This window comes from Oenanthe melanoleuca, chromosome 2, assembly GCF_029582105.1.
Source record: "Oenanthe melanoleuca isolate GR-GAL-2019-014 chromosome 2, OMel1.0, whole genome shotgun sequence".
In the NCBI taxonomy this organism is placed as follows: Eukaryota; Metazoa; Chordata; class Aves; order Passeriformes; family Muscicapidae; genus Oenanthe; species Oenanthe melanoleuca.
The window spans coordinates 11,812,492-12,097,503 of record NC_079335.1 but is presented as its reverse complement, the minus strand read 5'-3'; the positions used below and the strand labels follow the sequence as shown (position 1 = coordinate 12,097,503).

At 42.4% G+C, this 285,012-nt stretch overlaps 11 protein-coding genes and 1 non-coding gene across 28 annotated transcripts; 4 read left to right on the top strand and 8 right to left on the bottom strand.

Annotated features, from left to right (window-relative positions):
* Positions 1-1,090: 1,090 nt before the first annotated feature.
* On the bottom strand, positions 1,091-16,656 carry DERL1 (derlin 1). Its single transcript, XM_056485890.1, has 8 exons — positions 16,314-16,656; positions 14,197-14,308; positions 11,016-11,080; positions 8,478-8,504; positions 6,424-6,519; positions 5,717-5,769; positions 4,431-4,541; positions 1,091-3,363 (listed from the first exon to the last, which is right to left on the bottom strand). Exons 1-8 carry the CDS (start codon positions 16,464-16,466, stop codon positions 3,225-3,227), a joined length of 756 nt encoding a protein of 251 aa, XP_056341865.1. The 5' UTR covers positions 16,467-16,656; the 3' UTR covers positions 1,091-3,224.
* An 81-nt stretch (positions 16,657-16,737) lies between these two features.
* On the top strand, positions 16,738-40,354 carry TBC1D31 (TBC1 domain family member 31). 2 transcript variants are annotated; one of them, XM_056485887.1, is made up of 22 exons: positions 16,738-17,207; positions 19,445-19,591; positions 20,133-20,248; positions 22,103-22,281; positions 24,613-24,764; positions 25,183-25,342; positions 25,579-25,779; positions 26,956-27,132; positions 27,942-28,021; positions 28,124-28,270; positions 28,515-28,648; positions 29,622-29,755; positions 30,329-30,508; positions 31,492-31,724; positions 32,324-32,476; positions 33,639-33,774; positions 34,660-34,752; positions 36,479-36,547; positions 37,441-37,635; positions 38,048-38,198; positions 39,204-39,320; positions 39,988-40,354. In XM_056485887.1, the coding sequence occupies exons 1-22, from the start codon at positions 17,131-17,133 to the stop codon at positions 40,128-40,130; spliced, it is 3,174 nt and encodes a 1,057-aa protein (XP_056341862.1). In that variant the 5' UTR covers positions 16,738-17,130; the 3' UTR covers positions 40,131-40,354. The 2 variants fall into 2 exon arrangements, with proteins under 2 accessions (XP_056341862.1, XP_056341860.1); XM_056485885.1 differs by having other exon boundaries at positions 36,479-36,619.
* A 1,894-nt stretch (positions 40,355-42,248) lies between these two features.
* TRNAM-CAU (transfer RNA methionine (anticodon CAU)) lies at positions 42,249-42,321 on the bottom strand. The gene has a single exon. It is a non-coding gene; the product is annotated as a tRNA-Met (tRNA).
* A 1,850-nt stretch (positions 42,322-44,171) lies between these two features.
* On the top strand, positions 44,172-56,512 carry FAM83A (family with sequence similarity 83 member A). The gene is made up of 5 exons (XM_056484441.1): positions 44,172-44,259; positions 44,345-44,954; positions 47,649-47,816; positions 49,820-49,944; positions 54,564-56,512. Exons 2-5 carry the CDS (start codon positions 44,379-44,381, stop codon positions 55,108-55,110), a joined length of 1,416 nt encoding a protein of 471 aa, XP_056340416.1. The 5' UTR covers positions 44,172-44,259; positions 44,345-44,378; the 3' UTR covers positions 55,111-56,512.
* Positions 56,513-63,599: 7,087 nt separating this feature from the next.
* Positions 63,600-72,142, bottom strand: C2H8orf76 (chromosome 2 C8orf76 homolog). The gene is made up of 6 exons (XM_056483020.1): positions 71,257-72,142; positions 70,702-70,797; positions 68,212-68,355; positions 66,902-67,419; positions 65,063-65,195; positions 63,600-63,942 (listed from the first exon to the last, which is right to left on the bottom strand). The coding sequence occupies exons 1-6, from the start codon at positions 71,368-71,370 to the stop codon at positions 63,736-63,738; spliced, it is 1,212 nt and encodes a 403-aa protein (XP_056338995.1). The 5' UTR covers positions 71,371-72,142; the 3' UTR covers positions 63,600-63,735.
* A 92-nt stretch (positions 72,143-72,234) lies between these two features.
* Positions 72,235-104,890, bottom strand: ZHX1 (zinc fingers and homeoboxes 1). Of its 4 annotated transcripts, none has more exons than XM_056483018.1 (3): positions 85,740-87,708; positions 76,067-76,187; positions 72,235-72,321 (listed from the first exon to the last, which is right to left on the bottom strand). In XM_056483018.1, the coding sequence occupies exons 1-3, from the start codon at positions 87,659-87,661 to the stop codon at positions 72,250-72,252; spliced, it is 2,115 nt and encodes a 704-aa protein (XP_056338993.1). In that variant the 5' UTR covers positions 87,662-87,708; the 3' UTR covers positions 72,235-72,249. The 4 variants fall into 4 exon arrangements, 3 of the variants coding, with proteins under 3 accessions (XP_056338993.1, XP_056338991.1, XP_056338992.1); XM_056483016.1 differs by lacking the exons at positions 72,235-72,321; positions 76,067-76,187 and adding exons at positions 103,876-103,981; positions 104,803-104,890 and having other exon boundaries at positions 84,750-88,148; XR_008839704.1 differs by lacking the exons at positions 72,235-72,321; positions 85,740-87,708 and adding an exon at positions 76,630-80,289 and having other exon boundaries at positions 76,149-76,187.
* A 1,228-nt stretch (positions 104,891-106,118) lies between these two features.
* ATAD2 (ATPase family AAA domain containing 2) lies at positions 106,119-136,087 on the bottom strand. 4 transcript variants are annotated; one of them, XM_056482747.1, is made up of 28 exons: positions 135,506-136,087; positions 131,360-131,499; positions 130,799-130,848; positions 129,705-129,858; positions 128,623-128,719; positions 128,127-128,175; positions 127,683-127,793; positions 127,151-127,229; positions 126,121-126,213; positions 125,114-125,222; positions 124,780-124,895; positions 123,903-124,077; positions 123,183-123,271; positions 122,684-122,843; positions 121,233-121,323; positions 120,595-120,909; positions 119,535-119,640; positions 118,059-118,242; positions 116,386-116,571; positions 114,979-115,114; positions 114,631-114,827; positions 113,242-113,401; positions 112,779-112,901; positions 112,544-112,684; positions 111,067-111,423; positions 110,263-110,387; positions 108,462-108,590; positions 106,119-107,032 (listed from the first exon to the last, which is right to left on the bottom strand). In XM_056482747.1, exons 1-28 carry the CDS (start codon positions 136,085-136,087, stop codon positions 106,994-106,996), a joined length of 4,293 nt encoding a protein of 1,430 aa, XP_056338722.1. In that variant the 3' UTR covers positions 106,119-106,993. The 4 variants fall into 4 exon arrangements, with proteins under 4 accessions (XP_056338722.1, XP_056338723.1, XP_056338725.1 ...); XM_056482748.1 differs by having other exon boundaries at positions 135,563-136,087; XM_056482750.1 differs by lacking the exon at positions 135,506-136,087 and adding an exon at positions 135,186-135,387.
* On the top strand, positions 136,074-159,855 carry NTAQ1 (N-terminal glutamine amidase 1). 5 transcript variants are annotated; one of them, XM_056482759.1, is made up of 6 exons: positions 136,074-136,159; positions 136,343-136,442; positions 137,109-137,159; positions 139,159-139,307; positions 139,633-139,757; positions 159,693-159,855. In XM_056482759.1, the coding sequence occupies exons 1-6, from the start codon at positions 136,086-136,088 to the stop codon at positions 159,770-159,772; spliced, it is 579 nt and encodes a 192-aa protein (XP_056338734.1). In that variant the 5' UTR covers positions 136,074-136,085; the 3' UTR covers positions 159,773-159,855. The 5 variants fall into 5 exon arrangements, with proteins under 5 accessions (XP_056338734.1, XP_056338732.1, XP_056338733.1 ...); XM_056482757.1 differs by lacking the exon at positions 159,693-159,855 and adding an exon at positions 150,614-150,903; XM_056482758.1 differs by lacking the exon at positions 159,693-159,855 and adding an exon at positions 148,437-150,461.
* Positions 159,856-163,472: 3,617 nt separating this feature from the next.
* On the bottom strand, positions 163,473-187,224 carry FBXO32 (F-box protein 32). Its single transcript, XM_056482756.1, has 9 exons — positions 186,859-187,224; positions 183,724-183,836; positions 181,999-182,048; positions 181,241-181,333; positions 174,288-174,381; positions 173,294-173,478; positions 170,213-170,395; positions 169,124-169,267; positions 163,473-168,455 (listed from the first exon to the last, which is right to left on the bottom strand). Exons 1-9 carry the CDS (start codon positions 186,972-186,974, stop codon positions 168,366-168,368), a joined length of 1,068 nt encoding a protein of 355 aa, XP_056338731.1. The 5' UTR covers positions 186,975-187,224; the 3' UTR covers positions 163,473-168,365.
* A 29,231-nt stretch (positions 187,225-216,455) lies between these two features.
* KLHL38 (kelch like family member 38) lies at positions 216,456-223,168 on the bottom strand. 5 transcript variants are annotated; one of them, XM_056482753.1, is made up of 4 exons: positions 222,994-223,168; positions 220,968-222,441; positions 219,520-219,625; positions 216,456-218,125 (listed from the first exon to the last, which is right to left on the bottom strand). In XM_056482753.1, exons 2-4 carry the CDS (start codon positions 222,312-222,314, stop codon positions 217,839-217,841), a joined length of 1,740 nt encoding a protein of 579 aa, XP_056338728.1. In that variant the 5' UTR covers positions 222,315-222,441; positions 222,994-223,168; the 3' UTR covers positions 216,456-217,838. The 5 variants fall into 5 exon arrangements, with proteins under 5 accessions (XP_056338728.1, XP_056338730.1, XP_056338729.1 ...); XM_056482754.1 differs by having other exon boundaries at positions 216,620-218,125; positions 221,337-222,441; XM_056482752.1 differs by having other exon boundaries at positions 216,620-218,125; positions 223,024-223,168.
* A 5,879-nt stretch (positions 223,169-229,047) lies between these two features.
* Positions 229,048-253,011, bottom strand: ANXA13 (annexin A13). 2 transcript variants are annotated; one of them, XM_056485359.1, is made up of 12 exons: positions 252,921-252,987; positions 251,196-251,270; positions 239,970-240,048; positions 237,661-237,755; positions 235,737-235,907; positions 235,101-235,134; positions 234,940-235,019; positions 233,767-233,835; positions 233,468-233,569; positions 231,446-231,521; positions 230,556-230,668; positions 229,048-229,389 (listed from the first exon to the last, which is right to left on the bottom strand). In XM_056485359.1, the coding sequence occupies exons 1-12, from the start codon at positions 252,933-252,935 to the stop codon at positions 229,270-229,272; spliced, it is 1,029 nt and encodes a 342-aa protein (XP_056341334.1). In that variant the 5' UTR covers positions 252,936-252,987; the 3' UTR covers positions 229,048-229,269. The 2 variants fall into 2 exon arrangements, with proteins under 2 accessions (XP_056341334.1, XP_056341335.1); XM_056485360.1 differs by lacking the exon at positions 251,196-251,270 and having other exon boundaries at positions 252,921-253,011.
* A 4,889-nt stretch (positions 253,012-257,900) lies between these two features.
* FAM91A1 (family with sequence similarity 91 member A1) lies at positions 257,901-284,400 on the top strand. The gene is made up of 24 exons (XM_056484370.1): positions 257,901-258,130; positions 259,866-259,950; positions 260,649-260,800; positions 261,609-261,666; positions 263,209-263,276; positions 264,517-264,630; positions 265,658-265,748; positions 268,051-268,113; positions 269,055-269,161; positions 269,905-269,943; positions 270,047-270,159; positions 271,051-271,169; positions 271,588-271,700; positions 271,907-271,993; positions 272,415-272,547; positions 273,200-273,348; positions 273,755-273,889; positions 275,997-276,110; positions 277,008-277,080; positions 278,265-278,414; positions 278,889-278,996; positions 279,256-279,379; positions 280,412-280,481; positions 281,766-284,400. The coding sequence occupies exons 1-24, from the start codon at positions 258,059-258,061 to the stop codon at positions 281,940-281,942; spliced, it is 2,514 nt and encodes an 837-aa protein (XP_056340345.1). The 5' UTR covers positions 257,901-258,058; the 3' UTR covers positions 281,943-284,400.
* Positions 284,401-285,012: the final 612 nt, after the last annotated feature.

The window sequence follows — 285,012 nt, the reverse complement described above, 5'->3', positions numbered from 1 at the left end:
TGACAGATGAAGCATTGGATTTCATGTTCTTGGCTCTTCTGCTGACTCTTTATGCAGCTGGAATAAAATCAAAAGGCAGACACACTCTTCCATTTAGTATGGACCCAGCCTTTCCAGTTCAAGGAGCAGAGCTAATTCATACAGTGCTTTTTGTCCCAAGTCCATGATTTTCTTTGATGCCACAATAGTAACAAGAAAAGTGCAGTCAGATGAACGCTGAGGGCTGGAAGAGTCAGAGGATGCCCAATGTATCCATCTCCAAATCAGTTACAGTAAAGAGCCTCAAAAGGAATTCTGGCAGCTGTGCATTTCAGACCAGACAGAAAGGGTATTGCAGAATTCCAAGCTTACCTCTGGAAAAGTAAGTGATCTGTATCAATCCCACAAAGTTTGAGGGTAAGTAGTAGGATGCTTTCTCCCAGGTGACAAAGGGTTAACAATCAAGTATATAAAAACCAGCTGTAAAATTGTAATAGCCCAGGAAGGACACCATCTGTCAAAACTCATGGTGTAAACAGAGACAAAGAAAATGCCTTTATGATTTTGCAACTGATCAGAGAAGACAAGACTCCCACCCAAAAGCAGGTCATTTTTGTGAGTACTTATATCACCAGCAGGAGATGGTGTCACAGTACAGCTGTCAGACAATACTCACAGACCTGCAGATCACAAGCTTGTCTTAACCTAAAATACGATTTAGCAAAACAAAGACAGTAACAGAGATTAAAATTTTAATTTAAAACTTTGCCAACAAAAATTGATTACAAAAAGGGAAATTATCTGTACAAAATAAGAAAGGAGGTACTCATTTTAACAAGAGACTGCCATTATCAATGTGTGTGGGACGACAAACAGCAGTTCAGGTCAAGTGACAAACAGAGAAACAAACAAACTGAGCTTGTAATATGGAATTCTATTGTGAATTTTCCATAAATAAAGTAAATTGACCTGAAGCAGCCCAGAAGTTAATCAAGGTTTATAAGAAGTCTATTTTCCTTGCAAACCTTTTCCTCTTAATTTAGAGAACATACCAGAAAGCAAGACCCCATGCAATGCAGTGGGCCAGTACAATGCCTTTTGCTGTGCTTTCTCACCCAAGCCTTCCTTTGGGCCTTCTGTGCAGAGATATTCTGCAGTTTGAGTGTGCCAGGGGTTTAACTGAGTCTACTGCATCTTCACTCAAAAGTTGGGTCCTGACTCAAAATGAAGACAAATGCTTTGCAGACTGTGATATTCCTATGACTAAAACCTCTCCTATTAAAATGATTTTTTTTTTATTTTCAGACTGTTCAAGTCCACATCAAATAACAGATGTTGGTAAATGATAACTCTGTATTTACAACACTGCACTCCTCTCTTCTACCTACCATTTTGCACAAAGAAAGAGACAAGAGCATCTTTAAAAATCATCACCAAACAGACAAAAATGGCAGGTGATTTCTAAACTCCACATTCTTGTGAAACTTAAGCACACAGTATGATCATTACCAGTTTTCTACATTTCTCCACAAGCCAAATCAACAAACTGAGTTGAAGTGAAGACATGGAACACACTTTTTTTTTTTAATTTCCAGTCTAACTGCTTATTTTCCACTCAGCTTTGCATCACTTAGTATTTACAAGTTTCTACACCTCCAGAACCCAAGTTTAGTGAAGAAACAAAGTAGTAACAAAATGTATCAGCCCAGATTCACTTCACCTACTTACAGTACCTGAGATGCCTAAGTTTGGGCAGAACAGCTTTCTGTACCCCACCCAGCCAGTAAAACAGACAAATACTAAAGAGCAATTTAGTCAGACTTGAAACTTATCCTAGTAACAATGCTCTTCCTCCTCCAAATATAAAACAAAAAGTGAGCAACTACAGTCTGACTTAGAAGTCTTGGCTACGCTTAGAGTAATTGCGTTCCTAGCTGAAGTGTTGGATTTATGTAAAACCTAAGCCTTACTTGCTCACTAGCAGCTCCCAGCTAGGGAGGTCAGGGACAGCTGTCTTGTACGAATCCTGTGAGACATGCACGAGTCCTCCTTACAGCTGGGAAAACTGAGATAAGTAAAAAGTTTGCTCAAGAGCATGCAGTGAGTCAGTAGCAAGCTGGCATTACAGCTTCCTGGATCTTAGCCACGTGCTTTGCCCATGGGAACCCAGTGCAAGGAAAACTACTGTACAGAATCATTCCCTTTTCCATGTCAAAAATTTTTACCAGAAAGAAGTACAGATACTAATAAATAGTCTATGCAATTTCTTAATTTGTCGATGAAAGAGTCCTGCAGTAACCTGTTATATTGTATCTTCACTCCGCAAAAGATTATTTCCAGCTTTGATTCTTAAACATCTTAAAGCTTTTAAGATAAAGCTGAAGATTCAGTTAAACAATGCTGCAGTCAGTACCCTTAACCACAACGTTACATTTTCTAGTTTAAGCAGTATTTATGCTACCCAGTTTGGCAATAAAAGAGAAACCTTGAAGCCAAGAATTCACAGATCTGGGGGGGGGAAAAATCATGCCAGACTTCAGTTTCACCAGAACAAGCTTTGTAACATGCCATGAAGAGTTCAGATTTCAATTCTGTGAGTATCTGTTATTGCCATTTCAAATGAAAGTTCTCTAATCCTTAGCCTTGCCCAGCCCATGATGTAGCAGGTAGGACAAATGCTGCATGGCAAGAAACAGCTTTGCTCAAAACACAGCTTAATAATGGAAATTAAACATTTGCAATTTGTTTTATGAATGCAGCAGAGAGATACCACTTAAATAATGTTTCCAAAGACCCTGGGACTTAAGCACAGCTATGGAAGAAGTCAGCTTCCTAAACTTGGGGGTTAGTTTGAGACATCTGCCTCATACCAGATTCTTACTTTACTGTGGTCAACAAAGCTTTTAACGTACCAGGAAAGACAGAACACCACTAGCTTGTTCCATCACATTGTGGAACAGGACAGCCAATGGATCCTGTTGTGACAGACAATACTGTATAAAGAAGGCTTATTCTTAATGGCAGAATCACACTGGACACTACTGGCTAACCTGGAGCAAGATCTACATTTTTTCCTTCTGGAGTTTTTAATTTGCTCTTGAACCAGAAACATTCTTTCTTTCTAATCAGTTAAATCCAAGAGTACTACAGAGAGCTCAGTTCTTAAGCACGCTCTGCACCAGGAACGGTCGGTTCTACGTCCAATTGAAACGGAAGAGTTGCTGTTTTCCAAGGGCAGGGATTCTTCACTGGTCCCCTAGCCGGAAACCTTGGCCCCAGTTGTGTCTTCCACCACCCTGCTGATCTTCTGCAGCCCTTCTCATGCTGGCAGGGGGGACACCAAAGCCCGACACACCTCCTCTCCTATTTGGCAGCCAGCGGTAACTAGGACAAACCAGAGGAGGAGGAGTTAGAGGAACAGCTGTACCCTGTGGATAAATGCCAAGGCTGTGCTTTCTGCTTTCCATGCACTTCCTCTAAGCTGATATACTTTGTAATACAAACTGGCTTTTCCCAGTAGAACTTCAGAGAATTCATTCCACAGCTAAGGCCTCAGCACAGTGACAAATGGAAATACTAGGAAACTTCCATCTCTGGGGTGGGTATGGTAACAAGAGAATTGCACAGAACCAACAAGACTGAGGGCAGTTCCAGAGCTGTTACCACCTTGAAAGACATTTTTAAAAACAACTTTGTCTTCTAATCTTTATGGAAAATTAGGTTTACCAGATGGGCTTGCAAGCACAAAAATTAGAATATAAAGCTTCCCTATTCATTAAAACTGGCACAGAAAGTGTAAGTGTAATTCAACACTTTATGCTAAAAAAGGGTTAACTGAGTTGCTAACTGGAGTTTGATAGAGGAGGAATATTTGCAGCCCAAAAGGATGGAGACAAGGGCAACTGAACTACAAACTTTGGCTTCTGATCACAGTATTTCAATGCCAAAACAATGTACATATCTCAGGAAAAAGCACTTCAAAAACCAAGACTTGCAGTCCCACTGAGGGTGACTAGCACAGACTGTGAAGCAGAATCATTTATAGCCCTGAACAAGTCTACAATTGACTGTTATTGTTAAACATTGCTGAACTGGTAGCTACTATAATAATACATGGGGATACAGAAAACAGATCATTTACAGTGTAAAACTTCTTTTATATACCATCTGATAATTGTTAGGGAGTTCTCTTTACTGCAGCTCAATTCAGCAGCAGAACTATGACATTTACTCTCACTCTTAAGAGTGGGTAAAGACATAAGCCATTCCAAGGGGCAGCAAAGAACTCACATGAACTCTCACAGAACTATTTTTATGACTCACCAGCTCAGTCAATATGAGAGTCTGAAGAAGCACAGTATTTTACACTTTACAATTCCATCAAATACATGTCTGACGAACCATATAAAAAATAAGACCAAATAGTGAGGTAAAGAATTAAGTCAGCTTACAGGAACTGAGGCGTGGACAGAAAATTCCTTCCTCCCAAATCCATTGGATATTTAAACATTAAGAAGAAATACAGGTGTCCAACCAAATTTCCTATCAGCTCATTGATGACTCTGTAAAGCAAAAGAAAAAGAATGGTTTCACATACTGTCTTCTCTGAAAATAAATGAGTGACAATGACAATCTTCTGTTCACCTGCCACCAGGCTTTGCCAGGGACGTGACACACAGAAAATTTCCCTTCCCTCAGCATTTTGCAGCCACTTCTTCAGATTGGCCAATCTCCTGTGCTAACACATCAGCAGTCTGTTCCACCCTCCCTTCCAAGCCTTCTCTACATTCTGTATTGAAAACACAACTGAATACTTGTTTACATTGGGGAATTAGACCATATAGCGATTAGTGCCCAAAACAATCACCTGCAGAGCTAGAGAAGTTACTGCTGTTTTCACTGGACAACCTGTCTCCTGCTGTACTGAACTGTTTTGTTCCCAGTTTTGTAAAAGAACTGCCGACTGGAGGCCCTTGAGTATCTTCTGTCATGCATAGAAACAGCAGGTATCTAACTGCAAGTAGTGTTCACAAGTGACAGATGAGTCAGTAGGAGGCACAGGCAGAAAAGGGAATTTGGTTTTGCTGCACTATCTCCTCCTTTTATAACTCAACCACAAACTTGTTATTGTCACTAATTACATTACAGTGGTACCAAGAGGCTCCAATCAATGCAGGTCCCCAGTGAGGGGGCCCACACTGTGCACAGAGAGGATTTCTGCATCAGGGAATTTAGTTAAAAAAAACCGAAAAACAAGGGAGATCAAAAAATTCAACAAGTACTAATATGCCATGCTGTGGGCTTACTGCCATTTTCCCTTGTTTAACAAATTGAAAAAAAAAGATCAGGTTGGACAGGTCTGTGAGGGAAAGAAGTAACAGCACTATCAGAGCCAAGCTCAATTTTTTTCTAAAAGCAGTAATAATGGCTGGTTCCAGCAAATGACATCCTTCTTGAGTGTGTGTTACTTTCTTAGTATGGAGAAGGCCTAATGCATAGAGTTACTAGAAAACACTCCAAACTCTCATTACTCTCCCCTCACCTACATTCTGTTCTCTAGTTCCCACGTGCACATCTCCTCTTTGCTTTTATGTTAAATGACCACCATGTGATACTGAGCAGTGAGTCAGATCATACAGTTTTAAGCTATTTTAATGTTACTCCTAAATTCAGCAGCAAGTTAAGTAGCTGTAAAAGCTTTTATAATTTCAAACTGGCCATATAAGTAAATACATACGATCCACCAATGATGTAGTTGAATCCCAGAATAACCCATGGAAGGTAACAGGCCTGAAAAAGAAAGCAGTGGAGAGAGTAAGTACAAGTTAAGGATGTAAACCTCCTCTCAACTTCCGACTGCACCAATAACCATGATCATGATTTCAATGCTTTAGGCATTATACAGGTCCTGATCTACTAACTTAAGCAGATTCAACCTAAAAAGGTTACTTCAAACTGAACAACCACTAACATTTTTAGACAAAACATACTCATTCAAACATTATAAGCAAAAGTGCCTTTTGCAACCTATGTTCCACAGCAAGTTTGCATCTGGACCAAAACCCTAAAGTTTTTGATTTTGAAGCGGTCTAGAAATGATCAAGAGAGTCTTCTCTAAAAGATCTGACAGAAACAGCCAAGGTGACACAGAACTAAAACCAATTTAAAATACCAACATTTTGTCACTGCATTTAGCTTTTATCCAGGCTAATGTTTATCAGGAATTTTTTCCTTCTTTTCAGAACAATGAATTGTCAGGACGTCTTTGCAGTAGAGACACACTGAGTGATACCACATGGAAGACTATGAACTTTGTCTTTGCTGTATCTCAAGGAGTATTCTATGTGAGAGTACAGGACACCTTTAATAAGAGAAAATATTTACATTTTGCCCCTCACCCACTACACATGGGCAGAAATCTTTCCAATATATTGTCTGACATACCTTAAATCTGGTTCCAAACCAAAATGATACAATCATGTCTCTGTTCAGCTGGGCCCACACATAAAGTACTGACATGATGAGTGGAATCATCAGCAACTACAATATTTAGAAAAGAAAAAGTTACCATTACTTTCACAGAAGCACAAGAAACTCAGGCAGGAGGAGCTGTGTTTCAGAAGTGGTTTGTAAGCATGGCACTTCACTTAGGACTTTACAGATTGCCCCAGAATCTTTTCCAATACATGCCCTGGATCTGTCCAAAAACTACTGGGGAAGTTAAGGAGGAGAAATCTACTTGGTCATTCTTCTTTGCATGACCATGCCAAAGCCAAGGGCTCCAAACTGTGCCAAGTGAAGGAGCAGCTGCAGGGAACTCCTCTGCTTGTACCTACACCTACAGCAGTGAGCCCTGTACCTGTGCCACAATCATTTCAGGGCACTAACCCAAACACTCTCATCTGGGCCAGGCTAACATGCCAGATGAAGTGTTATCCATCCAACTACCACCTGTGTCCCCATCCTCCTGAGAGCACCACAGGGGGAAGGTGCTTCAGTCAATCCCCATTTCAGGGTATCACAGGCAGCCCTGGTAGAGCTTGGAGCTCCACGCCAGGAGCTGAGGTTCCTCCAAGCACTTCTTTACACAGCCTCTGTATTAGCTGATTGGACTATTTCTATTGAAAAAAAAAAAAAAACAAAGGCAAAGCACTGCTTTAGCTATCTGCCCATTTCTGCACCAGCAACATTTCCAAGAACTGGTTGAATGTCATAACCAGCTCCTGTGTTTGGAAAAGAGGTTAAAACCCATCCCCCTCCAGGGGTGCTGCTATTTAACAGTTTCCACATTAAGGCTGGCATCCTGACATCACTCCAGCCTTTCACAGGCCCCACGGTGCACTCTGACTCCCCACACAAGAACCTTAGGGTCTTTATTAAAACCCTTTTTGTTTTACTGAAAAAAAGCAATATCTAGTATCTGAATGCATTTGACTTAGGAATAGAGGTCTAGCTATCCTACTCTATCTTCTGAATTTCAAGAGGCCACTCAAGACAAGTAAAAACCCCCTTATCTTTAAGAAAAAACACACTTTTACATCAAAAATTGATTTTTCTTTAATCAATAATTTGTATACAAATAAAAAGTACCTCTTTAAAAATATACAAATCAACACCATCAGTCTAATATTTGTATAATGTGTGGGTAACTCTAGAGCATGCTTTTCAAAAATTTGTGCTATTTTCCCCACAGGAAAGTGTAAGTATAAAGTTATGGACAGCCCTTAACACAATTCACTCCAGACCAGAGATGCATGATCACTGGTTTTGTCTAACAGAGAGTCAAAGAAGTGATCTAATAAATGTTAAGATAATTCTTTATGGAATACTAGATATTGGTGCAACTTTTAGGTGTTGGAGACAGATGAAGATGAGAATAGCAGAGGCAGACTGAAGACATTAAGTTATCTGACACTCTGTTGTGTCAAAAACACACCTTAGTATTTGGGAAGATAAGAATTATTTCTCTGAAAGCAGTTCTTAAGACCACTATCTTAATCATTCCTGTGAGGATTTTGTACTTCACAGTTCTGGTCTCAAACTGAAACCGTATTTTTCACCAAAAAAAAAAAAACTTATGTTGGCAATTAAAAGGCACCCTGAATTAAATTTGAGAAGATTAAAAACTCAAGAATCATTCTTAAATAAAAAAATAAGAAATCAGATCCACATTCATTAAGAGAAATAGTGCATAGGTGACATCTTGTGTCCATTTTAGTAAAAGTCTGAGCACTTCCTGACTGCATAAAGACACAATTTTTACTTCTTGGCTCCCTAACTAGATTAGGTGTGGCAGTCAGAATCAAGCTTAATGCCTTCAACTGAGGCTAACCCAATCTGAAAAATGAACAATACACACAGATCAGCCCACTTTGATATAATCTGAACAGCCTAGCTTAACTATGTTCTGCAGCTAAGCCAATAATGCTCTCTATAAAGTCATTAAGTAGTCATAACATTTTGTACAATTATTATCTAAGAAACTGCAACACACTTACCTGCATGTCCATTACCAAGCCAGTTATCTGTCATCACACCGTGAAGGAAAATGCAGAAAAGCCTGACAGACTACAACAATAAAAAGTTGCAGACACATGGAACAAACATGCAAAGATCTTTAATATTCAAAATTAATACTACACTGTTTTAGGTTAAAATTTCCAGTGATCTAGAGATGCACAAACTTTGTTTCAATAACTGCTTTTTGTCAGGCTTTCAAGTTCCCACCTCAAGTTATTACCCTGAGGGCTGATGGGTACACTGGCTTTTCCTCCCTGATGACACTGGCTAGCTGCAGACTCAATCAGTCCTTGCATAAGGGCACATTAAAGTTTAACAACTGGATTCTTTCATTAATTTAACACTGATATTTAGGTTTTCTAACTAAAGAAATACCAGATCATTAAAAAATACCAATATATTGTCAATGAGTCATAGAAAAGAAGCAATTTCTGAAAGTGCATCAATGCAGGTTTTTAATACTCTTCTCCCACCTTGGAGCTCAAAGAATCTGTTGTAGTAACTGCTGAGTAGAAATAATCACTGAATGATTTTAGTATGATCAGGATGCTTTTAACAGTTCATAAATACATATAAAATGACACCCAGCATTTCCCCAGATCATGCATCCACATTGGTCCTTACATCACACAGGGAACAAGCAACTAGAAGCTTTTAAATGACCAGTCACAATTACATTAATTAAATGCTCACAGCCAACAGCCTGCAATCATAAAGAAAACCTTCATAACAACACAACTAAATGCACCTGGTTACAGCTGTGGCTCAACAGGACTAGCAGGAATAGCAATTTCCTCCACATAGTGGAAGGCAACTAGAGATAATGCACTGATAAAGCATTTCTACACACCAGCTCTCCTGGCTGAATCTGACTCACACTGATGTCACTGTTCCCTTTTTCCACCTGCTGTGCCATTGCAAACTGATACAAGGAGGCAGCAACAGCACAGACAGAATGGGAGCATCTCCAAGGATGGAGGTTCCACACCCTCTCTTGCCAATCACACCAGTGCTTCACTGCCCTTACAGTGAAAACAGTCCTCCTTACATTTAAATGGAATTTTCTGTGCTTCATTTTGTGGAATTGGGTGTCCAGCTCCAGTCCCCTTAGCACAGAAAAGACATGCACCTTGGAGTGGGACCAGACAGATTACTGGAGGAATGGAACACCTCTCCTTCTAGAGAAAGGCTGAGAGAGTTGGGGGACAAACATTTTAGTAGGGCCTTTTGCAATTGCAAAAGTGGTAACGGTTTAAACTAAAAAAGGATTGATTCAGACTAGGTGTAACAAAGAAATTTTTTATTATGAGGGTGGTGAAACACTGGCACAGGTTACCAGGAGAGATGGTGGATGCTCCACCACTAAAAACATTCAAGGTCAGGTTAAATGGGGTTCTGAACAACCTGATTTAGTTGAAGGTGTCCCTGCTCACTGCAGGGGGGTTGATAACCTTTCAAGGTCCCTTCCAATTCAAACTACCATATGATTCTATGACAATAGAATTGCACAATCCCAGCTCTCACAGCCTCTCACATGACAGATGCTTCAACCCTTTAATCATCTTCAAGACCCTTCACTCTCTCCAGCATGTCCATGTCTCCCTTGGACTTGGGAACCCAGAGCTGGGTGCAGCCCCCTTACATCTCTCAAATGCTGAGCAGAGAGGAGCAATCACCTGCTGGCAATCCTCTGCTTAGGGCAGCCCAGGGGGCTGGTGGCCACTTCAGCCATAATAGCACATTGCTGGTTCATGGTCAACTTTGTGTCCAGCAGGACACCCAGGGCCTTTTCTGGAAGATGCTTGGCTTTGTCAGTCCCTGGACTGACAGCCTAAGGCTGTTCCTGCCAGGAGCAGGACTCTGCACTACCCTTTGCTGAGCTTCATTCCTGGCCAGTTCATTTATCCAGCCTCTAAAGATCCCTCTGAATGGTGGCAAACCACCCGGTATATCAACAACTCCTCCCAGGTTTGCATTCAAGATCTAAAAGAAAATTCAGGTGGTACAGCACAGCTCACAGAAATATTTCCCAGCATTCCCAAACCAACAAGCCCAGTTCTTCAGGAAGTTGTCTCAGTGAAGATATCACAACACAGCTTTCACAGATTCAGATGACTTGTACCCAGCAGGTGAAGTTGTCCATGAATTTCGAATGGCAGTGATCTGCAAGTGGCAGCTTGAACACACTGAATCCAGTGCTAGCCCACACAAGAGCAGCTCAGCAAAGCAACCCAGGCAGCACCAGGGACACTCACCCAGCACAGGCTCAGCTCTGTGTAGGCAGAGCTCAAGTTCTCACACTACACACTGGTGTGAGCACATTATTAAATGTTCTCCCTGCAAGTCACTCACTACCTTTTCAGGAAGCAAAACACACTTAAAAACTCTATCAACTTGCCTGGGAACATTTGCTACATTTTAAAACTGTTCCTTGATAAAACCTGGTCTTTGAACATATTTCAGGAAGAAACAGGAGAAGGAAAATATTTCTCAAAGTTTGATGATGAGAAGGATACAACAATGCAGATCCAGTTAAACAGGAGCATGAACATGTAATCTGCTGGCCTTCCATCAAAAGCCCCTGAAAATAAAAAGAATCATTATGCAAGGCACTGAAATTTTGATTAAATATTAGGACAACTTTCTCAGTCTAAGAAAGCTCAGTTAATAACAGCTGCTTTGCATGCAGTCTGTGGTCTACAAATTTTTTTTAATTTTAAAAAGCCTTAGAATAGCACATCCTACAGACTGAAAAATAAGACATTCAGCCTACTGCACTAGAGCACAAGCAGTCTATACTTATAAAAGAACAACTGACTCTGGAGATAAGTAGTTTTAACTACATAAGGCTTCAAAAATGGAGTTGGACCACACAGTTCATATGAAACTGTGGGTTAGAAGCACAGAATAAGGAAATACACGTGCACAGCAAAAGCAGAAATACCAAGTTTAATGACTCAGTCATGTGAAAACCAGCCCTTAGTTAGGCAAATTGCATCTTCTTTGCATCACCTCATCAGACTCAAGAGATGCAATGGTTTTTATACTCCAGAAAAAAATAGCACACATGAAAAGGAGGGTATGCATGTGCAGCACATTCTGTTTCTTCTAAGCTGTACTGCTTGTCTAATTCACCACTCCAAATATGTGTCAATTTTTTCAGGACACTAGAAACAAAAATAATAGAGTAACATTCCCTACAGGTCATATTAAATGAAATGATCTTCAGATGCTCAGTTGAGTTTGTGACCTGACAGAGACAAGGACTAAAAAGTAACCCCCTAGCAACTCCCTGCAAACATGAAAAGCTGAGGCTCTCACTCTTGCTAAATGGGGCAAAAGGCTGACAGAGACCTCAGCATCTATGCAAGACTCCCATCAACTTTCATATAAACCCAGGCAGGAAGGGAAAGCCTGAAAATATTGCTGAAAAAGATCCAGATCAGTGGGGGTGAAACACAGTGACAGCAGGAATGACAGTAACACACACAGCATATCATGAACAACCTGAATTACATGCTCCTAATAAAATATCAAAATGCCTAGAAGGAATGCCACAGCTTAATGTGAGTACTGCACAGCTTCATGCAAGTATTCTTAAAGGAAGAAAATCTACTTTTAAGCATTAGCTTTTTAGAACAACCTATGTAAAAAAAAAATTATACTAAAATACCAGTTTTATTAAGTTCAGCCATGCAAATTGCACGACAAGAAAAAAAAATGCTTTGAAAAATATATCAGAAAGTTTTAGTTATAAAACTTCAGAAACGGAAGGTTTTTTTCCTACTGTTGCCATACAACAAATAAAAACACATAAAGAAAAGAAGCTGACTAAGGCTGTAGAAATGCCAGCTCAGGAATCCTTCCAAAACAAGAAAAAAATCAAACCTATTATCACTCTTCTAAATTATTTTTCTTCTCATTATCTACAAGATTGCTAGTGAGAATATTAGACAAACCATTTAACTTGACTTTTTGATGAACATCTAAGCAAACTGCCAGAAAGCTCAGCACAGGTATGGGTCCTTCTGTGAGGCCTGGGATATAAACCACTCATCTGGGAAGAGCTGCAGACCCATAATCTCATAATTCATACAGCTGGGTAGTGAACTCTGCATATTCTGCTTACTCTGTTGATATTTGTTATCCTCTCCTCCAACCAAAGGAAAACAAAAACACATCAATCTCCCTTTCCTTTGGAAGTTACAGGTCAGCCTGTTAGTAAAGCACAAGCACAGTACAAAGCCATAGGGATATTCCTGACAGCTAATTTGAAGCTGGCAGGCAGCAGCAGTGTATACTCAAAAACCATGCACAATGCTGAAAATAGAAGTTTCCCTTTCTCAGTTTCACACACAAAAGGAGGCATAGAACAACATAGACTTCCACCTGTAAATATTATCAGCAACTTATACACCTTCCAACTAAAGAAGGATTCAGGCCTTTTTCACAGAAAGAAGGGCCAATCTCATCAAGAACTTCATTTATACCCAGAAAAACAACTGTAATAAAAAAGATGCATAGGTTCAAATAACACAGATGATTCCCAGTTTCAAAATATGGATCTGTTGTACAGCAGAAATTTACTCCCTTTCATGAGACTGATACCACAGCACAGACAAGTTAAGCATTTTATAAGTATATCTACAAGCAGTGAGCTCTTTTAGTTTGCATAATTAACCAGGAACTTTTACTACACCCACCTTTGCCCAGGCAGAACTGCCAGCCCTCTCATGTGCTCATAAACTACTGCAGAAAGGCTCAAAAGGACACAGGAACCATTTCTAGCTATTAAACTAATACTTAACTTTCACTAAGAAAACAACCAAATACAATCTGGCACCACTCCTCCCTTTCACTGCTACTCTTGTTAAGATTTAAATGTGATTCCACAATACTCCCTGGATGGCAGGTCTACCAGGGATCTCTTCTCTCTTGTGGGACTTCCCAAACATCATCTTCCAATGCACTCCCCTTTACACCATCAGTTCTAGGGCTCCATTAGAATTATACTGAAATTCTTGTTCACAAAGGCTTTCAGGAGGAGTCTGGCTTTGCAAATACTTTAATTATTTATGTCAATTGAACCAATTTTTGTCTAGCTTTAATGAACTGGGCAGTGCAAAAGGAAACCAGTTTTGAAGCTACCTTGTACCAACAATCCCTTTTTTTGAAGGAAATTATCTACTATCTGATCTCCTTTTTTCAATTAATTTTTCTCCTTAAGTGAAAATCCTTCTAGTCTCTTAACTTTTCCTCATATCTGTTAGGCAGAGGGGTAGACTTCCTTTGTAGGAGGTATCTCTCAATTCAGCACAGACAACAGAATACCATAAAAAAGCATCCCTATTAAAACAAGAAAAAACTGATGTTATTTTCTCCCAATGGATAAACCCATTATTACAATATGCTCTATCACCCTTCTATGATAAAAAACATCAGATACAAAAAAAAAGAGGTAATCATCATCTTTTAATCTCACTCACTCACTTCCTTAAATCCAGCAACTAAAAGCACCAGGCCCTCCTACTGAAAAAAGTATCATGCTCAGATCCTAAAAGGCCAAATGGAAGGAGCCAGACACAGAAAATCAGTTTTCAGAGCAGTTTTACATTGACCAACATAAGCTGGCACAGAGAAGAGCCATAAGCACCAGGCAGGGTTCACCAGGTGCAGACAATTTAATGGTCAACATACCTGTTTCTAATCGTGATGAATATTGATACAAGAAATATAAATTCACCAAGTAGAGAAATCCTGTTCCAGGTCCCACTGGAAAGAAGAAAGTTGCTGTTATCGGCCGCCAGATCTGTCCAGATCAAAAGAGAAAGATATATTTATAAACCGCAGAATGAACTCACATGCACAGGCTTTTAATTTACATTCATTACTTGATAATGAATGAAAACTTGGAACATCAAGGAGAAGATTAGAAATAGTCCAAGTATTGATTGTTGCTGCTTCAGCAGCTTTTATATTTGTGGCTTTTTTTTCAATCCAGTAAGCAAAGCTATTAAGACTACACCAGAAATAACACACAACTTTCCAATCTGCTTCCCATCACATCTTTGCAGTACTGAATCTTTAATGCAGTGCAAAAGAGACTCACTGGCAAGGATGCTACCCTATTTAAAAGACAGCCATACAAAACCCATTCTTCCCTGTTGAAGAGAGGCCAAGGAACTCACAGCCTTTAGTGTACCATTCCAGACAGCATGTGCTAGTCTGAGCATTTGGGATCTACTCAGGGACAGACTCCCAGCTATGAATACTGGGCATAGCCAACTGCATAGCAGCATACAGCAAAGACAGAAGATGTCTGATCATTCATGAGCTCTTTAACCAGCAACATTTCCAAACTGAGTATTAGGATCCTGAACATCATAGTTCAAGAAGGAATAACAGAACTAGAGGAAAAAGTAGTCATTTATTCAACTAAATGTTGGGAACAATACATGAATCAAGGTACAGAGAGAGCCATGGCTTTAATTTATTTTTTCTTCAGTGAAGATATAATGAGAAATCTAAAAATTGAAATCTCTTCTCTTCGTTTTCACTCCCTCCAATGAGTGCTCTCCCCCCACACTGAACCTGTAACATCACAGTGCAAGGAAAAATATGTCCAGTTTGAGATCACTTCTGATATTGCTACTGCACCCAGAAACACTGCATGTCTGACACCTCAAGGCATTAGTTGTTAATTTACATGGACCATACCTAAGCACAGAAACTGACAATCCCAAACAGAAGATTTTTTCAAATTCTAAACCAGAAGGTGCAAAAAATGCACTTTGTTACAGAATCACAGAATAGGTCATGTTAAAATGGACCACAGTGGGTGATCTGGGCCAAGCTCCCTGCTCAAGCAGTCATTCTAGAGCACATAACACAGGCTTGCACTCAGACAGTTCTTGAATAAGTCCAGTGAGGGAGATTCAACAGCCTCCTTGGTCAGTCTGCTCCAGTGCATGGTCACCAAGTTCAGATAGAACTTCCCATACATCAGTTTCTGCCCTCTGGCATTTATCCATCCTCTATCACCACCCTTCTGATACTGATAGAAACTGATAAGGTCCCCTCTCAGTCGTCTCCTCGAGGCTGAGCAGGGCCAGCTCCCTCGGCCATTCCTCAGTACAGATGCTCCAGTTCCTTGATCACCTTTATTTCTCCCAGCTGTACCCGCCCCAGGAGCTCCATGTCTCTCTTGTAGATCTGCACCAAAATCTCCTGGGCCAGCCGCAGCCTGGGATGTTTGCACACCCTGTAAGCCCAAAGCTACAGCTCCCAAAGTCACGGCCACGCGATGACACAGAGCTGGGCAAGTCATCTGTAGCCACAGCCATAGAGCCCCTTGACACAACAACCAGCGCCCACCAGAGCAACTCCCACAAAAAAATGTAGGAAAAAATACACCAGAATGAGGCACAAGACGAATTACAGCACTGCCAGGGGCAACAGCTCCTTCTGTCAGCCCGGTAGGGACGCGCAGCCCGTCACCGCGGTGTGGGCCCTGGGCCTGCGGGCAGAGCACGGGGTAAACCCGGGCCCAGCCGCAGGCCCTGTACAGGCTGAGCGGGAAGGCGGCTCCACTCCCGCCAGAGGGGCTCTAGGTCACCCCGGGCTCTCTCTCGGTGCGCGGAGCCTCCAGCGAGGCCGCGGAGCCGGGGGAGCGGCCAGCCCTGCGCGCAGCCCCAGCGAGGCCCCGCAGCGCGGCCGAGCACTACAACTCCCAGAAGGCCACGCGCGCAGCGAGTCACAGTGAGCTACTGTGCGGGCGCCGCGGGGCACGCCGGGAGCGGTAGTGCGGCCCATACCTGGAAGCGGTGGATGAAGGCGTCAGGCCAGAGGAAAAGGTTGACGGGGCTGACGAGGCCCAGCTTGCCCACGAGCGGCACCGCGATTGAGCCGGCGAACCAGTAACGCGTGATCAGAGGGATACTTCGGAACCAGTCCCCCAGGTCCGACATGCTGTAGCTGCGCCTGGCCGCCGCCGAGGCTTCGCCACCAACCGGCCCCTGAAGAAGAGACAAGACGAAGGCTCAGCCGCTCCTACCGCCCGGTCACGGAGGGGCCCGAGCCAGACGTGGCGCCACCGAATTCGGCCGAGCCGCCGCCGCTGCTTCCGGCCCCGCCCCGGCGGCCGGCAGTCCCGCCCCGGGGGTGGAGCGGGAGCCGAGCCGCCGCTGGCGGGCGGCGGGGCAGGCGGGTCAGCGTTCCCTTTCCTGAGGGGCGCTTGTAATGCGGCGGCGCAGGAAATAGGAAAGAACTGGCAGCAAGTCCTGCGCCTGCGACAGCCTGCAAAAGCCATATTCTGAGTGACCTGCTGCACTGCGTTATAAACACATTTGCCTGCGAGGACGCGACGTTTTTACTCGTTTTCACTTGGTTGCCCGGCGCTGGCCGCGCTCTGCTCTCGCGACACCCGCGAGGGAAACTACAACTCCCAGCAGCCCGCGAGGCCGCAGTTGGAGCGGTTCCATTCCCCGCTATCTGGGGGGGAGCGCTCGCCCCCTTTCCGGCTCCTCCCCATTGGTGAAGCGGGAGCGGGCTGTACCACACGTGCGGCGCCCCCCGGCGCGGGGCGTGGGCGGAGCGCTGAGGGCAGCGCGGGAGCGGCGGCGCCGGGCGGGGATGGAGCGCTGCGATCTGGGCGAGCGGCGGCGGGGCCGCATCTGGAGCCGCAGGGCGGGGGCGGCCGCACCGCGGGGGTAACGGGGCCGGGCCGGGGGCGGCGGCTGCCCGGGAGCAGCGGGCGGACGGGGAACGGCCGGCCCGGGCCCACCTGAGCCTCTGCAGGGTGGCTGAACGGGCAGCCCGGGTTAGATAACGAAAGGAGCACGTTCCGTTTGAATTGCAGAACCGCTAGGGTTGGAAGGGGCCTCTGGAGATCATCCAGTCCAGCCCCGCTGCCAAGGCAGGGTCACCTAGAGCAGGTTACACAGGAGCGCGTCCCGGTGGGCTTGGAATGTCTCCAGAGGGAGACTCCGCGACCTCCCTGGGCAGCCTGTTTGGTGCTCTGCCATCCTCAACCTGAAGAAGTTCTTTGGTGTTTTAATTCACGGCCATTGCTGCTCGTCCTGTCGCTGGGCACCACCGAAAAGGGTCTGGCACCATCCGCTTTGAGATACTTACATTTATTAATGAAGGCGGAGCAGGTCCCCAAGGATGCTGTGAAACCTCTGTGCTCAGGCTGCTCAGCTTGGCTGGGCATTTAGCCCAGCTTAGTGCTTCCGTTTTAGTTGTATTGAATAAAATGCCGTGGGGGAATTCCAAGAGATCAATCGCACTGTGGTATGCTATGTAAAGACTGCCTGCTCTAAGCTGGAGAGCAGCAGCAAGATGCTGCTTTGGGGGACTCTGGAAGCAGCCCCGTGAACTCCTGTGTTCTGGCAGGGAAACTTTTGAAAGGCAGAGAGTGACGCTGAGAAGGTCTTGGGAGGTGCTGTATCTGCAGTGATAAAAGTACTTATGTTTCAGGTGGTTTTAGAATCGGAAGTCATACTGCATTTGTTAGGGTCTTTAATGTCATAATCCCACACAAGCATCACTGGATTTTGATTACAGTTTAAAATATTTTATCTTTCTAGTTTTATTTTTATGGCCCTTTTATTGAAAAAAAGAATTGGCTTAACAGTGAGGTGCAATTAGTTATACCTCTAGTCTGCACCATGGCTGTGTGACCTGGTGTTCACTCAGACTCTAACATACCCCCACAGCCCCACAAAGGTGCTGGGTAGCATGTTCTGTGTCTTGGAGAGCTATCAGCATCTTGTGTAACCATGGTCACAGCGTTCTGCAAGTGCTCTGCAGTCTTTCAATATCCAGCACAGTTTTGGTGTTTAGTTTACCTGTGAATTTACATCCAAGTGATAATGCAAAATGATTGGCTTGCTTAGTGTTAGGCTATAAATCCAGGAATTGCAGATCTTCCAAATTTCAATGTCCTGCTTCCTGGAAATACCTTCCTCTTACAGCTTATTCTGCACATTTCTGCATCTGGCTCCATTTTATGTGGACAGCACCATACAAGGATAAAGTGAAAAACTGGAAACTTTTGTTCTATAATAGCTCAGATGAATAGTAATAAATAAGGCTTTCTTCATAGAATCATAGAATGGTTTGGAGTGGAAGGGGCCTTAAAGATCATCTAGTTCCAGCCCCTTGCATGGGCCTGGACACCCTCCACTAGACCAGGTTGCTCAGAGCCCCATCCAGCCTTGAGCACTTCCAGGGATGGAGCATCCAGAACTTCTCTAGGGAGCTTGATTGTCCACCAGTAAAGCCTGATTGTCTCACAGTAAAGAATTTTTTCTTAATGTCTAAAGTAAACCTGCTCTCTTTCAGTTTGAAGCCATTCATCCTTGTCCTGTCATTCCAGGCCTTTGTAAAAAGTCTCTCTTGTAGGCTCCTTTCAGGTACTGGAAGGCCACAATTAGGTCACCTCAGAGCCTGCTCTTTTCCAGGTTTAATCCCAATGCTTTTGAAGACTGAAAAGAAGTGATATTAAAACTGATTTTCCCCACATCTAATCAGAGTGGTTTCTTACAGCTTCTCAGTTTTCTAGAATGTTTCTCTGTAGTGGTAATGATGAGCCAGGTTCCTTGCTGAGTGTTGAATTGGGCTTTCAGATACATCAGCATTTATTAGTGTTATTCATTAAGCATGGAAATCAGGTAACCAGGAAGCACACAAAGGATCATGAATGGTGAATTTCCCCCATCTGCTCTACATGTATCCTACCTACCTTGCAACCCAGTGAATTTCTTCCTTTCTAGTATATTATTAATATTAGAAATACATGGATTTCATAGAAGAATTTTCATAGGACATGGAAAATCAGAATTGTAAAATCATAAAATAGAAACATTTTAATCCTATGTCTTGCAGATATAAATGGTAATAAAATGATTCTAAGCATGGTTGTGTTTGCTGGCTTTCTTCACAGAGTTATAGTGAACATCATTCACAGTGTCCAAGGGTACCATTCAAAGACAGTACATTTTCTGAATGTGGCTTTCAACCTTTCTGGGGATTCTCTCCTTGCTGCAGACCGCCAAGGAAATATATATGTTTTTGACTTGAATGGGAACAGGTAAGAATATTTCTGTCAAGACTTTCTAATTGCCTGAGACATCTGTAGCATTCAGGGGTGTGGAACTTGCCTGGACAGGATCCCACAGGTTGGGTTTTAACTAGATTTAAATAGGTAATAGTTTGCTCAGGGCTGAAACTTCAGCCCAGTGTCTAGTATAGGCTCCCTAAATGTTATTTCATTAGTTCAGCTGCTCAAAAAGATCAAAGGCTTGCAACTGTAAACAGAACAGCAATGCCATAGAACTTAAGTGCTACCACCAGAAGTTATTCTTGGGCCAGTATGGATCAATGAATGAGCCATGAATTACAGTAGACTAGACCTAGTGTTTGCAGAAATACATCAACCAGTCTTTTAGCAGTTTACTACTGAGTTTTAAAATATTAGCACTGATTTCTAGGTCTATTATAATTGGATATGATTTGCTTACTCCCTTCTTTGGAGTTTATTTTTTTCTCTCTGAAATCTATTGTAATTATTTCACTTGACATTAAATGAACCAAAGTTTCCTAACACAATCAGAATGTCTGTTTTTCAATAGGTTCAACCTTGTTCAGAGAACAATGCAGGCTTGCACTGCTTTGGCATTTAATCTTCGCAGAAAGACAGAGTTCCTCGTGGCTTTGGCAGATTATTCTGTTAAGTGCTTTGATACAGGTAAGGAGAAGTTTCAAGGCTTATCTGTATTGGTATGAAAACTTACATAATTTCAGTTTTAATCTTAAATGTTTGGATAGTTTGTTTTATGGAAATTATACTATGTATTTCATGCCATCTGTCTGAAAAAGAAAATTTTGGACTCATGTTGGTGTTACTGTCCTTGGGTAAATGAACCTAAATGAACCCTTTGCTTTGCCAAAGTTATTTATTTCCATTGAGTCACACAGGCATGTGTTTAACTGAAGTCCACCACAGGATTGTAGTTAGGTATGTTACCTTTTTTTTTAAGCAGTTTTTAATATGTTTACTTAGAATGAGGTACTCTGTTAAAATAATGCCAAAACCAGTTGACGGTATGTTAATTTGCAACTGCACAAGTTCTTAACTATATTTACAGTAAAATATTTGAACAGAAGGACAATGTACACTAAAAGAAATGTCAATACTTTTGAATATTCAAGGAGTTCTATATTCTTATTCAAAAACAATATTAAAAATTAACGTCACAGCTGTGTGTCTCTTGATTAGAAGCTAAATGGTGAAGGGCAGTGACAATTCATTCTTCATAAATTATTTTTTACCTATCAGAAAATGCAGTTTCAATGTCTCTATTATATCCAAATATTATCTGGATTTAAATATTTTTTTAAAGCTGTAGGAATCACTCATCTGTGGTTTTAGGGTGTGAGTTTGAGATTACCTGTGAAGATTTTAATGTAGCACAAAATAGAGGAAGAGTCAAAGTTCAGGTCTGAAATCCTCTGCACTTTTTCTCTTCTTTCAACAACGGCAAGACCAAACTTAGATGTTTGGATGCACTTAGAGAAATCTTTATTTCTCCAGAGAATGCTGCATGTTTATAAGGTATCAAATATCCAGATATCAAATCATACTGAAGAATGTTCTAAAATATGAATGGTACTCACCTAAGTCAGTTCAGTTCCTTAGGGTATTAGACAATACTTACCTGATGGGCTACATCCCTTTCTTTAGAAGACATACTCTCTAATCCCGTCACTCTCAGGTGATGATAGCTTTAAGCACTCCATTGTCTGTGAGCACAGCAGAAAGTTTGACTGTTAGTCTTTATGAGCTGCTTTACAGCTATTTCCTATCTTTGATGCCATAGCAGTAGCTGGAGCCACCCCATGGGCTGCCAGGCAAACCACCCAGTGTAAACAGTGTAATTGCCATGAGTGCAGTTTGGTTGCTGAGGGAAGATTAGTGGTCATGCAGTCACAAATGGGAGACACTGTAGTCAGAGGAACCATTTCCTTAGAATGCAGTGCACAGCATAAAAATGTTCTAAAAGAATTAATGAGCTGTTGCTTTCTGACTCTTGCCTTTCTATAGTCATAGCCCGTTGTCATTAAACCTTTCTTCTTTGCACCTGTAAATAGTTGTGTAATCATTCACACATTCTGTCCACAAGTAAAAACAAGTGCAGCATTCTGACTAGAACATTCAGATTCAGCTTCTGTGGGTGTTCACATCAGATATTCTATGAGGCATACTGAGCTTAACTGATTACATTGTTCATGACTTTTTAAGATTGATTTTTAGGCTAAATTAAACAAGTCTATGCAAGTTGGCTTTCTGTGCAGAACTGAGCATAACTTATAAAATCTTTTATTTGGAGGTGAGGAGAAGGTTGTGCCTTTCTAAGGTAAAAGTAGCTATGTGAAGACTGATACCTTTGTTTCTTGTGTGCTGGGCTGTGATGGCAAATAGTTCTGTACTAGTTTTGCTTAGACATAATATGCTTTCACAGCATAGTGTTGACAATAAAGACTAAAGTAGTAGTTGTTCCACTTTGAATGACTTTCATATCTTTTTCATCAACTTCTGCAGGAACCCAGGAGCTAGTTAGTTGGATGAGAGGCCATGAATCTTCAGTGTCTTCCATCTCTGTCCATGGCTCGGGCAAGTATGCCATCACTACTTCCACTGATACAGCTCAGCTGTGGGACTTGGACACCTTTCAAAGAATAAGAAAGCTGAATGTTCGTCAGTCTGTGGGTATACAAAAAGTGAGTAAGGAGCAATGGCTAAAGGGTGAACAAGCACACCACAGTAGGTATAACATCACATATTAAAATCACATTACTTGTAAATAGTCTTTAAAATACAGCTGTTTTTTTGTCATCTTTGGGCATCTCAACTGTCATCCTATCACATCACCCAGACCACTGAAATCATGACTCAGTAGTTGCAGAGATCTGCTGGGAACTTTTAAGGAGCCTCCATCTTTAGAGATACTCAAAACTTGCTTAGACATGACCTGGACTAACCCAGTTTAACTTGGAAGTTGGAACCATCTTCTAGATCGACCTTGCATTAGCCTAGGGTGGGCTCAGGGGACCTCTGTAAATTGATTCCAACCTGAATGGTAGTGAGATTTAAGGGTGGTGTTAAAAAAAACTTTTGGTGTCATAATGATAACTTCAGTGACCACTACCTGCCCCATTCATCTTCTTATTTCAAAGCTCTTCTGTCTGTGCATGCAAAGCACTGAATGTGGGAGCAAACGAGGCTGAAACGGAACTCAGCAAAAAGAAATCACTGCTTTTAGCCCAGTGTTTTCTTTGCTGTACAGGGAACAGCATGGGATGAGAAGGATGACATGTTTGTGTCAGGGAGTGGTTTAAGTAAGTCTCCATTAGCATTACACTGTTTTAAACAGGTCTGCCTGCGCCACCAAATGTCACACTTTGGTCTGAGTACTACAGAAAGTCCTGACCCAGTGCCAGAGCATGGCTTGCACACGTGCTGCCCTGCAGTGAATAGTCTGACAAACACCACTTCAAACCAAGGTTCTCGTCAGGCTGGCCACTAAAAAGCCATGCTGCTTTTGCAGAGAGCAAGGCTATTCATTTGAGTGTCCTCACCCAATTCTGGGTCAGGCAGAAATTCTGTCAGCTTAAAATAGTCACCTAGCAATTACTCTGTGAAAGATCATCCATAAATTTTTGCTTGTTTGTTTTATTAAAATTGTTGTGTAGTGCATGTTGCTAAAATAATTATAACATCTTCCCTCCAAAGATGGATGCATTTCTGTACTGGAGACAAGATTTTTCTACTGTTCAGTATATTTCTTTGTGTAGGCTATGTGTAGGGACTTCTTATTGGTAAGTGGCTCTTGGAATTTGGTAGGATCAGGATGTTGCAGTATGGAAACAGCCTTTAAAGGAAATCACTAGTGGTTATTATTAAATTAATAGATCACATTTGGGAATCAAGAGCTTGCTCTCTTGGTTTGGTGACACCATTTCTTACAGGACATTATGCAAGTGATCTAGATTACATTTTCCTGTCTTTAGACTAATGATATTTATTCTCATGCCACAGTCTAAGACATACAGATAATAAGTGCTTTACTGAAGTTCAGATTTATTATTAGACCACAGGCCTGACAGCCAGTGTGCAAAGCTGGATTCTTGCTTGCTCTCTGAGCCAGTGTAGCAGTATCACACCCATTTTTTGTGCTTTTTGATGCCTCTTGGCCCAGTTGCACTCCAACATACACCTTCTATTAGGATGGTGTGGGGCAAAGCTAATTTAAAAAGATGGAGACTGAGGTGCAGAGTGAACAGACAGCAGGTGAGACAAATGAGAATACAAGACATCTACAATATCTGTTTCCAAAGCATCACTGTTATTCAACAGCTACTTGTGACCATCCTGTATTTTTCTATGGCAAAGCAGAAAATGAGCAGCTATTCAGTACTCCAGTTTACCAAAATTCATCTGCTCTCATTTCATTGTCTAATCTTCCTCAGGGTCCCTGAAGGAAGACAGACAGCTCAGTCTATCTGAAGATAAATTACTCTGGTAGCTGGAATGACTCTTTTCCCCACAGGTTACTTTTGCTCCCTCTCAAGTGACTCATTTGGCCTGAATATCCAACTTTCAGTCACTAAGATGAAACCCAGCCCACATATCCATATTTCCAGATTTTCAAGGCCACAAGAGATCATTTTGACCAAAACTACAAACTTTGTAGCACTGACTAATCTCAGCCAGTGATATCCCCAGCGTTTAAATTGCGTCCTCTCTGCACTCATTGGAAACAATAAAGTTTAATAGTCATAAAAACAAGACAGATAAAATTTAACAGTTATTTCAATGAGTTAAACTGGCTTAGCAAGGTACAACACATTTTAACTAGTGCAAGGAAAGCACACCTACTCCTCTCTAGGCTGTCACAGGGGCAGGGACTGGCTCCCTGTGGGATCCAAGCCTTGTACACTTACAGTAAGAGCCACACCTGCCATGTTTTATTTTGCCATGCACTTTGGTTAATTTAAAATATAGTTCCTTGACAACATCCCATTTTTTTTTTCTTTTCCATATTGTTCCAGGTTTTTTTTCTTCCATTGAGTAACACCATTCTCAGCTGTTTCAAAGATAATTCTGTTTTTGCATGGGAATTTGATACTCTTCACTGTAAATACCAGTTGCCAACTCCTGTAGAAGGTTCTGTATTATTTTATAAGGTGTTTGCAGTTACCAGGTAAATTGCTATTTTAAACATTCTAAAGGCAGACTATAAAAATTACGGTTTTAAACAGCTTCTCTTTCTTTATTTGTAATATTTTGTGGAAGTACTGAGCTATATACTATGATAAGTTTTTGATCTCTGCTGTAACTGATACTTTCTGCAAGGATCAGTAGTAGTTTTTATTATAGTCCCATAACAGTTGAAATAAATGAGGTTGATTTTTAGTGACCACTAAAATAAAGTTTAAACTATCCTTCACTAAAGAAAATTTCATTATTTAGGAGCCATTTTGCTCTTTCAGGAGAGTATCACAGGTATAGTGGCTGATTCAAAAGTGAATTTGAGGGCATAGAACAAAATGAACAATCTCTCTTTTTAGCTAACACTTTAAATTTAAATTATGCTGATGGAAGCTTTACCTGTGATCCAGGGATGGTCAGACTTTGGTAGCTGGTGGGAAATCAAACCATCTTCACTTGTGGAGTTTGGAATTAAAGCAGTTGATAAAAATAATCCAGATGCCCGAGGAAGTGCGAGCTGTCCGTCACCTGGAATTCCTTCCTGACAGTTTTGATGGGGGCTCCAATCAGGTCAGTTTTTTCATAAAGCTTAAGATAGGAGTGTTTGGTTACTGGATTCAACACCTCTACTTGGAGGGCTTTTGGGGGGCACTGGGGGTGGAAGGGTATACAATACAAAAGGAAAGTTACTGTGCTGAATCTTTGCTCAGTTGCTCCTTTAGCATAATGGAATGTCGTTGCTGAATTGGGTATTCCATTTTGTTTTACATTGGCAGTATTAATGGATGAATCCTTTTAACTTACAGGTCCTTGGAGTGTTAAGTCAAGATAATATTATGAGATTTATCAATATAGAAACATGCAAACTTCTTTTTGACATTGGGAGTCCTGAAGAGGGAATCAGTACAGCAGCGATTAGCCCAAATGGACGGTATATTGCCTCAGTAATGAAAAATGGAAGCCTGAACTTGTACAGTGTCCAAGCTTTGACTGAAGAAGGAAATAAGGTAGAGTATTTTACATTTCTTGAAATAGCAGTAAGTCCCCTTAAAGATTATATTTATCTGCATATGTTTTGCATCAGCAGTAGTTTGCAGACATGTTGTATTTAACAATTCAAATAAAGAAAAAGTGATTTGTACAGTTTCTTCACAGTTCCTACAGTCTGTCAGGTAATTTGATGTTTTTAAGGTATATATATCACTGTGTTACTGGTGTTGGAAGGGGGAGATGGTATTTCTTTCTATACCAATTTGTGTGTATCAATTTCTTTTTGTAATGGTGTTTTGGAGGAGATAGAAACAGAATAATTGTGCCTCTTCTGTTCCATTTCCTAGAGGAAATGTTTTGCAGCTAATGCTCTCAAACTGTGGGCATGAATGGTATTTCTGTTAGTGTGATTTTGTTCTTCTTACTGTGTTATTGGATACCAGCACCCATCATTTATGGCACAATCATACACTCTTAAATCCTTCCTAAATAACAAACATTCTAAATACCAGTTCTTATTTTATTACATTAATTTATTAATGGGAGTCAGGTTTCTAAATACAGAATTCCATATATCTTTAATCACCATGTCTTTGAAGTAAACAGTAACCAGCTCTGGATAATGATGGAGCTGGAGCTGAGGAAGGATGTGTAAAGATGTCACACACATTCCATTTGCACTTTTGCTGACGGTTTGACATGAACTGGGATATCCACTTTGTCACTTGCTTTCACAATCTCCAGCACTGAATTAATTAATACCTGCCTGACACTGAAGACTAATTAAAGTTTGTAAAGGTCTTCTGTATTCTTTTAACTGGTGCTATAGAAATGCAAAATATTTTAATGACATTGAGAAACACACTAAAGTAAATAACCTGAACAGTACATGATACACATCTATATTATCCCAATTATATTTTTACTGTTTGCTAAGCAAGGAAATAACATGATGTTTGAATTATCTTGGAAGCTACATAAACCTTCTCATAGTTAAAGCAGTTTTATTCATGGACATTCTTTTTCAGGAGTATACAATCTATATCTATTTATTTGCAGTATAACTGTGTTTCTAGTCTTCTTTTTATGGCCATCAAACTCAAAAAATGTGGCATGTAGAGTTAACAACAAATTATATTTCTTTGTAATCTGTCTTACAAGACTTTAACCATGGTATTTGCACTTCATACTAGCCTCCACCATTGATGTTCAAAGCTGTAGAAGATGGGCCCAAGTACACACCAGAGGCAAATAAACTGATCACGAAAGTGACTTCAGGAAGGTCAAAGGGGCCATGGAAATCTAAACAAAGCAAAATTCAAAGCAGATTGCTAAAACTGCAAGAAAATACATCACTTGAAAATAAAGAGGTAGGAAGAAGTCGCAAATATTTTGTCCTTCAGTCCACAGTGTGTATATTTAATTGCCATTTGTTTTAAAAAATAAATTCAGGTACTGATGCACTTGGATATTTGAGCAGAGCAGGGATTAAGGGAATTTTAGTGCCATTTTCTCTCTCTATTTAGCCCATACTCCTACAGTATGTGACACAGCCAGAGCTGCATCCAGTTTGGGATACCTCTGCAGTTGTTCAAGCAACTAGTGACACATTTGGTATTTGCTAGATCTGATCTGCTTCCCTGCAGACAGCAAACTGGAACCTCTAAAATGTCTGCCAAGAATCCATTTCCTTATTTTCTTCATTATTTAGAAGATTAATTGCTGTTACATATATTCCCCTCTGTCATCATAGCACCATTTTCTTTCTCTGTCTTTATCTTGTGCCTTTGATGTATATATATATATTCCTGTTTATGTGTCACCAGATGATATATTTCTTATGTTAGTATGCTTTATGGTTTGCTATATCCATCATTTGATAGTACACAGTTCAGTCAGTTTGGGTCTGATCTACTTCTGACTGAAATTAATGGCAGCTCTTCTTTGAGTTCAGGAGACAATGCTTTGAATTATCTTTTTTTTTTGTTGTAGAAGTTCCTAGGACTATGGAACAGACAGCAATATACGATTTTTTTTTATGTTTTTTTTTTTTGTTTGTTTGTTTTGTTTTGTTTTTTTTTACACTATGTCATAAACTTCAATATTTAGCCACTCTCATCTATTAGAGTGCAAAGAAACAGAAAATGGTTACATTTATTGTTGATCCCCTGTTTTGTAGAACGAATTGCCTGGTGGATTGAACAAGAAACGTCTGCAGGCCTTACTGAAAGGATTTGGAGAATATCCAGCTAAGTACAGGTGTTTTTTGTGTGCATGTTCATGCTTGCACAAAATAAAATTGCTTGTGTTTACTGCCTGTGAAAAAGAATTTCCTTGACTAAGGCTGCATTTTAATTGCAGGATGTTTGTTTGGCGTTCCTTATTACAACTTCCTGAAAACCACTTGGCATTCAGTTGCCTGCTGGATAGGGGAATCCACAGTGCATTCATAAATATTCAGAAAGAGTATCCTATCAAAAGTAGGAAACTGCTGAGAGTTCTACAGAGGTAAAATATGTATTTATTTAAATATTACAAATTTCTTATTTTCATATAGTCATCTGAAATGTAGCTGGAAGCAGCTGTAAGAACAATTCTAAAATGACATAGTAGTGCCCTCATGCAATTTTGTTTTGGTAACTCGTACAATCCTGCATGTCTTGAATTTTTCTATGTTGTGATTTTTAAGTACATACTATATTTTTGTTTGGTTTTGGATCAATGTTTTCTGCACATTTGCCTCTGTGTACAGGACCTTGTCATGTCTAGCTCACTGGTCTGCTATCTTTGCTGAGACACCTTACATGCCTTTGCTAGCATTCCCATTTGTAAAATTATTCCAGAACAACCAGCTGATCTGCTTTGAAGTTGTTGCTACAGTAGTAGGTAAGCAATGATTTTTGAACCTCAAATACGCTGCAACATGTTTAAGCTTTCCAATGCAAAAGAGCTTTTCCTGCTGAAATGAATAAGGTATTTCCCTATTTAGAGGTCACCAAGGTCTTACCAGGAATTAATATGGAGCTTAAAACAAAAACCTCAAAATATGAGATTTCCTTTTGCAGTGTTTCTAACAAAAAGTTAGCAGTATTGAGAGTGTTTGTAAAGTCTGATTGAAATATCTAGCATTTGCAAACCCAAAAAGTATCTAGCATAATTGTATCATAATAATTAAGTCTCTGAGACATGGGATAAGTAGTCACAGCCACCCACCCTACCTGTAACCTGCTCCCAGTCAACAGGGAATGATCTCTTTCAAGGTTTTGCTCTGTTTAGTTGTCCTGAGCATGTGGTAACTCAAAACTAGACATTTGTCTGAACACTGGCTGTGGCTGTCTTCTGAAGAAACATTCTAAATTAAAGTTGTAGTTGTTGCAGCTGCTTCTAAGTCTGCAGAAGATATATGCTGCCAAGCATACATACCCACTTTGCAGCCACATGCTGTTGGTGAATAAGTATCCAAGTCTACAGAAATTATTCTTAGTCCATTAAAAATTACTTGATCCACGCTGTAGCTTTGTGAGACAGAAATACTGGTTGAAGTATTCCCATCTGCCTCCCATGCCTTAGTCCCACAGCTCATAGATTTTTTTTTCACTTTATACTTGAGCCACATTAGTTCTTCAGTGTGGTTCACAATGTACTGACACAAAAACTCATGCCAGTACTGCTGGAGGAGCAGTGTACTGTGGGAATGGTTTAGAAATACTTGGAGAGAGAAGAGATGGGAGTATCTTAAATAGGTTTTGCTGGCTGAAATAACTTAAATATATCAGTTTTATAACCAAACTTCAAGGTTGTCATGAGTCTTTTGCTCTGAATTACAGTGTATTGTGTTCAGCTTCTTGTTCTCTTTCAGTTAATTTTTGTCAGCACTGGTTTGAGTACTTTCCCAATCCTCCAGTTAATGTCCTTAGTATGATGGAAAATATTTTGGGACATCATGACAAAGAACTACTTCAGCATTTAGTAAAATACAATGTCACTTCACAGGTAATATTCCAGAGAGCTTTTGTATACAAAAATGTACTGTAGTAAATAATAGTGTGCTAGCTTTTATTTTGGCATATTTTTAGTTTGGGAGAGTTTTCATTAAATAACAGTGATTTATGTGGGAATGTAAAGAATATACCATTGCTTTCCTGTTGTTTTTCCTTATCCATGATCATATATATGCTACTTTAGTACTTTAGGAGTTCTTGCTTTCAAGTCCACATTGCTTAAAAATCTACTCATCAAATTATAAATGGACCCTTTTTATAATGGACATAAGTGTGATGAATTAATTTTGCAATCCCTGGTTATAATTAGGGATGATTTTAGCTTCACAAATCTAAACAGAACATTTAGACATGCAGTGAAATAAGAAATGTAATCACCTCAGATTAACTTTGAATGTTTAGAGTGGGTGATGAAACTTATCTTGAAATGTTCTGGTTTATTTCCTCTTTCTTTCATAAATGAATAGATTTTTGGTATAAGGCAAGAAAAATCATGTTATTTCTTTAAAAGGGACAGTAAAATTGTACTAATGGATTGTTTTGTCAATTTTCTCAAATAATTTAGGTTTATGCTTGGCCTCTCCTAGAAACACTATTATCTGAGGTTCTAACAAGAGAAGAATGGCTGAAAGTCTTCGACAATATTTTCTCCAACCATCCTTCATATTTTCTAATGGTTGTCGTTGCCTATATTATATGTTCTAGAGCTCCGTTGCTCCACTGTAATCAAGCAGCAGATTTTGAGGTAAACATCTTCATATTTAAGTAAAATCATTGGAAAAGATGTTTAAACATTATATCTGTTGTTAGGTTACAAGGAGATCAATTTCCACGTTAATATCTGGTTCTTGAAAAGTACACAATAAATGAGTAAAACATTGAGCAGTTTCCTGCAGCTTCGTGCAAGGAGAACTTTAAAAGCTTTCATAAGCTTTCTAATCTCACTAAAAGACATTTAAACATTTTCAGTAGTTCATCAAGCACAAAATAATTCTGTCTCTTTTCTGAGGATCTAGTATGGACTTCTGCCTCTAGAGACAATACACAATAATTCTATAATATTGTTTCATTATCCTCTTTTCAGATTTTCAAAATTGGGCAGCAATACTGGATGTTCTCTGAAGCTAAATTAAAATGTTTCCTTATGTTTAATGTTCCATGAGAAGAGGATTCATTTTCTTATGAAAATATCTCTGTAGGCAAACAAAGGGTTCCACCTCTAAAATGTGCTTATGAGCAGTCAGTTTGACTGACATCCATCAGATAATATTATTGCTATGTTTAATAATGACCATTTAGAGATTTTCTTGGTGGATAAGATCTTTGACAGGAAGAATAGTTCTGCAAGAGGAGAAACTTTTGAGCTTCACGGCTGAACACTGAAAGTTGAAGCAGGTTTATCCAGTGGTAGGAGTCACTGTTGGACACTAAATTGACACCCAGCTTCCCAAATCCCTTACACAGCTGCCATTTGAAGAGAAGGAAAAGAACCAAAGCATCCTTTCCCACATTGAAGAAGTTTGGCTCAAGTCACTTGAGCTGATGATGTTTTATGAATAGATGAGGAAAACTTTAAAAACTTTAAAAATTACCTGCTGAAATATAGGTCTTGCTAATTTTCCTGATTATTCCCAAATATGTGTGTTGAAAATAAATATGTATTTATGTAAGAATACATAGAAGTGCATAATCTTGTGTAGAATGTAAATGGCAGCATGTCTCTTACAGTATTTCTTTCATCATCGTAACAATGTGGACATTAATGTTGTGATTAAGGAAGCCTATCATCTTATGGAGGCCACACCACTGGACATCCATCCACAGCTTATGCTTGATGACTTCACACCACTTACAAAAGGACAGTACCCTGTATTTAATAAATATCCCGTGTTCATTGTGGATTATCAAGCTCAGGAGCGGGAGAAGATCAGACAGGATGAAATGGAATACTTGAGAGAGAGGTATTAGTGGAAAATTGAAGACAGGCTGGGAAGGACAGGTGGACATCATTGCCTTTGTATGTTGTAATGTGTATGCTTGAGAAGAGAGAAGAAAATTCAGGAAAAGGACTTTAAATCTGTTGAAGGTTGAGAGTTACTTGGTTTGATACGTTTTTACATTAAATCATTAGTCTTATCTTAAATAAAAAATGTTTGCTAATTAGCAGAAGATATTAGGCCACAGGTCACCAAACTTGGAAGCTCATAGCCAGAGCCTAAACCTCTGCTGACCTTGTGGGGTCCAAGTTTTGAAGGGCCAGGAGTTCTTAGCTTGCTATGGAAATCAGTGGGTACCATGATGCCAAGGCACCCTTAGAAACCAGTTTTTGTTAAGAATGTGAGAAGGAAAGTTCCTGCACTCATCTGTAATGCCCTGTTGTCTCTAACAGTCAATATTATAACTCTTCTCATGTACTTTGTCACTACGAAGGGGATGCCATATTCTTGCATGTCACCTCACTTCAGCAATTCTTTGCTAGCGCTGTCATCAGTTTCAAAGTAATCAAGCAATTTCTTGATATTTGGTTTGAATAATTGACATGTGACCTCCTTCCATGTAGACAATTAGCACATGAATCAGAAGCCAAAGCGCAGGAACAGAAAGCAGAAGATGAAGTCTGGTATCGAAAACAGAAATTACTTCAAGAAGCTAAAGAGCAGAGGCGGAAAATCCTACAGGAAGAAGAAAAGAAGTTGACAGAACAGAGGCAGAGGTATTACAATATAGGAAGCATTAGGGGTCTGACTACTGTAGCCTGCTATTACATTTTTAACCACGAGTAAAGGAGAAATAACCACTAATTTGTATAAGTTGTAATGTAGGATAACTGTGGTCTGGTGGGTCATATTTTGGTGTGGAAATTAAGTGATCTGGGTTGTATTACTACCTCACCTATTGCTCACTGGAGGGAATACAGCAGATTAGAGGTCAAATCACTTCTTATTTTTGTCTCAGCTCCCAGCCATTTGTCTGGTTCCTTTGGATTGGGAAGTCTAACTGTCAATTGCCGTGTGTCTGCACACTGAGACTTCAGACTTGCATTGTGGGCAGACCCACACTGCAGATATGACAGTGGCTTGCAGGATCAGTGACTGTACTCAGTCTTGGATTTCTAGTGGATCTAGAAAAACAACTGCTTTTTGCATTTTGATAAACAGAGTTGCAATAGTAATGAAGCTGCACTGTAAGTTTGTACATTTTGCAGTTGTGAAGGTTTAAGGGAATTTCAACATATCATAGTTTCTTAGATAAACTACAGTTAATCATGGAATTATTTAAGTTGAAAATTACTTTTGAGATCATCAAATCTAATTATTAACCCAGCACTGCCAAGTTCACTGTTAAAGCATGTCCTAACCACCACATTTTTGAACACATCTCCTATACCTCTGTAGCCTACAGTTTTTTTTTAAAGAGGACAGCAAGCCTTTATTTGTAAACTAATCCTTGAGTTTGTGGTTTTGTGCCTTGAAAGAGTTAGATATTTACCAAATAAACTTGGGACTAATTTTGTGCAGCAAGAGGTACCAGGACACTGGAAGTTATTCTGAGGAGTATTTTCCAGTTTCAGATCCTTGGAACATTAAATTAATACTTACTAAAGTAGAGCAAAAACAGAGCACAGGACTGCAAAGCTTAACTGGAGATATTGCCATTAGAAGATGTGTATCTGTGAATTTAATTTTGTCTCATAAATGAAAACTGGACAGTTTGCAGGATTGAAAGCAACCGTCCTAAGCTTTGTTAAGCTGGAGATGAGTTCATAGTAATTAATGGCTAACTGCATTGCATGTTTGTGCTCTTTGGAATTGACCTTTTACATATACAGTATTATTTCTGTTATTTGTTTATTTCTGGTTCTTTTGGCCTTGAAGGCTTGCTATTGTGAAAAGGGAACTGAAAATAAAGGAACTGCAACTTTTAGATGCTTCAAGAAGGCGTTTTCTGAACTACCAGCAAGATCAGCTTCAAATGGAACTGAAACATCTCGATAATGAAATTGCAAGAAAGGTTGAGTACTGCTCAAGCAGTTCTTTTCTATAACGTTTAATAGGGAAAATAAACAAGGAAAAAAATGCATAACTAAAATTTTACTTGATACACTGTGGTTTGTGAGCCCAGAGGTATATTTAGCATGAGGAGACTGCTTTAAGTGGTAAATACATAACTTAACAGTTTTATTTGGCACTTAGTGTGTTCCACTGGCTTGCTTTAACTGCCAAAATTCCTGAGAAAAGCCAGATTCACCTGATTAGTGGCAGTGTTGAAAAATGTAATGAGCTCCTTAAAGGACTCGTGAATTCCCAGCTGTCTGTGGGCTGTATGTCCAGATTGCAATTAACTCTGCCATTGACTGAGAGGCTCCACAGTGGCCTCTGGCCAGGCCTGGCTCTGCTTCCAAATCACCCAGGCACCATGGCATGCAGGTGCTGGGAAGAGAAGCTTTTGCAACTCATGGCACATATTGAGCCTTTGCAGGGCTATTCCTTGTGTCTCAGCAACACACTTTGCAGAGCACAGTGCAGCTGGGTGGTTGTTCCTGCACTCAGGGCACTGTAACACTCCTTAGCTGCAGCTCAGTACATGTTCTGCCAGGTGCAAAGCAGCCACTTCCCCTTCTGCCCCCTGTCTTCCACAGCATTCTGGCTCCAGAGACTCCTTACTCGATTCAGAGCTGCATCTGGCAAGTTTTTAGCATTAGTTCAAAACTCACATTTCCCTAACATAGCTTGGCTGCCTCTTCTCCACCTTGCCCTGTACTTTTGTTATGCAGTATTTTTCATTCTTCATATGACTGAAAGTCAACCAGAACTTAGGGACATTCTTTCTGATAATGATTTTTAAAGCAGAAGAATTTCTTTTACTGTATTTTCATGTGTTTCTCTTCTCCACAAGGCATCTATGAGAGAGCAGGAAACAGCTGCTGCCGTTCAAGATGTAGAACTACGATGGATGGAACTTGAATCACAAAAACAGTTTTTTGAACAGGTAATTATTGAAGAACTATACTAAATACAAATATTTAATGGTTCTTCCTTTGAAGTTCTTGGATTTGACTGTATTCATTCAACCACACCTTGTGAGGAAAAATGGAGGCCTGATTTTTTTCTCTTTTTTATCTTTTTCTCTTTAACTTTTTCAGAATAAATCCTCTGTTGATAAAAACATGAACACAGCTCATTGTTGTCTTGAGGAGTTTTGGGTGAAAATACTCATATCCTCCTCGTTTTATTCTCCTGTGCTGAGGTATCATTTAGTTGCTGCAAGGTTTAGTTGCAGGCTCAGCTGCTTGAGGGAAGTGAGGAATGTATAAATAAGAAGTGTATAACAATGTTCCTCATCCAGAAACTCCCACTTTTTCATCTGTGATATCCAGACATATCTGCATTTTTCTGGAGAGAACAATACAGCAGATTGATGTAGGTGATGAAAAAATGTCTAGTTGCCAACAACATCATTATGGAAAAAGGAGTGGATGGTTCATCAGGAATGTGCAGTTCCTTTCTGAAATGACTGATTTATTCAGAAATCTGGCTATTCAGTAATAAACAGGTTTAATCAGTAATTCTTCTAAAGTAAAAATTTAGTTAGTTATTATAAATAATTATTATCAATTACTGCAAAGCAAGGATGCCAATGGAAGGTTTTAGAAATGTTCATTTTGATTAAAAACACTCAGTTAAGTGTTTAGAAATCAAAGCTACATGTGCCCATCTTGAGATCTGTGTAGATATGTGTAGATCTAGTGGAATAAAGGAGAAGTAGACATCCAGTTCTCTGACCCTCATTTTGAAACGTGTCAGCTTATATTTGGTTTTTTAAAGCTTTTGGTCATAAACTTTTTATAATCCATACTGAGTATGACTGGTCTAAATTTCTGTTAGCATTTAATCATTCAATACACAGCCAACTGTATTGTGGCTACATAATACAAACCAGGCTAAACTCATTTATATTCCAGTACATGTAAAGTCAGCTCTCTAGGGGAACTAAATCTACAGTGATCACCTTCTCTAGGCTAGAAAGGTAGCAATTATTTAACTAGCTGAGGATCTCTGTTTGCCCACAAGAGCCTGTGCAGACAGGCTTTGCCTTCACTGTTCCACTGCCGTCAGCGAGGGTCCCTACTCCAGCTTCAAAGAATGTGCCTCAGTGGCTCAATAGACTCCTACAGGCCTGGGAAGGGGTTACAACTTTTGCAGAAAATTGTGTAGATCCCTGGTGAATGTGAAGAAAAGATGGTAAGCTCAAATGCTATTTGTATTCTGCTGCTGAGTTGTCCTGTTTTGGCAAATCATCTCTGCGTTCAAGATACAGATGTGTTTATTGTAAATCCCAGGGACATGAAACACATAGTTATGAAACATTTTGAGGTTTTGGCTAAAATTTGCCATAAATTGCAGAATATTTTCATGATGAATCTAGTTCGTTTAGGTTGGAATTCTGCTTTTATTTGCCACAGTAATCTGGAGAATGGAATTACATCCCCTGTCATGACTCAGGCCACTGTTATGACTCATGCTTCCTCTAATTCCAAGTGGATAAAACAGCAGGATCTGTGACTTTCTTGGACACTTATGAAATGTAGTGGGATGAGATGTGTGGATATATTCAAATACTAGTTTAATGAAATTTTAATAAATGTTAAGGAGATGGAATTACCAATGTGAGCTGGTAGCTTAGCAACAATAATTTTTGTTTGTGTGCTTGGCAGCATATAATCAAAGACAAAGAGGCAGTTACAAAGGAAATGAAAGAAGAGGTGGAAGCCCATCGAAGAAAGGTGGATCTGGAAGATCAACATGTTCAGAGATTGATAGAAATAGATAGAGAAGAAATACAGAAAGCTCTTACAGTAAGATTATTGAATCTTAACATGTGTTCTGGGGAGTCTATATGCTAACTTATACAAGTAGTACTGGTTAATAGTATTTTTACTGTAATTAACTAGTTCAAGGTAATATGGAAATATTTTCTACAGAAATCTAATTTCTAGATACCTGTAAGATTCTATGTTTAAAGTTTTGAAATTTCCAAAAATCTGACTGAAGTGTCCAAACATCTGTATAATATTGAAATTCTCTGGACCTGCCAGAAATAATAGCTTTTTTTTTTTGTCACTTCTCAAAACTTAGAAAGCATGTAGGACTTAAAAGTGCTTTTCAAAATAAGTCATCCTCCTGGTAAGGAACATGCTTTGTTTGTAACCATAACAAAATAAAAGATAGCCTCAAAGGAGATTTCAGTTAGTAGTACTTGGCAGGAAATTCAGCTGTAGAAGCTGCCTTCTAGATCACAGTAATAAATGTGTGTAGCTTGACATTAGGAATTGCTCAGATTTTCAAGCTCAGAACTTGTAGCCTCACAGTTGGAAAAATAGTTGCAGCTATCCCACTGCCCATATGCTTGGCATCTGCATTTGTATATTGTCTAGAAATAAACATATGGGTCTGAATTTTTGTAAACAGCATTTGATTTTTGGAAGCAGATGGATGTGGGTGAAAGTATTGGCATTCAGGTATCAATCTTATGTCAGCTGCACCTGTTGGTGAGTGGCTCTAGCAGGGACATCTGACAGGGATACAGGAGGACACCTCAGTTTGTCTTGGCTCGTCTGTAGGCAAGGCTGTGCAGTTGGAATAGACTGAATTTCTTGTAAGAAAGGTGTTTTATTAGGTGGCTGAAGAAAATCTAGCCAAAGCTGAGCAGAAGCACATTGACACTGACTGGAAGCTGCAAGCACAGAGGAGACTCAGGCGTGATGACCAGGAGCGGGAGAAGTCCTACAGAGAGATTGTGGAGCTCCTGCATGACAACAGGGTGAAAGAAGCTGAACTGCTGAAGGCCATGAGGGAGACAGAAGAAAAACAGGTATTTCCATAATTTCTTTTTCTAAGTGGGTCTGGCAAAAATGTAGCCATCTTTTGCCTGTAACGGGCAGTGAAGAAAGCTGAAATGTATTAGAGAAATATTTTTTTAGAACTCTTTCTGTTTTGACTGGAAGTTTCTGGAAGCACAAGAGTGAATTGGTAAGGATATTTTAGCCTTAGAAAAGCATATTCCTGTTTCTTAAAGTTCCTCTGATTTTTATTCTCTGACCCAGGACTTTTACCTTTCTCCAGATGTTTGAATGAGACATTTTTCAAAATGAAACCTTCACACAGCTGACTAAAATATTTTGATTTTATGGTGAAGTGTAATCTGTAATAATCCAAATGGTTCTATTTGTTGCTTTTTCCTTGCAACACATCTGTTGAAGACGTTTAATATCTCTGTTGCACAGTGGGAAGATGTTGCACACAATAAAGCTCAACTGGAGGAAGAGCAGAAGGCAGCTGCTGCTGCAGATGGGCAGAGGAAGCAGTTCTTAGATGACAAAATGAATGATGTATTAGAATTGGCTGAGAAGCTGCAAAGGGAAGATGGCTCTTTTGGTGAGCATGTAGATAATACAGTTCTGTGTGGATGTTGGTATGAAGCATTCAATGACCAAATAGAAATGAACTGTCCAATATTGGGGATAAACTTAAGCATAACTCCTTTACCAAGCACTCCAAAAGTGCTTTTTGGCAATATTCTTTCATGAAGCAGATATATCTGTTTTCAAGGCCAGACTGGGAAAGAAGTCTCAGTTTGATACCAATCAAATGCAGCAATATAAATGGCATTTTTGGTAGGAGCACAGGTTTAGCTCATCTTAAAACAATTGTAAAATCGCATCCATTAGAAATTTTCTGTCAAATAACATTGTCCTGTGATGACATACAGTATTATATCAAGAAGTGGCTTTTCCAAGCATTTGTTACAAAAAAAAACAAACCCCAACACATTTATTTACTTCCAGAATTGGCCAGTACATCCTTTTCAAGTGCTGCATTTGTGTGTTTTTGCAGGTATTTCTCCTATCCCCCACCATGCTTCCAAGGCTCACATAAAATTAGTGATTAATATTAGGGTTAGGTGATTAGTATTGCTTTGGGCAAACTTTTTCAGCCTTTGTCCTTATTTACCTAATGTTTTAGTATGGAGTAATTTGCAGCTGTGCATAATTAAAATGGGTGGCTCCTAAAACTACAAGCATGAGTAGCCATATTCCATATGATCCTAGTGGCCTATTTGTCAGAAGATTAATTATATAGGAAGAAACAGCACATGTAATTTCTTAAAGAGCTGTTATTTCTTAAAGGGAATTTTTAGAAATTAATGAAATTACAGAGCTGTAATTCCTTCAAATGAAATGCAGTGATGCATAGCTTCGACCCGAAGAGTAGAAACATTGACCTCTAATTCTGAGCAAATTGTACTTGCCATTAACTGGAGTGGGTGATTGTTCTAGCTTTGCTTCCTGGAGAAAAACTGCTTTACCTCCAGCTAGAAAAATTCACTAGAAACTTCAATATTTTTAATTTACAAGGAACCCTTCTTTCCATTTCCCACAGAGAGACTGCGTGATTTAAAGGCCAGGAGTACAGAGAGAGGGGTAGAAGTCCAGCAGGGACCAAGGTCTGGAAATGTCTGTCTCAATGATTTGTCTACATTACCATCATCACCACACAGTAAGTTTCTAAGTTAGGAGTCTCTCTCACATTTCGTTTCAGAGCGTTGCTGGAACACCTGGCTGTGTGATTGAGTCATTAAGTGTGTAGGTGTTTAGTGGATAGTAAACCAGTTTATTGTTGTGTTCTCTTTCACACTGCAGAAAATGTCTTTACTACCAGGGGTGGCACAGGTAGGAAGTGCCTGAAGTGTGTCACATTATGAGAGTGGTCCTAGTAAACCTCAGCATAGTTTAGTTGTTGACCTGATCATCTTGCTCCTGCTTTTCCTGTCTTCATAGCTGTTTATGATTTGGGAATGTTGAGAGGATGTAGAGCTGTCTTTCAAAATCTGACTGGGAGTTATAGTCAAGAATTAGTCTTATTACCTCTGGTCTGTCTTAGCTACTCTGGCAGTGAGAGCACAGTTTAAATTCCAATGCACCTTATGTACATAAGTCTGCAGGCAATGGGAACCTCTGTACCTGCTGTAGCCCCCGTTAGCATCTGACCTGTAGCCAACAGAGGCACCGCTTTCAAAGAACTTCTCTCAGCAGTCTGAGGGCTGCCTCATATCCAGTGGTACTGAAAACCAGCATTTCTCTGCCAGACATGTCTGTTTTCCAGCAGGTATTTGTGGTGTTCATGGAAAAGCTCTAGTTGCAATGTTAAGTTTCTCACATTTCAGTGTCTTCAGGCAGAAGACGAGCAGAACTGGCACGCCAGGAGCGGGAGCTGATGGCAGAAGTCTGGCAGCTCAGACAAAGGCTCATCTCACAGGCCCAGGCCAGGCACCCTCCAGCTCGTTTCCCAGCTACAACGTCACCTTGAGATGATTTGCTCTAGACCTTAGCTGTACTTTCAAATTATAAATCAGTGAAAAGCTAAATATGTATAGTGTGATTCAGGATGGATCATAGACTGTTTATTAAAGGCTTTTGGAGATTCTTATATATTTTAATATAAGAATGAAATCCTAGGTAGAAAATACATCTTTTGTTTGTAACCTTCTTGTTATTTTTTACTTCTAAAATAAACTTATTTTTTACCATTAAGTTACTGAGTGCACAGTATTGGTATACTTCATTTTTTTCTAGTGGCTGCTCTGACTTGAAGAAATAAACCACTGTTAAAATACTTGTTTTGTCAGTAATGTGTAAGTGGATTCTACAAGTTGCAGCAGGGAAATCTGCAAATAGAGAAAATAATTCTTTCCAGCAAGAGCCAAATATTGAAACAAAGGCCGGGATAGGGTATGGAGCACCTGCTGCTGGAGATGTGTGTAGTTGTTACACGTATTGGCAGGTTTATTTCATAAGTAAGAATGGGAGAGAGGATCTAAACCAATACCTTGCTCTTTGTAGTGCTTATGGTACTGGTGGCTAATGCTTTTGACCCAAGAGTCAAGAATATTATATGGTGTTACAGTAAAAAAGAATAGGGCAAACTAAATTAAAGTGAATCATCCATAATTGCTACACACAGTGCTGATATGGGGCTAGACTTGGCCCTGTGAAAATACAAGTACTGGGATCTTAATTTGTTCTGCCTCCCCTGGGGTTTTGCTGATGCTCTTTGGGGCAGCAGTGTTGGAGCAGGACTGCCTGGTGCTGGCCCTGGGGGCTGAGGCACCGGGCAGACCCAGGATGATCCCTCTAACCAGCAGCTTTTTGTCACCTGGGGCTGGGAACAGCCTCTGCTTCTCCTTAAATTAGTGAAAACCTAAAAGCACAAAGGGACTTAGTTATCCTTGCCTTAGCATCCTCTGCACTTGGAAGTAGAAAAAGCCACATTAGCAGCAACCAGGATCCATGAAGATCTCCTTGCTGCCCTCAGCAGAGTGCGGAGAAGAGGCATCATTCCTTTTCAAGGGCAGAAAAATGCAACAAGCCAGGATCGTCTTGGAGGCAGAGGGAGTAGATGAGAAAAATGGTCTTTTTCTGATGATTTTCCTGGAGTTTACATATTATTATTTCTATATTTAAAAGGAAATAAACCCACTGAGGTTTTGGCCTGCACTGTGGGCTATATGTGTATGTGCTTATGGTTTGTAAAAACGATAAAGCTGTAAATGCGCATAAACTGCATGTTGCTCGCAGGCAGGGCCGCTGTCCCGCCGTGTCCCCACAGCAGCCCCTGGGCACACCCTGACCCCGGCTGTGCCCGCTGCCCTCCGCAGGGCCATGTCCCGGTCCCCACATCCCGGTACGGGCTGTCCGTGCCCCCACATCCCAGTACGGGCTGTCCCGGTCCCCACATCCCGGTACGGGCTGTCCCCATCCCCACATCCCGGTACGGGCTGTCCCGGTCCCCACATCCCGGTACGGGCTGTCCCGGTCCCCACATCCCGGTACGGGCTGTCCCTATCCCCACATCCCAGTACGGGCTGTCCCCATCCCCACATCCCGGTACGGGCTGTCCCTATCCCCACATCCCAGTACGGGCTGTCCGGGTCCCCACAGCCCAGTGCGGGCTGTCCCCATCCCCACATCCCGGTACGGGCTGTCCCGGTCCCCACATCCCGGTACGGGCTGTCCCTATCCCCACACCCCAGTGCGGGCTGTCCCCATCCCCACGTCCCGGTACGGGCTGTCCGGGTCCCCACATCCCGGTACGGGCTGTCCCCATCCCCACACCCCAGTGCGGGCTGTCCCCGTGCCCACATCCCGGTACGGGCTGTCCCGGTCCCCACATCCCGGTACGGGCTGTCCCCATCCCCACATCCCAGTGCGGGCTCGCAGGCAGCCCAGCGGCTGAACACCGCCCGCCAAAAGCTGGAGCAGCTGCATAAGTCATTCGCAGCTCCGGGAGATACAGGGCCTTCACCCGGAGCTGCCGCTTCGGAAATCCCGACAAGCACGACCTGCAAGTCACCGAGCGGCTCAGAGCGCGTCGTGGTGCGAGTTAAAAGAAGGGCAGGCAGCCAAGAGCAAAAGCGCTGCCCGCCTTTGCCCCGTGTGAGGATCGAACTCACGACCTTCAGATTATGAGACTGACGCGCTACCTACTGCGCTAACGAGGCGGCTGGACGGTCGTGCTCCGTGAGGGCACTCGGTGCTGGCGGCGGCCTCGCTCCCCGCCGCGGCCACAGGAGGACACGGCCCGGCCCGGCCCGGCCCCTCCTCTGCCCACAGCGGGCGGGATCCCGTGCTGGCGTGCGGGGGCTGAGTGATCTTGTGGGACCGCAGGGTGACAGCGGGGCTTCGCTGGGGTGACAGTGGGAGGCCCCACAGTATAACCTGTGAGGAGCCCCGCCGTGCCCGTGTGGGGGACCAGGGTGATCCTGAGGGACACCGAGGTGACCCTGAGAGATCCTGGCCGGGGAGGGGAGGGCGTCCCTGGCCCCGATCGGCGTTGGCAGGGCACAGTCCTGCATGTCAGGGTAATTAGATGGCATCATTTTCGGCCTAATTGCGCAGAACAGGTCAGGAGATAATTAGTGACTTTCGGCCGCGTCTGGCAGCTGCGGGCGGATGTTGGGGGCGGAGGGAGGGACGGGTTAGTTTTTAAAATCACCCCAGAAGCTCAGGACGGCCCCGCCACCGCCCCTTCTCGGCCCCACGTGGTCGCTCCGGGAGTAATATCCGAGCCATTTCATACTCTTCTGTGTTTCGTACATATTGATGTGTGATTTCCCCCACCTCTCCCCACCCTACAGGGCACCTGACATAGACCCAGAATCTGTGAAGCTGCCCTGAAAACCTGTCCCTGTGCAGCCCTGAGACCGTGCTCCGAGGCCAGGACGGGGGGACCCTCCGTGGGCACACGGCCTCGCAGCCCTCACAGGAGCGCAGGGCAGCGGGACCCTCCGTGGACACACGGCCTCGCAGCCCTCACAGGAGCGCAGGGCAGCGAGACCCTCCGTGGGCACACGGCCTCGCAGCCCTCACAGGAGCGCAGGGCAGCGAGACCCGCTGTGGGCACACGGCCTCGCAGCCCTCACAGGAGCGCAGGCCGGTGCACCGTCTGGATCCCGCACTCCGCCTGGATCCCGCACTCCCTCCGGAGCCGTGGCACAGGGCAGCACGGACACGGCGCTGCCGCGGCAGGGAAGTGTGTCACACGTGGCGCTGCGCCCAGGCACGCACGCAGGTATGGGCACCCCGGGCAGGCGCTGCCGCCCCGCCTCTCCTCCGTCCGACCGGCCGGCCCGGCTGCCCCCGGGCCCTGCCTGTCACCCCGCTGCAACCCGCGCCCCCATCCGCCTAATGACACAGCAGGCAGCTGCCACGGGGACAACGTGACTCCAGAAGGTGCAGCCTGGGAAAAAAAAAAAAAAAAAAAAGAGCCAACCAAAAAAAAAAAAAAAAAACCAAACAGCCCTAAATGTGCACAATCAAGTGATGAGTGTTTGTATTTCTGATGCTTTGAGGCCAGCTCACAACCCTCCCTCCACGTAATATTCAGGATGTTTGGGAAGGGGTATTTTTCTTTTAATAGGATGGCGTAGTCACAAAGCTTTAAAGAAATAAGTGAGTGAATCGTCTACGGTAATAGCAACATACTCTGGACGGGGCACAGTGACGAAGTTCACATCAATTTTTAAGCCTGCCTGGTAGCATGTAGGTGCAGAACAGAGCCCATGACCCTTTTTGCTGTTTTGAGGCCATGGATATGGCTGGTGTGTCTCTTCCAATTCAACTTCAGAGCTGTTTTTTCTCCCTAACGAACACTATGGGAAGACAGAGAAGCCTCAAGCTGTTTTGAAGATTGTGCAATGATGCTTGGGAGCCTACCTGCTTTTGCTTGAGTGCTTTCCTCACTCATATTTCACAGGATGCGACAGGAAGGGAAATACAATCGAATCCGACGGCCGTGGTAAATTTGACTCGAATTCTTCGTATGCCCTGGGGCTGAGGTGGGTGCCTCTCAGATAAGCAATCTAATCAGCTTTGCATTGGGTCCCATCTGGAAACAGATTGTTGCCGGAGTACAGCACCACCTGAGAAGCAACCTTCAGGTTCGTTTTGAAGATAATTGTATAGACAAATTCAGGGAGTGTGACTTTGCCTGTGGTAATAAGATCTCTTTATTTTTATTCATAGTTAATTCGTTCAGGCGAGGCGATTTCATGCCAGAATGCAGTCCTCAAACAAGAAGGACGATTGCACTGCCTGTGGCACGCATATGCATGGTGCCTGCCCGGCAGATCGGCTACTGCGACAAAGAGCCATGAACCACCCCAGACATATGGGCAAGATAAGGAAGAGGCTGGAGGATATCAAGAACCAGTCCTCGCAGTTGACAAAAGTGGATTTCAGCCACAACGAAAGCATAAGATTGGCCACCGACGCTTTCTTGGATGGTGGGACAGACTCTTACCTCGAAACTCTAAGCAAAGAGGGTGAGGTGGATTTCCTGTCCTCGGTGGAAGCTCAGTACATTAAGGATAACGCCAGGGAGTCTTATTATGCTCAGGAGTCCCCAGGTGCCGACGGGGCAGCCGCGCCAAAGCAGAACGATGCCGGGTCACTCCCTTCAGGGACCTACTTCCCCACCATTTCTGACAGCGGTGAGTCGGCTCTGCTCCACACATGGATTACAGCGGAGAAGCCCTATTTAAAGGAAAAATCCACCGCCACTGTCTATTTCCAAACAGAGAAGAATAGCAACATTAGAGACATCATACGCCGGTACATCCACAAGACCACTCAGGTATGAGGAGAGAATTGCTGTTCCCTCTGCACTCTGTTGTTTCTTGCCTTTACAAGCTAAGGTGAGCATGGTGTTTAACCCAAAGCAGCCCTGTGCATTGCAGAGTAGCTTTGCTCTAGAAATTGGCTGTGAACAGCCTATTGTTGAACACAGGCAGTGCTCTTTATTTTTTTTTTTTTTAACTCACACCATTTTTTTAATGTTGGTAGCTTAAAAGAAGGCATTCCCTCTTCTCTCTTGTAATGTCCCATTCACCCAGCAGATTGAATGTGCTGTAGAAAGGGCATCTTGGCTCTGTCCTTTCTCATGTACCCCCAGCAGGATGCTTTGATCTGTTCAGACCCTTGCACCATTAATGAGAATTAAGCCTGAGTGAGCTCTCAGCCATTAGGAATTGTTCTAGGAGATTTGTGGGAGATGTGGGTGAAGGGGAAGCCAAAGAAAGGCAAGTATGTTTGGCATGTCAGCAAGGAAGGAAGGAAAAGAGGAAGGAAATTATTCAGCAAATAGACCTTTCATCCCTAATATGTTTCCTGTATCAGTTAAAATGTGATGTGGGCTCCATATGGAGACTGCAGCATAACTTGACATGTGGGAAAGATGCAGATGATGCCTCTGACTGCATACAGGTGATGGAGGCCACAGACGTGCCAGCCACAACCCGAAGCCAGGCTGCCTACACTCCGGGAAAACAGGAACTGAGCAGCTGGAGGGGGGACAGAAAACTGGTGTAATGTGTGTTCTAGCAGCTCTCTTGTTTTCCTGGAAAAAAAAAAAAAAGATGATACTTCAGGGCTGTGTCTACCATCATCAATGAGTTTTGCCCTTATATAAATTCAAAAGAGCAGCAGCAGTTTCAGCCAGGAATGGTCAGGAGCCAAGCCAGGATGCTGCCCAGCACAGACTTCCAAGCCCTCTGGAGCTTTGTGATTGCCTGCAAGGGCTGGTGCTGGTCCTGATATCACAGAGTGTAATGGCAGGGGAGGAGGATTCCCATTGGCACCTGCTCTCTTAAAGCCTACGAATGCTTACCACACCAGGGGAATTACAGATCAGTCATTTTAAGTTGGAAGCATAAAAAAGACACAGAAACAAAAGAAGTGCCTCTGGAATAATAAAATAGGCATCAGGCAAAATATCAACCCAGGCCAATTTTCTGCCCCGGGAAGAGAAAACTTGTATGCAAAAAACTGGGAAATGTAATATAAATCCATGGTGTATGTGACCTTCTTAATAATCTAATTTACATTACAAGAGTGTGCTGAAGCAACAGTAACAGTATAAGTTTGTGAACTGCTTTTTGAGCACAGTTTTCTAATGGCACCAGTTATCAATTAGCATCTGATAAGGTCCATCCTGGATAGCTTAGTATTTGATATATGCATTACAAAATTAAATAACAGAATAAAGACTGTGTTTATGGATGGTCTCAAACTAGAAGGGATTGGCAGAGGATACTACAATTTTAAACACATTGGTGGAATTGGTGCAAATCAGAAAATGAAATTTGGGAAAAAGAAATGAGAAGTACTGAAAGTAAGGGAAAAGTCAGGTGCAGAAATATAAATTGGGAACAGGTGGTGAAGATCAGTACCAGAGAGAATGGTCTGGAGCTGAGGCATTAATAGGAAGTGTGGATGTGAGACATTTGACATAATTGTGCTTACCTAGCCATGGCAAAGCTCTTCCTGAAGCAGCAAGCCTTGGCAGCAGGAGGAAGGTGTGGGATCTTCACTGCTCCACGAATTGTTTGGCTGCCTGAAGGACGCTGGCTGTGCAGGATGTGCCTGCTCTTGTAGGATATCCTCATGGAGGCAAGCTTGCTGCTAGGTGTGGGCATAGGCTTTGGAGTAAGATTCAGAGCAAGCTGGAAGCAATTAGTAAGACAGAGATGCTATGAACTTTGTTTTGATTGGAGGTGATATTGCGTGAGCACAGTTCTCAAAGGTTCCTTCTCCATTCAGAAACAAGCACCTCCTGAAGATAAGTCAGGTAATAGCTGAGCTGAACTGACCCCTTCCATGGCAGATGTCAGACAAGACCAGCACTTTCTAGTATGGAACTGGTTTTATATCACATTTACAGTTCCTTTGATCCACATTGGCTGCAGGCTGTGCATTTAAATAGTTGTCAGGGCTTTTATGCCCAGTCAAGAGACTTTTACAGTGTTCTGCCAGTTGTGCATTGGGGAGCATGGATGTGTGGTCAAATTCCAACAGTTAGTTTATAAATCAGTGTTTTAAAAAAGATGGGGCTGTTGGAGTCTGTCACCCCATCAACAACATCAGGGTGAGGCTTTTCAAAGCCAGGGCTTTCCACGTGTAAGTCATAAAAGAGAAAGCATCATCCAGGTTTTCTTGCTGAATGTGTGTGGGTTATGACACTTATCATTCTGTAATAAGTATTTAAATATATTTCCTAGTGCTGAAATCTCACCTACAAATTCATGTGTCATCTTGGGTTATATATTGTGTGTTATATTGGCTTTATATGAGCAATAAAACAATGAGACAATATGTTTAATCAATTTAGTGATTCAGGCACTTACAGGGAGAAAACCAGAAAAAATATCCACATATAACTGAATATTTGTATTTAGTGGAATATTTTTTAAGCTAGTACACTACATCATAGTGTCCTCATAGCAACCTTATGTAAATTGGCTCTGCTAATGCCTGTTCTCTTTTTCTGTAGGTGTTAGCTATCGTGATGGATGTGTTCACAGACACTGAGATTCTCTGTGACCTCCTGGAGGCAGCTAACAAGCGCATGGTCTTTGTCTACCTGCTGCTCGATCATGGCAGTATAGATCTTTTCTCGGAGATGTGTGACAAGCTGCAAATTCCTGAGGATCTCTTCAAGGTACTGTGGCTTTGTGAAGCTCTTAGGCTGAGAGTTGTCTGCCTAACTGCAGGCACTCTGAGCTAGAAGCATAGTTATGCTAGGGTCAATCCACCTTCTAATTAAAAGGGAGCAAGAGATTCCCTGGGGTAGTGTTAGCACCCCCAGTTCCTCTTTGAAGATGCCTACATTTTCTTGTGGATATTATAGAAAGGTAAGGCATTTTCATTAGGTCCCCAGATGAAACTAATCCTGGCCCTCAAGTCTTAAAACAGGACTTAAATTTCCCTAGTAGAGTTATCTAACATAGGCATTAGAGCTGCTTCTGTTTAATAGCTGTGCAGCAGCTGTGGTCTGGCAGCCACAGGGAGAAGGTGCACAAAACTCTTTTGCATGGCCATAGCTTGATTGCACTGGGTGGTTTCTGATAAAATGTGTTAAAGCTCTTTTAAAGATAACACCTCAAGTTTAGGTGGCTGCTAGTTTAATCTGCTCTCATCTCTGTCAGAGGGAACTGGCTTTAAAAGAACCCCTCTAGGGATTATTTCAGTTGTTGCATGAGATGCTGTAGAGCTCCTATGGCATCTCCCTGGGGATGGGGGTTACTGCAGAGGCCACAGACCTCTGGAATGATCGCTGTGGGCACACAGGAGACCTAAGGGCATCTTACATGCACCAGACACCTGGTTTCCAACAGCTGATTCCATCCCAAATATATAAAGCAGCTGAAATTAATAATGCATGTTCATGAATGTTTGCATGCCTGTAAACCCTCATTCCTAAGGAGAACAAGCCTGTGCTATTTATTCTAAGTCTGCTGCTACAGCACGCAGGCTTCCACAATGTTCTAGTCAAATCCTTGGTGTCACTCATTTACTAAGGCCTTGTTTCTGCAGTGTGTGTATGGACAACAGAGCCAGGGCCTGAAAGGCACTTGCTCAGGTACAAGGACAGTGCAGAGCATCCCACAGCCCAAGCTGACCTGCATCTCCCCTCACATGAGTTCCTGCATCTCCCCTCACATGAGTACCTGCACCTGATCCCGAAGGACAGCATTTGTCTGGGCAGCTCCAGCAGAGCAGCCCGTGTGTCCTTGCAGGCCCAGATGGATTGGAGAAGCAGAGGTTTTGCCCTGCTGTGTGATGGCACAGCCAGTGTAAATTGAGATTGTGCCTGGGGTGTCAGTGGAAGGCAGCTGGCTGCTCCCAGCTATGGACACATCCATGCTCCTTTTGGCTGGGGTAAGGTCAGTTACTGTCACACAGCACAGCTCCACGCAGGTTTATATCCCCAGTGAAACAAGTAATCCCTTGGCAAGTGAGAGACTTTGATGCCTCACTTGGGGGGGTGAGGGGTCGGGGCGGGGCAAGAGCTGGGTGTTCCTCCAGTCCAGGGGTTTTCCAGATGCCTTGAGGTCCCTTCTGGGGTGCCAGAACTGATGCCTTGAAAGGCTGACCTGGAACAGACTAGGCACGGCTAAAGGAATAAAATATGTATTTATTGAAAGGATACACTTTGGGCAGTGCAGGAGCCTGGCTGGGGCTACACCCAAGTCCAATCCAAGACAGATCCCAGTCACGAGAGTTTACACTTTTATAAGTTTTGATTCATCTACATATTGGGGTCAATTATCCAAGCACAGCCCCAGGCTATGAAGTATCAGCCCCCTGGCTTGCCCCCTTTACCTCACCATTGTGTTTTTTGGGTGTCCTTCATTCTCTAGCTAGGAAGGGACTGTTTCATCTACCTATCCTATGAAGAGAACTTACTAACACCTAATATGAAATTTCAGAGTTACACACTAAGCAGCAGAGAATCTGAAAAATATAAAAACTAAAACCCAAGGCATCACCTTGACTAGGTTTTCCCTGGACACAAACCTTCAAATATCACATCTGAGAGTCCATGAAGAAATTTGACTTTGGGGCAGTGAAGAGCTAAAGGCAGTGGGGGAAAAGGGCTCTCCCTGTCTGATTTTTAATTAAAAAGACATGTAATTCACTCAATGTTATTTTTATTTACAGAATATTTCAGTCCGCAGTGTTACTGGAGAGGTTTACTGTGCCAAGTCAGGCAGAAAATTTTCAGGACAAATTCAAGAAAAATTTCTTATCTCTGACTGGAGATATGTGCTGTCTGGATCTTACAGGTGAGATAAGCCATTGCACTTCATGTCTAGGTACTCTTTTATGATTTTTAATACTTCTTTTAATACGAAAAAGTGCCGTGAAAATTTTTGTAAGGTAAGAAGCTTTTGTTTAACAAAAAACACCTCATGTTTTCAAATATGTGCCATTTTACAAAAATTGACTTAACTTGCTTGAAAGCTGCTATTAGTTCTTTATGGAGCATGGGTTTTAATTTAAATGTTCAGAAACTAATATAAACAACTTTGCCAGTGCAGCCCTGGGGCAAAACTAGAAATGTGTACAGCTTAATATTATGTTTTCCTCATTGTTTGGGTTCTCAGGTGTTGTGATCATGAGACATGATACATTTCTGTCTCCCTTGGGATCCCTTAATATAGCATATGTCACTCAGCTTATCTGAGGATTTGTTCTTCATATGACAATTTAGTGATTAAAGGTAAAACAGAAATACTTAGGAGACTGTTTTTCCCTGTGTTTCATATAACAAGTTGGCAGTATATTTCTACATAACTACTGTACCTTCATGTTTTCCCTTTTTAAAATTTTTCTTTCTTTCTTTCTTTGTTTTGTTTGTGCTGCTATAATTATTTCAGGTAGTGGATATAGCATCTCAACAAGTGGATTTTTAAGTTAAATCCTAGATCCTCTGGTCAGGGAATTTCAGGAGTCTCTGAGCTTGTGTCAAATAAATGAAGTTCCTGAGCATCATGGCTACGTAGATATGTTTCACAAATAACCAAGTGTATCCTAGAAATTCTGGTACAACCATACAAGAGGTGATTATTTAATTTAAAGGATGTGATTATTTTTCTTAATCCCAGTTTACAGTTTGGAAGCTTAAATGCCTCTGGTCTGATAAAACTGTCACCAGGAAGTTTAGAGAACTATAGTAATGAAGGAAAAAGTGAATTTTTGGGGATGGGCTGCAGGAGCTGAGATGTACACTAACATGGGCACCCACTCTTCATTTCATTTCCAAATGAACCATCAGACAAAACTTAGTGGAGACAAAACACGCAGAGTTGAGGTTTTTTATTGACTGTTTTTTTTTGTTTTCTTGTTATTTTGGGTGCCTTTTCATCCCTTGCCAAAGATGTGTTGAAATCCAAGAGCAGACTTGTATAGAGTAGAAGTGAAGGATGTGGAGGAGAAGGACAGAACAAGATCTATTTTCTTGGACAAAGGAGCTTCCTTTTGGCTTCTCTTTCAATTTCGAAAAACTAAAAACACCTGAAGTCCTGTGCAGTCACTTCTGTCTTTCTCTACCACTGTTGAATAATCTGAAGTACATTGTCAAACTGTGTAATTCCATATTCAGCACACAAACAGAGGGTGGTGAGGAACAAATGTACTTAAAACCACAAAAAAAAATATTTTACTTCAGCACATTCAGCACCAGTTTGCAATTCACATGGGTTATATCTTGCTACCAGTATGTGGCATTTCTTGCTAGCTCTCACTTCATTAATCTGAAAGATTTTTGTTATGCCTAAATCTTATCCATCAACCTCTTCAGGTATAAACTGAATGATGTTGAGTGAAACAGACTCAAACTCATACAACACTAAATTTCACCAAAGTACTGAGCTCTGCATGCTGTTGTAATAGTGGTGGGGGGAACAGGCTGAGGAAATAAAACAGCCTTTCAGGACATACTCTCAATTTTTATTGCCAGTGTCCATGGTGAGGGGTTAGAGTGTAGTATTTCTTTTAGAATGCAGTATTTCTTTTTGCTGTCCCTGTGTCACTCTATCTCATCCTATGGTAACTGTTATTCAATTTTTTTAATGACTTTGAAATTAGTGCATGAACTCAGCATTCTTAAAGAAGGCAAAATGAAAACAGCAGAAAGCACAGACTTTGATCCCAAGGGACAGCTGAGAATCTCCCTGGCTGCCACTCTGAAAGCCACTGGCCTCATCAGAGTCAGCATCCAACAACTAACACGGACATGCTTTGCCAGGAGCATCAGTTCAGGCGGAGCAGGTTTCTCCCACATAGGTTATCCACCAGCAGCAACACTAACATGCAGGGTAACACAAACCTGAGCCCAGCTGAAAACACCAGTCCATCCTTCCTGCCGTTTGAGGTTCCATGTGTGTTGTGCTGCACATTGCTGCAGCACTGCAAACACAGGGATGAGAACATCCCTACTGAACTGCAGCTCCAGCAATGCAGACAGGACACTCATTGTAAAACAAGTCCAGTGCTGAACAGGAGAGGTGGGATTTGATTGAGACAATCATAAATGAGAGGGTCTGTAACAGGACATAGGACAAAGCCCTGGAAAGATGACTGAGAAGTATCTATCTGTGACTGAATTTTTGATAGTGTTGACCCCAAGCCAGGCATCATTTCTTTGTGCTTTCTCTTCTTTTGATGGGCCTCACCCAAAAAACCTGTGAGAAAAATGATCCCTCTGGGCAGGTGGTAACAATAACAGACTTCTCTGTCCCAAAAGAGCACTCAGAATTGTAAACTAAGGAGCAAAACAAGGCCTAAAACCTAAACAGTGCATTTTATCTTAGAATTAAGCCGATGAAAACCTGCTAAGTCTTTTATGCCAAGTTCTGTTTTGTTCTCCAGCAAAGTGCACAGACTTTAAATTGCTGGAACTGACTACATGACAAGTGCACAAACATTTTTCTAAAATCACAAAGGTCTTACCTCATAATTTTGAGCTGACTCATTTGCTATCAGTTCTTGGAGAATCTCTGGGCTATTCATTTGATCTAACTTTCTCTGTTTACAAGGATTACAGGTAAAATCAGTGATCCACAAACTAGTATCTATCTGTCAGGTATTCCAGGAAGATACATGTGGGAGTAAATTATCAGTATTGGGCAGAACAAGTGTTTTCCTCTGATTTTGTTAAGCTTTTAAAAGCCATTTACAAGTGTAATTGATTTTTTTTTCTGTCTAATTTGCTTTTATAAACCAGGTGTATCTCTAGGACATAAACACGATACTTTAGACCTCAGATATCCTGGAAAAATTGTGTGTATTTTTGTATTTGTTCCTGATCTGTTGTCTCTAACAGTTAGATGAAGGACACACAAAGGTTTAGAGAGCACTGCTTAGTGAATAAAGGATAAATAAAGCAATGTTGAGCTGGCACAGCAGATGCTATGATGAGCACACCCAGCAGGGAGTTAGCTTGCTGTGCTCTTTACCTTGGCTCCCAAGGTTTTGTCCATATTTAAAATGATTTGAACACAGTGGATGAGAAGTACCTGTATTCTGGTAACTTACTGTGTGTTTTCATGTCCAATCATAAAATGTACAGTATAAATTGTATGGGTGTCCAGTGGCATTGAATTCCTGATTTCTTCACTCCTCTCCTTACTCTTGAATCAACACTGTATACCTCAAACCCAACCCTCTTCAGGAATGCTCTGGACAAGCAGATGCAAATTGTCTGTCTTGCTGCCTCAGTATCAGCTCAGGCTGTCAGTCCCACTGAGCTTCACAGGAGTTTTATCAAAACATGACAAGATTTTAAGTGCACACACCTACAGCCAAATCTGGCTCTCAGCAGCCCTTGTAAAAATCCAGCGTAGCTAATAAAGTCACGCAGGAATAACCATGGCAGAGTTTGCCAACACAGAATAACCTCAGGGTTAAATCCACCAGTGCTCTGTATCCTCTGCTGCACAGCTCAAGCCCTGGTCAGTTCAGGGAGTAATTACATTTCATTCTCTCAACTACACTCATTTTATTGGTGCTGCTGCTGCTCAGACATGGCAGCCTGCGCAACACAATCAAGCTGGCTTGTGGTTTTGTAAAAGCACAAATTTATGTTTGCTGAGTGGATTAGGGAAGCACATAAAAGAAAAATAATTTAAAAGCTGTGGGTTATCCTAAGGTGTGTCTCTGAACTACCAGAATTAAAACTATTGTGGTGTTTCTCCTTTACTTTATAGCAAAGTATTACATTTATTTTTGGAAATGCTGTAGGAAATATTTGCAATTTCATTTTCTCTGTAGTGAAGAAAACAAGCATTTGTCAGGTGTGGCGGGTTGTTTTGTGGCGTGGGACGTGACAGGAAGATTGGAGTTTTATGTGTTTCTCTTGACCAATGCAGAAAGCTTATGGAAAAATGAAAACAAAGGATGGTTCTTTTTTCCTAGTCTTTTTCATGTCAGCTGGAGTGGCTGAGAGTTACCAAGTGACATGGCATGCTGCAGGGTACAAGGTACAATTCATGTGTGTGCAGGTAAGATGTGGCAAGACCTGAATTTAAGCATTGTGCATGGAAGAGAGGTCCCCAAGAGAGGGGTCTAAACTCCTTTCCATGGAACAGACACTCATACCTTGGGTATTATCTGACATTTATCCCTGCAGTGGATCTGGATCACCACTCCCTTCAGGAGGTTGCATAACTTTGCAAGGTTTCTTGAAGGTTTTAGAGGCAGCTGCAATAACAAGGATTGATCCAAGTCAAAGAGCACTGATGTGAACTGACCTGAAATTCAACTGCGACACCATCTTCATCCTGTGTTTAGACAAGAAGCTTCAGCAGTAAAACACATTTGCCTTTCACATCACCCCTGCGGGGGACCCGCAGTTCCTGATGGCCGGCGTTCACTCTAACCCTTGCCTTGTCTCTCCTTCCAGCTTCACGTGGCTGTGCGGCCAGGTTCACCGCAACCTCCTCTCCAAGTTCACGGGCCAGGTTGTGGAGCTGTTTGACGAGGAGTTCCGGCACCTGTACGCGCTGTCCAAGCCGGTGCGCGGCCCCAAGACGCCGCCGCGCAGCCTCCCGTTCCTGTTCAGCCGCAGCTGGGCGCCCCCGCGCAGCCTCCCCTACAGCGACCAGGGCAGCGCCAACACCCTGTCCGACTCCTTCAGCAGCCTCTCCGCCGGCAGCACGCACCAGAGCAAGCAGACCCCAAGAACTCTCATGTTCAACAGCAACTTCACCCCCCAGTCCCCTCTCCACCGAGTCAACTCCTTCCACAGCTATGTCTCGTTCACCCCCCCACCTGCACAGAAGGCCATACAGCCTAACTACTACCAGCCACACTACATGGCCGAAAACCCCACAGTGCCCTACAACAACATGAACATTTACAGACCCATAAGGCTCAGGCAAGAGGAACCAAACAGGACAGGGTTAAGCTCATCCTGGAGATGCCTCCACAAAGCTAACCTGTTTGCATAATAACCACCTTGTTTGGAAATGCAAGTAAATGTAGTGAGGACCTGTTTAGCAATCGCTTGTGTACTGATGAATATAGAAATTCTGTATAATACAAATGAGGATGATTTCAAGCCTCTTGTTTTGTTGCTTATGGATGCTTCATTTCCCTGATTAAAAAGCCAAGGCTGCTAATGTGTGAACCTCAGGTGCATCAGGATCCCAGGAAAAACACATCTGAATAATGCTGCTCACAGTGCAACACTGCTGCTGCCTATCACCTGCCCCTGGCGGCATATTTATGTACCAGAAGGACAGTAACTGTTTTTCTTATGTCTCAGCAACTGAAAGGGGGTAAGGCACAGTTTACTACTATGCATTTTTTGCACTTGAATAAGGAGACTGAGGGCTGCTATTTCCATGGCAAACAGAGATGATGCTGGCAGCTGTCATCAAACCTTAATCTTGATTTAGGGGGACTGCCTTCAGGCTGGCAGGGAAGCTCAGCTCCTGCCACAGCAGTGTCTCAGAGCTCTCTCTGCTTGAGGTGCACAGCAAGAATGGTTCCCAAGGATTCTTAGAAAGGGGCCTGGTACCCTGGACATGGCTTGAGACGGACAGTTTGGTTATGGAAGACACTTTACATTCACCATATACTTCCACTGGTCAGCAACACAGCTGTGTCCCAGCACACTTGGTTACAAACCTCCAATCCTACCAGCTCCAGGCAATTTTCCTTATGCAGAGCTGCTGTGAAGGTTCAGACTGATAAATGAAGCTGAGTTAAAGAAGCAAAGTCCTACTCATAACACACCAGGACTGAGTTGCAACTCATTTGGATGGACACATGGATCTTGGAAATCCTTTCTGTGGTCACCTGATTGAACATGAAGTTAGAGATGTTGCAAAAGTTCTTCATGGCCTCTAATTTTTAAAGATAAACTGGATGTCTGTAGTGCCCATGGACTAGAGTTACAAAGGGAGTTACAGAGGTTCAGCAGCTTGAGCCAAACCAGAAAAACTTTCTGTAAGTAATCCATGAAAACTAAGGAAGCTTACTAAGTAAACAAAAGTAAGAAAATTCATGAAACAAAGGATTTCCATCCAAAGTTATCAAGATGTCTGACAGCTGTTGATTTTTTTTTTCCACACCTGCTTTGTATCATCTCTCATCTGCCTCCAACAGAAAACAGAACCCTAAACACACTTGCACTTCTGGCCTGTTTTCCCTGACTTCTCACCTGCTCAAAAAGAAATACAATTTAATTATGTAGACTGTGGATTATGATAATTGTATGCAGGTGAAGAAGGTTTCTGGTCCTTGGAAAAGCAATCATTTTGGAAGCATACCTGTAAAGTTTAAAGAACATTGGGAAAGGTACAGGATGGGCACATCCTGCTCTAGCTTCAGTATGGGTGTTTTAACCGATAATACCAAATTTTGGAGTCCATAATAATCATTATTGCATATAATTGTAAATTCTGTACATAGCAACATTTTTTGGATTCCTTGGGGAGAAGGGAAATTTGATTTTCATTCCTATGATAATTCTATTTCATTATCTGAATATAGCAACCATTCAAATAAAAGAGAAGACTTTTTTCTTCATATTCTCTTGCCTTGTATAACTTATTCAATTCTCTTTCAAAAGCTGAATGAGTCCCGTGCAGTCAAAGCCCAGATGAAGAAGAAACATATTTTGTTTCTTCTGAAATCAACAGGAACAGGATTAAGATGTCCTAACAGACTAATTAAGATTTTCCTTCTAAATGGGGTTCATTTCACTGATCCTGGTGTAGCCCAGCTGGGGTGGTACAGAGGGGAATGTGGGGAGAAGATTGTAGACTTTGATTTCCTCAGGCCACATCCTGTGAAGTCCATGAAGGAGCTCTTTTCACCTCTGCGGGGCAAGACAGTTCATGTACAAGAGTTTTGGAGAAGATAGCTAATGAAAAGTAGATAAGGTTCAAGCTAATAATCCAGAAGTTCCACTGTGAGTTAATTTCAGCTGAATCAGGAAAACAGCTTGTGTTGGTTCAGACAGCATTTCAAGTGAATGAAACGTCAGTTTTGATGGAAAACAAGTCAGTTTACAATTTCAGCAGTGAGTTATGCTAAAAATCCTAACAGGCCCCCACAACTTAGTGATAAAGGAGAACATTTATAGGAAGCTGCAGAAACTGCCACGAAGGCTATGGTAGATGCTGACCTGCCCTGTCCATCTGTGGCAAGAAAAGAGCTCAGATAAACTTGGCTACCACACCATGCACCCTCCTCAGGCCTGAGGATGACAGCAAGCTGAGTGCTGCAGGTGAGTCACTTGAGGGAAGGGATGTTGTCCACGGGAACTGGGCAGGCTGGAGGCCCATGGGAACCCCATGAAGTTCAACAAGGTCAAGGGCAAGGTCCTGCAGCTGGGCTGGGGCAATTCACAGTGCCTGTGCAGTGTGGGGGATGAACAGATTGAGAGCAGCCCTGAGGAGAACCTGGGAATACTGGATGGTTTACTGGACATGAGCTGTCACTGGGCCCATGCAGCCCAAACGTGTCCTGGGCTGCATCCAAAGCCCCGTGGGCAGCAGGGCTGGGGGGATTCTGCCCCTCTGCTCTGCTGAGACCCCACCTGCAGTGCTGCCCCCAGCTCTGGGCACACACCCTGCAAAGGCCACTAATGACCCTCCCCAGTGACTCAGGATCTTATCTGGCCTTTGCCAAGGCTTTGTTGGATTCCCCTGCTGCCCTCCTATTTTGTAGGAAGATTATCTAGGTAGGACTCAAAAGCTTAAATAAATGTAACCTATACTAACCTCCAGATTATTTACAGAAGTGGATTTCTAATTAAAAGTGATTTTTTGGGGATGTTTAGACCTTTTTAGAATAGGAGGACCTGTGGAGGACAGGAGGGGCCTCCAACTGGTCACAGCAAAGCCCAGGAAAAGCCTCAGAGCACTCTGGAGGGCAGTTTAGTCCCCATGTGGGCCTCTACAGAGCCTAACAAAAGCCCCAGGGCTTTCTGGAGGGCAACTCTGCCATGTCAGAGCACCACTGGTAATGACAGCGATGAGGACACTCCTGTCAGGGCTGGATCTGTGCATGTCCTCACCATGGGGAGCAGAGAGCAGGCAAGTGCCAACTGCCCAAGGGACTGTTATGCACCAGGAAAGGATGTTTTGCAGGGCATCAGGAACCCACAGCTGTCCTGTTCACACCCTGGAACTAAGCTGGATGAATAGGCTAGGCTTGGCCTGGCTAGGGCTTTCCAGAGTGTCCCCATGGCTCTTACCCAGCCAGAACTAGCCCTGCAGGTCTTCCAGCTGGTGTCCAGTGAGCAAGTGCTGCCCATTAAGTGGTTTGGAATGTGCATCCTGGTGCCCAGACACACAACTCCCACCGGATCCCACCAGCAATTGCTGCTCACACTGGAGGCACCCAGAGGAGCCTGTGCTCAAGGACATTCCCTGTGCTTGCTGCCTGTGAACCTGGGAGCATTTCAGTGATTGTTTCTTCCACAGGCTGCTTCCAGTCACCTGGGACTTCACCTGACTTCCATGACTTCAGATATGGAGAATGGCTTGGCAACTACACCAGCAATTCCCTCAGGACTCTAGGACACATCTCACCAGGTCCCACAGACCTAGGTATGTTCAGGTGCTCTCGACCCTGATCTTCTCTTACAGTAGGAGGGATTTTGCTTCCCCAGTCCCTGCCTTGAGAGCCATCGACTCAAGAGGCATAAGAGAGGTTGCCAGTGAAAACTGAGGAAGAAATTAATTGAATACCTCAGCCTTCTCCATGCCCATTGTTATCAGTTTGCCAGTTCTTCCACAGACTGCTTTTTTTTTTTTTTTTTCCTTTTCTTTGTGAGACAGACAGTTCCCTGGTCACCCTGTTACTCCTCCTAGAAAACAAAGACAGTCTAGGTGTTACTCCTCTCTCAACCACTGCATACCATACTCCTCATTTTCCAGGACCCTCACTAGGCCTGCCAACTCACCTCCATTCCTGGGGAGGTGATATAGCAACAGATCTTGGAAATTATTTCCAGCTTGTCCTGTGATGGACAAGAAGGTGATGAGGAATAGAGAACAGGGATTTGCCGGATGAAGCCGTTCTGCTTTACAATGTATCATATAGGAGGCAGGAAGGCCAACTGACACATACCAAGAGAACCTCCCCAGTGCTCAGAGGGTCTCCCCTCCAGCATGACAGCCACTCATCTTGACACAGAATTACATCCAGCTTGATGGGAGTCCTGAAGTACTGTCAATTTTCTTCCAGTTTTCCAGAATTTCTGTCCCCAGTGAACCCCATTTTATCTTACCTATTGAACCCCCTGATGGCTGATGTGTCAGTACCTTCCCAAGGGAGTGTGGATCCTGCAAGGACAATTGGGTGAACTCACAGTACTGGCTGTGTCATATGCCATCATCACACTCACCAGGTGGGGAGCCCACAGAGTCCCACCTGGGTTCCCAGAGTGCTATCAGAATGGGTTTGCTTGTGTTCTTCATCTAGCTTGTATATCCATACCAGAAAGAAGGCAGTGGCACTACCTAAAACCCGTTTCCTACTGCCAGCAAAAAAGCTCTAAGCTGGGAGCACAAGCAGAACTCCATGTTACAGCCCTTGATTCCTTATTTTTACAATGACTGGCTGCTGATAAAAATAGAGAATAAATAATTTTTTGCTTTCCTTTGTTTCCTTGTGCAGCCTTTACTTTTTCTCTGTTAAACTGCCTTTATTGTGAATGACAGGTCTTTTTTCTATCCATCTTATTTTCTCCCTCCCTGTGGTGTTGGGGGGAGGGGGTTATAGAGTGTCAGGGTGGGCACCTGGCAGCAGGCCAAGGTCAACCCCCCAGCCAGTGACAGGATGACAGGTTTTAAATTGAAAGAGGTTAGATTTAGACTAGATACAAGGAAGAATTTTTTATTATTAAGGCCGTGAAGCACTGGAACAGGTTGCCCAGAGAAGTTAGGGATGCCACATCACTGGCAGTGTTCAAGGTCAGGTTGGATGGGGCTTTGAGCAACCTGGTTGAGTGGAAAGTTCCCTGTCAACCCCCTAGGCAGGAAGGCTGGAACTGGATGACCTTTGAAGCTCCCTTCCAACCCAAATCATTCGATGATTCCATGATGAAAACTGTGTTAACATTACTAATTACAGCATTAATGCATTCCCTCACCTCAGAGCCAGCAGCATTCAAACACTCAACAGCACCACACACAATGGTGGTTGTAGACAGTGATCATTTCAGGAGCATCAGAACCAGCAGCAGAGGGTCCTTCCCAAAGCACCTGTACCACAACAACTGTTAAAATAACAAAATCAAACCTCAGTAATGGTTAATGGATTCTCAATTACAGTTTGCAATACTAAAATTTGCTGTTTAACTCAGAGTGGAGTACTGATGCATGTGCTAATACCAACAATATCATAAAAGCCACATCATGAAGAAATCTATTACAGGCAGATGTAAAATTACACAGAACGTAGAAGCAACAATGAAGCATTCAATGCAAAATGGAAATACAAAGCCCCTCCTGAGACATGATCAGAAACAGAAAACTGGAGTTAGAAGAGGCACAAAAAAGGGAAAGGCAGGCAAAAAAGGAGGAACTGAAGCAGCTGAGATGACAGATAGCCAGGCAAAAATGGGACAAAGAACATTTTAGAGCCCCATTGCAATAAAAGCTGGTTATTTGGAACAGCAACTATGTGACACATTCAGAACTGCATTCATTTTCCTTTATTTGCAGTAGTTAAAACCAGTATTTTTGTTTTATTTTTATATTTTAGAAAATACTGCCTGCTCTTAAGAGCTACCACTTACTTGTCTTTAACTCCTGGAGCCAGTGAGGAGTTAACCTTTGTGTTCCTAGCTTAAGAAACAACATCAAGTCAAACAATCTGCACAGACAACAAAGTTTCCAAATCACCTTGGCTAGCTGCTGTGTATTTTGGACATCTCAGTCACAAAATGACAACGTTTGGCAAGTATTTAATTTGCTGCTAAAACAGTTCCAATGCTATTTGTGAAGCCAAATAATTTGGTGAGTTTCCATTAAATGTCTATACAGACCCAGTCCCACAAAAGCTGTGTTCTGATGTCCTAACAGCTGAGACAAAACAAATTACAGCCTTTTTATGTGGCTACTCACGACCTTCAGTTTAAGAAGAAAGAGGGAGATGTCCATGTTTCATTTTTTTGCTGACATATTTAGCATTAAGCTTTCCACATTTGCTGTCTTTGCTGTAAGATTCTCCTGTTGATGCCAACATTGTAATTAATTTACAACACATTGTGGACGGTCTCTTCTGAAGAATTACAACACCTCTTAGTCTGAGAAGCATCCCCAGCCCTTCAAGCAGGCTTCATGGCCACCTGACTACAGCGCTGCACAAATGCACACAGAAGTTTCCACCTAGCAAAGCGCATGCATGACTAACCAAATCTTCTATGGTACATTATGAGTGCACTAATGCTCACCCAAGGACACTTGCCAAGTCATCATCTTTTGTAACCAGCTGACCAGGATGTGGTTTAATCGCATTAACTCACCAAACTATCAAAAGTAATTTGATGTGGCTGAAGGCAATATTCCATTTTTCTGGAGAAGTTTCAGTCAACTTAGCAGAGGGCTAAACCACACCAAGGGTTCAATCTCTTCATCAGTCACGCAGACGAAGGGATTGAATGCACCCTCAGCAAGTTTGCAGGTGACACCAAGCTGAGTGGAGCAGTTGACACGCCTGGAGGATGGGATGCCATCCAGAAGGACCTGGACAAGCTCAAGAATCTCAGGAAGTTTAACAAGACCAAGTACAAGATGCTGCACCTGGGTCAGGGCAATATCAGTCCAGGCTGGGGTATGAAGAGAATGAGAGCAGCCCTGCTGAGACCTGAGAGTGCTGCTAGATGAGAGGCTGGACATGACCCAGCCATGGCACGTGCAGTCCAAAAAGCCAAACCTGTCCTGGGCTGCATCTAAAGCCCTGTGGGCAGCAGGGTGAGGGAGGGGATTCTGCCTCTCTGCTCTGCTCTGGGGAGACCCCACCTGCAGTGCTGCATCCAGCTGTGGGGTCCCCAGCACAGGAAGGACATGTTGAAATGAGTCCAGAGTAGGCTACAATGATGGTCAGAGGGATGGAGCACCTCTCCTACGAGGAAAGGCTGAGACAAGTGGTCTCTGCAGTCTGGACAAGGCTCTGGGGAGATCTCATTGGGACTGTCTCGTACATAAAGGAAGATACTAGAGAGCTGGACAGGGACTTTTTACAAGGGCCTGTGGTCACAGGGCAAGGGAAAATGGATTCAAACTTAAAGAGGGCAGATTTAGACTAGACCTAAGGAAGAAATTCTTTGCTGTGAGAATGGTGAGACATTAGAACAAAATACCCAGAGAGGTCTAGTGGAAGGTATTCCTGCCTGTGGCAGTGGGGTTGGAACCAGATCATCTTTTAATGTCCATTCCAATCCAAACCATTCTATGACTTGTGATAGGTTCCCTAATCAGCATCTTAAAGCTTCAAAAGTGAAAGCAGCAGATAGAATTAATGGTGAATCATCATTCAATAGTGAATTATTTAAGGTTTTGGCACTCTTAATACTCCAGAAAGAAAACACAGGAACATGTGAAGAAAAGGGGCAGCAAAGTATGTCTAAGAGACTCCTGGTTTTAAACTACATCCATTACAGAACATGTTTCCAGAAGGCTACAGAAAACTTAAGTCTGACATTTTAAGTGAAGACAGGGGAAGAGCACATTGTGTATGTAAACTATTTCAAGTGCAAGAAACTACAGGAGGATCTTTGCCCTCTTCTAGATGCCCAAAGCACAGAGCACCAGTGCTTGAGAAAGCAAAGCAAAGCGTTGTCATTATCAATTGAAAGCACAACAGAAGGAGCTGGATGAGGCAGAAACAACACTGCCAGTTTTCACAGCAGAGATCTTCCTTGCAGGCTTCTACAAAGGATATGATCTGACTAAACATTCTTCAGTACATATAAACAACCTTGTCAGTTTTCTCTTTCTCATCTGAACACAAGACTATAGCTTGTTGATGCCTGCAACAAACACTTGGCTTCAGAATGAGAAAATCTCCCAGTTTTAAGTTAAACATTTATTAGATTACCTTACTGAAAAATATGGAATTATTATTATTGACAATTTCTTAGCATAAGTATATTTGTGATTTCTAGCTATCCATCTCTGAACAGGAAATCACTATAATAAGAATCAAGAAATATTAAATTACTTAAGAAAATGGCTAATTCCATGGCTCTAAATGCAGCAACATCTAATTTGATACCAAGAAACTTTCAAATTGGACATCAGAAGGGAAGTTTCCATCTCACCAGCCCTGCAGGCCTCAATAAAATCACAGGCACTTCAAGCACAAATTGATGAGGATTATGATGGAAAGCTACCTCTGAGTGCTTGATTTTACACTGTGTTCCTTATAATTTTAAATACAAACAAATCAGTGTACAAAGAAAAGGATGCAAAGACAAGAGTTTAAATACAGAGATTTATATCTATTCTTAAAAGAAATACAATAAGAATTCTTAAAAATATAATATGAACTTTATTGCATGTATCATGCTGTAATCATTTGGAGATACAAGAATAAATACAACAAAAAGTCTATATTACTGAAGGTGGGAGATAAATATCGGAAGAAAATTGTCTGTCAAAGCGACATAAGTCATCTTGGAGATTACCAAACCATTTGATTTCAAATTCCATGACTGAAGCAGTTATCAGTGATGACAATGCTGAAGGGCCTATGCATTTTACCTCACCCTGAAACTCCTCTTTTAGTTTTTCTGGTACAAGATCCTTCCCCATAGCCTGCAAAAAGAGTAAGAAAGAAGGGAATCAAGAAAATAACTTGCAGAAAAAAAAAAATTAAACATGGCATTAATAACAGTCTTTACAGGCAAAGCCCTTGTCACATGACCCACACACCATCCTGGAGAAGTTTCCAAGCCATGATGAAGTTGCCTGCCTTGGCATTCTGCATTCAGGGAGAGCTGAGACTAAAGCTCAGTGCTGCACAACCTCTCCAGCTTCTGGCTGCACTTGCACAGGGGGTTTTCAGTCTGAATAGCAGCAGAAATCTCAATGCCAGCTCTGCATTCAGTGCTCACCTTGCATTAGCATCAACACTGAACTCCTGGGGCATGTGCGGGCAAGGGAAGCAAGGAGAGAAGTTTCCTTTCCCAGCCTTTCCCGACCCTGAGGTAGCCTGTCTGCTACTGCCCTCTCATGGACACCATTCCTCCCACTGCCTGCAGCTCAGCAGTGGCTTGGCTGCCACTAATTTAAAACTGTAATGCTGACAGCAAAGTTAGAATCTCTCTGGCTTCATTTTACATATCCTAATATTCATTACAATAAAAGTCACAAACTCTTTAAATAGCACTAAAAATGTTTAATCTCTATGAAGAGATTAAATGCAATATTGCTCTCCTCATATTTTTTTAACTAGAACCCAGTACATTAAGCAAAACAAAGAAATGCAAAAGAAAGTCTCTGGCTTTTTCTGGAAATACGTAATACTTTTTATGCAATTGTTTAATACTGCTGTGGCCATCAAAGTAATCTTCACTTCCATTTCAAACTAGTGACTCACTTTTGGGCATCTAAAACTCCTGAGATAAAATGTGCATCCCAGGAAATGCCCAGTGCTGATGCATCTGCAAATACAAGTCAAGTGAGAAACTTAACAGCGCTGCACATTCCTGAAAGCAGAATCTCAGCAGAGCAGAGATCCACCTGTGTGACACAGGCCAGGGCTCTACAGGCACCTCTGTCAGTTCCAGATTACACCCTGCCAGCAGCCCGCCCCAGCTAATTAATTCCCCGTGCTTCCTGGCACAGTTAATTAGCTCAGGGGAGTGTCATGCTCTGAGGACAGCCAGCCCACACAGAGAACTGAGACCCTGCACACAATGAAGCATCCTCTTACTTTGGTCATCAACAGCATGGAGTTTTCATCGAAACCAAGTAGGGCCACTTTGTCATCAATTTCTTTTTGACCTTTTCTGTTACTCTCTAGCACAAAGGACAACTGTTGTGACTGGGTAAGCTGAAGTAAAAGCCTGGAATGAGAAAGGCAGTTAAAAATTGGCACAGCTGGAAAAAGAGTAAGTCAGCAGACCTAAAAACAACTGAAATGTTTAATACTTTAATAAACACTTTAATTAACTTAGCAGTGTTGTTACTGAAAATGTGTTTAATTCAAACTTTATGCAGAAAGAAAAAAAACTAATTTTTTTATCCCATTTACTGAAGTTAAGTGAAGCTGTTGTTATAATAATAATGTGCATATTTAAGGAAAAGACTCAAGATCTAAGATGAAAACTTTCATTCAAATACTATAGACATCAACATTTATAAATCTGACTTTCTCAGTTAAAACTTCACTGAATTTAGAGATGATTTGTTGGTTCCAAGTAAAAAGGGAAAGTATTTTTAAATTATAAAGTATTTTTGTTTCAAAATTTACATCAACATAGTATTAAAAATAATGAAATTTCAATGAAAATTAAACAAAAAACTCAATTTTTTTTTTCAAATCTATGAGAGTCAATTATTCATGATGCATTACTAAAGAACCTTATTTCCTACAAAAAGCAATCCTAACATCCCTTTTGCAGATGTAACTTATCCTGTACACACATTTATACAACATCTACATCCCACTTAAAATCCAACAGACCTGAAAATATTAGAGAACCTGCATAAGCCTTGGGCAGGGCAGAAGCTTATCTGGGACAAATGTATCTGCAAATGTAAACCACAGTAACACTCTGTGAAACTGTTCAGCCAAGCAAGGAAATGGCACCATTTATAACAGTCTCAGTTCGGAACCATACACACTGAAACAAGCAACACAAATTATTAATATAAATGTACCTTTGATATTCAATATCAGTACTAAATCAATGAACTACTTCAATTAAAGTCTTCATCTCTTAGTCTGAGTACAGTTCAAAGCTACTATTTGGGATTTTTTCATTTCTTAAATCTTGCCCCAGCAGGGCTGTTATGAAGTGTTCTCTGTAAACATTTCTGGACATTCATAAGTTGCCTTTAAAAACATTCAATGACTGACACACTACTTAAAGGCAAGAGGGGGAAAAACTATCCAAGATTATTTTAACAAAACCAGTTCCTAATTATCTCTTTGAAAAAATATGTTTTGGGGATTTTTGCTGTATGCAAGTTTTAGGAAGAGGGAAAAGAAAGGAACATTTTTAATGCAGCCCTGTCAATCAATTGTCATGGAGTTCATTTTCCAGCCTCATCCATTATGCAGATTGGGTTATTATTATAAAATACATTTTCACTCAAGCATGAGGCTTCAAGCAAATAAGACAGGTGGCACTCACAGAAGGAAGACTGGCTATGCCTCCCCTTTGGGGCACTTCTGCTACTGCATCTTTAATACCAGACCAGCAAACAGCAATGGTCTAGCAGGAGCATTTGTTGAAGAACAGACCCTTTTGTATATAATTACTTGAAAAGATTCACATTATAAGCTCATTAAAAAACTCTTTACTTCTCAACTGTGTGTGACACTAGTTTACTCTCCACTCACATTCAGACTCACAGCCACCACACTAAGTAGATTTTGCTCTTTAGATCTGAAGCAACAGTAGGGTGCTTCTAAGTTAGTGTTGCCAACTCTGAAGCAAACATTTAAATTGAAAATGCAAACTGAAAACAACAACTAGGAAAAATATACTTTACATTGTTCTTGACTGAGAGAACTTAACATTATTCTAAGAATACATAGAATTACCTTGCTCTGATAAACGAGGCACATGCTTTTATCCCAACTTTCTTTAACGTGTTCTGCTTCCAGGACTTGGAGTCTGCACATTTCTCTTTGTCCGTCTGTTCCAGTTCTCCTGAAGTGCAGAGGAATTCTTTCACCACTTGGCTGCTGGGACAAGTCACTGCATTCTCCTCCTTTGTTTCTGCAACAAGGCTGAACCAAGGCCCTTCTTTCTGGCCATCTGATCTGTGAGGCTGCAAATTAATCTCTCTGCCAGTCGATGTTTTGAAACTGCTGTTACTTACACAAGCCTCTTCAGACTGATTTAGATTTGCTTCTGGAATGACCAATGGAGACAAATTCTCTAAAAGGCTCATATAAGCTTCAGCAAGTAACTTCCAGAACCAGGGATTGAAAGGATGTAAACAGATCAGTTGCTGCAGACACATAATCTTTTTTTCTACATTTTCCATATCCTGGTAAATGAAATACTGCAGATTGAGAACCGTTGTTAAGTGATCCGTGTTGGTAGCGCTGTTTCTCTAGAAACGAAAGATAACAGATTAAAAACAGGAGTAGAACAGAACCATCCTTCAGAGCCTAAGAAAATGTCTCCCTAAATAATGACATACAAATATCACAAGGTAATTTTTAAACTGTACAAAGTGGTGCTCTTAATTTAAAATGATACAATGGGATACAGATCTTGCACAATCAAGCTGACAGCATTCCCTCTAGCTGCCCTGTCCCAGTCTGAGAGGCAAAAAGATCCTAAATGCTGTCAATTGTTTATCTGCCTTCAGAGTGTTCTACAGCTGCCTTTCTTTGCAGCATAAATACCTTTTATATAAAATAAAAAGCATCAATAATATTCTAGCAGACTTCAGAGCCTCTGGACTTTTTTCTTTATAGGAAAAACTCAATTTGTGGCTAGATACTCTTCTTGGTGGCAGTTTGGCAGCAAGTATATGGAAAAGAAAGGGAGTTTTGAACTGTCACTTGTATAGTGGAAAGATTTAAGCACTCATTTATTCCCTTTCTTATAATTCCTATTACATTGCATTAATTCTGCCTGGCAGAGCATGATATTTAGTCCCTTCCAGGACTACCAGTTTCCCTGCACAGGGAGCTCATTGTGGTACAGGGTGTTCCAGTTTCTAAAGAGTGATTATATCTGCAGTGACAGTTACCCTCTGTTTACCAAATACTCTGAGCACTGAACATCCTGAAGGATTATACACATGAAAAATATTTTTCCAGAAAATGGTCTGTATAAAAGAACTAGCGGCAATGTTTTCATGTTCAAAGCCTAAAAGAAAGACTTCCTTATTTACCATTTTTTCTGCAATATCCAGAGCCTCCCTGTGCCTTCCCAGGCGAGATAAACACCGAGCCTGGCCCTCCTGGACATCACGTCTCATTGCAATGTTGCTGGCAGGTAAGAGTAGCAGGCAGTCTGAGTATTCACACAGGGCTTTCTAGGAGTGTGACAGGAAGAAAAGCCAACGAAATAGGGAGAGATTTGCATTTAAAAGCAAGCCTGACAGCACGTTTTCTTTATGACTACAGTCACAAAGGGAATTCAGAACCCGAAATCCACATTTGCATTTCTCCAGACTCAGCTACTACCTGTGTGAGCAAGAGACAAGCCCCAGTACTACAAAGCCAAGTCTAGATGGTGATGAGCAGCCTCAGTTGTATCTCATGTTTAGGCCCAAGCAGGATTCACCACACATCTGCCCACCTCTCTCCCACCACACTTGATCCAGAAGGGATCATCTATTGACCTGGGTAATATGTGACACAAGGCATCAATGATCTGAGCGCTCACCCTAAATCTGTGAGACCTTGTTTCCATTCTCCTTGGGAAGGTTTGAACCTGCAAGTACCTCACCTCAAATAATCAGAAAGAGAATACCCAAGGAAAGTGAATCTCCATTGTTCCTGCAGGCTGGTTTTAATGTACTTGAAATAAATATTAATTGGGCTAAGGAAAAAGGCAAGAATGAGCAATACTTCTGCAGCTTAATGCTCAGGGCACTCACCAGGACTCCAATTAACATTTAAATACATTAAATTAAGTATTCAGTGAAGCTAGGTCTGGAATTTTGATTTCTCTTCCTTTGTGTAAGTGCTCAGAGAGAAAACTAAAGAACAGTGCTCATTCTCCCATCTCTCAAAATGAGTATTTAATTATTCCTTGCAAACTTTAATGGTTCTAACAGAAAGAGCTTCTAAATACCCTAAATACTTCCTAACAAAATGGCTGAAATATTTTTCTCTCCTGATGCTGAGCTCACATTCATTCCTAAGCAAAAGAGGGAGCTCCCCTCCGCCCAGTGCATGCAGCAGCCACTGGTGAAAATGTATCAGAGGGTTGAGGGCACCTGTTTGCCTTGTAATGTGACAAAGGGACATAACCTGGCAAGGTTCAGGCATTATGAATCCCAAGCAGATTCTACAATCATCTATATCCTAAAAACGTGCACAGTTTAGATCACTGCTGTCCTTGACATTTCCTATTAAATGGCCTATCCTAAAGTAAATCAACTGACAATGAGAAAAGAGATTACTACCCCTATTTACATATTTCCAGTCCCCTTTCTAAAGTCAATGCTTCCAAATCAGTAATTGTATGTGCAATCAAACTCTGGTTCTTGTTCCACCAATGATCTAGGTTAGCAATAAAACTGAAAACATTTCTAACATGAATCACTGCAACAGAAAAGAGTTAGGAAGCAATGGTCTGTTCTATTTAGCAGATATCAGGAGATGTTTTTCTCTCCTGACTGGTAACCACAGCCAGGAGAAATCTGCTTTTCCTGGGGGTCAGCAGCTACATCTGACCACAGCCTGAGGCAGCTCTGCTATCAGCACCCTTTTATGAATCCCTTCAGGGCATCTCAGCTGAGACTAGAAAATATCTGTCAGGTATACACAGGGCTGCAGTGGTGCTGCAATAACATTAGGATCAGTGCCAACTGAAGTACAAAAAGATCTACAAATCCAATGTGCAAGGCAAAAGAAGTAGTCAGAAGTCAGCTGGAGGGCTTTGAAATCAGGAACCTGTAATGCAAAGCATAAGCTGGAAGAAGCTACACCTGAAACAAGGCCTGGAGATGCTGATTTCAACAAGGAAACAAGGTAATAAAAGACTAGATCCTGCAACTAGGACTGCAAAACGCAGGAGAGCATCGCTGATGAGGAGTGCGGCTCAGGACATGCACAGTGAGGAGTGCACACCGCGGGCAGGAGCGGACACGGACAGCATTCACCACGGCAAAGGTACGAGCGGGAGCAGAGGCGGCAGAGACCTGGCACAAGCCACGCAGAGGAGCCTGACAGCCACTGCAGCTTTCATCGGACAGCGGGGGGAGCTCTGAGAAAGGTGACCCGCAGCTGCCTGGTGCCAGCAATCTGACAGCCTTTGAGGGACACGGCATTATCCCCAGGCGCTGAGAAACCCACATGCCGAACTCTGACCATGACTTCCGCGGCCACAGACACCCGCTCTGCTCACGGCCGAACTGCTGCGATGCTCCCGCCTGCCTGGGTCAGTTCCGGGGCAGCGCCGCGTTCCTGCCCGGCTGGCTCCAGGCTGACTCCCGGATGGATCGTGGCAGAACACAGATGTGCACCGCGGTCCGGCCCGGGGCTGCCACGCGTTCAGCACGAACCGGGAGCGGGACTAACCGCGGCACGTGGGCGTGGTACATAACGCCCCAGACCGGCAGGCCGTGGTTCATCGTGTACGTTCACCGTGGAGCACCGGCCCAGTCCGTGTCCCCACAGCTTCCCCGGCCCTGCGAGAGCCCTGCAAATACCTCGAAGTCCCGCTGCCGGAACGCCCAGTCCGCACGGAACTTGCTGCCCGTGACCCCGCCGGCGCCTTCCCCGCCGTCAGCCGCGCTGTGGAACCACTGCGGACACACAGAGCAACACAGAGCTCACACACAGAGCAGACAGAGAGCACACGCAGAGCCGCGACGGGCCGTGGAACCTCTGCGGGCACACAGAGCCCACAGATAGCACACACAGACCCGTGAGGGGCCGCGGAACCACTGTGGGCACACAGAGCTCACACAGAGCTCACACACAGAGCCCACAGAGAGCACACACACAGAGCCGTGACGGGCCGTGGAAACACTGCGGGCACACAGAGCTCACAGAGAGCACACACAGAGCTATGACGGGCCGTGGAACCACTGCGGGGACACAGAGCTCACAGAGAGCCATGACGGGCCACGCTGTGGAACCACTGCGGGGACACGGAGCACACACGGAGCCGTGAGGGGCCGCGAACCCCTGCGGGCACAGAGAGCACACGCAGAGCCGTCCCGTCCCGCCCCGCTCCTCTCCTCACGCCGCCCGCTCCTCACGCCGGGCTCGCAGTGCCTGGCGCCGCTCGCAGCCCCGTCCCCGCGGCGCTCCCGCCGCTCCCGGCTCGGCGCGAACAGGGAATCCTCGAACTCCGGGCCCAGCGCCGGCTCCATCGCCGCCGCTCCCGCCGGCCCCCGCGCGGGGGAGGAGCTCGCTTACCGCTCTCCGAAGGGGAAGTGATCCCGGTAAAGAGCTGAGCTGGGGTCCCGCGCCTTGATACATTAACTGCGTAATTGTAGAGGTGCTCTGTTAGCATCCCGTCCTGGTGACTGTGTATAGGGTGAGTGGAATGTGTTTTGGTAACTTTTCCATTTGGTTTCAGTTCTGTCTCAAAGCAGAAAATGTATAATCTGCTGTAGGCGATCCTGCCTTGGCAGGGGGTTGGACTAGATGATCTCCAGACCCTTCCAACCCTAAAAATTCTGTGATTCTGTAAATTTCCAGGCTTTCCACGACAGGCTTTCCCAGAGGACCCTACACTGTGCTATGGGAAACGGGGACACAATAAAGCGAAGGCTGATCCTAGATGCTTGTATAGATGATTTTAAAGGTTTCCTTCTAGTAGACGTGTGGTTTGCTTTTCTTAGGGTTTTTTTCTTCTTATGTGCTTAAAATATTCTTCTATACCAGCAGAGCCGTGACTGGATGTAGCGCAACCCGGCATAAATGCCAGGGAAGAAACTCAACTTTGGTAGTTGGAATTGATCAGAAAAATAAAAGCAGATTGATGTTTCTTTTGCTTGGAAACTTGCAAACAAGCCCTCCAGCACAGAGGAAACTGTTCATCAATTAAGACTTGAGAGAACCAAGAGTTTGTTTGACATGCTTCAGTCTTTCTGTTAAAAGTATCAAGGTAGGTGAGGACAGTCACTTGTGTATGCACATCAAAACCACCTGGCTTCCTCCTGCCTGCAGACCAGGCAAAGCACACGGGGATCAGCCTCTGGAGGTTGGCACAAGTGTCTGAACAGTTTCAGCACCTGTAGTGCTCCTCACATACACTGGACACACACATTCCCTTTCCCCCTACTCCAGGACTGCAAGTCACACTGCAACACGCTGGTCTGATGAACAAGGCACAAAAATCCAGAAAAGACAAATAAGCACAAATCAAAAAGAAGAAAATCCAAAAAAAGAAACATGAGTAATCAAAGTGAAATGTGGCCACAGCTCAAAGGAAAACACAAAAAACAAGGCATTCCCAGGGGCAAATCCCACAGCAGCTGGTTGGCTGCCAGCTTGGATTGCAGAGTCCTCCAGGGCTGGAGGTTTCGACCATCATTTCTTCTGAGGACACCAACATGGTCTACAAAAGGCTCTGTGTTGCAATGCAGAGAATGCTTTTGTCTGGTAAATCAGTGATAGCAGAGCCATGATTCCTGAGTGCCACACAGGGGGCCTAGCAGCTGACTGTGTGGTTTCAGTTGTAACTCATGGGCAAAGTATTGCCTCTCTTCATTTCTTCTTTGCCTGGCTCTCCGCTGCCCCTGCCTCCCCTCAAGACATTTAAAAAATTTCTCATATATTAGTTACAGAAATGAAAAAATGCAACTTTAAGAATTAATCCCTCTGTCTTGTCAGCACTGGAGGTTTGCTCAATTTCTCCCCCAAGATCCAAGTCATCAGTATAGCTGCCAGAATACAAATTCTCACTGTATTTAAGTAAAGCCGTTTGCCTGAGTTTGCATGGCATAATTTGCCTTGATGCTGTTAGCCTTGGCTTCACAGAGGAGAAAACATCATCCCTGGAAGAGGCAGCTTTGAGGGGGCTCAGAGATGTACGAGCCCTGCAAGAGCCTGTGCTGCTGCAGCTGCTCTGTAGGCAGCTTCAGGGATAAAAAGAAGCTATAGATTAATCTTGCCCTAAAGGCAGCCAAGGTCTTACTCCACTGCCAGCCACCAGCTCGGCACATGAGCACTGGACCAATAAAAATGGGCTCCAGTAAGTTGTGGCCTCCAAGCAAGTTCCTGTGCATCAGCAAAGCCATTGTGGCTGCTCACACGAGCGTGCCTCGTCAGGGCAGCGGTGAGGGGCTGTGACCCAGCTTCACCCTGGCTGAACGGGGACAGGCGAGTGGGGGCTGGCCAGTGTGCTTCCTCTTGCAGTCAGGGGGAGCCCAGAGAAGCCCAGGTTGTGAACACAAATGCAGCAATAGGCAGGGTTTTTCCATGCTGTCCTATTGCCTGAATCTTCTGGCCAGGAGAAGAAAATGCAGCATGGAAGACATTTTTTCTAACAGTTTTCTTCTCCCCATTTCTCTGTGTACTCTGAGGCAAAATTAAGAAGAATCTTCTTCCAGTGTTTCTTTAATTACTGATGTTGTTATTTGTATTGTGATAGCCTCCATGGGTCCTAGCCACAGTCCAGCCACTCTTATGCCAGCACACAGACACACCATAAAGGCTTCAGACACCATCAAGCACACACAGCAGAAACAAGAAACCTCAGCTGGCAATTAGGGCCCTATCTTGGTAGGCCCTACCCACACACATTGGCCAGGAATAATGCAGCTCACATGGCTTTATTAAAATATACTGGAAAGCAGCTGCCTTTGGAAAAAAGCAGAAGAGAGAGTAGTTCTCTCCTCAAAGCAAGAAAGTTGCCTGTAGTGAAGAAGCCAAGTAAGGCCCACAGGCAGCATTCCTCAAAGGACAGGGTGGCTCCTGAATTGTTAAGTGGATTCTTCCAGACATTGAGAAATATTCATACCTTGAGGAAGACTAGTTTTCTTGTTGGATAACATACCCTCTTCCCTAAACACATGAAAAGAGAAGAATAGCTCTTTATTTGCTGACATTGTCTCATTGTGTCCTCGTCCTTGCCTTTTATTTAAAGTTTTTTTACAGCAGAAACCATCTTTCATCTACTTTGCATGGTGTCACACAAAAGGGGATATTGTTCGTGACTACTGGGAGAGTAGGAAAAACATTTCATGGTTTGGGGAAGACAGAGATTATCTCTACTATAAACTGCAAACAAAAAAAAGCTCTGATGAGCTCAGATGAACTCTAGCATAATTTAAAATGATGACAGTAAGTTCTAGTTAGACACAACAAAAATTGAGTGGGGAGGTGAGTGGTGCATTGTGGAAATCAAAGAGAGTGAACTGTTTGTTGTTAATACAAATCAAAAGCTTCTTAGGGGTCCTTAGGACAGAGAGGAGAAGATGCATCCCCAAAAGATGGTTCATTTACCTGCTCTACCTTAAGACAGTGCAACCTTTCAAGCCCCTGGCAAGCCATATTAGCTAGGCCATAATCCATCCCCCTCAGGCCTCACAAAACCCAATAAAGTTGTTATTGCCAAAAGGGTGCACTGCACACAGATGTGTTCAGCTATTAATGGTTTTTGCAACTATTTTCTGTCTAGTAGGATAAATGATGAGCAGAATGAGTACGCCCTTGGGTTTTACCAGAAAGCTGTCAAAAAGAAAAGAGGAAAAAAGCTTTCTGGAAAGATAGAAAGAAGAAAGTGATCAAGTGCTAGAAAGAATCCTAAAGCAGTGATCTTCCCAGGCAAGCTTACACATTTCCAGTACTGACATAATTATGTGTCTAAATTGTTTCACTCAGCCATGTAGTACAAGCACTGAGGTTGTACCTTGATGGTTTACAGAATACAGAAGTCATGGCAAAGGGTGGTAGCTCCAATATACTGCTCTAACTGGAAAAACAACCAACAGAGTCTCAGGTTGGGCATGGTGAGGTTTGTATGCCTCCTTCTACACCCTTTTTTCAGTTTTATCAATTTTTCTGAAAACTCATTAATTTGCCCTGGCCACTGTTGCTTAATTTCTACTTGTGATGAAACCAGGCCACAGAGACCACAGTGGATTCGTTACTTCTCTAGATTAAAACTTTCCTACTGCAGTTTTCAGGACTGGGCAGGACCAAGCAACAGTGGTGGCAACTCCTCTTGGACACCATTTAAGACCTTTTTTATAACAACATTGAATAAACAGAGCTGACTTACTACAATACTGCTGTCTAGCAGGAACAAAGAGAAACAAATAAAAATAATTAGAGAAAAATAAGCTACACTGAAGAAATACACCGAGAGCTTCAGGCCTACCCTCACAACAGTTTTTTTCAGGCCTTGCTCTGTTTTTCCATGTGGAGGCTGTCTCCACATGGGAAACAACTAAACTGTTGATTCTGCAGTGCCTTGTTTCCCATACAGCTTTTGCACTGCTGGAGAGGACTAGTGGAAACTGCTATTAAATTTAGCTTCTATGTCTTCTTATTGCCTTATACAAGTAGCACTGCCTGAAGAAAGTGTGAGTCACAGCAGAGAGAAAGCACTGCTCAATGAACACATGCAAACAAAATGCAGAAATCCAGAATGGACTTTGCCCACAGTTGCTCCCTTCCCCAATAATTGCATGTGAAACACATTTAGAGCAAAGAAAACTGTAAAACATACATCAGTGATGCAGTTTTTAACTTTGTGGTATCTCTAGGAAAAATGATGAGCCCCCTTCCATAACAGCAGATCTGTGAGGTTCCAGTTCTGCATGTTGTGGGTGCCAGGTGTGATACTTGCACAGAAATTCTCACAGCTAGACTTCATCTGGAGGCTCTAGCTAGCTGCTGGAAATGCCAGAACTGAGAGCAGTTATAATTGCAATACTATTTGTACCATCTCTGGTTCAGAACACGTCATTATTACAGGCTATTTTGTGGGCTCTCTTCCTTGTTAGTCCCTTAAGACAGGCTTTACTGAAGTTATGTTTCTTTTTTTTTTTTTTCTTTGGCTCTCATTTAGGAAAACTGAAGTTCACTAAGAGGAGGATTACTGCCAACACTGACCTTTATTTTCACCCAAAGACACAAATCAACTAGGTGTGACACACACTTTCTTTCCCTTTTTCCATCTTTTCTTTCTTCTGCCAAATATTTTAAAGTAACGAAGATCAGCTCAGCACTGAACCTGTAAAGAAGCACACATGGGAGAGAAATTAGTCACAATGCTAGTAGTTCAATATTATAGCAGTAGAAACATATATTCAAATATTTCATTTTACAGTATTTGAAGTGCAACAAGTCATTTAACCACCAAAAATGTTGGAAACCACCATCTATCTGAGATTAGGGACTTCCACCAGCAATATTCTAAAGCAACGCCAAACCCACAAGAAATAATTTATGGAGGTGACTTTCTGGCATACAAAGGAAAAAAAGGCAGTACACAAAGTGGCTTGGTATTTCAAATTTGCAAAAATAATAGTTTACAATATTGTTATGAAAACAAATGCAAGCTAAGAGATGCTGGGAAGAAGGGTCTGGGAAAGGGGAAATAACCCACAAGCCCAGCTGATCTCTGAACTGCAGGATTTTAAAATTGCTGATAACAATGTAAACAAAAAAGGTACCTTTAAAAAACAGTGACTGCATGCATAATCCGGTGCTTCTTGTAACTCCCTCATTACCTGATGGATTCTTGAAAAAGCATTATTTTTTTTTTTCACCCAACCAAGTAAAACTATTTGGCCAAACACCAAGCTGTGTTGACGACTCATGTTCATCTCCAGTCCTGTGCTTAGGTCACCACTTCAGCTAGAGATGTCATTTTTCAGACTAACATTAGCTACAGCACAGGAATGACTCTCTTGCTTAAAACACATTTTTCTTTGCCGGGGATCCATGTGTAAGCACAATGCCAGGTCCTGCAGGAAAATCTCAGACTCAGGTTCCTCCAGTTGCAGCTCAACCGCTGGAATGTATGGGTGTGATGAGTCACACCAAAGCAAGACAGTGGCACTGCCTCTGGCAGGGAGTGGCTGTGAGTGATGGCAGGTTGGGCTCACGGGACAAGGACAGAGCTCAACAGCAGCTCTTTCCTCACACCCTTCTCACCTCAGGGAAACGCACGTGTTAAAGCAGCCTGTCCAACTGACAGGGACTTCAGTAAGGACCCCTGCTCTGCCCACCCCGAATATTTTAAATGCCGTAATAAAAAGCATCTGCCATAATGAGAACAATCACGTGAGCGTCCCTGGGCTGCTGACACGGCAGAGCAGCTCAGCAGAAGCAGCTGCACTGACTCACACGTGAAGCTGACCTCACACTGCCTGTGCCGCCAAGTCCCTTCTCCAAATTCAATGCATCTGAGCAACTGGTGAAATTCCATTTCGTGTAACAGGGAAAATGATATTTGAAAAGATCTGGTTTGTGACATTTTCATACAGACGTGATTCCTGGTTTCTACACCACCTCTTAAAACCACACACACTCAGTAAGGAGACATTTATTCCATTATTTCTGTTTTCAAATTTTTGGTACAAAGTTTATTTTCAGAAGTTCTCACATGATCCTTTCTTCTACCAGCGCCTTTAGGATTTTTCTATCTCTGATTTATTTTCTTTATCTGTTGAAGCAAAAGCAGTAATTGCTACAGAAAGAAATAATGGCAATATTACAAATATTTTACAGCAGCATCCATTAGTTTCTTTGCCTCAAAAAAATAACAAAAATAAATCCAAAGACAAGATCCATACAGCCACAAAGGCTTAGGTTTGTAATATCCAGAAGTATGCTGCGTTCCCATATACGAGTTGTACAAGTCCAGCACAACTTTCCAAGTTTGTGCAGAGCCTGATAAATAAGACACAGAAATATCAGTTACATTATACTGTTTCTAAGAACTTTTACTCTGTAAAATGTTTGGTCACTCAAAGCTATAAGCTTAATCACATATCAAAGAACACAGGCAATAAAGCCCATCTTACTGAAACATATAGTATTAGGCCAAACAAAATATAAGAGGACAAAATCTAGTGGTCACTGAAGCCTCTTCAAAAAAGGTCTCAAACAGAATGTTTCCATCATGTATCAGAATAAAAACGTACTGTATTAAAATCTGATCTTTTTTTTACAAGCTGTCTTTTAATCAGTCTTCTATTTACAGTGCAGAACTGCCAACTGCAGTAGTTTAACTTTGGCACAACACTAAGTTCCAATCCTTTTGAGTATTCAAGTCCTGTGTGTGTCCAAAAATTTTCTTGGTTTCACGAAAGATTAGGCCCATTCACAGTTAACCAGTTATCTTGAAATTTTTCAAGAATTGCTTCCCCTTCACCACACTGGGCAGCTACAAAGGAAAGACATTGTAAGCTATTGCATCATTCAAAAGAAACTCTTCATTCTGAACAGTGACAGTATTGTTGCTTCCTTTAATATCACGTACACCAGACAGATCACACAGACGGCTACATACTGGACACCTTTCTAAAAACCTTGCTGGTCGTTAGTGAATCATCTTCCTCATACTTCAAATACATAACAATGCATTAACTTAATTTCATTTCACATGTCAAACAGGACATTTAAATATATTGCAATATATTATAGAAAATTGCAAAGCGCCATCATTTCTGTAAACGAGACTGACACCTGTTAACTCTCCTGTGCACATGAAGAGCAGTACCTAGTGCCACATTTTCTATACAATATAAAGCCTTCCCAGATAGGGCAACTCATTTTAGTGCATTTCTGTACAGACTGTAAGTACACATGCAGATAGCCAACTATGCCAGGTTGGAAATACTTTTATAAGCTGAAACTGGAAGATGGGAGGAACATTCTGAAATCACAGCAGAGTTCTTGTGGTTAATCCTTTCATAGCATAGATGAGGACTTGACTCTTCTGTCATTCTAGCAGATTCTTTAGGGACATTTTATAATAGGTATCTAGTATTGAGTAAGTATAAGGAAATACTTTTATCAACTGGGACACAAATATTATGTGTCCTAACACATTCTAGGTTATGCACAGTCCAATGTTCACACAGTAACCTTATCTCTAAAATACTTGAGAAAACCCAAAGCATTTTTATGCCACAGTATTATAACCAAGGATCAGTGACTTTATCCACCACTATAGTGCTGCTTTAAAGAAAATAAGGAAAAAAAAAGGCCTCATTTCCCAACAAGCAGTAAGTTGGAAGCAGAGGTCAGTACCATTGCTAACCACAACACAAAGATCAGTCCTGCAATCCAGCCAGATCTCTCCCTGTAATGTCAGATGTCTGCAGTGTCAGCAGCTGCCTGCAAGTCAAGGTAAGTCAGTGGAGCTGGGGTGCAGTTCCTCTGAGCTACTCCAGGCATGCAGGATGAACACGTTTGCTTTCTTTGCTGTGCTGACTACCTACAGTGTCTTGCCCCAGTGCAGACATCAACATGCATCAGACAAATCCCACCTTAATTCATGAAAAGTGCTACAGGATGCTCAGTTATCCCTCTACTTTTTATAACATTGTGTGAATTGGTTTTGTAATGACTGTTCACTGAAAAGGTGCAGATGTTCTTCACCACAAAAAGAGAAAAATCCCCAAGAATTCCATTCATTAAACTTGGAAATACTGGCTATAACCCACCTGTGCTTCAAAATACCCCTTTTTGGAAGTGGGGAAAAATGCAGAAATTTTAGTTACTGTGTGTTAGTAGCCATTAAGGGGATTTTTCACTTTCTGTTGAAATTCTTATTTCAAAATACATTCCTACATAATTTTAATACATCAGCAAACCTCAAGTAACTTAACCTGGTAAGTTTGTGTCATGTTTCTTGGTAAATCTACTTATTCTAGGATTTCACAGGCTGGATGGAGAATAGAGACTGTAACCCAGCACTGTTCAGTGTATGGAACTGAATCCTCTACTAGCTCTTTCCACCTTTAAGTTACACCATCATTCCAGGTATTATAAACAATTCTTAAAAAGTTTTACTGTTCTCTGGTCATTGATACTATCTCTCTATTACTACTGAATGCAAGCAAAATTGTTTTCAAAGAAAAAAATAAATTAAAGAAAATAGCTATATTTCATTGCACTCTACTTTTGTGCCTTCAGGTTAGGGCAGGGATATTTAACACTACAGAAGCTTAAAGATTATCTTCTCTCCTTGGGAGATATGAATATAGACAGGTATTGGACTCAGGTGGAGGACGCAAATCGGTACTACCATATTTACAGAGCAAATACTGACATCCAGCCTGAATACACAGTACTCCATTAAGTGCAAAAGGGAAAACACTCCCCACCTTAAACCACAGCCTGGTTACTCAGCAGCCAGAGATCAGTTGTCAGAGTTACTGCTGTGCTCTCATTTCAGAGGAAAACGGAGGAGGGGAACGTCTGCATCTTTGGGCTTTCTGGCCTGCGGGGACCGTGTGCAGCCATGAATCACTTTGTATGGGATCCAGAAATCCTTTCTTTGCTCTGTAGAGGGGAAGGGAGTGCATCTGCCTGCCTCAACATTTCTTGGACAGCAAAAGAAAATCTGCTTTATTCAAGGTGAGCAAATCATCCATTAGAAAATTATTTCATGTCATGTGTGGACATTGCATGAGTTTCCAATAATCAAAGTTACAGTCAGAAACTTTGAAGTATTAATTATAGTTCATAATGGAATGATAAAGCAGTTTTCAACAGAGTAACAGATAAGGTTAAAAAAGGGCATGGTCTCATTGACTATAGTGTATTAGAGGTAATACAGTAAATTCTAATAATCAGGTATCTTTCCTCTTCTTTGCTTTCAAATGAAGACATTTCTATGTGCTAAAAAGGAGTGACTGTAAAAATGTACTCTTTCTGTCAGAACAGAAGGAGTTAAACTTGTTTTGCTTATCAACGTCTAAAAAACTAAATTCTACAGGGCAGGCAAAAGTCAGAGCCTTCAAGCTTCTGCGTTTTCCCTTCTGTTCACTTCTTACAAGCCAGCACTTTTAGTTCATTCAAACCTCCAGGGGAATATAGGCCTGACTTACTTTTTTCCAACATTAACTTTGGGGTCACTGAGAGGTGATACTGGGAAAACAGCACTGTTTAAGATGGAACTGTGCTCTTTCACTGCACTCAGAAGCGAGGGTGAAACATGCTATGAAGCAGGATGACACTGTGAAGGTGGATGTTGGCCCTGGTTGTAGCACTGCTTTCTGTCTTTTACCTCTTTTCCCTCTCCATTCTGGCACAGGATTATCTGTATTCTCTCTTTAGCTGAATTCCAGAGACAGCACAACTGGCATCATGAGAGCAGGTAGTCCTGGCAGAAACAGCAGATGAAGAGAAATGCACTAGCTTAGCTCTAAAGGAACTGATGCTCACAACTAAATTCTGATGTAGTGGTCCCAGTGAAGACTGAGAAATCAGCCACCCAGAGGTAAGATCTAAGCAAGATCAGAATTTCTTTGTCCCCAATGTCAGTGATAATCACTGAAGCCTGGCTCACAGTGAGCTCAAACATAAGAGGTGAAGCTCCAAAGAAATACTGAAAACATAATACAGGCTCATCTAGACAGTCTTTACCATGCAGGAAAATCAAAAAAGTCATGTGGACACTTACTCCTGGGCAGATGTATTTTCTTTCCCCTTCCTATCCCACTTCCAGTATAACTCAGTCCAAATGGCTTCCAAAACACCTTGCAGGTGTGTGTAAACTTTTAAGAGGGAGCCAGGCTTGCAGGGGTGCACTGCTAATGAGCACAGAGGTGCTCAGAATCATAATAAATTAAGACACTTGCTTATGTGCTTAATTTCAGGGAGTCTCCTGGATGTGACTGGTAGAATGAGAAGGTGCCATATCCTTCCCACCCACCAGGCCATTTCTGTTTCTCTTGGTGATGGTACAGTGTCCACAGCAGCCTAAGGGTGGCTGAGATGAACCTGGGCTAAACCACTGGCACCAGCAGCTCTGAGTTCCCTCCAGCCACAACCACAATCACAGATAAAACTGACCACAGCACTTCCCAATGCTTCCCCTATCAGTTCTGATGCAGGAGGCCTCTGGAAGGAGTCTGCCTCTCTCCCAGTGTGCAGTACAAATACACACATGCTGTAAACATGAAACAAGACTGGTAATTAATGGACTCTCTTCAAAGAAATATCAGTCAGACTATGGGCAATAATGAATGCATACAACTTCTGTCTTCAGGCTGAACTCACAGAGATTTTCCTCAGCCTTGGCACAACTGAAAGGCTTAAAATGTGCATGCAGCCCAACATGCTACATGTAGACTCTGCATCTCCCATTAGCTCATCCACAGCATTTGGTTTGATTTAAATTTTATGTTCTGCAAAGAGATAATTTTCTCATTGGGCTGTAAATACTGGTATAACCAGTGGAATACACTGAACTCTAACATTTACAACAACCAAAAAACTGGCCCAGTATGCATCAGCTACTGTCTCTGACCATTCTACTGAAAGAAGACCTCCAATCCAACTATATTTAGTCTGATAAACAATGTATTTCCTCTTCCTGTGTTTTTCAGACCAGATGTGCTAAGACCTACCATTTTAGTTGAGTGTTATTTAACAGAACACTGTCAAAGTGGAAAATATTCCAGTTTAATCATGTATTTAACTTGGATCTTTGTATTTTCCCCCATTTTTTAAAGAAAGGATTCCTAGCTAACATAAATAAGTCTCTGATAACAAAAATGAAGATATTTATTTGGACAGGCTGCTTGGTTGTTTTGGGTTTTTGGGTTTTTTTAAAGAAAATTAATTCTGGGTCAACTTTAAGGATTAAGGCAACTCCAGACTTTGCTTGCTAGAGGCATATTCCCAAGGATTTGGTTTAGTATTTTTGCAAACTTAAAAATAGCATCTTTTCCTTCTAGCTTTGTTCTTTCCTATGCAGCAAGCACAGATTTTTGACCCTGTATTCCCAACAGAGCTTGAAACTAGCATGAGTCTTGTATCTGCTGGCATCTACAACAGCACACTATTACTGTCATCCATACAATTACCACACAAATGAGAATCCTTCCCAACCCCATGCTGAAAAGGCCAGATCTTGATCTCTCTTGTACCACTGCACATGCAGAGTCATAAACACTCCTGTGATATATGCTGACAACATGGGTTTGCTCCTGCCCCATTCCAAAGTTAAAACTGAGGGATTCTTGGCTATTCCTCTCTAGCAATGCTGGCCACTTGGTGTCTCACCAACTTGAGCCTTGGAAGCCAGGGAATAGTTTCATCATCAAATACATGACATATACCATAAGCTATTGCCTTTTCCTGTCCAATACTCTTAAAACAGTCAGAAGAGCTCACCCAGTAAATGGCTTTCATATGAAACATCCTCCTGCAGCTCAGGGAGCTTATTCAATCTGTGAGCAGAAGGGCAGCTACAGGAGTCCAGAGAGGAAGGTCTGGGAGGTTAACAATATTTTTTTGTCAGACACTATTCCCTTTCTTATTTTAGTGTGTGCTTCACTCACAATCAGATATGAAAGCAAGATCTAGATGGACTCCTCTGCTTCAGAAAATCATGACTAAAAGTGCTTTCTTGGTGTTTTTTTTTTTTTTTGACAGTTATCACAGTCCAGAAGAAAGACTAAAATTCTACAATAGGTTCTTGAAGATGGGGAGACATTAGGTCCCATTTTCTCTGCACTAATCTGTCCTCATTAGTCATCAGATGCAGAAGCCTACAGAGAAGATGCTGACAGATGTGCAAACGGAGATTGCTAGTATCCATTCCATTAGTGCCAATGTAAAAGCAGACAATGCTGGTGACAGCAGCACCAATTCATCACCGTCTTTTGGAATCTAAATATAAAGTAACTTATCCCTAAAAATGCAGGCTGGCAGTAGCAAGAATACAAAGTAGTCTTCCTCAGAGTATCAGTTCTCTAGGATGTCAAACATCTGCCTAAACTAATTTGCGTGAATTTGGCCCACTGTTTTTAAGTTGCTAATTCAAAGTGCACTATGACTTTACGGTATTAAGACCAAATAGCTTTTTTTTTTCTATTTTATATACACTTATTTAAGATGGGAATGTTTTATATCAGATTAAACTACTTCTGGAGTTCAGTTCAGGTAGATCAAACCACCTTCAGAAATAAGTGTGTTCACCAGCAGTTCTAGGAGCAATCAGCACAATGGTGAATTCAATTAGGACGTTTTACAGTTAAACGTGCACACAAATCACTCAACTGGGCTGTCACTGAAGAACAATTCAACACTACTGTGTTTGCAATTACTAAGCATCTAAAAGCCATATAACTTCATTTTGTTAGTGAATTAAACACCATGTCATTGCCACAACTTACTTGAAAACCTTTCTTACTCACCAAACTCTGTATCTGTGTATTCTTACAAACCCCTAAGCAACTCTGAACAACTTTTAGGCAATTTCTGTCTTATGTTAACCTTAAAACTCAGTGTCAGATTTCAAGAAATTATTCTTTTTTTGCTAGAAATATAGATACTCCTTTACTATTTCCAACAAAGGAAAGAATGCACAAGGTAGAAGTGAGTGTTACTATTAACTGCATCAAGTCTGTCAGGCATTTAAATTAGACTGATATGGGATACACTGATTAACTGTAACAAAAAGCATCTTTTAGCATCAGACTCAGTCAGTTAGCTCATAATTATCAACAAGGAACATTTCAGTCCAAGTTCTGTAAACCCAAAACACTCCAAAGATAAACAAAAGGTGCAGGTATCACCTTATTTTCTTAAACCAATTAATCCTCACCCCTAGGTTCATTGGTTCCTTTTGTCACACTTTTCCCCTTCTCTTTTGTTTTCAACACTTTCCTTAAGAAATAAACCCAGGCCTTGAAACCTTTCAGATGAAGTGATGTTTGCAAAAAGACATTGCATGTTTTTGTGTTTTCCTCCTTCACGAGCAGGCAATGTTCTCTTACAGCAACAACAACAAAAAAAGTGTCTGTGTTTTTTTGGAATTAAACAACATAAGGCAATTAAATATTGAGAAGCAGTCACGTGTATGATGAACATGAACCTTCCCATCAGTAGTGTGGAAGAGGAGCTGAACTTGATCTGATTTGTAACCTCCTGTCCCAGGCCAGGCCCGAGGATGTTCATCTCTTGTAGCAACAAAGCAAACAGTTCTTGCCTGCACAGGTAGCATCTTGCCCGTGTACTCTTAGGTGGAAGGAAGATGCTAAGCAGCTGCTTGCTAAACTGAAGGCCATGAAAAATCATTTGGCTCTTCACCATATCATCAAACCTAATTCATAGGTTTTTGGCCCCCGAATTCCAAATTGTGCATCAGTCTGTTTTTGAAAGTTTACGTTTAACATGTCTGGGGGGTTCCCAAGTATCACTATCATCTGTTTCTTCCTCATCCTCCTGATCATCCAGCATTTCTTCTTCCTCCTCATTTTCATCAAACAGCTCTATTCCAAGTTCTAATCTTCTTTGCCTTTCTGCAAACCATTCTCTGACCTGCTCATATCCCATGTGAGATTTGGCTACCAGTTCATCAAGGTCTTGCTCATTAAGAAATTTGTGCTTCATATAATAGTCCTTCAGGATTGCTGTTCCAGTTTTAAATTTTATGACAGACACACCTCTGTCCCAGCAATTTAACCTCTTGCTTCCCCGGGGCCTCCCCCGAGGCCTCCCTCTCCCCCTCCCTTTTGGTCTTCCTCTCCCTCTCCTCCTTGCAAAGCCTTGGCCATTCAGACTGTTTGCATTGGCACTCTGGTAATAGTAATACCATTTCAATCCACCATTTTTCCAGGCATAGCGAGTATCTCCAAACCAGCTCACAATTTCTGATCTTGGAAGCCCAGTTTCCTCTGCCAGCTTGTTGTATTCTTGTGGAGATGGCCACTGAGTACGAACAAAGGAACTTTTGAGCATGTGCAACTGCTCTGGTGATTTTTTGCCTATTTTGCTTGAAGTGGAACACCCTGATTTTGTTCCTGCTGCTCCATCTCCCACAGATGTTTCTCCAGACTCCTCTTTTGAGCTGCCAGCATTGCTTTCATTCATGTCAGCTCCCTCTTCCTTCACGACATTTGATTTCCTTTTTTCTGTAAACCAGGCATCAATCTCTCTCCTGGTCAGTTTTGTTTGGGCTCTTAACCTATTCATCTCTTCCTCAGTAAGGACAGGGTTATTAAGAAAACTTGTTTGGAGGACTTGCAGCTGTTCAGAAGTCTTCTCTTTGAATTTCTGTGGGGTAAAATCAGGAAAAGTACCCCAAGATGACTTGCTTTGTGGAGTGACTCCTGTTGGAGATTCATTCATTTCATCACTTGAATCAATAACAATGGTGGCACATGAATCACTGTTGAGATGAATCCCATGATTATTCTTTGAGTTTCTCTGATTGTAGCGTGTATCACTGAACCACTTTTTGATCTCTCCTTTAGTGAGGCCTGTTATTTTCATAAGTCTAACAATTTCTGAGTCTTGTGGAAACTGGTTTTTAAGGTAGCTGACTTTCAATTCTGCCAGTTGTTCCTTAGTTTTTTTTGCTCGGATGCCAAAAGAGTCAGGATTCAACAGTGTGGATTCATTTTTGATAGGCTGAGGGGCTGGAATGGCAGCTACGTGTTTGGTTTCTGCAATAGGCTGAGCACTGTGAATCTGACTCTTCTGTAACTGTGTTTGGTTTGGGACTCCTGCTACAGTCAAAGCTATTGGGGCTGTTACTGGTAACGTATTTGTACCTGCAACTTGAGTGAGGACAAGTCCTGGCTGACCAACTATTTGGCATGTCTGTAAAATTGAAGGTAAACCATTGCTAGCGGCCGAAATGTGTGCTGGAATAACAGTAATTGTCTGTGGCACAGTATGCACTGTGCCATTAAATTGTTTCCTCCTTGCTTCTTCCACCTCCTCTGGCGTCCAACTCACTCCGTGTTTCAGACGCTGGGCAGAAAACCATATTTTAATCTGTTCTTCTGTGTACTTAGCTTGAGAGGAAAGAACAGTGATTTCTGACATGGTTGGGTATGGGAATTTGTTGTAGGTGTTAAGCAAAAGAGGATTGTTATCCAAAGCACTGTTATAGGCTGGAATGCTATTGACAGGTATTAGTACTTTTGGAATCAGGTTTGAGTTCTGTGGAGCTGTAACAGCTGTTATAACCTGTGCCACCCCTGGCTGAAGCACTGGTGCCGGGGTCACTACTGCACCAGCCACATCTGCTGCACTGCAAACAACTGAGTGGCTTGGTTTTGACTCAGAAACTGCCGGAGGGGGGTTTTCTACTACTTCTTCAGAGTTTGGCTCATTTTCAGTTCCCTTTTCTTCACCAGGAATGTCATCAACTACACTGTGGAAAACAGCAATACGTTTAGCCTCAGTTTTGTTTTTCATCATTTTCATGATAGGAGTTTTGCTAATGGAGATCCCTGATGAGGGGACCTCAGAAGAGTCAGCCTGTCCAGCATTTTCTTCTCTAACAAAACTCCCATCAAAAGTGAGATCATTTACTGTCTGTTCAAAGATTGTCTGGTTATTACGTTTCACCATAGTCAATTTAAAATTCTCCTCTCCAGGGTGGTGCTTCAAATTATGTTCTGAGAGGGCATCATATCTTTTGGTAAGGAAATTACATTCTAAACAAACGTAGGATGAATTTAATACTACGTTGGGGTGTTCTGAATCCACATGAAAAGTAAACATATTGAGATCTGGAGTCTGAAAAGTACAGTATTTACACTCATAACCACCTTCTACTTTACTTGTGTTTTTCTTATTGTCTGAATCCACATATTCATGAACATCCTCATCACTTGTTACACTCTCTGCTGTAGGGTTATCTGCTGGTGTGAGCACAGGTGGTCCTTCCTCCAAGTCTGATACCATTTCTAGATCTGGATCCTGCTCATTGGCTAAGACCATGCAGGGTGTTGTTGATTTTCGTTTACTTGCCATGACTGTTACTGTGAAAATGATAACAACTGGTCAGATATAGACTCAGCTTCAAGCTCTTCTTGATTAATAATTGTAATAATTATAATAATAGTAATGGCTTTCGGTACTTCAAGTCAGTTCTTGTAAAGTCTCAACATTTATCCCATTAGCAGCTTTTCTTTCGTAGTGCAATCAGATTAAAAATAGTTGAGGATGAGATGTTGAGACACACTGTTTTGAAGTCCACATCCACCACCTGCAGTAAAGAAGAGACAGTGGAATTAGTTTAATTTAAATAACTTCTACTTTGCTACATATTATGGTTTAAGGTAATTCAGTCCTTTGGGGTTTAGTGTGCCACTGCTCATCCCCCGAAACCAGCAGACCCATTCCAAGAAAAGACAGTTGAAGCTAAGATAAGAAAGGCAAAATCCAATCCACTTACTACAGGCTGAAATTTGTTCCAGTTCCTGTTAATACAGTGACAGACCTAAACAACAGAATGGTGTAAAACAGGTAACTTCCTGACTGTTTCCCTGGCTTCTGAAGCCGTTTACTTGGCACAGTGCTGATGTCAGTCCTGCCCTTGAACTGCTTTGCCTAAGCTACGACAACTCTCGACTGCTCTGTGAGCTCAAGTCCTTCCTGTCACTAACTTGAGCCCAGTACGACATCTCCACTACTGGCTCTGTCATGTCTTTCACGTAGGAGGCAGGGAAGTGTCCCAGAAAAGGCAGGTTTAGAGTATTTTTCTATTGCATTATACATGCAAGCACAATCATGTGCAAGGCCTTTCTTCCACGTCTGAAAACAGGCAAAACAATGTCTTTTAAGGCACTCTGCCATACAAAAGACAACTGTCCTTTCTTCCTAGCTTCCCAAATGTCATTCTCCAATTGAAGACCAATCTCAAACCAATAAAAGTTGATTGCTAGCATGTGACAATTAACTAAAATCTGTTTTCATGCCTCTGTGCATTAAGAGAGACATGACTGACTGTGTAAACTATAACAGAGAGAAAAAGCATTAAAGACTGATATCCCAAGCAGTTTTTTCTTTAGGCAAAAGACAAAAGTGTTCATCCATAGCTTCCACCCAGTGCCACTCCATAAGTTCTGTTTTTGAAACAGTGTATCTCTGCTTAATAAATATCCTCCTTAGATGTTTTTAACAGTCACCCTCTGCACTACATCTGTGACTACATCCAAAGTGCAGAGCCTCACATCATATGCTTTTTATGCCAAGGATATGGTTACATGGCATTAAGGACACTGAAAATGCTCAATAAATCTTGGGTAATCATCATTCCAGGATGACAATTATTTAATGGTCCTGGAATAGAAAGATATCCTTCTTCCACAAGTTAATAGTGGCAGTCTGTAAAACTGAGCACAGAAGTGCAAAGATATTTATTTTCATGTATGTACAAAGTACCTATTGCAGGCCACCTCATTTCTCCTTGCAGCAGGAGAACCATGAAGCAAAGCTAAATAGATCCATTTGTCTTAGTGTCCTGAGGGACAGGAGGTAAAGCATTATTAACTGTGCTGCTTCTTTGTGGTGCTGGAGGGTTCTTGACAAAAGGGAACACATCTGCCAAGACCATGTTGAGCAATGCTCTGGGGGAAGAGCTGGGTGGTATTACCTAATGTTTCTGCGATTTTGAGTAAAATTTCAGAAATGGCAGAAATGCCTGTTTTAAAAAGCAACTTAACAACTAGTTTTGCTGACTGAAATTGCTTTTGGAGAAGTGATTGGGGTACTCTGCAGTGCCTCAAGCCTAGCACAGCACATAGGATCTGTACACAGGGCAGTCTGAGCGAGCTGAGGTGCCTGCCAAGGGTCCCCTTCTGGCATGGCCCGGAGCGCAAGGGAAAGCAACATTTGATCTGACATGCAGGATTGAAGCATGCTGAAGGCAAGGCCAGAGATAAGGAATAAAATGGGAAACGTGTTCAACAAATCAATAAATGTTCTTTTTCAGTCTCCTCGTGTACCCAATGGTGTTCACAGTGCCTGTAAGCCAGCGGGTCTATGTGCAATTGCAGCACCTGTGAGCTTTTAGCTAAATCTGTATCACATCTCTGCTGTGCTTCAGTTTTGTTTATGGTGCATAGGCAGATTTTTGTGTCCCTCCTCTGTTTACCAAGATGGCAACACGTTTCAGGTCTCTGAAAAAGAAAGCTGCATCTGTGCTCTCCTGACTACACTGTGTAAAATGTTTGTTTTTTAAAAAAAGGATGTTGTGATGTCAAAACCCTGTTTAATTCATGGCTATGAAGAGCTATCACAGCATTTAGCAAAATCTCAAAAAAGTGAGATGCCTGAAATCCGTCCCAGCCTTCTTTCTCTACAGACTTTGTAGAAACCTCTATTCCCCCCTCCCTGGAGCTGATGTGATTATTCCACCTGTAGCACTCTGCTTGACATGTTTTCTCAAATTAGCAGAGGATTATGAAAACTCACAGTTGTGTAGTTTATCCAACCAATTATGCATCATCATTGGAATCTTCATTTCCTCTAAAATACCTCTTCTGTTCTGCTTACAGGAGTGTGTGGGACCTTGCCACTTCAGTAAGGTCTGCAACATTCTGCACCAGTAGGCCAATGACTCCAACAAAAAATTAAGTAACAGCGTGGTTTTGCCACAGCCACCTTTCTAAGAACCTTGTTACAATTGTCAAGGTTCTTACAGACTGTTTTTTAGTTCTTCCTATATTGAGCTGGGAATCACACCTTTAGCTGACCTGAGATTCACTATGTGTTCTCTGCTCAAGCATTTCCCTTGGGTAAGACTGGACAGTCTTGTACCCAGTCTTGTGCTTGCCTGTCTCAAGGCCACTGAGACCTCCCTCATATTTCAAGAATTCATGAAGGTCATCACTAATGGTTCAGAGAATGCTTTTGCTTGTCCCTTACATACCTTAGGGCCAAATATGTGACACAGTATTGTGAAAGATTTTCTCTTTTTATCCCTCCTTGTAAATATTGACATTGCATTGTGCAATCTGCTTTCCAATTAAAGAATCCGGGTGTTTATTTTATGTCAAAAGCAGCATTTTTTAATAAAGGAATCTGAAGAAAACCTTTCAATTAATTACACTGCAACCCCCTTCTGTAATTTTACCTCAGATTTTCAGAGAATTTACATTCCTAGGAAATCAGCCCATGAAACAGATGTTTTTCTAGGAACATAAACCAGCAAGTGCAGGCATATTTTTTGAAAGTCCAGAATCTGATATTTTATTTTTCAGCAGGTGATTTCTCAGGACACTGTTCTTCAGAAACATGAACAGTTAGCAATCCCAATTAATTAATAATTATAATAATATAAATTCATTCTAGAATGAAATTCAACATTTAAAGTTGTCTTTATAGCAGATTTGGATGAAGACTTATATAAATATTTTCTAAATGGAGGCAGAAACCTTCTGCCCATTTGATTACAGTTTGGGAAGGAAAAGACACAGAATTGACCACAGAAGACACACATGCTTGTCTGCTTCCAGAAAAATTTTTTTACTCACTTCCTCCTTCCCTCCCCCAAACAGGAGTAGCTGATGCAGCAAGAAAAAGAAATGAGTTTACAGAAAACATTCACTGTGTGTTCAGGGTGCATGCTTTCTGAAAAGGCATTGCTCCCTGCTTGCTGTATGACATTTCCATCCAGTGTGCAGGAAAAGCATGCCAAAAAAAAAAAAAATCCAACCCCATGTAATGTGATTTTAAGGATATGCAGAGAGTGGCTCAGGAGCAATAGAATCTGCTTCTAACTTTTAAATCCACCTGGATTACAAATTGCCTACGACTTCACACAGAGAATGCTGCCTTCTTCTAACCCATGACAATATGCAATTGTTACTCTTTTGTTTAGCCTCCTTCTACTACCATTTACTCAGAGTAGATGTATCCATGTCAGAAGCTATTCTGCAGAGCTCAGTATAGACTAATACACTCTGATCTGTGCTGCCTCTCAGTGAGAAGGGTGAAGGACTTTGTTGCAATGCCATTTTCTTCAGCTGTTCATTATCTGCAAAGTTCATTACTGCATATGACTCCAAAACAAATCTCTGTTAATCCTGCAATATTCACATTTGATTCCTCTTTTAAAATAAGGTCTGGTACTACTACCTTTAAAATAAGGTACTGGTCCAACATGGGAGTGAAACTTGTCAAACTGAATTCAGCAGAAGCTCTTATGTATTACAAACTTAGGGTCCTTGCTGCATTAGGACTGGTAATGAGGGAGGCAAGAACCAAAAGCTGTAGTGCCCAGGCAGAGCTCCAGGCTGTGCCAAGGCCAGACCCGTGATGGGGCACTGGAAAGCTGACACAAAGCCCAGCAGAGGCTGAAGGGAGCCTGCCACAGGACATGTGACTGGACTTCCTCAGTTACTTCCTCTCAGTGCTAGTTTTAATGGGTAACAAGCATCAAAATAAATGTCAGAATTTCGTGCCAGAAGTGACTGCTAAATGACCTACATTATCTTTCTCTATTGCACAATATACCCCAGGTACCTCTCTGGAGAGCACAGTAACTTGTGCCCCTGCTTTTGATATAGAAAGCCATAACCAGATTTTGTATCTGATCATATAAAGTTAATGACCAAACATCTCCAGTACTTAAAAACCAGGGCTGCACTGACCAAGAGGTACCTTTAGCATGAACGGTGCATGTCTCTGCTCCTCAGTCACACAGGTATTTTCTGTGTGATACAGGCACCCTGGCAGCTACACTCACATAGGCAGATCTTTATATTATTGACTCTCAAGTGTCCAATTCAAACTGTGAGCACTCAGTACTTTTAATGTCAGACATCTCTGCATGACTGTTTTTGAAAGTATCAGACTTGTGTAAATGCGTATCATACCAAAGAAAATGGCAGCAGAGTCGGGATTTTTTTCTTTGCATAGTTACAGCTCTTCTTTTAAATTTTGTTTTAATTGCTGTGCTGTTATATACAAAACAGAAAGGATGAAGAAATAAATTACTGACATGAAGATAAATTTTAATGTGTTCTGCATTGAATAAACATTTAATTTAACCCTCCAAATGTTTCATGTTGGCTTTAAAAAAAGTAGAACACTAAGAAATTATTAATTTTAAAAACTGTTTATCAAAAATGTTTCTCCTTAAAACACCAAAACAAAAGGTTTATTATTTCCTTCTTCAAAATTAAACAATCTGGCATACATATGACTTCACAAAACGCTCCTTTCAACTTCATTCTGCCTTTTTTTCTTCCAGATGAAAAATTTCTAGACATTCATTTTCCCAGGCCCTAGTCCAGTGCTGCAAGTACAAGACCTTCCTTCAACTTCCTGGAGTTCATGTCCCCTGACACCTCTCAGCTTCTCCAGAGAGCCAAGCTGCAGTCCTGCAGATGGTGTCCCCACCAGACAGCCCAGCTCACTGCCAAGTCATCGCTGGTGCCGAGCAGGAACCCCCGCGATTTCGAGGTGACACAGCCCAGCACAGATTGTCTCGCTCTCCTCTCCCCCTCCTCCACTGATTCCAGGGAACTGTATGAGCCCTCGTCACACTGGAAACCAGATTTCACACTGGCTGCTTTCTGCTTTCATTAATACTTGCCTGTCACCACTCTTTCTCAATAGCAAGTAAGAATATTAGTAGCATCTATCCTTAAAAAGTAGGAGTGGGTTTCAGGGCCTGCAGCTCCCAATGCTTTTATACCTTCTGCTAGGCCAGTGGTGTTTGCAGAAGCCCAAGGAGCAGCATCAGGTCAAGGACTACCCTGATGCATGACAATAAAAGAACCTAGACAAACAGAGAATGAAAGTCCATTAAATATAGTGGTTTAAAGCAGTCTGCAGATGTGCATGACAGGCATAGAAGCATGATCAAGAGCAGGTAATAAAACATTCTGCAAATTCTACCCTGGATACAAAAAGGTAGGGATACATTATAACCCATAATTCTGCCTTTTTCTTTTTTTTTAACAGTGGTATGCATTTCTCAGACCTCAATGCCAGATCCTTGCCAAATTTCAAGTTCCTATGTCCGATCCCTGAGGCACAGAACTGCTCAGAAAAAGAAAGATAACAGAGCTTTTACATGGAGATTGCTTCCCTCCTCCTTCTGTTAATTTTACTCTTGAACCAGCTAATGTTCCCCCAAAACTCAATGAACAGAGAGTAAGAGCAGCCTCAAGACAGAAACAATGTGAGAAATTATCATTTCAGCCATCATAAGACTGAAAACAGGGTCTTGGAGTGAACTGACCAGGTGACACTAATACACACTGCTACATGCTCCACACACACACATAGACTTGCATACACCAGAACACAGACCCATAATTTAAGTAACTTGTAAAGGATCCCAAAATACTTGAAACAAATGTATAAACACAGTGTTTGTATGAAACAGTGTTTTATGAACAAGCAAAAACTTGGAGTGCTGGTTGAAAAGCAAAAAAGATCAGTTCTACTGCATGGATCTACATAATTCCACGTAAGGTGAAGACTGTAAGACACATTTTCAAGGTTTCAACTGCTCTTTAGAATCTCCTCTACCACTTGGTCCACTATGAGCTTTTGATCAAATGAACTTCCTCAGGACCTTTCCTGTGTACCTTGGATCCATCTGCTTGCTTCCCATCCCATGTCTTTCTTGAAGCCTTCCCCAGTCTTGCATGTCTGCTTCCACTTTGTGAGAAGGCCAAGGAGTGCAGAGTGCACAAAAAGTCCTTTACGTTCAATGGCATGTGATTAGCATCTCCGCTATGGATGCAAAAAACTTGACTTCAGATCTGGTATTTTATAAGGCTCTTTTTAAGGTGCTCCAGAATGTTTCCAGTGTCATATAACAGCTTTACAATTGTAAACTGAATTGTATAAGAACAGACAAAGAACTGACCTAGTCCCCTACCAGCAGACTCCTCCATAGCACAAAACTGCAGAAGAATTTTATGTTGATGCTTGCAAATACAGTGGATCTTATAGAAGTTCTCTGTGATGCTATCCTTTGACTTGATCCAAACAATGCCGGTCATGGAACAGCATATTCTCAAGTCAAAGTACTTGGTCCAAGTGCAAGTTTTCCCAGTGCAGCACGAAATTACTGCCAGGACCAGGGTGAGACTATCAAGCTCACTCAGGCTTGTCTTTCCTTGCAACACCAACATACTCTATGTCCGCTGAAGATGACTTTAGAGGCATAGTGATGGTGGAGCAACAGCACTTCAGCACTGGTGAGGAACTGTAACCAGTTGTCTGGAGAGTAGAAAAATCTGCTCAGGATTTTTAAGGAATGTCCATCCTTGCACGTTTTAAAAACTTGGTAAGACCCTGAACAGCCCTATCTACCATCACAGGAAACTGCTTTGAGCAGGAGGCTGAACTAGATGATCTTCAAAAGATCCCTTCTATTCTAATGTTTCTCCTCAGGATTTTGAGAAGTTCAAGCATATACCAAAGAAAAAAAGAGGACAGTCCAAGCTGCCTGCATAAACACTCTCTGCAGGTCTCAAATATCTAGTAAAATACCACTGTGTACCAAGTTAACCTTTGTGAAAAGCAAAGCATTTTTATTTGCAACAGTGACGTGACTCCATGCCCCCGCTGAGTACTGTACTGTACTCCTTGGATACTCCTGCTGATTTCTGTGGGAGATAATGTCTTATTCTATGTGTGACAAGACCAATTTCCTCATCCCCCACCCCATGCTCCCATCATTCATCCGCAGAGTGGATAAACATTATTTACTGCCTTTTAGCCCAGTGACAAAAAAGGTAAAAGACAGGGACTGCAGAGGCTTTCAAGTACAACGTGTGGATTGGAAAGATGAATCTGAAGTACGGTCACTGCAGAAGTCTGAGAGATGACTGTGTACTCAAGTTACCATGGGGTAATGAAGAGTCCTGAAGAGTCAGCAGATCAGAACAAGCATCTAGGCCCATGGCACAGGGAACAGGAGGTTTGCAGTTACAGCATTTCACAGGCTCCACAGGTGCTGCTGGACCTGGCGCCCTGCAGTCCCACGCTGCTCCCAGCTCACCTGAACAAAGGCCTTCAATGCAGCAGCAAAGAATCAACAAGTCTTTCACCAGGCTGGTTCCCTGTTCACTGTTTCCCAGGCTAATGCCCTAAACTTTGACTGTGAACCTGACCTCTGTGATTTAAACTGTGCCAGACACGTGACCCCTCTCGTCACTGCTGGGAGCCCTGGAGAGGACAATCCCCAGTTTGGGAGCCACTGGCTGAGGAAAGTGGAGGCTGCACCTTTTGCCCTGCTCTGCTGGAGCTGCCTGTCATGTGAGTCACTGCTGCAGGAGAAACACAAACCTCCCATGTTCAGTCCTGGCAGGGAAGTGAGAGAGTGGATCACCGAAAACAGACTGCCCTCTTTCACTTTGTGTCTCTCAAGTATAATGGTGGAAAATTAGTACAATATTATTTAACTAAAATACTGTACTTTAACGGCTGTGGAGCTGTTTTTTTCTTTTTTTTTTTCTTTTTTTTTTTTTTGCATTAGATTTAAACACCATAAGAAAAATGGATTAGTTCTGTTTTTAAAAATATAGGTAGCTAAAATCTGCATAAATATGCTAGCATCAAAAATCACATTCTCACTGATTTAAATGAGAATGAGCAGTAAAATTTTTAAAGGAATGCTGTATGTGTTGATAAAACACATGTAAGAGGTAACAGAAAAGCCTAAAAAACATTACACAGCACAAACAACATGGCAGTTGGGGGAGGAAGGAAAAGAAGAATCAGTATTATGTTTAAACCACCTATTATTTAGCCTGAAAGTTTTAAACAGAAAGATCTTGTCAATTTACATTAATGTTTCAAGAACACACTGAACACATTTTCTCATAGAAGAAACACCTATCTTACTTACTGACATCAAACCAGACATAATCATTAAGAGCAGCAATTACTGCCGGAAGTTCTTTTCTAATTGTAAACAGCTAAGCTTTTATTATTGGAATAAAACAAAAAAATCAGTAATTTTTTTTAAAAAAAGTCAGTATTGTAACGGATAGTCTTAGTTCATGTCATTACTTTTTTACTTAAAAGTTTTTACTTAAGTTGGAAATTCTCTGTGAAAACATTGAATTATTGGCAATTAACAACTAACCTTATTCACAGAAATTCACTTTGTAGACATCTGCACTGAGTGAAGGTAGAAATTACTTCCTGAATGACAGAAGTTCCTGCCTCAAACTTTAAAAAAGCAGGACTGCTTTTTTTCTGTGTAATATCTCTAATTCTGGCTTAAGGATAAACTCTCCCAGGGCTAAAATCTTAACAGACATGTCATCATAGAAACAATAAATTTACTCTAGGGATTATTAAAAAAGTATAATAATTTGCCTCATAAATCAATAGGCTTAAAAAAAAGGTCATGTTTAAATAAATGTACTCTTAGATATGCTACATATTTACAGTAGTTTAATAATACAGACATGTTATGCCATTTAGGTGCATTTTAAGTTAAATTTTAATTTCCAATCAAATGTAGTTAGACAAAAATTTAGAAAAACTGGAACTAATCAATACCTGAAAAACAAGATATGCATAATTCACTTTTTTCTAGGAAAATGATAGAATTAAAAATTAATCATCTGAGTGTATGTTGAGATAAAATAATCCCTGACATAATCTGTCCCTTTACAAAAACCTCTGCAAACTACCACAATACTGAACAAGGAGAATCACTTGCCATTTGCGAAAGTTATCGAAAGCATAAATTCAACTCAAAATTAGGAGAAATCATTTATATCAGGATTCCCTATGTTCAGATTCAAGCTATGATCAAATCACCTATTTCCATTATTCTGCGTTCCATTTATTAGGACTGGTTTTGAATTAATGCATTAGTTAAATGATATCTGGGGAGACAGGGAAATACAAAGACTGGTCAGAAGAGGTAAGACGAACGTACCATTATTAAATCAACCAAATCAGAAGAGCCCAGGATATGACTGGGGTGTGGTACTCAAAGAGAATGTTTGTAAGAGTGTCCAAGTTTAACATAGAAAATAGGCAGGCCTGGAAACCCCATGGGAATAAGATGCATCTGTTGTTGTAAGCAGCCCCAGCAAAATGTTACTGGTTCACTAGCCTGGGGCAAGCTTTTTCTTTTTTTCCTTCTTTTCCTTTTTTACAGCCAAGTACAATATTAGCTTGCTTTTTTTTTTTTGTCATCATCAAGCTGAGGCTGGGTGAGAATATTTTGTGTCTAGACTAATAAATGTTTGTAAGGATTTTGCAAGACTGGTTTATGGGAATAGAATCCTCTTTTTGTTTTTCTGCTGGAAAAAGCAGCATTAAAAACAAATGAGCACCATCATGCATTTGTTTTAAATTGCATATTAGAGCACTGCTATTTTGTGTGCAATCAATACATAATTTGGAAGAAAGATGCTTTTAAAATTCAAAGCTATCCCTGAGCAGCTAAGGTTCTCTTGGAAACTGAAGGAGGAGTCTGAAATTATTGTTCTTTTGTTTGCATCCCCCAGTGGGAAAGGCAGCACACAACTAGAAACCACTGTGCTTTGAGGCTGCACGAATCATTAAGAATAAAGATCAATCCCCCCTCCATTTAAACATTAGATATTAAAACTGAATCTAGGACAAAGGTAAGCTAATCAGACTCCTTTTCAAGCTGTTATTGGGTTAAATATAATATCAAAGGGATTACATAAATATCTCCCTACAGAAATTTTAAAAATATACCTATATTTTGCAAAACACGGCCTTTCTAGACAACAATTACAAGCATCAACTAAATCAGTGGAAATTAGTGGGATATGCATGGGCCAAAACCTACATTTTCTTTTTAATATCTGTTTCGGAGGGCGGGGTATCTCAAGATGAAATGGCTGACTGAGCTTTTTATTTCATTGCTTTGGGTGGAAATGACTGAATCTTTCCACACAAAGTAGTGCTCAAGAAGCTGCTCTGGTGCAAAGCAATCTTCAGTCCTAACCCTCCAGTGAGCTCTCACCCTCAGCCTCTCTCTCTCTCGCCAGCTCTCTGCAGCAACAGGGTTTAAACGTTGCCTGGTGAAGAGGGCTCCTGCTCAGTAATTCAGATAGTAATTATTATCTGTAATTGAGCATTACATATAGAAATAGGATAGTCACTCCTATAAAGAAGCATACAGCTGCGTGTGTGACATCAGAGTATGGTGCTCACACTGTCATCATCCATGCAAATATTAATATACTGGAAAGCTTTCAAAACAAAAGACTCTGAATTTCAGTGTACACAGTGATGCAGAACTTCCCCCTCTCTGGACTTTATGTACAATGATTAATATATCTTTCTAAGGATGTGTGCTTGTGATTATTTCTTTACTATGTGTAGAAAGAGTAAACTTACTTTTCTTCATTGCTACTCTTTTCTCCTAACATCTCCCATCTCTTCCCTCCTTTACCCCTAAAGAAACAAACAGCTGATATTAGCAAGGCCTTATATTTCCCCTGGAGGAACCCTGGAAATAGAGAACTTAAAAAAAAAAAAAGAAAAAAAAAAAAGCTACTTGTCAAGAATCAGAGTTAAATTAATGGTTTTGGACTGATAAAACACCCAAAGTTGTAGGCATCTCACAAAAAAACTCACCAAGTAGTCTCTTTCAAGCTAAATTACTATTTTTAATGCAATAAAAAATTAGTTCTCTATTCACCAACAAATTCCTTCAACAAATTTAAGTAAAATGTATTAAGAAGTCAAATTTTAAAAACACTCATAAGCTGCAAGTAGTGAAGCTGTGTGTGTTTACATCATATTTAAGCAGATACCTACAGTGCCAGCAGGGATCTTGTATGGACATCAATTCCTCAAACTGATCCATGAACACAAAACCCAAATTCACATGACACTCTAGGTGTGGTGAACCTTTTGTCAGAGCAGATTCCCTTGAGAAGTCTGGAGGACAGAGAGCCATTAAGTATTCAACATAGCAAACAAGGCTGAACATTGTGCAAAAATTCCACTGCATCTACAAATGCATTTTACGTTGCTGAAAATCCTGCTGAGAAACAGGAACTCCTGAGCTTTCCTGCCTGCTCCATCTAACTCACTCAGCAACTGCTGCCAAGTGCCCAACTCCTCCTGATACTGCTTGGATTTGCAGAGCACCCTCAGCTCCCACTGGTTTGCTGAAGGGATCTGATCCATGTATAAAAATGCAATATCTTTCTACTTCAAAGGTATTCTAAAGATTGACTAGAAATCTGGAGTTTTTGAGGAAGCACACAGCTGTAACTAACATTTTACTTCCACTATTTTACAGTCAGGTAGTTTATAACTGTTTTCCTGACTCCTTCCCTGCTGTTTCCCCTTTACTCTTTTTCGGACATACAACATTCCTAGATCACAACTAACCGAATTACCAAGACAGAGCCTTACAACCACGCACAGAGCCAGTAGGAGAGTTTTAAAATCAAAAGCATTTTGACATACAAAGTCTTTGCATTATAACACAGGGAGGAAAGTAATCACATTAGTACCGTATTTTGTGTATGTTAATCTATTTCACAGCTTTAAGAAAGGCAAGCTTAGAGACCTCTACCAAGATTGCCTTGGACTATACAAACATGTACTTCCATCTATGAAGTTCTTAGCAACTTTCTAAGCTAAGACAATGTTAAAATAATCACAGTCCCAACGTAAAATCTCTATAATTACCCGATCCACAAAATTCACTGTGAGCTAACAGCTATTTTCCATCTAATAAACATGGTTCAAGATGCTTTGAAGATTCAGAATGCTGAACATGTGGAGCTGTTACCATAGCCATTAGAAAGTTCAAAAGCTCATTTCTGTCCTTCTGTCTGGTGAGGTGAATTTGGCACTCACAGAACGACGCTGGCTTTGCCAAGCAGCGAGGGCTGGCGTTACACACGCCTCATTACACAGCTCTGTCTGCCCACTCTTTAAAAATAACTGCCAGCCTTCAAGCCTTGCTTGAGCAATGTTTCAGATTGTGGGTCCCTCAAAGCATGTAGAGTTCCTCCAAATCCTAGTGAGACCATTAGACAAGGAAGGTGAGCAGCATATTGCAAAAATCCACCAGAGAAGGCAAAGTTGCATGGAGCGAACCTAAAATACCAAAGTCACTTTCTTAAATGGCTCCAAACACGATGCAGAACCTGTTCTTTTGTATATCAAGTTCCTTTAGACCTGTCAGGCACAAGCAGAGGTTATGCTAAAGAATGTCTGCAACATTAAGTTCTTTGCTACCTTTCAGATCTTTCAAGAAGTGCAAACAGCAGCATATTGAAAGTTCTTTACAATTTTTCCTGAAGGTTCTCCAATCACACTACATCTGTTCCTCCTTTAGTCCTCAGCAATCTTCCTGTCTTCTGTGCTTTGGCATGTCAATGTGTCTCATAATTTTAATGGTATAATAAATGTAGGCTACATTCTTCCCCTTCAGATTATACTTCTAAAGTGAATTATACTAGACTTAACATTTACTATGGTCTCAAAGCCCTTAAGGATAAACGAGCAGTACACACCTCCTAATAAGTGACAATAGCCAACTTCTGCTCAATTTGGGCTGATCTCTGAAGCTGGTTAGAAAGGATCCACTGATGGTTCTAAGAAATACACTACAGTTCACTGAACTCTGAGAATATGAAAAAGACCTGAGTGGACCCCCTGAAGTTCCTTGACAGAAAGACCACAGATCTGGAAATGAACCATCAGTGCAAGTGGTGCAAGGCATAGAATTATGAAATGCCATCTGGTTGGTACAGGATTAAAAAATGTATCATTTAGGTGGCTTCCACCTCCACAGATAAAGAAAGAACTGTTTATGCAGCAAAATGGTTTAACTATTTGGGAAAGTCCTCAACTAGCCATGAAAAATAAATAAAAAAAAAAAAATAAAAAAAATAAAAAAAAAAAAAGGAAAAAGAGAAAAGAGAGAAAAATGAGAAAAGATGAATGGGAATAAAAGAATAAAAGACAGTAAATTTGAATTAATAGAGCTAATAATGCTGAAAACTTAAGCAGTCACATACCTTTAATGCCTAATTTGACAATATTAGAAACTTAAATAATAACAGAACATTTTATTCTTATAGGTATATATTCAGCAAAGGTGACACTACTGACAGGCAGTGAGGAGCTACAGGAGTAGAATGATATACTCACTATTGCTGCCTATTTAGGAAATAGGAAGCAAACAAAAGGGAAAATGGGACTTAACTGAAAATTGCATCACTTGTTTACAAGTCCCTGACAACTCAGAAGCAAACCATCTTGGACATTTATGGATCAATGACCCTGCATCTAAAGCACAAGGAGAGGGAATATTGACCATTTATACACAGAAGAGAACAGCATGTCCATGCACTCAGCTAAAAATGTTCCGAACACTCCCTCACACCATGACCCCAAAACTCTTATCATACAGGATTTTTACACACTGACCTTTCTGAAAATTTTACAGCAAGCTCAGGATTTATAAAAGTTAGAAAACATAAAAATACTGCATGTGATACCATGAAATCTTTACTAGACGTCAGCTTGATAGGTAAAGAGAAACTGATCACCAAAATAAAGATTAGCCATAGCTTAGCTGCCAGTGATTGTGCCTCCATTATACTTATCATTCACAAACAAAAAACCCCATGGTTTATGTGTACTTGCTTCTTTAAAAGTTCCAGCTTCGTAAAGCTGCAAAAAATCCTCAACTCAGACTTAAGGAAAAAATCTGACTTCCAAGATGAACAACTGTTTTTCAAATAAAACTCTTCTAAAGTTACATACAAACAAATGGGTCACCAATCACAAGTTGATGAAAGTTAACCCAAAATTTAAACCTTTCCTCAGACTACATATAAACAAATGGTGGGAAATGAAGGGAAAATCTCAGCAATAGCAATAAGCTTAACTGAAATGCTACAGACAGCCCAGTGAAGCAAAAGACACAAGAAACTGCCTTCTGGGTACATTAGGAACAAAAGGAATCCCAGCAATATTACAAAGTGCATTATTTGACAGAAATTCTTTAGTGGGAGAATCTACGAAAGAGAGAACTGTTCAGCACATAGCTCTAAGTCTCCAACGGCAAGTATTGTGACAAACTCTGTGATAAATATTGTCTATTCTGTAATAAACAACAGTTATAAACAAACCCAGTTAAGGCTACATATCAGGACACTGGATCCAGCTAATGCACTCACATCAATTGAGGTGTTGCAAGAGAGGAAATAATCCAGAAAAGATCCATAAGAAACATTAGGGAAGTAGAAAAGTAAGTCTCACAAAGGAAAGCTATACCTCAAAGCGCTGTGTTTTCCCAAGACAGGTTTGGGGACAATCATACTAAACATACACATTATCCAAATATGATAGCAGAGGGCTTTTCAGTCTAGCCAAGATACAAGAACCACTAGTCTACATTTAAAAGCAAATAATTTCACTTATACAAAATGGCATCTACTTCTAATCTGCTCAGGGGAATTCATTTAACACCACCAGTGGAACTGACTGCCTTGCTGGCAATGTTTAAAGTAACAAAAGCGTTTCTAAATTATGCATTTTTGCTCCAAGAGGTCTTAATTCAGGGCAGTCCTCTGGTCTACATCACACAGGTTGTTTTAAGTAAGTACTGTAAGTACTCACAAGCTTTCTTTTTTTTTGGCATGAAATCCTTCTGAATAAAAACAAGAAAACAAGACCGCTGGTGAAAACCAACAGCACAGCGTTTAAAACTCCCCTCTCATTCTTACATTTGAGGGAATATTTGTTTTCATGTACCAAATTTCATAACAAAATCCACTTTTTATTTACACCGTGTTTATATGCACTTTGAAATCCTCAGTATACTCTTTGTATGTCTTATTTTAAAAATAACTGGCACCTATACCAGCTTGCAGACCCAGACATCACAGCCTTCACTATTTTATGTGACACTTTGTACACAGTAAACTTATCTTTCCATTAACTATTTAAGCTACCAAGCAGCTCAGAAATAAAGTGCAAGTACCTACCAGATAACATTCACTACTGCAGATGCTCTGAGTCCTTTCAGAGATCCAGAACTGCCTCAATTACATGGTTTATCGAAGTTGGTGTCGGTTTCCAGTGCTGCACATCCTGGTATAGGGGAGAGCTGAGCATCAGAATGTACCCCAAAACCCAGGCACCCTCAGAGGAGTAAACCAGACATCTTCCCCAACTTTGCCTGCACGTTCACTGTGCTGCTGCTTCTCGCTCGCCCCCGCAGCGCAACGCCGCGGGATGCAGGATAACTCTGCAGCCAGAAGTTCATGGCTCGCTGCCTGCCGTCAGTCTGTCCGTCCGTCCGGCCGCCCGACCGCCAGCGCTGACAGCGAGCACGAACTCGCCGGCTGCTCTGAGCGCATCGGGATTGAAGTTCTCGATTCTCCTTTCTGACTGACGAGTCAGACGGATTCTCCTCCGCTCTGAGGCGAGCAAAGCCCCGCGCGGGCTCCCGGCACGGGGCGGAGGAAGAAGAAAGGGGAGAGCAGCCCGTGCTCGGAGGGGTTTGACCCCACTGCGGGCCGGACCGGGGGTCACGCACAGTCCGCTTCCAGGGGACGCCAGGGCTCTGCCCCCGCTCTGCCTGCCCCAGCCCGCCCGGAGCCCGCCGCCCCCGACGGGCGGTGACCCCCGGCCGCGGGGGCAGCGCCGCCGCCAGACAATGGGGAGGCGGGCGGGGCGCGGCCGCCCCACCGCGCCCGCCCCGCGGGCTCCGTCCCCGCCGGGCCCAGCCCGCCCGCCCCCGCAGCCCGGGAGCCGCCCCCGCCCCGGGGCGGCAGCGCCGTCCCGTCCCTACCGGCGGAGCGCCCGGCCCGCTCCCGGGGGAAGCGGGGGCGGGCGCAGGGCGCGCCTCCCGGGCAGCGGGGTCGCCCTCCCGCCTCCCGGCGCCGAGAGCCCCCTCAGCGAGTCCCTACCTGCCGGCGCCGCTCCGCCTCGCCCCCGCAGCCCGCGCCGCCGCCCGCCCGCCGCCTGCGCTCACGGCCGCGCCGCCATCTTGCGCTTCACAAACTACTGCACTTCTTTCGGGGCGGGGGGGCGGCGGATGGGCCGGGAGCTCCCAACGCCGCGGCCGCCCGCGCCCTCGCCTCGCCCCGCGGCGCCCACTCGCATCCTCCCGGCGCGCTGCTGCCCGGGGCGAGAGCGCGGCGAGCGCGGACGGCGCGGCCGCTGCCTCGGCCGCCCTGGCAGCGAGCGGGGGCGGAGCCGCTCCCGCCGCCCCGCCCGTCAGGCGGCGGACACCGGGCGCGGGGGCTGCCCCGGCACCGCAGCGCCGCGGCCCGGGGCACCGGCGGCTCCTCGGCCGCCCGGGGAGCAGCGGGGGCGGCACGGTCGGGGCTCCCGGGCGGCAGCCGCGCCCCCGCAGCCGCTCCTCCGCCGGCAAACTTCGGCTCCGCGCCGCCCTCCCGCCGCGCCCGGGACGGGCTGCGGGGACAGTGCCGCCAGCCCGGGAAGGGGTTCTGCCGCCGAGGGGGGACACGGCCGCAGGGGCCCGAGACCCAAACCTGGGCGAGTGAACACAGAAGTAGCGGCTCTAACGAAAAAAACATTTCCCACACCTTGGGTTGAGGGTTTTGTGTTAGTTAGAGAACTTGGAGAAAGGAGACCTCTCTCCTTTTACTACAAACAAAATATTTTAAACCCCATCTAATTAACTCTCACGGCCCAATTCTCAAAAGCGTTGTTCCCCTATACTATTTTTTTCTCATCACTGTGTGCTATTTTAGGTTAGACAGCAAAGAGTAAAAAAAAAAAAAAAGAAAGGTGTGGCTGTGAACCCTTAACTGTTCACAGGTGGTCACAGAACATGAAGATTTGCACACCTGGGAACATATTTAAAATCCGCCTAGATACAGAATTCTGTCAAGCCTAGTAAGAGGAAGACAGAAGTTTTTAATCCCAGAAATGTATCTGGTTCTTAAATTCCTGTCAGTTTTCCAAATAGTGCTCTTAGGGGATGCACTTAAGCTGCCTGCCCTAAGTCACATCGAAATTGGCAATGGCAGCGAAGGAGGAGAGCAAGTTAAGGACATTAGTCGATTTATTACATTTCTAGTGTCATAAATTAAATTAAAATGTCAATTTTCAGTTTAATTTTTTTCTATTTAATTTTTTTAAAATTTTTTGCTCCCCTACACTGAGTGGAGAAGAAGCTGATCACATGCAGTTCTTATTTTAAAATCACAGTATTTGTGATGGTGTCTTAAATGCAAGATAATCAACAACCCACCACTAGAAAGATGAATTTTTTATTAATATCCACCAAACAATACAGAGAAAATAAAAATCTGCATAGCACAAAGTTTGAACAAACACAGGAAAAGGACACAAAAAGAGAACACTAGTGACAGAGGTAAGAAACCAAACACACACAAAGAGGGATTGCACAGTTTGGCATTCAGTATCGCCACATGTTGTGCATGTGAGGTGACAGAACAGAAGAGCAAAGGGTCATACCACATGTTCTATCACTATATAAGATTTTATTCTCACATAGTTAAACTTTGTCTTATGCTCTTTTTTAAATAACTATCAAGTTAACAGATAAATGTTCTCTGCAGGTTTGAAGAGAAACTTCTTCAAAACAGAGTGCTGCTTTGCTTTTACTTCAATATATTTATCACCAATAATATACTCACTTTTGTGTAATAAACAGATATAGTTCTTTCCCAGTAACTAAAAAACTATTTACAGCTGAATTCAATTACATGCCATCTGATGAACTAACAATTTGTATTAAACTGCTTTTCTCCAGTATTGTCATTATTACAAGCATGATTAAACTTTCTAAGGTGAAGTTACAGTAGTAAATCTTGCTTTGTTTCAAGTTACATTTTCTTTTAAAGAGAGGTACTGAAATTATCTATTCAGCTCTGCTGAGTTTCAAAGGCAATCACAGCAGTATGTCACAATATATACATATCTAAAAGGGAAATATCAAATATAAGTCATTAAATGACTTTATTTGAGCTTTCTTAATAAATTTTAAGATATATTTGTATAAATACATATATGTAGACCTAGTATTTATTGAACAATGCAAAGAAAAAACAGCATGCAATAAAAAGAAAACATTACAGAGTGCATCAAGGATGCTGAAATCAAGTATCATGGATAACTGAAGGCTGTAATTTCTTTCTTCATTGCCTAAGAAAAAAAAGACAAACTAGGAGTCAGTGTGAATACAAACTTAAGAACCCTGTTTACTATTTCATTAGAAGAAGCAAGAATCTGTGCACACAATTGTTAGTGATGATTTAGCCAATACATGTGCTACCGCCATCACTGTTGTTCTATACTCACTGGCTCCAACACATCCTCATGCATCCAAAATAGAGAGTAGGCTAGAAAGACTGCAGAGATCTGGATCAGGAGACTAGGGATCAAGGGTGCTCTCAACAGTTAGAGAGGAGCAGTTCTCAAAGAGCCACAGCTAAAAGCTGAACTTTTCTACTCTGAATAAATACTTGTTAAAGTCTCTGTCTTCATACAGCAGAACTTACTTCTTGACTGACTTGTGCAATCCCTCTGAATAGGAAATATTCTTTGGTTAAAGCCCAAAGAAGCAGAGAACAAAGAAATCAAGTTCTGTCACAAAAGCTTACAAGCCCCAAGATAACAAACATGCTAAATCATGTCATTATAATGAGAGAAGGGTGTATTTTTCAGGAATGGCATCCCTGAATCCAAGTAATCCTCACTGTTGCACAATCAGAGCAAAAGCATCTGATCTGACTCTGTATCAGATGTGGAAGATTAAGATGACCAGAAGAGATCAAAAGCTTTTTTAAGGAAGACAGACACAAAGAAGAATTTTATCTATTCTTATGCATGACCACCTGGAATACAAATGGGTTTGAGGACTTTGAAGCTGAAGACTGAATATCCAACATATCTAAATCAACTCAACACTGGAAATGTCAGACTGGGACAATGGGCTCCTGTGCAATATTTCTGCCAAGTTCTGACAATTTGGAAATCCTCTCTTAGAGAGAGAGATTACAGATTTGGACTTGTTAGCTTTAAATCTTCATAGGCAGGAAGCTCCCCATATATGAAATTAAAGATCCTTGAGCTGTTCTAGCCAAAAAGGATGTCTGATGAGACTAGAGTCTCTTAATTCTTGTTATGCCTCGTACTTAGTTTCTTTTCAGGCACTGAATGACTACTATGCAAGTGTTACCATGTGTGACTGCCCGCAAGAGGAGAACGAGGAAGTGACAGACTGAGAAAAGCACCCTCCTTTCACAGCCCCCCCAGCACTGAAAAGGTTCTGGAGCAGGAGTGGTGACAGACTGAGGTTAACTGCTCTGAGAGGGCTCTCGGGGGGACCCATCATCTTCAAGCCTTTTCCTGCTGAAACTGCCAACAGCTAAGCCAAATGCAACAATAGTTTTGCAATAGGGAGAAATATCTTCCAGACTGTAACGAACAAATCTTGTAACACAGGCAACTAAGCAGCAATGAGTAATACTAAATAACCAAGGTGCTTCACAGGGCACACATATATATGCATAACACACACACACACACACCTGTAACAATGACAAAGTACTACAAGACAAAAAAAAATTACCTTTACTAATTCATTTTTGTCACCATCTTCCCGATGTTGGTAAATGCACTGGCTAAGGACAGCATATAGTTTTTCCATGCGAAATATACTGACGTTCTCAGTTACCACGGCAATAGAATGCAACACTCGCTGAAGGAAAAAATGGAAACCAGAGTTCAAAATAGCACAAGCTGCAAACAGAAAAGGTAGGACATGGCACAGGTATATGACCAACTTCCCATGCAAAACTTTTTCACTGCTGCCACATAAGTGACTGCACACTCTTGTATGTGCTCATCAAGTTCTAGGTCTATTACCAAGCAAATAAACAAAAAACCCAAAACCCCAAACAATGAAAAACAGCCCAAACAAAACCAAGCAAGCTACCCAGCTTATTGTCTGCAAGTGAATTCCAAAGAGGCTCTCTTTAACACAAGCAGCAAGCTCCAGTGGCACCCATGCTAAGGAATCAAGTTTCTAAAAGATGCACTTCATGACTGTAGCTCTGTCCTCACAGCTGAAACCTCTATAAGGGCTTTATGGTACCATCTCTCCAGTGGACAGCACCTTCAGAGCACATGCTATTGGCACCCTGACTCTAGAGAAACCCATGTGGATTCCTCACACAGGCAGACATGAACAACAGCTTCCTCACAAGGGGAAGTGGAGGGGCAGGCACCAATCCATCTCTGCTCTTTCATGACCATTGACAGGACCCAAGGGAGCAGCATGAAGCTGTGTCAAGGGGAATTTAGCTTAGATGTAAGGAAGAAGTTCTTCACCCAGAGCGTGGTCAGGCAGTAGAACAGGTTCCCCAGGAAAGTGGCTACAGCACTAAGCTTGGCAGAGCTCAGGAAACATTTAGACAGTGCTCAAGCACATGGAAGATTGTTAGGGGTGCCCTGTGCAGGGCCAGGAGTTGGACTCTATCATTCTAGGTCCTTTCCAACTCAGGATATTCTATTGTTCTATGAACACAATCCCATGAAGTTTGCTTGCTTAGGAAGCCTGTCTTAAAAAGTTAATTTCTCCCTTCTCACTTCATTTCCTATCACAGCAGTTAAACAGCAGCCCCCTCTGGTTTGGCCTACCCCCAGGACCTAAACCTGGCAATTTCCTGAATTCTCCTCACTGCAACATCTTCTGAAGAAGACCAGGATCATATACCCTCTCCAATTAATGCAAAGAAACTTATCTGATTCCCTGCAGCTAGGTAAAATTCTGACCCTTTCTCCAAATGTATCCTAGGATAACTTCTCTCCTACAGGCGATTGGAAAAACCTTGTAACACTGAATACCTATATGAAAGCAAAATTCTAATACTGGATTTTGAAAGCATTTGAGAAGAGCAGGTATTAGTATTTTATCCAGGATGACCTTTAAGTCAACCTGCTAACTTCAAGTTAAAAGTCATCTGTGCTTAAAACTGAAGTACTCTTCCAGTTCCTAACAAATGAAAACCTGCAAACAGCAAACCAAAACAACCTCCCAGTCCATAATAAAAACTGCCAAGACACTTACAACCAACAGCACTACCAGTTCGTCAGTGGGCTATTTTAAAATCTAACAAGCCCCTTTTCCATTAAAAATAGGAGAGATAATCCAGTCTCCTAAAATTTAGTTAGCCAAAAAGCAAGAACAGCAATCTACAACAGCTGTGGAAACAGTCATAGTCCATTATAGGCTGAATTATTTCACCAGCAATATATTCTTCCCATACTTTGTCTGAATTGGCATTAGTTAACAACGGACTCAATTTACAACTCCATACGTAGCAAGAAAAATATCTTTTGGTATTAACAAAATTAAAATTTAAACTTACTTTGAGTTCACAGTAATCCACAAACACTCTCTGTGTGCCAGTTTTCACTGCCTTCCCAACACATCCCAGCTGTTTCTCTTCCACCTGAGAAGATCTTGTACGAGTCATACGGTGTACCCACAAATCTGGAACAACACAAATTTCTTAAGTCAGGATTTCTTTCTCTGGAACACAGTATGAGTGAAGTATCCTGTACTTGGAGAAGAGAACCTCCATGCAAAAACAAAGACAACTCTTAACATTTTTCACCGATAAATGCTTGACACTTTTACCTCCTTTCTGGCAAAAATCTCTGCTTCATGAAAACTAGAAACTTGAACACAAAAAAACACTAGACAAAGCAGGGGAAAACCAGGGGAAAAAAAAAAATCCTGTTGCCATTACAGCACTGCACTGTAAAACTCCAAAGTAATTTAGGTTAGAAAACACATCTTACATTGGAAACAATAGGACATAACTCTTCTATTCTACACATGACCCTGAGTGCTCACTGCTTGAAGTACAGCTTTTTAACTTAGGCTTCTTATTGCTGGAAAGATCCTCATGCAATAAAAGAAAATCAATGACTGTTTTCCAGTTAGGCACCATTTGAAAAACAAACTGCAAAATCAGAAGCACAGCAGCTGCAGAAATACACGAGTTTGGCTGGCATAACTCAAGGGGCAGCACCATTATACAGGCAGGAAACTGTGCACCAATTTGAGAGACAACCAAGAAGAGAAATCAAGACGGCTAAAACCTGGTAGGTACTGGAACCCTCCTCAGGAAGAAGGGGGTAAATGACCTGTTTGATCTTTCACTTACTATTTGAACCTCCATCTTCAGAAGTTCCAGCTTTTTGACAATCTGGCATCTCACTCTGCTCTCTTAGGTCTGAATGTTCTCTCTTTTTTCCAGAAGGAGATTTACCCACAAGGAGAACTCTCTCTCTTTCATTTTCTGTCCCATTTTTCTGTCGTTCTTGAAGTACATTTTCATGTTCTTCAATAAAAGTATCCTGAGAAGATGCAAATTCATTGCAATCTGTGTTAGACTCTTCATTACTCTCTACTTCATTTTGGTCTTCAGGAATTTTATTCTCTTTATTGAACTGAATATTCCTCCTCTTCACTGCAAGACTTGAAGACCCTCTATTCCTTCTGCGTTTTCTTCTTGACTTATCTACAAAGAGATACAAGGAAAAGTAATCCAAAGCATTACCACAACAAGAAGCATGCTCATCTTACTTGTCTGACAAGGAAAATGACCAAGTGAGCTTGAGTACCACTGCCCATCTCCCCAGACAAGTGCCTAGAGAAAAAGTTGCAATTTAATGGGATCAGTTAGCTACTAGATTTTTTAAAAATTCAGCTACAGAATTTAATTCACAAAACCATCAGCTTCAAGAGCTTATGAAGATAAAAGTTTTACTTTAGACAGGAAGTCTTACTGCAAAGCAAGATTATTAGGTGACTTAGCAAGTGATATATGTGAACAACTGAAACACATTTGGAGATGAGCCCTCAGAATCTGTAAACTTCACAAAAGTTAGACACATCAGGAAGAGCTGAAGAGGCACTTTTAAAAGAGTATTTGCTGGAGAAAAAATTCCTCCATAGAGACTTACACCTGATAAGCTTTCTGATTCAGTTCAATACAATAATCTTGTTCAATACAAGCTTGTCACTTTGCCTTCCAGAAAACACCACCGTTCTTAGTACTCACAGAGTACCACACAAGGCGTATTGGTTAAGTCAGTGGCAAAATTCCCAGACATGCCAGCAAGACCAGGAAATGTCACATGTTTTAACTGAAAGAGACCCAAGACCCCTTTTTCTCCATGTCCTTTTCATGGAGAAACTGAAGGAAAAAATTATCTTTCCTTTACATGTCTACAATTATTGCTCCTCTTTTTTTCCAACCCTTTCCCCTTCAATTGGAAATCACAGGAATAGAATTTAATGTCTGAGAGCAGGGAAGGGGAAAACACTGTTGCCTATAACTAAAAACTAGGTAAGCATCCAGAAAATGCCACGTACAGCTTTTCTGACTTTAAGAAGTAGTGACGTAGGAGCCATCAAATATCAGTCAGGCTAGCAAGGGCAGTGCCTTACAATGTCTACCAGCCACTATACCTGGACTTCACAACCATACTGAATGAATGACCTCTGGATTTATCCCATGCTTTTAAAAAATTCAATGCCTCTAGCATGAAGAACCAGGCACCACAGGAACCTGTTAGGTCACAAGAGCAGAGGCTTCAGCACCTTCTCCAGGAAAGTCTGAGTAAAATACAACTTGCCTTTAGAATAGGGGGTACTGACATCCACAGGCCTTCCTGGCATCTTCAATTTTTCATTACACTTTGGGTCTGTTTTCTTACATCCAGGAACACAGTCCTCCTTTGGCATTACACAGAAGTGAGAGGAAGCACAGTCTGAACCTTGCAATAAAGAAGAGAGTAAAGAATGGTGCCTTGTATGGCTGGTTACAAATACTGAGAGAAGTTTTTAAATCCTCAGTGCCAAAAAACATACCTCTTTGCTTACGAGATTCTTTGATTTTTTGGCATCTTTGTTCAAATTCTTCATCCATTTCCTCCCTCACTATGGAATAGGCAGTATCTCTCAAAGCACAGGCTCTGTGCCTAAGGAGACGATCTGAAATTTTACAATCAAAATTGAGTACTTTCTACCAGCCTATGAACCTCTATTTATTTACTTAGAAAGTTTTTTTCTCACAGGTAGGTTCTGAAAGGTTATCTTCTCAGCATGCCAACTGATAAGTTAATTATTAAAGCAAAAGCAGTAGCTTCCAATCAACATGTCTATCAATTTCACACCCAATAAGTTTATTTGATGCGGCAACATTCACAACTTGGCCAGAAACATTCTCTGGGAATCTTTTAAATTATCTAATCCCACATCTACTGTACACAAATGACATTTATCCACTTATACTTTTAAAATTTTAACAAATTAGTGATAAAATCATCCTCACCTCCAGGATCTTTAACTGGGTTGTACTCTAAAGCGTTGCTACAGATTAGATCAATGTCTTTTAGAAAGTCTCTTGCAGTTGGGTACTGGTGCATGTCAATCTTGGACAGAACTGTGGAGAGGTCCATGGGTTTTTTAATAACAGCATTGTAATCAGGTACCTACAAAGGAAATATACATGCTCAGAGATTTAATACAGCAGCTACCAAAAAATTATTTTCATAAAGTGAAATAAAGGACTTCTTAAAAATCCCAATATGACACAACTCAAAGATGCAGAAGTTACCCAATTAGTTTACTGAAAACTAAGGCTGTTTCAGCTGGCTCTGAAGAGACAGGCTAGAAGAGGGGAAAACAAAGAAACAGGGAGGTGAGAAGAATGGGTAGGGCAGAGAAGGGAACCAGCCTCTAGAATGGGACTCATTTCATTTCCTTTCAGAAAATAACAGCAAAAGAACATTTCTCAGTAAAGTCACCTGATATTCTCTTTGTTTTTGGTAGCAAGAAAAAGGCTGCAGGAATTGCACCTTTGAAGCACCTGTCCTAGGCGCCTAGAATGAAATAACTGGACCAAGAGGTGCCAATTTCTTTTATTCAGACAATAGAAGGAGCCTAATGACTAGCCCAGATGAGGACATCTATGTTTGTTTAGATTATTCAGATCTAGAAACTACAAGAAGAGGAAATAATTCAGTGGACATTTGGGGAAACAGGACCTTGTGGAAATGCAATGCTATTTCAAATCTCCAGCTGACCTGGAAGTATGTGTCCCAGCCTACACTTACTTAGTGAATTAAATGAGAAGCATACGGGAGGAAGAAAAAAAGCACAGTCTTTATGGTTGATGTTATACCAAGGAAAGCCCCTGAGAATAGAATCTGAATCTGACAAATTGCTGATTCTACTCCTATTCTTGCAATAACTATTGATAATTAAAGAGCTTTAGGCCTTATTAAAACAGCCCTAGAAGTACTGTTTATAATTGCAGAGAAAAAGAGATATCTCTCCTTTATAGTGCTGTGATACACCAGCATATCAAAGCCCTTTCACGAGTAAACTGAGTTGGCATTTTATGTAATTGGCACTTGGACTAGATGATCCTTGTTGGGTGACCCTTCTAATAGAAATACTCTCAAGTTTTAAAGAGGTTTTAGAAGGAACACAGGGACTTCAGCAAACACTCAAAGAAGACGTTTGAGTGACCCCAAGAGTCAAAAACAGTAAAACCGAAACAAAAATTCACTTCTCCTATCCTGGAGATTGATACTACTACAATCCTAAAGACAAAGATAAACCTTCCTAGGAAGAGCACACAAAAACTGGGGAACACACACACAGAAATTGTGAATACATACAGGTATAACGGTATTGCACATGAACACTAATTTACCTCCTCTGGGTCAACAGGCTTTGTGAATGCCCTGAAACGTCTGTCAATGACAAGTCTGTGGGTCACATCCCTTAAGTAAATCCTCAGTTCACGCAATGTATCCTCTTCCTGCTCCTCCAGTTGTTTCATTTCTTCCTCTGTCAGTTGGCGAGGCTTAGGTGGTGGTGCTACAGGCAGAACTTCCAATGGCCGCCGAGCTTAAATTAATTGGAAAATTTTAGTCAATTAATGGTACTCAAATATAAGCACATAAAAAGTAATTGATAGAAAATTACCCCCAAAGGAAACACCGTATTGCATTAGCTGTTAACTTACTGCTAACAAGGTTTTATACTTTGAATATCTCACCTGAGTTGTTTTTTGATGCAGGAGGTTCAGCAGCTTGCTTCATAACTAAGTCCTCAAAAAAACTTCTTCTTTCAGCACAGGTAGGCCACTGAATTTTGAAAACTTCTTCACAATCATCATTAAATAAAGCTTTTATCTAAAGCATAAGGAGAAAAGATATTTCACATATAAGGCTACACACATTTTCTGTATTTTTATTTTAATATTCTAGTCCAAAAAGGTGACTTCCTTTCTAAACTAAACTGAATACCCATCCAGGTAAGACAAGCTACATAAAATCATCTTCTTGACTTTAACATAAGCTTAAATAGCTTCAAAAGGCTACATTTTCACAGCACAGCAAATTAAAACACCTGCTCTGAGAAATACTGTCTAGAGTTTAGGCTCCATGAAAAAAAGATGTGATAAACCACTGAGAAAGAGTTGACAGTCCCCACTTCCAAGGCTGGTTATTTTGTATGTACCTGCCTTTCTGTTCTTTAGCTTGAATCTTTATGGCAGCTATAGAATGGGCAAGGTTTAATGTATAAGTGCCAGCTTTTTGTTAAGGTAGCTTTTAAAATTTTGTTTTCACTTAATTTAAATGAAGTGTCTAAAGTTGCATATTTCGAGGTTGCACTCTGTTTTTCCATCTCTATTACTTAAAGAGTATGGAAGTAATTTCCTTTCTTATTTTAGAAAGCATTTATTAACAGCACTTTTGCTACCAAGACAGAATAATCAGAGCATCATATTCACATTTTGAATACCTTCCTTTAACACTCTGATGCTGTTTCTGAAAGCCCAGTGCAGCCTTGAAGGGGGCATAGTTGTACCACCATGAATGTCTAGAAAGCTCAGCAGGTTGCCTTACTGAATTTTGTTAAGGAATACAACTAAAAATTGATTACCAAGTTACTTAAATGGAAGTTGGACTTTATCTTTCCAGTATGTCAAGTTTTCACACACCAGATGTAAAGACAAACTGAAATAATAAAATTATTTAAGTTTGATGTGCCATTCCATCAATAACACTGTGACCACTGTACTTTTCCAGTAAAAATATTTTTCACTTTTCAGTAAAACAATATTTTTCCTATCTCAAGCACTGTAGATTCTTCACTAAGCACACACCTCACCATCTTGCAGTCACCAAAATGATAGCCTGAAGCAAATTTGTACATCTGTCTAACAAGCAGAAGGTGAGAAGGGTGAGAGTTGGGTTGAAGTCAATCTTTTTACTCAGAAAACACTTCAGACAAATGCTTTCAGCATTGTTTTGTCTAAGCAAATTTTAAGAGACTTTTAAGAGGGTTTGGGTGCCTAAATAGTATGAATTCGTTTTAGAGTGTCACAGGATTGTCATGCTTCAAGGAGTTATAAGCTAACAAGCAAAAAATGAAGAGCAAAAAAAGTATTGATAAATACCTCTTCTGGGAGATCTCTATGTTTCACATCAGTTGTTGCAAGGAGCAGAACTGGAGCAAATGTTGGAATGTTCTGCAGTAGTGTCATAAAAACAGCTTTCACTGTAGTTCCAACAGTCTCCCACCACAAAGTGATTTGTGGGACATAAATGATACTTGGTGCTGTTCTTTGGGCTTCTCGCATCAACTGGCAAAATGAAAGCTCAGATAAGAAAACTACATCCTGTAGAACAGGACGCTAAATAACTCACATCAGTCAAACTAGCTTACGAAATAGGAGTGCATGAAGCTAAAACATCAAGACAAACCAATAAATTAACTACTCCTTAACAATAAGGTGAAATTTTCACTTTGACTCAAACAGACATGGCCACACAGAAACAGACTTGAATCTCTGCCCAATTTCAAAACTACTTAGGTGTAAGAGAACTTCTAAAGAGCTTCGGCACTCAGCCAATCTGGTGGTGTGCCTGAAAAAACAAGACTAGTCATTCAGCAAGATTAGCCTGGAGAAATTGCCACACACCTGCAACCATACCAATTTCAGTTCAGAGCAGGCACATACTCAACACAGGCTGGAGCACAGACTCAAAGACCTATGTGAGAAGCCTGCTTAAAATGTGTAATTTCAAGCACATTCTATAAAGAGGTGACCATTCTTTTGTCTGCCTGAAGAGCTAAATCATAACTTCTTACAACCAAAGGATCCATCAGACCAGATGACATGCTTTGGAAGACCACAAGTCACTGCTTACAGATGGCACCTCAATCAAAGGAGGCAAAACGCATCTACTGCCAGAGGGAAGTGACAAATTTCTCCATGTGCCCTCTCAGATTAACAATATTCAGAGAGTTCCTGTCAGAAGGTGGGAAGAACACATGGTATATCCAGGCAGTCACTACACAGGGTAGTTACATGTCCACAGATGCAGCCATCACATAAAAGGAAAAGTGCTTCTCCTATCCAACAAATCAGCCATGGAATGTGTCTGTCCTGACTCCTACAGCTCTCCAGTGCTGCTACTAAAGGTCAAAATATTTTAATACAGTTGCCAGCATGTTGCCAAACAATATGTATTCCCGGCCTAAAACTAAAAAAGAAGAAAATCAGCACTAATCTGGTTATATTTAATTTTCCTAGAGATAGAAAGCACACCAGTGGTAACAATTAAGTTTTATATGAATTTTAATTCCTTTCCTGCATGTACTGCAAGCTGTGTATGTAAAAAAATAAACCTTTTCTCCCCCACACCTTGACTGTCCTATGAATATAATAAAAAATAGGGCTTCAGAAGGTGCATGATGCTGTCAGGCTGATGCAGAGCCATCTACTGATAGCACAGAGGCTTAAGTAGCAATGAAAACTTCCTAGATCCAACACAGACCAGCAGGATTTTTTGCCACAGGGAGTGCTTTATTAGCAGTACCTCCCATCTTCCCGAGCTGCTAGCAACACCCTCACTGCTTCCTTTCAAATGGAAAGCATGACTATGCATAACATCCTTATACAGTATCATTCCATCTAGAAAAATGTGGATTCCCAGACAGAAGTAAACATAACAGCATATTCCAACCAGGCATCTTCCATTAGCAGTGAATTCTGCTTATTTCACAAGTACATATACAGTTTATATTCAGTTTAAGAGTCCTACCAGATTAACAAGAAAAAGATACCTGTGCACATGTTTCTTCTGGGGATGTGATGCTAACAAACAAAGCAGGCAGGTCTAGTGTATAAACAGGAAACTTCTCCAGGGCATGGATTACTGCAGGTGCCAGATGAAAAGCCTGCCCACACCCTGGATCTTCAACTAGTAAGAACCGTGGCCTGAAAGATGTTGGCTGGCAACGAGGATTTCTACAACAGTAAGAAGAAAACAAATTTAAAAACAAGTGATTAATAGACACAGATGTTGAAGATTTTTTCCTATATGCTTTTTTTTTTTTTTTTTTTTTGGTAAATACACTCCATGTTCCACTAAATAATAAGCTAGTCTGTGACCAGGAAGACTATCAAAGCCTATTTTCTCAAAATCTGGTACCATGCCTCCATTAAGAAATCCTGCCAGCCCCCAGCATGTCTGCCATTCCTTTAGCTGGGTTAAGTAAGAGCTCTTAAATCCTTCAGGGAAGCTGTCCAGCCAAATACACACATAACTGGTCAGTGACCTGATACGGGGTTAACAACAACTCTCTTTTCTAAGCACCAAAGAATCTGGTTCTCTTCACCCATGTACACAAGCATTTTTAAAGGGTCTTGTCTTCAAGAAACTCAGATCTCTACACCTGCCAAATTTAGCTAAAGTTTGGCTGTAGTGCCTGGAGATAGTGGTAAGGAAGAAGCAAACCAACATTTTTATGAAAAAGAAATTAATGTAGGCACTGAAACACATTAGCTGTATCTGAAGAAGCACACAATTGGATTAGTTAAATTACTTCTATGGTTTCCTCTTTGAATTGTCTATTAATTTCCTAATCATCTTGTTTTATGAGCATGAAACACACTTGCGAAGGGGTCTGTGGGCTTTTCTACCTCAAGATTTGTACCTTTACTTGCTGAAGTCAAAGGTCGTAGAGACCAAGCTCAGAAGGTCACATTTTCTGGACAGCACAGCAATAGAAAGGGAGAAGGATAACTGACCCAACAGTGATGACAATATTCTACTGCTTCAGCTGTTAATTTATACAACTTCCACAATAAAACATTAAAGGATTAACAAACTCTGTAGGTTAAAGGTACAAAATGCAGACATTGTTTAAGTTTCTCAAAGTGTTTTATCAAGCAGTTTCTCAATTTTATTTCTGATTTAACAATCTTGGAAGGCAGAAAGGCAAAAGATGGCAACACAAATCCTTACAGTTTTTTTTTTAAGCTAGAAGGGCAAACAGCACATTTTTTGGGTCTTGAAACTTTGGATTAAATCAACATGTTCTAATAATCTGTGGACTACTTTGATTTAGGCAAATAGGGCTGGGCCAGGGCAGTGTATTTGGTCAGGACATTTAGAACCCAGCTGGATCTTTATACTTCTTGCAAATATTGACCAACCCCCACACACCCATCACTCCCTCATCCAGCTCCCCGCACAACAAAACAGTTTACACACCCAGCCATCTTAAAAATATAAACATAAAGGGGACAAACAAGACCTGTTTAAAGTGAGGAATTCTGCTTTTTCACAATCAGGCATTTTCTGAGTTGGATTCTCTTCAAAGATTGATGGTGATTCCTCTTCACTGTCAATCACATCATTCCCTAAAATAGGATTTAAAGATGAGAGCTTTGCTGACTTTGTTGATTTGAATAGTTCAAATCTCACTCTTGCATTAATATACCTTTGAAATCAGAACAGGAAATCTTGTATTTTCTTGTATTTTGTTTGAGGGCACACAATGAATGCTACTCTCTGAAGGGCTCATTCTACCACAGCTCTGAAATTGCAGAATTTCTACAAAGCTGTCCTATGTCCCACAATTTGCATCAGGTTTCTCTGTTGACAAAAACTTGGAAGGTTTTTTCCCTTGGAATAAATTTGATTAGGAATAACTGTACTTCCTGGACACCTGAAAAACCCAATGAGGTCACTGCTTTTTGGAACAGATTCTCCCACCACATGTGAGGAAATTAAGTGAATGTAATGACCACAGACTTCCATTTGTCCAGAATTAGTCAGTCATATTATGAAGACCCACACAGCTTCTAAATAAGGCTCCTCAAAGATCATGAGAGGAGGAGATAATGGGAGGTGGACAACAGAGGGAGCACAACTATCCAAATCCCAGCTCCAGTGCTTTCAACGTACTGGTGGGTCCCTGCCTCTGATCAATCTGAACAATCCCAGCTCTACTAGAGGTGATACTGGGAGAACACTCTCCAGAGATTAGCACAGTAACTAACTATTCACAGACCTTCGTTAATCAAGAAATAGTGTATCAATATTGATTTGTTCTCACCAATGACAAATTAAACCTGATCAAGGCTGACACAGTCAGGAGCATGAGCTCACCTATGCTATGGAAGCCAAGCCCTAAAATACAACAGCTAAAACACTGCATATTGCAAGTCACTCACAGCTCCCATCCAGCACTCTGCACATCCACGTTATAAAACTGAACTGTCATTATGGCTGAGAGGTTTATGTGTGTTATTGCACGTATCAGAAGCTTTTGCTTTGGCAGAATTTTAAATGAGTGGATGTTGTTGTTATACCTTGCTGTTGGTCCTTCTTCAGTGCAAGCTCTGCATGGGGAAATGCTCTCTGTAAGGCTTGTAGAATTCTTTCCAAGGTGTTTTCTAGTAGTGGTTTTAAAATAGGTGACAGTGCTCGCCCAGGTGAAGCCACAGCCCTCTGTGAAGCTGGAACAGTCTTCTGCATGGCCATGACAAAATCCTTTGCTGTTATTTTAATTGAAGAGATGTCTAACTCCAGTTTCTCACTCCTTTCATAGATCTGAGGATAGCGGCGGCGCAAAGCACAGAGTGCAGCTTCAGCACATAAGGCTTTAATATCAGCACCACAGTATCCTAATAAACACAACCAGAATGAAATGTTATGTCAGTGCAACAATGAAAGACTTTGCATGCAGCCAAAAATTAACAGGGTAAGAGGTAACTTAAAGAATTACTGCACTGCAGAGTTTTGACACGTGCTTCACAGCCTGATATCTTGCACTAAGGAAGCAGCCCCCTAGTCAAAACTTTACCCCTGGGAAAGATGGTCTAAACTCATTCAGTTTTCTGAAAAAAACCAAAAAACAACCAAAATCTGAGCTCAAGTACTGCCTGGAACAAGCTCCAGTTCCCCATGACTCAAGTCGTGCAGTAACCAGCAGTGTTTTCAAACTCACCGACACATTTCTCAGCCAGCTCTTCAAGAAACTTGTCCAGTGGCCTCAGGGTCCAGTCTCGTGTGTGAATTTTGAAAATCTCTTTTCTTGCCTGAAAACAGAACACTTGCATTTTAGTTTGTCCTAAATTTTCTGTTAAAACAACCACAACACAAAACCCCCAAAAACCCTCACGCTAATACAAATACTTTTCTTATCTGCCAAACTCTGAAGTATTTTATGGGGCAGTTAATATTCTCTGTTTTTTCAAGCAGGAAATGTCCTAGTTCTAAATTTGTTATATTTAACTCTTGCTGGAGGCTGCAATGAAGTAAAAGGCATTTACATCTTCCAAAAAAAGTGAGTTTTCACAAGTGTGAGATCCAGAAGAAAACACTGTAATAAAAATCCCCAAACTTAACTGCAAACAGGTTTTTACAGAAAATTCTCTCAAATTCAGCAAAATGTCATGGTGGCAACCTCACTAGTTCATCAAATTTGTTGTTCTGATAGCTCATGCAAGGAAAACAGTCCTAACACTCCATTCCTAGTTGCTACTGTTATTACCAAGTAGAACAATAATTATGACTCAAATTACTGTCACTCATCCAGAAAATGTCAAGTGTTGCATATCCCCATCTCTGATCTTAGCAGGACTTCCATTGAACTACTTAGTGGACTAATTATGGCAGATTTCCAAAATTCTTGCAGTGAGGAAGTGTGTATTAAACCTGTTTCATGGTACCTCCTCTCCTGCTCCCAAGAGCAGATAAAAACTGGAGAAAAATGTTTGCGTTCAATGTACTCTTTAGTGCACTTTTACCAGCAATCAACTCAGCACTTTCCAAAAAGTGCTACAAGAAACAACTATCAGTAATAGCCAGAAAGAAAACACAAAAACTGCATTCCAGTTTTGCTTGCTATCCCCACACAATATTTTTTTCATTGCCTATTGTCATTAAACTAGAAGCTTTCCTAGCCCTGCACCTGTGTAGTGACTTCACATTTTTGTCCAAGTCCCTATTACTGAGTACCAGTAAGAACATCAGTTCCTAAAATACTTAATTGGTTCCAGCACCAGCCTGGATCAAAGTTTGTTACTAAAAAAGAATTCTTGTCTGCACACCATTTCTTTCAATTTCACAGTGCTACAGCAGTACTTCTTTGCTAATTCATAAAGTCATTTTTAAACATTTCAGTGAGTAGCAGCACCCCATTTTCTTCACTGGTTGCAGTGAAACCAAAACTAATTATTAGAGGACTAACTACCTATCACAATCATCTTAATGATATATATTCAGTGCCAGGTCTGCCCTCCACAGTACAGCACAGTCTCTCCAGTGAGCCCTCTTTTGTCCAAGAAGTACAATACTGAGGAGACTTTCACTTCTCTATGATCCTGCTGTGTTGCAGGGGTTTGTCACAAAGATGGACTGCCACATTAAGCACTGAGGTTGAGTTGAAGCTCTGACCTCTTTGTTTGGTAAGCTGAAGAGAAACTCTCGATCAAAGCGTCCCGGTCTTCGTAAAGCAGGATCTATAGAATCCAGCCTGTTGGTGGCTCCAATTACCACAACCTCTCCTCTGCTGTCTAAGCCATCCATAAGTGCCAGAAGTGTTGATACAACAGAGCTAAGAGAAGAATACAGATTTTACTCAGTAGTTAATTTTCTTCACTTCCACACAACCACCAATGCTCACTCAGAAAGGACACGCTCTTATTGATAAAATGCTGACTAGAAAAACACAAGTCATTTTAAGACATAACAAAATAGATAAGGTAATAGACCTTGTACTGGTATAAAGTTTAGTGAATTGTTTTTAATTACTATTTAAAGATTATCTGAAATTAAGTAGTACTGAATTACTAGTTTTCAGGATAAATAAATGTGTCACATCAAATTAAAGAGGTTGTGGTCTTCTTTTCACAAAGCTGAAGCAGCTTCAATGTTAATACAAAACATGCCCCACCTATGAACTTGGTCTTGTTTACTGGACCGTACAGGAGCAAGACCATCGATCTCATCAAAGAAAATAATTGAAGGTCGCATCTGGTAGGCCTACAGTGAAAACATAGGAATATTGACATCAGGAAAAAAGCACTGTTTGGAGGAGAAATGCACAAACACTGTGGTTGTAAAGTCACTGGAAGTAGATTTTTCAGACCAGCATCAGGGATTTCTACTCATTGATCTAAAGTAGTGAAGTGTCCCGAGTAACAGAAGGCAGGAGCATAGGTCAACCCACTGAGATGGGCGATAGGAAACAAATCACACCACTGGTTTTTATAGGTATTTGTCAATCGCCAAGAACACAGCCAGGACTTAACTGTATTCCAGGTTCTGGAAGCAACCTTTGCTACCAATTTGAAAACAACCATGCTTTCAGCCTGCATTAGTTTCCCTCTGATCAAAAGTCACCACTTCTTGAAACCTTTTTTGCAGATGTTTGGATTTTTCTTTCCTTAGGCAAGGAGCTGGAGGTGTGTGTTGCTTTGCAACATTCTCTTGACTGCTTTACTAATTTTTTTAATGCATCTGAAAAAGACTTCAAGCCTCTAAAAATGTTACTGAAAAAGGAAACATTGACAATCCCACTTCAATGGAAGCAGTTGGCAAAAAAGGAAGAAGAAATGTTCTTGACCACAGAAATTTAGTTACAACTCAAACATAATGCACATTTCAACCGTACCTGATCAAATAACAAACGAAGCTGTCGTTCTGATTCCCCAACCCATTTACTCAGGCAGTCAGCACCTTTTCTCATAAAAAAGGCTACTCTCCTGTCACCTTGGCTACATTCATTAGCAAGTGCACGAGCAACCAATGTCTTTCCAGTCCCTGGTGGGCCATAGAATAGACAGCCTCTGCAATTAAAAAAGAAAAAAAATAAAAATTCACTTAAGAAAAATATCTTAGAAAAGTAACCGTTACCACCCTCATCCCTGAAGCACAGAACTGTTCTCTCCTAAACAAAGCCCTCTTCGTTCTTATACTTTTCAAGTTACTGAAACCAAAGAATCTGAAGTCTTATTTCAATATACTATGACTGTTGATGGCCCAGAATATACAAATCTAACAATTAAATCTTTAATAATTTAATTTCATAAAACAGAACCCATTCAGCTGTGTAAAAAGTGGGCAATGTGTTTTTAGCCCAAGCCAGCACTGCAAGGTTTTAGTTACAAGTCCAATAATTTGTAAAACTGATACTGGAATTCTTGAAAAAAAGAGTTGGTGAGACAGACAACTGGACTTCCACAAAAACAAACTGCAGTTGACTATCACTTACAGACTGAACAAGACCACTTGAATGTAGAACTCAAAACCACTCCATCTCCCCATTTTGAAGGAAAGACACTTTTAAAACAGTCTCACCACACTGCAAATCTTTGAACCTACATGTATGGTGCATTCTATCCATTTTTTAAAAATTATTTTTTTTCTATTGCTAAAAAAAAGCATCAACCCTTAAAATTCTGAAGTGTGGAAACATAACCATACTTCAGTTGAGTATTTTCCTGAAAATAGGTGAATTAGGACTTACAGTTTTAAATGGCATCTCTTACCTTGGAGGTTGAATTTTGAACCTCTCAAAGACTTCTGGATAAAGCAATGGAAAAACAACCATTTCTTTTAAAGCTGAAATGTGGTCAGCAAGACCACCAACACCATCAAATCGTACCTAAAGATGATGACAACAGAACACATTTTAGATGTTAAAGCTGCAACCTCAAAGGTCCATCAGAAATTAGATGTCAGCACAAAGGAGACATTCATGCTCATTTTCAAACTGCTTGAAACAAAACTAAGCCATGGCAGTTATAGATAGCACATTACTGTATGAAAGCTTCCATAATTACTGAAAATGTCTCACTGACACTATGAAGTAAAAATACTTACTGAACAATCTATTTGCACTGGATCAACATCAGCCAGACTGCCTCCGATTTTCATGCGATCTTTGTGAACTCCCTTTAAGTCACTTTTCCGAAAGTTGGTAGGAAGAGACCTGATTTGAATTAAGGAGAAAAATCCACAATGTCTATTTTTGATTTTCTAATAGTAGCAAATGAATTAATCAGATCCTATGAGTGCAAACTTCTTGAATTGTTAAATATCCATTCCAGTTGTTTTATGTTTAATGTCCATGCGTAAAGAAAGTAAAATGGCCACTCCAGATATTAAGCTGGGTTAATTATTTTAACAACTCCTAGCACCTATAAATATCCATGCCAGTCCATGGAGCACATGTAGGAATACAAGCTTAGAACGAGTTATTCCTTATGTGCAGACCATCGGCTGAATGATTCATGTGAGGAAGAAAACTGCCCCTCCCGACCCCTAAACACACTGATACTTTTCAAACACTTTTAACCTCTATATTAAAAATTTATAGCTCAAGATGATACTTATTTCAGTTGGTTTTAACATTATAAAGGCTGTCTATCACTGCTAGTCCTTCACAAGGCTCCTGGAACCTGTCTGCCAGTAGACTACTCTGAAAGACATCCAAGACATCAGGCTGAAAGCATATTTCTTAGACTGTTACTAAAATAGTTTTTCTAGAGCATTTGTTAAACCAAATCTCCATCATTTCCTCTATAAATATCCTCTGTTATAGTGGCTTTCTCTCTGAACCAGCTACTATAAAGCACAGGAGCAGCAGAATTTTACAATAAGAAATTTCATCCAAGTGTTGCTACCCTCATTCCCACCTAGAAATCAAATTTCTTATTAAAATCAATGCTAAAAATCCAGTTGTAGAGAGTCCAGTTAGTTGTATCAACAGACACAACTGCCAGAATTTAGAAACTGAAAAAGATGAAGATGGTAACACTTCACAGTTAGGAAGATGTAAAGTCCTCCCAAGTAGCCTCCTTCCTCCCCTGTTCTCCAATGGCATTAACCTTCTTAAATTTCTGTTCTTCCTCTGCCTCTCAAAATCCTCTTCATCATCAGATGAGGAAGAGGAATCACTGCTGGGGACTGCATGTCTCTGTCTGCAAACATTCAAACAAACAATTAAAAAATTTAAAATAAACACTAAGTAATATCAAAAGTTAAGTGAAGACTTTCTCAGTTTACTTTGACATTTCCAGATTATTGTACTCCTTATGAATCTGATTTCAAACTACGTTATGTGATTTTCCTCATGACAGCAAAATTTGATTTTTATTAGGATGGTGAAATGTTTAACCAGTGTGCAAAGAAATTTCTTAACCAAGCTACTTTTTGTCCACCTGCTCTCACACACAAATCAAGTTTCACTTAACATTATGTAGCTACTATGTGAAACACCAACCTTTTAATTTCAAAATTTGGTTTCAAAACTCTCTCCTTCCATAACTGCCTGCTTTCAAGGATGCTAAATAAAGCGCTCCTATCTAGCAAGGAATGGCATTGAACAGTTGCAGGATGCTATATCTATTTGTCACTGCTACTGCAATTTGTAATTTAGAATTTAATGTAGTATTTTTCTTGCTTTAAGCAGTTTCATACAGAAACTTGAATTGATTCCAAAGAGAAACCAGAATCAGTACCTGAGTGATTAAAAAAAAAAAAAATCATTAAAACTTCCATACTCTCTCTAAGTAAGTTGTTTCTAGTTTTAAGAAAATTTCCATCCTTCAAGATTAAACAGTCTGAGATTTTCAGAGGAGGATTTTTGGCTTCACTTCCAGAACAAATTCAGTTATACAATCTCAGCTATAACCCTCATCATTACCACAAAACCTGAATTTTCTAATAAAATCTAATGGCCAGTAAAAAGGATGGGCTTCTCCCCAATATTTGCTTTCTTTATACCCTCAGACCGCCACAGAAATAACCATACTGTTAATATCTAATTACCATGAGTTCAAAAACCCTTGAAAGCAGTATTCAGTTATGTGACTGACAGCACTACTGAGAAAGAACTATCACTAAATAAATACATACCTGTTAGCTCCCTTGCATGAATCTCTCTGTCTGACAGGTGAAGGCCTGTCTGAAAAATACATCTTACGTTGTCTTGGTTCTGTTGAAAGCAAAAAATTTGGTATAGTATTACAAAAGTAAGAGAAAGCAGGATATCAAAAGAGGCAGAGAATGGGACATATATCAACTATCTCTAAGTTCTGGGGAAGTTTCAAGGGTGGGGAAGAAGAGGTTGCTTTTTAAAATCAGTGTACAATAAAAGCAAAAACATATACACCTGAGTATTAAGAACTGAAAACCACAAGATCAAGTCTGTTTAATTACTATTCTTTCAAGAATACATAGGTAGCATTCTTATTGAAAAACAATAATAAGGATGCCAAAAAACAAAGAAATAGAATGTGCACAGGATATACGCCTTTAACTAAATTGCAGGTAAGATATTGAAATAGAAGTTGAGTGTGTGTACATATTTTCATTCTTAAAAACCCCCATAACACTCTCCTTCCAGCCAAGAAATTAGCTCTTAAGACAAGTTGTGCCTATAACCTACTTTGCAATGGAGCTTGATAGCGTTCCACAGTTTTCCTCTGCCGAAAGGAGTAACGCTTTTGATTGTCCTCACCATCATCTTCTTTGGCTTCACTTTCTTCTGAGGAACCCCCTGCACATCAACATTACGTTGCACTGTTTAAGTACTGTTGCAAATTATATTAAATTCAAAATGCACTACATCACATGTATTCCCATCAGTCCACAACCTCTTATGCTGTAAGAGCTTGGGACAAACAACAACTTCTCTTTTCCTCTGAAAACCTGTTCAGAGCTCACTATAGTAGAGCCCTAGTCTGACTGTTGTTTATAATGTCAGTAACAGTGCAGATTATTTTCAATAGAGGAAAAATACCCAGTAGCTCATCCCATCTCTATTTAAGACAAAGCTTTTGGCTAGAACATAGTCAAGCCAACTAAAAACAGACTTATCCAACAACGCTACCTTGATTATCAGCTATTTCTTCATCAGTCCTTTCCATATCAAGGCTTTCCTTAAAGTAATAAAAAAAAAAAAAAAAAAGAAACACAAAAGACCAGTCACAAGTAAGCAGAAAACCTGTGGCCATATTTGGTGCCTATACAGTATCATCATCAAGGCACTCATATACACAGACGAGATTTAGTTATTGTACAGCAAAAGAGAACAGGAATATTCTAGAACCCAGGATTAATAAGATTAATAACAAGGGTTTCCACTCTAAAATAGGAGTGCATATCCAAACAAGCTATGAAAGCAGGCTATGACGACATTTAAAAAACAAAGTGACTGCCATTCAAAAAGACAGTGGACTAACTTAAGTTAATAAAGCAAAACTAAAACAGAGGACATATGATTGCTGTCTATCATTTTAACATGACTTCCTCTTGGGGAAGGGAAATAACTTCCCTATATGAAATACCCTACTTATACAAAACCAGCAAAATAAATTAGTATCTACTTCTTCTGTGTCGTGGAACTCCTCCAAGTCTCCCATCCTTCGCCGTCTACGCATCTTCTCCATGTCATCCATTTTCTGCAAGACTGCTTCTGCAGTACTAAGATAAAAAGTTAACATATGAAAGAAAAAAAAGGCAAGTACAGAAAAAGCCCATTTAGAACAGCACACAATCATAATATTTGAATACAGTGTGCACAACGCAAGTCATTGATACCTTCAAATTTTTCAACACTACTTGAAAATTACATCAAATCTTTACTTTTTTATAAAAAATTAAGAACAATGTATGAGTATCTGCAAACATACATTGTTTTCAGGTTTATTTTCCCTCTCTTGCTGAACACAGTATAAAAAAACCCCAACTATTTTAATAAGAAAAAGAATTCTGAAGATCACAGTAAAGCAACAAAGAAATGACAGCAGTTTTTCATAGCACTTAAGGCTGCTCTGCATGATAGCATTGAGTCACTTGGTTCATAGCCTTCTTCAGACAGCAGATTGCTTCTCTACACTGCTATTTAAATTTCCTGTTGATTTTCAATGACTACTTATGCTAGACACAATGTCTTACTGCTCTTACACTTTCAGGAAACAAATTTCAGTTTGGGCTTCACAGAGGGAATTAAGCCACAGACAGGCAGAAACATTTGAATTGCTTCACTTTGCCAGTATCCAACTTTCCTTAGTATTTTAAGTTAAATCTACTGGAAACCACAATATAAGCTGACTGTTTTGGTTCACAACATATAAACCTACCCAGCCTATACATACCAGACCAGGTTCCCAACCTGACCTTGAACACGTCCAGGGAGGAAGCATCCTATTCCAGTGCCTCACCACCCTCACAATAGACTATTTCTTCCTCACATCCAATCACTGAGATATAGCACATACATAGCAGCTCAGAGGAAGTCTCAGTCTGACCAGTGAATGCAAATAGCTCTTGCTGCCAGGAAAAACAATACCTTTTCCTGCTGGCAAAAAGAGGAGAAAGTCCCTGGCCAATATTTTGCCATAGTGCAAAGGGTTGCTAATAAGACTCATCATAGTAGCTTTGCAAGATGGTAAGAAAAACTCCTTACTTTGTTATAAGTTTGTCAAACAAAGCAGATTCATTTGTAGTGCTGTAACGGCTTTGTCGAAGTCTGCAGCTGCGGCGAACCTCCAAATCTCCATTTTCTTCATGGACTTGCTCTGCAGCTTTTGAGTCAGCTCTGGTCTTCAGTGTTTTGGACACTGAAATGCAATAATACATAAAACTTTCTGTGATGGAAAATGTGTCAGTCACTTTATTTCACTCTTGCTCTAGGAAAATGTAAATGCCTTTTATTTAAAGAATTTAAGTATAAATTTAAAGTTATTTTCATGATCACAGCATTCAACTTGAAGTACTTCTGCTTAAACTACATATGTAAAAGTCTGATTTGTATAGCAGCTTTTTTAGTAGACTGGAAAGCCAAGCTAATGAAAACAAACACTCAGCTTTTGTTCCATGTAGGAGGTAAATTTATTCCATTTAGCTCTCTGGGAAAGTGAAAACAACAAATGCCTACCTCTAAGGTGTTTTCCCTTCATTCACGTAAAATTGTATCTAATAGTTTTTTCTAAAAATTGCTTACGTGAGATATCTCTTCTAAAGATACATAGTTTTTTTACACTGTCTAAGCATTCATCATTTTCATTTTCTGCACCATGACACAAAAGCCCTAGAAGACAAGAAAGGCCTCAAGGTAATATAAAGAACTCAAAACCACTTGCCTGCTTTAAAATAAATCTGCCCAATATTTACTAGACAGCATCCTTTCCTATGGGTTCATTACTTGTACTATCATTAAAACTCTTAAGAGAGGTCAGTGAGAGAGTAACAGACATAATACCATGTCATTTTAAACACATGTAGGTTTGATCTCATCACCACCAACTATAAAACTAACCTTGAGCTCAGTAAATAATAATTTACATTGCCCAAGAAGAACTTGAGTTTCTACACACAAAGTGCATTTTAGATCCCACATTCAGCCTGTAGCTGGCACAATGCTGCCTGAAGCTAAGGGATTTTCCCTTTTCAAAGTGGCCTCACAGCACCAAGCCTGCCTGTGTACTCAGCATGGCAAGCTGGTTCAAAGGTGAAATCCTCAACTTCAGGGACACCTTCCTAAGGAATACTAATACTCACCTTCTTTATAGTCCTCCCTTTTTGGGCCTGATTTTGGTTTTGCCAACTGCCTACATTAAGAAAAAGAAAAGAAAGGAGAACAGAATTGTATCAGAAGTACTGTACAAAAGTATTGAGTTATATTGCACTGCACATTTCCCCCTCAGCACTGGGGAACTTTAATCTAGTGCTCCATATCATGCAAAGAAAAGCCTGCGGACTCCAGGGAAGATTTGGATCCCGAGTCTGCTGTAGCACCATATGCACACAGCTCTCTAAGGACAGATATTTCCCAGCTTGCTCATCTTGATGTCTCAATAGGGCAGGTAGTATCTCAGTAACCAAAGCGGAGGAGAGATCTCAAAGGACCCAGCAGGAGATACATGCCTTTTATAAAGCAGAACACTTTTACTAAGAAGAGTGATTCTAGTTCTAATCCACTGGCACTGACATTAACATATTCATATTCCCTTGTGAGTTTTTAGCTGTAGATTTATCATGATGTGACTCACTGTGCATGCTTTCACTTTTCCTTTTCATTCTATGACTTAAATAGAGATTGAACACCTAGAAATACAATACCTCGAAAAGTGTCGACTGACATTTTCACTTAGGATTTCCATGCTTTTGTCAAAGCTTGAGTCTGAACAGTGAGGCATGTTTTTTCTCCTCGATCTTAAGCAGTGTCCATTGAAATATTCAATCTTGCCAGAGGAAAATTTCTAGGAAAAGAAGAAAGAATAATTTACTTATCTGAACCATTTATATTGCCTCATTTGATCAAGTTTTGTCTGTTACACTCCTGATTCAAATGAGTTGCAACTAATAGCAGATAAGCCTTGAACTACTTCTGCTCTGATGAAAAAAATCACATCAGATTTCCAAGAAAAATTCCAAAATCTTTGATTTCAAACTTGGTTCAGTGGCCCAGTAACCTCAATCTCATCTATAACATGCAATTGTTCTATCTCTTTGGGAAAGGCCAAAAATTACACTACAAAAGGAGGGATTTGGGGCAAAAAAAAAAAAACAAACCCAAAACAACAACATCAACCAACCAAACAAGCAAAACAATAGAGAGAGGAAAGCCCCTCTGCTTCCTTTGGCTCAGCTGATGGACAGTGTCACTCCTTGTCCCTGAAGGGACACCTTGAGGTGAGTTTTGTGTCTCCCAACTGTCTTGGAACAGACTTGGGAATATTTACCTGGATTTATTGCTAATGGATCTCTGTCACTATTCCTTCTGTAGGAGCACATATTAACACTCTGCAGCTAGTGCATTTACCAACAGCAATTCAGAATCTGCTTTCCTGTCACTTCAATTACCAGCACTATTTGTGAATATGGATCCTGTAAGTTCCTACTGAACTTGGCCAGGCTGAGTGTCCAGTGGGCTATAATCAGAACTTAGGCCCAGTTGCACCCAGATTCTCTGATCTCCGAGGAGCAGCTGGAACCCAAGGGGGTCCATTTTCTGCTATATTTCTGTATCTTTAATGCAACAGAAAAATTCCTAGTACCGAGATTAAAATCTTTTTAGAAGAGTTTTCCCCCTGTCTCTGTTCCATTTATAATGGCATTCAGAGGGATATAAAAAGTCTTCCTTTCAGAGGGTAGCAATTATCCACAGAAAACCAAAGGGAACTCAAGACACAGATACAGTTCTTCATGGATGTTCATTTTGTTCACATTAGTGTTTCTGCAAGGAGGATGCTATTGACTTTTACTGCATGAGGAAAGCTGCGGTGGCCATGGGAAGTAGCTTGTTCCATTTACAACCCAAGGTCTTATTGCAAGTATGCCAAACTAAATCTTACACCAAAAAGGGCACAAAACAGACCAGATTATTCTACTGCTTCACACTAATGTTACCAAGAGGTAATTCCACTTGATGGATTAACTTGATTGATGGAGATGAATGAAGAAGGACCACAAGGATGTCTGGTTATGCAGGGAGAAAATTGCAAGGGCCACAGCCCAAAAAGAATTTAATCTGACTACTGCCGTAAAAGACACAAAACATTTTTACAAATATATGAGCAAGAAAAGGAAGACTACAGAGAATCTCCATCCTTCACTTGATGCACAGGCAAACATATGATAATGGATGAGGAGAAGGCAGAAGTACTTTGTCTCAGGCTTTAACAGTAAAACCAGGAGTATTCATGGTAGCCAGCCAGGGACAGAGAACAGAAGCCTCCATAATCCAGGAGGGAACAGTCAGTGACCTGCTACACCACTTGGACACCCACACCTCTACAATGGGATCCCAGTCAAGGGTACAGAGGGAGCTGGCAGAGGAGCTTGCCAAACCACTTTCATAGAATCATTAAGGTTGGAAAAGACCTCCAAGATAGAGTCCAACCTCTGAATGATGATCACCTTGTGTACAAAACCACTAAGTGCCACATGCAGTTATTTCTTGAGCACTTACAGGGGTGGTGACTCCACACTTCCTTGTGCAGCCTGTTCCAAGACTTAACCACCCTTTTTGTGAAAAATTTCTTCCTGATGTCCAACCTGAACCTTCCCTGGTGCTGCCAGAGGCTATGTCCTCTTGGCCTGTCTGAGAGTTATGGGCTACCTGAGAAAAAAGGCTGATCACCTACAACCTTCCTTCATGTAGTTGTAGAGGGTAATAAGGTCTTCCCTGAGTTTCCTTTTCTCCAGGTAGAACACCCCCAGCTCTGCTCCTCATACTTTCTAGACCTTTCCCCAGCTCTGTTGTCTTTCTCAGGATGCATTCCAACACCTCAATGCCTTTCTTGTCACAAGAGGCCAGAACTAGACACAGGATTCAAGGTGTGGCCTCGCCACAGCAATCACTGCCCTGGTCCTGCTGGCCACATTCCTGATACAGGTTAGAATGCCCATACAAAAAGAGAACTCTGGAGCACATTGCCCTCAAATATATGTCACAAGAACAAACTTGTTCAGCTTGGGGAATTCGGTATGGTTATAGACCTGGAGATACATGGCTTCCAAAGGGATAGCAGCCACTTTGGATGTCACTGGGAGACTCACTCATGAAACTTACTGGGACTGGAAACCTGGAAGAGAATAAACTCAACAGATATTGGTTTACCTGAGACCTCCTGTTGTATGCTTCTTACTGTCTGTGGATGAAATGAGCTGTATAACTAAAGATAAATCATATGCTGACATCAGGGAAAAAAAGCAAAAGTTGCCACCACCAAGTTCTTGCACATCAACAAGACAGGAAAGAGGCATTGGGAATTGAACATTAAGCCAGCACCAGTTCTCATAACCTCTGTCAGATGGAGCACTTCTACATTATCTCCATAGTTAAAACCCCCAGCAGAGCCCAGCGTTCTACAAATGAGGCAATGACTTCATGCTCAAAGCACAGGAAAGGTCTACAAAAAGGAAGGAAAAAAACCCCAATAAAACAAACAAACCCAAACCAAAGAAAAACTTTACAACCAGTTTCATAACAATGATTCTGCTTTAGCTTCAGGCATGACTTTACATTTAGCTTCCTTGTTCCTGTCTTCCACACTGAGAACACATGCCAGCAGTGTTATCTGCCTAATGCTGCACAGCCTACCCTCCTGTGCAAAGGCTGAATGAGCCCCCGACAAACATTTCTAGTGCAGACTGCAAAAACAGAGCAGTGATCTTTAAGTAGATCCCATGACTCTTTGTAAGGGGGGAGAAAAACCTGCCACCACTAGGACTTTTTTCTTCTTAGTTCAGTAGTCTTGAAAATAATGCAAACAAATACAAGAACATAAAATTAATCCATACAACTGAGACTCCTGAAAGACATCTGCAGGAAGGAAAGAGTCTTTGAGTAGCATCACTCCAAGGCAGGGCTCCCCTGAAGAGCAGACAACTTCTGAGTCAGAGCTGGTCTGCTTTTATTTGTCACAGAAATACAGGACAGTCTGCAGAGTAGAGCCTGACTTGGAAACAGTAGAGGAAAGTTTTAGTTTTTTGAAGGCTTTGTTAAAAAACAATGGAATGTGAAATGATTACAGTTGCAGTGCTGAGATGCAGAGAGCACAGCCCACTCGATATTTGTCCTTTACCATCACGAAAGTTGTCTGTCTCTCTTCTAGTAGGGTAGATCAAGATTATAGCAAGTTTAAGTAACATTATCACCGGTTTGGGTTATGCACTTTAATTAACTACAAATTTCTAAACAGGTCCTTTTTTAGAGTATCCAAAGTACTATTTGACTAAGGAGTATTTAGCAAGCCCTTCGGGCCAAGCAGAATGTACTCAGAGGCCCCCTACGGTTTTAATGCATTTCTGTCATCTAAACAGAGAGCCCTCTATAAGCATTGCTACAACTAAGAGAGGTTTCTTAGATCTTTTCAAGTTAGCTTTTTTAGATAAGGAACTGAACCAAAATAAAAGGGGATAGGGAATGACACAAACACACCAAACCATGAGACGATGCAGGTTTGTATTCCCAGAGACCCGCTCTCAGCAAGCTGGCACAGATCCCGGCCCAGGGCTTGTGCCGAGAGGCAGGTAACGGGGAACGGGCCGGCTGCTTCTTACAGACCCCCACCCACAGCCGCTTGTCCCGGACACTCGGCTCTCCCCTCTTTCTTTCCTCCGCGGAACAGCACTCCCCAGCGCGTTCTCAGCTCCTCCCAGCAGCTCCCGGCCAGCAGCGGCTCCCCCGCGCCGCCTCTCCGGGCCCATAGCCCGGCGCTGCCCGCCAGGCCGTGCTCTCCCCACCCCCCCGGCACTCACGGCCTCCTCGGCCCTCCTGGATCCCGGGGCCCTAGCGGACCCGGAGCGCGTCCATACGCGGTGGCTCCTGAGCGCGGGGGGCTCCAGGGAGATGAACTCGGAGCTGGAGTCCAGGAGGTCGAAGGGGGGCCGCCGACAGCGGCTGTCGCGGGCGGCCATTCGCGGCGGGCGGGCGGCGCTGCTCCGCAAGACCACCATGGTGAGGGGCACGGGCCCGGGCCCGCCGCCGCGCGCGCCGCCCGGATCCCTCCGCCGCGCTCCCTCGCGCTCCGCTCTCCCCTGCGGCCGCCGCTCGCGGCCCGCGCGGCGGAAGGACACGCGGCGCACTGAGGCTTGCGCGCCGCACACGTTTGGCGCCGAAAACTCGGAGCGCTGCGCCAGCGGCGCGGGGCGGGGCTGGCTCGGCGGCTCCGCCTCGTCCTGTCCCGCCTGGCGGTTCCCTGCCGCTCCGGCCGTACCCGGGAAGTGCCCGCCCCGAGCCGCGATGGCCGCGCTTTCCTCGGGAATGGAATAGCGGCTGCTGCTGCCGCCGCTGGGCCCAACGCTTCCTGCGGCGCCCTCACCGCCGCTCAGCCCGGCCATGGCGCGGCCTGGGGCCGCTTATGAGGCGGCGGTGCCTCCTCGCCCCGCCTGCACCTACACCAGCTGCTACTGGTAAGGGGAGCTACGGGGGTGGGCGAGCGGGTGCCCCTCACGGCCCCCTGAGGCGCCGGGACAGCCGGAGCCGCCGGCGGGAATGGCGCGGCTGCGAGCTGCTCGCACTCCCGGGCTCGTTCCTCGTCACGAGAAATGAAGTGGGAGGAAAACAAAATAAATAATCGATTTTGTGTTTTTCAGCGAAGAAAATGTTTGGAAGCTTTGTGACTACATCAGGAGTCAGGATCGGTACCCTTTAGAAGAATTTTATGCTGTTTTCATATCCAATGATAGAAGGATGGTGAGTCAATGGGATGTGATCAGAGTCAGCTATGGAAAAGTCGGGCCTTAAGACGCAGACCAGTGTAGGTGAGACATGGTCCCGACGATTTCGACCACAGCCCGGTGTTGGGGAATGAGCCTTTAGCCCAGGCTGTAGATGAGATACAGTCCAAACCTGTCTTGTAGCTCACTTTGGCTCAGAGATATGCCAACCACACGTGAGATCTTTTAATGCACTGTATTCAGGACAATGGAATGAGGCATGGTGTCCCTGTGAGCTGTGGGAGTAATTCTGTCTGTAATCTGTCAATTTAGGAGAATAGTTACCTTTATAAAATCATAGAACCATTAATAACCATAAAGTTGGAGAAGACCTCTAAGACCATCAAACCCAAGTGTTAACCCAGCACTGCTATGTTCATCACTAAACCATATCCCCAAGTCTTTTGGATGTTTCCAGGGATGGTGATTCCATCACTTCTCTGGACAGCTTTTCTAATGTGGCCCAGAATAGTACCTCCAATTTCATGCTCCTGAGAGAGAAACTAGAATAATTTTTCATACTGCAGCACAGATGAAACCTGAGGAAGCTGATAGGTTAGCAAAGAACTGACCAATTCACCTGAAATGAATCTGTATTAATCTGAAAGATTTTATTCACTTCAGGTTCATTTATAACTTTCAGATTCCACTCTGGAAGCAGAAATCTGGACATGGAGATGAGCCTGTTGTCTGGGTAAGGCATTCATTATTCTCAATAATTTTGAGTGTGTGCCTGTAGTTGATAGCTGCAGGATCACCCATGGGCATGTAACAAACTGTTCCATCTGAACACAAAGGAGCACTTTCTGCTCTCAGGGTGATGGATCGCTGGAGCAGAGGGATTGTAGAATCTCCATGCTTGGAGATTTTTGGAAGCTATCACACAGTCCTGTGCAGTTGGATGTTGGAGAGTCCCCTTGAGCAACAGGTTGGACCAGATGACCTCTTAAATTCCCTTCCAACTTCACACACTGCATAGTTTTTCATTAATATTTATAGATCTTTTACAGATTTATAGATAGCCTAAATCTGGTGCTCCTTTGCACCATCTCGCATAAATTAATAGTGAGACAGTCAGTAAAACCTACAGGTGACAAGTCTTAGTTATAGTAAAAATGCATAATGGATTTGTAAAAATTATTATCTGGGTGTTGAGGCTGACAGCCCTGTAGAATTGTAGGTAGATGACTGTACTTGCAAGAAGTAGATGGACGAAAATATTTATGTGGGCCTCCCAGATGATAGAAGAATATAAGCTGTATATGTATTCAGGAGTCAGCAGTTAAACTGACCCATAAACAGTGGCTTTGAAGTGTCATTTGATCAATTAATGTAGTTCAGTAATTGCTTATGCAGAATTCCTTGGTATTGTTATAGAGTCCTTTCAGTCCTTACCTGGCAGAAAGAACCTATTTTTTGGTGGCAGTTTCTGTTTCTGAAATTCTGCAAAGTAATCTGCAAACTTCTGAAGTTTTCTGATTTCTGAATCATTCACTTTCTTCCAAAGCATTGGTATCCTTACAGTACCAAAAAAAAGAAAAAAAAAGGTTTGGTTTAAAAAGAGATCCAAGTGTTACAAATATGGCCTAAAAGGGAATAGCAGAGTCAGGAAAGGCCATGGCAGAGTTTGGGTTTCTTGTAAAAATTAATGGGTTAAAAAGTGTTTTAGCTTTGACATTTCAGTGAATCATAGGTTGTGTAAAACTTGTAAGCTATTTTTTCTTATGGTCTGTAATAGGTTTTTCTAAATACTGTTGGATACAGTGGTGTATGTATATTGGTCTGGTGAAGTAGATTGCCCAAATCTTTTTCATTCAAATGCCTTTGTGGTTTTAATATTGAAAACGTCAAAAGACAGTGCTCAACCCTTTTCGTGTGTGGATTCAGTGTAAATATAAGTAAGTAGTTAAGAGCTACCTTCAATTTAATTTTGGAAAGCAGCAGTATACATACCTGACACCTAATGTCAGTAACTGCGGAGTCCCCAAACCTCTACCTGGGTTTCTTGCAAGTTAAGGAGTAAAACTGCACTGCATACCCCAAATGTCTTGATAAAATAGTTGCCTTGAAAAAGTGTGATGTGGTACCCATAGATATTTTTTCCCAGCTTCAAGAGCTGTTACAGGAAATTGTCTTAATCCTGTGCTCCTCCCAATCTGAGCTGTTTGCTGGTTTTTCAGTGGTGTGCTGGTTTTTCAGGTGCTTCTGGCAGCTGAGCACTCGACACTCAAATTCACAGACCGTGTTACTGCAACAGGTACAGAATCTCTTATTAGAAGAGATCACTAGGTAATTTAATGTTAACCTATCACTTTATCTTGTGAGTTTATTTATGACTGGGTCTAATAAAAAAGTGCTTAACCAAACAACTGTTGTGGTTTGGTGTGGAACATGAGAGAGATTTTCTGTTTTCTTAGGAGTAGTGTACACTTTAGTTTGCTGTCTTGGCTTAAATCAAAGGAGGCTGCAAAGAAATGGGGAGAATAGCAAGGTTTCTTGAAGAGCAGATGGCAAGATAGATGTTAGGAAATCTCTCTCCTGATGCCAGAAATGTTACAGGCTTAATATTCAAGGACAGCAAGCAGACTTAAAAAATGGATCTGAATTTATGCTTCTAGGAATCTTTTTTATTCCACTCTCTTTGCCAGTTCATTAATTGCTGTTTAACTAATGGCAATTACCCTTCTTCCCAGGACTACCATGTTATTCTACTTCATGTTGCCGGTGGGGAGCAGAACTTCATTTATGATCTTGACACAGTGTTGCCATTTCCATGTCCTTTTGATGTGTACAGTGTGGAGGCTTTTAGGTTGGATGACAGCATTCGTCCAGAGTTCCACAGGTGATGGCATGACATATAAAGGCTATGGATGGTATTTCATGAAATGTTGAAGTTCTCTTTGTGTATGCATAGGGACAGAGATTTCTTTACCATATTCCAGTAAAATAAATGCACTGTGTTACTTTTCTAGAGTTCTTTACCTTAGTCATCAAAAGCCCTTTTCTTTTCTACTGTAGCTTCATGTTAACAACTTGACCCAATGTTCCTGGTTTGTGTATTTAATAACATTAGTGTTCCTTGATGAGAGGAACATGTTCTTATTCTGAGTGATTAGAGCAGTGTTGTGTACATGCATCTTTTGATACAATTTTGCAATTTTTTTTAGAAAAATCAGAATGATTCGAGCAGATTTGTACTTGAAGACGTTTGCTTCAGACAGGTCTCACATGAAGGATGCGGATGGGAAATGGCAGAAACCTCCACCTCCATACCCTTGCATTGAAACTGCAGGTGAGCTACAGAACTCCTTCCTGCTTATAGTTCTGAATGAAGTAGTCCAGGATGCACATGGGAAATGAATAACTTGTATAACATTTATTCAGCCAGCTTATTACTTCATATGGGAAAAAACAGGGCTAAGAAGCATTTGGTACTCACTTTTTTGAACACGTAGTCTAACATGCCTTCTGGCATTTACTGGTATCGAACATCAATTACTGATATTCATAAACTGAGCAGAGAATGAGAGGTGAGTAATACTGTTCTTGAGTTACAGCAGAGAACTGAAGCAAGCAGGCCAAATAACTTGCTTAGGGGTCACAGAGTTTTCACACAGTGATTATACCACACTCTAGCACACAGATCCCATTCTGGCAAAGTAGTGTTGGCAGGAGGAAGTTTTCAGGCTCTGTTCAGTGTGGTGGCTTTGCCTGCATGAAATGTTTGAGGTCTCTCTACCAGGTGAAGGGACTCCAGGATGTTTTAAGTTGCTGGCAAGTTTTTCCCTGAGCCGTAAGCATCTTCTAAGTGATAGCCTAGCTAATAGCTTCTGGGCAGGCAGAGAGAGAGGCAAAGACTTGCCATCTATTCTGTAGAGCTGCTTAAAGAATTCTTATCACACAGCTCTTCAGCTTATTCTAATCATGTGTTTTGCAAGCTGAGTTAACACTTGCCATTTGTGTGTTTGTTCTCTCATTTTTTTCCAAGGAAAGCATGGTGAGGTTTTGCTTTGAAAGAGTTTTCATATTACTGCTCTGCATGTTTGGTTTTGTTGATTTTTAATAATGCAGTACTGCTATGTGTTTTTGTTAGAAAAGGCAGGGTCAAAGTAACATATTCTGTCTTTAGGTCCAAGTGGTTTTAAGTTGCTAGGAAATTATTTCTCAGCCCTTGCTTTGGCTTCTAAGGAAGCTTGGTGTTCCACATGAGAGTAGAAATGAATTATGAGAGTGAGCAGGAACACAGATGTAGTCTTTGTTATGAGGCTTTAGGTGTTTTCAAGACAATCCAGGTTATGAAGTGCCTTGAATTCTAACTCTTGGTTATTATTTTCAGCAGACTTTTATGCAAAGGTATTGTAGGGAGCGTAGCATTCCTGAACTGCAGTCAAAGTTGTCTGTTAGCTGGAGTCTCGTAGATGCCGAGAACTTTTTTTTGCCTGTGGAAACCTTGTTGTTTTGGTAGGCTGAGAGATAATGAAAGTGTGAGGAACGTAGATGAGGTGAGACCAGGAAAGCAAAAAATTCTATTCAAATCAAAAGGGTAAAAACCGTTACTTGTGGGTAGCAGGTTACATAATGACCCAAAAAGTTGCAGATGTGCACATATATCTCTAGCTGGAGTAAATGACTCCATAGCTGCAAACCCAGTAACTCTCCCCTTACCTGTTGTGTCTGGCTGAGCTTTACCTCACTGGTGAGCCACAGCCACAGGCCTCAGCCAGCCTCCAGATTGTCTCTGTGATGCTGGTAGATAGTGAAGGATATGTAGCTCTTACTTCCTCTTATGCTTTCATTCTTTGCTCTGTACCTTGCCATGCTGAATGAAATGTCCGTAGGTCATCCAGTCCAACATCTGCCTGAAGCAGAGATTTCTCAGGGCTCTGTCCAGTTTGGTCTTGAACACCTCCAGAGACGGTGATTCCACCACCTTTCTGGACAGTGTTCCAGTGTTTGACCACTGTAATGGTAAACAAAAAATGAATAAAAAATCTTAGTATATAATCTGAATTTCCCATGTTCCAACTTGGTTTTTTCATTTCTTGTCCTGTTGCCAGTCTCCTCCAAGAAGACTCTGGCTCCATTGTCCTACCTCTGATCAGGTAGATGTAGGCATCTTCTCTCCTCTTTTTAAGACTTCATCTTTTCTTTTTAAGACTGAACAGAACCAGTTCTCTGAGCCTCTCCTTGAATAAATGTTGTCCTACACCAAACAACTTGATTTTCCTCTTCTGGGCCTACTCCAGTGTGTCCATGTTTTGGGGTTTTTTTTGTGCTGAGGAGCTCCAAATGGACACAGTATTACAGCTCTGCTGATGTGCTCTCATCTCCTGGTCAGTTGGCTGAAAGAAACTTGTTACCCTGCACCAACTGAAGGTGAAAAGTCATTCACTAGGGAGCTTCAAGGTCTGAGTCAGAACAGGACTAGATTGTCACAGATCTAGGACATCTAATTGAAGTTATTTTCATTTAGTACCACTTCCTCCAGCTTTACTTTTTGCGTTCTATTTCACTTGAGATACTTTGTAATGATGTGTGCTTCAATGTGCGCAGTGCTGTGAGTCTGCGAGGAGTCTGGGTCCAACTGCAATGTCTCAGCAGAGTTTTATCAGGCATAAAGCTGCCTTATTTTTAACTTGATGTAAAATTGGGTGGCAGACCTTTTGTTATCATAAAAGAGCCTGGGGTTTTAATGTTCGTGTCCATGCCAAGTTCCATTGCAGATAACTGTTTTCTCCCTGCCGTTTCACTTAGATAGAACATTCTGCTTTGCATGTTGATTTGTGTTTGCATAAGATTAAATTACTTACATATTTCATGTTAGCAGTGACTGCAGTATAATTAATGGCTGACAGAACCGACCTCATCTTGTTTTAATACCAATTTGTTTGTGAGGCACTTTTTCTATCAGGGCTGGTTTGTTTTAGTTCCTTTTTTTTTTTTTCTTTCATTTAGAGTAGCTGAGTTCCTAAGCTTTTGCGAAGATGCAAGGTTTTTGTATTCCTTCTGTTTCCTAGATGTCTTCTTTGATGTTGTGGCAGTTTGACCGTTCCTGGATGCCAGGTGCCCACCAAAGCTGCTCAGTCACTCTCACCCACAGCTGTAGAGAGGAGAGAAAATGCAATGAAAACTCATGAGTTGAGAGAAGGATGGGGAGAGATCACGCACTGATTACTGTAATGGGCAAAACAGACTTGACTTAGGGAAATTAGTTGAATTTATTACCAGTCAAAATAAGAGCAGGATAATGAGGAGCAAAACAAATCCTGAGCACACCTTTCCTCCACCCCTCTCTCTTTACCAGTCTTAGCTTTATTCCCAGTCCTCTACCTCCTCCCTCCCCTGTTGCTTCGCGTTGGTGACGCAAAGCAAGGGCGACCTGGTCCGGAGGGAGACCGCGGCGAAACTACAAACTGACCGCGACAAATTGCACACTACACCAATATGGTGGATGGCAAAGTGCGTTTATTGATTGACGGGCACCGGCTTAAGTACCCGACAGGTGCTTACATCACTCTACCATGCCAACTGTGATCGGCCAACACTGTGGAGAGGGAGGGGCCCTAACTCCTCGTACACCGCGTGATCTTCTGGGCGATTTTCTAGCTAACCACACTCCCCCCTCAGTGGGGAATGGCAGTAGCAGTCATTACAGGTTATTTCTGCCACTGCTGCTCAGGGAGAGCAGCTCCAGTGTGGGGTTCCTCTCATGCAGTTCTTCATGAACTTCTCCAGTGTGTGTCCATCCCATGGGTTGCAGATCTTCATGAACTGCTCCAGTGTAGCTCCCTTTCCACAGGATTCAGTCCTTCAGGAACAGGCTGCACCTGCACGGATCCCCCACGGGGTCACAAGTCCTGCCACCAAACCTGCTCCACCTGGGCTCCTCTCTCCACAGGTCTGCAGGTCCCTTCCAGAAGCCTGCTCTAGCATGGGCTTCCCATAGGGGTCACAGCCTCCCTTCAGGCATCCACTCCTGCCTCCAAGGCTCCTCTCTGGGCTGCAGGGGCACAGCTGCTTCACCATGGTCTTCACCACAGGGTGCACAGGAATACCTGCTCTGGTGCCTGGAGCACCTCCTGCCCCCTCATTCTGCACTGACCTTGGTGTCTGTGGAGTTGTTTCCCCTGCATATTCTCACTCCTCTCTGGCCACAATTACTATATTACTATAAAGCAATAGCTTTTTTTAATTTCTTAAAGGAAGAGGTACTATACTAATCCCTGATGGGCTCAGCCTTTGCCAGAGGGGGGGGTCCATCCCAGAGCTGGCTGGCACTGGCTCTGTTGGACATGGGGGAAGCTTCTAGAGAAGCCACCCCTACAGCTCTCCCCTGCTACCAAAACCTTTTGGAATTGAATTGAGCAATCTCAATCATTAACAAATCAAACATTTTTCTCCTACTTGTAACTCAGAGGGAATAAATCATTAAAAGTAGGCTTACATGGAGTCATGAATTCCAGTCTATGCCTAAAAAAATTGAAGATGGCACAAGATGATTTTTTAAACGTGTTTTTCTAAAAGGCAACTCCAGTTCAACCAATAAAACAGCAATAAAAGAAAACCCTCTCAGACTCATCAGTATCTCCTTAGAACTCACATGCTAAGCGTTAGCCTCTTGGAAGTGGCTCTGCTCTGGATGTCATAGGTATTGAAACTAATGATGATGAAGTTGAGTCTCTATGGGTAAAAATTAAGGGTAAGGCCAACAAGGCTGACATCCTACTGGGAGTCTGCTATCATCCACCCAACCAGGATGAAGAGGTGGACACCTTATTCTATAAGCAACTGAATAATGTTTCAGGATCATCTTGTTCTTGTAGGTGACTTCAACCTACCAGACATCTGCTGGGAACTTAATATAGCAGAAAAACGGCGGTCTAGAAAGTTTTTGGAGTGTGTGGAAGATAACTTTTTGTCACAACTAGTGGGAGAGCCCACCAGGGCAGGGACTATGTTAGACCTATTGTTCACAAATATAGATGGACTGGTGGGTGATGTGGAGGTTGGAGGACACTTGGGGCATAGTGAGCTTGAAATTAACAGAATTCTCAATAATTGTTGAAATAAGGAGGAATATTAATAAGATCTCTATGTTGGACTTCTGGAGGACAGACTTTGGCTTATTTAAGACACTTATTCAAAGAGTTCCTTGGGAGACAGCTCTTGGAAACAAAGGAGTCCAGGAGAAATGGATGTGCTTAAAAGCAGAGTTCCTGAGGGCACAGGAACAGACTGTCCCTGTATGCTGAAAGACGTGTTGATGAGGCAAGCGTCCAGTCTGGATGAGCAAGGAGGTTTTGAATGAACTTAGACATAAAAAAAAAGATGTATCATCTTTTAAAGGAGGGACTGATTTCTCAGGAAATATTTAAGGGAGCTGCTAGGGCATGTAGAAAAAAAATTAGGGAGGCCAAAGCTCAGTTTGAACTTAACTTGGCAATTTCTGTTAAAAATAATAAAAAGAGTTTTTACAAATATATTAATGGCGAAAGGAAGGGTATAACCAACCTCTGTTCCTTACTGGATGAGGCAGGCAACCTAGTAACTAAAGACGAGGAAAAGGCGGAAATGCTTAATGCCTTCTTTGCTTCAGTCTTTAATGATAAGACAGCTTGTCCTCAAGGCCACTGTCCTCAGGGGTTGGTAAGTGGTGCCAGGGAGCAAAATGGTCCTCTTGTTATCCAAGAAGAGGCAGTCAGAGAGCTGCTGGGATGCTTGGATATTTATAAATCAAGGGGACCAGATGGGATCCATGCCAGGGTGATGAGGGAGCTGGCAGATGAGCTTGCGAAGCTGCTCTCCATCATTTATCATGAGTTGTGGCTCACTGGTGAGGTTCCAGATGATTGGAAACTGGCCAATGTGACACCCATTCACAACAAAGGTAGGAAGGAGGATCCTGGTAACTACAGGCCAGTTAGCCTGACCTCAGTACTAGGTAAGATAATGGAACAGTTCATAATGAGTGCTATCACACAGCACTTACAGGATGGCCAGGCCATCAGACCCAGTCAGCATGGGTTTACAAAGGGTAGGTTGTGTCTGACCAACCTGGTCTCCTTCTATGACCAGGTGACACGCCTGGTGGATACAGGAAAGGCTGTGGATGTTGCCTATTTAGACTTCAGCAAGGCCTTTGATACTGTCTCTCACAGCATACTCCTGGAGAAGCTGGCAGCACATGGCTTGGACAGGAGCACTCTTCAATGGGTTAGGAACTGGCTGGACGGCCAGGCCCAGAGAGTGGTGGTGAATGGTGCTGCATCCAGCTGGCGGCCAGTCACCAGTGGTGTCCCTCAGGGCTGTGTGCTGGGGCCTGTTCTGTTTAATATTTTTATAGATTATACGGATGAGGGCATCGAGTCCTTCATTAGCAAATTTGCAGATGACACTAAGCTGGGAGCTTGTGTTGATCTATTGGAAGGAAGAAGGGCTCTGCAGAGAGATTTAGATCGGTTAGATAGATGGGCAGAGTCCAACAGCATGAAGTTTAATAAGTCTAAGTGCCGAGTTCTACATTTTGGCCATAAAAATCCCCTACAACGTTACAAGCTGGGGACAGTGTGGCTGGATAGTATACAGGCAGAAAGTTGGACCTGGGGGTGCTGGCTGAATATGAGCCAGCAATGTGCCTTGGTGGCCAAGAAGGCCTACGGCATCCTGGCCTGCATTAGGAATTGTGTGGCCAGCAGGAGCAGGGAGGTCATTCTTCCCCTGTACTTGGCACTGGTGAGACCACATCTCGAGTACTGAGTCCAGTTCTGGGGCCCTCAGTTTAGGAAGGATGTTGAGATGCTTGAATGTGTCCAGAGGAGGGCAACAAGGCTGGTGAAGGGCTTGGAACACAAGCCTTATGAGGAACGTTTGATGGAGCTAGGGTTGTTTAGCCTGGAGAAGAGGAGGCTTAGAGGTGACCTTATAGCTCTCTACAACTTCCTGAATGGAGGCTGTAGACAGTGGGGGTCAGTCTCTTCCACCAGGCAGCAACTGACAGAACCAGAGGACGCAGTCTCAAGCTATGTCAGGGAAGGTATAGGTTGGATGTTAGGAAAAAATTTTTCACCGAAAGAATAATAAAGTACTGGAACGCTCTTCCCAGAGAGGTGGTGGAATCACCATCTCTAGATTTGTTTAAGAAAAGGCTGGACATGGCACTTGTGCTATAGTCTAGACTCTGAGTTGAGGTGTTAGGACATAGGTTGGACTCGATGATCTTAGAGGTCTCTTCCAACCTCATTATTCTGTGATTCTGTGCTCTTGCTGTTTCCCAGAGTTAGGCCTCTGTGGTTTTTACTGGCATTGCCCTGGCCTCTGTTCTGCTGTGCTGCCATGGATTGAGGAGAGGCTGGCCAATCTAACTGGCTGCACAGTGCTTTCTCACCCTGCCCTGTCCTCAAAGCTGCTCTTCTAGAATAAACATACCTGAGCTGCAGCACATTCCCCTGGTCCCACCTGTTTGCCAGTGATCTGCTGTTGAAAGAAAATAGGGTATTTTGTTTAAATAATGAAAACCAAGAAGATGAGATTTGGTGAAGAGATTAATTATTCTAGAGCTAGTGAGCCCAACCTTGGGTTTTCTCTTAAAGCTTCTTTCCACAAATAATGAGGTCTGATTCTGTTGAGTTTATGATTTGGGATGAGATCAGCCCTCCTTATTGCAAGCCTGTGTAAAATACAGCTTGCACAGTGCATTTCAAAATTACTCTGAACAGATGGTCGTATGGCTTGTGTACAAGTGATAGCAGCAGCTTTAACACTGAAAAGCACTGGTTTGAATTTCAGTTCTCCTAAGGTGTTCAGTAGCACACTTGCTGGGTTGATTTGTAAAAAGTTTTTGTTCTTTTTATTATTGATAAAATCCCTGGTAGCCAATAATGATGGGGTTTTACTTGGGTTGGTTTTTTCATTTTTATTTTGAAGAGGATGAGTAGGACAGCTGAGAAATTCTGGGGACACTATGTATCAAACACGTATGTTACAGGAAATCTGTTAGACGGAGGCCTGGCAGTTGCTGCAGTTGTTTTCTGTATCTCCTCTCCGAAGTGGTGGCAGGATCCTAGTGAAAGTGAAAAGGCACTGATTGAAATAGCTCCTATGCAATTCATGGGAACCTTCTGCTGCTCTCATTTGAGAATAAAACTCCAGTCTGTCAAGTTAGGTCCTTGCTTCATAAGCTTTTGAGGAGGTAATGAATCAAGTCAGATAGATACAGTAAAGACACAACTAAGAAGTATATAAATTCCCAGAGTGGCTTATTGAAATTACACCACTTGATGTAAAAGATAATTTAAAGTGGTGAGCTGTGTTTTACACTGAGATCAACTGGGATGGTTTGCATAGTCAGTTATATCTTAGCTGTGGAGACAGCTGCCCCCAGCTGAGAGTGGGAAGAGTCCTGACTTATCTCCCTGCTCAGACAAGGGAGGGGGATCTGAAGAGAGCTGTAAACACCTACACAAGTCTGTGAAGAGTCCAACTTTCTTTTAGGTGCCCGCAAGGTTTTAGGCATCAGCAGAGCTGATCTTTGAGGCTTTGTTCCAGACTTCCTTGCTTCCAGCAGCTCTTGGGCAGCTGTCATTACACCGTTAGTCCAAGTTCTGTGAGCCAAGCCCAGGCTTGGCTTAAACGCTGCTTTCTAACTGCTGTTGGCAGAAGCCACAAGTATAGTGGCTGACAGTGCCTGAGATAGTGCATGCCTTTTGTTTCACCCCTGCTGGGGGTAAAAGTGGCAGATGATTTAAACAAAAATAAAATTACACAAGAATCCCAGAATGGGCCAGATAGGCCTCATTTGGAGGGGTGTGAGATCATCTTGGTCCCCAGCTGTAGCATCCAGATATGTCTTTTGTAAATGCTGGTGCTTGTCACTCTTCATCTGCTTTGAGAAGAGGACTTTGTGGGATTCTCATGCATTTTGCCGAGCTGTTTCCTAGCACTGCAAGGTCTAACACAACATTCACGCCTTCAGACAGAGCCCATGAGGAAAGACCAGCACAGCAGGGCTGTTATTACACAAATGAAACGGGAGAGGTCTCACAAGGGTTTTCGTACGGGTGTCTCCGGTGCTGCTCCGGTGCCATCTACTGACAGGTTCCTAAGCCATCACTCTTCATAGGAATGGACTTGTTTGCTTTGGTAATTTTTTTTTTCTTTTCATTGCATTTTGCTTGTGGGCTGTGTTATGCTGTGCCACAATCCTTCTGAAGTTAGAGAATATTTCATTTCCTACAGGCATTGTGGTAGCAACTTCTAAGTTGTGAACAGCAGCAGTGTTTGTAACTACTGGAACAATCTCCTTTGAACTGCTTTACCATTCACAGAGCAGTTTTATGAATTCTTTTACTATGCTCAGTGCACATAAAGCAGAGAATTGTTTATTTATTTAATCTTAAAGTATACGAAGAATTAATTTTGAAAATGCATCTGGGAGGAAAAGGCAAGTTTGGAACTGGAAAACAGACTTAACAGTCTGCCAGCAAGAATGAGCTGTTGTCCACTACTAATTTGTTCTTGACCTGTGACAGCAAATTGCTGAGCTTGTGCTATTTTAAATTCCCACATAGGCAGAAATTGTTCCAGTTCTGCCAGACTCACTTCAGCAGTAGGACGATGCTTGGCTGGACATAAGGTTTTTCCATATGCAGAGTTCAAACAGGTTTACAGGAAAAGATTAGGGGCCAGACCTCAGAAGGGTATGAGAGCTGTGATTTGGGAAGTCACAAAGCTGTGCTATAGTGTAGATGTGGTGCAAACAGAAGCCTTCAGGGGCTGGATTATGCCTGGGACTCCTGGGTCTGGGATTCCTGAATTTCATCTTCCTTTCCTTGCTTATACTGTCCATAATGGTAAGCCTAGTTACACAAGCATTTTGCAGCTGAAGCAAATTCTATCCTTTGGGTTTTATAATCTATTCATCAGAGCCTCCTCTTGTTTGATTCTTAATCCTTAAATGCACATATGAATCATCCATGGTAAATACTTAATGCAGTGGAAGAACTGTTAACAGTATATCTGTACAGTAAACCTGTAGCAGTGGCTTTACCAGTCTGTTCCTTAAACTCATTCTCTGCCAGTTTTCTTTAAATGGGTATTTAAAAAGATTATTTGTGCACATCACCAGTGAGAACCTAAAACAAGTCCACAGATGTTCATCATTAGAACTGAACCTCTGATCAGCATGGTTCTGAGTCAGCAAAGCTTGTACCAGGCCAGCTGTGGAAAAAGGATATATAAGGCACCTAAATTCAAAACTGCACACCAGTGCTTTTCCAGTGATCTCTCTGGGATCCATGAATGGGACAGAATGGTTTCTACCCCTCCTGTAGGGAACAGAGCAGATTAAAATCCTAGCAAAGAGCAGTCATGGTTACTTTTCTCTTGAAACCATGGCAGTTTAACTTTTCCCCCTGACTTCATTCTGTCATTCAGGATTCATAAAAAATAAGTATTTTCCTCCAGTCTAGGTTTGTGCTCTTCACCTCAGCATCCCTCTGGGCTGGGGGCTGGGTTAGGTCACACATCTCCCCTCTGCATATTCTGGCCCTGCTGTGGGCCCGTGTTCGGTGAGGACAAAGTTCAGGACTGGAGGGAAAACAGGTACTGTAATCTGGAGAGTAACAATCTTCAGGTTTGCCAAGGGGCTAATCACTTCTGAGAGACAATAAGCAACTTCCAGTTCTTACTACTGCTATGAGCTCGTTCTTCTGTGGTCAGTGCAAAAGTTGACTGTGTTGACTTTGGTTCAGAACTTAAATGGGTGAATAATATTTCCCCTGCTTTTGAGTCATCACATTTGCAGGAGGACTGCATTGCACTTCCCTGTGTTGGCTGTTACTTGCACTCCAGTTCTCTGACCACTGCTTGACCCTTCTAGGCTGTTGCTGAAGGGAAAAATCTTACCCACTCATGCTAGTTTCTAGTGACTTACTGATGCTTACTGATCCAGTAATGTGATTGTTGCCATCGGCAGAGAGGGGAATCAGGGCAAAAGCGATGTTTCTGTACTACTACACAATTTGCAGAATCTTGATGGAGTGAACTGAACTACTGAAGAGGGGTTTGGAATGTTTTCTTGAAAGATGTATACCTGTGCTACAGAACCTGCGTAAGGAACTTAAATATTTCCCTTTTCTGGTCCTTTTTTAGATTCCAAGATGAACTTGGATGATTTCATCAGTATGAATCCCGAAGTGGGATGGGGGTCAGTGTTCTCCCTTTCAGAGTTTGTGCATCGATTTGGCAGTCAGACTGATTACAGCTATCCCTTGGAAGGATAAAGTGAACAAAGTTCTTCTGGTTCCGAGTGGATGTGTTTTGTTTTGCTGCTCTTGCACTGTATTTATGGTTTATATTTCTGTACATGGAATGGGTATTTGGAAAACTAGAACACCCAGTCAGAAATATCATAGACTGAATAAAAACCTTTATTTTAATTATGTAAGAATGTACTTGGTTTTTAATGTCAAATCAAAGGCAGACGTGCCACCATAAGCATATTGCTTTTCCAGCTACTGTGCCTAAACTGAAAAGAGCTGCAAAAAAATCTTTTGGAAAAACATGTGCATAAAATACTGAATATTGTAGCCTAAATTGCTACATGTTGTCACATTTTAAAATTGAGATATGGTTTTCTTCATGTTATGATTGCTGTCAATTATATATAAACAGACAGTGCATCTCAGTTTCTTCACTAGCTTTACTGATTAGTCCTTATTTAGCAGAAGTGTAAAGGGAAAATTGATTTAGTAGTTCAGTTGTGAGCTCCCATGCACTATGTAAAACCAGGTAAGTATCCAGGTTTCTGTGCTGTACAAGGGGAGAATTAAATCCTGCCATTTCAGTTAAATGTTCTAGTGCTGACAGTTCCTGGAGGATGCAGTTGCTATTTTTGCTTCTCATGCTTGGCTGTGTGCATTCTCACCTGCTCCCATCTTCTTGGACTTGGTGTTTGTTTGGCCTTATGGTAATTCAGGGTAATTCTGACAGAAAGCAGGAAGTTTTGTTGAGGTTTTTTTTCCCTGCCTCTTGGTTCCTTGAGCTGGCCTGCCATGAGGTCAGACAGCTGCTCCTGCTGGTGTAAGGAAATCAGCAGGGCCATATGGCTGGGGGGAAGGGAGTGAGAAAGCCTCCCCCTTCAGGGCTGTGTGCTGCTGAATATCCTTGAAGGTGATACCAAGCTGCATCCCTGCAGGGCTTCCCAGGAAAGCCATCATGCTGACTGAGGGTTTGGAGCAGTCTCACACTTCTTAGAAGACTGCCCTAAACATGGAATTGCAGAAACAGGATAAAATGAGGTCTTTTATTCTCAGCTTTGGACCTGTTCTACTTTATACCCTAGCACATCAGAGACACAGACTAGTAGAAGAACACGGGTTAGAAGGGTCAGGCAGTCGCTGGTCCAATTTCCTGTTCAAATCAGGTCAGACCAGGCTGCTCAAGGCTTTAGCTGGTCAGGCCTTGGAAACCTACTGGGATTGAGACTACTATAAACATTTGTGATACCCTTCATTCCTGTGAGAAGCACAGTAAAGATTTTAAGTATTAAGGGATCATTTATTTGTAAGTAAAGAAAAGCATCAAAACTTGTAAAAATCTTGTGTTACATAGGTTTATTGTTATGTACATAGAGTTTTACTGTATCTCTCATCAGTTCTAGAGAATTTACTCAGCATATTAACAGCAGAGACAGCCAATTGAACAGCTGTGGGATTGATTCACTTCATCCAGACATCTCTTTCTGTATCATAAGGGCTGCTGAATATAGGAAACTTTCTATTGCCAGATGCAGCATAGTTGGTTGCCTGTGCAGATAGGCTGCTACTCCACATAGTCCTTGAGTGCCAGCATGGACTAGTTAGGAGGCCAGTTCTTGGGACACTCCCCTTTGGAGTGGGACAGTTGATCTGCAGTTTCTGTTACTCTGAGCAGTGTCACTGGCTCAGAAGGAACTTAGATGAAACTTGGGATTCCTGATAAACTGGTGCACAGAGCCCTCCTGAGAGGGGACAGCTGGATTTAACCAGATACTTCTGTATAAAAGGTCTGATGTCTCCGTGTTTGGATGAAATGGCAGCTCTTTCTGCTTGATGCTGGTGTAGCAGGCACTCTCTGAGAGAATGAAGATGTGACTTGCTGGTGTTGAGTGATGTTAAGGCTGGCTATGACAGTGCAGAGCAGCAGTAGTTTGATTGCTCAGCTCCCTATAGCTGCCAATGCACTGCGTTAGACACAGCAGAAGTGAGAATGTAAAGATCCACATCTCAGATGAAACAGCATGGCTTGTATTAAGCACTTCTTATCCTTCAAGTGGTTGAATCTCAGAGGCACAGAGTTCCTGTGCATTGCTCAACAGGCTCTTTAAGTTGTTACAGAACATGAGGTTCTCATCCCTCCCTGCTTGAGTGTGTCATTTGATTTAACCTCAGCTGGTTTCCAGTGCCTGAAATCTGTGACACACTCCCTTTAGTGGGGGTCAAGACACAAGAATCTGCCTGCTTTAATCTAGTTTCAGCATCAAGACTGTTAACAACAGTCAGAACCATTATTCAGAATAAGCAAATTTAAAGGAAAATCAATGCGAAGAGTTAGTCCTTTTTCTCTGTAATCTTTCTCAACGGGTGCTTAATTTTACATGTAGCAGGCTGGGTGTGTGTGATTATAGCTTTTCTATAATTAGTCACCCTTCTGTGGCTCTTGTAAAAAGTTGTCATTCCAGAGGGATCAGTAGAAGCCAGAGAATTATTTAATTCAGTGCTGAGGATGGTGATAGTGTGCTGTTGTCTCTCTAGCCCATCAAGTCTGGGGGCATTTCATTACCTTTCAGGTGGCATGGTATCAGAAGGAAGGAATTCAGGAATACATCAAGTGCTCATGTAGGGCCCAAAATACAAAGATAAGCTACTTGCTTCACTGTAATTATCAGAAAGCAGCTCTTTTCTGCTATTTTCTGCTATTAGTTCTAGTGTCCCATCAGAGGAACTAAGTGACTTCCCTCCCCTCTTTGGTCCTTTCTCCAGGTAACCCTAGTCCTGACTACTTTGTGGAACCTGCTGTGTTTAACCTCTGCTGTCAACCCATATTTGATGCATGAGGTGGCCCCACAGTGTAGTTTCCCCACTGAGCACCACAGTAAGTTGCAGACAGAAAAGCAAAGGTTGCTGAGAGCCACTTTGCCATGTACCTGCAGAAGTACAAGCAAAGAACTTCCACTGTAAATCTGATGGCAAGGAGGCAACTTCATTGCCAGACATCACTAATTGTCAGCCCTGTGACCAGTGATGTATTTAAACACCTAAGGTTCAAGGAACTTCATCCCCACATACATGTGTGGAGTATGTTGTATAGCAGAGCACAACTGCTGGTTCTCAGGTGCAGCTGGCCAGCACAGCACCCAGCTGAAGTGGTGCTTAGGGAGAGCCTCACTCCTTGATGCAGGGAAACCGGGCTCATGCCACTGACAGATAAGAAATAATAGGAAAGCATTGATGGCTGATTGTCTGGGCTGCACTGGCACAACAGGATCGGTCTGTGCTCACTTACACTCCACAGCCCTTGAGACTTTTAATCTTTACTGTGTCCAGATGCTGTCCTACTGTGTCCAGGACAAAGATGTGCTGCTTATGTACTTCTAATACAATGATTTCCTAGTGCAGCTCAGCTTCCCATTCTCTTTAAGCCTTCTTTGCCTTGTCCTTTTCCACAGTGATGTCTTCCTATTGTCCAGTTGTTACAGTTTTTATGGGCTTCTATGAGCACCCCTAAGTGGTGGCTGTTTGAGCTAGGGGATCCTTGAGTCAGGCATTGAAGAAAGTGAGGGGAAACCCTCCTGCTGTCAGGTCAGTTACTCACAATCCCACAGTCTCCCAGCTTCTGTATTCTGTTGATTACTGGAAATTCTCCAATCCTTTTATTTCTAGGCATCATAGGGTGAGACTCTGATAGCCTTATAATGGGGGCATATCCCATCTGACAGGTGGTTCCTCCCATCTCCAACAGGCTATTGCAGCAGTAAGCTGCAGCATGAGATGGAACACCCACATTTCTCCAGCCTGTTTCTCTTCTTTGCTGCTCCTTTTTACCCAAGAATATAATTTATTTGATAACTAACCTCTTTTATTCAGCTGATTGTGGCTTTAGAAAAATAGACACTTTTTTCCTGGCAAATGCATTTTCGCAAACTTGTATGTGACCAGGTCTGTCTTGAGAAAATCCCATTTCTCGCTTGGCCAGCAGAGAGAGCAGTCAGCATTCAGTGGATGCGCAGGCTGGGACAGGGACAGAGGTGGTCCCCTGCTGGCTCAGCCCGGCCAGTAGCTGTTACAGTTTAAAATGAGTCATTCTGACAGCATTGCAGAGGTGATTTGTATCTTGCAAGGTTGTGGCTGAAGGCTGAGGTATTTCCCTCAACTGCCTGAGCCTGGAATGCCAGTGCAAGCCCTTCCTGCACACCAGGGGCCATATGGCAGCATCATCACACCCTGTGCCAGTTTGGGGGATCTGGTCATGGTCACAGACCCTACCAAAGTGGGGCTGGGACACCTTAGGATGTCAGACCAATTGGTTTGCTATCAGTTTATATTTGGATACCTGGGGATGCTGCAATCTGAACTGGACTATTCAGGAAGCAAGGGGACAATGGGTGCATTTGTATAATCAAATTCCAGTATGAAAGCCTTGGTCAGGACATTTTGACATGTGCGTCCTCCTCTGCTCTTAGTCTCATTGTCCAGCCAGAGTCTCATTGCCCAGCCAGAGTCTCATGCATGCTCTGAGCACCATTCCTCTCCAAACTTCTACTGTAAAATGACCATCTCTAGTTGGTCAGGTTTTCCTTGTTAGAATTAGTTTGGTCCATATTTTCTCATTTTTCTCATTTTTTCCCCTACATTTTTAGGAAACAAGGGTTGTAGACTAAATGACTTGAGAAAACTGTACCAGGGAGTAAGAATGAGGTGTGAAAATACCACCCTGTCCCTACAGTAATCACAGTTACCTTGTACTGGGTGTCTTGCAGAACCATTCCCAAAACACTGTCTCTGACCCAGGTGGTGACTGTCCCCCATACCTGGCATGAGCCACACTGCTGGGAGGAGGACCTGAAGAGCATCACTTCACATGTCACCCGGCAGAGCAGATGGCTCCAAGTATGGTGGGGTTACCCTCCTATGACACTTTGGATTCACAGGCTTGGAGAATCTCATCTCCTCTCGAGGGAAAACCTGTCTGAACGTCTGTCCAATTATCTTCTCAGAAATTTGAGGAAGAGAATGCTGGTGATTTTCTTCTGCATTCTGGCTTCCTCCTTATGCAGGACCTGGCCCAGTTGAGGCCAGGGTTAATGAAGCACACCCAGGGAAGGAGAGTCTGGAGACATCTGCCCGGGTTTGTGCGCACTTCCCTGTGGAGCTCACCTCCTTCCGTTTATGATCATGCAGTCAGAAGTGAAGCACTCCATACAAATGCAGCCTTTCAGCAAGTTAAATGCAGCTGCAGTAGTGGTTCTGGAAAATCTCTTCAGTTTGACCTAAGATAAACAAATATGGTTGTTTAAGTATCCTCAATGTTTCCTTATACTTACAGTAGGAAATACTTTGGATACTGAGGGCAGTTAAAACAAATCTTTCTTAGTTATCTGAGGCCTCTGGCAGGTCCCTGAGTTTCTGAGCGAGCTAAGCCACTTCCTAGGCATGAGGTGTACCAAGCTTCATTTTATACTCATAAAAATAAGCATTAAGGACCTGAGCTGTGAACTGCCACTCACAACATCCAGTTGAAGTGACATTATTCACCTGGTACTTGTGACGAATGTCTGCTTCCTGCTCTGGAAGATGAGCAGGATGTTTCCAGTGAGCTGGATTCCTGACATTATATTATTTAAAAGCAGGAAATGCTCATTTTGCTTGGTTCAGCATCATACCAGCCTTCCCATGCAAGGCTATATCTGGAACCCAAACACTGCAATAAGGCAGGAATCATTATATGTTATTTTTTTTCAAACAGCCTACACAGTAAGAAGATGGTAGTTATCTCAGCCTTCCCTTCGTTTTAGTATGCAATTGTGGTGGCGTGCTTCCCCGTCTCAGCTTGGCTGCTGAAATGGCAGCACACCAGCTCCATGCTTGGAGCCATCCAGAGAAAATGTTCTGCTGCAGCTTTTAACCATTTAGCTGCAAAGCTCCCACCACTTCCACTGTTCTAACTGCTGGGGTGGAGCAAGGCTTGCCAGTCCTTGCTTATAGCAAGTGTAATCAGTTCCACTATTTACACTGCACTCATCACAGAGCACTTTGCTGTATGAAACGGTCACAGTTATATTTATACCAGTACAAAAACAAAGTCATCACAAATCCAGGACATTCAGAGTCATTTTTCCTTGCTACATGACATTATTTCTTTGGCAGTTCAAACTTTTTTCAGGCAGAGTCACTCTCTTAGGAAGAAAATACAGCCCACTGTTGGTCAGGAATCCCACCAGTATTTATTTTCAGTATTTATCTGCACTTGTGTTTTTCTCTTGCATGAAGGAAATGCAACTGTTTAGTCAAGTAACCTCTGCCAGTTGCTACCTTGGTACAAATATGCAGAGCTTCCAGTAAAGTCCATGGAGTTTCTTAGTACAACTAAAAGCAGAGTTCAAAGTTCTGCTTTGCCAGAAGTACTAAAAATACCTTTTAATATGCTACAGTATGTGTCTGGCCAGGAGTTTTCAAATGCATTGTCCATGGAGTTCCCGTAAAGTAAACAATACTCTTGGTCCTGAGACACAAAATACCCAGCACTGTGGGGTCCAGCTGTTCTTGCTGGGTCACCAGCAGGGTGCTCCCCCTGCCTTGTTCCCAGCAGTAGGCTGGGAAGAAGGGACTCAGGGGAGATTTCCAGTGCTCTGCCTGCCATATTTGTCAGAGATCCTTTACAGGGCCGATTGTTTATTTAATTGTCATTCTCATTCAACTTATTTGATAACTATTAAATAAAACACCTCAGGTTAGGTGCTTTTGAGATCTGAAAGACCAAGTGAGGAGCTTTGTTGCCAGCAAAGAAGACCCACGCACATTCTCAGCATCTCCTGCTTGTCAGCCTTTCCATGCTCTCATGGTGCATGGAGGTCAGATCCATGCAGAGAGGCAAAGCCCCAGCTCCTCTGAGCTGGTGCCAAGGGCTGTGTGAGCAGGAGCATCCTTTCCAAGGCACAGAGCTTGATGAAACCTTTCTGTCAATGTTCTCTGTGGCCCTACTGCTTTGAACTGCTGTGGGCATCAGGGCTGTGGAATGGCTCAGCCTGGCCCTGGCCACATGGGTGCAGGTCCCCAGCCCTTGTCAGGGACCATGGGGTCCCCTCTGCTCACTGCCTGCAGGGGCAGTGCAGACAGTGAAGGTTGCAGGACATTGCCACCCAAGATCATAGAATCATAGAATAGTTTGGGTTGGGTTGGAAGGGACCTCCAAGGTCATCTAATTCCAACCCCCCTGCTGTGGGAGGGACACCTTCCACTAGATCAGGTTGCTCCAACTCCCATCCAGCCTGGCAAGGATGCTTGCTGGGCTTACAGACATCTTCAGAAATGTGGCTTATTTGTGGTCATTCAAAAAGCAAATGCCCTGGCTTAGCACATGAAGCTCAAAAAATCACACGTGGAGATTGCCCAGTGCTGAGGACATCTGAAGCCTGACATGTGACAGAAGTACACATGTGGGGTCCAAAGGAGGTATCACCATCTTCACTGACACTTGCTCTCCTCTGAGCTGGCATTGTTTTGTCTCACAGTTAGGTCCCCTGCCTGGCCTGCATAGTGCAAAGAGCCTGCTCCCAAACACTGTTAGACTGCTCCTTGCTGCTGCTGAATGCCATTGGGAGAGTGATCCATGGAGCTCCAGTGCTACAGCCATTGGCATGGCTGGAATAGCAAATGGAAGCTTTGTTTTGAGCTTTCTGTAATAAAACACCATGCTGCTGGGGCACACAGGCTAGCTAGGGTTTCACTGCCCACTTAAGAAAATGAGGGCAAAGGGTGATTAAATATTAAGTGGGCTGCAAGATCTCAGCTCATGCAGTTCATCTGGTAACCTGAGGATGGGCTGGAGGTAAATGTGGCTTCTTGGATACCTGAGAGGGTACTACAGCAACCCATCCTGGCCAGCAAGAGGAGCTTTGGGGTTCCTCCACTAGTCGCCAGTGCCAGGAGACCTCAGGGGTGACAGGTGTGGCCATGGAGAGACACCAAGATGAGGATCCTTGAAATACTTGTATCCTTTTCTATTTAGCTTTTCACCTCTTCTGTAAATCAAACACCATTTTTGGCAGTAGTAGACTGTCAAGCAGGCTACACTGACATCAAGCAGAAGATAGTAATGAAAAAAACAGAAAAAAGATTAATGATTAATGCAGAAACTCCCTCCCACCCCACCACCCCAGGATGAGCCATGTCCTAAAGCCTCTCCTCAAGCAAAGCTGCTGCTGCTGACAAGAAAGTTACTGACCTTCCTTACACTGCAGAGCAAGACTTCTGAAGGGCAGCTTGTACTGTCCATCTGCATGCACGTGCCCTGGGCCTCCCCACAGGTACAGAGGCACAGGCAGCTCCTTCCACAGCAGCACATTTGGCACTGGGTGTTGGCTCCCCAGCTCCCTTCAGCATTAGCAGTGGGCAGCACTGAATTATTTCCTCACCAGACCCATTAGCAGCTGGCTCCTCTTGAGGATCCACACCTTGACTGCTGGTCAGGTACAAATGCTGCAAGGGCTCCTGCTCCACTCCCTCCCTCCCTGGCACAAGCATGGGCAAGTAAATCTGAATAAATTGAGGCTCTTTCCATTCTGAAACCCTTAGGCCAGCATTCTAGTGATTTTAACTTCCATAATCCCCCTTAACCCATACTCCCTTGGAAACACTTGAAGATGTTTTTTTCTGATATAAGCTTTGCCAAAGCTTGGTTCCTTTATGAAGACAAAGTGGCAGTGGAAACATTGACAGCTATACAGGGAAATATTGTATTGCTTAAAGAACTTTATTTAGATTGCTCCATTGCAGGGACAGTTGTTTGTTGGTTGAGGTTTTTTTTTTCTTTTTGGATGGTGCTAAAGACGCCATAAAATTAGCTACAGTATTATTTCAGTCATTTGTACACGGCATGTTCATGTGCCTTCAAAATTAAAAGAAATCATGATAGAACTAAGCAAATAAATATTCTTGAGAGGACTAATCCCTTTCCTCCATGCTCCCAGCAGCCAGCAAAGGAGGGCAGAACAGCAGAGGTGGGGTGAGAGGCGCAGAGGATCCTTGGGAAGACTTTGTTGCTCTGCCATAGGGATATTAATGTTTCTGGCCAGCTGGCAGCATGTGTGGCAAATGTAAACGTTTGGCTGCAGCAGAGATGCAGATGAGGGAGGTGAGTTGTGCACACAATGAAAGGGGTCCCTGCTCATGGGCAGAGGGCTCAGGGACATGCAGCCATCTGGGCAGGGACAGTGCCTGTGCAGTGGAGCAGGCACTTGGTGCTGGGGTCCAGGGAGGGTTAAGAAACCGTGGAAATGCACATTAGGGGGCTGAGGAAAGTTCTCAGAGCGGTCTGGAGGATGCTTGCAGCACTGCTTTTGGCCATGGTGTATTTTGCATCAAAACAGCAGCAATTTTGCTGGGAGTGGGGGGAATAAGTGGGTGAAGAGCACCCAGGCCTCTGCTTTCCAGCTCTTTCCAAGCAGGCCAGCTGTCCACACTGGTTCTGTCTTAATTCATGCTCTGGGTTCATTACAGCAATTTTTTAAAGCTGGAGCCTCACCCTGTATACATCCTCAGCCATAGCAGTATCCCTGGGCTGCTGCCTGGGGCCAATAAGCCTTTGAGCTCTTACTTTCCTGAAGGGCCAAGCAGGGGAATTTTGCATTTTTTCAGCCTCTAATCCAAATAAACAAAAAATAACTTTGTAAATATTTCAAAAATGCCTTGAGGCCTTAGGCAGCCTGAGGAGAAGGGGTGCAAGGTGCTGTTATGCCCAGGGGTGTTACAAACCTCTCTGACTGGCTCATGTGCTGCAGGATGGGTGTTGTGTAGTGGCTGCTCTCTTGCAGCTGCCACACGTGCTCATGCATGTGTGTGAAATGGCCTAACTTGGCTTTTCCTTCTGCTGAATGTTCAGCATAAGCAGGGAATAATAAAATTCAATTTTTCCACCGGGACCAGAGGAAACAAATTACTGCCTGGGTGTAGCTGAGGGCAGAGTCTGGCACATTATTTTCTGTGTAATAATTCCCACGAGGCCTTGTGGAAACTCAGCTTTTCTTTTTTTTTCTCATTTTTCTACTTCCTTAAACTTTCCAAAATACTCTGCTCTAACATATTTTCCTCAGTCCCATGTGTTAGTGAGAAGAGAAAAGGTTAAATTCTCCTTTCGTACTATAATGTAATTAATTTCCTGTTTTTCACAACTGTCTAGACACAGATCTAACAAGCATTAACCCTGAATCCCACCATTGGGTTAAAAATAGTGGCTTTAAAAATAAAAGTGTGTGGTAAGAGTAAGATTGTATGTTTCTACCTACCACCAGGAGACAGTACTTTTAAATGAGAACCATTTAATTACCTATACGTAACAAAAAAAAAAAAATTACTTCAGTTTCAGAGGTTTAAAAAGGCTTCTGTTTGCTTTATATATACCAGCAATAACACAGGCCCTGCTGACTTGTGGCATGGGCAGGTTGATTCCCCCTCAGGAGTTATATTTATCTGGATTTACACCTCCAGCTACATTAAAAAAAGAAAGAATAAATTCCACTTCAGTCAGAGAGCTATAAAAAGATTGGGAGAAAGTAATTTAAGAGAGGACCAGTGCTGAAAACCATGGTCAGCTTCTGGTGGGAGACCCGTGGACAAAATGTGTCCCAAGCCCCAAGGGAAAAAGTGATGCCATGGTAGCAAGAGACACCTCGTGCTGGGAAGGCAAGGGATCAGTGCTGTGTCCCAGCCTAGCACAGCATTGGAATGTTCAGTCATGGCCAGGCCACAGGGGCTCTCATCAGCTCAGGCTGGATCATGTTTGGGCCGGAGGCTGCCCCCAGGCTGAGCCAGGTGATTGCCCCCTGTGGGTGTACTGCCTCCTCTGACACTTCCCACCAGCTGGGCTGTCACACTGGGGTGGCAGGAAGGAGAGAAAAGATTTCTGGCTTGGAACATGAGCCAAATCCCTCACAAAAGTGAGAGTTTTGCTTGTGGAGGGAATGCAAGAAAAAGCAAAACTGTAGCCCACCCCAGCTTGGCACAGGGTGCAGACAGGGAGTGAGGCAGCTCCTTGGCTGACACACCTTTCACATCAAAAATTACCCACAGAGACATCATATTTTATGTACTTCAAGAATAAAAATAAATGCTGGTAAGAATTAGCTTAAAAGCCCTGCTAAAATAAGTCAAAATCCCTGGTGTGCTGTGACAAGGAGGAACTCGCAGTTCCTGCACTGACTGCATTTCTCTGTCTATGCAAATCCCATGGGAAGGTTTGTTTATTTATCCTGTGAAGCTGGGAGTGGGTGTCTTTCCTGTTCCACCATCCACTTCCAGCCACTGAATGAAAGCAGCAGCACCTTTGGGGAGCTCTGGGATGGACCTGGCACCTCAGCTGCAAACCTGTGTGTGCTGGTATCTATATTCAAGGTCTGTTCTGACCAGGACTGAAATTATCCAAGGAAAACATACTAAAAAGACATTTGTTTGTTTTCAACTAAAAAGTGCAGTATACTATGCATCAAGAATGGTGAGGAGTGAACTGGTGTCCTTCCAGTTTAGGGAAGGCCTTTGAACCCATGAGTTATTTATAGAGCCTTTTGGAAAACAGTGCTTTCCAATTTCTGCAATTCTGATCACAGGAACAGCTCAGGTTGTCAAAAATAAAGCAATCCCCTACATGGCTCACTGAGGTTCAGCCCTGTAAAGCAAGCAGAAATTAAAATTAGGGAAAGATGGGGCAAAGCAGAGTCATAATTTTAATGTTCATTGTGTAAGAGATTTTCAAAATGGTTTTTGGCTGAACTGTACTTCTTTTATTAGACTAAGACAGACAGTGAGGGTATACAAGGTGACTTGTTATCACTCATCAAGGTAGACACTCATCCATGTTTCAGGAAGACTCATCTCTATCCCTGCACTTAAAAGGGCAGAGGGTGGTAGGAGCATTAACATGAAAATGGGCCCCAACATACTCCCAAAAAGATCCAGTACTCCCCTTAAAGGATTTAGTCTTTGCACATTTAGCCTATTAAAATAAGCAGAGCTTGCTATTTTCAAAAAAGGTTGAATAAGAAGTAGGTCTTAACAGCTTTCTCTTGTTTTAAAGGCTTTGTGATCCTATGGCTTCCAGAGACCTGTGTCTGGGGGGGTGCAATCCTCTAACTGCAGATCCAAGTCACACCATTTAGGAAACCACTCAAACATACCTTATATGACAGTACAAATGAGATTAGAAACAAAACAGCTGCATTTTGTGTTTATTTCCATAGCTGGCATAGTTTTCATGAGGCAATTAATCCTGTTTTACTATGATAACTTATCCTGTTCCAAACAGAGGCACATTTCATTTGCATTTCCCCAATTTATTAGGAGTCACTTCAGTGGGGTCCTACTCACATTCCCTCTGAGCAGGAACCTAGGTCAGACTGTTTGCAGTCCCAACACTAACAAGATTATCACTCAGGTAATATGACTAGAAAAAAACCACATTATTTTGTAAGTCATAAGGTAGAGCTGAAGGTCTCAGATCAGTGTGATCTCTTTTAGGGCAGCAATCACTCCTGTGCTGTAGGCAAGTTCAGATTCATGAGCACAAGCTCATGGTTTCTGTTAGAAGCAAGGGCTCATTTCCTTTGAGATGTGATGAAGCAATAGCTCTATCTGGGATGTTCTACTGCAACAACGAGCCAAGTTCTGGATGTTCCTGCAGAAGAGTCTTTGCTTACAGTCATCAGAAGCTCAAGGCTGATAAGGTCACCACCTTGGAAGCAATGAGACAACCAGCTCTGCAGTTCACATTGTTTGAACATTTATTGCAATTCAGTGTCAAAAATGTTTTACAAAAATACTGTCTGCACAGAACAGCTGTAAAAATCAGTTGAACATGCAAGAAAGAGGAAAAAAGTGTGCAAATTTATAATGGAAGGATTTTAACCACACAATAATATTAAATAGAAGTCTTATATAAAGGATGCCTTTCACTTCATATCATCTCTAGTTACAACTTCAAGGAAAAATAAAACAGAACACACACTCTCTTCCATATATAAGTAGGTATTTATAATTACTGTAGATTAGTTCCTAAAGATGAGCATATTTTCTATTTCAAATTAAAATGTTCTCTTGGTAGCTGACATGTTAGCATTCTGTGCAGCACAGGATGGCTAAAGAAAGACAAATTCCACCCTCAGTTGCCTCCCAGGAGGAGAAGCAGCAACACTTGGTTAAGAGAGAGGGAATTCCTCTGGTGTCAAGGGTATTTTATACTTGAGACTGCATATGCCAAGGACAAGATGGATTTGTTCCTCTAGGATCCTGCAAAGCTGATTTACTACCAATAAAAATCACTGGACAATAGACCTTAGGTGCTGGTAAAGACTCAGAGCCACACACTGACACCTATGTGAATGTCTGACCACAGCTTCAGAGCCTAGAACCAGCATCACTACAAGAAACAAGCCAAGAAAGCAGCACAAGCAGAACACCAGAGTCCCAAACCTTGAAGGAGGGAGCGTGTCTATACCAGCCTGATTGTGATCAGCCATCAGCTCCACAGGGCCTGTGCAAACAGGCCAGCCACAAAGAGGAGCATTTTAATTTAAAGCTATGTCTTTCTGGCAAGGTGCTGATCTACAGGGAACATGTGCAACATTTGTAAGGACAACAGCAGAGGACAACGCTGGTTTGCTGTATCAAGCAGGAGATCAGTGTGAAAAGCACATCTGATTTGTTTGCTACACAACTGGATTTGAAATGTTCCTGCTCTAAATGAAAGTCCAGCAACTAAGGGCCAAGGAATTCTCTGGGCAGGAAAAGCTGGTTTAGTACCTGTGTATGTTCTAGAAGGTGACAGCTTCACAAAAGTAAAAGTCAAAAAAATGGGAATAAAAACAGTTTAAAACCTGGGGTAAAGAAAAATAATATAAAATATATTCCCATATACAGAAAGTGGCAGGGTGCAATTAAATGTTTACATACAAAGCAATGTCTTCAGAGCAATACACATTTTCCTAATCACTTTACATAATAAAGGATCTAAAAACTCCCACAGTTAAAAAGAAAGCCAGAAAACATAAGAGGAGGTACACACATTTTATGATCAAACTTCAGCATACCATAATTAGTATAAAAGTCTTAAGGTATGTACAGCTGAAATCATGCCTCTTGAAATGGCCATCACATCAAAAACTGGCCTCTTCTAGAAAGCTGAAACAAGTGATCTCTGGGATCTCTCCCTCCCTTGCATGGAGCTATTTTTCCTCTTCATAGCACCACATTCTATGCTGTTGCACTAGTTAATAATGAGATTTCCCTGGATATGCTAGCAAGAGAAAACCCCAAAGAGGAAAAACTCTCCTACCATAAGAAATGATGCATATCTAATGGAAATCCATCAACTAACTGGAACGTGAAGTGTCATTTGAAAAGAACATTCTATCTTCAAAATACAAGTCTGTTTTCTCCTTCACAACAGCTTTGCCACAATTGTCTTAAAATAAAGAAGTCCTTTTTGCCTGAGAGCAGCCTTAAACCATCCCATCTGGAAGCCCCTGAAATCACTGTCAGTTTTGTTACTCTGCCCTCCTCAGCCAAGCTGCTGCCTTTGCACTGCTAAAATGCTGATTGCTTTGTTTATAAATGGTTAGAGCAGGGTATTTGGATGCAACAGCATTTTGTTTTAATACCAACCAAGAGTATTGAATTCACTGCAACATCTCCCTGTACCAGCCACTTCAGAAACAATGGGTCCCCAAAGAGACCAAGGCCATCTTTGACAATTGCTGCAGCATGAGGGTAATATTGAGGCAGTAACTGAATAAGGCTTATTCTGTTTCTTTTTCTGTCTGTTTTGTTCTGTACAGTAGTTGCTTGGTTTGCTGCTAGTTTGGACACTGATAGCAATATCTCAAGGCCTCACACAAGCAACAGACAAGTGTCTATGTATAACAAATCATCTTCAGCACTTTGACCCTTACAGTGCTAAGAAATAAAATACACAGTAATTGAAGTAAGTTTTATAAATAGAAGCTTCAGTTGCACATTAAATCTCTTGTCAGTATGACCCATGGTCTCTGGGTAGAAGAGGCCAGTGAAGGGTTGATAGAGGCAATGGCTGGAGCCAAGACATTCCCAAATCACAGCTCAGCATTGAGAATTTCCATCTTCTTATGCAGGGAATGCAGTAGCCCAGATTCAAACCCGAGCTTAAAATTCACTCAGTGTTACAATCTCAGAGGGTAAGTGCTAAGCACAGATGCAGAGTAGGCAGAATGCTGCAGCATTTCGTACCAAAGTACTGTTTCCTCCCCATCACAACAGGTTGGCTCACCATGGGTGGCAGAGGCAAAACTACAGAACAAACCAACCCCAAGTCAGAGCTGGAAACAAAATATGCCAAGGGGTGACAGGTCTTCTCGCTGCTGGAAAAAGGAGCTACAGGACTCTCCAAATTCAGTGGCAATGCTTCACTCACTTCACTTGCAAGTTTCATTCCTTTATGTCCTCACTCACGAAGCCAGATTTCAGCCTTGTCTACCCCCTTCCATCAACGTAGGAAGGAAAACAAACCGGCCTCCTTTACTCAAACATCCCCAAACAAGCATAAGTGTATTTTTCCAAGGTAGCAGTTTTAAATCACTTTCAGTTGACATTAATATGATCAGGAGGTTTATGCTTTCCACTAGCAGTCAAACTGATGAAAGGGGCATCAACACCAAGATAAAGCTTGTTATCCTGCATGTGTTTTCCCCTCATCTCTGGAGAGTGACAAGCTCTGGGCCATGGCTAAGGGCAGTAGAGACTCACAGAACTCTCTAGAAGAGAAAAACTCAGGATTTGCTGCTGGGTGGCTGGAGAAGGGCAGTTCTTGTCAGCATTTCCTTGTTTTCCTCCTCTCTTCCCTCTGCTCCATCTAGAGGCAGTTTTTTTCCCTTTTCACATCTCTTCCAAGAATACACAAAGTGATTTAGTTTGAAAAACACAAATACTGTCATTTTCAAATACAAACAGCTGCAGAAAAGTGTTCAAAGTCAGTTATAAAAATGTAAAAAAAGGAATAGCATATTTAACAATAATTAACTCAAGTAGTTCTTCCTGAATTGTCCTGAGTACTCCTTTTCCTCAAAATTTTTGTACATAGTCACACACAACCCACTAAATATTTACCCTTACAAGGGATCCTGCTTACATCATACACAGAGAAAGTGCTGTACAGGAAATCTACTGGCAAACAGCAAAAACTTTCCACTGCAGGTTTTCAGATTGCTATGGGTGAGCTGGATTCTTCAAGCTCCACAGTAAAGAAAAGTGAAGCATTGCATGCAACAGAGGAAACAGTGAGCCTGATCACAGCCACAGTGAAGTGGTCACTTACTCTGCAGGACTGAAAATTTAGCTCTGGGTTAGGGTCAGAAAATTCCATAAAGCAGCTCAGTACTGGAAGCAGAAGGGACTAGGGTCCTTGGGTCTTGGAGAAAGAACCAAAAATATGCTGGAAATCCCTTGCTTACCCAAGTCCTGACTGCTAATACTAATCACTCCCTAAGCTCCAGGGCTCTGAAACTAAACATTTGCTGCCAGTCTTCCAGTAAATAAAAACCGCATCATTTAATGAGATTCAGTGGCCCAGTTCTCCCTATATTTTACCAGCTCTAAGATGACTGAATTCACTTGACAGCAGTGGGAATACAAAGCAGTGTATATGTTGGAAACATGGGCTTAAAAAACGGACTCTAACCCCACTTAGGATTTCAACTAGTGCAATAAACCTAATGAAGCAGATAAGAATTTACCTTGTGAGATTAAATCCAGTCCTTTGTTTCCCTATCACAGAACTTCCTACCTTATAGATAATGCTCATCCTTTTGTCTTCTCTTTTCACATTTGCACAGTCTTTCATAAAACCAACAAATTAAAAGAGGATGGAGTAAAGTCTTAGGTATTCATATGGTGCCTATCATCTAGGCATTCAAGCACTGAGTAGAGCAAGAAAACTACTGTAAAGAGGTAAGCATTAATACAAGAAAAGATGCTTACTATCAGAAACATTTCCCTTTAAATCATTGTACAAAATACAAAAGTTCACATTGTACACTGGATTTTTGTTTGAAAGATACTCAATCTATTAGAGGTAGAAAGTGGTATGTTGCGATTCTGTCTCGCAAGTAGGCTAGAGGTCTATCCTAAGTATTTCAGAATGTCCTTTTAAAAGCATAAAAGTATTATTAAACTTGTCACAGGGATATTTTTCATAAATATTTCTAAAATGTCATACTTATAAATATGTATGCTAAATAAAACCAGATGGAGGAACAGTTCAACAGTCCTAGCCTCATATTGCTTTCTCTATTAGAAACAAACCAAAAGAGTTCTCAAATGGATGAGGGGCAAATTCATTTTTAACTTCTAAAACAAAAATTGAAGGGTTTTTTGCCCTGTATCTTGTACTCTGATGATAAAAAAGGGACTCTGTACAACATGCTGTATTTATACACCAGTCCTATGGAAGTCTGTATTCCTTAAGTTCTGCATGTCAGTGAGCAACTTCACCTTTCTTCTGAGATCCTCTTGTTCCTTGACTCAGGAGCTTCAAACAAACATGAATATTTACACTATTTACAAATGGACAGTCCAAGCTCTGTGACAAAGTGTCCTGTAGCAGTTGCATAAGCTGCGCTGACCCAAGTTCAGAACCTGAACAAGTTGATAAACTCTTGCGGTGAAAGAGAGGTGGAGCAAGTCTCTGGGTTGTTGGCTGTGCAGGGGTGATCAGTACCCTGGGAAAGGAGAAAACAAGTCTATTAGAGAGGCTGCAGAAAGGGTGCCAAAGCATCAGTTGACTTAGCACTGCCCCTCTGCCAGACATCCCATGTGCAAATAGCTAGAGCAAAGCCCAGAATAATAGACAGGTCAGAACTGGGCTTAATATCTTAGGGTGAAGTCATCGAAAAAAGCTGCAAAGATCCAATTAATTCTTTTCCCCTGTTCTGAGGGAAGAGAGGCTAGAGCCTACCATCAGCTACTGGAGTTTAACTCCAGAGACATGCCTTGCATATCACCACAGTGGTCAGCAGATTTTTGTCCTGAGCTGTTTTGCAGCCATCAGCTTTCATTCCAGCTAATCCTGTTGCCAAGACCTCCCCTTCCACATAATGGGTAGAGGAAGTTGCTGGCAGTGATAAAATGATTTCTTGCAGGCAGCCCTAAAACATGCCCATCTTCCAACCCTCTGGCCCCAACACTACTCATGTTCAAGATAAAGATGGGATTTCTGAAGCACAGAGAAGAAAGGTCTTAATAGCTGAAGGAGAATTAAGACGTAGGAATTCCCTAGGCTATGCAGGCAAACAAACTGCAACACCGTAAGCCAACTGCAGTCAGAGGAAGCACAGGATGCTCCATTGGCTCCTGTCCCAATCAAGCCTGTCCCAGCAGCACCTCATACCTTCCAGGAAAGGATGTGGCAGTGCCTGCACAGTTGCAGCGTATCACCATACTGCTCCTTCCGTGGGTAACACCTTATGAGCTTGAAGTACATCTTTTTCCAATCCAGCTGTCCTTTGTCAGATAAGATCAGACGTTTACGAATCTTAAAGAAAAATACACACAATTATAGCAGGTCAACAAAGCAATTTGTTCTGTTCAGCTCATGGCATTCTCTCCCTCACATATCAACCTTGCCAGTGCCATAACAGTTCCCTTGCAACACCAAGAAATCACTTAGTAGAGTTGCATTTAACAGTTGTAAATGTTGAGGTATTTTTCTCTAAGAGTCAATGATTTATTGTATTAGCTTGGGAGACACCCATCTCTCTTTTAGGGTTCATTAGTTGCAGAGACTGGATTTGAATTTACTTAATAATAGAAAAAACTCCTCCAGGGTGACTCCCAAAGTCAGATTCAGAGTGAGTAAATAAAGCCAAGTCAGCAGAGGAAACTGGCACATGGTTCCTGAAGTGCAGAGGTCTAGTATAAACACCCCAGACATTCACCCAAAAACAAAGAGGGATGATCCCAGATGACTACCAGTCTGCTGGAGATGTTTACACAGGTACAAAGTGGGCAGCAGCAGGGCTGTTTTCCACGTACCATCCCATCACACACAGAACAGCTCAGAGGGGATTTCTCGCACTAAAGGGCAAGAGAGTACAGCTCATAGACCACATCCACAAAAATTCTCTGCAAGGGTATCAGTCCCTGGGACATCAGGGTGATTGCTGGAGCTTGCCTGCACGTTTTCCCTGCACACGTGGGGCAAGAAGCAACTGCAAGTCATGCAGTTGTTCCCACCTGGATTAGGATTGAAGTTCAGTGTATGATTTATTCCCCAAGCTCCTATTTCAGGAATCACTGCTGTGGCATGTAAAACCCTCAACATAAATCATCTTCACAGCCATTTTCATGCCAGCCTATATCATCAGCTTGCTGCATAGTCTTCAGATCCAAGAGACAGCCAAGGAAGAGAACATGCAGGGCAGACACTCTTTCTGGGGGGCAGTCCAAGAACTGATGCAGTTTGCACCTCTCCTCATACCTGCCTGTCGGTGAAGTGGTACTGGCACAGTTTCTTCCACAGCAGCCGGTCTTCACTGAGCACTTGGAGGTCAGGAGCCACCTGACCCAGGCTAACCAGGTCCCTCCCATCACTCAGTCGCTGCATGATGTTCAGTTGTAAACACAACGGCAGGTCGGTGAAAGTGGTTCCTTTAAAGGCAGGCTGGAAGAGACAGACACATCTGAGCTCCCAGGAAGCTGAAAACCAAAGAAACCCTAGCTTGCAGCATAGCTACTGCTTTTTAAAAACTTATTCACACAGAGAACAAAGCAGCAATTCCCACTTCTAAATAAAGGGGACATTTTACATAGAAATATTTGACCTTCTGCCCCAAAACAGTTTGAGATAACCTTAAGGAAGAGGACATGTATCTGCAGTATAATAATTAGGAGAGTTGCAGTCCAAGCCTCCTCCTCCTCTCCTTTTTGTCCACCCCACATCCATACTTGTGACTCTGCTCCCTGAAGTATCACATCAGCTTTCACTAAGCAGGACTTTGGCTGTATCATGGTATCAGCTATTGTCCATCCAGGTCTCTCCACCATGAGGCAGATGGGCATACTTAAATTCAGCTCTGGTTACACACACTGCTGGGAATCTCAAGCTAAAACACATGTCAGAAGAGCATATGTCATCACAGGATCTTGCTGCAACCACAGCAGTGGCTGGTGAGTACCCACAGCATGGGTTCCCAGGTCACTGCTGGCTGGATTAGCTTTTCCTCTGGGAACACTTTAAGGACCTGCCCCTTTCCCACAGGCTGCAGCCCTGGTTTTCCAGGCTGTTCAGCCACACAAAAGCAGATGCTAGCCTAAAGGGACAAAAGGCACCCCCATCCACCTTTGCTTAGCCTCCACAGGGTCCAGGGTTGTTTTACAAAGTCCACATGGGGTACAGCTCCAGGACAAATTGACCACAGTAGATCTGCATGTCCTGCACTCAGGGGAAATCTACAGTATACACAGGAGCAAGGCATCAGCAAGGACCACAACCTGGACTCCAGTTGCAGCTTCAAAACCAGCTCCAGCCTTATTAAGGCAAACAGCAGCTTTTAGGATTCTCCAACAAAGAAACAATGTTAGACAGATGTGCCAAGTCCATCCTTTACCCTGCACAGAGATGCTGCTATTTTAAGTTGCAGAGTCACAGCACCCACCTCATCTTTGGCAGAGCTATTAACTGTTTCAAACAAGCAGCACACAGCCCACCAGCAGCAGGGGAACACTGAATGAGGCTGCTTTTAATCATGTGGTCCCATCTCCAGCCATCCCACAGCATGGGAGACTCCAGAGGAACAATAAGTACATCTGTACAGCAGCAGCTCCTGTCTTCCCTCCAGCACTTCAGTGCCAGCTTGCCTAGTGCAGTGACACTGCCTGGTACCTGCAAGGACCAGAGCTTCTCAACCAAAACATCAATTTCTGCATCCCCACCCACCAGGCAGGCTTGACTCAATCACTCCAGAAGGAGAACTATCTCTAGAGTGTCCAGAGGACATTCCTTTCCATGACAGCCTGGGGCATTTTTTGGAATGGGACGAATAGATTGGATCCCTGGATCATGTCCCACTGCTCTTCCTTTTTTGGGAAGAGCACATTTTGCATACTTCTGTACTATGTCTACATATAAGCTTTGCTAGGGCACAACAGGCAAGAGTAAGCTCAGAGACTCTTGGGTCAAAAAAACCCAAAAGCTCACACTTGTATTTCTTTCTGAAAAAATCTGCATGACTTAAGCAGGTTTTCTGGATCAGGCCAAAAAGCTTCTGTTACTACTTTTCCCTCAGTACTCTTTTCCAGAACTTTTCAAGCATTAGTTTTTTTGGAGAAAATACAGATTAGACCAGAACAGATCAGTATGCTGTCATTTTCTGGACAGAAGTTGTTCTTTAAAAGCAACTGTAGCACATAAAACACTTTGCAACGGTGTTTGCCTTTTTTAAAAAATCATTTAGGTCTTGGATGCTGCAAGACATTTCCCCCTTTAGAAACACCACAAGCTGACTGCACCATAAGTAATTGGCTGCACAGAGCTGAGCTTCTTCCTTTCTCTGAATTCATCTGGTTTTGTTCCAGCTTGAACTGAAGTTATCTTCAGTGGTATGAATTTTTTTTGCAAGCTCTACATCTATTTTATTTACTTTAAAAAAAAGTATCTGCAAACCTACACAAGTATGTATAAAAGGCAGTTCCTTTCACAAGCAATGTTTTGATGCACTTTTGTCTCAATAGGCAGAGTTCAAGACTATAAGGGAACCACCAACACAGATATCAGCATGGGGGGAAAGCTTCAGCATTTCAGTGAAGCATCCATTTGAGGTACAAAAAAAAAGTGTATATATAGTCCTTGGCAACTTTTGTTGGTATCCCTGCTTGGGCAGAGGGGTTTGACAAGATGACCTCCAGACATCTAGTCCAACATTAAACCTGTTGTGACTGTGTGAAATGGAACAAGTGCAGTTTTGATTCCCATGTAAAGTCAGTTGAGAAATTTATCATCTAACATCCTTCCCATCTCCACAGATGCTGTTGAAAAAAACAGATCTTGTAAAAGCAGGACTCATCCAGCTGGAACAGGTAGCTCCAGACTACTGGAAGAATACTTGGTATTTTCAGCCAGGAAGCATGAAGTTATGCAATTATTTAAAAATTTGCATTTAATTTATAGATTAAATAAATCTAAAAACCTCAAGTGTCTGATAAATGAGTTTTGAAGACAATTGCTCAGTTTGAGCAAACTCAAGTTGACTTTTCACATTGAGGCCTGAAGAGGGGAGATGGTTTTCTGCCCAGCTGTATTCACACAGCACTTCACAGCCATAAGGAAGTCAAGCCACAGTCTGTGACCAGCAACCATGATCCTGGGTTATGTACATTGAGTTTGAATTAAGGGAGTCAAGTAATGCTAGGAATGCATCCAGTTATATTGGCAACTCCAGGTCCTTCCAGTCTGTGCTGGCACTGGGAGTAGAGTGGGAAGCAGTCACCCAAGTGACAGCCATTAACATATAAAGGTTTCATCATAGAGACAATATTTTTAGCTTTCAGGATTTGTGCTTACCCTGGTGATCTGAATGTTGTTCAGTTGCTGCTGCCAGTGGAGAATGCTCTCCATCCTGTGCACCCACATGTTGATGTTTCCAACCAGGACAGACTTGCCAACTCGTTGAACTAATGTGCAGAGGGATGTGTAGAGGGTCTGCAGCAATTCCCGTATTAGCCTGATGTTCTGCTGATCTTCAAGGACTTTGGAAGAACAGGAAAGGTTAAAAACGGGAATTGTCAAAATCCTTCTCTAAATCTACATGCTTCTCAGGCAAGTCAAGTTACTTGCTTTAATTTCACAGACCAAAAGAGCCAGCTTGTGCTTTTCTTTTTAGAGGAAAGCACTTAAACATTAGCCAGTCACAGCAGGTTAGACAGCAGATGGAAAGAGAGCCTCCCAGGATAAGCAGATGAGATCTGCAGCACTTCCCATTTCCAGCCACTGGCAACCAGCCAGTTTTCCCCTCTGATACTGTACAAGAAGTTATCTATGTACACCTCTTCCCCATCTACTCCAGCTAATGTGCATTTCTCATTATGTCTGCTGTCAATGCCCAGACTTCAGGGACAGCTAAAAATCCATGAGGTGAGTGACACATCTCAACCACAATTCATTCCCCTGAACAGGTGAAGACACCCCTCCAGAGCAGTGGGAGCAGCAGGTGCAGCACTCTGCCAACAAGGCGGCAGCAGAGACTGCAGATATGCCTGGCTGAGGGCAGGAGCAGCCAGATCTTCTGCAGTCAGAAATAGGACTCAGTAGGATGCAGAAGGGGTGGAAGTGAGAAAAGCTGGCAGGAGAGGAGTCACCTCTCAGATACCTACCAGACTACAGACACACTCCCCTCCCCACCAGGTCCTTCACTGAGGGCAAAGAAAGCAGAACTGCACTACAGAAATAAGCAGTGGTGCCCCTCTTCATTTTGCATTGCCTGACTATTCTCAAGGATGTGGTTCACCAAAGTACATCAGATTAAATCACACTCCCCCTCACTGTTTCCGTTTCTTACCTTTCTGAACCACTTTTTCCAAAATGTTCATGTAGTTTTTCTGGGCAATGCCACTCAGTGACGTCAGCTGAGACTTTGCTATCAGCTCCAACAGCTGTGGGTAAAAATAGAAGTTGCAAGCCTTAGAGCACAGAGATACCTTTCTAATCTTAACTCTTAGTCACATGACACAGCAAAACAGTCCAGAGACTTGTTTGCTGCTTGAAAATAAAAAGGAGACAGAACGACAGAGCAAAGTAATGCAAAGGGGAAGGAGAGCAGAGGCCAAATAATTAAACTCACATTAAAAGAGGTGGGGGGAAACAAGGCATTTTAACCATCTTCAGTGTGGGGGGAGAGAGAACTTGATTTCATGGTTCAGAGATGCAGAGAAACCACAGTGGTCCTTGGACTGACAGCTGCTATTCACACCAAGAGAACAGTGAACAGCCAACGTCACCATCCTTCACTGGGGCATAAACAAGCAGTGTCATAAGGGAACAAAAGCAAATGCCTGTTTGGATGGGGATATTATTGATGGACCATTAATGAGAATCAGACTCCACAATTTACGTCAGCTCCTGGGTTGCATGGGTTTTGTCAGAGCACTGCCACCACGACAGAAGGTTAAATACTGTAGGAAGAACAAAAATCCTCCCCACAAAAAAATCCCTTCTCTCCCAAAGTCTGCCCTGTTCAGCTCCAACAACTACAGTAACAAACCACCTCTCCCTGTCTGTCCTGTTTACTTGTCAGCCTCCCCTAATGAAAAATCTTGCTTCTACTTTCGATTAGAATTTACTTCCCATCACTGACCTCCTGACTCTTGAGCAAGCTAAACAGTGAATTTGGGCTGCAGTTGATAAAGGAAGCATTTCCCACAGGGAAGGATGCTCTCTCTTCCCCATCTCTGTGCCACAAGAACAGCTGGGTAAGTTTCCTATGGAACATGCGGCCTGTGATCTTACAAGCCTTTCTCCCTTCCCCCAACATTATATAAATGCACAGACTGCCCACGTGTCAGTCCATTTGTTTTGGATGTACATAGCCTTCTGTTTTAATTTAGAAAGGAAAGGAAAAACCTTTTATGCTACAAATCAATCAACACGTTGCCGCATGACCAGCTTATTAATCCTTTATCATCTGCAGCTCCAGTATCCCATTGCTGGCACCACAGAGTCCAGAGAAGGTGCAACTGCTTGTGTCAAGTAATTAAGATGGCTTTTGACTAGACTTGATAAGTCATGAGCTGAACTGTTTGCCCTGCTATAGGAATGACAGGAATGTATCCAAAAAGTCACGGCAGCTTGCCATGAAGTGGGAGCTGAGGGAGAGGTATTACTGCAGCCTGCTCTGCTCATCTGGGGCAGCGGCATGTGACTGCCACTTCAGAGCAGTGGAGTCGCCTCGAGTGACCAATATCTTCTTCTGTTTAATATCCAGGCCAGCACCACCATCAGATGGCTTTGAGTTTACATTCTATTAATATCTTGCACCTCACATGACCAAAAAAAAAAACCAACCCCAAGATGAAAAAAGATCTGCACTAACTCCTGTCAAGGGCAGGCTGCTTGTTTTCTTGGCTTGTTTGGAGGAAACAGTAGATGCAGGAGAGTTGGGTAATAGTCACTATACAAGCATCAGTGGGTTTTCTGGCTATATCAGCTAAATGAGACCACAATAACTAAATACTCCTAAAAACAAGGCAGCTCACAAGATGTTTGAAAAGCTTATAAATGTCTTTACTTAATTCTTTTAAATACTGGATGAATAAGTAGGGAAAAACCCAACCAATGTCCCACAATAGTCTTTAATACTCTGTTACCCTAAACTGTTTAGCCTTCAGACCTTTGATTACAGTGATCAATTTGCCAGACTCCATCTGTACACTGGCCACACATGCACCCAGATCAGCTTGTCTGTGCACAAACAACTGCTGTCTCCAGATTGCACTGTTGTGGAACTGGCAGAGACAGCTTTCTCCAAGCCGGGTATTAGCAATACTGTGTCCATTACTAAAAACACTGAAATGCATGCAGTGATAAGCATCATGTAATGTAATACCAGAGGAGTTGGACACCAGAGCTGTTCTTTTAGAAGAATGAGGATAAAAATCTCAGTTCCTTGAAGCACACTAAATTGGTACAAAATTAATTTAGCTGAAGGAACCGATTCAAATTTGCCCTGTCTATGTTTATCAAGGTTCAATTTATGTTCAGTGAACCAGCTCAGATATCATGTGTCACCTCCCTTCTCCTACAGCAATAAACACAGGATGAAATTCCATATGAAAACTATGTTGTGAATACTTCTAGGGCTACTCCACTCCCAAGGGACCGCTGACTGAAGTAACTAGCTAGTCCTCCAAATCAAAAGACATTTTATTCTTCTGTGCTCATCTCATAATACACAAAAACCAGGTATGCAGTACAGTTCATCTGTGCCCCATGTGCTCCAGTGCACTGGGGCTCTTTTAGTGGTGGCACAGACCATGAGTATGGTCTCGGTTAATGGATTGCCAAATTGGGGTCTACAGCAGTATAAAAAAAAAAATCAATGTTGCCACTTCCAAAATACAGACTAAAGCAGACCGATGAATTTAGATTAATGCTGAGTAGGGTAAAAAGACTGGAGAGCTGCAAGCATGTGTTATGATGTGGCTGCATTAAGTCTAGCCCACGCTCAACTGAGAGGGACAGATGGTAGGAGAGAGTGCACAGAGAAAGGTTAAGAGTAATTTTAAAAGGTCTGCTTTTCAAATACATTAAGTAATTGCATTCCAGCCGATTTTAACTGGAGCTGGGAAGCCTGCAACACCTCTGGAAAACAGGGCATTAGATCAAAATTCACTCACCCTTCCAATTCCTCAGAAGTTGAGAAAGGTGACCTGGTAGCTCCACTAAAAAAATCCAACACTATTTTGATCGCTATCAGAGGTTTGCCAGAACTATAGAGAAATGAGATGCAGTGAGCTATCCCAGAGCCTCTGCAAAGCTGGCAGGAGGCAGCATCTTCCCCAGCAGGACAGTAACCTGCTTACTTCCCCTGAGTGCAGTGGGGCTCCTGCTCAAATCCACCAGCCACCCATCTGGAACAGGCAGCACAGCAAAGCCTCTCAGCTTCAGCAGCAGAGCAGATCCTTCTCCTCCCATAAGATAAAAAATAGCAAACAGAACAGTGCCATGTGGCAGGGAAGTAGGGGTCCCTGTTTCAGGGCCATGAAAACACTGCTGTGCACCCATGACTACTGTGTGCAGCATTGCTTAGACCTGCTACAGCCAGATGGCACTTTGGCCACAGTCTTGGTTCAACCCAGGGGTGTGCAGGGAATCCATACCCCAAAAATAACCACTGCAGGGGCTTACAGCATACAGAGCCAAAAAAATCCTCAACAGTCCTGCTGTGCTGAGCAGGTGAGCACAACCTTGACTCAAAAAGGGAAATGCTATATAGTGATTAAAATCACAAGTCCTAAACTGAAGTGTAAATTCCCCACTAAATACCTCAAAAGTCAGCTATATGAAAGCTGGACTGTGTGGGGTCAGTAAGGTCCTGATGGCCAGGCATGTGACTTCTCACATCTGGACTGCTTAGGAAAAATGAAAAAGTCCTTCTCCAGCCCCACCTTGCTCTCACAGCCCTTTACTTGCAGTGGCTGAAACATCACACTGGCAGTCAGCTGACAGGTAGAGCAACAGCAAGGCAAGTTATAATGATTTATAGTGCAGGTGCTGACAGATCTCCATAAGACTGTATCCAGCTGATATTCTTTCAGAACAGTATAAATCCAAGACTCTTGAAGTTAACCTCTATTAAAACTTACAAAGCAAATTTAAAAGACTACTTTAAAAGGCTAAAATAACATGATCTAGGTTGTGTGCAGAAGAGTTGTGCCCAGGCAGCTTAACCTGACCTAAGCTTTTATGATGAGAAACATCACCTTCCCTCAAGACTACACAGCCATCATATGATAAATCTCTTTCTGAAGAAGCAGCCTGTAAAACCTGTCATCTGAACACACTGTTTCTGAAGGAAAACCAACTTCTGGGCTGCAGGCACCTTTGTCTCTGCTCCCATTAATTATGCTTACAGAATGCTTCCAGCCTTTTCATTAAATCTCTAAGAACAGAGAAAACAGGGCTGCTTCAGACCAACAACAGTTTGGGTCCTCTGGGTCAATCACATACTTCCTTTATTAGCCCAGAAAAGGGAACACTGATTGTTCTGTAACATGTGAGCAGATGCATCAATTTCAAGTATCAGCAAGGTCCAAGTCATAGCACCAATACCTATAACTTGGCACTTCCAGAGCTGTAACAACACACCATCAAGATATGACTGATGTTAGAGAAAAATTTCTTCTGCTTCACTTACATGGACTTACTGGCTACAGCTGATGGTATTTCCCCATGAAAAATACCTGCTAAGCTTCTTGCAGCTCATACCTCCAACCCCTCTTGAAGGAGGTGCCTGTTTTATCTGTGCACCATTAGAAACTCCAAGAACTCAATTTGGGTGCATCTAAAGCAGAAACTTCTGTGACAAGAAAGCAAGCACCAAGAACACTTACTCACTGTTCACTTAAGTTCAAAGAAATTCACAAAGGCAAGTCCATGTTAAGCCTGAAAGCCCATTTTGCTACCAGCAAGTCATGCAGCTTATATCTCTATAGGGCAAGTGTGGGTATAGCCAGCAGAACCTCAAACCTGCAGCAGTTTCTCTCCTTTCTTCCCCTATTCTTTCCCAGCCTCCAATTCCAAATTCCCCGCTTTGAAAACATTTGCTTGATGAATCAGGTAGCATACATAATATCAGATACCCTGAGCAAGGAGTGGAACTAGAGAAAAAGAGGAGAGGGAAGAAAGGGAAAAATGTTTTGCCTGCCAATATTCAAGGCATTTTCCATGTGACATATTGCCTGTGTGCTCTAGGAGGCCTGAGACTTGCAAAGGACCTTAAACATGATCCAAATCTAGGCAGAGCTTTTCATAAGTAAATCTGGTATACAAGGCATTTTATGAACTACTATTCACTGGAGACATGGCTGATACAAGCCTTTCATTTTAAGAAGTCAGTTTTACAATTTGATCCATGGTACCAGGTTTAAGATCTCCTTTAAACTGCCAAACCACAAGTCAACCTTATTAGAAAGCTTCATGCTTCTCAATAGTACTGTATCTGTAAAACTACTAGGGAAGGCTATTCTTAAAAGCTCAGAAGAGAGATAATTTGTAGGAACAAGGACATACATCATCTTACATAGCTTTCAAAGCTCTTGTTTTTGATAGAAACATCCCCAATGTGCTGTGTATGAAGTCCTCATGAAAAAGAGGTGGTCAGCTTCCTTACGAGATCACACTGACTTCCCTGAAATTTAAGTTTGTTCTTTAAAAAATGTAGTGGGACTTCCGTTCAACCATTGCATATGAAACATCTATCACATTGAGCCAACAGCAGAAGCCCATCATGTGGCACAGCATGACCTGAGGCCATGCTTAGCAGAGGTCTTTAGAGTTCTTCACTGTCAAAGTCTGCCAAAGGGATATCAGCAGCACTAAACAAGTTTTATTTTACATTCCTTCTTTATATTTGACTAAAGGGTTATAGGCTTGGCATGAACTGTTCCTCCTCCAGTAATCCCCCTGAGGATGACCCGGCTCTGTGTGTGTGTATATATATCTCCAATATCAGGAAACACCGACTACCTCAACACTGGTGATCACACAAGCAGGAAAACAAGTTGTCCCATGATCAGCAGAGCTAGGACAGCTTGAGTTTACATTACTTGGATCCTGCTTGGACTCGCACAGAATCCCCACTCCCTCCACCACTCCAGTAGTGGGACATTAAAGTGATTGCCCTTCCTACACAGCCAGTGGGGCATCACCCCTGATGCCTGTACCCTTCCCAGGGTGACAGAGGTTTCCACAGGCAATTTGTCACCTAGACAACCTAGTGAACCTGCTCAGATAATTTCTTCCATAGACACTTTTCAAGACACTTGACTCAAAGGGAAAGCAACACCACTGCTGCTTGCTCCAGAACCTAACACCTCAACAGCTGTTGCCTCACCAGTAATCAGCTGCTCACAAGACATGAAAAGGAGCTGGTCATAAACAGCCTCAAGTAAATAACTTTTTTTTTAAACCTTACTGAATTCCAAATCTTGCTAAGCATTCTGAAATTCAAGATCAATTTGCAGATCATATGCAGGTAAACATACAAGTATCCACAGCCCTTGGGACAGTAGATCCCCCAACTGCTGCCATCTCCTTGGCCACCCCAAGCCAAAAGAGAAGCCCTGCCCTATTATGCAAAGCCAGAGCTAATGGAAAACTTGAAGCTGATGACTCCTTTATTAACTAATGTTATCAGGACTAAAATGTTTCGCCCACTGAAACCACTGCCAGTCCCAGAGGATTAAGAGCAGCCATGGTCCTTAACAGAGAAGTTAAGATCAGTGCTACCTAGAGGTTCAGCCCATCCCCCTCATTCCCAAAGTGCTCAGGTCCCCTTAGTCTCTCTTGTATCACCTCAGTGGAGGCAAAGCTCCACAGACCTCAGGACTGGAGCTTCAGAACAAAGAGGTCTCCACTGCCCTGTGGCATCTTCAGAGAGCCCATATTCTTTTACAGAAGCTGAACTGAAAACTCAGGAGTTAGAAGCCAAGCTTTCTGGGTTTCAAAAATGAATGACGCAATTGAAAAGTTGCAGGAATGCTAGGCTAAGGGACAGCTCATCTTCCATGTTATAACCGCTTTCCTCCCTTTCCATTTTAATAAACTAAAGACAAGATTTGGGCATCTATCCACACACACACAACTTCCATTAATTACTTCATGCAGAGAAGCTTAACACTCCCACTTGCATGCCCAGACATCTCTTCTTTGCCAGTGCTTCCCATTACCCAACTGGTGCTCAGCTCAGAGCCTCCACCACCATCCCATCAAAATAAACCCCGGACTTTGACTCACTCTCACGACATAGTTGAATCGCCTGGAATCCAGGATAGCACTGGAGAAGTCAAGTCGGTTGAAGGCTTCTCCCAAGGTACAGTAACCATGGCGCTGAAAAGAAAAAACACTCTGGGTTACGTTTTGGCAGACTCGAGTCCAGACAGCACCAGGTAGACCTGACCCAGAGCAACTTGAATTAGCAAGCTGATGGGTACAAACCATGGGAGCAACCTCACAGCCAGCAGAGGCAGGCCTGGCTCCCACTGAGCTGCACTTACTGACATCAAGAGGGGGCATGGCCCAATGCAGATTATGGTAGTTTCCCAAGAGAGACCCAAGCTCTGCTCATGGATTTACATGTGAGAATGAGCCACACATCCCTGGGGTTCAATATATAGTGTCAGTTCAGAGCAGAGCAGTCTTGTATAGCCACCTCTCTCCATGAGTGCAAGCAAGCCCTTGTGATAAATTCCAATGATTTTCCATGTTAGGACTGTACTGGGTGAAAGCCAAGAACAGTATTATGGCTTGGCCTGCAAATGGCTGTTTTTTTAAATGCGGGAAGCAAACAAGTCATATTTTAAACACATGTACAAAGCCTTTTACATAAAGCACTGGATCCCTGATAGAGGCTTAAAATCATTACTGAAATTCCAACCATGAGCCAGGTCTTCCACTTATCTCTTAAGAGCTTCTGCTGATTTATATCAGCACAGGATCTCCTACTGCTTGTAAAAATCAGTAGAAAAGAGAACAAAACCTATAGAGGCACTCACCTCTTTTGTGCTTCCCTTGTGAACATAGATCCACTTCTCCTGGTGGAAATCTGTTTGGACAAAGACATTTCAGTCAGTCAATCTTCCACCTCAGAGGGCTATATCTTTATTCTGCTCATAACATTCACTGTCTTTTAGCATAAATTAAGTTATTTTGTTTACACCACCACACTTGAAACCAAACCAAGCAACTTGCTGATCTTCTTTGTTTCTATACAGCTTCATTTGAGACTGTAGCCCTAAGCCTCAGAAAAGGCTTCTGTTTCATGGACACAGCTCAAGACTGTAAATGTTTAATATGCCAGCCACAGATATACCATAGCGCCTCCTCTTCTTTGGTCCCAGACAGTAAGCATGGCTGACAGCCAGACTTTGTTGTTATTGATTTTATTAACTATTTATTACCGTGGTTACAGGCTTGGGATTGTATGTCAAATTTGAAGTTGAGCAAAAATGTCATGAGACACCAGGCATGTAAGAGAGCTTTTAGCAGTGAGGTCAGGCTCAGAGGAGCATGCTTATGCTTGCAGTTAACTTGCTAAAAAAGAAAAAACTATGTGGAACCAAAATTTTCCTATTTCTAATTGCCCCTCCCTTCTGTCAGAATGGGAGTTGTCCCATCCATTCCCTAAAATAACTTCCCAGTACCCAGCATACACTGCTAACTGTTTGCAGAAGAGCCTATACTATAAGCAGCCATGCCACTCAGTCCTTCTCCCACTCCATTTTCACATGGGCTTTTGACCCTATTTCCACCTCACACTGGCAATTTAACTGCTGAACTCCTTTCCATAAAGAAAATATTGAGTTCCTAGAGCAACCTGTAAATTAATGAGCTGAAGCTATGGAATGTACTCCTGCCTGGTACTGTAAGTCCAAGGACAAACCCAGTCTCAGCTACAGGCATGCTGACCCTTCATCAAGCCCTTTTTAATGGTAGGTCACAGCAGAATCCAGCCAAAAACTGTCACGGTAACATTTGTTTGTTCAGAGAACTGAATACACTGAGGGGCCAGCTTTTGGCAACAGTTTCTAAAATCCCGGGGGATGCACAATGAGTTAATAGCAGTGTGGGAATTGTAACTTGTTTCCTCTGGGTATGTTTACATTTGTAGCCTTCACATGGAACTCCAGTACCTATATTGCACACAGCCCAACGCAGACCTCACTGTCCCTGTAGGCTCCCCCGGGTCTTCCCCCAGGGCCCCATCTGAGACCCTGGCTGCTTGCTGGGCACACAGAAGGATTTCAATTCTTCTATTGTTTTGAGTGAGCTGAAATCTTATTTCATTTTTCATGCACTCCGAACACAGAGATAGGATCAAAGCTTATATTCAGGCTTGTAGCCTCCAGTAAGGTAGATTAGTGCTCAACATGCATATGGAAGGAAGAATAAATTTAGCCTGTTGTGCACAAGGAAGTCTACAGGGGGAAAATACTGGAACTGGTTCATTTGAATGTACCATAGGAAAAAATTACCCTCCTGACAAACAAATGACAAAAATCAGAACACAACAAGCACAACCCCTCAGAACAGGGATTACTAACAGGGGCATAAATCTTCATGTTAAACTGCATCCAAGTCCTCTACTTAGGTCAAATACAGGCACAAAGCCCTTCAAGACTCTAGAAGGCTCTTCATGCACTGTGCAAAAAAACAGATACAAAGCATTTTCCATTCTTTGGAGCAACTTTTGTTTTAAAATAAGTAAAAAAAAATCTTACATTGAGTCTTGGCTTTGTTATTCAGCAGATCTTTTTTTCTCTTCTTGGCAGCAACATCATAGTTTATGCTGTTGAAGAGATTCTCTTTGTTGTGATCATCTTTCTTACAAAAGCTGTGAATGACACAAAGCAAGGATTCTGTTTAATTCTGCATTCAATTGAACACTGTTTCCTGCAAGGAGAGAAAATACACAGGTTTTTATTGTGGCCTCCAAAGCTGCCTCCTTGCAGGCTGCCCCTGAGAAGTAGTCTGCTCACCATTTTAACATCCAGTAATGGCATTTTTAAAGGAACCTCTGGTGCCTCGGTTCTGGGCTAGCCAAGATACCCATGACAGGAACAGATAACAGATTACACAGTTAGTGCTGGGACACAGCTGACCCGTGTTCTTTTCCACTCTTTAACCTATTCCTATCCTTAAGTAACACCATATCCTCCTCGGTTAGGTAGCACACGTCTCTGAGCCAGTCAGACTGCTACAGAAGGACATATTTAGATATCCCTGAAGACATATGTGCTCAAAATATTTATTAACAAAAGAGTTCCCACAAAATACTATTTAAAGTTTACCAGAAAAGCTTAGCTGAGGTTCAGACTTATCTGATGGTTTTCCAGACCCTGCGTAGTAGAGACTGCACAAGTTAACAGTTAGGATCTCTAGTCCAAGACTGCCCATTGCCTGTTTCTGCTGGAGCTCTACTGTAACTGTATTATTAGTGAAGGGAGCTATAACCCCTTATAATGAAAGGCTAGCTATAAAGAGGCTGTGCATCAACATCCCCACATTCTGCAGACCTGCAAATCAGCAGATCCAAGCCACAAGTTGAAACTGAGAAGCCCCTGGGCAGCTACAGCACTGCTGCAGAGATCCCTGGGGGTGGCAGGGGAGGGCAACACCACCACCAGCAGCTCTCAGCAGAGGCCCAGCACACAGCCTGCTGCCCAGAGCTGCAGGGTACCTTGCAGGTGCCAGGGATAAGACAGGCCATACAGCCAGGACAACAAAACAGAGCTGTCCCCACTGCTCCAGCAGCTTACAAGGTATGAAGCACAGCTGTCTGCAGGCCTAAACTCAAAGAAGAGTCCCAGGCACCTCACTGCACCTCTCAGCTGCTGTGGCTCAGACAGGTGCCAAAACATGCTGCTGCTGCTTGCAGCCCTGGGCAAGCTTCCTCTGAGACAGCCACGAGAACCCTTACACAGCCAGAAGGCTTCCTGTACAGGCCATGTGTTTACACTGCTCAGTCTCAAAACCCAAACATGAGCACCATACCAAACACACCTCTCACAGCTATTCAGCACAGTCTCCTGCAAAGGAATGAAACCTGTGGGACAAGACTTCTTGTTTCCCCGTTCACTGGCTGTCTGCACAGCCACACCACCAGCATATGCAAAAGTCAAGTAACCAAGTCAGAGTTTCTGCCCCAGGAGGAACCCAGATTCCCTCTGGCATGATCAGATGGGTGTTCTGGTTTGGCACCTGCACACGGCCCCCAGAGGTGGAAGAAACCTCTCCCAGTTTCAGAACACCATGTCCCTCAGCTCCCCCCTCCTATGTCACATCCCCCTTGCAGGGCATCCCAGCTGTGGAGAAGGCACCACTGCTGTGGGCTCCACCACAACACTGCAGAAGGAGAAGAGCAGCAGCATCAGAAATAACAGTTTGGGGAACCACACTTCTGCCAGCTGCAGCTTGCTCTGAACCACCTAAACCTGAGAGCAGAACATCTCAGCTGCTCATGTACCCCATCCATGCTACTTCCTGCTGGGAGGACCAAAACCTAAGAATAAAATATGGCAGCAAGGAAGAAGATGTATTGGAATATCCAAGCTCTTGTTTTATCACAGTTGCACAAAATCAACAGGGAGTCAGGTTAACATGCCCCATGCAGAGGCAGAATCTGAGCCCAAGAGCACAAGATGGATCTGCTTTAAATCTCACATGTCAACAGCACACCCTTGCCTGTTGACTTCCTACTGAATGACTCTGTAATCTGAAACCACCATAACAGCAGCAGTGGACGAATCCAGTATGGGAGGTAGATTATTTCCCTGTTTATGTACTGCCAGGTTTCCACACACTTCTCCAGGGCATCTTGACAGGTTGAACAGTTGGGCACCTCGACCTCACACTGCAGGGGCCTCTGTCCAGGGTCAATATGTCACCTCCTTGCTTTTAAAGGGGAAAAGGGATGTATAAACCCATGCTAAACTCAGTATTCCCAACACACTACCACCAGCCAGACATTTTTCTACCTATTTTCAAATTACAAACCTAAACTTGATTTTTACTTACAGCTTACATGACAGAGAGCAGGAGATACCTGCTACATAAGCCTCCTCGCACAATAACATCGTCAGTGGCTCACAGCAAATCCCTTCTTACTCCAAGTCCCTTTGCCACGGGGATTCCTAACCCATCCCTAGGCCTGGCGGCAGCAACCCCAACCCTGGCAGCACACAGCTGAGGAGAAGATGCAGCTCTGTGAGAAAAGTTCGGCTTTGACAGGAGCGATCTCGCTCGAGCCTACGACACCCACGCGTTGCAAAGCTTCCTGCCCGCACCATCTTGGGGGTTTGTTGATGTTTTGCAGCCAGATTAGTCAAGCAGCACGTAAGGTACATTACTCATGGCCTGGGGAGGATTTATGGCTTCAGACACATCATCCCTCCCAGCCCGAGACCGGGAAGCCCCAAGCAGGGTTGTTTTTGGAGGGGGAGGGTGGGCAGCCACCTCCAGGGCCCCCAGGATCACCCGGCGATGCTCCCCGGGGGCACAGCCCTCCGGCCGCGGGGCAGCTGGATGTTTCATCTTTTTATTCGATTTTTCGGCACACTCCGCAGCCATAAGGACAGCCCGGCCGCCTGGGCATAAACAGCCTCCATCCATGGGGACCCCGCCGGAGGCTGAGTGAACCCCGTTCGGAGCTTCCTTTAGACCCGGAGGGGCCGCTCAGCCCTCCCGCGGGCAGGGTCATGGTCACCCAGACAACGACACCGCTCCGCCGACACCGGAGCGTCCTCGGAGCCGGCCCGGGGCGAGGGCCCGGCCGCCCCTCACGGCCCCCCCGCCCGGCACCGCGCCCCTTGGCGGCACCGCCCGGCAGCCGGCCCGCACCGCGCCGCCGCCGGTACCTGCTGATGTCGCCCACGAAGCCGCCGCTCTTCTCGTCCAGAAAGCGCGTCCAGCCGTCGGCCGTCTTCACCCAGCTCTGCCCGGGTGAGCGCCAGTCCTGCCCCAGGAACGGCATGGCGACGGCACGGAGCGGGACCAACACCGGGACTGCGAGCGACGGCGGCGACTGGAGCGGTGCGGGCAGAAAGACCAGGGCAGTACCCGGAGCGGTGCGGGCAGACCAGGACAATACCCGGAGCGGCGCTGGACAGACCAGAGCAGTACCCGGAGCGGCGGCCGGAGCGGTGCGGTGGCTGCGGGCGGCTCCGCGCTATTTATGTGGCGGCGGCGGGCGCGTGTTGCCGGAAGCGCGGCCCGGCCCCGCCCCCCCGCACGTGGCCGTGTTTATCGGGCAGGCCCCGCCCGCGGGCCGAGGGGGCGGGGCCAGCGGCGCTGCGCGTGCCCGCGCCCCGCGCGTGCGCGAGGGCTCCGCGCTGTCAGCGTTGAGTGTAGAGGGCATCGAGTGCGGAGTACAAACAAACGTAAAAATAATGTGTTATGCGCATCTCAATGCCAAACATGGCCCCCTTATTCGAGTTATTGGTACAAAATAGAAATATTTATGCAGGCATGTTTTCATGGGCTTATAGATATGCTTTAGGTATTTACTTGTTGCAATATTGTACCGTATATTAGTATATATTAGTGCAATATGTAATGTATGTTTTGCAAAATTGTCTATATGGAAACACCCGGAATCCAAATCCTGCCCTGCAAAGGGGGTTAAGCCGGGCAGATCCATGTCACTGAAAATACCATCATCCTTTTAATGAGGATCACTCGGCGGCTCTGCAGCACAGTTGGGTTCGATCTGCAGAAGCAGATGAAAAGAGAAAGAAGTGCTAGGCAAGGTAGACACGGGATTTCTCCTGTCTCTTTTAAAAGCTGTCAATTTAGAACCTTGTGAAAACAAACAGAATAAATACAGTGTTACATATTGGCTCTATGTAGAGAAAGAACACTGCTTAAAAAATATTTTATGAGATGTTTTCTAAAGGTATGCTGTATATGTATTTATATTATACTTGTAATGGTTCATATATATATATATAACAGTTTATGTGTCTGTTTTATTTATTCATGTGGGCTTATGTTTACTATGGTTTTACATTCACTGCTATTTATTTTCATATTTTATAGATGACTGAAAGCTATATAAATATATATAAGCCAATATTATATATGAAAGACATATGCTGTTTACACATAGTTTATTTGGTGCATGTACCAGCACTTTTTAATAAAACTGTTATTTATTGTATGTTAAAAACACAGGGGTTTTTGCATCCAAGCTCAAGCTGAGGGAGTACCTTCCCAGCTAAGAATGTGCCATGGCCCATTCCATAAATATAAGACATTTTGTATTAGGATTATGACATATTTGCCCTGTGCTATGGTATTTCAACACATATATTTTGGTTTTGCCAGTCAGTGGTACTGGGGGACACTGTGCATGGGGTGTTCTGGGTGTCTGGGAGCAGCCCCAGCGCCCCGGGAAGGGTGTGTGGCTGTCAGGCCGTGGGCTGGGCTGTGCTGGGGCTGAGGACTGGGGGGATAAGCTGTCCTAATCCCGTCATCGCCGCCGGTCCGTCTGTGCTGCTCCGCGGGGCCGTCGGCGCATCTGCTGCTCGCGAGTGACAGCGCTACGTGTTTGCCCTCAAAAACAGAAAACCCGACAGAAACATCCCGGAGGTGTGGGGAAGGCTGCAGGTGCAGATGCAGTGCTGCTGGGGCTGAAGGCAGCGAGTGGGAGCTCGGCAGGCAGGAGAGCTCCCTGGCCATCCACTGATGCTGGGAGCCTCACCCCAGGAGCGTTGGCTGCCCCGTCTCCATCCTGCTGTGACTCACCTGTGTGGGTGTTTAAGAGGGACAGTGGGGGAAGAGTGAAAACCCAGCAGCTAGAAGCAGCCATATCTGATGGGTTCTTGCAGCCCTGTGGCAGAGAGAGTGTTTGAGAGCAGTGCTGAGACACAGTGCATGTGGAACTTAAAACCCACATATGAGAGCCCTGGAGCTGAGGTCTCTTCCTTCTACCCAGTTAATCCATCCCTACAAAGAAGTGGTCTCACCTTCTCTTTCAGGCAGTGCCAGCTATTTCTTGAGTATCAGAAGACATTGTTTGAGCTGCAAAGGTGCTTTGAGTTGCAAAATCATCTCTGGCTTTTTTCTTCTGCAATTTAAATGCTCTAAGCATCCTTCATCACTGCAGGTGATGCCACCCTCCACACATCAGGAGACTCCAAAGGGGACCAGATCTGCAATAGTGGAGGTTCTTGGGGTGAGACCACTTCTCATATCCCTGTATGGCTGTGGTCACCTGTCACCACTTCCTGCCCTGCAGAGTGGGTGTGCTGGTTTTGGCTGGGGTACAGTTAATTTGATTCAGAGTGGCTGGTCTGGGGCTGTGTTTTTGATTTGTGCTGAACACAGGGTTGATCATGTAGAGGTGTTTTTGTTATTGCTGAGCAGGACTTGCACAGAGCTGAGGCTGTTCCTGCTTTTTGTATAGCCACACTGCTGAGGAAGTTGTGGGTACATGGGAGGATGGGAGGAGACAGCCAGGACAGGTGGCCAAAACTGATCAAAGAGATATTCCAAACCATATACTCATGCTCAGTAAATAAAGTGGGGGAGATGTTTAGAGTGATGGTGTTTGTTTTCCCAAGAAACTGTTTCGTGTGATGGAACCATGTTCCTGCTCTCCTGGAGATGGCTGAACACATGGCTGCCTACCGGAAACAGTGAATTAATTACTGGTTTTACTTTGCTCGTGTGATTGGCTTTTGCTTTCCTTATTAAATTTTCTTTATCTCAACCCACAGGTTTTCTGGCTTTTATCCTTCTAATCCTCTCTCTGATCCTGCTGGTGGGGGAGTAGTGAGCAGCTCCTGGGGCTTGGTTGCTGGCTGGGGTGAAACCCTGACAGTGGGTTCAGCCAGGCAGATCCATGTCACTGAAAATACTCTCACATGTCACTGTCACTGAAAATACACCTCATTAAAAATGTGGATCAGTTGGCAACTCTGAAGAGCAGTTGGGTCTGGTCTGCAGAAGGGGATGAAGAGAGAATTGAGTGCTAGGGAAGGTAGATGCAGGGTTTAATTTCTTCTGTCTCTTTTAAAAGCCGTTCTGAGCTGTCATGATAACCCACAAACACCATCAGCCCTTGTGAGCAGCCAGGGAGCTGCCAGTGGGCTGCAACAGGTGGTTGACTGCTGACTGAAAGCACTGTGTCAGACCATGACCCAGTGAGAGCTGCAGGTTTGACAGAGCAGGTGATGTGTTAAAATCTTTGGAGACTTTAACATGCTGTCGCAGGAGAGCTGCCACCACCGGCACTGTAGTGCAGCTTAAGTCAATGGTGAAAAATGCTATGGCTGAAAAAACCCAACTAAAAAGCCCAGAGTGAAGCTCACAGTGCAGACATACAGGTGCAGAGCCAGGGCTGGCCAGGCTGGACCCACTGCAGGTACTGACATTGTGGCACAGTAAGAAACTGGAGACAGTGCTCTAGAGCACAGATCTGTTTTCCAAAGGCCAAAATAGATCCTCTCATGGCTGAGCTGCTCTGCTCCTCCTCCTCCTCCTCCTCCTCCTGCTGGGCACAGCAATGGTCTTGCAATGGTCTGCAAGGAGCAGGTCATGGAGGGGTGGCTTTCTTGAGGGCCTCTCCGACAGTGTGCTTCTACTCTGGTGTGTTCCAGGGCAGCAGCTTTCTTTATTTACTTCAGCCTTTACTTAGCAGGTGCCACAGGTGCTCAAACTCTGCCCTCAGTCCTCCACAGACCATTGGTATGCAGAGGTTAATGAGCAGGGACAAACCCATGTGCATGCCTAGGAAGGTGCAGGGATTTGTAAAGGAACTGGTGGAGGCATCGCCCTCAGTTTTGCCCAAAGCTGGTACACCTCTATCTGATCATGGTTCTGTATTTACAGACCTGGAAATCAGCAGCAGAGGAATTAAAAGCAGCATGTTTAGCTGTGAAAGGAGAACATCCCTGCCCTACACCTTGCTGCAGCAGGTCCACCACAGCTGTGTGCTGTGCATGTGTGCATGCAGACATCAAGCATTGCACAGACATCAAAGCAGCCCCTTACACGCCCTCCTGGAGTCCAGCACACAGCCCACCTCCCCCACCCTGACCCCCTTCAAGGCTGGGCTCCTCTTGCCAAGGAGTGAGTTTTATCTCAGGGCACATGGAACAGCTCAGGGTGGCGCTGCATTGCCCTGTGCTGCTTGGAGTTGGGGGAATTCACCACGCCACAAAAAAAAAAAGCCCAAACCCCTGTTATTTTTGGGACATTCTGGTATAGGGTGACATTGCAAAGTGGCCACATGTTGCAGTTGGGAGTGGACACAGTCCTGGTGCTGCGACTCTGCATGGTGGGGGGGGGTGTTAAGGACTTGATTCCAGCAGTATCTCAACTTCAAACTTTATAGACTCATGGTCAGCACATACAGATACCACAGGTCAAAGCTAACTGTGCAAATCTGGTTACAAAAATGGCCACTGAGACTGGGGGTGAAGGGTGCTGCACTGGACAGTGCAGAACAAAACCTGGCAGCATTGGTTTGCAGAAGGGCCATGGGTGACGCTGTGAACCATGTGGGTTCCCACAGGTAGTGGACATCAGAATTATTGATGTGGTCATTGCATTATCAATGTATGCATTAAAGGATGCATTTCCCATATGAGAATAAAGACAGAAACATTATTTCAGAGAAAACTCTGGGCAGCAAACCCTCATTTGCCACATCATACAGGATCCTGCCCATGCAGGACTCAGGCCATCCCAGATGTGCTCCCACCATCTGATGCAGAGGTAGGGAATCCATGTTTGGCTGTGGCAGCCTGTGCTCTCAAACCTCTGAATCAAACACATTTCTCTTCCTAAAAAATGATCCAGCTGACAGATACTTCCTTAGAGAGGCATATCTGGTAGCCTCCATGCCCCTGTCATTCCCAGCTAGGCATGCCAGCAGCTGAGTTAGTGTGCTGAGGCTCACGCTGCTGCAGGAGGTTTTGCCATCTGGGAAAGCCATGAAGTGATGATGAATGGCATCTCACCTTGAGGACAGCGAGTCATGACACGGCCCAAACTTTATTTTACTACATCTTTGTTCCCTGAAAGTAACAACTCACTGACTGAGAGCAAGTGCCAGAAATAATCTTGGTTCACTGGCCTGTGTGCTCCAGGGATGTCTTAGGGGAGCTGGTTTTACCCTGGGACTCTCTGGATGCTCAGAGGTCTCCTGTGAAGCTTATCTTTCAAAAACTTCAGTAGGTCTACCTTGGATCAGGCCTTCCTTTGTCCTTGGGCATGGGAGGGGACCCTCATGCCCCTACCCAGCAGCCTCCTGGAGACTGCCTGGTAGATCTGGGTCACTTAAAGCACCCAACAGTGAATCCCTTCGGGATCCTTTCAGGAGAGGGATGTCACACAGACACCAATGGCATAAATGCCTCTCACCATGGAATCCTGATCTGGGCATTGCCCAGGCCTGGGCTGAACACAGGTCTAACAGCAACAGCGGCACCCGGCGATGTCTGCTGTTCTTCTCATCTTCAAAACATTAGCTGGTGGGAATTAATCCTCATACCAGGCAGGCAAGTCTCATGACTGTTGCTCCACAGAGAGGCAGAGTAAATGATGTGATGAAGGGTGAATCAGGTCACAGCTGCGATGAAATCACTGCACCTCCTGCCTGCCCATCCCGTGACCATTAGACCTTATGTACTCATCAAGGAGGTAGCTGGCATGCAAGGATGTGCAGAAGCCAGCCTCTCCTCTCCAGGCAAGTTGCACAGCCTGCAGGGAGGTGCTGGGCCATGACTCACCTTTGAAAGCAGGTTCCAGTGTCAGATGAGGTGAGGAGTCACTGGGTGCATCCTCCAGTGACTCACTCCAAGGGTCTGGCAGTACCAGGGCACCCAGTAAAGGATGCTGAAGGGCTGAGGGAGGCAGCTCTAGGCGAGGTCAGAATGCCAAACTTTTTCTTTGCTGCCTTTGAAAGTCTAAGCTTGAAATTTTAACACTCTGGGTGGGATCTTGGCTGCTGATATTGGGGTGAGAGGGCCATTTGTGTTAGTCACTAGTGGGAACTTAAGCCAGGACACTGGCCCCAAGGGCAGCCAGCTGCTGCTGCACCTTGGGTGAGTTACCTGATCTCAGGGAGAGGACTGCTCCACACTGAAATGGGAGCAGGGCTGAGCAGCAGCTCCTTGGGAACGAGAGGGAGAGGAATACAGTTTCCTGGGCAAATACCTGTAAGGGGGTTTGGTGTGAAAATAAAAAGCATTTAGGAGAAGAAAATGCTTCTGTGAACCTCGGTACACAGAAATGTGCCCCTAAACACAAGGTGATGTGCTTAGGACAGACAATAGAGAGGAGAAAGCCACAATAGTACTGGCAGTTCCCCATGCACAAAAGACAAACAGTGGGGTGTTGTCTGAGAGCCAGTTTCTGTGCTCATTGCACGCAATGGGCCAGCCCATCCTCCCTCTTCCCTGTGCTGTAGGTAGATCTAAAGGAGGCAGGAGGCTGGCAGCAAATTATTGTCAGCAAAGCAACTGAGAGGAGGAGCAGCCCGAGGGAGCTGTATCTTGTCAAATTAGAAAAATATCTAGGAATTATTCCTTGCTTATAGTAAACTGTGCATGATGCAGCTGACAACAGGCTTTGGGATATGATTTCATAGAAAATATATATTTTCCATGTGAAAGGGTGTCTCCACCCCCTACTCACTGCATTAAGCCCAGGATTTTGCAGTCAGGAGCTGTTAGTACTGAACATTCAGTTCCACAATGCAGAGGATATGGAGTCCAGAGCTACAGTGGGCAAGAGGCCAGCAGCTTCTGAACCGGCTGTGGCACAGCCCTGCAGGATGCAGGCTGCTCTGTGGGACAGCAGCAAAGCAAGCCAGAGCTGGATCAGCATCAGGGCCTCCCCAGGGTCCTCAGCAGTGTGTGTGCTGCCCTGCCAGTGCTGGGAAAAGCAGAAGGCACTGAAAGGCACTAAGCTTGAGGGTGGCACACCTGCAGTGGGGTTGGCTTGGCCTGCCTTTGTGGTACAGGTGAGGGTTGATCTCCCAGAATAATCAATGACCTCCTGTAATTACCCTGGGGACATCAAACAGTGGCCATGCTTTTCATCTCTTCTGTCCCCTCTGTGGCACATCACAGCTGTGGCTCTTACAAGTCTGAAGTTTGTTCTTGGTGCTGCAGTGTTATCTGTGTTTTTTGTGGCCCTGTATAACAGGCATTGCTGCCTGGTTGCCCACAGCCTCAGGGCACCCAAATTCTCCATTTTTCACCCCAGCTGCTCGTATTCTCTGGATGCCTATTGCAGAGAGGTGGTTGATGTCAAGAACTCCCTTTTTCAGCCTTGTTGCATCTCAATTTTCCTGTCTCTTAAAGTGATTCAGAGCCTTATGAGGTGGAAAGATGGTGCAATCCAAGGGCAAGCCTGATACACAGGGCAGATGTCCCTGGAAGGGAAGGTAGGAGCACAGATGGAGGGAATGGAGTGTGAAATTTCCACCCTTCTGTCCCTCCAGCAGCCTGCAGAAAGCAGCTGTTTCCATCGTGTGGAGAGTCATCCCTGGGCAGGGCAGTTTCTGAAGGTGAGAGGTGGCTCCAGGCGAGGTCTGGGAAGGTGCCAGGGCACTACAGCCCTGCCCATCAGGCATGCTGCCTCCATCCAACATGAGGAGGGAGAAGATCCAAAGGTAACCCCTTGCTCTTGGACCACACAGCACATTTGCCCTCCCTCATGGGCTCTGAAAAGAGCTCTTTCTCTCACTGTGCAAGTGCACATTTCATGGTCGTGCTACAGAAAACGGTGGTGGGGGAAGCAGCCTAAGAATTTGTTCCTGGATGGCATTGAAGGTGCCCCTTACCTCATCCTCTTGTCCCTTAGATGTTCCTAACCCAGAACTACCTGTTTTACAGAACAGCTTATTTTCCATGTGTGAGAGGCCTCTTCTGCACCAGCAGGAGCTTCTCTGGATGCTCATCTCCATTTCTGCAGAAAGTTCCAGCCTGGCTTGCTCTACATCTTGCTTGCCTCAACACCCCCCTGGCTGTGGGACACAGTGAGCCCCCTGCCTGAGAGGGCAGCCCTGGATAAAGCTGCTCTGGGGTGGCTGCATCTCATGGGTGGCCAGTGCCCAGTGCAGCCACAGGAGCTGGTTGCAGGGGGCAGCAGGGTGATTTGCTGTGTGAAAACCCCTCTGGAGAGAGGAGCCTGGTTATTAGAGAGTTCCGATCCTCCTCCCTGTTGGTAGGATACACAATTTTCCTAAACACAGCCTGTCCAGCCACATTCCTGAAGCACACATTCCTTGCCAGCGTAGCTCACCCAGAGTGTGTCCAGGAATAGCACTGCAGCTTCGTGTGGGACCTCTCCCAAATACATCTTTAATTGAATGGGGCCACTTGGCCCATCTGCTTGAACTCAGACCAGGACCAGTATTGCAATTACTGGTCTTCTTGCCATTTTCTACCCAAGGCCATCTATTCTTTATCTGTCACATCTATGACTTATAAGCACCACAATTTCAGCTTTGTTTTCTGTTTCACTGCCCTCTTTTGGGCTGCCCCTTGGGGCAGCATGGGTGCCAGTGACCAGGGACACTGGTGGAGTCACCTTCTTGGGTTAAAACAGTTAAGGCTTGTTGCTGTGCAGCCAGAGGTACTAATTTCTGTCTCTGAAGCCACATAGCTGAGATTCAGCTGGCTATTCGTAGCCACAAAGAATGCTTTGCTGGAAGGAGAGTTGCTGGCTTTCTGATTTTTATCGTAAGCCTTGTGATAGCTGGCTTTCTCTTGACAGCACCAATATCTGCAGCATAGTTTTGGGGTGAGAAGCTCAGCTTTCAGTTTAAATCCAGAATGCACATTTGGAGCCCTGACAATTGCAGAGAAGTAACAACAAAGTAACTTCCAAGCATGCTCCCATGACTCAGAAAATGCAAATCACGCCATATTTTGGTTAAGAAGACAATCAAGAAGGAATATGTTTTTTAAGGCTGCACAGTGGTCCTTGAGTATTTGGCACTGGCAGTCTCAGGGAAAGATGCCAGTGTATCAGGCCTTTTTTTGTTATGGGGAAGCTTATGCATAATTTAGAGAACCAGGACTGCAGGGATTTAGGTGTGCTGGAACAGGTGACAAACTCTTCCTTTCACTACTAGCCATGCTTAGAAGGGCACAGCTGCTCAGTGGGCCACCTCTCATGCCCAGGAGCTTCCAGAGGAGCAGGTAGGAGGCATCATACTAGGCTGGCTCCTTTCCCTTGCTCTGCTTATTACTGCCCACAGGCAACCTTAATGCCAGCACTCTTAATCTGAATACACACAAGTGAGATGTTTTTGTAATACTTTTTTTATGAACAATTGCATGAAAACTGAACCTTTCCTTACCAGACCTCCTGCTGAAGGCCCACTTCACATCTGAATTTTCCCCTTCCAGCAGGTACTGAGGACATAACTTGTGGGCTTTGGCTTCATCTCTCTCAGACTTGGTATTGCTCCAGTAGAGCAATAGGGCCCAGAAACAGTTTTAAATACTTATTTTGTGCTTCTTTGTGCTGTGTGCAGACATAACCACAGTGGTCAACCCCTGCTTTCAACTTCCCCTTCAGTGCCTTGTGATGTTTACATGGTGTGTAATGTTCTGCAAATATCAGACAAACAGAAATAAAAATCAGTGCTGGTTTGCTTTTTGGGAGTAACCCCTGGAGTCAAAAGCCATTCACTCCTTGTAACCTTTAACTCTCACAGCATGAAGGGGCTTTACAGAAGAAATAAATAGAGTATCAACTTAGGGTTCCCATGTGTTTTCATATGAAAGCATCAAAAATCTAAAATCAGCATGAGAATGAAGCAATAAAGCATCTGGACTTTCTTGGCCAGGCATGGAGTTGAGCATGCCTGATTTTTCCAGGAAGCAAGTGGATTTGCAGAGAAAAGTGCCAAGTAGTCACAGCAGCATCACTGTTATTACAAGGATGGATTTTTCAGCACACACTGTGCTGAAATGATGATGGGTGGCTACTGCATTTTTGACAGCTCTTTGTTTTCCTGCACGCAATGTGCACTCAACTCCTAGAAGACCCTGGAAAAGGGGAGGCAGCCCAGAGATGACCCAAGAGAGCCAGAGCTGGTAGCTACAAAGAAAGGGGCATGATACTGATACCTGCAAAAGGAGGAACGAATTCAGAGTAAGTATTTCTTTGGCTGCAAAATCTTTTCCAGGACTTAGCTGAGAAACAGGCAGTCTTCTCCTTGTAAAATAGAAGGAAGATCTAAGGAGTACCAGATCTATCTTTATAAATACATATCTAGTGGCTTGTTTTTTAAATTTGAAAGCATCACTGAAACTGCAGGGAATAAAAAAACCTGCTGCTGTGAGAGTCTTCCCATTCAGAGGACAAGCTCTGTCTCTTACTAGAATTATACAGCCTCGTGCTGAGTTGCTCATCTCCAATGCTTGAATGTTGGGCAGAAGCATTTTTTAAAGAGTATCACAGGTTCCTTTCACAAAGGTTGAGGAATAAGCTGTGATAATATCTCAAGGTCACAAAAAGGCGTCTTTATATTCTGCAGGGGCTCAGATAGTTGGGGTTGAAGGAAAAAATTATTAATCTGGGCCATAAGAAAACTGTGATACAGGACTGCAGGACTCTGAGTAACTCAGCAAACTCAGTGGGTTCATAATTCCAATGTCCAAATAGGCCACCTGCATAGCTGGAACATCGATTTCGGCCTTTTTTATTGGCAAGAGCTGCTGCACACTAAGAGCCTCTGAGCTCTGCAGAAGCAGTTTGGTTCTCTACACAGCCTTTGCAAACCAACCCTAAAGGGGTAAAAAAAGTTATCTGTCATTCTTTGTTGGCTCATGGTAAGATATGTGAGCTGCTACATTACAATTAAAGGCCAGTTGTGGAGAAAATTTTGTTCCTCTGATCCAAAATGCATCACCTGGCCCAGGAGAGGACTTTTCTTCTGTTTTATGACAGGCAAGAGGCGAAATGGCCTGGGTTTAATCAGTCCTTGGACACAAGGAGAGCTGGAGGAAAGCTGTGGCTCCATGCTTCTTGTGTGCACCAGCTGTAGAGTGGTGGAATCAGCTCCCACTCAGTCAGATTACCTTGGTTTCACTGGAGTCAGAAGTCTGCTCTTAGGACAGTTATCCTGTCTCAGCTCACTGGCAGGAAATTCTTACATTTCAGTAATTAACTTTGATAACAAATTTATCAGCTGGGTCTGTCCCTGCCTGCTCTTTAGGTTACAGGTTCCTGGGAGCAGGATAAGCACATATTCTGTAATGTGATTTCACACTCATTCTGCATCAAAAAAAGGTAAGTTAACATAAGTTTGCATTTAATTTTAAGGTTACCCTTCTCTAATTCACCAGGCATTTGCCCAGGCTAGGTGGGACACAATAGCTGTATCCATCTTGGAGTTCAAAACACTCTCTTCTTCTGCTGCCAGAACAGCTGATTTGGCATCTACAGCTGCTGCTGGCAACTTTCCCACTGATATCAATGCAGCAGGTTTTGATCTTAAATTTTCAGTGTGTGTCCCTAAAGAGTACCCTAGCTTGAAACTCTGTGGTGGTTCAAATGAGGCTTTTTGCTGATGCCTGCCCTTCCACCAGCCCTGCTGGAGGCAGAGCTGGTGGTCAAGAAAAAAGATTTCCCAGAAGATATTGTGCTATGTATTGGAGGGTGCTGAGCACTGTGCAGTGTATGCTTTTACAGCCTGACCACTGTAAGTTCACCATCTGGAGCACAGGGAAAGGAAATGCTTCTGGATCCAAGTTTAGTGATCAGCTATTCCACTGAACATGCAACTCATGTAAGTGCTTGTAGCTTTCTTCTTTTGGTTGGATATCCAGTATGAACGGCAGCAAAATTAATTTCAGCTAATTCAACTGAGGCTAACCTAATGGAGAAAAAGCCTGGAAAACTTTTCTGGAAGGGGATGTGTTGCAGGTATCTATATATCCATATCCATTATGGGAAGGACATTAGCTCTGGTGTGGGAGGTAATGACAGGCACATGGGTCCTGACGGAGCTCCTGTCATGTGTCTGTGGAAAATACGGATCATCCAAGGCAGCCTGTGTAGCGCAGGAGAATTAGGAAACCTTGAAGAGGTGACAGCTGATTAAACAGCTGAAGTTTTAGATCTCTCTGAGCTATTTGATATGCAAAGATACATCATAAGACAGCTACCTTAAGCTGCCTGATACCAGTTTTTCCCACTGTTCCCAGCCACTGCTGCTTACTTGTACAAAGCTGTTACTGTTTAGTCTGTGCAGAAACAGCCTTTGTCATTGTATTGGAGTTTAACTCCTCCAGATAAATTAGATCCTTGTAGCAGTGAAGACAATATACAGCTCTACAAGCCAGAATGTAAATTTATTACTTTTTCCATAAAATTAATTTCACATCGTCTTTGGAACCAGCCTCCTTTCTGTCTTTGAAACAGAGGATTTAAGTTGAAGAAAGAAAGGGAAGGTAAAGTCAACTTGAAATCTTCAGACCCAAGATTAGCCCCAAAGCATTCACGTCATCAGAGCAGGAAGCCACCTTATCTTCTGGTGTGGTTTCACTGTAGCTGAAAGCTTAGAGAATAACTGATACCATGAGAACAGTTGATCTCTTTTCACCCTTCCCCAGTGCTGGGATTTGTGCAAGATTACAGTCAAATGTATTTCTCAAGAAAAGTCAACTGGGGATACCACTCAACACCCTTATCTTGATAGACCTTCAAAGCCATTCTCCATCCCAATACTCAGCCTTATCTGGATATAAACAGATATGCTGAGTGCATCTCTGGGCCATCTTCCCCACATGGTCACACTGTACAATCATCAGCTGCTTCAGCACAAGTCAGTGTAAAACCAAAATGGCTGAAAGATTTGTAGGCTGTAAAGAAGGGACAAAATGCAAAGCACAGATGGATGCTGTTCCCAGAGAGGAGGGGAATGTGTGGGGGGGTAATTTGTGCTCTGTGTTGATCCTTCTTTACTGAGGTGCATGGGGTCTGGATGGATCTTCCTGAGGGAGCCTTGGGTAAAGACCTGAGGATTTAGGTGATATCAATTATGCCATGAATTTGTGAGTCACTGCACACTGTTAGAAAAACCACAGTCTCTCTAGAAAGGGGAGCCCATTTTCTGTCCTGGTAGGGGCTGAGGTATAGAGAGCAGAGATTCCTGCACTGATCTGTCTGACTAAGCCCACATAATAGGCTTCACATCAGTAAGTCTGAGGCAGACAGTAATTGTGGTAACATGGGCTTAGTGGTGAAAGCACGGATCACCACAGGTAAACCCCAGCTGTGAAGAAGGGCATTGTCTCTTTTTTTTTGCTCCTCACCACACAGGACTTCATTTTATCATTTAAAATTGCAGCATGATTGGCACCACAGATCAGAACCAACAGATGAAACGAAACCTGATACCCCTCCCTGCTTTTTAAAATAATATTCCAAAAATATCCCCCTGTTTCCCAGGCACACATATCACAAAGGGCAGAAGAGGACATCGTCTCCCAGATTTTCTCTTTCCTCCATCTGTAGTCTATGTGCTGTCTATACAATGTGCCTAAATATTTATTTCATTAACAATAGAAAGGAAGAAGAAAAGGGGGCATTCTCTCAGCAGGCAAAATGTTTGGCTGTGATATTTCCACCAGGAAAAGGATAAATTCAACTGTATGACATTTTTCATGAAGTTCCTGCTTTCCAGGGAAACTCTGGGGTTAGAAACATTAAGAGGTTGCTACAATTGTGATGTTACCTCAGTGTGCCCCAGTAGGCAGGATTTTTGTTTCTCTGCTTTTCTATCATTTTCTATGGGCTGTCCTTATGAGCCGCTCAAAGTCTTCTGTGGTGCACCAGCATCAGTGACTCTCATAACACCATTTTTCTTCTCTGGGAGGACAACTCCAGTGCTTCCTGGGGATTTTGTTCCTAACTAGTGAAGTGGCTCATACAGCTGGCAGCATAAAATGCATTAACAACACCATAATGTTTAATGGGGATACCACGTTCATGGTTTTAATTTACTTTATCCTGTACAGGTTATCAGCAGCAGTCAGTCCAGCAGCAAACTGAAGGTTTTTTTCCCTAAAAAAAGCCACACAGAGATAACATACAGGATTGGGACAAACTAACCTGATTCAAAGGACATTCAAAACAACAAAAAAATGAGCCTGCACATAAAAGTTTTAAAGGATATGACTGATCCCTTCAAATAAACCATTGTTCTGGTTTGCTGGACTAATAGAATTGGATAAAAACTCAAGTGGCAGATATCAGATTTTTGGCCTAGAATGTACTTCTTGGACTAAATTCCAAGACTAAACTACAGTTCCAAAGGCAGGAGCTTATCCAGTAACAGATTGATTTGTTCTTCTGGAAAGACATTGCTTTTACCAGTGAACCAGAAGGACATCTTTTCTCAGAAAACACTGCTGTGGACTTCAGAGGCATAATATCCAGTGTTCATCTCTCTCTTGAACAAAAATATTCTATCCAGAGTAATAAGGTAATTGTAATTAAGCATATTAAGCAATCTGATCTCCCATTGACTTAGCCCCAATTACAGGCAGACATGGTGTGTGTTTTAGTGGTGCAGGTAGCACTAGAACTGTCCCCTCTCAAAGAAGATAAAACATTATGCCTAATACAAAATTGGCATGGATCTACTTCTTCAATATTTGGAGAAGAATCCTGCTGGTCCTCCATTATATGTTCCAGACATTTTTCTTTCCCTCCTAGATAAAATGCCCTGCTGATCTAATGGTAGAATTTGGCTCTCAAAACTAGAAAGCTCCAACTGTAGCCAAAGTAATATCCTAAAATAGAAAGAAAAATGAGAAACCAGAAATGTTGTTTTCCTCTTTCAAAAGTTTCAGCAGGAAGCAAGCAATGAGAAACCACTAAAGTGGCTCTCTTCCAGCTACCTCTCCCAGTCTGGCCATTGCCTGAAATATTCAAAAGATCCCTTATCCTAAGGTCCAAAGGCACCTTGGTTTCATGCCTGTGTCTCTGGTATCACTGGAAACCACCTTAAGTTAATTGAGCTCAGGATTTGGTCTTTCTGTATGAATCAGTTTTAGGGAAGCTGACAGCTACAAATCCCTGTGTTTTTGTTCTGATGAAAACAGCCTGATGATCTAAATTTAACAGTTGGTTTCACAATGCTAATTTTTGACTGTAAGTAAAATCACCCTGGAAAAGTAGCTCAGAATAGGAAGAGATGTTTGCTGGATGCTGGAAAAGCGAATTAAAAAAAAGCAAGCACGACAAATTTATCCTCATTCACAATTTAGATTGCTTTTTACTCTCTGTTTGGTATCTTTGGATAAATACTGTGAGTAAAAATGATGCTAGTTACAGAAGAGATTAATAATTTCTGACCCCATTTCAGAGGAAGACGTAGCACATATCTGTGGTGTTTGGGTCACGGGAAACAATGCCTGCAGATCAAATGTGTGTTGTGAATGGTTTTTTTCACATGAGGAAACCAGGCAGAATATTTTCCAAGATGAAAAATATTCTTATTCATGCACATATTTATTCTGATGAATTTCTTCTTGTAGACAAATTATCCCCTTCACTTACCCTGTGGTCACATTACTACACTTTAGCAATGTAAAGAGACCATAGAGTGGGTGTAAATATAATTTATAGTTGAAGAATGGCATAAATCACCTGCACATTATGAGGCAATCTAGTGCAAATAAGACTGGTGTCTCTACAATGAAAATCTGCTCCCAAGAGTGACAAATGGCATCTTCTACTCATCTTTTTTTATTTGAAACAACATTTGCTTTCAAATATGCCAGGATGGATTCCAGAGGATGACCTGATCCTGCCCCTCCTAGTGCCTTGTCAGCAGATCACCAGGTTCTAGCCATGCAAATCCATGGAAGAAAGGAAGATGTTCATATGCCCTTGGAAAACACGATTTTTATTTGGGAACATCCTGAACCTCGGATGCCAGCAACATTTTTTCAGTCTACAATTAGGGGAAAAAGGCATTGCACTTATAAAATGAGAGCAGCAGAGAACAGCTACTTGAGAAATTACACACAGTGTAATTACATACAGTGCCATAAACTGGAGACGTGGAGAGAGGCCCATCCATGGCTCAGGGCTTGCCTGCTGATCTAGGGGTGATGTGTCCCCTCTGTCTGTGCAGGTGCACATCTGCATGGACACCTGTGAGGAACTGGTTGGGAAGTGGGTGCCAAGGGATCAGGATGGTCCAGGCTGCTGTCCTGGGCTGAGTCCTGGGTTTCTCGGGGTGTCTCCCAGATGCTCGAGCATGAGTCATCCTCATCTTGCAATTCCTTGGAAATAGCTGTCCCCAAACCATCTGCCCACAGACAGTGAGTGACACCACCTGTCCACCACCTGTGTGAGCACCTTCTCTCCTGGAAGAGCTCCTCCTGCATTGCCCAGGAGAGCTGCTGGTGGGAGGGTTGGGGCTGGGACACTGGGTGACCTGGCAGCAGCTGGGGGCAGCTGGAGGAGGCAAACTCAGGGCACAGGAGTGTGAGGAGCCTCTCTGGGCTGCACAGGAGTGTGAGGAGCCTCTCTGGGCTGCACAGGAGTGTGAGGTGCCTCCCTGGGCTGTACAGGGCACAGGAGTGTGAGGAGCCTCTCTGGGCTGCACAGGAGTGTGAGGAGCCTCCCTGGGCTGCACAGGGGTGTGAGGAGCCTCCCTGGGCTGTACAGGGCACAGGGGTGTGAGGTGCCTTCCTGGGCTGTACAGGGCACAGGGGTGTGAGGAGCCTCCCTGGGCTGCACAGGGCACAGGGGTGTGAGGCTGCCCATGGGCAGGCTCAGCTCTGCTGCTGCACAGCCAGGGCTTTGCTGTGCCTGCATGTGACAGGTGAGCAGGCAGTGTGGCACGAGGCTGCTCTTTGGCCATTGGTGTGGCCCATCCATGGGCTGGGGTCAAGCAGGGTGTCTGGATGCATGGCCCAGTGGTCAGGTCTTTGTAGCAGTCCCACCAGCTGTCCCACCCACTGTTGTTCTGCTCTGACCTGTCCTCTTACATCACATTTCTGTTTTAGCTAAGTGTTTGGTCCTCAAGACAAATACAGCAATAAAAACAACTCTTTTTAAATTGCTTCTTTACCACAATTGTGCCAGTCCCTTGGACCTTTAGTTCAGAGCAGACTGTAGCTTGTCTGATCTACTTCATGGCAACCTCTTCGTCCTGCCTGGCTCAACCACACTTACCTAAAAAGAGAAAAATCTTTCTCTGTTGGGCCTTGGCTCTTTCTTTGGAGGACAAATTCTTCCCACTCTGAGGACTTGGTATCTGCCTTGGAGTTGAGCTCCAGCCACCAGCAGCCCTGGTCTGCCAAGGATGTTGGATTTATAGGGCCAGGAAGTCTGGAGACACTAAGAGTGGACCTGTTGTCCTGGGTATTTCTCAGCCCATATTGCCTACTCCTTGTGCTAGAGCTATAGTTTGATTCCTCTGAACAATCTAAAGTGAGGCTGTTAATAAAAATCTTAAAATATAATATCCCTTGAGGGAGTCTTTAGAATACAAGAACTGGTTTTGATGACAAAGGCCAACTCATCAGCAGAATTAATGAGTGCAGCAGCAGTTTAGCATCAGTGAGGCTTTGTTGATTTGCAGATGCAGAGGATTTGGCCTCAGTGCCTGGTCTATATTATTTTACAGCAGATAATGAATGCAGCATGCCATGCTTGCTTTTCTTACCCTTCGCTGAAATCACAATTTTACTGACCTGAAATTATTTTCCCACTATTAAACTTTCAGTCAGGACATCAGTCCTTTTTAAGATGCTGAACACCACAGGATGCCTTCTCCTTGTGTGGGAACAGCTCTGCTGTACCAAGAGGAGGTGTGATCTTGACTTACAGGATAGAGATTCCTTGTGGCACTGACTCATATACTGTAAATTTGTGCTCATTTTCACATCTTCCTCCTGATCCTGTTTTAGGCTGCATTTCCATTACTCCTCCACCCTGGGGGAGGAATCCTCAGCCAACACAGCTCTAACCCGGAAACCACAGGGGAAGAAAAGACCTTTCATAGCAATAATGATGCCATGTTCCTCTTCTCTGCAGCTGCATTTTGAAAACAAAAGATCAGGAGGCAAATTCACCACCCACAAGCAGAACTTGCAGCTCTGCAGCCGTCGGGGACTGGTGCAAATGGGCCTGATGCAGCTGCCAGAGAACATACTTCCTATTGACACCAGGGAACAACAAGAACTGAAAGTATAACCTAAGCTAGGGTGAGAACAATGGCTACTTTTGCATATTTAGCAAGGATAGCCTTGGGCCCTGTGCTGAGGCTTAACTTTCTCCACACCATAATATATCTTCACATTTTTGTAATCATCTATTTGGGTCAATCTATTGTAAAGATCATGTTATGTATGCAAAATAAGGTGGTGGATGCACTTGCAGTTTGATGCCCCTCAGTAGATACCTATGCCTGCAGTAGATACCCATGACTCTACACATTCCAGCTCCAGTGTCTATGAAAGATTTCCCATAAAACAGATAGGAGGACACTTGGAAGTACCTCCAGTAGTTTGGTGAGTCTGTAGTTCAACACAAAGTGTAGAATAGGTTGAAGGCTGTAGATTATGACTTCTTTCTACTACAGCATATTGCTAGGCCAGGTCTAGCTGCATGCTCTGGGCTGGAGCACTCCTTGGGACTTGCCTCTCCAGCATGGATAGAACTTTTCAGCTGGCAAAGGGTAGGTGATTGACATCAGACAGAAGGTATGAGTTCATCAAGGCTTTGGCATGCCACTTGCTGGAAAATGTATTCCAATAAGTGCCACCAGAGTTATTAAATGTGGCACCAAAAGGTGAACAAAGTTCCTGCCAAGGAACTGCCACTCTGGGCTGGTTTTGTGTCTGCTCATACAGGCAGGCCTGATGTTAGTCATCAATGGGATAAGGTCAGTGGGACTAGGGAGGGTCTGGCTGCACCTTTTGAAAGCTCTGGGCACATGGCAGCAGGGTAAGCTTACCAGCTTAGTATGTTAAAATACAGCTCTTCCTTCTCTTGGGCAGGCTTTAGAATGTGAGTTGGAGGTAAACAATGACTACAGTATTTTGTGTTTACTTTACATTCCAGTGCTCACATGAGGGGTAGGATGGTGGAGAACCCAGCTCAGTGTTCATATGAGACACTGAAATGCCTATGGGAAGTTTTTCTGAGCTTTCCCAGAGACTGTATCAAACCTTGTGCTAATTGTTTTCTTCTTGACTGCTCTGAGTTAACTCCCATGGCTGCCAGGGCTTGATAATCTCTGGATCACAGTTCTCTTCTTGGATTTCTGTCACTGTCTCTCTGTGACCTGTCCTCAGCTGGGCAGAAACTTGCAGGGTCACATGAGGTGCCTCTGCTGGGCTGGAAATGGGAATGGGTTATTTCTCCTGAGTTGAGTGGGCCCCTAAAATACAAACCCCATTTCAAATAGCATTTGACACAGCTGAATGCATTTGTCTTCTCCAACATGCAAACTAGAGACCAGCTATTTTCTGCTCAGCATGGAAAGGAAACAGGAGAACTGAGACAGCAACACCCACGTTTGTGAAGGCATTTAAGCACTTGCTGGGATCCATGCATCGTGGCCAAGCTGTTTGTTGATAGTAAGACAGTCTGGGCAGCAGGTGCCTAAATCCCATTTTTCCAAAGTCCTAAGGTACAGTCTTTATCACTGGGTTAGGTTTCTCCAAAGCTCCTTGCAGGACCAATTATAGGACAGGGCTGATGCTACATGTGCAGGTTCCTCTGTTTATTTTCCATGGTGCCCCATCCCTGCAGACACTTTTCCACCCCGTGTCGTGCAGGCGTCTCACAGAGGTTGCTCTCAGCACCCAGCACCACTTGTTCCTTGTGGATGCCACAGAGGAACCACCTGTTACTCTCAATCTGGAAGTGTTTGCTCATCTTCCCTGCATCCCCATTTCAACTTCTGTAACTACATCTGTGTGACCTGTTTTCTCCTGCTATGTAGAAACTTGGGCAGTCACATGGGGCCTGTGGGGTCACTCGTACTCCCCTGACCCTGTAAATGTAGAAGGGTTAGTTTATTTCCAGAAAGTATGGTTTACATATGGTTTTCCTTTCATTATTTTAGATGTCAGCTAGAAGGGCTCTGCTTGTTCCCTTCAGTAACAGCAAGTAAATAGCCGACCTGTTTAGAAAAACTTAACACTGGAGACCTGGAGAAATCTTTGGATGCAAGATGCATGCTGAACTGTGTGTGACCCTCTGTAGAGAAACATTAGCTTAATATATTAGTAAATGTTTTTTAGTGAAGATAAAAGACTATTAGAGAAAATATACAAGGCTTGAGGTCCAAGTTCCCTGTGTAGTCCATTTCCCATTGAAATCAAATGGCCAAAATGAAGAGGTCAGCAAAAGTTTGCTTGAATTCTCACTGAGGAAAACAAGGAAAGGTCTTTGCTTTCTCCAAGCAGTGCCGTTATCAAGAGGATCTGATCACAAAGACCAAGGCTAGAGTTTTCAAAGGCAGTTGCTTGATTTGCTTGCCCTGCTTGAAGAACACAGAGTGGAGCTGCTTTTGGGAAGGTGTGAAAAACATGGAGATCCAGGGACCCAGGTCCTAGTCCTGGGAGACAACCAATGCCACAAGGCTGCTTTGAAGCATTTGACCTATGTACTGTCAGATCAAGGTCCAGGACACAAAGTAGGAATTGCACAAGTGCTGATGAAGCTCATGCTGTTGAGTCCTCTGGGTTGCCAGCTTGGGCATCTTCACACTGTGTCCCTTTTGTACTGAGACACACATGCAGAGGCCAAAGAATGAAGATGTCTCATGTTAACTGTAAGATTTCAGGCTGAGCTGAGCTTACCAAGACAGGTGGTGAGTGCAGGCACCCAAGGAATCATACTTGGAAGACAAGATTGAAGGACTCCTGCAGTTCACAAATGCTACTTGGGAACTGGATAGTCAAGTACTGCCAGTTCCGAGGATCAGCTTAAAGTTAATAGAGTGATGGCAGGTGCCCAAACATCTTTGCAATCCTACATTTGCAGAGATGTTTTCATCACAGAGCAGACAAAATAAAATGGTTTTTAAAAACAACACACCCTGCAGGTCTCTGTCCTTGCTACTGAGTATATGAAATTTAAACGAAAAAAAAAAAAATCCTAACAAAAAAAGGGAATGAATTCCTATAAATAACGTAATTGGAGAAGCTTGAAAGCAGCAAGAATGTGTGAGACTTCGATGCATTTTTATCCCATTAAAATAAAACAGATGCTGAGGGGATGTTACAAGAAGGCGTCTCAGAAAGGCTGGTGTAAAAACCCTGAAAGAACAGAAAAACTTGCTTTTCCCAGGATGTCATGCAAGGACCTGGTTCTACAGACCTGGGATGTAGAAATGCATGTTGTGGAAATGCTGTGTTCTGGCATGATCTGAAATTGCAGACCTGGGAATTAGTTGAGTGCGTGGAGTGCTCCATACATCTACACATCATTATGCTGAATTTGGAAAAAAGTTTCAGATGACCTTGAAGGGATGATTTTTAAATCTTCAAGCTTACTTGGGAGATTGCCTCCAAGAAAGAGAACCTTTGCTTAAGTGAAAACATCACTAGTCCATGGGCCCAATCCACCTGCAAATCCTGCTGGTGTTTGGGTCCTTTTGATAAAGTCCTGTTTTCCCCATGGGTCTATAAGTCCATAGTCAATACATCCTTGATTTCTGTGGAAAGTAGTGCTAAAACCCCTACATCTTAGAGGAAAAGTATATGGGGGCTAACTTCAGCACTTGAACCCTGCTATCTTTCCCTTTTTTTTTTTTTTCCTGAGGGGGGTGGGTAGCCTCAGTCAAAATCAGTCCCTTATTCTTTTCACAAGTCTTTGTGTTTATCCAGATGAATATCCATTCATTTAAGATCATAATTATATTAATTAAGAGCACTGTTTCTATAGGTGTGGTTAGTTCCTAAAGAGCAAGTAGCTGCAGTAGGATTGTACAAAATCAATCTGTGGCAATTCACAAAAGGCAGTGTTTTTTTAGGCTTTAGCAGATTAATTTGTAATGCCCTTATGGGGTTGGTATAATGGTTATTTTAATGATGTGGCATTGGAGATGTGAAAGAAACAATGTTTTACCCACAATCACTCAGCAAGTCACATCCTTTTTCACTTACTGGTGGTGCCACAAAACTGTACTGCTGATACTCACTAGCAAACTAATTCTCATTTTCGCCATTAGTGATAACCAAGAGGGTTTCCTTGAGTTTCCTTCAGGCAAAATTCAAAGTAGGCTTTGAGCTGATTCTGCTGTGAGACATAATCCACAGGCAAATGACATAAGCATAATGAGGAGGGGTGTGATCTACCATAGGACTGTAAGGCTAATAGTTCTCAATTTGTCTGTTCAAGAATGTTTACTTAATTTCATGCCATAAAAGAGCAAAATGCTGTCCCTTTTTAATAATAAACATGATTTTTCACTAAAGAAGAAGTAAGACAAGAAGTGATAACAGAAATTCCTCTGAAAACAAGCTGTTTGTTTCCCAGCAGATGCAAATCCATTCTGTGTCTCCCTATTTCCCCCTTCAAATGCACTTGTGTGGGTCCCACCTATGCACCAGGCAGGGAGATCAAGATCTGGCTCCACAGGGATGCTTTTGTACTGTCCTGAAAGCAAAACTTAATCCAGGGAGATGATAATGGAATCTTGAGTTACTGGCTCCTGCAACTCCATCTTTGTCTTGTACAAACTTCCTTTCATCTCCAAAGAGTTATCTGAGTACAGATCTCAGTATCCTTCTCCCTGGAGTTTATTATGAATTTATTGAAAAAAAGAAATCCCTTCAGCTATGAAAATTACCCTCATTTGTCTATAAATAGGCTTAACCTCTTAAACTGTGTCAGATGCTGCAGATTCACCAATTTGATCTAGATCTTCAGATCTTCTCTGCTCCTACAGCTCCAGGGCAAATGACTCATGCTGTTTGCAAGTGCCTATCCCACTGAGCCTGCCAGCATCCCTGTGTCTGATGGTTTCTGCTAAAACCTGGGCAGGGATTTTCTCCTGATCAAGCTGAGCTCACCAACATGCTGCAGCCACAAATCACTATGTTGTACTTACGTGAAAATCCATGTATTTGCAATCGTCCAGCCACAAGTCAGTAGAGGTAAATGTGTTCTAGAGTCAAATAAATATGATAAAGGCAAAATCTTATAGATCCATGTAATCATTTCCCAGCTGCATTTCCCTTCACTGATGGCAGTCCTTGGAAGATTGGTCTGCACTACCTATTACCTTACCTTTGAAATTGCTTTGAAAATATGAAAGGGAAATGTCAAAGTGTTTTCAGACAATCTAAATGGCTTCCATAGCTTGTTTCTGGAAATCAGAGTTCCTTGGCTGTCTGAATGCTGTGGCTATAAATCATTTGTTTTTAAAAGCAGAAGGGAGCCAATTTCCCAGGTGTGTGCCCCATTCCTAGAGTTATCCCAACCCTTCTGCTACCTTTCCTGGGGAAGGTAAAAATCTTGATGCGGAAAATCAAGGGAAAAACCTCTTCTCCTAGGTGAAGGGCAATGGTTCTCTTCTGGCTATGAGGTACCTGGGGATAGAAAGGTTGGTGCAGCCAGTTTTGCCCAAGTTTCCAGAAAGTCCTGGGCCTTGGCATTTGTTTGATCATATTTGTGTGCTGATCTGTGGACCAGGTAGAGACAGGGAAGAGCTGACTTTTATTTTATTTTATTTTATTTTATTTTATTTTATTTTATTTTATTTTATTTTATTTTATTTATTTCACTTCTACTTCAGTTATCCAGGTTATGGCATAAGGTGTTGCTCTTGCCTAATGAATGAGCTGGATGCTTTGAAAATCCAGCTGATTGTGCTCTGAGGGCCATCTGTGTCCTCAGCTCCCAGTTTCTCATGAGCTCTTTGGAATGAGGGCCTGTGTATTTTACGTTGCCATCACAAATAACAGACTCTCAGCTTGATATTTGTGATCAACTGTGCATGTCACATTTCATGCCATAAAAAACATATGCTCAAGGTCAGAAGGGTGAACATGCTTTTGGCTTCCCTGCCATTTGTAGCTCAGTTTGCTTGCAACCCTTCTTTCATTGTGTGTTGTTACTTTTCTCCTGAAAAAATTTTCCAGAGCCCCCTGGAAGAAGAAACAGGCTCTATTTACTGACACTTGTTCCAAGTTATTATGAGCAGACAGCTCTTGTAGGCTTTAAACAGGATGTCTCAGCCAGAAGCCTTCAATCAAAACGTACCAAGCTCAAAGATTTCCTCTGTTTAAAAAGGTCTGAATTATCCATTAAATATCACAGCACCTTGAAGAACAGCCATGGGACCTCTCTGCTTTCCTCCTTGGTCAAGGTTTGAGCTGGCACTCAGTTAAGTTGCTGGGAATCTTCTCTGTTGGATGCCATGGCTCTACATGCACACACAAGGGTTAGTCCCCACGCTGAATTAATTCAGCTGCAAGTTGCACTGCAAGGGAGTGCCAGGGCTGACCTGTGAAGCACATTGGGGCACTGTTGACACAGCCTGGGTGAGGAGGAGCCTTTCCATGTTTCTGCACAGGATGAACCCAGGGTCAATACAAGGGGAGCAATCATTCTGTGCCATCTGCTTCCTCTCTGGCAAACCTCAGGGCATGGCAGGGGAGTGTCCTCCCTGGCTCATCCCTTTGTGTGTCTCCAAGGGATGCAGCCCTGACAGGCAGCTGTGGGCAGCAGTCATGTATTCCCTGACACCCTGGCTTCCCATTTCACATTTGCTGATGGTCCTCATGCCAGAGGCCAAGTTTACTTCACAGAGGCCATATTCTGTAGTGCTCAGGCTGTCTCTAAGATCCTACCCAGGGAATAGATAAACAGAACAATGTTTGAGCCTCTGGTACATTTTAATGTCATTTTCAGGGAAATATATGTGTCATAACAACACAAAGCAGGCATAGTTCCCTTGCTTTCGATCTGCCTGGTGCCAGGGCTCACGTCATTTCAGCATTGAAACAGATCCAGCAAGCTCATGGCAACTCTGCTCTCTGAAGAAGTGCCTCTTTTGCCCCTTGGTCTGTACTTGTCTCTTGTCTTCCAGCAGTGTTCCTTACTTCTGTCAGGGAATGTCACGTACTGTTATGCTAACATCTAATTTTCACTGGAAACCCTAGGGAATGGGGCCCTTATCTCCACATACCATGCACATCAAAATAGTTTAATCAAGCCTATTAATTCCAGGGCTTGCTGCTGATCTGGATAAAACTGCCCTTTCCCAGCACTGAAGCTTTGTAGCCAAGTTTCACATTGCAGCACTCTCCCTTAAGTTTGTTCTCTGCTCCTCAGGGCTCATCACATTCCCATACATCCCCCAGGTTTTATAGAGAGGTGCCAGGGCTCTGCTCTAAGACTCAGATTGATTTGGGCTGATTTTCCTGACCAGAAGCATCCCATCAGTTTGAAGATTTGGACTTGAGAGTCCTTGGTGTCACTTCCTGGTGCTCTGGGCAGTCATTGCCACATCCAAACATTTGTTCAGGGCAACTGCAGAGCCTAGGAAGGTATCCAAGAGCAGAGAGAAAACTCAGCAATGTGCCAAGGCTGGGCACTACTCAGGGGATGCCATTACAGGTGTAATGGCACTGGGGGATCTGAGGAAGCAGGCATGCCTTTGTCCTTATCCCAGCATGCCTGCTTTAGGGAGGGGTGGTGGGACACGGCTTATCCATCAGAAGGCACAGCCTGGCTAAGAAACAAACTTCAGAGAACTGGACATGGGAAGATTAGCTATAGGAGGATGCTTACAAGCATCTTCCTGACCAGATTCTTCCACCTTTTCCCACCTCCAGCAGTGTTTTACCTCATGGCTCACCCCTGACTCTTAAGGCAAAAGTCTCCAGGAGCTGTGGGGATGCCTTGTGTTGAAAGCAGCCACGAGACATGTGCCTGTTGGCCCAGGACTGCTCGAGATGTGCTGCTGCTTGCTTTTCTGGGAAAGGGTTCTTGCAACATGAAAGCAGTGCAGGCAAACAAAGAGCTCTGGGGAGAGAAGTGACAGGCAGCAGCTGGAGCCCGTGGGTGACCTGCCGAGTGACAGAGCAGTTGGGCTCCTCGCTACCCTGCTACTATTTTGGAAACATCAATAAACACAAGAGGCCAGATCAATCTCTCAGGGATCCAACACAAACCCTGAGGAGCCCTGTGGACATGGGTGGCACCAGCAGCCTGAGACATGGGCTTGTCCATAAGAACCCTGCTTCGTTTGGACTGTGGGAAATCATTGGATTTAGCCACTGAAAATATCACTAACAATCCACTAATTAGCAGATCTGAGCCCCTATGCAGGTGCAACCTTGCACTGAGGAATTCGTGCTCATTGTGCCATGGAGAATATGACTTCTGCTGGTGGAGCTTTCAAGCAGCTGGAAAAAAGTATGGATGTTTATATTTGTAAAAAGGGATTGTTTTTGCTGCTGTCAATTATTGATGGCTCTCAGGTCAGGCTAAGGAACAATGCCAGGGATAAATTACCCTGTAAGCTATTCATATATGCTCTACCCAATTGTTTCCTTCTCAACTAAAGGATTCACCTCACAATGAACTCCTTGGCATTTGGAAAAAGAGGACTGACAAAGCAATGAACTTAGTGTGCCCATTTATTTATGCAATGACATCTTTCCTACTTTGTCAGGTGTGTTTAATCAAAAAGAAGCAGGAAGTGCATTATAATTATAAACATATTACTGCAGAAGAAAAAGGCTGCCCTTGGAAAGGACTGCATTGTTTGATAAATGGTCACAGTGAAAAAAAACAGGCTTAACCTACGACTCTTTGCTGAGATCAAAGCGAGGTTGCTACCACAGGCTGCCTGTGCAGCAGGACTCAGCTCTGGGTTTGCAGCAAGGCAAGGGGAAAAAAGTTGAAAAGAAAATGCAATCTCTTCCCTTCCTTTTTTTTGCCTGAAACTTTCCCCCTAGTATAAAAAAAAAAAAAAAAAAAAACACTCAAGCATTAAATATTTGCTGTTAAAATTAATAAAATTAGTGATGAACCCAGCTGAGAACACAATAATTAGGGCCATGTCCAAAGCCCCTTGTTGAAACCATGGAGAGACATTGTTTACAACAGGTTCTGCCTTGGGATCTGGATGAGCCAAAGCAAAGATGGAGTTAGGGAATAACCCTGGGAGATTCTGGATGTCCTGCCATCCTGTCTTTCCATGTGATCTTGCCCAAACTTGCAAACATTCCTTATCTGTGACGACAGCTGAACCCCAGTCAGCATTGTGCTGCTGCTTTGAAAAGCAAAATCCTTCTGGGCTCTGAGACCAGGAATGCTGTAGGTAAGATGCAGAAAGGGTTTATTGCCCTTCTCAGCACTGCAAGGCTGAGCCATGGCCCTGCACTTAAATAAATAAAAATACCACCAACAGACAAACTGAAAATTGTCCAGAGGAGAGCAACAAAAATTATCAGAGGTCTACAAAACATGACTTATGAGGAAAGATTGAAAGGGCTGGGTTTGTTTAGTCTACAGACTTTGAAATATCCTCATAAACTAAAAAGATGCAAAAAGATGTAAAAGAAATATGGGGTCTAAAAGGGTAATCGATTGCCCTTTGTCTCTGTGGCATAAGATACAGCAAAGAAGGTAGTATTAAAAGCTCTGATGCCAATAACACCTCAAGTATGTTTCCTGGGGAGGGATCAGAGCATCTCCTGGCAGACTTTCAGTGTTTTGGACAAGTACCATGAGGGACTGGGTAACTCACTGTCCCCTGGAACAGACTGGGTTCAGCCATGTGGTCCCATGGTTTCCATGATCTAGTGTGTCAGGGCACCTGAGAACAAGGCCTTGGAGGTAATGAACTTTTAGAGCAGTCCCTGATTTGAAAAAATGTGGCAAGTGCTCAACCCTTCTAGAAGTTTCAATATGAAATCTTTTTTAAAAGCCTCTTTTCCATGCCTTCTATGGTTATTAAATTAAGAGCAACAAATTCCCACCTTTTCATGGGGTCATCATTGTATTTGTAAAGAACCTTGCTGCTCTCCCATGGGGGATTCCCCATCTAGGTGAGTACTCAAATGAATATTTAGATTTAGATGATCAGACCTCTGAAAAAGTATGTAAAAGTGTATCAGGTAGTGACAGCCTTGCAGATCCTGCTCTGAAAAGTCCCCTCCTGACAATGGAGAAAGAGGCACCTTGGCCAACCCTTGCTAGGAGTGCTTTTACAACAGTAGAGCAGTGGGGATGATATTAGGTACTGGTCTAGGTGGTGGTCAGCACCTGATTAGAAAGGCAACATCCTTTCTCCCCACAGCACTCAGAGCTGAATATCCCATCCTGTAACTGTGTGTGCTGCTCCCTACCCATGACTGAACAACTTTGCTATTCCTTGTCTGTCTGGGAAAGGCTCAACACTGTTCTTTGATTTCAACCCCTCTTCTTCAGAGAGCCCCAAAAACCTTCTCAGAGTTTGCATCAAAATCTGCCACAAGACAAAAGCCTATTAGAAACCAGGTTTTGAATTTCATGCCCAGCAATCCCAAATTCCCTGAATTATGGGCATGAGGTGAGAAGTTTGTGAAGGGAAGGAGCACAGGGCTGCAGCCAAAGCAGAGCTGGCCATAGACCTTGGCATCTCCAAGGACCTGGGGGCAAAGTGAGGGCTCCCCAAGAGATGGGGGAAAGATGTTGTGCTCAATCCTGCTGCAGCCCTGCCTCTTTTTTGCCCTCCCCAGTTCCTGCCCAGCTGTGCAAGGTACTGCTTGGTCCCATGTGAACACAAAGAAAATCACTAGTTATATGATACGGGAATTAAAAAAAAAGTTTGCTTCTCAGTGTAAACCAATGACTGTGGCAGTGGTTTGCAAACATGGGATTATGGCCCCAAGTCAACTTTTTTTTCCCTCAGTTTTGGGTACAGTCACGAGCCTGGCAGGAATCTGTGTTAGTTAAAATGCATGGCAACAACTGGAGTCTCCCGGAGTTCAGGGCTGAGTGGGATCACAACAGGATGGAGTTTGGGAAGGCAGCACTGCAGGGTTAGGAATAAACATCTCCCTGGGGCAGACTTTCCATAATTGGCCATGACAAGGCTTCTTTTTCCAGAGAGCTGGAGCTGGTCTGCGTGGAAGCAAGGATGAATCACTGCTCCAGCTCAGTTTGGCAAGTGCCATGATTTAGTTCTGCTTTGCACAGGGAGGAGATGATGATATAGACTGAAAGACAGAAGAGAAGTCTAGCCAAAGGCTTCTGAGCTGGGAGAGGAGTTTGAGTTCCCACTCATTTTTCACAGGTTTACTCAGATCCTTAGAAGGAAACCCTGGCAATACCCACTGGTGCAAAAACAATTCCCTTTATCAACAAAGGGAGGGAACAATGGGTACTCCTGAACACAAAGCTCATGCAAACAATAATAGCCCTTTTATTTTGCATTGTTAAACCAGCAGTTGTTACTAAATACTTCCTTCCAGCCCTCTACTTTGTTAACTATTTCTGTCACTCATCTGCTCAATTTATGGGAGGGATCTTGGTGTCTGGAGCTGGTTTTCTGCAATGTGGTGGTGACCACATGGCTGTGCAGCCTCTTGTGAAGAGGAAGGTTGAGCACGGTTTCCTCATGCCATCCTGTACCCTTTGAAAAGTCCCACTTTCTTTCAAATATGAAGAAAATGGGGTGTTGTTTCTGCCATCCTTGCTCTGGATCGTGGTCATCTCTAAAGCTCCTTGCTATCTCAGCAATTTTACCAAGCCCAGTGACCTAACAGCAGTTCACAGCCTGTTCAGTGTCTGATGATTAATCCCCTCCCTTTAAAAGTATGCACTTAGTGGCAGAACCCCACGAAAATATTGGTGGAGCCAGAGCTATTTTGCCAAGTGGCAGATTTAGACTTGCTCTTCTTGGAAAGCTGGCTTCCTGTCACTGGCATTGTCTCATGGGCTTTTTTCCAGTGGTTTGGAGAGAGGAGAAAGGGAAAAAGAAATTGTTCCTCCCAAATACCTCTTCTCTTTTACATCCCCTTTCCTCCATGTGTCCTTTCTGCTATTCTACATTTCAGGAACTCCATCAGCCAAAGTCATCCTAACTAACTCCACTGCTATTCCTCATGCAAAAAGAGAAGGAACATCCCTGCAAAATAAGATCCCTTGAAAAGAAGATGCAGACAATCTTAATTTCCAACCCATCTTCTCCTGATCCTTCAGAGGGCAGACAGATGGAACAAAAGTCTTCCCTGCATTGTGGAAGAGTGTTAGCTCAGAAAAGTCAAATCTGCTTCTTGTTGCAATATGAGAGTTCAGATCAAAGCATCAGTCTTTTGCCAATTTCTAATTAGCTGTTAGGAACATTAAAGTTTTATTTCTTATGAGCTGACTACCACAGCGAACTCAGGCAGCTGCACCTAGGCTGGCTACAAGGCTGGGGCTTGGGGCTTTCATTTCTAACACTCCCACCACTGGAAATGGAAAGCTTGGTCAGCAATGAGCAGCACAGGGCTGTGGCAGGCAGCTGAGTTTGCATGACAGCAAAAATCTTACTTTCCCTGGAGATACCAGCATCCCTCTTCACTTTTAAAGTCTGTGCAAGGACAAATCCCACTCTGGGTTCTTACCCAGTATCTTTGTCCTGTTTCCTCTTGAGATGCTGGGTAAGGCCTCCAGACTGGATTCAGCAGCACCACATGCAATGTCAGCCAGGTGAATACAGTGTGAGCCCAAAGCTCGTGACCTTTCTGGCATAGGGTCTGGGGAGGACTGACACTGCTGGTGCCTTCAAGGTCAGGACTTTGTGTGACCCCATGAAGATTCCCCATGTGCTCTCTGCAGAGTGAGGGGGGTCCTTTCTGGGAAGAAAAGCACAAAATATCAAGGAAGTACCAAAAGTCATTCAGAGAAGGTTAGAACAGGGGACACACTGGAGTGTAAGGCACCCATGGTCAAAGAGTTTGTGAGGCAGTTTTCCCATTGGTGTCCATATGTCAGTCTCTGGATCATAGCAGTCCAAGGAATCCAGGTCCTTGATGACATTGTCTGAGGTGAGGCATCGTCCTCCTGTGACATACAGCTTGTTCTTGATGACAGCAGCCCCATGATGCATTCGTCTGTCCTTCATGTCTGCACATTTAACAAACTTGTTGCCTTTTGTATCATAAGCAATTATTCTCCGGGTGTACCCTGAATGCAAAGCCAGAGGTGGAAGAGACAGATGGGAATTAAGTGCTTATAGCCAGCAGAAGGAATAAGAATAATAATAATAAAAATTTCATGCTGGTCTTCAATAAAGCCTATTGTAGTAGTATATAATTTGGCAGAATTAAGACATCTAAACTAAGAAGTGATGATGTGTCACAGGAATGCCTGTCTGTCTATCCTCCTTTCCTGTCTCACAGCACCTTGGCAGTCAAGGTTTGATAAGCACCATAAAGCCCATTGGATCAGGCAACCAATCTGTCAAACACAGTTGGAGCTTGCAGTTACCTGCATATGCCTTCAAACATCTGAAAATATTCTTTTTACCAAGAGAGCTTCACTGGGAAATACAGAAACCTACGGCACATGTGATAGGGCTTGTTGGGTTGGAGTTGTAGCTGTCTGCTGGCTGGAGCTGGGCATGCAATAGCATGGTGCCACCAGTGCTCACTGCCCCCCTAAAGCCCTTGGCACCACATCTGTGCTGGCCACCGTGCCAGTGACCCAGGGGACAGCCCTCTGAGGGCTGGTATAACCTCACATCAGCTGGGAGGTAAGGGCTGGCAGGAGGCCATTGCCCTGGAGCAGTGGAGGAGTGGAAGCCTCGTGCCCAGCAGTACCTTACCCATGTAGGAAAACAGGAGTGTGGTCTGAGGTAAGGGCAGTCTGCCACACAGGAGCCTGACAGTCTTGGACCTTTGGACTCACCTCTCCCCTCTCGCTGCAAAGGGTAGCAGAGGCTCTCCCTGAGGGCTGACACCACCTTGAAGTCCTGTGCAGTTTGGGTTCAATGCTCTGTTTTGCTTTGCTTTAATATGTGTCTCATTTTTCCTTAAATAATTCGACACATGCTTCCCCCTTGCAGTCTGTGGTCAGGAAGAGCCATTATGGGCTGTAGAGGGCCAAATTATCAATGACATGATACACCCAACTGCCATGGGCAGAGGCTGGTCCTCAGGTTGAAGAAGACACTGAGAAGTTTCCTCTTTCCAAGTGTTTTGCACTCCTTTTGGAATATCTCACAATTACCCCCAGGAGGCAGCTAAGACCAGCACCTCATAGACCCACCCATCCTGACAAGCCATCCATGGTCCTGTGGAAACAGTGCTTTCCATTCTTCCAAGTGGAGCAGACAGGGAGGACCAGGCTGTGAGTCAGCAGTGGAGGTTCAGGACCCCCATGCTCCTGGCTGCCTCCCAAAAACAGTAACATGCACTGGCTTTTCCTGTTTCCTCCAGCCAAGTAGTGCTGCTTGGGGTAAGAAAGTTCCTCAAGGAGAATTTATCTCTGCTTCAATTGGCTTCCTAAACAGGAAGGCTGGGAAAACCCTCAGGATCTGAGCAGAAGGAGGGAGAGGGAAGGTGAAACAGAGCCCTTACCACCTACGATGATAATCTGGTCTCCAATCACAACAGCTGGTGCACAGACATTCTTCACTACTCTGGTCTCCATACGAAACCACATATTCCTGGACACATGGTAAACCTAACAAAAAAATAAAGATATTCATGCAGATGTTTATGTTTCATTTTAACTGACATCTGTAATTACAGAGGAACTTCTGGGTTTTATTTTGCCCTAATAAATACAATCCTCTGGCTCAAACTGCTGGAAATCTGAGAATGTGCCCACTTTTTTCCCTAATATGTCCCCTTGGAAAGCATTCTGAATCCCCAAGATTATCTGAGGAGATGCTAGCACAAGCACTAAAGCAGTGTATCTGCCATATGAAGGCTTCTTGCATGGCCATTAAATCACTGTAACCAGTTCTCCCAAAGGGCAAGCTGATTCATTTCATTTTCCAGTAATTCTGTGTATTCCTTATTAGCCTTAGCAATTTCCTGGGCAAACAAACTTCAGCTTCACCTAGCTCTGCTGGCAGCCACTGTGTTTGCCCAGCTGCTATATTTATGCTGGTGACTGGTATGCACTCAGACTGGCAAAGGGACTCAGAGTGGTATCTAAGTCATCAATTTATGTGAGAAAAAGAGCTGTTGCCAGATGATGATCATTCAGTCATCTGCATCTGGGTGACACAAACTTTTATGTCATGTTATCTGCTTCTGAATACAGCAAATATCACCAGGCATCCCCCCACTAATTGATAAATACATTTCCTTCCCCCGATAATTAAGTACCGTTATAAATCGTTGCTCATGCCCTGGTTGCCATTTCAGCTTAAAGATCCTTCTCAGTTAAAGCACCTCAAACAGTGAAAAACACTCATGGGAAAAGAAACATTACGATGTTGCTAAAGCATCAAATCAGATAAGAAAAAATTTAATGTATTTTTTCCTCCTAATAGAGTGTAACAGCTGAAAGCAGGCAGAGAGCCAGCAACATGTGGCAGGAGCCACATTTTTAACACAACTGCTTATCTGAAATGACTGCCAGTTTGAGTTCTGGCCCTTTGATGGGTGAGTATCTAATCGCTCTAACGATCACGGGCGTTCGCCTTTGCTGCGAGCGAGCAGGTGCACGGCTGAGACCCAGCTCAGCGCCAAGTGGAAAGCACTGATTTTGGTGAGATTGGTACAGGCACAAAGCCAGGCAGGGGAAGCTGCTGCTGCCTGCCATGGCATTACTTGCTCTGGCCCTCGTGCCCACCAGTGGCACCCAAAGCAGTGCCTCGGGGCTGCTGCCTGAAAAACATCCAAAAGGCCAAATGGAAGAGCTGCAATGTTCCTTGAGGCCATGGATCAACTCATCCTGCCTCTTGCTGCAACACACAATGAAGTTTTTTGAGTGGTTTGATTTCCTCATGAAGGTAATGGGCTGCTGAATATCTTAGAAGAAATTGCCTACAATAAACAGGACTGACTATTACCTGGATAAGCCGAACAGGGTTTTGCATTATATCTTCTCCCCCAAAGAGGTAAACCCTCTGATCTTTGGCAGCAATAGCAGGGTGAAGGACAGCAACAGGCATGTTTGCCATACTCTCACAGGTGTTGTAGACACTATCGTATCTTTCCACAGAATTCAGGATTTCCTGGTTTTCACCAATTCCACCGAATGATAAAATATAATTTTTATATGCCAGGCTTCTGTGGGAGTAACGTGGAACTAGCATGTGCTCAATCAACCTCCACTGATTGAGTTTGAGGGAGTAAATGTAAATATTACCACTGACCAGACTTTTCTTATTGCTAACAGGCATCCCTCCGAGCACAAAAATATTGCTGTGTAAACTCACTGCAGAGGCTTTGTAGAGGCGCATGGGGAGTTTGGCCAGGCTCAGCCATTGGTTCGTCTTGTCATCATACAGCAGGACATCCCTTGTCTGCTGGCTGTCCTTCCTGCCACCAATGATGATGAGGAACTCTTGGTTGGAGTAGCGGCGAGGAACGTGCATCATGGGTTTGATGTCAGGAGTGTTGGTGCTGTACAAGGAAAACATGTGTCTCCGGGCTGACTCCAGGATGCTCCTGCAAGTGGGTGAGGACTGAACAAGCGAGTCATTAGCAATGAAATGGAAGAGGAAAGTTGGATGGACGTACTGAAGTCGGACCTTCTTGAACAACTCTTGGATGTAGCCTTGTCGTGCCTGGAGGTCATGCCGGATCCAGACCATCAGTGCCTCAAAGACCTGCTCCTCCTCCCCACAGAGCTCATCATCCCCAAGGTAATCGATGAGCTCCATGGGACAGAGGTCCTTCAGGTCCTCAGAAGAGGCCACCACAGGAAAACATTTCAAAGCCATGGCCCTGGCTTTCTTATTCAGGCTTTGGCAGTTCAAGACTTTTGCCAGTCTGATCATGCTCAGGCAGTTGTCAGGAGTCAGCTTGTCTTGGAGGTAGGCAGAGCAGGCCTCAAACAGCTTAGTGTACTGCAGCATGGATGCAGTCTCCAAGAGGCACAAGACGTTCTCAGTGGATATTAGAATCTCCCCAGTGTAAACATAAAGGATAATCTGATCCAAAATATCAGCGTCGATGCCCTTCAGAATGACTTTAGGCTGGTGACTCTCCCTGAAGTTGTTACAGAACATTGCCTTGAAGTATGGACTGCTGGAAGCCAGCACGTTTCGGTGGCAGGGGATTTCACAGCCCCCGGAGCAGAGGGTAACATCGGTCAGCAGCCTGCTCTGCCGCAGAGCATTCAGCTGCTTCAGCAGCTCAGAGGAGAAGTCCTGGTCTTTGAAGCGGAACTCTTCAGTGGATCCCTCTTCCATAGCAAAATACAACAGATGAATTCTGGACTTGGCAGAAGAAAACCCCAAATTCTTAGCAGCTTTTATTGAAATATCAAGCTCCAAGGGAACAAATCAGGACTTTGATGTTGCTGTAAATATCCGTTCACTATTGCACATAAAAATGGAACATGGTTTAAGAACAGTGGGAAAATAATAAAGAAGCCAGAAGGTCGCTAAGACCCTTTAAAACTTTCATAAAGTTATCAGATAGGTTGCAACTCTGAGGTCAGCACTGCCTGTGCTGTTGGCAAGAAGCAAAAGCACACTGAAGTTATCTCACTGATTTTGGATTAAAGCTGGAGGGCTGAAGCAATTGGTTTGTCCATTTCCATCATGTTGAATAAATGCACTTAGACATTTATTCACTGTTTTAAAGTATTAGCAGTTTAGTAGCTTGTGCCTCTTTCCTCTAGAGTTAGTCACTCCCAAAGAATGCAAATCTGGCAGAGCTGAACTCTGCAGCAGGGCAAACAGAACCCTAGAGACTGGGAATCTGCATTAAAAGTTATTTATTAACTCTGCTTAGCTGTGTTTTTTTTTATGTTAATCAGACACACAATGACTAAATTAAGTGCCAGGCAGAACAATATGATGAGTATCTACGGTCATGGCTTAAACTGCTCAACCTGCAGTGGAACCGAAGGGTAGAAGCGTTTACCTTCTGTTGTCCTTCACTGCATTCACTTACTCTCTGTCGTTTATTCTCTGCTGAGTTTTTCCATAGCTAGAGCCTGGACAAAAACCTACAACCCCCCGGGAGGTTTCTCTCAGGAGGTGGGTGATTCATAGAGGGTGATTTCTGGCCGTGTTTTGCCGCAGAGAGTCTCGCTCTGCGCGCAGGAGCGCGGGCATTGTGTACATTCCTGCGCTAAGAATAGGCGCACACGGGCTCCGCGCTCTTATCGCATGTGACGCCGCCGCCGCCTTTTGCAATGACCTGGCTGGTTCTGAGCATGCCCCAGTGGTGTTTTTCTGGCAAATGTTTACTTATAATAAATAGACACGGAGAGGAAAGTTCACTTATAAAAGTCCTGGCTGTGCGTTTGGAAACAGTGGCAGGACGCTGTCCTGAAGTGCCTGGGAACTCTAGAAGCCTGTAAACAGTCTGCAATGCCTCGCTCTGCGCTGTCACCGTCATTGCACGGCGAAAGGCGGAGACAGAAGGGCTTCGAGGGACTCCAGCGGGACGGACCGCGTCTCCACCTTATGGAGAGATCTGGGGAGCATCAGCCTGCTGCAGTGTGATGGGGATGCTGATGCACTGGGACCCCTGCATCCAGCACTGCCCCAAGGTGGGCAGGGAAAGCCCAGCTACCTCCACCAAGCAGAAAGTGCAGTTCACTCTTGGAGCAGTTTGTCTTCATGATGCTGCTTGATATTTCATATCGAAAACACCAGGTTGTGGCCTTTTGTCTGAGGACCTCAGCTCTCTGAAACCCCTAGCAAAGAGCTTCTCAATCAGATGGCTTGAGGAAGCTCAGTGTTACAGGTGGGAGGACTGGAGCAGGTTGCTGCAGTAAGCAGCAAGCTGGAAACCAAGATTCCAGAGTGGTAATTCCCAGAGTAGCAGAGAACTCCCCAGGGCACACACTTTGATGGGACCCCTGACTTGCAGATGGCTGCACATGAACAAGGTGTCTAAGCTCCTTTTGCAGCCAGTGAGGTCTAGTCAATACAACTGAGTCTGCCAAGTAATTCAGGTCACCAGTATGTGCAACCTGTAATTTGGGCAGGTGAACAGTCCTCCAGCTGCTCAGCTGCCTCAGTCACATATAGGTGCCCATATTTAACACTCCCATGGTAGGCATCCATGATGATGAGCCTAAATCCATCCTCAGGGCTGGGATCATCCCTTGTGCCAGGGAAGGATCCTCCAAAGCCCCAGCTGGTGCCCTGTCAGGGTCTTCAGCAGGTCAAGTGGGATGTGTTCCAGCTCTATACCAAGTTCCTGGGTGTTTCAAGAGAAATAGAACTGGCTGCCATTGCCTGGGTAACTGGATTGGGCCCCTCATCTCCACTGAGATTTCTCCCTTTGTTCTAGGGTGGGGTTGAATCCAAAAAGTAGTTTCTAAGCATCACTACGACAGGGAAACACAAGGTTAAAGCAAAAGTCCTTCTCATATTTTCAAAGCCAAAGCTCACGGGTGAGTCATGTCTGTGTTTAGTTACAGTGAGGCAGATGAGCAAAAACGGTTGGGAGCCACAGTGCCCTGATGTCAGCTCCCATGCCTGGTGTTTGCAGCCCTCCATATCCTCCTGCCTCTGTGTCCATGGTGCAGCAGATCAGAGGGATGTGGGCAGCCTGCTCCTCTGCAAATGGCAGCTTTGATCATGGCCATGCTGTACATGGCCTTTCCAGGAGGCTTCTCAGTGCAGTGTAAGGATGTGGTGAAGTGTCTGAAGGCCAATGAAAACCCTCAAGGGCCAGACCCATGTTAAAGACAGGGTGGAGTCAGGCTGGCAGAGCTTTCTGGAGGCTGCCCACACAATCTGTGTGTGTGTGCACATACGTGTATGAGGCGAGGTGAGGGAGGAGAAGGAGCCACTGGCCTTGACTCCTGCAGATGAATCACCCTGAGGGTAAACACGGCAATCTACAGCCTTTTCCCTCTTCTCAAGTAATGACCCAAGAATGATGCTGAGGTGCTGGGGAAAATGTACCCTCCCTCCCTCCCTACTCCCTGCCGCCGCTGCCTCACCAGCTGGACATGATCTTGCTATAAATATTTAGAGTGGCATTAAAAACCCGAAGGAGAATTTTTCTCTCTCCTTGTCCAGGGAACATTAGCTACCCAAACAAAACGCCCTCTCGCTTTCTTTCTTGCTCTGTATGTGTATGCTCTTGTTGCAGCCCATTCTGATGATTGATTTAGCTTTATATCTCTCTTCTGGCTCTAACTCCTTGTTGCCTGTTTAGTTCTGCCCCTTTCTGGCAGTGGCTCTGGATTATTCTTTTAACCCTTAAAGAAAAGAATGAAGCTATCTGACTTCATCAATGATATTGGTTTATGGGGTTGGGGAAGGCTAGGTGGGATGTTCTTGAGCTGAAGATACTGATAAATGTGGCATTTATTTAGAAGATCCTAGGCTCGATGGCTTTGCACAGTTATACAAATTCCTGCTAGCCCAGAGTACAGAGTGTGCTGTTTAAATAGCTAATTGCTTTGGGGAGGGTGGTGTTGCTCCTTGCTGAATCCCCACACAGGTCCCTGCCAATTTAGGGCCAGGGCTTCTGAGCAATGAAGCTCCTGCTGCCTGCCTTACAATTCTCTTCATGTTTTCCCCAGAGATTATGGATTCAGACACATCTACAATGGAGTGACCACATCAGTGCTGCTTAGTTAGGATTTTCTTTATAAATAGACTAGAAATCATTTTTCATGCCAAAGACAATACATCCTGTATGGCCCCCACTCTATGGGGGGGGAAGGGAGGTGGGGCATGAGCTCTGCTGAGAGGGTAAAGCTGTTTCTGCTGTGGGACAGTCTAAATTGGCAGATGAAATCTGTTTCTAAACAGTTCTTGAGGCAAGTTTTCTAGAGAGGTATGCTATTGACTGAACCAGACCTGAGTGGTCTTTCTTTTGGGAAGATAAAATTAGTGCATTACCATGGGAGTGAGACCTTGTAGAGATAATGGTCCTTTCTGAACACAAATGGGAAAGTGGGCTCATTCACAGGGTATGTGACCCAGCAGCACTGTGAGATGTGATGCAGGTGCCCCACAGCCCTTGATGGGCTGGAGCCATAAGGGGCTATTAAAAACTGTGACCCTCTATAATTGCTGCTGTATAAACTCCATCCATGGCCAATTTCCAGGAAACAGAAGCATCTACCAAAGAATGAACATGTTGTTGTAATGCTATCTACTCACCCTGCTCCTTCTGCTCTTTCTCCTTCAGTGTTCGGCATTGCTCAGTTTTGGAATGATGGTGATTGAACCTTTGATCTGACCCAGAGCAGCTCTTCTTATGTTTTAATGCAATGGGATGATGAAATGTCATGCACTGAGCAACAGAGCGGAAAAGAAGCTGTAATCTGACCAGCCAGCAAACAGGTGCACAGAGATTGGTGATGTCAGACAACTTCTAAAACTCACACACTGATCCTATTACAATTCAGGTGAAAATTAACAAATATGGAAAAAAAAAAAGGTACTGCTCAAGACAGAGACTTCACTGAGCTTATACAGTGTTATGTGCATTGTCTCAATGACCATCAACCCCCACAGTAATCAAGAGACAGATCATCCCTTTACCCAAATTTTCAGTCTAAATTGACAGGGGACAAGAAAAAATATTCCTTATTGTGGTCTTAAAACTGTGAGAGGGAACAAACCCCAGGATTAACATTCCTCATTGTATAAAGAGACAGTTACAGGGGTCATAATTAATCAGATGCCATGGAGAGGATGGGAAGATGCCCCAAGCAGCAGTGGTGGCTGGTTGGGGTGAAAGCCCATCCTAGGCTGGGACAACATTATCTTGCTCAGGGACTTGTACAGATGAACTTTTGAAATCTTGAAGGATGCAGATTTCACAACGTCTCTGGACAACTTGTTTGCATATGTCTGATAGGAATTTCTTTAGTGGCAATTTGTGAATGCTGTTTCTTGCCCACAGAAAAATCTGCTAACTTTCTTCTGCTGCTACTTGCTACCTATCTGATCTTCTTCCTATTCTTTTAAGTCCAAATATCCTTATGGTCCTTCTCTCTCACTCCTCTGTAACTATTATTTAATAATTTTATATTTAGCTGCTCAGCAAACATGATTTCCCTGAGTGCTATTGCCACAGCTGCCATTCACATTGGTATGATATGTAATGCTGAACTAAGGCTTGTTTTAAGAATCTGGGCTTGGTTCTGATTTTGTTGGCAAGGGCAACAGGCTACATCTCTAGATACACCTTCTAGGTCCTGAACTCCTGACCTAAGCTTGTAGAGGCATGGGGACAAATTTTACAGCATTGGAGTCACAGAGCAGCTTCCCAAGAGTCACTGTTTGCATTGTGTACAGATAGAGAGATACATCATGTAATTCAATAATGACTTTGGCCCAGTATACGTGGGTGTGAAGATGTGTGGGCTCCTGGCTTGGTTTCAGGCCAATCTCTAATTAAAGAGTGAAAGATTAAGATGAAAGCCATTGCACACTTTTTTAGTCAGAATGACCTACTAGCGTTAATTAAAACAGTCTTCAGGCAAAAATAAATTTGGCTGCCAAAGTTATGTGCTTCACATTAAATAAGGACATAGCTGGTTTAAAGAGTGCTGAGCTTCTAGAGGTTTCACAGAAACCACTCATACAGCTTTGGGCACTTTTGTTGGAATATTTTAAAACAAATCCTTTGCCTAAACCAGCTACTTCATGTGTATTTCAGACACCCGCTGGCTTCTTCTTCAAACGACATCATTTGAGAATGGGTACCTGCCAGCTTATCTTGGTCTGAGCATACAGTGTGCTGGAGGATAAAATATCACCCTATCACTGGACACCAAAGTAGATTCTTCATCTATCCTTTCTATAATCTCTGGTTACAACAGACCCATGGCAACAGCAACAAGAGGATACTTAGATCCCACGTTGCTCTGTTCTTGCTGGGTCTGAACAGTAAAATGCCTGTGATAAAGGCATTCAGGTATTCAGGATCTGCCCCTGATATTTTGAGGTAGCTAGAAATGTTCCCAAAGAAGGATCAGGCCTTTAAAATACCATAACATTCTATTACACCTGTGTGAGACACCAATCATTGTTCTTAAAAGCCATCTCTCATTTTTCCCATCTCTCATTTATACTGCCCCATCTTATAAGCAGATGGCCAGGTGCTACTGCTGTGACATTGGTCCAAGAGGGGAGAAACAGGTACAGTGCTTCAGAAATACTGTTTTCAATGGGAATATGATGCCATCACTCAGCATACCTTTTCATACCTGAAAGACCCTTCATCATGCAGAGTGGTGGTGCACTTAACAGGCAAAAGGGCCCAGACAAAGAAAAATACTCATGAACCCATCTCCTTGACCTAATTTTTTCACTCTCCTCTCCTCTTTTTAGTCCTTTTTTATAACAGGTTCTATTATTTTTCATCTACATCTTCTTTCATAGGATAATTCAGGGAGGAAGGGACTTCCAGTGTTCTCTAATTCAGATTCCTGCCAAAGCAGGATAGCCATGGGATCAGACCAGATTGCTCAAAGTTTTATCCAGTCAGATCTTAGAAATATCCCAGGATGCAGACCATGCAGCTGTCCTGAGGCTCATGTCTTCCTCTTTGGGAACAGCATTTCCTGCTTGACACCTACCTCAAAAAAGACCCTCCTCTTGCCATGTGATGCTCCTGCACCATGTCCCAGAAGGTGGTGCTGGTGGGGACTGGAAGTTCTTATCTCCTTCATGGGATAATTTAGGAGGTGACTGCTGAGAGGGCAATAGGGAAATCACTCTGGCCTTCCCTGTTGACAGCAGGATTTTAATCAGGGCCTGACTTAAATCATTAATTCACAGCCCTCAGGTTGTTTAAAGAGCTTTGATAACGAGCTGAGAAGAAATTACTATCCGTTTTCTCTTGGCAGGATTGTAACAGCATGACATGATGTTCATTGAATTTAGAAAAGAGGAGGGATAATCTTCAGAATGAGAGAAAGACAGAAAATCTACCCAGAAGAAACAATGACAGAAGATTCCTCCACATATGCAAACACAAAGAGGTCAATTTATATCTGTTTTTTTCAAAATGTCTTTATTGCTTAAGGGCATTTGGCAAGATAGACATAACATAAACCTCATATCCAACATTACTTGGCAACATATTCCCAGCTGGAAACAAAATAAATTGGATTTTTTTCTTTGTGCTAATGCCACATTTTTTGGATGCTTTTTTGAAAACTAATCAAGAGATGGCTGCTCAGCATGCCTCTTCATTCTTGATGGGCTTTTAGTGCAAAATTGCCAGCAGCAACTTTCTGAAGTCCCCAGAGGTGTCGGATCGGACAGCTTCAGCTAACGACTTCTTGTACATCTGCTGGAACTTCTCCTTTATTGCTGGCAGGTCGCTCTGAGGAGACACCAAGAGCCTCTTTAGCAGAGTGGTGAATGCTGTGAGTGACATGCCCTGCTCCTGCCAGCACCCCTGGGCTCTGACTCAAGGCCACACCCAGTGGGAGTAGGAGAGGAGAGCGCAGGAGGTCTAAAAATCTTGGAGGACTTTCAGGTTAACATTTGAATTCGAGGTAAGCCCATGTCAGATAATTATGAGGGGATGCTAACTCTGAAGAGGGTCTGTAGGGAAAGCTATGCCAGGTGGCTGGGAGAATCTCTGCCCAGTGGTGCTGTGCCAGCACAGCCTTGGTACTGGAAAACTCACACAGTGAACTCCTGAGGTCATCCCTTGGTGGCAAGCAGGGAAAGAGGCACGTCCCAGGAGTATGGATAAAAGAGTTTTCTTCCACCCATAGAAGAAATTTACTGGTTACTGGGTGGGGAGAGAGCTCCTTATCTCAAGTTTTCCTGTAAAAAGGCACCTACAGCACAGGTGGGATCTTTATCACTGTGAATTTTAAATGTTATAATGACTGGACTGTGTCTTAATAGAGAGAATGCCCTGGAGCCTAATTTTTCTCACTGTGGGTCATTGAGAAATATGCTTTCCTCATGCCTGTGAAAGGCTCCTTCTCTGTGTCGATTGAAACAGCCCTGGGGTTACAACGTACACAGCTTAGAAGGAATACTTAAAGATTGTGCTTAAATATCTCAAATGCCTTATGAAGTTTTGTGCTTATTAAAATGACAGTTAACTCCTTTGACTTTTTATTTTTTTCACTCCTCCCCATCTGTTTTTCTTCCCAGCTGGAATCAGAGAAAATTGGCAACATATGTTTATAAGCAATTCTCAAATTGGAAACTGCTGCTTTATCATTAATTAACTAGGAATTACTTTTACACATCCTACTGGGGCCAGGCCTCCCCATGGGTTGGTTTTAACCAGGTATAGTTGACTCCACTTGAAATTGCCTCCATGCTTGCTGGTTTAGTTCCTTTGAAAACAGAAATAGATGCAATATCAAAATTAGAGGTGCCTGGATACAGTGTGACCACTGATGTCACAGGGCTGAAAAGGGTTTGCTGAGCACATGATCTATCAGGACTCACTCCAAGATACCCTTTACATTTGTATTTCTCCTAGAGCTGATGTGAGGCAGTACAGGACACAGGGTACCCTACCTCAGCCCTGGTCACAAGGATGCGAATCAAGGTCTCTTCATCAGTCCCAGCTCCTTTCATCGACTTGTGCAAAAGTGTGGCAAAGTAACCTGGGCAGTCTCTGGCACAGCTGACTAAAGGAAAGAGTAAGAGGCCTCATGATACTTGTAATTTGCAGTTTGTGACAAAACTTCAAGCAGAATTAAACAAATAACAAAGAAAAGGAGTCTCTAGTGTTTATGCTTAGACATATGAGCTGGCAGGGCTTTTTTCTGAGACTGATCCCCTATCAGTATGCAAGGAGAAATCTCGGAGTCTGAAAGGGGATGTCCATTTTTCCACAAGAGATTACCAGCACTGAGTACTCTGCCATTCCACAGTGAAAATGACATGAGTAAGAATAAGCATTTGCCCCTATGGGGTTCCTCTTGCCCATCCATTCTTGGGGTAGCTGCTCACTCTGCAGATCACAGGAGAAAGATCTGGGAGAGCCTAAATCCAGGTGGGTAACAGCAATGCCAGTGAGCTAATTGGACACAGGGCACAGGTTTAAATACTAGTGTTAAATTGCTGTCAAGTTGCTGTACATTTTTGTGGTGGCTGGCTAGCACACTTCTCATGGTGCCCAAGCATCTGCTGGAAGTTATTACCAGCCATGGTCCCAGGGGCAGCTTGGATGTGGCTCGCCTGTGTTAGAGGGCAAGTAATTCAGCTGTGGGGAAAGGAGCTGTGTCTGGCAAGTTTCATTTTTAAAACCAAAGAGTCCTAATAACTACTGAAAACTGTCTCTTTTTTCCCCAGCAGATAGTTTAGGGGTAACTCAATGGCTCTTGCCAGGCTGTACACAGACCCCCAATGTCAGGTGACAGCAAGAACTAGAAAAGAAAGGTCTTGAAACTATTGCTTTTTACCTAGAGTCAGATAAGCCTTCTCCAGATCTCCAGATGTTTCACTTTTAATGGATTCTTCTATGTCCTTCCCACACACCTATGAGAACAAAAAGGAGCCATAAGAGCTTCTGTCTGTACGTGTCTTCCCACTGTCCAAACCAGCATCAGATGCGGGATCCAATGGTAAAAGGTCAATCCAGATCCTTTAGAGCCTTTCCAAAGGGTAATTCAAGGGCAAATTAAGTTCTCCTCTGGTGTAAGTGCTCACAGATGCACTGGCTGAAAGGTCTATGCAGCCAGGTAAGGCACAATGGTTAAGTGATGGATAATCTACAATCAATAATTTGAATAATCAATCAGTCCCAGGTATCTGACAGCTTCTAGGACAAAGAAGCTGCAGCTTCTTCTTGAGTGACCCCTGGTCAGCAGAAACTGTTTGAGCTTTTTCTAGCCCCCCCATCAAAGCCTCTGGATGGCTCCCACATAAATAAGATAATTTTTGGATCTTTACCAACTCTATGAAGTTCTGTTACTTATTGTCTTTGGCTTCCCAGGCAAAGTTTACAAGCACTGTGGTTGTCCCAAAGTTTTTGTATTATTCTGTAGGGAATTGGAGAAGCAGTCTCTTCAAAACAGAGTTCATCCTGACTTTTGTGAACTTCAGGAACGACAAAGACTTCTACTTCGCTGTGCCTTGAGTATCAGGATGTCCCTGCATGATTCAAGACTCTGACTCTTCAGTCAGAGCTGGGAGACTGTGTGTACAAGGCAGCAAGGGCACCACGTGAGGCTTTAGGGCTTAAGTTCTGCAAAGCACAGCCTGGTTTAGATCTTGCCATATGCATCTCTCCAGCTGAAGAGAAGGGCATGTTTGCAAGATTTGGGCTCTAATCTTGGCCTACTTTGAGGGTAGCCAGGCAGGATATGGTGGGTTGGTTTGGGCAACCTGATCTGCTTGGCTTTATGAATCAAAAGTGAAGGTAGCTTGGCTGTTGGAGCATTTAACTAAACCCCCAGGGCTTGGGCCACTCCAAGAGAGAATTAGTTTGTGATTGGGTTTGTTCTCCTGCCAGCAATAACCCAAAACTTGGATTAAGCTGCAAATGCTTTTGTAGCTATTGGTTCCTTATTATGCTGACACTGAAATATGGTTTTGACTTGAGCTCTTTTCCTCTTCAGTGCCTAAGGCTACAGTTTTTTGATGAATTCAGAGTCTTCCCAGGGAAGTTCAGGACTTTGAGCCAGAGCCTGGAGGGAGACTCTTTCCTGAGAATTTCACTGCTGAGCTTCCACCTTGCTGCTAGAAGGACCTTGGATCTCCCATTGCTTTGACTTTCAGAGGTAATTTCCAAGCAAGGTATCTCCATATCAGCTCAGGTTCAGGCCCAGGCATGAGTAAAATGTTGCTGCTGGGTGACATAGGGAGAAGCACTAAACAGCCAGGATCCTGCTGCCTACTTTGCCTTATGTTTGGAGACAGGGGAAAGCACAGCAAAGCACCTGCACAGGCCATCTGCCCAGTGTGGGCAGGGAGGAAAAGGCTGGAGATTAACTTTTCCTCAGCCAATACAGGCTTGTGAAGTGGGGAGAACAGGAGGAGACACCTTGCCAGGCTCTGTTGAGGAGAAGGAGAAGACCAGAAAAGCAAATCCTTCCTTCAGGGCAGGAGTTTGTGAACCTGTGCCTTTGCTGCAGGAAGGGGGACAGTACACTGCCTTGCAGCTGTGGGAAGGAACAGACATGGTGACATTTATTTGGCTGAATATTGTGTAGGTTATGAAGGGGAATGGGTGGTTCACTGGCAGAAGATACAGCTTCTCCTGTAAATCACTTGTTTTTGTATGCTCATGATACAGTTGTATAAATGTGTTTTCCAAGATTCTTAAAGCATTCAAAAAGTTATAAAATGGCAGAGAAAGGATTGTCCACTCTACATAGAATCATTTAGGTTGGAAAAGGCTCTTCAGCTTGTTACATGTCCTTGTAGGATCTGCACCTCTCTGTCAGGGCCCATGCAACCCTCACTGCAGAAGGCAAACTCACCTTTTCATAGGCTTGGAAAGTAGCTCTCAGCTGGCTGTAGCTCCTCTTTGCTAGGACCACATTGAAAGCCAGCTCCTCTGTTCCCCAACGGCCTTCTCCTGCCTTCAAAATCACATGTTATTCATTAGAAGCACTTGTTTGTACACAGTGCAGAATGAGCCCTTGATGCACCAAGCTCCAGCCCCCCTTGCTCCTCTCCTTGAGCTGCCACTGCCCGTGCCTGGTTTGTTCAGTGTCCCTAAGGCAGCCCTTGCTGCACAGCACGGGGAAAAAAGGGATTTTTGCACAACTGCACTTACTTTATACAGATCTGAGGCATCTTGCTGAGCAAGCTCTTCATTGACCTGCTGGGTCTCATCCCGGGTTGCCTGCAGAAGAGGAGATAACCATGAAAACACCAGACCGAGTGCTGGCGGCCCTCACAGATATTTTGGTTGGAGTTTTGCTGCCATCTGCTGACAGGAGCCCCGGGATGGGCACGGTGAGTCCCTGGGCTGGCTGCCTTCAGACATGAACCCTTTGTGCAGGGCTTATCCCCAGCTCCATGTGCTGTGCTGGGGCCTCTGGAGAGGAAGGTGCTCAGTACCTGCAGCAAAGTGCTGATGATTTTCACAGTGCTGGATATGCCCTGGTCACTGTGAAATGTTTTCCTGACTAACCTACATACTCTGAGCATTCACCAACACTGTCATCCCTGGGGGAAATGATGAAGGACTGATCGATGAAAAAAAAAAAAAGTATTTGCCACTCCTGAAAGTATCCAAGAGGTTGGAAAGAGCTGTATCTATGGATGCTTGCCAGAATGAGAATCTAAACTGTGATGTATTTAGTGATGTGACTGTTATGTCATTAAAGCTTCTTTTATTTATTCAGTCTTTTCATTTCCCAGGGCTGTCAGGTCAGACTGTCCACCACATTGCATTTCTCTATGTGCTCCTATTTTTCTTAGTTATAATGTGTCTTTATGAAAGTATTGATTTTTGCTCTAATGAAATGGGTGTAAAATAAAATGTGTTCTAATGGAAAAGATGCTATTTTGATGAATGAAAAACTAACATAACAGCAATCTCTTTCTTAGTTGTTCTGTATCTGAATTCTAAAATCCTTAGCTGAGATGGAAATAAGATTTAGTGGTTTGGGGCAAAATTCAGAATAATGGGGCCATGACTTTGAATGAGTATTCTAGCCTTCACCATGGTATAAATAACACTAAAACAATCCTGTTATTTTCAAAGTATCAATATTAATAAAATTGTCTGTGGCTTCATAAACAAAAATTGTACATATTAAAAAGTCATAGATATGAAAGGCTCTTATACTGAAGAATGCCTGTACTTAATTACCTCATTATTATACTATATATCATAACTGCATTATTGTAAATACCAACCAATACATATTATGATTGCTCAGGTTAAAAAGGAAATACCTCTGTGCAGGCAGCTGCACAAGAGGAAAATTCCCAGCCTTACCTCTAGCACCATGACTAATATCTTCCTTAGGGAGCCACTGGTGTCACTTTTAACATCAGACTCTAGATCCCTATCAAACACTGGGAAGAAAAAAAATCTGTGAGAGTTCAACCAGTGAGAAAGGATTTGAATGAAGGTGTTTGAAAGATAAAACTACTTACGATGTTTGTAGGCCTCCTTTATGCTTACAATTTCCTAGGATAACAAAAAACAAATAAAGTAATAAATAAATAAATAAATAAATAAATAAATAAATAAATAAATAAATAAATACTATCTTATTTATTAATAAAAAAATGAGCAAACAAAACACCAGCAAGTCAGCACCATGTCTGTAGTGTGTGAGGTATAGCAACCATGGGGTGGGAGATGCCACAAATTCTCAGTCCCCATTGAGGAGAGAACTTTGAGGGGGGCCTGATTCATGCAGGTGTCCCTCTGGTTTTCCCTGCACTTAGGCAAGAGCTAACTTTTTTATTTTTTCACTAGGATCACATTCCTACCTCTGAACCATCAGAGCAGTGCCAAAGCTGCCCTTTAACATGTACCCATGGATTCTTCACCAGTGCTGCCTCCATGCCATCCAAGGCAGGAGTAGGATAAAGGAAGGAATGTGAATTTTATTTGTCTTAACTCCTGTTAGAGTTTCAGCTCCAGTACAACAATCTTATTGCTGCAAACGCTGGCAAGAGGCATTTCAGCCACAGAAGCTGGACTGATCCCTCTTTCTCCTCCCAGGGATGCTCTTGGCGAGCTCTCTGCCCTGCTGCCCAAGGAAGGTGCCCATGGTGCCCAACCTTGTTGTTTCGTGTGCAGAGAATCTCAATCAGCAGGGACTCGTCTGTCCCCGCTCCCTTCATCGCCCTGCGGAGCTCTCGGGCCTCGTACTCGCAGGGCAAGTCCAGCAGAGCCAGCACAGCCTTTTCAAAATTCCCACTCAGGTCTCCCTTCAGCTCCTCTTCCATCTCCTGTGGGGACAGTCAGGAAGGTTAGTGCAAAAGCTGAGGTGAGATTGGAGGATTTCTTAATTTGTTTCAGGAAATCAAATGATTTAAAAGCTCATTTTGTACCAAAAAGTGACAAAACATATTTTAAAAGGCCTTAAAATACACAGACTTTTTTTTTTTTTTTTTTTTTTTTTTTTTTTTTTTTTTTTTTTTTTTTTTTTTTTTTTTTTTTTTTTTTGCGCAAAATAAGTTCCCTAAAAACCTTGGCTTCAGATTGACTGAAATGATTGTCCATTTTCAAACACCAGCCAATATCACTCCTGTAATGACTCTTAGTTGTGTAAACAAATACAAACTTTTTTGAAAAGCTTAACAGGAGTTTACTCTGAAACAAAATGCAGAAGCTTCCTCCTTCGAAAGAGCTGCCACACATGGGATCAAATGAAGAACCTTCTCTGTCAGTTTTGGTTAAAACTGACTTTCTGAAAAAAGCAGATTTCTGCAAGGTGCTTTTGTGCCAAGCAAAAACAGCATTTTTACAAACACACACCCACATCAACCTAAAATCCAAATTTAGTGAGACCCTAGAGAAGAGCTGGCTAGTGCATGCTGAGGATGCCAGCTGAGGATGTATTTGAAGTCCTATCTGCAGTTAACATTTCCTGCTCTATGGGAAGCACTTGACAAGTTCAGAATGCTGAATGAGAAGTCCAGCTCTAATTCCATTATTCTCAAGTTCCTGCTTACACAACCACACGTGAACACTCAACTGCTCAAGCCAGAGGCTGCCATCTGTGTTGGAGCAGTTTCAACACACACATCATAAATGCTACAAGTTCCTGGAGCAGCAGGAGAGTGAGATGGAACCACTTGTGCCTCCTCCCAGGAGATTCAGGCTGCCCAGGAAAGCAACAAGAGCTGCTATGAGCTGATGTCACTGCAATGTCCCATGGCATTTGATAATTTCTAATGCCTATTTTTATTAACTCCCATCATAGAACAAAATCTATAGTATTAGTATTTACATACTATTATAATATTACAATATTATAGTATTTATATAACAAAAATCTGCATTACACTTGCTGTAAATTTTACATGTCCAAAGCTTTCATTCATCTTCAGTGCTGCCTTATTGACACTGATTAATGAGCAAGCAGACACTAAGAAAATACCAATTTAATAATAAGGTCTGTAGGATTGAGCTCTTTACTGAAATAATATTTTAGAAGCTTTATTTTTCTTACACACAAAATTATTAAGGCAGTTTATGCCTCTTCCTGCAGAAATCAAGTGCTCAATGAAACTTCTTAGCTTTGCAAAATGTTCTACTTCATCACTGGAAGAAATCAATAATTAGTTCTATTAAACTCAATAAAATATAGTTGTGCCAGATCAAATAGTTTCTCTGAATTTGCATCTGGTCTAAGTGGGACTCTGACTTAAAATTTCCCTTTTACATTAACTTATTTTTCTGGATGTGCTGAAGATGAACACAAGCTGAAATATTTTCTACTTCAGTGATGAACTATTTTCTAGCTCTCCCAGCTTTGATTAAAATGCTGTGATCTGGTTAAGGCTGACTTCAAGAAGACTCTGAGGCCTAAAATTAAAAATATGATCAGTATTTTAGAAGATAAAATTAATTGCTGAATCAGAAAGTAACTGGTGTCTTCCTTAAATCCACTATGCCCTTGCTATTTTCAAAAGCAGATGCCTATAGGCTGTATTTCCAGAGGCAGTGGTTTCAGAGAGGACACTTATTTCAAAATACCTTGTTATATAAAGCCTTGTACTTCTGTTTTATTTGCTGTCTCTGCTCCGATGTTCGGCTTGATAAGACTTCAATAATTTTCTTTTCATCGGTTCCTGAAAAAAAAGTTGTGCATAGGGATTAGATAATCAGGAATCTAATGCAGAGGAAAGAAAATGTGACCTCTAAAGAGAAAAAAAATCATGTACATATCTTCCCCAGTGGTTCCATCTTTAGGATTTGTAGCATCTAAGATTCTTCTAAGGATAATTTTAACTGTAGTCAGCTACACTGTTCAAACCATAAAATAAAAGTTCATCATGTCATGCTGTTCATATCAAAGAGATTGAGTCTTTTGTTTGAGAAGGGCAGACACTGCTCCTAAAATCAGGGATGTGCCAGTGCCCATAGGGTGACATACACGGTTTTGGTGGCAATGCTTGTTTGAGTAGTCCCAAGTGATCAGCCACCAGATCCAGTTTATTATCTGTGTGAATGCTGTGCTGGCACAGCAGAATGAGGACAGTGGGGCAGAGGCTGGGGCAAGCCAGGATGTGTTTGAACCAGCTCCATTAACCCAATGCCTGGATGTGCAGCCTGTAAAGAAATGGCTCTAATTTTGCTACATGGAGTAAGGAAAAGGAGCTGGAACCAGCCTGGATGGTCTCAGTCTCTGCCAATGCTGTTTTGCTTGGCAAAAATCAGAAAGAAATAGGAGCATGGGATGCCCAGGGATGTGCAGCTGCTGTGCTGCCCATCACAGAGGGGAGCTGAACATGCAGCCCCCTCCAGGGGAGAAACCCTCAGTCAGTTTTGAGCTCTAATTTATGCAATTTATGCCTTGAAGAAGCTTCCTAAAGGCAGTGAGCTTGCTCTTGTACTTTTGTTGCCCTCTGCCATATAAACAGATGTTTGCACTGAACAGAGCTGCTGGAAGGCATTTGTTACAGCTAAAAAGAGACATGACCACAGCAATGTTATCTGGATGTAGGAAGGACACAATAGGGCAGCTATTGCATTAACACAGGTGTCCTGGTGCACAGGTGTCCTGGTATACAGGAGCAGATTGACTCAGGCATTATTTCTTCATGACAAGTATTGAAATTGAGAATGTGAGCCAGGACAGACATATGAGCCAGCCTGTGATGGGCACTGCCCAAATGCCACAGCATACCAAGGGTTAGGATGGCAGACCAAAGGCACCAAGACACATTCCAGCTCTGGTGATGCCCTCACATCCTGCTGGTGGTCACTGCCCCACGCTCTCCTTGTGCTCTGCCATCTCTGGGCTTTGTGCTGTGCCTCATCTCAGGCTTTTAGGAGCAGGAACCAAGGATAAAGATACAAATTATATTGGTATTCAGCAAAAGCTGGTGTTTTCATCCCTCATATCACCACCAGGTACATGGAGGAAAACTTTAGGACATCTTGTCCAGGTCTTTCTGCTTAGATCCAAGCCAGAAGGCATGGTCCAATTTTAGAAGGAAGTATACTCCTATTTGATAATGTTGGGTTAATCTCTCAGTTAGGAGAGTCCTCTGGACAGCTGCCTTGAGAGGGCTCAGTTGGTATGACACAAACAGTTCCTAAAATTCAACACTTAACTATCTGATTCTGAATGTCACTGCTATACCAGGAAGAAATGCTTAAATACATATTAACTGTGCAAATACTTGGGATGAATTAATAACTTATTGATCTTGTGTGTTGCCTGAATGTTCTTCCTTTACTGAACATTGTCACTTCCATGGACCTTAGGATTCCATGAAACACTAAGCATTCCTCACTCACATTAGTGCAGTCAGGCAGCTTACTTCAAACTACACCAGAAGATTGTGAGGGACAGTTATTTCCAGTGAAAAATCATTGATGAAGGTTGAAATCGCTGTAAATTCCTTTCAGCTGATGGAGCTGCAGTGGGCCCTGATGAAATATGGAGGTGATGATGTTCTTTGCTGGTCCCTGGAGGCCTAAGAAAGGATATACAACCACAACCTTAATCTGACCTGACTAGCTGGACCCTGTGACTGTCAAATTGGTCTTGGCAGCTTGATGTTCCTATCACAGGAAACAAATACCATATTTACCCTAATCCTCTGGAGACATGCAATTATCAAGCTAGATTTTACCAGGCTGTGAGGAACAAGCTGGCTTCCCTTCCCATTTATCTTCATGGGTGTGAACGTTCTTTGAGTCAGTATATGGCAGAAAGCGTAAAGATTACCTAAAACTGGTTGGAACAGTTGGTTTGCCTAAGTTCATGTATATGGTCTTTATAATATTGATCTGCCCTTTGTACACAATCCAAAAATCTATGAAGTCTTTCTTACCTGCTCCTTTGCAGGCACTGTATATTTTCTTGGCATCTCTCTCTGCATCAAAGCTGTGATGGTGGCGCTTGTGGGTTGACTGGGAAAACAGAGACACAACAGACACATGGGAAACAGCTTTGCATTAAAATGGTAGCAGTTTGGGCCAGGTTCTTGCTTGATCTTTGTTCACACCACCTAAACCTTGAAGTTCAGGCTGGGATTTGCTGAAATACTGTATTTATCCCTGGGTTCCTGGAATGGATCCACAAATTGTGTCACCACATAAAAAACACAGTAGTCTATACTACTTTGTCACCATATATATACACACATATATGTATATGTCACCCTATACAACATGTCACCATATGGCATACATGACCTATATAACTTTGTTCTGCCAGTTCTGGCTTATTCAAGTAATTTAAGGATAATAACTTCATACTAGACATCTTCATGCCAGATCAAATATTATTGGTTTGTGCCACATTAAGAATAGGCCAATACAAACACCTTAGCAGAAGCAGGACCTCTCTCTGTAGTACATTTTTAAGTACTGTGAACAATCCAAATCATCAGGATAAAAACTGATCATGAAAACCTTTCTTATATTAATGCATTCATGCAAACAAGATAATTTGAGATATATAATGTGATAAAGCTGGGGTTTGTTGTTGTTGTTGTTGTTGTTGTTGTTGTTAGGGAGTTTTTTTTTGATAGTTTTGTTAGTTTTGTTTGTTTTTAAATTTTGGCAAAATAATACATGTGGCTTACTTCGAGCTCAATTTACAGAGACAGGATAATAACTCAAAGTCCACAGCTACTAAAACAGTTTATAGCCTGACATATCAATGTAAACAGAAAACCATGTCTGTTCCTTCTAATCTGAAAAGCTGTGAGTCACAGGGGCTGCAATGCTGGTACACCCTTCATTCTGCTCTTTCTCAGAAAAGGGTAGAATTATCTGAGACCACAACAACAGCAACAATTTCAGCTCCTCTTATATGATTAATCAAGTATTTTAAATGCCCAAACTTTAAAATAGGAGTAGAAAATAGGCCCTGGGCTCCTAAGTCAAGCAGCACAAGTCAGTATGCACAGCACAGACAGAGGGGTCTAAGTGGGCACTGGCAGTGCTTTGGCATTTCCATTTAAATAGCAACATGTGGATCAGGCTGCTTGCTTTGCAGGGCTGCCAGGCACTGGCACCACCACTGTTAATTAAGAGTTATGATTCTGCAGGGTATGGCAGTCTGCTTTTAAGCCCTTCTGAAAATGCCACCAGCCTGCTGAGGAGCAGAAGAGGTTAAAAGGCTGATTAACCTCCTTGTCTCTGGGCAGAGACCATTCCTGAAAGACATTAGGTACAACATCATTCTGCTTGTGGAATAAAGAGAATTTAGGCACATGGCTGTGGGCCATGCTCTGCCATATACCCATCAGGCCAGAGAACAACATCTTTTAAGAATAGATACAGTTTAAAGTCTGTTTGTTGGTATGCTGACCTCTACTATTTCTGATGAAAGAACTACAACTCTGGCTAAAGGAGTCCTGTGTCAAAAGGTAAAAAGAGTCAGTTCTCAAGGAGTAAACCTCAAATCCAGTCCCTGCACTGCTTTACCAATGTGCCTTTGTGATTGCCTGAATCCATTTAAGGTACCTGGCTCTTCCAGTGCAGTTAGCAGCTAGGATACAACCTACTGCTAATGGCAGCTGAAACAGAAAGTTATTTTTACAACTTATAAAGTCAGTAAGATACAATAACAATGCAATAATTTCTCTTCATCTCTACAGCACTTTGATTGCCCCATCATTACAACATTGCTTTCAAAGATGTAGCCTACTGTATGCTCATGCAAGTTTTTCAAAACCTTTCAAACAAGATGGAAATAGTTGCATATAAATAACTAGCAATTTCTAGTGGAGATTTTATTTAACAGTCTTCAAATTTCCCAAGAGTTTGGGTCAAAATGGAAAGGGAAAACCACAAAGTTAGAAAGAGGATCTACTGATAACTATTCAAAATGAATTCCATTCACGGTTTGCTATTATGGCAGAGTGTAGGTGCTTCTCCTTCCATGGCATCATGTACAAGGGAAATGGACTGACTGGCTCAGCTTGTTCAGCATGGAGAAGAGAAGGCTCCAGAGAAAAACCATTACTTTGGCTCTGTAGTGTTAGTATGCTTATGGCAGATCTTGCTGTCTGTGTTAGGCAGACAGTACTGAGGTTATTCTAGAGTTGTTTGCAAAGCAAACAAAAAGGACCAAAGAAAAAGCTGAAAAAACTGAAAAAGGGGGAAAAATCTGTAGCACAAAATACAAAGAAAAGTGCTAACATATCAAATGTAGATATTTGACTACTTTGTAATTACCCAAGTGCTATTCTAGTTTATAGACTCTTAGATTCCCTGCAACAATAAGAGCTGAGAACTGTTGCTTCAATTTCACTGCCTCCTGACCTGGGACAAAAGGTGCAGTGGTGAGAAGTGAGGAAAAAAAAGCTTCACCTGGGACTGTCTCCCACTTTGCACACATTCGTCCTGGACAGAAACACCTGCACAAACACACAAAGGCAGGAGTTGGTTTGTTCTTGCACCAGAAGTGTTGGGCTGTGGAACTGCCCTTACCATGCTGGTGCTGCTGCCCCTGCAGCCCCCACTGCCCCAACCCCACTGCAGGTGCACCTGCTCATGGTAAGGTCATGGCAGGATGTGCAGACAGTGGTTTGCTTTCTCATGCTTTGATGGCTGGTCAGATATCCTCAGGTTTAGTGAGCCCCTCATTCCTAGGTACAACTTGTATTGTAGGTGATGTATTTGTGTGCAGGAAAATGGTACCACCAGAAACTGAAATAGCATAGAAGATTTATGATTATTCATAAAGACAAGGGAAAATCATGCAGGAAGGAAGGAGTGTTTTGATGTTCAGGACTGGCTTATTTTAAAGCACCAGAGGAATTTATTGAGCCAGCTCTGCTAAAGCCTCTGTCTTCAAAAAAATTGCTGCAAAACATTAAATGATGTGCCTGAGGGATACCATTCCTACAGTACTGTGTGTAATACTAGCATCATCATTATAGAGAGAAGTCTGACACTGTGGTAAGTGACTGCCAAAGCCAGCTCCTGGAGAGGGAGAGCTGTTTCAGAGATGTACTCCTGTGGATTTTGACAGATGGATTTTCCTGTAAGGGCTACATGGCAAAATCGATTGACATCTAATACCATTTGTAACCTGTGGCCATTTTTCTTCTAAAAATATGAGAAGAACCACTTAAATATAGTTCTTTTTTAGAATTAGGATTTAGACTAGATTAGATTAGATTAGCTACTGATTTAGAAGTATTCTTGAAAATTTTGTGAGAGCATGATGTGGACTCTGAAATATCAGGTGGACAGACTGCAAACAACTTTGAAGCTGGACACAGGGTGTAAAGGAACTTGCTTTCACAAATTGGTCCAGCTCTGTCCACTCATTTATTTAATTTGCTTCTTATTTCTCTCTTAAAGTTCTGTATTAATTAATGTGACCAACATTCTGCTGGTAAAAAATATTCTTTTTACTTCCAGCATATTGTATTTATGGCCTGTGTTGACTTGTTTTCTCTTATCCTGAATAGTTTTTTGTCTCACTCAAACATGTTTTAGACAATAATCTGTTTCCCTTGCAGCTTTGGCTAAACTTGCCACAGATTTATTTATATTAAAGTGGACAGTTTATAAAAGATCTAAAACTAACTTTCTTTGTTCTAACTTGTTGTAAAGTTTAAAGTTTTTCCTGCTATGATTTACATCTGACTTTAGGGAGCTGTAAGATGAGTTTATAGTTGAGGATGATCTGCAATGCTTAGAGAAGCTTTGTAGATTTTTCTTTGATGTTTCAGCATGTGGAGCCCTTATGGAGAACAAATAAACAGTTTAATAAAGGTCTGCAAAATCAAAAGGACGTGGTGGGCGGGGAGGGAACAAGAGTTCTGATGGATTCAAAGCATCAGTAGTTAGCATTGGTAGGTTGCTGCAATACATTGCAGACACTCCTAAAAATCTAGTATTTCCCTCAGGCTAAAGACAATTAAGTTTGCAGTAGATACAAAGTGCTCATCTGTCAGTAGACAAGAACAGAAGTGCTACCATGAACTTGTCAGGGAGTTTCCTGTATTGCAGCAGAGAGCCCTCCCTGAAAACAGCTGATAATACAACTTGAGCAATCACAGCTATCTTCCCATTTCCATCACCTCATGCAATGCCAAGAGCCTGTTCAGGAACAGGTTATAGAGGAGCACAGTCAGAACAAGGAAAAGAGCAGCTGCTCGGGGTGCTCGTCACCCACTGCAGCTCTAACAGAGTGGATGCTGATGTTGTACATGGATAAATGCAGGCACAGCCCCTTAAAGAAAATCACTGGGAAGAGCAAGGAGGAACGTGGCTGCTGACCAGAGCAGATGAGATGCAGCTCTGTAGCTGCAGGCAAAACTCTAAAAAGAGCTGGATTGATCCAGGTATGCTGAGTGCCTACCCCTGTCTTTATTTTTGCCAGGTACAATTTATGTGCTTTATTTAGTGGATGTCTAACTTAAAGTTTCTCTTTGGCTGCCATTTAAAAGGAATAAAAATTAAATCTAAAAGTGGCAGCAGACAGAAAGGGCAGACTGACCCAGCCATGCTCTTTACAGCATTAACTCATGCACTTGAGTGGGATCAGGAATAAAATTTGGGGCAGTATTCAGTTGTCTAAATATTGGTCTCTGGTGCTGTTAGAGATGTCCCAGGGTAAGCTGCCTGCTGCCTGTCAGACATCAGTGGTATTCTGTGGGCCTGCACCCTTCAGCCTGATGTGAATGTCTCACATACCTGAGAACATCATCACTGGATACTAGAGGTGGACTACACAATCATGCCAGAGTTTTAACACTCATTTTCTTCTTCTTCACATATATTTAATTATCTCCCAAAAATGCATTGGAGAAAAACGAGGTTTTAAAAAGAACAACATAAGCTAGTTCCATGAGCATCAATCTGAGCTTTCATTTCTACCAAGCAGGTGAGCACCAGCATCCTCTCTGCCTGATTTCCCAGAGACTTACTGAGCTGCTGTCTGCCTGATTTTGGTTCCTCTACTGCCTACTGCAGCTGAAACAATTCCTGTGATGGGCACAAGCATGATGGCCCAGCACTGTGCAGATTCTCTGGTGTCTTAGAAGAGTTGAGTTCATGCCTCAGTCTTTTGTGCAGGGGATTTCTAATACAGTCTTTCTGTTCTTAAGATTTCCAAGAAACATAACAGGCACTACTAATTTTGAGATTAGCACCTTGCTAGTAAATTAATCTAAGGTTGACTGGTGGATTCAAACATTTTTAGCTAGTATAACAGATTTATACATATTGCATTCTCTTGCATCCCACTTCTTTGGGAAGCCAAGTCCCAAACAATCCATAATGTCCTAAAGGTAAGGTAAGGACAGAAAAACACAAAAACAAAAACAAAAACAAAAAACAAAAAACAAAAACAAACAAAACAAAACAAAAACAAAACAAAACAAAACAAAACAAAACAAAACAAAACAAAACAAAACAAAAAAACCCAAAACAAAACCAAACAAAAAACAAAAAACCCCAAGTCAAAACAATTGAAAATCCATCCTAGATAGGAAGCTATAGAACCTTCTGAGATTTCTCAGTTCTCACCATGCACAGTCACTGAGCCACCAGTCCAAAGACATTTTGGGGAGCCCAGTCTCCAGCTAAGGAACCATTTCTCCAGCTCAGCACTGTGAGAGCTGTCAGGACTGGTTTGGGCAGAGCTTCTTATTCTTCACAGATATTTAATTATTGCTGTAGGCAATGGTTAAGTGAGTTGACATCTCAAGGTGTCTTCCAGTTCTATGATTCCTATTTTTATCTTTTGTGTGGAGAAGAAAATTTATGTTCTCCATGTACCAGGAAATATTCCAAACCATCTAGTCACCTTGTTAGTGTAGCAAACAGCAGGACCAGGGTGTGCATCTCATTGTTTAAACTCTGTCTAATACACTTGATCACAGATGACAGCTTTTGGCAAATCAGCACCTACATGATTAATTTTTTATACAACACACACATACTCAAGATTAATTATTTATCTTGGCAGAAGTCTTTAATGAACTATAATGCAACTGGAATCCAGGGTTAACCAGACTAACAGTAATGACTAAGAAAATGGACATGTGTTCTCAGATGTTGTGGCTAAAACCTTCTAGTACATCACATGTTGCCAGGATAACATCCTGTTATCAGAAGAACTCAGAACTCCCACCCAAAGTAGTCTTTAAGACAACCCAAACCTCATCCCTCATCTCAAGCATTTCCATCTGTGGAGAATAGTAAAACACAAGAACAAACATAGGAGTAGGCTGCTTCTACTACCAAAGACAGACTGAAAACATGATGCTACATTTGTACTTCATCCATAGTCTGATTTACTAAAACAGACATTCCCAGTCATAAAAGGTTGACCTGCTGAGAAAGCTCAAGACCATCAGTCAGAAAGGGCAAAAAAGCAGATAAAGCCCATTTCACTGCAGTGTGTGGGTACTCCCATGAGAAAACTTCCAAATATTAAAGCTCTTTAATATAATGGCTGAGCAAAAAAAAACAAAGAGCAATTACTGATAGGCAAGGTCAGGTCTCATCTAACTGGGAAAGGCCACTCAGGGCAAGGATATCTTGCCATTAGTGGATGATGTGTTCACTATCTCCTGTCAGCCTTCCACCAAAGTAAGGGATCATTCTGCAAGCTCTTCTTCAGTAAAGTTCAAGTAATGGGGCTCAATCATTCAGGTAGAAATTTTTGTGAAATGTAAAGGCTTTTACACACAGGTCAGAGTAGATGGGCACTAACATCTAAAAACAAACAGAAGAAAAAGCTGTGGGTGTGTTGGCAGCTGGGCTGTATCAGCAAGTGCTGGGGTTCATGCTGTGGTAATAAAAAGGTGGGGCAGACAAACACATTTTTGGCAAATGAATTGGCAAAGTGCAACCTTAAGATGTCCTTTTGTCCTCGAGGTTCCTGCTTCACCTGTTTTGTAAAACATAGCTCTCATTTTTCTTTGAGCCTTTTTCTCTGTCAACCACAATATGCAACTGAAAAATTGCCAACTGTCTCCTTGCCTGCTCAGAGAATGGTATCAGTGTCTCCAAATGCCATCCTCCATCTGCCAGCCAGGCTGTCATTCTCCTAAATTCTTCTGGCTGTTTTGTGCCTAACAGCTGCATGACAGCAACACACATTGTCAGCTTGCTTGCTCCTGATGGTTTGGTGCTATCAGGATCAAAACAATTTCTATATGAATTCTGCACTGGATAATACAATATATGTAAGTTCTATGGATTAGTCAACAGCGTTTGCAATGACTCTTTACTCTTTCCAAGCTGAGAGTGCAAACCTTATTTTCTACATCTGGGACTAAAACTGTAGTGACAACAAGACCCAAATAGAATCAGTCACGTTTACTTTTTCCTATTACAAACAAGTGGCAATAGTGAATATAATTGCTCTGACAGGTATTTAAACTGCAAAATTAAAACTATCTTTCTCCTACAATGTCCCTCCTGTTTCTAGCAACTGTTAATATATCATCTATGATTTTTTTAACCAATTTATTCATGCTCATCACCATGACAGAGAAACCCACAACTAAGAGAAAAATGTAACTTTGGGGTGGTTCTTTCATGGTTGAATTTTATATGGTCAAGTTTTAATGTTTTCAAAACTTTTTGTGGCGGATGGAACATCTTAACACAGAGTACTTTCAAAATCTGTTAGCTACCAGGGCATCAAGCAGTGGGAATGCCAAAGCTGCAAAACTGCAACTTTTATTTCTAGAGGGCTCAAACCAGATGCTTAAATAGAGACACCTCTGAGATGTGTGAGAGCACCTGCATGGGACTGGCAGAGGGGACATGGGGCTGACTCACCTGGTGGGGCTGCTGAAGCCAAGGCAGGAAAGCATGCTAGAAATCTTCAGACACCATGCCTGTGTTTAGACATGAGTCATGCCTCACATCACTTCCTTGGGTTACTTATCTTGCAAATGGAAGCCATACAAAATGCAAACAAATGACTTTATTTGCCACAGATAAATCTAGTATTTCAAGTCGGCAATAATTCTTTGTTATGATGGGGGCAGACTCCTTTTATTTTATTGATCATAATACCATAATAGTGGTTGGAAGACACTCAGATAACAGCATATCTTTCCTATTTTTTCAGCTGAGATACCAGATTTTTCACTCAAGTGTTCTTATGTCTTATTAAGAATTTGACACTCATTACCTCCACTAAGACTTATGATGAGCTAACATTGATGGAACTGAAGTAAATTCTTGTGTATGCCAGAATGAAATCTTACATGACTTAAGAACACCTGCACAGGGCTCAAATCCATGGGCACAATCTTTGGGAACATCATGCTCATACTAGCATGTATTTTAAAACACAGTCATTTAAAGTGAGAAGAACTTGAAGAATGTTGCACCCCATCAGGGAAGCCCCAAGATGACATGCTTCACCCCTCAGTCCCTTCACTGTTTCTAAAATACATCTCTGCAAGACACCCTATCTAAACACCATCTATATATTTACAGACACACAGAATATACAGACACACAGATCTGCATGTTTAGTGTCCAACAAACCAATTGTGCCTACAGAACTCGGAGGATTGCTTGTGTGACACCTTTCCACCTCACAGGAAGGAGGTGGTGGGAGTTTCAAGATACTTCCAGGTCAGCAAAGTCACCTAAAGCAGCAGTAATTCATCCACTGCTTCAGCCACTAGTCACAGTTAACAAAAAAGGCAGAGTCATTTTCTGGATAGCAACTGCTGAAAATTTTATATTATTTGTAAGTAGCTAAGTTCTCCTTGGCATAGGTAGTGAAGAGTTGTGGGGCTACAAATTGAACTTCATCTCAACCATATAGCTACAATCTGTAAGTCAAAGACAGATTAAAGAGAAATCCAGAGCTAATAATCTGATAATTAAGAACAGTAAAAATAGATTGTAGTGAAATGTGAACAACCAGAACATCAGAAATAGTTAGAATAGACAAAGCTAGCAGCTTAAATATTATTTAAAAATTAATGGCTGGAGTGGACAGCCCATTGATTGTGGTATATGAGCTGTAACAACCATATTCCAACATGGAATACAAAATTGACCAAAACCAACCTTAGGGTGTGTGAAGATGACCACAGAGCAACCATCTGGTAACAAAACAGGGAACCAGTACAGAGGGAGAAGACCCCTAATATTGCCATTGGTCTGGAGTGTTGCATGAGGAACAAGGAATTGAGATTGTGAGGGTATAGTCTTTGTTTGGGATCCCTCTTTTGAGGCACCTAAGCTTGAGCTAGCAGATATCACTGATTTGTGCCAATAACCCAGCTAATGGAGATGAGAGTCTAGTGAAAAAAACTTCTTTAACAGTAACAACAGAACTTGGTACAGTATATTAAAACTATTGTACACAAAGAGGTGTACAAATACACACTATAAATGTAGTAACTCTGGTATTGCAGATGGTTGTTGTTTTTTTTGTTTTTTTTTTTTTTTGTTTTTTTTTTGTTTTTTTTTGCCACAAATGCATCTTGGTTTTTTCATGGGTAAATGCTTGTTATCACTACTACAGCAGCAGCACTCACAGGACAGCCTCAGATCTAAAAGCAACAGCAAATATCCTGGATAATAAGGGAAATGAAAAGAATCTGCCACAGTTCTTCCCCAGTGGTGGGTAGCTAAACAAGAAGTTATTTCTATCTTCTGCTGACTGTGGGCTTATGGCCAAGAGCTGAACAAGAATTGCCTGTCCCTAAACACTGCTCTGCCAGGGGAAGCAACAAAGAGCAATTGTTGAGCTTCATGATGAGATAATAAAATCATGCTGTGGTAATACTGGTACTAGGGAAACATTTCTACAAGGACAGTAATGTCCATAGGCAACAGAGAAGTCCTTGTGAGTTTTGTGAGTGTATGCCCAAGAGGGCTCCTTGCGCAGATGTGTTCTCCAGGTAATACTTTTTGACCTTCATGTTGTCCAACCATATGGCCCACAACAACCTGCCATCCCCTTATACTACAGAGTCCTTCCTGGAAGAAGGTTTAGTTTGCTTTGCAATGACAAGATGAATCTCAAGGGTGTTGCAGAGAACCTCAAAAAATTTGAATTAAAACGAAACAACCCACCCAATCCCAAGGTTAATTAAACTCACAAACACCACAAAATCATGCATAAACAATCTTCATGAATTTTTGAGTAACAGAACAGAATATTTTTTAAAAAAAATTACACAATTTCATATAAGTGAAAATCCATCAAATTTTTCAAGTCATAGAATGAAAACCATTGCTGCCATTCCCAAATAGTCCCCAAAGCATCTTCCTTATAGCAGAGGAGCTCCCTAGATTTCCAGGTGGATTGACTCTATTTGTGTTAACATTAAGGACATCAGATGCACAGATAAGCCTGTTACAAGACTACAAACACAGAAAATAATTAAGAGACTTTAAATTGCAAAGGATGTGCAGTCAAAAATTTGATCAAAAGAAAAAAGTTCTGGGCTGCGTTCAAGAGCAAAAAGCACAGGAAAATATGCAGATTTGGAGTTGTAATGTTGCATCAGGTGCAGTTCAGTTGGGAGCTCCGTTTCTGAGAGAATGGTATACACTTTAAGGTTGGTTGGAAAATTTTTGCTGAAAGCATTTCTTTCAACAATATTTGATACTTTTGTTCAAACTGATATGTTCAGGAAGATATGAATTTTGATGAAAGCTCCATTTTAAAATGAGACATTCTGATAAGCTGAAAAGTTCCATTTTAACATCCACATAATGGAAGCTTTTCACTAAGGAATGGTTAGCTTTCAATGAGAACTCCATTTAAAAACAATAGTTTTAAAAAAAGTTTTAAAACCTAAATTCATTTAAGTAAGTAAAATACCTCATTTGACATGGATTATTCATTTCATGTTTCTCCCAGCAGAAGCTATTAAATAAATTAAACTTTTGAAATTTCAAAGCGGACAAAATTCTGTTGTATTATTCAACAGAATGAAGGGACCCATTTTTACCCAGGTTTCTGGCACCAGTATTGACCACAAAGAGAAGCTGCCTCTGTGCATTGCAGAGCCTCCCAAAGCCACCATAAACCACAAAAAAAAGTGCTGCAGCACCACAGTGCCCCTTTCATCCTCCACAAAAGAAGTTCTTACTGGCTCATCTGCTGACAAACTGGTAGCCCCTATGGCTGGTTTCCGTATTTCCTCCGTGAGTTTGTAAGACTGGCTCTGGAGGTTTAAAAAAACACAAGGTGTAAGACACTCATGAGCCTGAGATTACAAAACATGAGATTAGGAGAAACAGCAAACTGCAGCTGAAAAGCTCTGGCAAGAACTTCTGTTTTATTTTCTGCTCTTCCATAAGCAGTTCTCCGACACAGATGCAGCCATTTCTCCAAGATTACCTGTAACTTTCTCAGAACAACAGAGAGGTGCAATTCCCAGATGAGTCTGGGCTGAATGATGGATTCTCTTCCAAATGGGATCACCCCTGTTGCCACTGTTGCCTACAGTAAAACTGTGGTGCACTGCACCCACACCCAAACTAGTCCAGCATGGAGCTCACACACCTGCTAATTCCTCTGTATCTCCAAACACAGCAGTGATGTGACCACTCCTGCCACAGATCCACCCCCTCCAGACAGTCTAAATGTCAATGGAGCATGTTTGCCCTGCACTGCATTGCACTGAGAGCCTCTCCAGGGCAGGACCCTCAGGAGATGCCTGCTGACAGCCCTATGATGTGTCCTGAGCAGCAGGAGCCTTCTTGGCCTGTCTCCTGTGCACAGGAGTGCTGGACACAGGTAGTGCTGCTGAACTGCTCACTCCTCTCCCCTTAGGACAACAGCCAGCCTGCAAAAAGATGGTGTCAATCATCCCATTCACAGGGAGATAAAAAGCTCCTTAGATTTGTAGCTGCAGCTTTATGCAAATGGTATGGGATGTCGTGCTCACTCTGTGAAAGAAAATGTCCTGAGGAGCTGGTCCGAGAGCATCAGAACCTTGGTATGCCTCCAGGTCTTGATGAATTTGGATTTAAAAAATAGTTACATGATAATATAAACCTCACAGAAACTCACTTTAGCCTGTATCGGCAAGCAGGCTGTCTTCTATTGATATATACTGCAAAACTGCACATATTCTGCATTCAAGGAGAAAATGCACTACTGAATAAATATTGCTTTTATCCACTAACTTCAAAATTGGAGCTAAGACTCCCATCTTCCTCAGCACAAGCTACTTAACTTGCAAAGGAGCAAATTATTCAGAGCTGTCACACAAAAGTTTTTGACAATGAGGTAATTTTGGGGTTAAATATCTTCATGCAGACAAATGTTAACAAAAATTGTCTCAATCAAAACTCATACAGTAATTTGATGCAGTAAATCCCAACACCTGGATTTTAATCAGGGCCTTCTCTAAACACTACACTTTGAGATTACTCCTGTCCCTATTGTTCTGTGATAAACAGCCAAATTTTGAAAGTGTTGGCATTTGAGACAGGAAGTTTTTCATATATCTTTAGGGAATTATTTTAGTGTTCAGGATGTTCCAACACAAATTTGCTAAACTAACTAAAATTAGTTTTTCCAGGACATCCTGTGCATAATTTCTTTTTCTCAAAACGAAAGCGCTGCCCTGTTTAAGCCACAAGGAGCTTTCAAGCACTCAGGACTTGTGTGTTGCAGTAGTAATTTCATTATTCATGTACTGCAATGAAGCAATGTTTCCAGCTGCATAAAAGTTTCCCCCACAAAGCATATTTTGAGTTTAAATCTTTAATTGCAGCTGTATTAATGCTATATAAAGTAAAAATCTATAAACATAAAACCAGGAAATTATTGCATTCTTGACAATCCAAATTAAGTAACTACTTACATGTGAACTGCCCATTTTTGCTTAGCCTGAATGTGGAAGGTGCAACTCTTCTGCTCCTCAATAAAACAAGGATGCAGTTTGAATAGCTAAATACTACCTAACCCTGGGTTAATCAATAACTTCTGACATTATTTAAATTCTAGTCATTGCAAGGTGGGGTGTATTCATTATTACATGGTGGCTTTATTATCCCTACTATCTAATATCACATCCTGTTGTGTCATGGAGCTGACTGGTTTCTCCAAGGAAAATCAGGATTTCGCAATGTAAGTCTCAATATCATACATATTGATTTATCTAATTGTTACTACAATGATTTAAAACATAAAAATATTGCAGCACCCAACACAAGCTTCCCAAAAATATTAGAAAGATGCCTCCTTTGAAGGGTTTATATCAAATCTTATGGAATTTAATAGTATTTAATATGCCACTGAGGACCCTCAGCACCTACAAAATATTTTAAACAGAATCTCATTGCTTTAATTTGGTTTATGTGATCAGGTTTTGGTAGTCAGGGGATTTCAGGGGTGTCCTTTGTGAAAAGAGACCAGGGATTGCTCCCATGCTGGACAGAGTCAGGGCCAGCTGACTCTGAAATGAGCCCTCCCCAGACCAATGTTGAGCCCGATCAATGATGCTGGTGGTGCCTCAGTGATAATATATTTAACAAATGGCAAAAATTACAGGGCAGCAGCTGTGAGAGAGGAGTGAGAAAAGTGTAAAGGAAACAGCCCTGCAGACATCTAGGTCAGTGGAGAAGGAGGGACAGGAGATGCTTCAGGTGCTCTAGCAGAAATTCCCCATAGCCCTTGGCGCAGCCCATGGTAAGGCAGCTGCCCCTGAGACCATGGAGATCCCTGGGGGAGCAGAGATGCTCCTGCAGCCCATGGAGGTCCCGGGGAAGCAGAGACCCACCTGCAGCCTATGGAGGTCTATGGGGGAGCAGAGATGCTCCTGCAGCCCATGGAAATCCCTGGGGTAGCAGAGACCCACCTGCAGCCCATGGAAATCCCTGGGGGAGCAGAGATCCACCTGCAGCCGATGGAGGTCCTGGGGAAGCAGAGACCCACCTGCAGCCCATGGAGGACCACAGGGGAGGAGAGACCCACCTGCAGCCCATGCTGGTCCATGGGGGAGCAGAGATGCACCCTCAGCCTGTGGGGTACCCCATATGGGAGCAGGTGGATGTGCCCTGAGGGAAACTGCAGTCATGGAGAGCTGATGCTGGAGCAGGCTCCTGACAGGAATGACAGCCTGTGGAGTGGAGCCCATGCAGACACAGGCTTTCTGCAGGACCTGAGATCCTGAGGAGGAAGGAGCAGCAGACAAAATATTATGGACTGACTGAAATCACCATTTCCCATTCCCTGCACCACTCAGGGAAAGGAGTTGGCCAGTTGGGAATGAAGGAGTGAGGTTGAGCCTAAGAACAAGGGTGGGGTCAAGAAGATGCTTTTATTGTCTTTGCTTCTCACTATCCTACTCTATTTTCAATTGGCAATAAAGTAAACTAATTTCCCAAAGTCAAGCCTATTTTGCCCATGATAGTAATTGGTGAACACCCTATGAGCTTTCTTGGTTTATTCTTTCTCCTTGTTCTTTTGAGGATGGGGAGTGGGAGGGTAGCTTGGTAGACCTCTGACAGCTAGTCAAGGTTCTCCTTTAGACCTTAAGCAAGATACCCAGAGAAAAATAAGAAACCAAAACAAATACATTTGAATTTATTGCAGCTCAGGGAAAAAAAAAAATCTATGTGACTCTGTAAAAAGCAAAAGAAGATCACTGTTACTGAAAATGCAGTAATGATTCCAAATTTTAAATAGATTGACAGGTGCATAGATCTTACTACCATTCAAACACACTGAAAAAAAAAAAATTGGCTTTGCTCATGGTGATCAAACACAAGTAATGCAAAAATCAAAATGTGAGTATGAAACTATTTATTCAGAATTCAATGACTTGTGGTAACATACTATCTCAAATGCATCATCAAGGCCTTTAATGATCTGGGAACTAGCCTCTTCTTTCAGACTATTTTTGAGAATAAAGACATCCCAACTGATATTAAAGAAAATACTATAGTTAGAGGGAAAGGAACAGTAGGGTTTGTCTGGAAACTGAACATGAGGTCAGGGAACACTCATAAGCTCAAACACAGACTGGCATTCCTACTGCTTTCACTGATTGTGGGTAAAATAAAGCAACTAATGAAGGCTTTAGAACAAGCAGCTGATTGAGCCCTACTGTACCAGTAGCAAAACTATGTGTTACTCTCACTGATCAATTTGGTTGACTTAGCTTATGTTCTCAAACTCATTAATAAACACAGAAAAACTTTGTTGGATGGTATCCTTTCTTGTACTATATTAAAATCCTGTTAAAATTCAAGTACTTTCACTGTTAATTTCTAATCACAGGTCTGCTCAGTAGCACTGCCTTTTTGAACATCTACTCTGTGTCAATAGTTTCTTTGTAATTGTCTTGCTTTTTCTTCTCTTTTCCCAGTCTTGAAACTCTGAGGCAGATGATAGCAATAGTATAATATAATATTAATTATGTTAATAGAAGATGAATACTTCTTAAATTAGTGTTATTCTGAGCATCTGAATTTTAAGCATGTGGATTCACATCTGTGTCATACTGAAAATATTATTCAGGTGCTGGTGCCTCTAACAAGAAAATTTACCTGAGAACCATCCAAGAAAAAAATCATCCTGCCCTATTTAGAGGTGTATCTTAACTGCTGGTATCAAAAGCAAACAGACAGTACCTGCCAACGACCTGTACCATCTGGTTTATGTGGCAAGGGGCAAGGTAAACCACGTTTTTTATTAATGTCTTTTCGCAGCTTATTTATAAACCATTGTGGGGTGTGGCAGAGAAGGGTTCTTAAGAAACCCAACAACTGGTGCTGAAAAGAATTGAGGGATAAGGTCAGATTTGCAGGCTGTGACTGTTCCTGGACTGAATCCCATCGGTGATATGAGCAGGGAGGGTTTATCACAGACTCTGGAGGTTGTGTGATCTGCTCCTCGCTGCAGGGAGCCCCGTGTGGGCACCGTGGGGCACACCCACAGGCTGAGGCTTCCTGTTTCTGCAGTTACATCTCAGTGGCATCCTGAAGGTGCCAGTGATGCTGAAGAACTGGGTCTGAAGTTCTCTAGGGATTTACTCAAACATCACAGAGCACTGAGTTTCATTCTGCTGCTTCTGGTCCCATTTCAGCTGTCACCACTGCTCCAAGGTTACTACTAGAATGCAGCAAGCAGCCTTGAAAAATAAAAGGCACAAGGGATTGGGGCCTCACATGCTTTTTTTTTTTTTTTTTTCCTCATACATAAAATTATTCACTAAAATATTGTGTTGCATAGTGTTAAAAATAGAGAACCCTTCTCACATCAGTAATTCCCCATCACTAAGAAAGTGCTTGGCAAGAAAGTGCTTGGCACTGATTCTGACACAGGTAAATTTTAAATGACCCAGAAGCAGCTAGATGCTAAGATCAGGACAGGCACCTGCTGGTTTTTTGAAGCAATGTCTTTGTGACACTCTCTACTGCTCGGGACCCCGGGCAGGGGGATGCACACAGGCTGGGATGCTCCTGGCACCCAGGGCTGCGAGCTCTGAATCCTCACTGTGCACAGCAGGGCACACTCAGCCCAGGGCAGGGCTCAACGCTATGATAGCCTCCATTCCACTCCACTCCACTCCCATTCCATTCCATTCCATTCCATTCCATTCCATTCCATTCCATTCCATTCCATTCCATTCCACTCCACTCCATTCCCATTCCATTCCATTCCCATTCCATTCCACTCCATTCTGGTTCTATTTCCATTCCATTCCATTCCATTCCATTCCATTCCATTCCATTCCATTCCATTCCATTCCATTCCATTCCATTCCATTCCATCCCACACTGGGACAGTCTACCCAGGCATGTGACGGAGTCACCATCCCTGGAGCTGTTTAAAGAAAAACTGGATGTGGCACTCAGTGCCATGATCTATTCGACATCGTGGCGTTCGGCCACAGGTTGGACTCGCTGATCCTGGCGGTTTTTTCCAACCCAAGTGACCCTATGATTCCCTGCCGTGGAATACTCTTGGCCCCTGCAGCCGCCCTTGCTCCGAGCAGCCACTCGCGGCTGCCCGGGAGTGCCCTGAGCGGCACTAGGAGGGCTCTGCTGTTAAACCGACCCAGGCGGGCAGCACAGGCACTTCAGGCTCGGCTCTGCTCGCGGTCGGTGTCAGCCCGCGGCCGGGGGGCGCGGGCAGGTGAGCCATCCCCTCACCGAGGCACCAGGAGCTAGCGGACAGGTGAGCCATCGCCTCACCGAGGCACCAGGGGCTAGCGGACAGGTGAGCCATCGCTCACCGAGGCACCAGGGGGGCGCGGGCAGGTGAGCCATCCCCTCACCGAGGCACCAGGGGGGCGCGGGCAGGTGAGCCATCGCCTCACCGAGGCACCAGGAGCTAGCGGACAGGTGAGCCATCGCCTCACCGAGGCACCAGGGGCTAGCGGACAGGTGAGCCATCCCCTCACCGAGGCACCAGGGGCTAGCGGGCAGGTGAGCCATCGCTCACCGAGGCACCAGGGGCTAGCGGACAGGTGAGCCATCCCCTCACCGAGGCACCAGGGGCTAGCGGACAGGTGAGCCATCGCCTCACCGAGGCACCAGGGGGGCGCGGGCAGGTGAGCCATCGCCTCACCGAGGCACCAGGGGGTCGAAGGCAGGTGAGCCATCGCTCACCGAGGCACCAGGGGGGCGCGGGCAGGTTGAGCCATCGCCTCACCGAGGCACCAGAGGGTCGAAGGCAGGTGAGCCATCCCCTCACCGAGGCACCAGGGGGGCGCGGGCAGGTGAGCCATCGCCTCACCGAGGCACCAGCCCCCGTCCGCAGCTCCTGGCCCGGCCGCGCCGAGCGCCGCCCCGCCCGCGGAACTGCGTGCGCGGCGCTTCCGGGGCGGCGCGGGCAGCGGCCGGGCGGGAGGCGCCGGGCAGGGCCGGGCCGGGCAGGGCAGGGCAGCGCAGGGCGGCCCCGGCCGCAGCGGCTCCTTCCCGGCGCTGGGGCCGCTCCTTCTCGGGCCGGAGCGCCTCCCGGCGGCGGGGCCCGCGGCCTGGCCTGCTCGCCATGAACATCGACGTGGAGTTCCACATCCGCCACAACTACCCCTGGGCCCGGCTGCCCGCCAGCGTCAGGCAGGTGCGGGCTGCCGGGCTGCTGGCCCGGGGAAGGGCGAGGGCACACGGGGCACTCGGCCCTGCCCGCCCCCGGGCAAGGCGGGCGGGCCGCGGGGTCTGTGGGACTCTCTGTGGGGACACGGGGATATGAGGGGTGCACGGCCCCCGTGTGGGGAAAGGGAGCTCTGTGTGTGTGCCTGGTGTCTGTGAGGAGAAGAGGATAAGAGAGCGCTGTGTGCTGTGTGTGTGAGAAGCGGGCAGTGTACGCATGTGTTTGTGTGGCCCCAGTGAGGAGAAGGATGGCTTGAGGTGCCTTGGGGTCCCATGGGCCACAGGGGGATGTGGGATCCTCAGCCTGTGCAGGTGTAAAACAGCCCAGCCATCCCTTCTGCCGGTCCCGGGAGACCGGCTGGGAGCCGGACAGGTGCCTTCGGAGCCTTGTGCAGCCGCGTGTTTCAGTAGGCAGAGAATTGTTTGCTGCAAGTGGCTCAGTGGAAGAGAAAACCTCATTAAATTTTGATTGCCTGGATGTAATGGGCCTCTGATAGCAAAGGGGAGGTATTGTGTCGAGCTGAGAGGAGGTTCTTATTCCAAAGTCTTACACTGCTTTAAGGCATATGCTGTTAAACAATTCCTCCTCTTGCACAGAGGAAGGGTGGAGAGGATGAGTAGTCGCTGCAGGCCACGAGTAATGCAATTGCTTGAGTTTGAGATTCCAGGAGCAGTAAGAGGAGAATAAACGCTGATTTTTCTTTACCTGTCCATCTGAGTGCCATATTGTTGTCTTTGTGGTTCAGGATAGAAAATATTCCAGTATTCATTTCATTAAATGTAACTTCTGGAATATTGTTTGGTCTACTTCAGTGTTAGTGTAGTCCTCAATATTTTTGTCCTTGAGCAAACACTTGGCTCCCTCTTTGGGTATTTAATCAATTCCAGACCTTGTCTCTGATATCAGGTATTACCTGATTCTGCAGTTTATGTGCAACTTTCTTGTTTATCCCATATGTGCAGTAAAGTACCTTTCTGTCAAAGGATCTCTTAGGATAAATATCAGTGAGGGAACCAGGAGCGGGAATAGAAAAACCAGACAACTGACAACAGTTGTTGCAGATGCAGAGTAGAAGAGTAATATGGGGAATATTGAGGGGGCAGTTCTTGAAATAAGGCATCTGAAGCATGAACCAAAGTTCTCTTTTTATCTTCTTTCATGGTAGTCAAGTAATGTGCTACGCTTGTTCCTTAATCTTGTGACCTGGGATCACTTGATAGTGTTTTTTAACTTCCGCAAAGCTGCAACTTGAGCTGTTTCCCGTATTGGTGTGGGTTTTTTTTTTTTTTGTGTGTGTGTGTGCGAGTGTGTTAAAAGTTTCCTAGGTGCAGCAAATAAAGCTTCACATCATTCACCATGGCTTGTTTATGCTACACTAATTCTGGGTAATTTCTCAAGGCTGAATTCCACTGAATGCTTGGTAAATGTTTGATGCATCATGTCTTTGATTTGAAAATCAGATGCTCCCTTTTTATCAGAGTGGTACTAGGAAAAAATAATATAAAAATGATTGCTCAAATATGCATCCTATGTAGAGGCCTATTTAAAGCTATTTTTGAACTCAGGGAGAGACTAAAGATACTGTCATGTTAAACTGAGCAATGGCAACTGCCTGCATATGTTTCCTTATAAGACACTTGGAAGTGGTTTAACTAAAAGGTGGAGGGGTTGTGCAAGTCAGTTAAAAGGCCTTTATGTTTTCAAGGGTCTTGGAAACTCCCAGAGGGAATATGAAAGGCAAGTTGTACTCTACAGCATCCGCAATCAGCTGCGGTACCGGAATAACTTAGGTGAGTAAAGAAGCAAAGTAACTTCTGATTCCTGCCTCTTCTTCTGTGTGGAAGCTTGTCTTTACTGTAAAACTGCAAGAACAAGTCCGGTTCAAAGGTCCTTCCTTCCTTGAAAATAAATGCTTCTAAATAAGAAAAGCATGAAAAATCCTGACTTTTGAGTCCATTTGGCAACTTTTCTAGCAAAGCACTCTTGAAGTTTACTGAATTGTCAGGTGGAACTGAATTCCTGCTGTAGTTCTGGTGCCATTTTACAAGAAATTTAAGAGATGTTAAGAGAGGGTTTGGCTAGTTAAGCCTGTCACTAGGTGAGATGCAGGCAGTTACCCTGACTTAAAGGAGCTTTTGGTTGTGACTTGTTTGGAGACTTTCAATTTAGTTTCTATTGACTGAATCCATTTGTCTTCCCAAAGCAGATAATAATTTCACTAATTAAAAGATACTTTTCTAAAGGCTGCATGAGTTCTATCTCAATGGGCCACTTCCTGGTAACCTTTTAGATAAATCTGCTCCTTAAAGTCTCTAAGGCTACTTGTATCATGTGTAGAAATCCTCGGATGCTGAATTCCCTGCTCCACTACTTTATTTTACTTGCAGTTTTCTGTCAATTGCCATTATGCTATTTTTAATTCTTTGTTGTAACACTTTTAAAAAACTTTGAACATCATTGAACATTGTAACTTTTTCTCCCCTTGTAGTTAAGCATGTCAAGAAAGATGAACGTAAATATTATGAAGACCTGTTAAAATACAGTCGAGATCATCTCATGTTGTACCCGTATCATTTGTCTGACATAATGGTAAAAGGTCTGAGGGTAACACCGTTTTCCTACTACACAGGCATAATGGAGGTGAGTGCAGAGCTGTGGTGGGAGAGTGTTCTCTATTTGGACATGTTGGTAATGGCCCAGCAATGCATACAAGGCAGTGTCAGATAGTTTTTTTGGTTTTGTGTAGGCCTGTCATCAAGTAAAGAAACAGTAAGGAAGGTTTGTAGAGAACTGCTTTTACCTGCAGTGTTTTCCCTTCTGCCCCATTAGCCTTTCATGATCTGGACTTTTGTCATATGGAGCTGGTGTGAGACTTGTTCTGAGACCAGACTTTCTCTTTTGATGTTTGAGATTTATGAGTCTTAACTTAAAAAAACCTGTAAAATAAACACCTCATTTTAACCATATTGGAATTTTTTTGAGAAGCCTGAAGCAGATCTGCTTTTATGAGAACAAGGATGGTTCTGTTTTCTGTCAGCACTCTGGCAACCTTCTTTTATTTTTGTTGGATATTTGAAGTGCTCTTATTTTATTTTGTATGTAGTGATTGCAGACATAATGAATTAGTTGTTTGTTCTGTTATTAGTTAACAATTTTGTGTGCTGGTTTGTTTTTGTGAAGAGAAATGCAGGACTTTATGCATTAGTCTTTCAGCCAACATTTTTCTTTGCAAAGCTTACATTAAACAGAGGTCTCACATTTTATGTATTTAATTTACTGTGTAATAATTAATCAAATAATTGTCAAGTTTAATAAGGTAACTGACTTTATTAGATCTGTTTAAATTTCATTTCACTCTTAAAGTAAAAAAACAAGCAGAATTTTGGACCTTTGTCTCTGAAACAATGACTTTCTTCTTGCGACTTAGAAGTTTTATTTTCTTTTTAAGGATATAATGAACAGTGAAAAAAGCTATGATTCTTTACCCAACTTCACTGCTGCTGACTGTAAGTATTACCTACGTGATTTAGTGCTTTCAGTGAGTTAGAAATGAGGAGCTTCTGAGAATGGATTTGCAGGCATCTGCGTGCTTGAAAATAAGCATGTGAATGAAGGTGTAAAAAAATTTAAATAGTGGTATTAAGGAGTGTGTGCTCTTCATACAGAGTTCTTCTGTACAGGCAGGACTGGAATTGGGCTGATTTGGGGCATGGTACAAAACTTTGCCTGCCTCCTTGTTTGTTGTGCATTCCTGTTTGCCTGCACTTCCCGTTGATGTACATCAGCAAACTGAGCTGCTAGTCCTTTCCTAGTGTGCTTTTTGTTGGGCAGAAGACTTTAGCAGGACACTGAGAGGCTGCTGACACTCCTGTGAACTGGCATCAATGCAGATTGAAGGGTGATGTACCAGAAAAGAGATGCTAGAGGATCTGGTATTTTATGACACTTTCGATGTGCCAGATGTTTTATCTATTACACCTGAGTATGGGATGGGAAACTTAGCAAAGCAAGAACCTTGAACCTGGTGGAGAAGAGCAGAGTAAGATCAATAGCCTACTGAGAAGTCTCATAGAGCAAAATGTAAATTGATAGCACAGGGAGGTAATTAACCTGCCACTGAAACGTTATCTATAATTAACACATAATTCCTTGCCTTTGGTATGCATTCATAACGTTCTTTTTAAGGATAGTGTGTAGTCAGGTGAGGAGTAGCCTGCAGCTACTACAAACATTGGTTTTGGTTTTAGAAGGATATTCTCAGTTAACTGCTGGTTAACTGTGTAATGTTAGGGGGAAGCAGCCGGGAAACAGATGAGGAAGAATTTTCCTCAGCACCATTTTGCTTGTTGGAAATCTAGTGTTACTGAGGAGTTTGAAGAAAGAAAAGGTTTTCCTGTTTTTGTTTGATTTCTGTTGCCCCCAACAATTCTGTTATCTTAGCTGCAGTTTAGTGACCACACTGTAATTGACTTAAATGTCCTTAATTATATTTTTTCATAAATACTAGTGTTGAACTAGAAAGTTGGAGTTAAAGTGGAGACAGAATATGGCTTAAAACTAATGAATAATTTTTAATCTATTTGTGGTTCCTTAATGGTTGAAGGTCAGAGATTATGGAATTAAATTTTGATTCAGTTTAACTCAACTATATCATAATCATATTCCTTAGAAGATTAAGTGGCCTTTTGTGTCTAATTCTTAGAGTTCTAATCCAGTGCATGGCATGGACTTTTTTAAGGGAAAGAAAAGCTATCACTATTAATCTGAAGTTGTTGCCGGGAGTATAGGAGGAGAGGAGTTGGATTATTACCTGCTATCCTGTGACTTGAGTGATAGGGGATTCTTTTTTTTTTTTTTTCCCTTAACCTGCACACAGTGGAAGAATGGAAATGGACTATGGAATGAATTTGCCTCCTATAACTCCTTTTATTTTGGACAAGAGTAATAAAAAAGTTACTTAAGAAAAAGGTCTGATTCTTTGAAGAATGTTTAATATGTCTCAATTTTAAACCCTTCTTAAGACAGATAAAACCTTACTTATTTTTCAGGTCTAAGACTTCTTGGCATAGGAAGAAACCAGTATATTGATCTAATGAACCAATGTAGGTCTTCAAAAGTAAGTTTGTCTTTAATTTTCCCTCCCTTTCCTTTACCCTTCTGTCCCTCTCCCCCATATTATTTCATAGGAAGTGACAAATGGAATAATTTCTGACCCTGGTTAGTTTAATAGTGTGGCTAATTGAGTGTGATGTAGTGTTAATTATATTATGTTTATTTTGTATATATTGTTAATTATATTATGTTTCCTCAAGTTAATAAAGAGCTTTTTGGTTTAGAATTAAAGTATAGTAATGGAAAATGTATTAATTTTTAATTTTTGTTAATCTTATATTTTTGGAGCTGTACTTGATGACACTGGATAACTAATGTCTCCTGGGCACTATAAGCAGGGAACAATTATACTGGTTCTGAGAGAATTACTTCATGTTTTTGTGTGTGCCATTGAGATCACAGTTTATTCTGGAACAGTGATCCATCTAGGTGTAAATTCTTGCAGTGTGTAAGTTTTTCTCTAAGACAATGCTAATGAGTGCACAGATATCCTTGGATATGAACAGCAGTCGTGGAAAGCACTGTGATGGTTGATAGAAATAGAGCCTTTAGTTTGCAACACTTCTTTCCTTTCTTCAGGGAACTCAGAAGTGCTCTTGCAGTAGCTTCATAGTCCTTTAACTGAAAGGTTAAAGTCCTGTAACTGAAAGGTTGAGCTTACCAAAATATGCAGCTGATAGTGAACCAAGAAGTAACAACTACAGTAAAAGGGAAGCTATTTAGCTCTATAAATAGTGTCCTCCAGTTTTTCTTTAATGGATTGACATTCACTGTATTTTTTTATCACTGCTTATGGAGAATGTTGTACTTTGTTCCTTAAAGTAAATAAAATATGTTCCTAAAATGTGTGTTTTGAAATCACTGAACTTCTTTAAAATATCCTATTTCTATACTTATGCTCTCTTATCTGTTCAAATTAGAAAATGTCACAAATAGTTTAAATTTGGACTTGATCCTAATACAATGGAATGGTGTGGATTTTAATTAGCAACACCTACAATATGGATGAGCTTATGGGAAGATTTAACAATATCAGATGGAATTTTTTTTCCCTTTCTATTTATGTGTGATATGAGAGAGGAGAGAAACTTTTGCTAAATGACAACGCTAATAGCATGTGCATCTGTAAATATATTGGTCTTAAAAATGGATGTTTATACAGATCAGATTTTATAAAGATAAATGAATGTCTGTGGATGTGAAGGGCTCTTTATTACTATCTCAAATGGACTGTACCACTGCAGAAATTTTTCAGAAGGAAGACTGCCCATGATCTGTTACCCGTGAAGCCTGTGGAGATCGCTATAGAGGCGTGGTGGGTCGTGCAGGCTGGTTACATCACTGAGGATGACATCAAGGTAGTGTAGTATGGATTGCATCTCTAAATCTGGATAATACTGATAGTCCCTGAAAGCAAGGGCTTTCTTTCATATGAAATACACAGAGGTTATGTTTCAAATTTGCAACAGCTCTCTTATGAGTATGTTAGAGATTGGAACTAATGGAAATCGTGATGTTTTCTTTGACATATTCTGCCCTCTCTCCCCTTTGTCTTTTCTGCACTAGGTATAGTGTAGAGGTTGTTTTGCTTCAACCAGTCTGTGGTAACTTAAAGTGCATGATCATATGATTTGTAGGGAACAAGCAATGAAGTATGTTTTTTTTGTTTTTTTAAATATCTTGTTTAAGCCCTGAGTGTTCAACTTCACTGTAAATAGTATGAGAATGGCAGTTTGATGCATATTTTCTTTGCTTCTATTCTTTGTGTCTACTTAGTTTTTCATTGTTTGCAGGCAAAAAGCTTGTGAGATGACTTACTGTTTCATCCTCGTTCTGCTTTCATTTCTCACAGGTGGTTTTTTTACAGTCATTTGATCTGGATTTATTGTCTTCTCTAGAAGCTTTTTGTTTAGATTAGAACATATTTAAAGCAGTGATGGAATCTCTTTATTGAAATATCTTAGGCTACTTACATACGGACATCCTGCAGCCCAGGGTAGTTAATTTGAATCCAATTATTTTGATATTGTAATGGGGCTCTTTCTAAAATGGTTCCGATTGCGTGGCTGAGCACTCAGTTTGGAAGTTTTAAAGAGCAAATCTGTTATACTGTAAACTTCACTTGCCAAATTCTTGTGCAATTAATTTCCTTTCCTAAAGCATGCATAATTTTTTTTGGGACAAGCTAAAAAATTCAGAGAACTAACAGGAACTGCAGTAAATTCTTCAGTGAAAATATTTTGGTTAGGAATGTGGATTACTCCCTGTACTCTTATATTACTTATGACTGATTTGAGGCTTAAGTGCTTAGGAGTTTTTTGAGTGGTATTAAGTTTCATAGACGCATTTCTACAAGAAACTAATACGATTTGTTTTTTAACCTAGATTTGTACTACATCAGAAAAGTCTGCTATTGATAAAATAATTGATTCAGGTCCTCAACTTGCTGGTTCATTAGACTTCAATGTAGTTCACAGTAAGTTTTAATGAACATTTCTGATTTTAGATCTTGCTTAGTAAATTCTAGTAGTGTCTGGAAACTAGGAATAATAAATGTGATGGAAACAGCTGAGGCATAAAGGAGAGTTGGAGGGAAATATTCAAAAGCTTGTACAGACTGCAGTTTAGATCTTGTGAATGGTTTATTGGTGAACAATTAGCATCTCTGTTATTAGCATCTCTGTTATTGCTCTGTTATTGTTTGAGTCAACAAATTCTTTCATTAGAAGCTGTCAGTAAAGATTGTGGGAGGAGAGAATGTAGATGAGAACAAGAGAAACTAAAATTAAAAATGTCAGAATTGGTAATCCCGAGTAATTAAGGTGCACTCCTTGCTTTTCAATTGAGAGTGTTTTAGATTTTTCTACTATTTAAATACTGTAAAATGGGGTTGTCTTGTTTTCACAGAAATCTGCAGCTGTTACTGGCTTCCCATTTCAGTGTAACAAGTATAGACAAATCATATTAGGAAGTAAAAATTCACTGAAAAATCCTTCTTGAAAATTCTTGTCTGTAGGGGCTTGGCTTACTACAAGCACTCAAACCTGCACAATACAGTTTTTAAGGAGAAATTGAGGCAGATTTTCTTTGCCTGTTACTGAGCAGGGTAAAACAGTTACAAAAGTCAGGTAGGTGAAATTCATACTCTTGAGGGGATCTGAAACAGTGTAAGGCTTGATAAAATCTAAATTCCAAAACCACTTCAAAATCTTTTTTTATAAACGGCTGATGTTTTTGGAGAGTATTAGAGCTCATATTTAGTAGGTTTAGAAGGATCTAATGTATGGAAAAAGAATGTCCATACAATTAACGTAATGGGACTGTGAGAAGGATCATATTTTCTGGGCAAAGAGGACTGCTAAGTCCAAACTATGATGCCACCAATACATTTCAGGTATATAGATAGGGATATATCATAAGAGCTGAATCTGGAGGAGAGACAGTGTAAACCACACTTAGCATGTTGATGACTTGTAATGTCATCCTGACCCATTAAAGCTGGTTTGTTGATACACAGAATTTTGTAAAGTGAGTATGTTACTACTGGAGCTGAACAATGAATCAGCGTGAATCCAAGTGAGTTGATGGATTAATGCAGGCATTTTATTTAAGATCTGATTGAGGATGGTAATTTAACTAGATACACTATAGTTGTATAGGCACATACATAGTTGAGCTCTCTGTGTGTACAAAACATCCTGACAGTTCCACTTCAGGTGCTCAGTAGCTCTTCACCTGAGGGCTCTTGGTAACCTCACCACTGCCATAATGAATACAGTGTAGATGCATTGATGTTGGGTAGCACCAAAGAAACCACAGACAATAAATTTGCCTTATTTTTGCTGTGCAGTTCAGCTTTATGCCTTGCTATTAAAGTATAGCTAATGTTCTAGCAGCATTTAAATAATGTTTTCAGGCACATGGTGTGATTCTTGGGGTGTGCTCTGCAGGGCCAGGAGTTTGGCTCCATGGTCATGATGAGTCCTTTTCAACTCAGCAAATTCTATAATTCTATGATAGGTGTTACAAAACCTAGGCTCTAAAGATAACCATACTGTAATTTTTTTTCCTTTTCTTAAGAATTTCTTACTGGCTTCTCTGCAGAAGTCAGTTGAGATGCTTAGTGCTCAAATCAGTTTCAAGTGGGAAAGTGCATTTTAAATGTTTACCGTATTGTTGTCCTTGTATGCATTGTCTGTCATTATCTGCTGCAGTTTTGCTGATTCTTTGTGCTGAAATGCACCAGAATTTCCTTTTGCAGTTGTGTAAACAACACAGTGTGTGGCAAGGAGGTGTAAGGACCACCAGAACTGATGAGTTTTAGTTTCTATCCTTGCTACCAGGTGTGACTTCTGGTCTGAGTAGCCAAACGTAGCCAGAATCCTCAGCTGACAAAGCCAATTGAAGATAAAAACCCCACTTTTTGACAGTACAGTGATGATGGTGAAGACTAAGTTAACATTTAGGCAGAGATTAGCTTGTGTTTTTTAAATGGAGCTGCTTTAATCTGTGATCATTTTGCTGTGCTCTTTTGGAAGTACTTGTAGAGTTCCAAGCGTGCTGCAGCAGGCTACAAGTGAGGAACTTTAGGGTGCACCTGGTTGGTATTAGATGTGGTTTATTGATCTGTGCATTGCAAAGAAATATTCTAGTGGGGAGGCTGTTAGGAAAAATTACTTAAAATCTGAATTTGCTGGTGGGGAAGTCTGCTTTGTATTTTCCGTGTTTTGAAATTTTTTTTTCTTTTTTTCTGAAATGTTTTCCTTTTATTTAAAAAGGTTTGTATAACAAAGGATTTATTTACCTTGATGTACCAATATCTGATGACAGCTGTATTGCAGGTAAGTAAATTTCATGTTACTATACCTGTGTTTTCTCAGTTTCCTTTCAATTGGCCTGTAATTCTCTGTCTTGGAAGCTGCTTGTCTGTGTACATGTGCGTGCCCAAACAAAGCATTTGAGCTGTGGAACTCTTCACTGACTTGATGTTTTCCATCCTATTAAAACATCTTTTTTGTTGTATATAGGATTTATTTCAGCTTGAATTCTTAGGTTATATTGAATACGTATTTAAGTAAGATAAGATTCTTTTATGGGAGTCATGGCATGAATTAATAAGTTTCCTCCTACAAGTTGAAAAGAAGAATAGAATAGAGAATTGTAGTTACCTTACCAAACATACATAGGTTTTTGACTTCTTTCCAGACAGATGTAAGGCTTTAATAGATACCAGTTCTATTCTTCAAGGGTATTGTCACCTCAGTTAGTCACAGACTGTGCGTGGAGACTGTGTAGCAGCATAAACTAGCACAGCATGTGGGCTGGCCTTTGTGCAGCTTGTTCTGCTGTGAGAGGTCTCAGGAGTTTCTGAATTCGCTATAATCTGCAAAGGCGTAAGTTGTTTGGAACTTGGTCATGCAAAAGTCGTGATTTAATCTCCATCCATATTACAAAATCATTTTATGGGCTGGACACTGGAAATTAGCTGTAGTTGATGAGCTGGAAAGTGCAAGGCTATGATGGAAGGTAGCATGGCTCTAGTTTCTGTTAGAAAACATGTTGACAAGCATTACTTTCTTAAGGAGTGGGGGAATTTTAAATACCTCATATGCTGCCTTCAGGTTTTTATTCTTTGTGCCTTCTTTATTCTTTGCTGGGGAAATCCTTAAAATTGCAGGTACAATGAAAACTGAAGTGTAAACTAATTTTTCTGTTTTAGTAGAGTTTCAGTTCAATAAACTAAGTTACCAGATTGTAATTTTGAAAGTAATTCTTATTGCAGTGCCACCACTCGAAGGTTTTGTGATGAACAGAGTGCAAGGTGATTACTTTGAAACACTACTGTACAAGATATTTGTTTCAATAGATGAACATACTAATGTGGCAGAGGTAAGTAAAACTTAACCTGTGTCAGGAGTACTTGAAAGTGGCCCAAAGCACACTGATAAAAATACTTGGAGATACTATTGATATACAGTGATTTTGCTTAGACATACTGTCAGGCTTAAAATGCAACCTGTAGCTTTTATAGTGCTTCTATCTTGAAGGAGTACCTTCAGTTCAGTGAAACAATTATATTAACTGGAATGAATTTATACAGAGTTGACTAAAGTAGGCTTTTTTATAAGTCAGAACTGGAACAAAGTCTGCTTTGCTAATGTGAAAAACGTTCAAGTAATTTTTTCTTTGGCAGTGAAAGCACACAGGGTGTTGGCTTAAAATAGGAATGTAACCATAGTTTGAGTATGAGAAATATGTTTTCATAAGGTCTTCTCAAAACTTGCTGAATAAATATCTGAAAAATACTCATTAAATATATCCAGGATTTATTTTCCTCTTTGCATGTCTTCTGACAAGCATGACGAACTTTAAATGATACGTGCATGGTTAGCCTGGAAATTATAAAGTGGAAGATAGACTTATACTTCTTCTACATGCTTTCAAGTGGGACAGTTATGAGGTTTCATGCTCTTTTTTTCATCATCTTTGATGCAGACAAGATTGCTTCTACCAGTACAGGCTGGGTTTAGAAATAAGACCAATAAAAAGATGCCAAATCCCACAAACAGTGATTACCTACCCTGTTAATACTGTATTGCTAACTCGTCTTCTTGTCTTTTTTCATTTTTAAGCTGGCGAATGTGTTAGAGATTGACTTATCTTTAGTAAAGGTATGTGTGTATAATGCATTTGTTTAACTGGATGCAGAAAGTTCACTGTCTTGCAGCCTTGGTTTCATACAGCAGTTCCTTACTCTGTGTGTGTGTTCTGCAGAATGCTGTGTCCATGTACTGTCGGTTAGGCTTCGCTCATAAGAAAGGCCAAGTAATAAACCTGGATAATCTTCATCCATCATGGAAGAATGTTCCTTCAGTAAACAGACTGAAGTAAGTGTCTTTACTCTTTCTTAGGCTTATTTTTCTCATTGAAGGGAGAACTTGCAACATCTGATTTTAAAGCTATTTGTTGCTTTTTTTGACTTCTGCAATAACAAGTCTCACTTGGCTTTGTAATGTGTATAGTGACTAGAATACGTGATCCTCATGTTAATCTGAGAATGAGGAATGGTAATTCAGCCTATAAGTTCAGAGTACTCCCATTTGGTGCTGTTACTTAGTGTTGGCTTTTTGACCTTTAGGTACCTAATTGCTCGCTTTTCCAGCAAATAAATGTGCACTTGTTTAAGACTCCTGGGCCAGAAATAACAGCAGTTAGTGTGATATTAGAGAAGCTGTGGCCCTTGGCACTGCTGACAGTGAATGTGTGTATAGAGTTTGCTTGTTTGCCGTCAGGACCCATTGCAGTTGTCAGTGACACTCTCATGTAAGTGTGCATCTATATCACTTCCCAGGAAAGTGCTGTTAGTACCAGTGAACAGAGTTCTCCAAGTTGAAAGCCAAGTTGCATTAATTAGGAATTGTTAGGTGCTTTTAGTTCAATGTCTGCTAAGCCATTTAAGATTACTTCTATGACTATTTAATGGTTTTTCAGACTGTGAGAACAAAGTGGATTAGATTTTTTCTGTTGGATTCTTCAGTGATGGTGGCTTGATTTTTAAGATCTTTTCACAGTCTGGTATTTTCAGCTCCCCAGTAAGCCTTTCCACTGAAGCTAAAGCAGGACCCTGAGGAATATTAAACATGGCTGATTTAGGGCTTGGACATGTTGAAAGGCACGTGTTGAGTATGCCTGTGCATGGACTACTAGCACTGGAAGGCAGAGATACTTCTCTGGTGCTACAGTGACCGATAGATGTGGATTTTAATTCACATTAATAGGAGTACTTTGGATCCTCAAAAGATGCTGCTTTCATGGGACAGTGGGGAAAACAGAAGTCCTATACAGGAAGCTGGGTCATCAGCCACAGATACAGATACCAACAGTCAAGATGATCCAGGTTAGCACTAACAGTAAATTTTAATACATTAGGAACAATTATTTTTATATTTATAGATTGGCATAGGCTGTTAAGAGGTCTAGAAACAAGTGAAACACAGATTATGTAGATCCTTTTGTCATATGGACAAAAGTGGGGGAGGTGGTGTCTACTTCTTGGTTTAAGAGACTTTAGTTAAATAATTTCTTTCTGAAGATGAGACTGATCTGTATTGTGGATGTAAACTTGACACAATGATACCAACTTCTGAATTAAGTTAATCAGTAGTTTTTAGTAGTAATAAGGGAATTTTACTAGGTATGGTGATAACTAATTTTTTACTTTTTTTGTTCTTTGTTATTAGATTTGTTTAAGCTTGATGATAATATTTTTAAATAAGACAAATGTGATCATCTACTTTCTTTTTGTTTTCTGTTAGCTGAAACAGCCAGTGTGAGCAGCCTGAACCTGTCCAGTGGACACACGAAGCGCATTGCCTTCCTGTTTGATTCTACTCTCACTGCCTTTTTAATGATGGGAAATCTCTCACCAGTATGTCCAAATTGTTTGATGTATTATGCCAAGAATAAATATGTACAGCTTTAAATTACTTTGACATCCATATAATACTACTTTATTTAAAAAATAAATACTAAGAAAAATCTTCTTTATTATTTGTTAAGTAGTAGTTTTGCTTAATACAACTTCTAGTTGCCCATTCTGTTTTCAGAGAAGACAGTTTTGTTTTGTTGTTCCAGAACTTGAAAAGTCATGCAGTCACTATGTTTGAAGTTGGGAAATTGTCAGATGAGAGTCTTGACAGCTTCTTGGTGGAGCTGGAAAAGGTAAATTGTTATGTGTTCAACAAAATGCTTTTCAGTGCTTGAAGTGTTAAAGTGGCTGACTCCACCTTCTAAATATAATTCTAAAAGGACAACTGTAGAATCATGTAGACGTGCCGTTAATTGCTGCATCATTTCCTGCTGGTCAGGATGACTGGACACTTCTATCCTTTTACCTAAAGAATGAGTCATTGTTCTGATTTTTTAGATATTGTCTTTGTGTACTTTTTGACCATTCCACTAGCATGGCCAGGACCTGCTTTTCATTTAATAGTTGCTGTAGATCACCTTTGTATACAAGCTGCAGGGTTATGACTCAATTGCAAAGCTTTAGAATGCTAATTTGTTCATCTTTGCTTTGGTGTAATTGATCCTTATGTAAAGAACCTGCCCCTTGTGTGCATTTGTTTTGTTTCTTGTTTAGGTTCAAAGCACAGGGGAAGGGGAAGCTCAGCGATACTTTGATCACGCCCTTACGCTGAGAAACACGATACTGTTTTTGCGGCACAATAAAGATCTGGGGGCACAAGCTGTACAGCCTGATCAACCAAATAATGGTACTGTGAGCACTTCTGGAAATCCTTCTAACTTGGTTTACTTATCTGCCATGGACTCAGCTTTCTGCCCTTGCTGCTCTTGTAGCAGTCAGTATCCTACTTGTTTAAAAATATTTAGAAATATTTTTCATCATCCTTTGCACCTGTGTTACTGGATTTGCTTGTTGAACGACAGATTTGGTTGCCAAGGCTTGCATTTAAGATCCAGAACAACAGATTAAAGTGTAATAAAGGCAAGAAAAGCTGAGCTTGAGAAAGACATTGTTTCAAATCACATGCTTCTGAAAGCCATATAGAAGAATCAACTATCAGCTGCTCTTTCAAAGAAACATTTTTCAAGCCATGAAAAAGAATGTGTTCTTCTAATGGGGATAATTTTTTAGGTCTTTCTTTTAAAACTTAGTTAACTTTCTCAGCATCTCTGTGTTTATTTCCTGTGTTCAGTTAGTTGGTGAGGAACTAGTTCAGTGTCAGACAGCCCTGTATGCCTAGCATTGCTAAAATTTTGTACAGATTTATTAAAATTCACCCCAATTGTTTAAAACTTCACTGGGGAAAATACTGTATTCATGGCGTAGCAGAGAATGGAAAATCTGAAATTGTAGTTTGTGTTTGTATGATCCATTTTAAGAACCTTGTATTTTGAACATAGGGTTTCCCTTGGACCTGTTACGATGTGAGAGTTTGCTCGGTTTGGATCCAGCTACCTGCAGCAGAGTTCTCAACAAAAATTACACTCTGCTGGTTTCCATGGCACCACTCACCAATGAAATTCGACCTATTAGCAGCTGTACACCCCAGGTGAAAAAATTTATCAGATGTCCATTTTAAAGTCTCAAAGTTATTAGCATGTAGAATATCACTATAATTAATCTAATAATAAATGTTAAGCTGAGGGAAAATGTGAATATTTAGTACATTAACTTTGTTTAACTTATTAACAGTTTTTCTGTTCAAGTTAGAGTCACTGACAGATATTTTGTTCTTGAATTTAGATTCATAGAAAATACATTAATGTCATCTTTCTTTGAAGACTTTTGTGTCACTGGACTAAGTACCTAGAATATAGTGGAGGAGTATATTTGTACTTCAGTGCTCAAAAATTGGATTTATATTTCTTTAAAACTGTTGCTTCTTAAATTAAATCTGTATGAATGATGGTTGTAATCTGAAGTTATTTCTAATTTCTTGAATAATCTCTCTTCAGCATATTGGGCCTGCAATACCAGAAGTCAGTTCAGTTTGGTTCAAACTGTATATATACCATATAACTGGACAAGGACCACCCTCCCTGTTGCTCTCTAAGGGAACACGTCTTCGAAAACTCCCAGACGTTTTTCAGGTAGTCTGTGTATGGATTTATTTCCTTTCCTTCTCCAAGTATTCCAAAGATATGCTGTATGCTATTTAGAGATAACAGTTGAAGTCAGAGGCACAATTCACTGTAGATGGTGTTCCTTTTCTAGAAGCAAGTTTTATGTAGCATCTTGATTTGTTTGCTTTCAAAGTTCTGGAAAAGGAATGCTACTTATATCTCGCCCTTTGTCAGAATGTGACTCCAGTGTATTTAATGCCACCCCTTTCAAGTTTAGTATAAAATGTTGTACTGCATTCTTAAGACTAGTTTGTTAGCCCATCCACAGAGAGTGTTAGAAAAATGTAGAAGAGCTGTGTGAAAAGGTGGAGACCTAGTGTATTGTGATTTTTTTTAGCACTGTGCAAGAAATATCACTTCCACATGTAATTCTGCCTGGTTTAGAAGATGGCTAACATGATCACTTCCAGTTTTTCCAAATCTGTGCTGGAGACTTCAGAGTTATTGGCTGTAATCCTCCCTGCAATTTAAATGAGAAAATAATTTAATAAAGATTGCATTAGGTTGGAAAAAAGGTTTTCCTGTCCCCATAGCCTGACTTGTAGCAGTGTCTGGAACCAGGAAGTAGCAGCACATTATGTAATACTTCCTTGTATGACCTTTCCACTCTCCTGCATGTTCTAGTCTGGAATTCCTGTCTGCATGTGATTCTCTGTACACAGAGATTGTGACTTGAATTGTTGGCTCTGCACTGATGACTTGATTTCCTTAATTCTTTCCAGCCTGGAATCCACCTAACGTTTTAGCATCCATACAGTGCTTTGGTAAGGAGTCCCACAAAACAGCACAGGTTATCAACTTCTACCTGAAAGATTTCAGATACTGCCTTCTCCCTTTCTGTTTCTGGGATACTAATAAAGACAAATATACCACAGAGGAGCACTGCTGGGTATTCTGTATACTAGACAAATGTAGGTAGAAGTGGCCATGACAACTTCTGTCACAAACTTGCCTGAACCAAAAAACCTTTGCATCTGTTGACTTTGATTTGAAGTGCTGTGGGCATTTATCAGTGTTTGGGTCTTGCTGCTCACAATGGAATTGTATTGTTCAATTTTATAATTGCAGAGAGGCATCTAAAGTTTTAGTCTCATTTTTTTCATTCTGTAGATACATGAGGAACTAATAATATATTAGAAAGGTTTGGAGACATTCAGAGAGAGTGCACTCTTTGGTGTACCTATACCAGCCATCCTCTCTAGCACTAGAATTTGGAGATTCCATTCCTCAAACCTTTCATGTATCCCTTCCCTTTATGATTTCAAAAATTTTTGGATGCCTGTGTTTCTAAGATTTACTGTAAGATCACATAGGATTAAGTGAATCAAGTCTTCTAGAGCAGAAGGCATTTTGTAAGGCCATTGGTGATGATCTTGATTCAAACCCTAGTTTGTCTTTAGATTAAACCACCTGTAGATGTACAGATTGTGCACTTTCATTAGTAAAGATGCATTCAGTGTGGTAGCCTTGGAAAACTTCAGAATACTGCATGAATTTCAGCATGCTGACAGGACAGATTTTCTTGAACTAAATCATCTGCCAGTCTGGATTTTTTTTTCCTCTATGGGAATTTTTTAGGGAACTGTCAAGATACTTCTAGAAATCTTATAGAGATGCAGTGGAATTCCATCTTGGAAACTGAGAACATAGGAAATTATTCAGTGATTTTGTCTTCCTGTTCCCCACCCTGACCTTGACAGATGTTTTGGGGACTGACTTATTGTTCTTTGCTGATAGCTTATCCAGTTTATATTTTGCTTTTAAAATTATGTGGAATTATATTGATCTCCTGTTTGCTAGAAAGCTGCTGCAATGCCCACATACCTTTATAGGATTTGGTGACAGATACTTCCTGTCCAAAACAGCATCTAAATTTTGAGGTTGGCAAACTTCTGTCTTTACCAAGAATACAAACATGAGTGATCTTTGGTTCCAAGTATAGCACCATAGAGCTATAGTTAGCTATGGTAACTTCCTAGTTGTAATGATATGCTAATGCCTAACTCTAATATTTCAATTTATGTGCTTAGATAATTCATTACTACTACACACACTCTTAATTTCTCTCTTCCAGGGTTATGATCGATTACTAATAACATCTTGGGGTCATGACCCAGGAGTAGTTCCTACTTCAAATGTGCTCACAATGTTGAATGATGCTTTAACTCATTCTGCTGTTCTAATTCAGGTACAGAGTTCTCTATAAATGATGAAAACCTGCATAATTTTTTGAGTTGGCTGTTCTGTGGTAGGGAATATTAACAATGTAGAAGAGCTACACTTTTGCCAAGAGCTGAAAAATAACTTCTATAGGCAGTGATTCAGGTTAAGACACAGGTTTTGAACTGAATTCAAATTATGTATGTGTTATTGCATTATGGGCAAGCATAATGAGTTTTGGTAGCTAAAGTAGGGGAGATAGTAAACTGGGATGAAAGTGAAGGGTCCACAAGACCCTTTTTTAGACAGCAGTGACACAAAGGTAAATGGTATTATGAGCTGTAACTTAAGAAGTACAGCTTTTCAGACTGCTTGGTATTTAGCTCTTACAGTGAAGTATGAACAAAACATGCTGTTTATCACGAATGGCAGAATAGCTTGGGTTTTTCTATTTGGAAGAATTAAAATTGTTTCCTCATCAGTTTCTTTGATTCAGCTGAACTATCAGAATTAATCATTTAAATAAATAGATGTTTAATATTGTAACAAACATAAAATTACTTGTTCTCAAAGGCCAGCTTGTAAATAGCCTGTGACTGCTGAAAAATGTTCTGTATGCAGGGGTGGGAAGTCCCTTTTGCTCCAGAAGTGCTCAGCCTTTAGAAAACGCTTTTCTAGCCGGTAATTGGAGAGAAAAATTGTTCCTCTTCAGTGAAACATAATCTCACTGTGTTTACCACATTCATTTTAAAGGGAAAGGTGGGGTACTTGAATTATTTCAGCTAAGCAAAATGTCTAATGCATAAATACCTCCATTTGTTTGTTTAATTAGCTTGGCTGGTACTCCTTAAAAGGGAGCACAAGTAGGACTGAGCTAAGCTGATGAATATTTTTTCTGTTCCTAATTTAATTTCTTGATGTTCAGGGTCATGGCATGCATGGAATGGGAGAAACAATGCACATACCTTTCCCTTTTGATGAAGCTGAGCAACAGGGAGGTAATGGATCATCTTCAGTGTAATTTCTCCATTGCATTGCACATCTGCTGCACATCACCTTATGCAATAAGGTTGCAATAATCCTTTTAAAACAAATTCTGTTGATTTTATGAGTCATATAAGAAAATGGAAAGTTTTAAATGGTTGGCAAGTCTGTTCTGAGCTTAGAGATATCACCTTTCCCATTCTATCTCCCCTGACTTAATTAGAATATGTTTTCTTCCCTCTCTTATCTCCTAACACAGATGTAAAGAAGTAACTTCCACGAATACCTTCAAATTCTCCTTTGTGCATTCTTGCTTATTAGCTAGCATATTTATTAACTGCATAAATAATTCTTCCATATAATATATTGAACATTTCTTAACTGTAAGACACGTGAGACCAAAGCTGAACAAACTTGCCTTGATTATTAGCACCAGAAACCTAGTATGGAAGTTTTTTCCTTAGGAAAAGCTTTGTTAGCAGAATCTAGTCCTTCAAAGTCTGCCTAGCTCAACTGATTTTGAAATGCAGGAATTTACAAGTTCTCAATACTCCTTGATGAGTAGGACAGAAGCTTTGCATGGTTGAGGCTATAACCTCACCAAGTGAGAGCTGTCAGGTAAGGTTACTGCTTAGAAAAGTCTGGGCCAAGTAGAAATAAAACTACCTTCCTGTTCTAGTTTTTACTAGGTTCAAAATTCATTAGTATTATATTTGCTGTCTCTGATAATGTCTGGTTTTTCATCCAGTATCAAGTTGGAAGAAATCCTGGAGTTAGAATCTCTCAAGTTCTGACATGAACAACTCTGTGTTGAAATTTCTTGTTAAGCTTTAATGCTGTATTCTAATTCTTCAGAATTTCAGATATGTGAAGCATGTATCTTGCATTGCAACTGCCATAAAAGCCTCTGGCACTGAAAGACCTGAACCTTACCATTTCTGCTGTCTGAATGTGTCTGTGTAGGAGAGGGAGATTGTCTTTTGTTTGTATTTTTCTTTCTCCTTGGCTATATTATTATACTATAAAATACTACTTTATGCTTGGTGTTATCCCTTATCTAACAATGTGATCACTAAGATGGAGCATTACAAGCAGGAAAAATCCTAATAAAAAATTTAACCTAGCCTAGAGAGGGCCACATGATTATGGGGGAGGCCTCTTTTAAAGTACACTGGAATATGTTTTGTTTCCTCCTTAGACTTCTCCCGTGTGAACATGGGCATTCATACAGCTTTAAAAATACTGAGAAACAAAGTGGACTTGCAGCATTTTTGTGGCTATGTCACAATGTTGAATCCTTCAAGTCAACGTGCTAACAGAAAGCTGAGTGATGCTTCTGATGGAAGAGGTTGGTTACCAATAATTGTCTTTTTTATCTGTGTCCCCTCAATTTCACATACAATCACTTAAGCAAAGGTGAGCAAAGGATTAAATTCTTTGATTTCTAACTCTACAAAATACTATCCAACACAGATAGGAGCCAATTTTGAGTGTAAATCTATTGGCAGTAGGCTTACTTCCTAATTGTTCTTTGAGACTGGCTCAGAAATACCAAATACAGATTGATAAATGACTGAGCTAGAACAGTCAATAGAGGGAAAAATACTCTTTTAAATATTTAAAATAGTGTCATTTTTATATGCCAGAGCTTAATCTTTCATAAATGTTGAGGATCCCTAAATAACTCTTCAGACCCAAAGTGAGTCTGGCTGTATGTTTCTCCCTATCCCTTCTTCCAGTTTTATAGCTTTATAGTCCTTGGGCAAAGTGAACTAAACTTCTATTCATGTACATGTTTATGTAAGAATTTCTTTGCCTTTAGGAGAGACTGAACTAGCATCAGGATCTGATGTAAATGGGAGTACAGAATCATTTGAGATGGTAATAGAAGAACCCTCAATGGATTCTGCAGTCAAGCAAAGCCTTGAAGGTAAAAACATGACAAATGGTTTGTACTAAACATTACCTTGTTTTTAAGAATCTGAATTCATTGTTTGTTTATTCTCTGGGACAAGTCCAATGCAAAATTCATCTTCAGATTCCCTTAAATATTTGAGCAGTTCAGTAAATGAGCTGTCTTTAAAAAGCATGAACTGTCTAGTGGATCCAAATCTAAGATTTTTGACCCCAGAATGAGCTTTCTTGCTTTCTTTTTTTACACTTCGGTTCTCTTGTTTTTCTTTCTGTAGGACCCACAACTGAACTGGAATGGGTTCCCCTGGAATTATGCTTTGGCATTCCACTTTTCAGTTCTGAGTTGAATCAGAAAGTCTGCAGAAAAATTGCCACTCATGGATTATGTAGAAAAGAAAGGTGGGCTGTAATTTATTGGTTGCAGGTTTAACAGATGGTGTGTCTGGAGCTTCTGCAAAAAGAGATACCTACAACTCAATGCCTATACACCAGAACTGAGCTATGTTTATAGAGTAGCTAATTCTCATGTGTGAGTGAGTTATTTTGTGGCTCATAGATGCGTACAACTAGTCCTCAGTTGTGGTAAGATTAAGATTAGGGTTTTTTTATGGTTTCTGTAAAGCAAAAATTAATTCTTGTAAGCTGTCTATGTGCAGAGCAGGAAAAAAGTAAATTTGGCTGCCTTCCTACTCATTTTCCTTTCCTAGCCTAGCACAGGTTTTTTTTTTTTTTTCTTCCTCTTAACTGTTCTGGAGTGGGGTAATGCTTTGATATAAAATGCATTTAGCTCTTACAGAAATGTTCTTTACTGTTGGTATCATACTTGATAAGTTTAGTCATGGCTTATGATCCTGTTATCTAATGCTTTTTACTGCAGCTTTGCTTTATGAAAGATTATTCTTTCAACAATAGCATTTTGGGGTTCATTTCTTTTGTTTTGGTCGGAGGGGGGTTGGTGGGGCTTTTTGTGGATTATTTTTTGTGGCTTATTTTTCCCCTAAGGCACAGTTCTGGAAATCAAAAGTAAGGCTGCTTGAAAAGAAGGCTTAAGACTCTTATTATAGTAGTTGACCTGCTTTTAACAGTGTGTCACTAATAAACTTCTTAAAAGTTGTGTTACCAGACTGTCCTAGATAAGAATGAGTCTAATATATTACTTATTTTACGTAAAATAATATTTTTCAATTGCAATAGTTTAATTTTATTCAGTGTAAATGGTGTGGAAAATAGCTTTTACCTGACTAGATTCAAGAGCAGATGAGGCAAGCACCGCTTCAGTGATGACAGTATTATCAAGCTTTATGTGTGAAAGCTTTTGTCACATGATGTTAGATACTGCTGGAGTTATTTATGAGCAAATTATTATGGGGATGCTTTACTGACAAAAATTGTGTACCTTGGCTATAGCTTATTTTCTTTGATTTTTTACAGCCTTCAAAAACTCCTACATTCCAGTAGAAAGCTGTCTCTTCAGGTCCTTAATTTTGTTCACTCATTCCAGGTAAGGAATGTGTGGTCTGTGATCCCTTTCTGCCATGCCCTCTTACTTGCCTTTTCTTGGGTGTAGGAAAACATACATGGTTTGATTTATTTGTCTTTTCTTTACGTGGTAACTGTATTAAGCACTCAAGTGCTGCTTGAAGGACAAAGCAAGTACTTCCCTATCCCTTTTCTAACCTCATTTAATACTTGTCTCAACTCTGTGGTTGCTTCCGGTGCATAATCAACTCTCAGCAGAGTTGTCCTTGACTCCTCCTGTTGTAACACAGCCTATTCTGCTGTTTATGTGGTGGCTGATTGGGTATGTTGGAGAGACTTTCTGCAAGCCAGGGAGATGCTAAATTTTTCTGTCTCTCAAGTCAATGTTTCCTTAGGGAAAATAAAATTAACATGGATTTCATGCCAGTTAACTTTGTATTTGTCCTAAGGTCCTTTAGACCTTAGTGTTCAATGAGTATAAATATGTAAAACTTCATACTCAGTGAGGACTTTTTAGGAGTGTAGGTAGGAAATAGGGATCTTGTGCAGTGAGCAAAGAGGAATGCCAGATCTGCAGCCTGCTGTGACTCTGCATGGAAGCAGGCCATGTCTATGTGTAACGTGGAATGTTGCTTAACTGCTCTGTCTTATGATACTTTTCTCTAAACTCTGTGTTTTCAGTAAGATAGTGAATTTGCAGGTAACTTAACCTGGTTGTATTATGAATGGTGTCATCCTGAAAGTGTCTGATAAGCATGTTGGAGATTCCCAGTAGGTTTGAAGCCCTGAAACCAGCTGTCAGTCTCAAGTGACTCCTGTCCTAATGTGTTAGGTGTTATCTCTATGATACACTTTTCTAGATGATGTCCTTAGAAAGGAAAAAAAAAGGGTGCTGATGTGAGTTTTAGGATGAGAAAACCAAACTTCTGGGAAATAATACCTCTCAGCATATGGTCAGGTAATTGCCTCCAAACACATGTATCCATCTTAGCACGGTACAGGATAAATAGCAGTCTGATAGATGTCCTGAAGATTTTGGATATTTCCATTCATTTTTTCTAGGTTTTCAGTTTTAAGTCTCCAGCTTCCCTGAAGGTTTCTTGGGAGCCAAATCATACATACAAAGATGCAACTGAGGCATCTGTATGCTTATTTCATTTTGCTTATTCTGTTTTTACTTCCATAATTATTTGATATTCTTTGGATTATAGTAACACACTTCAGAAACTAAAAGTGTATTTGCAGATTAGATCAACCTGTCGTATTCTTTGTTTCTAAGATATGGTTTCCTTCATTTTGCTTCTAGGAAGGTATTTCAACGCTGGATCAGCTCCATGATGCTGGTTCTTCAAGTTCACTTCTGCAGCCAATTTCTGCAGACATGGGTGTTCCTCTTCCTGCCAAGAATCTCATGTTCAAGGAAGGTGTATTATCTGAATGGAATGGATGGGCCCCTTCCTCAGTTTTTTTCAACCACACCTAGGGAAAAGGTCAAATAGAGGTTCTTGCATTGTTCACTAAATGCCTTTCTTCTATTACGGTTAATTCCTAGTGCCAACCACTAAGAAGTGTACTGCTGCTGCAGCATAACCCGTGTAAGAGTAGTGTTACAAAAATGTGTTGTGTTGCAGTATTGGGGAAGTACTTAAACTGTCTAGAACTTGTTACTCATTACTGCGTATCTTGCTGCAACAGAGAGCTTTTTAGCTGTCAGCACTATTTTTATCTTGAGACAATCTTTCTTTTATAACTGAACATGCCCTTTCTAGGCTTTCTGATGATTGTTAAATTTCTATGCTGTCACCACAAAATTGCAATAGTAGTTTTCTATGTTCCTTACTCAGACATAAATTCTGTTTAGTTTTATACTGTATTACTTTCTGTATAAAGGTAAGAGATTTGGCTCTTCCTCTGAAAGCTCAGTGATACCAACTGATTAAATAAAAGTATCATGATGATATGGGGCATTAAAGATTGTTGAATTCTGTAGTTCAGCTTAATGGTGGGGCCTTGACAAATGAGTACAATGGAAGGAAGAGGCTGAGTTAGTGCAGACTCAGTGTCCTGCTGATAACCTAAGGCCACTTTGAAGATGAGTGGTGCACTTCCATCTCTGTCAGTATTTGGTGGAGGTATGGAATTGTGGAAGATCTGAGGTGGTTATGTGTGTTTGAAGAGTTCTTAATGATAATGGATTCATCCTGCTCTTGATATGAAACCAGGAGTGTCTGAGATTTGATCTCACTGGGAGTCTTTTGCTGTAATTTGAAGCTGGTGATGATTCCTGTGGGCAAACTCCTGTTGTCATAAATTGAGTTGAAGGTAGATAACTAGTTCTGTCCAGTTGATTAATGTTTGAAAGAACAGAGCTCTTGATTTTTCACATCAGTTGTTAGCAAAGGAAGATAACAGCAGAGGATGTGAAGACAGATATTTCAGTGAATCTGTGTTCCTTGAACTATTAGCTGTTGATCATGAAAAAAATTCACAGTAAGCTTTTTCATCTAAAATTGTGTTCTGGCTCTATTTGTAGGGGATAACTTTATGTAGCATGACTTTACTTTGCTTATATTAGGTATTAACAACTTTTTGCCAGCTTAAAGAAGTCTGTTCTGTTTAGCACACAAGGAGGATGAGCAGTGTAGTTTAAGATTGCTCTGCTAGCTCCCTTCTTTACTAGAACTGCCTTGTTTTAAGTAGTCATAACTGAAAATGAGACTTAATCACCCTGTCATTACTATCCTGCAATACACAGTGGGTCAAGAATCTGTGGCACAGATGGTGTTGAACAGCAGTAAGGAGAAAAATGGCAACATTTAGGTTTGTATCCTGTTCTGCATTGAAAAAACATGTCAAAAGCTTCAAAAGGACAAACGTACAAATGTATAGGATAATGCAGTGGCTTAATTTACAACTGTGAAGATCCCATTCTTTTTCACTGGCTTTATGTGTACATTTCTGAAGTGTAAGCATAGGACTTGTGCTCTAAGAAACTGGAAGTCAGTCATACTTCAGTTTGCTCAGTGCTGCTTTCTTAGATCAGTTTGGTTCTGGAATTTTGCCAGCAACAGCTGAACTTAGCATACTGCATAAATCACAATTACATTACCCATATAAAGTTGATCATTTACACTACTGTGACTTTTTGTACTGGACATGCATATTCTCCATAGTGGTTTTTAAGTTGCCTTATTTCCTTCAAAGTAAATTGAAGAGGAATTGGATGTCAGTCTGCTAGAAATGGCTGAGAAAACCTTTACTGTGAGAACTTTTACATGGAGATGAAGCCAATATCTGGCACTGCAGAGGAATTAAGCAGTAGTGATGGCTTACACTTCCAGGGCTATAGATGTTACTTTAAGTGCACCTGTGAGCTGCAGTAGGTGAGCTAGTTTGCTGTATTGCATTAAATTTTGCCATGCACTATCTGTACTAGTATGTAAAGTGATGATAGTGCAAGTTGTATGAAAGTTTGAAAACAGATGAAAACTTACTGTTCTCACTACCTATTCTTCAGTGTTGCTAAGTGAAGGATATTATCCTTTGTTATTAGGTTGTCTAAAGTAAAGTTTCTCAATAAAAGTAGCCTGCCCTTCAGAGTTAGTTAATATCCATAACTCTTACAGTTAATGGTAAAAATTCCAGATGTGTTGCAGTTTTTTAGAACTCAAAGCACTCTAATTTAGGAGCTTCAACACTCGTTTAGGAGCTTAAGTATTCAAATCTGCATATCTGAAGTTTACTGAATAAATTGCAACCAAAGAAGTCTGTTGAAATTACTGAAACTCTGCTACAGCACCAGTGCTTGGGATGGTCAAGAGGCTTCAAACTATGTGACTTTTGTTTTAAATATGATGTAAAAACCCAACAGGTCTCAAAGTTCTTCATACCAAAAGAATCTATTTTATATGGTATTGCAAATAAAGACAAATTAAATCAAATTTTTTTCTTCAGGTAGTTTTATTGACTGTGGGGAAAATCTCATGCATTACACATTGTAAAGCTGTGTTAAGTTTCTGTTTCAGCAAGGTTTTTAGCTTGCAGAAGACAGCTTGGCATTGTGCTCTGGCACAAGTAGTATTGAAGCTAGATGGATATACCTAAAGATGTTCAGGAGCCAGCTAAGAAGTGTGTTATGTTTGTTTTCAGGTTTTTTTTGATCATGATTTATTGCACTTTTTTCCTTCATTGTTCTAAAATTTTCCCTTACTTTCTTGTTCAGTGTTTCAAATGGTTTGTATTTTGGAAGTTTTAAGTACAACTGTAACTGAACACAGTTGTGCTCTTCAAGTGTGACATTGTTTATATTATACATTGAATTGTACAAAGTCTGTGTTCAATTAAATTATTGACACATGTAACAAATGTTTACAAATAAACTGTGGTGTAGGTCAAACCATGTGCAGCATCCTTCTCATGCAGTAGTTTTATTCTTGGGCACAGAATAATGTCCCTCTGTCACCGTAGTGCTCAAGCCCACCAAGTGTCATTAAGTGTCTTTTCCCAGTACATGTGGAGTTCTGCAGAGATGCAGTTTCACCAGTGGAAATCAT

Coding starts and splice junctions, on each gene's coding strand:
- ZHX1 (XM_056483016.1), bottom strand. CDS start 87,913: ATGGCAAGTAAACGAAAATCAACAACACCCTGCATGGTCTTAGCCAAT.
- FAM91A1 (XM_056484370.1), top strand. CDS start 258,059: ATGAACATCGACGTGGAGTTCCACATCCGCCACAACTACCCCTGGGCC. Junction 261,667..263,208: donor CAACTTCACTGCTGCTGACT/GTAAGTATTACC, acceptor CTTATTTTTCAG/GTCTAAGACTTCTTGGCATA. Junction 271,170..271,587: donor CAACAGTCAAGATGATCCAG/GTTAGCACTAAC, acceptor GTTTTCTGTTAG/CTGAAACAGCCAGTGTGAGC.
- NTAQ1 (XM_056482757.1), top strand. CDS start 136,086: ATGGCGCGGCCTGGGGCCGCTTATGAGGCGGCGGTGCCTCCTCGCCCC. Junction 136,160..136,342: donor ACCTACACCAGCTGCTACTG/GTAAGGGGAGCT, acceptor TGTGTTTTTCAG/CGAAGAAAATGTTTGGAAGC. Junction 139,308..139,632: donor ATTCGTCCAGAGTTCCACAG/GTGATGGCATGA, acceptor AATTTTTTTTAG/AAAAATCAGAATGATTCGAG.
- KLHL38 (XM_056482753.1), bottom strand. CDS start 222,314: ATGGAAGAGGGATCCACTGAAGAGTTCCGCTTCAAAGACCAGGACTTC. Junction 219,626..220,967: donor ACCCTGTTCGGCTTATCCAG/GTAATAGTCAGT, acceptor TTTTTTTGTTAG/GTTTACCATGTGTCCAGGAA. Junction 218,126..219,519: donor CCAGATTATCATCGTAGGTG/GTAAGGGCTCTG, acceptor CTTTGCATTCAG/GGTACACCCGGAGAATAATT.
- ATAD2 (XM_056482747.1), bottom strand. CDS start 136,087: ATGGCCGGGCTGAGCGGCGGTGAGGGCGCCGCAGGAAGCGTTGGGCCC. Junction 128,720..129,704: donor TTTGACAAACTTATAACAAA/GTAAGGAGTTTT, acceptor TTTTTATCTTAG/TACTGCAGAAGCAGTCTTGC. Junction 125,223..126,120: donor AAGAACAGAAATTTAAGAAG/GTTAATGCCATT, acceptor AATTCAAATCAG/GTCTCTTCCTACCAACTTTC.
- ANXA13 (XM_056485359.1), bottom strand. Junction 235,020..235,100: donor AAAGGAGGCCTACAAACATC/GTAAGTAGTTTT, acceptor TTTTCTTCCCAG/TGTTTGATAGGGATCTAGAG. Junction 230,669..231,445: donor GAAGGCTTATCTGACTCTAG/GTAAAAAGCAAT, acceptor TCTTTCCTTTAG/TCAGCTGTGCCAGAGACTGC.
- FAM83A (XM_056484441.1), top strand. CDS start 44,379: ATGCAGTCCTCAAACAAGAAGGACGATTGCACTGCCTGTGGCACGCAT. Junction 44,955..47,648: donor ACATCCACAAGACCACTCAG/GTATGAGGAGAG, acceptor CTTTTTCTGTAG/GTGTTAGCTATCGTGATGGA. Junction 47,817..49,819: donor TTCCTGAGGATCTCTTCAAG/GTACTGTGGCTT, acceptor TTTTATTTACAG/AATATTTCAGTCCGCAGTGT.
- FBXO32 (XM_056482756.1), bottom strand. CDS start 186,974: ATGCCGTTCCTGGGGCAGGACTGGCGCTCACCCGGGCAGAGCTGGGTG. Junction 181,334..181,998: donor ACAAGGGAAGCACAAAAGAG/GTGAGTGCCTCT, acceptor TTTTCTTTTCAG/CGCCATGGTTACTGTACCTT. Junction 168,456..169,123: donor GCCACATCCTTTCCTGGAAG/GTATGAGGTGCT, acceptor CTCCTTTCCCAG/GGTACTGATCACCCCTGCAC.
- DERL1 (XM_056485890.1), bottom strand. CDS start 16,466: ATGTCGGACCTGGGGGACTGGTTCCGAAGTATCCCTCTGATCACGCGT. Junction 6,520..8,477: donor GCTTGGTAATGGACATGCAG/GTAAGTGTGTTG, acceptor TAAATATTGTAG/TTGCTGATGATTCCACTCAT. Junction 4,542..5,716: donor AACTACATCATTGGTGGATC/GTATGTATTTAC, acceptor TTTGCTTTACAG/AGTCATCAATGAGCTGATAG.
- C2H8orf76 (XM_056483020.1), bottom strand. CDS start 71,370: ATGGAGCCGGCGCTGGGCCCGGAGTTCGAGGATTCCCTGTTCGCGCCG. Junction 70,798..71,256: donor CCAGGCACTGCGAGCCCGGC/GTGAGGAGCGGG, acceptor GTGTGTCCGCAG/TGGTTCCACAGCGCGGCTGA. Junction 63,943..65,062: donor CCATGCTGTTGATGACCAAA/GTAAGAGGATGC, acceptor CTCTTTTTGCAG/GCTATGGGGAAGGATCTTGT.
- TBC1D31 (XM_056485885.1), top strand. CDS start 17,131: ATGGAGCGCTGCGATCTGGGCGAGCGGCGGCGGGGCCGCATCTGGAGC. Junction 36,620..37,440: donor AAATACAGAAAGCTCTTACA/GTAAGATTATTG, acceptor GTGTTTTATTAG/GTGGCTGAAGAAAATCTAGC. Junction 39,321..39,987: donor ATTACCATCATCACCACACA/GTAAGTTTCTAA, acceptor CTCACATTTCAG/TGTCTTCAGGCAGAAGACGA.